Source organism: Bufo bufo, chromosome 6, assembly GCF_905171765.1.
Source record: "Bufo bufo chromosome 6, aBufBuf1.1, whole genome shotgun sequence".
NCBI lineage: Eukaryota > Metazoa > Chordata > Amphibia > Anura > Bufonidae > Bufo > Bufo bufo.
This window is the reverse complement of record NC_053394.1, coordinates 203,885,300-204,173,657: the sequence shown is the minus strand read 5'-3', so window position 1 is coordinate 204,173,657 and position 288,358 is coordinate 203,885,300. Positions and strand designations below refer to the sequence as shown.

Genomic DNA, 288,358 nt, shown 5'->3' with positions numbered 1-288,358 from the left:
TGTTTGTCTGTGCTGCAAGTTTTGGGATGTAACAAAGAGATTGTGTGATTGGGTGAAAGATACATGATTCAGTGGAATGTGAATGGGTGTGGCTCTGAGTTGTATGTACGTAGCAGAGCTGTGTGTGTGCAATTCATATTTTATGTATAAGGGCGTGGTTATGAGCTGGTTTGTGAAGATGAGTACATGAAAATGTATATGAATGCGTATGGAATACGGTATTTGTTTTTAAATATGCGCATTAAGAATTTTATTTTATTTTATTGGAAGTTTTTGGTTTTTTTATTGGTACCAACAGCATTGATCAAGCTGTACATTTTTATTTCAATGAAAAGTTTTTATGGGCCCTTTGTGTGTTCATGTCTGTATTGTCAGATCTGTTTGTTTCAATGTTTGCAGTTACATGTTACATGTTCAGTGTTGTGCTTAACATCAGAGCTCTGCTCGTATGGACAGCTAAGATACTAATGGCAGAACAGAAGACAGACCAAAGCGTCCACCAAAAGGGGCGGACTTAGGTGACTCAGAGTGTCAGGAAGGAAATGTGAGCCCTCTATGGGAATAAATGGGGTACTGACAAGGACATACAGAACAGATTCCTTACCAGTAGAAACCATGGACAGGGAATACATCATGTCATGTATTTAGCATTATACTAGATTACCCAGTCAGCCTATTAGGGAGAGATTTGTTCATTAGGCTTAACTTGCAGGTATCAGCAAAGAATCAGGACATAAGAGTACACTCAGGTCTCATTCCAGTCTCTACACCAGTGCCACTGATTCTTGCAAACATACAGGACCACCCAGAATAACATTAACCTTGCATTATGGTCCTCAAATGAATATGACACAGGATTCATAGATTGCACACCTTACAAAGCTACTGTGAAACCAGGTGTCATCTCAGTGTTCCAGAAACAATACCTGCTGTTAAAAGAGAAACTTGATGGGCTTAGGCCAATGATAGAAGAATTCCTACAAAAGGGAATCCTGGAAGAGGTGATTTCACCCTACAGCACGCCCGTGAATCCAGTGACAAAGGCAGATGGTGCTGCCCGCTTTGTACAGGATTTAAGGGCCATCAACAACATCATTGTGCCTATAGCCCCTGTTGTACCTGATGTCACTTAATTATTATCTGCCATTCCAGCAGACGCTGTTTGGTTCAGTGTGATTGATCTGAAAAATGCTTTCTTTTCTATCCCAGTTGATAAGATAACCAGACTACTTTTTGCTTTTTCCTTTGACAGACGCCAACTGACCTGGTGCAGAGATGCCCCAGGGATATGCTGATTCACCTGTAGTGTACAGCATAGTCCTCCGAGCGATGTTAGAGTCATGGTACATCCCCCCAAGGTTCTGTGCTGCTGCAATAACTCGATGATTTATTACTGTGTAGCATGTCAGCGGAGGCCAGCATTCAGGATGGTTTATCACTGTTATAATGGTTGTCAGGATGTGGTCACAAAGTGACACTTAAGCAAATGCAATGGTGTAAAATGCAGGTTGAATACTTGGGCTTTGTCCTCACAAAAGGTGAACGGAGAATCAGCGCAGAAAGAGTCCAGTCTATTGCGGGTTTGGTCGCCCCGCACACCAAGAAAGAAATGTTATCTTTCCTTGGTATGATAAACGGTAGACAATGGATTACTGGTTGCTCCCACTATTGACAATGTTTTGAGGCAAGCAACTCTGGATGGAAATCCAGATTTGATTAAATGGTCTTCTGAAATGTACAATGCATTTGATTATCTGAAATGTTCGCTCATGTCGAGTCCAGGGCTGGGCCTCCCTGACTATAATATGCCCTTCCACATGTTTGCACGCCAAAATTGTAAAACCATGGCGGGTGTACTGACACAAGAAAACGGAGGCAAGTTGCGTCCTTGTGTGTTTTTCTCAAAGGTAATGCCCACCTCTGTCCAGGGGATGCCGGCATGTCTGCGTTCTCTTGCAGCCTGTGCTATGATGGTAGAGTCGGCAAATTCTTTCGCAATGTGACATTACACCATTTTGCACACCACTCATGATGTTGTAGGCCTACTCAAGGACATCCGCACTCAACACAGCAGGCAGCTGAGCTTATTGCACTCACTAGGACATGTATTCTACATGCTGATAGACCTGTCACCATTCATACTGAGAGTAGGTACACACATGGGGTAGTGTGGGACCATGGTATGATCTGGCAGAGGAGAGGATTCACGGCAGCAGATGGTAAGGATCATGTCTCACAGGGCAATGCGCTGGCAGTTAAGATGGCGAAATGAGTTGCCAAAAGCAACCTCACAGGTTTGTATAACCATTGGGAGATGCCATGTTTGGCATCTCCAACCCCTGAGATGCTGCAAATACTTACTGATCTTCAGTGGTATGTCACTGAACAGGAACAGCAGGACTGGTGTTATCCAGTATTGCAGAAAAATCCTGAGATAGGATTAGTCTGCGAAGAGGGGAAGTTATGCATTCCCCCAACACAGTGCTTCCATCTTAAGTAGCACATTTCCACAGAGTAGGACATAAACAGCATTGAGATACTCATGGGTAGGCCTTTCCCCACACCATGGGCAAGACGCCCCCTGGTGGTGCAGGAAGGGGACTTGGACCTGATCAGAGAGAAGTACTAATCTGATCAAAGTCCTCAGTAAAACTGAAGAAAAAGTGGCTTGTAAGTCTCCTTCTCTTTCACAGGAATCAACCCGTCCATTCCGGATAGGCAACCAGGTGATGATCAAGATCTTAAAGAAGGGAAAGGAACCAGGAAGTTTCACCTACGGACAACCCACCGAGGTAGTCGCAAACACCAGAACAGCGGTCCTCACTGAACAATCGCCCACGTGGATCCACGCCACAAGGATTAAGGTGGTGAAGAAAAGAGAGGTACTAACGGGGGCAGACAGCCCTGACCTCCAACGAGGCCCAGAGACAGATATACCTGGAAACAGAATGCAGAGGGGAAGACAGTCTATGCAAGACAAAGGAGAACTTATGGCTGTACCTGGCCAAAACTCTGAACTTAACTGACTTTTGTCTCCAAACCACTTTATCGGCATCTAAAATTTTGGAGACATGTCTGGTAGCAGTCCTCACCCCAGTAGATGTATGGACGGAGCTCCTACGTTCCCAATGGAATGACGCAGATATGGAGGATCATGATGTTAAATATGGATATGTAAATCCTTATCATGCTTGTTATGACTGTCCTACATATGAGAATCTGCAGAGTAATATGATTACAGGTCTTGTCACAGCAGCAGAAATATGTTATAACTTCACCTGTGATGAGACACTATTGCCTCCCTGCATACAAGCAAAAATGCAGAATAAGATTAAGCCAAATATTTGTGATAGAGATTTAGGTAGTTGTAAAAAGATAATATCAGGAAAGAATATGCAATGTAATATTACAAAAACAGTACCATCCCTAGACAAACATGTACCTCTACCAGCAGGATGGGTATTGGCCTGTGGGAATACTAGTTACACATACATACCGGCCAATATTACAGAGGGACCCTGTACAATAGCTAGGCTGACATTAGCAATGATACCACTATTCCCAGCAATGCAGATACGACACACGAGAGACACTGCCCTACAGTTACCGGAAAATTGTGATTATAATGTGAATCTCCTCTCTAGATCAGAATATATGAGTTTAGGGGTATCTTTGATAGGAGTACCAGGGTTGGCCATATATAACCACAGGACAATATCAAAACTTGCCTGTTTTATGGTAAAACAGATAAATGTCACTAGTGCAGTTCTGCAAGATATGCTGCTGGATATACAATCGTATGAAAAGGCTATCTTGCAGAATAGGGCAACTATTGACTATTTATTGTTCCAACATGGTGTAGGATGCTCAGCGTTCGCAGGGATGTGTTGTTTCAATTTATTAGATCACTCCCGTGGAATAAAAGATAAAATAGGCCAATTAGAGGAGATGAGAAAACATATAAAACAGGATGTTGACCAAGGTTGGTGGGACTGGCTTTTTGGCTGAATACCTGACTTTGGTCAAATAAGATATGTTTTAGGAGTGGCACTCGCCGTGGTCGCTGCAATAGTGGGTCTCTGCTGTTGTCTACAGTGTGTGCCCTCCTTTCTTACCATATGTCAAAAAGGTGGCCGAAAGAGGGGTACACTCAACATTCCTCTATACTCCGGTAGAGGTAGAAGAGGCAAACACAACCTCAACAAATCCTGAGGATTATACTCCTGAAGGGTATATGGAATACCTAAAGGCTTATAAGCAAACCAAGGGAGAACAGAGAAAGAACCATATAGTATATATATATATATATAAGGTTCTAAGAGGGGATTTGATGGGATATATGTGACTCCATTTTGTCTCATTTAGCCACGTGTATTACATTTGGTTAGTGCACTACAAAACCTCCCTCCCCCTATGGAATGTGAGACACTTCCTTAAACTGTTTCAGGAAATCCATACATGTTGAAAGTATGAACAGCCTTCTAGCCATAAAAGGACATCTGGCTCAAGTGTCTGCTAGCTTATGTGTATATACCTGATTGGTCAAATGCTGTTACTATGAGTCAGCTATGATGTTAATGCAGAGCTTATGTGTGACCATACTATTGGTCAAATACTAATGCTAACATATGATTGGATGTAAAGGAAGCTCAACCCCCTCTATTAAAACTGTTTGCCAGCTGTGAATAAACCAGAATGGATTGGAAATAGACATGTGTTCATGTGGTCTATCTTCTTCATTCTCCCGGTACCGGTAAGACTTAATTCAAGCTGGCCACTGAAATCATGTGTCAGGGACACACCGTTAGGGAAGAGAGTAAATTTTCCCCCAGAAAATCTGTCGGGAAGAGCAAACTTGGGCTCAGTGACAACCTGGTTACCCATAGCAACCGCTGGGGGTGCGGTCTGCTGCATTTGCTGCTGTTGTTGGAGAACAGACGCCTTCAATCCTGCCACCTCCAAAGACAGGCTTTGAAGCTGTTCTGCCAAGGCATCAATAGGATCCATATTGGATTCTAAGTAGAGAGAGAGAAAAAAAAAAACAACAACAAACAAAAAAATTATAAAAAAAAATGTTATTTTTTTTTTCTCAAAAAGTAATGGCCAGTTATAATATCACGGTCGGCGTGGCTATCACATACGTGACACAGAGGGAGGGAACGAGGAAGGCCCTGCCCAAGTGAGAGGGAAGATGGTGACCCCTGACTCACCTGGCGGCTGGCACCTGGCTGCCCTGACGTCCCTAGACGGGTTCATCACCCGTACGCCGATCACGTGCCTAAAGCCCTGGCTTTCCCTGAGCTGAGCCCTAGGTAGTGAACAGGGCGATGGGAACACTAGTCCGCACCACTAACTCTAAGGGAAAACACCAAGGGGAGGACAGACAACACAGACTCAACATATATTCCCAGGTGGGAGACAACAGGAGACAACAATAAGCCCAACAGGGATCCGGAGGGTAGCACTCAGGAACGACAACCAGGATTAACCACTCCAGTGGGTCAGTATAGATGTCCAGGCAGGAAGCTCTATAACTGGCAACTAGAGAAGTGTGAGGGGAGAATATAAGGAGGTAGGGAGTGGCAGACAAGAAACAGCTGAGGAGGAGAAGCTACGGATCCCAGAGAGAGACAAAAAGGATAGCAAGGCAAACACAGAAAACAATCACAAAGAAACAACGTGATCTTTAGATATAGAGCGCGCAGCCACCCGCTGCGACTTCCTGACCCCGGGTATAACGGAGTCAGACGTGGCTCTTGATACCCTCGTGACAGGGGATCTGTGGCTGGCACTGTTACAGGGGGGATCTGTGGCTGGCACTGTTACAGGGGGGATCTGTGGCTGGCACTGTTACAGGGGGATCTGTGGCTGGCACTGTTATGGGGGACTGTTATATATGTGCCATCCACAGACCCCCCCACCCCATAACAGTGCCATCCACAGACCCCCCAGCCCATAACAGTGCCATCCACAGACCCCCCACACCTTAACTGTGCCATCCACGGATGTTCCCCATAAACTGTCATCCACAGATTCCCCCCGCCGCTCCAGTATACAAATATAAAATGTCTTATTCAATTAAAAGTGATTAAACATGCCCCCTCACTCCTAATATTACCGTACATCCTAACAGCTTCTGTACAATGCAAGCAGGCAGGCCAGGCGGCCGGCGCGTCACTCACTAACGTCACTTGCTTCATTCATAAAGTAGGCGGCGCTGGCACGTGACATCAGGGAGTTATGCTGCCTGCATTCTACAGAAGCAGTTAGGATGTACGGTAATATTAGGAGTGAGGGGGCATGTTTAATCACTTTTAATTGAATAAGACATTTTATATTTGTATACTGGAGCGGCGGGGGGGGGGGGGGGGGAATCTGTGGATGACAGTTTATGGGGAACATCCGTGGATGGCACAGTTAAGTGGTGGGGGATCTGTGGATGGCACTGTTATGGGCTGGGGGGTCTGTGGATGGCACTGTTATGGGCTGGGGTGTGTGTGTATGGCACATATATAACAGTCCCCCATAACAATCACTTTTAATTGAATAAGACATTTTATATTTGTATAGTGCAGCACTGGAGCGGCGGGGCCGGACTACAGTGACTGCACCGCCCCGCCGTAATTGCCGCCCCCCAGCTCCTCCTCCCAGTCCCTCCCCGCTCGCTCGTACATCGCAGCCTGCGATGTAAAACTGTCAGCATTTGCCCCATAAGACGCAGGGGCATTTTCCCCCCATTTTGGGGGGGGGGGGAGTGCGTCTTATGGGGCGAAAAATACGGTAACTGACAATTTGTTTTATTTTTTTTTACCGTTCCACTAGGTATAGCAGTGGTACTATACACACCAAAATTGGTGAATTTCACCCTAAAATGTAAATGACAATTTTTATTTTTTTTTAACCGGCCTAATAGGTATAGCAGTGGTACTATACACCTAAAAATTTGTTCATTTCACCCGAAAAAGTAAATGACAATTATTTTTTTTGTTTAACCTGTCTACTAGCTATAGCAGTGGTACTATACACCCAAAAATTTGTTAATTTCACCATAAAATGTAACTGACAATTTTTTTATTTTTTTTTACTGGTCTACTAGGTATAGTAGTGGTACTATATGAATTTCACCCAAAAATGTAAATGACAAAGTAGTGAAATGATATAAAATAAAACACGTACAAACACAAACCGCCCCCTGCCGTACTAAACACACGTTCAGATAATACACTGGCTGCAGGGCAGGCCAGCATCTCCAAGGCAAAAAGGGCAAGCTCAGGCCATGTGCCCAATTTGGAGACCCAGATGTTGAAGGGGGCAGACCCGTCATTCAGTACATGTAGGTGTGTGCACACATACTGCTCCACCATGTTGGTGAAATGCTGCCTCCTGCTAAGACGTTCCATATCAGCTGGTGGTGCTGGTTGTTGTGGCGTGCTGACAAAGCTTTTCCACATTTCGGCCATGGTAACCCTGCCTTCTGAGGTGCTGGCGGTGCCCCAGCTGCGTTGGCGACCTCTTCCTCGTCCTCTGCCTTCGCCTTGTGCTTCCACTGTGCCCCCGCTGTGAGGTGGGAATGCCACCAGCAGCGCGTCTACCAGCGTGCGCTTGTTCTCGCGATCACGCTCCAGTGACGAAATTAAGGACGGTACGTTGTCCTTGTAACGGGGATCCAGCAGCGTGGCCACCCAGTAATCAGCACGAGTTGGAATGTGTTAGCAACTCGGCGGTCGTTGCGGAGACACTGCAGCATGTAATCGCTCATGTGTGCCAGGCTGCCCAGAGGCAACGAAAAGCTGTCCTCTGTGGGAGGTGTATCGTCTGTGTCCTCTGTAACCCCCCAACCACGCACCAGTGATGGCCATGAGCTGGTCTGGGTGCCACCCTGCTGTGAACATGGTTCCTCCTCCTCCATCTCCTCCTCCTCATCCTCCACCTCCTCATCCTCCATTACCTTGGGTTTGTGGGTGCAGGAACCCACCCTCGGAGCCACTTGGGAATGACTGGCCGGAAACCCTATGAAATGATCCCTCTTCCTCCTCCTCCTCCTGTGCCACATCCTCTTCCATTATCGCCAGGAGCGTTTTTTCAAGGAGGCATAGAAGTGGGATAGTAACGCTGAGAACGGCGTTATCGGCACTGGCCATGTTGGTGGAGTACTCGAAACAGCGCAACAAGAAACACAGGTCTCGCATGGAGGCCCAGTCATTGGTGGTGAAGTGGTGCTGTTCCACCGAGCGACTCACCCGTGGGTGCTGCAGCTGAAACTCCACTATCGCCTGCTGCTGCTCGCACAGTCTGGCCAGCATGTGCAAGGTGGAGTTCCACCTTGTGGGCACGTTGCATATGAGGCAGTGAGCGGGAAGGCCGAAGTTACGCTGCAGTGCTGACAGGCGAGCAGCAGCTGTCACGGCCATGGCTATGACCGTGACTCCTGAACCGCATGCGGTTGTCAGCGGTTTTCATTGGTGTTCAATCACAGGTGAGGGCTGTGGTATTGGCCTCACCTGTGGTTGCCGCTGGCAACAGTATGTATGTGGCAGCGTAGCAGGCTGAGCTGTGCCATGCAGCTCGCTACACTGCGCATGCGGTTTTGTGTGTGATGTGTGGATGTGTGCACTGTGTTTTATGTTATTGTGTGCACGTTCCCTTTAAGTGGTGTTTTCCCTTCCCTGGTGTTGGAAGGGTTAATCCCCTTCCTAGTGTGTGTGATCACTGGGTGTGTCCGACTGTGGGGTGTGGCTTCTTGGCCTATAAAGCCTCACTGCTTTTGCAGGCCTTCAGGTTGCTTCAGCCATGCTTAGCTGAGAGCAGCCTCATGTATTTATTACCTGCCAGTAAGAGCCACCCCTGTGGTCATAAACCTTAATGTCATAACCATATTGTGCTTTAGTTATTTCCAGTTATGTGTGATGTCCGTGTGATGTTTTATATGTGATTTTGTGCAGCTATGGATCTGGGTCCCTGTGTAGGGATGCGCTTGTGATCTGCACCCTGCTAACACAGGGATCCAGTCAGCAAGGCTGTGGCAGGTAGGTGGAACTCCTTGTTCACCTGCCATATCCATAGAGCTGTTTATGTCTCCCCTTTTCCTGCAGCTTGGCCGTTGAGACTCCTGCTCCTCCGTGTCTAGGAGGAGTGAGCTTGTCTTACTTAGCTCCTAGGTGAGGGTCATCTTGAGGGCTAGCAGGGACTTTTAGGTTCCGGAGCATGGGCCCTCCTACCATCAAGGTTGGCCCATGCAGCTAGGAGCTAGGGTCAGGTTAGGGATGCCTTAGGAGGTGACCTGCTCCCTAATCCTGTCTTCATGGCCAAGCAGCCGAAACATCATCGGGCTCCACACGGCTGAGGATTTCCCCCATCCTCAGCCGTGACAGCAGCAGGGTGAGAACGCCCAAAGCGTGCACAGACAGCCCGCACTTTATGCAGCAGCTCTGACATGTCGGGGTATTTTTTAAGGAATCTCTGCACCACCAAATTCAGCACATGCGCCAGGCAAGGGATGTGCGTTAAACCGGTTAGTGACAGAGCTGCTATGAGATTTGGTCTTTAAGCAGGAGACTGGGTGGGAGACAATGTGAAGGAACTGGATCCACTGTCAGCAACCCAATCTACTATCGCCTGTACTTGTTCAGGCCTCACCATTCGTAGCGCATCATTAGGCCCGACCAAATACCGCTGCAGGTTTTGTCGCCTACTCGCACCTGAGGAAGGGGTTTCACTTGTGCGTGTAGCTGGCACAGATCGACCACGTCTCTCCCTGCAACAGGAGCTCCACTAGCAGCACCACGACCTGGGCCACGTACCTTATTTGACGCTCTCCTCATATTTTTCAAATGTAGGATCTTGCCCTAAATGGGTGTTAAATTAATAGTAGAATAGAATGACAGTATGTAAAGGGTGTATCTCACACGGTCTGAACCAGTGTAGGCCTAAATTTAATATTTCTTTGCCCAAAATGGCTGTATTTCAAATGGCTGTATTTCAAATCCCTGAATCAAACCCTTGTATGTAGACGGAGTATCTCACAGGGCCTGAACCAGTGTAGGCCTGAAGTAAATATATCTTTGCCCAAAATGGCTGTATTTCAAATGCCTTATTCAAACCCCTGTATGTAGAGGGGGTATCTCACACGGTCTGAACCAGTGTAGGCCTGAAGTAAATATATCTTTGCACAAAATGGCTGTATTTCAAATGGCTGTATTTCAAATGCCTGATTCAAACCCCTGTATGTAGAGGGAGTATCTCACAGGGCCTGAACCAGTGTAGGCCTGAAGTAAATATTTTTTTGCACAAATTGACTGAATTTCAAATGGCTGTATTTCAAATCCCTGAATCAAACCCCTGTAAGTAGAGGGAGTATCTCACAGGGCCTGAACCAGTGTTGGCCTGAAGTAACTATTTCTTTGCACAAAATGGCTGTATTTCAAATCTCTGAATCAAACATGTAATGACCGACGACACGCACATGGAGGAAAACAGGGAAAGCCCTGCCCAAGGGAGAGGGAAAGGTGGTGACCCCTAACTCACCTTGCGGCTGGCACCTGACTGCCCTGACGTCCCTAGACGGGTTCCTCACCCGTGCGGCGATCACGTGCCTAAACCCTGGCTTTCCCTAATATGAGCCCTGGATAGTGAACAGGCCGGTGGGATCGCTAGTCCGCACCACTATCACTAAGAGGGAAACACCAGGGAGAGGACAGACAAAACAGACAAACACATACACCCAGCTGGGCGACCACAATAGACCAAAAAGGTCCAACAGGGATCCGGAGGGTAGCGTTCTGGACCAACTACCAGCGAACGCAGCAACACAGCTCCAGAAGGTCAGAATAGATGTCCAGGCAGGAAGCTCTATCTCTGGCAACCAGAGAAGTGTGAGAGAGGAATATAAGGAGGTCTGGGAGTGCTGGACAAGGAACAGCTGAGGAGAAGGAGCTACGGATCCCTGAGTGAGCCAAAAGGGTCTGCAAAGCAAACCCAGAAAGCTACCATAAGGAAAACAGCCCTATCTTAAATAGAGCGTGCAGCCAACCGCTGCGACTTCCTGACCCCGGGTATAACGGAGTCAGGCGTGGTTCTCGATACCCTCGTGACAAAACCCCTGTATGTAGAGGGAGTATCTCACAGGGCCTGAACCAGTGTAGGCCTGAAGTAAATATATCTTTGCACAAAATGGCTGTATTTCAAATGGCTGTATTTAAAATCCCTGATTCAAACCCTTGTATGTAGAGGGGGTATCTCACACGGTCTGAACCAGTGTAGGCCTGAAGTAAATATATCTTTGCCCAAAATGGCTGTATTTCAAATGGCTGTATTTCAAATGCCTGATTCAAACCCCTTTATGTAGAGGGGGTATCTCACACGGTCTGAACCAGTGTATGCCTGAAGTAAATATATATTTGCGCAAAATGGCTGTATTTCAAATCCCTGAATCAAACCCCTGTATGTAGAGGGAGTATCTCAAAGGGCCTGAACCAGTGTAGGCTTGAAGTAAATATATCTTTGCACAAAATGGCTGTATTTCAAATGGCTGCATTTCAAATGCCTGATTCAAACCCCTGTATGTAGAGGGGGTATCTCACACGGTCTGAACCAGTGTAGGCCTGAAGTAAATATATCTTTGCACAAAATGGCTGTATTTCAAATGGCTGTATTTCAAATGCCTGATTCAAAGCCCTGTATGTAGAGGGAGTATCTCACAGGGCCTGAACCAGTGTAGGCCTGAAGTAAATATTTTTTTGCACAAATTGACTGAATTTCAAATGGCTGTATTTCAAATCCCTGAATCAAACCCCTGTAAGTAGAGGGAGTATCTCACAGGGCCTGAACTAGTGTTGGCCTGAAGTAACTATTTCTTTGCACAAAATGGCTGTATTTCAAATCCCTGAATCAAACCCCTGTATGTAGAGGGAGCATCTCACAGGGCCTGAACCAGTGTAGGCCTGAAGTAAATATATGTTTGCACAAAATGGCTGTATTTCAAATGGCTGTATTTAACCACTTCCCGCAACTGTAACGCCGAAAGGCGTCATTGCGGCGGCTCCCCCAGGCTACGCTAACGCCAATTGGCGTCATCTCGCGTGAGCCGAGATTTCCTGTGAACGCGCGCACACAGGCGCGCGCGCTCACAGGAACGTAAGGTAAGAGAGTTGATCTCCAGCCTGGCAGCGGCGATCGTTCGCTGGCAGGCTGGAGATATGATTTTTTTAACCCCTAACAGGTATATTAGACGCTGTTTTGATAACAGCGTCTAATATACCTGCTACCTGGTCCTCTTTGTTTGGATCGACCACCAGAGGACACAGGTAGCTCAGTAAAGTAGCACCAAGCACCACTACACTACACTACACCCCCCCCCGTCACTTATTAACCCCTTATTAGCCCCTGATCACCCCATATAGACTCCCTGATCACCCCCCTGTCATTGATTACCCCCCTGTCATTGATCACACCCCTGTAAAGCTCCATTCATACGTCCGCATGATTTTTACGGATCCACTGATAGATGGATCGGATCCGCAAAACGCACACGGACGTCTGAATGGAGCCTTACAGGGGCGTGATCAATGACTGTGGTGATCACCCCATATAGACTCCCTGATCACCCCCCTGTCATTGATTACCCCCCTGTCATTGATCACACCCCTGTAAAGCTCCATTCAGACGTCCGCATGATTTTTACGGATCCACTGATAGATGGATCGGATCCGCAAAACGCACACGGATGTCTGAATGGAGCCTTACAGGGGCGTGATCAATGACTGGTGATCACCCCATATATACTCCCTGATCACCCCCCTGTCATTGATTACCACCCTGTCATTGATCACACCCCTGTAAAGCTCCATTCAGACGTCCGCATGATTTTTACGGATCCACTGATAGATGGATCGGATCCGCAAATCGCATACGGACGTCTGAATGGAGCCTTACAGGGGCGTGATCAATGACTGTGGTGATCACCCCATATAGACTCCCTCATCACCCCCCTGTCATTGATCACACCCCTGTAAAGCTCCATTCAAACGTCCGCATGATTTTTACGGATCCACTGATAGATGGATCGGATCCGCAAAACGCACACGGACGTCTGAATGGAGCCTTACAGGGGCGTGATCAATGACTGTGGTGATCACCCCATATAGACTCCCTGATCACCCCCCTGTCATTGATTACCCCCCTGTCATTGATCACACCCCTGTAAAGCTCCATTCAGACGTCCGCATGATTTTTACGGATCCACTGATAGATGGATCGGATCCGCAAAACGCATACGGACGTCTGAATGGAGCCTTACAGGGGCGTGATCAATGACTGTGGTGATCACCCCATATAGACTCCCTCATCACCCCCCTGTCATTGATCACACCCCTGTAAAGCTCCATTCAGACGTCCGCATGATTTTTACGGATCCACTGATAGATGGATCGGATCCGCAAAACACATACGGACATCTGAATGGAGCCTTATAGGGGGGTGATCAATGACAGGGGGGTGATCACCCCATATAGACTCCCTGATCACCCCCCTGTCATTGATCACCCCCCCTGTCATTGATCACCCCCCTGTCATTGATTACCCCCCTGTCATTGATCACACCCCTGTAAAGCTCCATTCAGACGTCCGCATGATTTTTACGGATCCACTGATAGATGGATCGGATCCGCAAAACGCATACGGACGTCTGAATGGAGCCTTACAGGGGCGTGATCAATGACTGTGGTGATCACCCCATATAGACTCCCTCATCACCCCCCTGTCATTGATCACACCCCTGTAAAGCTCCATTCAGACGTCCGCATGATTTTTACGGATCCACTGATAGATGGATCGGATCCGCAAAACACATACGGACATCTGAATGGAGCCTTATAGGGGGGTGATCAATGACAGGGGGGTGATCACCCCATATAGACTCCCTGATCACCCCCCTGTCATTGATCACCCCCCCTGTCATTGATCACCCCCCTGTCATTGATTACCCCCCTGTCATTGATCACACCCCTGTAAAGCTCCATTCAGACGTCCGCATGATTTTTACGGATCCACTGATAGATGGATCGGATCCGCAAAACGCATACGGACGTCTGAATGGAGCCTTACAGGGGCGTGATCAATGACTGTGGTGATCACCCCATATAGACTCCCTCATCACCCCCCTGTCATTGATTACCCCCCTGTCATTGATAACCCCCTGTAAAGCTCCATTCAGACGTCCGCATGATTTTTACGGATCCACTGATAGATGGATCGGATCCGCAAAACGCATACGGACGTCTGAATGGAGCCTTACAGGGGCATGATCAATGACTGTGGTGATCACCCCATATAGACTCCCTGATCACCCCCCTGTCATTGATCACCCCCCCTGTCATTGATCACCCCCCTGTCATTGATCACCCCCCTGTCATTGATCACCCCTCTGTAAAGCTCCATTCAGACATTTTTTTGGCCCAAGTTAGCGGAAATTATTTTTTTTTTCTTACAAAGTCTCATATTCCACTAACTTGTGTCAAAAAATTAAATCTCACATGAACTCACCATACCCCTCACGGAATCCAAATGCGTAAAATTTTTTAGACATTTATATTCCAGACTTCTTCTCACGCTTTAGGGCCCCTAGAATGCCAGGGCAGTATAAATACCCCACATGTGACCCCATTTCGGAAAGAAGACACCCCCAGGTATTCCGTGAGGGGCATATTGAGTCCATGAAAGATTGTCCCAAGTTAGCGGAAAGGGAAACTTTGTGAGAAAAAAATAAAAAATATCAATTTCCGCTAACTTGTGCCAAAAAAAAAATAATTCCATGAACTCGCCATGCCCCTCATTGAATACCTTGGGGTGTCTTCTTTCCAAAATGGGGTCACATGTGGGGTATTTATACTGCCCTGGCATTCTAGGGGCCCAAATGTGTGGTAAGGAGTTTGAAATCAAATTCTGTAAAAAATGGCTGGTGAAATCCGAAAGGTGCTCTTTGGAATGTGGGCACCTTTGCGCATCTAGGCTGCAAAAAAAGTGTCACACATCTGGTATCGCCGTACTCAGGAGAAGTTGGGGAATGTGTTTTGGGGTGTCATTTTACATATATCTTTTGCCAAGATATTTCTCTCACCCAGCATGGGTATATGTAAAATGACACCCCAAAACACATTCCCCAACTTCTCCTGAATACGGCGATACCACATGTGTGACACTTTTTTGCAGCCTAGGTGGGCAAAGGGGCCCACATTCCAAAGAGCACCTTTCGGATTTCACAGGTCATTTACCTACTTACCACACATTAGGGCCCCTGGAAAATGCCAGGGCAGTATAACTACCCCACAAGTGACCCCATTTTAAAAAGAAGACACCCCAAGGTATGGCGAGTTCCTAGAATTTTTTATTTTTTGTCACAAGTTAGTGGAAAATGATGATTTTTTTTTGATTTTTTTTTTCTTACAAAGTCTCATATTCCACTAACTTGTGACAAAAAATAAAAACTTCCATGAACTCACTATGCCCATCAGCGAATACCTTGGGGTGTCTTCTTTCCAAAATGGGGTCACTTGTGGGGTAGTTATACTGCCCTGGCATTCTAGGGGCCCAAATGTGTGGTAAGGAGTTTGAAATGAAATTCTGTAAAAAATGACCAGTGAAATCCGAAAGGTGCTCTTTGGAATATGGGCCCCTTTGCCCACCTAGGCTGCAAAAAAGTGTCACACATGTGGTATCTCCGTATTCAGGAGAAGTTGGGGAATGTGTTTTGGGGTGTCATTTTACATATTCCCATGCTGGGTGAGAGAAATATCTTGGCAAAAGACAACTTTTACCATTTTTTTTATACAAAGTTGTCTTTTGCCAAGATATTTCTCTCACCCAGCATGGGTATATGTAAAATGACACCCCAAAACACATTCCCCAACTTCTCCTGAATACGGAGATACCACATGTGTGACACTTTTTTGCAGCCTAGGTGGGCAAAGGGGCCCACATTCCAAAGAGCACCTTTCGGATTTCACCAGCCATTTTTTACAGAATTTGATTTCAAACTCCTTACCACACATTTGGGCCCCTAGAATGCCAGGGCAGTATAACTACCCCACAAGTGACCCCATTTTGGAAAGAAGACATCCCAAGGTATTCGCTGATGGGCATAGTGAGTTCATGGAAGCTTTTATTTTTTGTCACAAGTTAGTGGAATATGAGACTTTGTAAGAAAAAAAAATAAATCATAATTTTCCGCTAACTTGTGACAAAAAATAAAAAGTTCTATGAACTCACTATGCCCATCAGCGAATACCTTAGGGTGTGTACTTTCCGAAATGGGGTCATTTGTGGGGTGTTTGTACTGTCTGGCCATTGTATAACCTCAGGAAACATGACAGGTGCTCAGAAAGTCAGAGCTGCTTCAAAAAGCGGAAATTCACATTTTTGTACCATAGTTTGTAAACGCTATAACTTTTACCCAAACCATTTTTTTTTTACCCAAACATTTTTTTTTTATCAAAGACATGTAGAACAATAAATTTAGAGCAAAATTTATATATGGATCTCGTTTTTTTTGCAAAATTTTACAACTGAAAGTGAAAAATGTCATTTTTTTGCAAAAAAATCGTTAAATTTCGATTAATAACAAAAAAAGTAAAAATGTCAGCAGCAATGAAATACCACCAAATGAAAGCTCTATTAGTGAGAAGAAAAGGAGGTAAAATTCATTTGGGCGGTAAGTTGCATGACCGAGCAATAAACCGCTAAAGTTGTGGAGTGACGATTTGTAAAAAAGGGCCTGGTCTTTAGGGGGGTATAAACCTGTGGTCCTTAAGTGGTTAAAATCCCTGATTCAAACCCTTGTATGTAGAGGGGGTATCTCACACGGTCTGAACCAGTGTAGGCCTGAAGTAAATATATCTTTGCCCAAAATGGCTGTATTTCAAATGGCTGTATTTCAAATGCCTGATTCAAACCCCTTTATGTAGAGGGGGTATCTCACACGGTCTGAACCAGTGTAGGCCTGAAGTAAGTATATCTTTGCGCAAAATGGCTGTATTTCAAATCCCTGAATCAAACCCCTGTATGTAGAGGGAGTATCTCACAGGGCCTGAACCAGTATAGGCCTGAAGTGAATATATCTTTGCACAAAATGGCTGTATTTCAAATGGCTGCATTTCAAATGCCTGATTCAAACCCCTGTATGTAGAGGGGGTATCTCACACGGTCTGAACCAGTGTAGGCCTGAAGTAAATATACCTTTGCACAAAATGGCTGTATTTCAAATCTCTGATTCAAACCCCTGTATGTAGAGGGAGTATCTCACAGGGCCTGAACCAGTGTAGGCTTGAAGTAAATATATCTTTGCACAAAATGGCTGTATTTCAAATGGCTGCATTTCAAATGCCTGATTCAAACCCCTGTATGTAGAGGGGGTATCTCACACGGTCTGAACCAGTGTAGGCCTGAAGTAAATATACCTTTGCACAAAATGGCTGTATTTCAAATCCCTGATTCAAACCCCTGTATGTAGAGGGGGTATCTCACACGGTCTGAACAAGTGTAGGCCTGAAGTAAATATACCTTTGCACAAAATGGCTGTATTTCAAATCCCTGATTCAAACCCCTGTATGTAGAGGGAGTATCTCACACGGTCTGAACCAGTGTAGGCCTGAAGTAAATATATCTTTGCACAAAATGGCTATAATTGAAATGGCTGTATTTCAAATCCCTGAATCAAACCCCTGTATGTAGAGGGGGTATCTCACACGGTCTGAACCAGTGTAGGCCTGAAGTAAATATACCTTTGCACAAAATGGCTGTATTTCAAATCCCTGATTCAAACCCCTGTATGTAGAGGGAGTATCTCACAGGGCCTGAACCAGTGTAGGCTTGAAGTAAATATATCTTTGCACAAAATGGCTGTATTTCAAATGGCTGCATTTCAAATGCCTGATTCAAACCCCTGTATGTAGAGGGGGTATCTCACACGGTCTGAACCAGTGTAGGCCTGAAGTAAATATACCTTTGCACAAAATGGCTGTATTTCAAATCCCTGATTCAAACCCCTGTATGTAGAGGGAGTATCTCACACGGTCTGAACCAGTGTAGGCCTGAAGTAAATATATCTTTGCACAAAATGGCTATAATTGAAATGGCTGTATTTCAAATCCCTGAATCAAACCCCTGTATGTAGAGGGAGTATCTCACAGGGCCTGAACCAGTGTAGGCCTGAAGTAAATATTTCTTTGCACAAAAGGGCTGTATTTCAAATGGCTGTATTTCAAATCCCTGATTCAGACCCCTGTATGTAGAGGGGGTATCTCACACGGTCTGAACCAGTGTAGGCCTGAAGTAAATATATCTTTGCACAAATGACTGTATTTCAAATGGCTGTATTTCAAATACCTGATTCAAACCCCTGTATGTAGAGGAGGTATCTCACATGGTCTGAACCAGTGTAGGCCTGAAGTAAATATATCTTTGCACAAAATGGCTGTATTTCAAATGGCTGTATTTCAAATCCCTGAATCAAACCCCTGTATGTAGAGGGAGTATCTCACAGGGCCTGAACCAGTGTAGGCATGAAGTAAATATATCTTTGCACAAAATGGCTGTATTTCAAATGGCTGTATTTCAAATCCCTGAATCAAACCCCTGTATGTAGAGGGGGTATTTCACAAGGCCTGGACCAGTGTAGGCCTGAAGTAAATATTTCTTTGCACAAATTGGCTGTATTTAAAATGGCTGTATTTCAAATCCCTGAATCAAACCCCTGTATGTACAGGGAGTATCTCACACGGCCTGAATCAGTGTAGGCCTGAAGTAAATATTTCTTTGCACAAAATGGATGTATTTCAAATGGCTGTATTTCAAATCCCTGAATCAAACCCCTGTATGTAGAGGGAGTATCTCACATTGCCTGAACCAGTGTAGGCCTGAAGTAAATATTTCTTTGCACAAAATGGCTGTATTTCAAATGGCTGTATTTCAAATCCCTGAATCAAACCCCTGTATGTAGAGGGAGTATCTCACAGGGCCTGAACCAGTGTAGGCCTGAAGTAAATATACCTTTGCACAAAATGGCTGTATTTAAAATGGCTGTATTTCAAATCCCTGATTCAAACCACTGTATGTAGACGGGGTATCTCACACGGTCTGAACCAGTGTAGGCCTGAAGTAAATATATCTTTGCACAAAATGGCTGTATTTCAAATGGCTGTATTTCAAATCCCTGATTCAAACCCCTGTATGTAGAGGGGGTATCTCACAGGGCCTGAACCAGTGTAGGCCTGAAGTAAATATCTCTTTGCACAAAATCGCTGTATTTAAAATGGCTGTATTTCTAATGCCTGATTCAAAAATCCTAAAGTTTGGTACGAACGCGAACTTTACAGTTCGGGTTCGCTCAATCCTATTCATAAACTGTCCATGTGTTGCAAAAATATCTGCATTTAAAAATCAGTTCTATACATTTCATTTGGATTTGTTTGCATTTGTATTGGATTTGAGCAGGTTGGTACACGTACACCACTGAATCAAAGAGATCGTCATGTACTATATTTTGTCTGATTTTCATTTTTTACTTTAGTCATGGGAAAACCCCTTTAAAGGGGTTAATAGAGTGTTTCCTACTGATGACTTATCCTCAGCATAGAACATGAGTATGTGATTGTGGGACTCCTGGGACCACCACCGATCAGCTGTTTGAGGACACCACTATGCTCCCTTAAGTGGCGCAGCTTCTTTGCAGGCCATCCAGCATAGTGAGGTCAATTGAATAGCGGCTGTGCTTCGTATAGCAGTTCAGCTGCATTCATTTGGATGGGACTGAGCTGCACCTAGGCCATATGACAGATGAACGTGACATTGCTGGCTTAAGAAGAGGTCATGGCGACCACCAGATGGCCTCTTCAGTTGATTGTCAGGGTTCCCAGGAGTTGGTCCCCCACCAATCAGATACTGATAATCTATCCTCAGGATAGGTAATCTGTATAAAATACTCAGAAAACCCCTTTAATGGTGTTTTGGAATGCAATCTAGCAGACTATATTCCAAATCTGTCCTCAAGGGTCTGGCTAGCTCGCAAGGATTTTCCACAGGAAAAAAATAAATGTGCTAGAAATTGATTTAGTATAACTTTCCACCCATCTAGTTACACAGACATTCCCCTATCACTGCCCCTATTGCTGCTTTGATATACCCCATGGACATAACATCACAGGAAATATGAAAAAGCTGTATGGGCATGGGCATGTGAGCACAGCCCTAAACAGTGAAGAAAGGTAAAAAAAAAAAGTACATTACAAATATAACTGAGCAGATATGGATTACAGTGCCATACCTTCTATAGAGGTTGACCACATGCTATGGGGCCCGGCCCTGAACGGCTTCTTTTCTTCCTGATGTGAAAATACTGCCTCTTAATGCAGTCACCACTAGATGGAAGTGCAATGAAAAGAGATTATTACAGCTTCCATGGTAATTATATAAATTCCTATGCACTGAGATCCCCCTAGTGGTTTCTTCAGACAGCCAACTTTTTAATAGAAGGGAAGCAGATTTACGTAGTAACATAGTTTATAAGGCTAAAAAAAAGACATCTGTCCATCCAGTTCAGCCTGTTATCCTGAAAGTTGATCCAGAGGAAGGAGAAAAAAAAACTGTGAGGTAGAAGCCAACTTTCCTCACCTTAGGGGAAAAAAATTCCTTCCTAACTCCAATCAGGCAATCAGAATAACTCCCTGGATCAACAACCCATTTCTAGTAACTATAACCTGTAATAACTCCAGAAATACATCCAGGCCCCTCTTGAACTCATTTAGTGAACTCACCATCACCACCTCCTCAGGCAGAGAGTTCCATAGTCTCACTGCTCTTACCGTAAAGAATCCTATTCTATGTTTGTGTACAAACCTTCTTTCTTCCAGATGCAGAGGATGTCCCCTTGTCACAGTCACAGCCCTGGGGATAAATAGATGATGGGAGAGATCTCTGACCCCTGATATATTTATACATAGTTATTAGATTTCCCCTCAGTCGTCTTTTTTATAAAGTGAATAACCCTAATTTTGATAATCTTTCAGGGTACTATAGTCCACCCATTCCAGTTATTACTTTAGTTGCCCTCCTCTGAACCCTCTCCAGCTCTGCTATGTCTGCCTTGTTCACAGGAGCCCAGAACTGTACACAGTACTCCATGTGTGGTCTGACTAGTCATTTGTAAAGTGGTACGACTTGTTCTCATCACGGACATCTATGCCCCTTTTGATGCAAGCCGTTATCTTATTGGCCTTGGTTTCTACAACTTAGTTTGACACTAGTTTCTACAGCTTAGTTTGCTGTTTCTTAAAATTCCTAAGTCCTTTTCCATGTCAGTGTTACCCAGTGTTTCACCATTTAGTATGTACAGGTGACTTGCATTATTCCTTCCCATGTGCATAAACTTACATTTGTCAGTGTTAAACCTTATCTGCCACTTCTCTGCCCAAGCCTCCAATCTATCCAGTATACTGTCCTCTTCAGTGTTATTTACTTTACACAGTTTAGTGTCATCTGCAAAAATGTATATGTTACTGTGCAAGCCTTCTACAAGATTATTAATAAATATATTGAACAGAATAGGGCCTAATACTGACCCCTGAGGTACCCCAATAGTGACAGTGACCCAATCTGAGTGTGTACCGTTAATAACCACCCTCTGTTTTCTATCACTGAGCCAGTTACTTACCCACATACACACATTTCCCCCCAGTCCAAGCATTCTCATTTTATATACTAACCTTTTATGTAATACAGTGTCAAATTGCTTTGGAGAAGTCCAGATACAGTTTAAGACCACTTGAAAAATGGCAAAAAATCATATTTTACATTGTTAGATCTTAACAAGGTTCCAAGTAGAGCTTCAACATGCAACAAGAAGAAATGAGAGTGAGACAAAACATTTTTTGAGCATTCAATTAATTGAAAATAACTATTAAACTGAAACAGGCTGTTTTTCAGCTGATCCAAATTATAGGACCACATGCGTTTAAAAGGCCAAATCTGTGCAAAGATGTGGATTCATTGTCATTTTCGGTCAGGTAGTCACACATTGTGATGGAAAAGGCAAAAAAACTCTCCCTTTTTTGAACATGGTCGGGTTTTTGAACTGCATAAGCAGAGTCTCTCACAGCGCGCCATCGCTGCTGAGGTGGGACACAGTAAGACAGTCATTTGGAATTTTTTAAATGATCCTGAGGGTTATGGAACAAAAAAGTCAAGTGAAAGACCCCAAAAAATTTCATCAGCACTGAGCCGGAGGATCCAATTGGCTGTCCGTCAAGACGCTGGACGATCCTCGACCCAAATTAAGGCCCTTACTGGTGTTGACTGCAGCCCCATAACCATCAGACGGCATCTGAGACTGAAGGGCTTCAAATACAAACATGGGACATTCAAAGGTGGAAGAAAGTTTTATTCTCTGATGAGAAAAAATTTAACCTTGTTGGTCCTGATGGTTTCCAACGTTACTGGAATGACAAGCAGATCCCACACGAGATGTTTTCTACGCGCCACAGTGGAGGGGGCGCCATAATGGTCTGGGGTGCTTTTTCCTTCAGTGGAACAATGGAGCTTGAGGAAGTGCAGGGGCGTCAAATGGCCGCTGGCTATGTCCAGATGTTGCAGAGAGCATTCCTCATGACTGAGGGCCCTCGTCTGTGTGGTAACAACTGGGTTTTTCAACAGGACAACACTACAGTACACAATGCCCGCAGGACAAGGGACTTCTTCCAGGAGAATAACATCACTCTTTTGGCCCATCCTGCATGTTCCCCTGATCTAAATTTTATAGAGAACCTTTGGAGATGGATGGCAAGGGAAGTTTACAAAAATGGACAACAGTTCCAGACAGTAGATGGCCTTCGTGCGGCCATCTTCACCACTTGGAGAAATGTTCCCACTCACCTCATGGAAACGCTTGCATCAAGCATGCCGAAACGAATTTTGGAAGTGATAAACAATAACGGCGGAGCTACTCATTACTGAGTTTATGTTTGGAAGTTGGATTTCTGTTTTGGGGGGGGGGGTTTCGTTTTTTTTTTGGAGGTGTGGTCCTAAACTTTTGATCAGCTGAAAAACAGCCTGTTTCAGTTTAGGCTACTTTCACACTAGCGTCGGGGTTCCGCTTGTGAGCTCCATTTGAAGAGTCTCACAAGCGGCCCCGAACGCATCCGTCCAGCTACCAATGCATTCTGAGTGGATGCGGATCTGCTCAGAATGTATCAGTCTGGCAGCGTTCAGCCTCCGCTCCGCTCAGCAAGCGGACACCTGAACGCTGCTTGCAGCGTTCGGGTGTCCGCCTGACCGTGCGGAGGCAAACGGATCCGTCCAGACGGATCCGTCTGAAGCTACTTTCACACTTAGAATTTTTTCCACAATATAATGCAGACGGATCCGTTCTGAACGGATCCCAAGTCTGCATTATATGAGCGGATCCGTCTGGGCAGACCCCAGATGGATCCGCTCTGAACGCAAGTGTGAAAGTAGCCTTATTCGTTGTTTTCATTAAATTGAATGCTTAAAAAATGTTTTGTCTCACTCCCATTTCTTCTTGTTGCATGTTGAAGCTCTACTTGGAACCTTGTTAAGATCCAGCCATGGTAAATATGATTTTTTTGCCATTTTTCAAGTGGTCTTAAACTTTTGATCAGGACTGTATATGACATCCATTGACTCGCCACGGTCAAGTATAGAACTTACCTCCTCATGGAAACTGATTAAATTAGTTTGACATGACTGATCCCTCATGAAGTTATGCTGATATGAAGTTATTTGCTTATTTTCATTGAGGTACTCCAAGATATCATCTCTTAGAAAACCTTCAAACAGTTTACCCACGACAGATGTTAAACTTACCGGCCTATAGTTTCCGGGCTCTGTTTTTTGACATTTTTTGAATATTGCCACCACATTTGCTATGCGCCAATTCTGTGGAACACTCCCTGTCAATATAGAGTCCTTAAATATCAGAAATAAGGGTCTGGCTATGACATTACTTAAAGGGTTTCTGTCATGAGAAATAACGTTATGTAGCTGACTGACATTAGTGATGTGCTAATGTCAGCAGTACATAACAGTATGCTTTATAACTCCATGCCTGCCGCTGTTCTCTTAAGATAATGAATGTTAAAATATGCTAATGAGCCTCTAGGTGCTATTAGGGCGTTGTTTCAGCACCTAGAGGCTCGGTCTATGCACCCATGTCCAGGTCCAGTTGATTGACTTTTGAGTTCTCCTCATCGTCCCGTAAATCCTGTGCCTGCGCCTTCCCGTTTAGTATTCGGCGCAGTGAGTGAAGGACATGCTCCTGTTGCCGGCTTCCTCACTGTGCCTGCGCTGAAGGAAGGAAGACGGCAGCAGGAGCGTGTCCTTCACTCACTGCGCCTGCGCCGAATACTAAATGGGACGGTGCAGGCGTGGGATTTATGGGACGATGAGGAGAACTCAAAAGTCAATCAACTGGACCTGGGCGTGCCAAAGGGTGCGTAGACCTAGCCTCAAAGTGCTAAAGCAGCGCTCTAATAGCACCTAGAGGCTCATTAGCATATTTTTAAAGTCTTTATTTTGAGAGAACAGCGTCAGACAGGGAGTTATAAAGCATACTGTTATGTACTGCTGACATTAGCACATCGCTAATGTCAGTCAGCTACATAACGTTATTTCTCATGACAGAAACCCTTTAATTCTTTTAGTATACTGGGATGTATGTTACATAGGTGTTAAGGTTGGAAAAAGACAAATCCATCAAGTCTAACCTGTATTGATTGACAGAACAAATCCCTGGATCAATTTCCATCTTCCTTTGAAGGGAAAGGGTGCGTAGAACAAGATTTCTATACATTGTCATAAGCCTCAATGTTATTTCGAGTTAAAAAGTCATCTAAACCTTTTTTTGATGCCATCTACTGTATTTGCAGTGACCAGCTCATGTGGCAGAATATTCCAGAGATTCACAGACCTTATTGTAAAGAATGCTTGTCGGGGGCATGGCCTGAACGCTAATGGCGCCAGTCGCATTGTCTGCCAGCTCCGCTCCTGACATCCACAAAGCGGCTCACACACGTCTGTTGGGGGACTTGATTCTTCTAAAAATCACTGCGCTACCTTCTGGGATGGGTAAGCTTCGGAAGCGGCAGGCTCTTTTTTGCCAATCCAGCTCCCCTCCTGCACAACACATGGAGGCGTCTTCCCCAGGCTTGTCATCTAGGTCTTCCTCAGACCCAGGGGATCCCTCATATGCAGACTCCCCTTCCCTCCCGCTCACCAAGGGCGCCATGCGCACCATGCTGAGTTCACTCCACTCCTCACTTAAAGAGGACTTCGGGGCCACGCTCACAGAGGTCTGACGTGAGATACAGGGCCTAGGAGAGCACACATCGCATATTGAGGGGAGAATGGTGGAGTTTGCCGTATCACACAACACGTATTTATTTCTAGCACGTCAAGGAAGGGTTCTTGAAGGTCCTAAGACAGAATCCTAACCCCGCTGCCTCTTTTAAAGGTATTTCTGTCTTTCCTAACTTATCCGCCGCTACCTTTGCTAAAAGGAGGGAGTTCGCCCCAGCTACCAAGCTACTTAGAGAGAATCACATCCGTTACTGATGGGGCTTCCCGGTAAAACTTCTACTTGCTTTTGAAAGAAGGCAATATGTCGGCAGCTCTCCGCAGGAGGTAATGCTCAATCTGCACAAGTGGGGCCTTCTTCCCGATATCCCACACCCGGGTAAGGCGGCTGGATTCAAGCCAGACAGGATTGCTCCGGAATGGGAAACGGCGTGAATCATCTGAACTTTCCCCATAACTTCGTTTAGATGTTGGGAGGGCGGCTTGGTACGGGACTACCATCTGTCCCTACTTTCCCCCCTTTAGTCTGCTTATGTCTGATCTGGAGGTGTCCCAGCCTCCTTTAAGCGGACTCTCTGTTATGTTGCAGCGAACTGGTATCTTGTTCTTCTTCAAACTTGGACTTTTGGAGTTTTTTTTCAGTTTTTCTCTGTTTTATGTGTTCTTCCTTTTCAGCAGGCCTGGTTTCCGAGCAAAGAAGTGTTCTGGTGCTGACTGTTCTATATCTCTCAGAGGTCTCACATCGATCAGTAACGGTTGGTGTTTAATAATATGCTTATTGTTTTAACATGGGGGTGAAGTTCTATTCCAATAATGTGAGAGGCCTTAACTGGGTGGAGGAGTACCGCAGTCACAGGAATTTTTCAGTTTTAATGAAACCCCGGAAATTTCCATTCCAACCTTGTGGTTATCTCACAAGGCATATATGAGGGGCATTTTCCTGCAATCGGCCGCTCGGCTCAAACGATATAGAGACCGACTGTTGTCGGAGGCTTTACTAAACCTTGAAAAGGCGGATCAATTATATCATAATTATATTAAGTCTGACCCTTCCGCCTCCCACCTGGCAGAGCTTCAGCAGAGTCGATTGTTGTTAAGGTCTCTTCTATTATACAGTTGCAAGAAAAAGTATGTGAACCCTTTGGAATGATATGGATTTCGGCACAAATTGGTCATAAAATGTGATCTGATCTTCATCTAAGTCACAACAATAGACAATCACAGTCTGCTTAAACTAATAACACACAAAGAATTAAATGTTACCATGTTTACATGGTGTGTTCAATAAATACATGGTAACATTTAATTCTTTGTGTGTTATTAGTTTAAGCAGACTGTGATTGTCTATTGTTGTGACTTAGAGGAAGATCAGATCCCATTTTATGACAAATTTGTGAAGAAATCCATATCATTCCAAAGGGTTCACATACTTTTTCTTGCAACTGTATAAGCATGAGAAAGTGCTGCGTACTTTAAAAACCTCCTTTTATCATATGGGGGATAAAGCAGGGTCATCACTAGCTAATAGACTTAAACACAAAATAGCTAACTCCAGGATAGAGAAAATACACTTCAATGGATCTGTTACTAAGCATCTGCAAGCGATAACGAATGTGTTTGCGTCATAATATGCTGGTCTCTATAATCTCAAGAAGGAGAAATCCACCCCTCAGCCCTCCATAGCAGACATAAAATCATTTTTAGACCCACTACATCTTCCCTCTTTAACGGCCGAACAACTGGAACTTCTTAACCAGCCGATTTCGGTTGAAGAGGTTATCTTCGCATTTGAAGACACACCTCGAGGTAAAGCTCCCGGTCCATAAAGTTTTGTCTCCAATTACTATAAAACCTTTCAAGCACTTCATCTCCGCACTTGGCCACACTGTTAATGGTTTCCTTTCTACCGGGGCAATACCTCACGATATGCTGGCGGCCACGATGGTTACACTTCTGAAGCCAGGGAAATCTTCAGACGACCCCACAAATTTTCATCCAATATCTCTACTGAATGCGGATTTAAAATTATACACGAAAATACAAACCGGATTCCCAAAAAGTTGGGACACTAAACAAATTGTGAATAAAAACTGAATGCAATGATGTGGAGATGGCAAATGTCAATATTTTATTTGTAATAGAACGTAGATGACAGATCAAACGTTTAATCCGAGTAAATGTATCATTTTAAAGGAAAAATAAGTTGATTCCAATTTTCACGGTGTCAACAAATCCCCAAAAAGTTGGGACAAGTAGCAATAAGAGGCTGGAAAAAGTAAATTTGAGCATAACGAAGAGCTGGAAGACCAATTAACACTAATTAGGTCAATTGGCAACATGATTGGGTATAAAAAGAGCTTCTCAGAGTGGCAGTGTCTCTCAGAAGCCAAGATGGGTAGAGGATCACCAATTCCCACAATGTTGCGCAGAAAGATAGTGGAGCAATATCAGAAAGGTGTTACCCAGCGAAAAATTGCAAAGACTTTGCTTCTATCATCATCAACTGTGCATAACATCATCCGAAGATTCAGAGAATCTGGAACAATCTCTGTGCGTAAGGGTCAAGGCCGTAAAACCATACTGGATGCCCGTGATCTCCGGGCCCTTAAACGACACTGCACCACAAATAGGAATGCTACTGTAAAGGAAATCACAGAATGGGCTCAGGAATACTTCCAGAAACCATTGTCAGTGAACACAATCCACCGTGCCATCCGCCGTTGCCAGCTGAAACTCTACAGTGCAAAGAAGAAGCCATTTCTAAGCAAGATCCACAAGCTCAGGCGTTTTCACTGGGCCAGGGATCATTTAAAATGGAGTGTGGCAAAATGGAAGACTGTTCTGTGGTCAGACGAGTCACGATTTGAAGTTCTTTTTGGAAATCTGGGACGCCATGTCATCCGGACCAAAGAGGACAAGGACAACCCAAGTTGTTATCAACGCTCAGTTCAGAAGCCTGCATCTCTGATGGTATGGGGTTGCATGAGTGCGTGTCGCATGAGCAGCTTGCATGTCTGGAAAGGCACCATCAATGCAGAAAAGTATATTCAGGTTCTAGAACAACATATGCTCCCATCCAGACGTCATCTCTTTCAGGGAAGACCCTGCATTTTTCAACAAGATAATGCCAGACCACATTCTGCATCAATCACAACATCATGGCTGCGTAGGAGAAGGATCCGGGTACTGAAATGGCCAGTCTGCAGTCCAGATCTTTCACCTATAGAGAACATTTGGCGCATCATAAAGAGGAAGGTGCAACAAAGAAAGCCCAAGACGATTGAACAGTTAGAGGCCTGTATTAGACAAGAATGGGAGAGCATTCCTATTTCTAAACTTGAAAAACTGGTCTCTTCGGTCCCCAGACATCTGTTGAGTGTTGTAATAAGAAGGGGAGATGCCACACAGTGGTGAAAATGGCCTTGTCCCAACTTTTTGGGGATTTGTTGACACCATGAAATTCTGATTCAACATATTTTTCCCTTAAAATGGTACATTTTCTCAGTTTAAACTTTTGTTCCGTGATTTATGTTCCATTCTGAATAAAATATTAGAAGTTGGCACCTCCACATCATTGCATTCAGTTTTTATTCACGATTTGTATAGTGTCACAACTTTTTTGGAATCCGGTTTGTACTAGCATCCCGTATTAATGTTAATCTCCCCTTCCTCGTAGAACTAGATCAAGTAGGATTCGTACCGAGGAGACAATGTAGAGATGGCACCAGATGAATGGTCGATCTTCTCCAGTTAGCGAAGATGTCCAGGTTCCCAACAATGTTTATTTCCCTTGACGCTGAAAAAGCATTTGATAGGGTCCACTGGAACAGGTCTTACGGAAATGTAGGTTTTGTGGCTCTATACTTTCAGACATACTGGGGCTTTATACGAAACCGTCTGCGCGGGTATTAGCATCCTGTTACTTGTCTGACCCTTTTCAAATCAGGAACGGTATTTGTCAGGGATGCCCGCTATCCCCACTAATATTTGCCTTAGTTATTGAGCCACTGGCGATGGCCATCAGATACTGCCCTTAGGTTAAGGGAATCCGGGTGGGGGATTCGTCATATACAATTGCTTTGTAATCCGTACCTTGACGGACCCGGTTAACTCTTTAACAGCAGTGTCTACTATACTTTCCTCCTATTCGCAATGTTCCTACTTTAAACTAAATGAAAAGAAAACTAAGATTTTTAGATTTTCACATCCCGGAATGCATCTTCACATCCCAAAATGCATCTTCAATGGATGCACTCTTTTCAGTGGGCGGATCGGTCCATCGCTTATTTAGGGGTGGAGTTGCTCATTTAGTTGAGGAGACGCTGTCCATTAACTTAAGTAATTTGAGAGCAGAATTGAAAAAGAATTATGCAAATATGTCACAGATTCATTTATCTTGGATCGCCTGAATTAACGCAGCTTAAATGTTATCTCTCCCTAAAATCCTGTATTAGTTTAGATGTCTCCCTCTTCAAATAACCAGGCCTCAGATCGCAAAGTTGCAACAAGAATTACTGACTTTTATATGGGACAACAAACGACCCAGGATATCCAAGTCGCGCTTCACCCTCCAATAAGAGTCGGAGGATTAGGGGTTCCTAATATTTATAAATACTACATAGCTAACCTAGCTGAACAGGCATTTGAATGGTGGTCCCCGTCCTCCCCACAACGTTGGTTACAAATTGAGACTAGAGATGTCCCGAATAGTTCGCCGGCAAACACAGCTTGTTCGCGTTCGCCGCGGCGGGCGAACATATGCGATGTTCAGTCCGCCCCCTATACATCATCATTGAGTAAACTTTGACCCTGTACCGCACAGTCAGCAGACACATTCCAGCCAATCAGCAGCAGACCCTCCCTCCCAGACCCTCCCACCTCCTGGACAGCATCCATTTTAGATTTATTCGGAAGCTGCATTCTTAGTGAGAGGAGGGAGAGTGCTGCTGCTGATCTAATAGGGAAAGCGTTAGCTAGGGCAGTGTTCTGTGTCCACAGACTCATCTGCTGTAAGGACAGCGTCCTGACAGCACCCCAAAAAACCCTTTTCAGGGCTGGTACATCAGTCTGCTTTTTTTATTTTTTATATTTATATATATATATTGCAGTTGCCTGCCCGTGTTGTGTGAGAGGCTGCAGGCTCAGTCACAAACAGTACTGTGTGCACACCATTCATACAGGGTGTGACAGAAAATACCTTGCAGATAAAAATAATTCAATTTATTATTTCTCTGTTGTATAATAGCAGTTGCAAGCCAGTGAGTGACTGTCTGGCCTACAGACAGTACTGTGCACACCATTCATACAGGGTGTCACTCACACATACCTTTTAGATAAAAAAAATTAAATTTAATATTTTCCTGTGATATAATCCCAGTTGCAAGCCAGTGTGTGTCTGGCCCATAGACTGTACTGTGGCCACTGGCTAGCCCACCACTCATATCGTTACAGGGTGTCACTCACTCACAAATACCTTTTAGATAAAAAAATTCAATTTAATATTTTTCTGGGATATAATCCCAGTTGCAAGCCAGTGTGTGTCTGGCCCACAGACTGTACTGTGGCCACTGGCTAGCCCACCACTCATACCATTATGCCCACCACTTATATAGGGTAGCACAGTACCTTGCACGCATAGTACCACTTATCTAAAAAAAAAAAAATGACAGGCAGAGGCAGGCCACCCTGCAGGGGCCGTTGTGGTCGTGGTGCTGTGATTTCCACTGGCCCTGGAATAATGCCCAGTGTTCAGAGGCCACGTACCCTGAACCCAAAAAATTCAGAGAAAATAGTTGAATGGCTTACACAGGACACCCAATCTTCAACAGCTTCCGCTAAGAACCTTGACGAACCATCCTCCTCCAGCTCAGCTTTGGTCACCTGCTCTCAAGTTACCACTCTCCCGGCCGCCGCCGCCACCACCACCACAGCCGCTTCAATGGATCCCTCAGAGGAGTTATTTACACATCAGTTGGATGAAATTAGTGATGCGCAACCATTATTGCCAGAGGATGTAGATAACAGGGATATGTCTCAGTCAGGCAGCATTACACACATGGACGTACAGTGTGATGATGATGATGATGATGTTGTACCCGCTGCTGCTTCCTTTGCTGAGGTGTCAGATACAAGTGAAGTGGTTGATGATGACGATGTGTCCGTGGATGCCACGTGGGTGCCTGCTCGAAGAGAAGAAGAAGAGGGGGAAAGTTCAGAAGGGGAGACAGAGAGAAGGAGGAGACGAGTTGGAAGCAGGGGGAGGTCGTTGCAAGGAGCTAGTGGCACAGTCAGACAGCATGTATCGGCACCCGGGGTCAGCCAGACAGCACGCCAATCAACGCATGCTGTTGCCACCACCAGAATGGCGTCATTGCAAAGCTCAGCAGTGTGGCATTTTTTGTGTGTGTACCAGATTACTGGTATATAATTTCCCTGTGTAAACCTTGTTCCCTTTATGAAAATGAGCACCACATTCATCTTGCACCAGTCTCTTGGTACAATGCCTGTCACTAAAGAATCTATAAATATTATGAACAGAGGCAAAGCAATAACTGAACTAGCTCCTTTATAACTCTAGGGTGTAATTCATATGAACTTGGGCCTTGTTCACCTAATTTTTTTTTTTAGCTTATTAACCACTTCAGCCCCCAGTGCTTAAACACCCTGAAAGACCAGGCCACTTTTTACACTTCTGACCTACACTACTTTCACCGTTTATTGCTCGGTCATGCAACTTACCACCCAAATGAATTTTACCTCCTTTTCTTCTCACTAATAGAGCTTTCATTTGGTGGTATTTCATTGCTGCTGACATTTTTACTTTTTTTGTTATTAATCGAAATTTAACGATTTTTTTGCAAAAAAATGAAATTTTTCACTTTCAGTTGTAAAATTTTGCAAAAAAAACGACATCCATAAAGAAATTTTGCTCTACATTTATAGTTCTACATGTCTTTGATAAAAAAAAAATGTTTGGGTAAAAAAAAAATGGTTTGGGTAAAAGTTATAGCGTTTACAAACTATGGTACAAAAATGTGAATTTCCGCTTTTTGAAGCAGCTCTGACTTTCTGAGCACCTGTCATGTTTCCTGAGGTTCTACAATGCCCAGACAGTACAAACACCCCACAAATGACCCCATTTCTGAAAGTACACACCCTAAGGTATTCGCTGATGGGCATAGTGAGTTCATAGAACTTTTTATTTTTTGTCACAAGTTAGCGGAAAATTATGATTTTTTTTTTTTTTTTTCTTACAAAGTCTCATATTCCACTAACTTGTGACAAAAAATAAAAAGTTCTATGAACTCACTATGCCCATCAGCGAATACCTTGGGGTCTCTTCTTTCCAAAATGGGGTCACTTGTGGGGTAGTTATACTGCCCTGGCATTCTAGGGGCCCAAATGTGTGGTAAGGAGTTTGAAATCAAATTCTGTAAAAAATGACCTGTGAAATCCGAAAGGTGCTCTTTGGAATATGGGCCCCTTTGCCCACCTAGGCTGCAAAAAAGTGTCACACATCTGGTATCTCCGTACTCAGGAGAAGGTGGGGAATGTGTTTTGGGGTGTCATTTTATATATACCCATGCTGGGTGAGAGAAATATCTTGGCAAAAGACAACTTTTCCCATTTTTTTATACAAAGTTGTCATTTGACCAAGATATTTATCTCACCCAGCATGGGTATATGTAAAAAGACACCCCAAAACACATTCCTCAACTTCTCCTGAGTACGGGGATACCAGATGTGTGACACTTTTTTGCAGCCTAGGTGGGCAAAGGGGCCCATATTCCAAAGAGCACCTTTCGGATTTCACTCCTCATTTTTTCCTGAATTTGATTTCAAACTCCTTACCACACATTTGGGCCCCTAGAATACCAGGGCAGTATAACTACCCCACAAGTGACCCCATTTTGGAAAGAAGACACCCCAAGGTATTTCGTGAGGGGCATGGCGAGTTCCTAGAATTTTTTATTTTTTGTCACAAGTTAGTGGAAAATGATGATTTTTTTTTTTATTTTTTTTTTCATACAAAGTCTCATATTCCACAAACCTTTGACAAAAAATAAAAACTTCCATGAACTCACTATGCCCATCAGCGAATACCTTGGGGTCTCTTCTTTCCAAAATGGGGTCACTTGTGGGGTAGTTATACTGCCCTGGCATTCTAGGGGCCCAAATGTGTGGTAAGTAGGTAAATGACCTGTGAAATCTGAAAGGTGCTCTTTGGAATGTGGGCCCCTTTGCCCACCTAGGCTGCAAAAAAGTGTCACACATCTGGTATCTCTGTATTCAGGAGAAGTTGAGGAATGTGTTTTGGGGTGTCTTTTTACATATACCCATGCTGGGTGAGATAAATATCTTGGTCAAATGCCAACTTTGTATAAAAAAATGGGAAAAGTTGTCTTTTGCCAAGATATTTCTCTCACCCAGCATGGGTATATGTAAAATGACACGCCAAAACACATTCCCCAACTTCTCCCGATTACGGAGATACCAGATGTGTGACACTTTTTTGCAGCCTAGGTGGGCAAAGGGGCCCATATTCAAAAGAGCACCTTTCGGATTTCACAGGTCATTTTTTACAGAATTTGATTTCAAACTCCTTACCACACATTTGGGCCCCTAGAATGCCAGGGCAGTATAACTACCCCACAAGTGACCCCATTTTGGAAAGAAGAGACCCCAAGGTATTCGCTGATGGGCATAGTGAGTTCATGGAACTTTTTATTTTTTGTCACAAGTTAGTGGAATATGAGACTTTGTATGAAAAAAAAAAAAAAAAAAAAATCATCATTTTCCACTAACTTGTGACAAAAAATAAAAAATTCTAGGAACTCGCCATGCCCCTCACGGAATACCTTGGGGTGTCTTCTTTCCAAAATGGGGTCACTTGTGGGGTAGTTATACTGCCCTGGCATTTTCCAGGGGCCCTAATGTGTGGTAAGTAGGTAAATGACCTGTGAAATCCTAAAGGTGCTCTTTGGAATATGGGCCCCTTTGCCCACCTAGGCTGCAAAAAAGTGTCACACATGTGGTATCGCCGTATTCAGGAGAAGTTGGGGAATGTGTTTTGGGGTGTCATTTTACATATACCCATGCTGGGTGAGAGAAATATCTTGGCAAAAGACAACTTTTCCCATTTTTTTATACAAAGTTGGCATTTGACCAAGATATTTCTCTCACCCAGCATGGGTATATGTAAAATGACACCCCAAAACACATTCCCCAACTTCTCCTGAGTACGGCGATACCAGATGTGTGACACTTTTTTGCAGCCTAGATGCGCAAAGGTGCCCAAATTCCTTTTAGGAGGGCATTTTTAGACATTTGGATACCAGACTTCTTCTCACGCTTTGGGGCCCCTAGAATGCCAGGGCAGTATAAATACCCCACATGTGACCCCATTTTGGAAAGAAGACACCCCAAGGTATTCAATGAGGGGCATGGCGAGTTCATAGAAATTTTTTTTTTTTGGCACAAGTTAGCGGAAATTGATATTTTTAATTTTTTTCTCACAAAGTCTCCCGTTCCGCTAACTTGGGACAAAAATTTCAATCTTTCATGGACTCAATATGCCCCTCACGGAATACCTGGGGGTGTCTTCTTTCCGAAATGGGGTCACATGTGGGGTATTTATACTGCCCTGGCATTCTAGGGGCCCTAAAGCGTGAGAAGAAGTCTGGAATATAAATGTCTAAAAAATTTTACGCATTTGGATTCCGTGAGGGGTATGGTGAGTTCATGTGAGATTTTATTTTTTGACACAAGTTAGTGGAATATGAGACTTTGCAAGAAAAAAAAAAAAAATTCTGCTAACTTGGGCCAAAAAAATATCTGAATGGAGCCTTACAGAGGGGTGATCAATGACAGGGGGGTGATCAATGACAGGGGGGTTGATCAATGACAGGGGGGTTGATCAATGACAGGGGGGTTGATCAATGACAGGGGGGTTGATCAATGACAGGGGGTTGATCAGGGAGTCTATATGGGGTGATCACCACAGTCATTGATCATGCCCCTGTAAGGCTTCATTCAGACGTCCGGATGCGTTTTGCGGATCGGATCCATCTATCAGTGCATCCGTAAAAATCATGCGGACATCTGAATGGAGCTTTACAGGGGGGTAATCAATGACAGGGGGGTGATCAGGGAGTCTATATTGGGTGATCACCACAGTCATTGATCATGCCCCTGTAAGGCTTCATTCAGACGTCCGGATGCGTTTTGCGGATCGGATCCATCTATCAGTGCATCCGTAAAAATCATGCGGACATCTGAATGGAGCTTTACAGGGGGGTGATCAGGGAGTCTATATGGGGTGATCACCACAGTCATTGATCATGCCCCTGTAAGGCTTCATTCAGACGTCCGGATGCGTTTTGCGGATCGGATCCATCTATCAGTGCATCCGTAAAAATCATGCGGACATCTGAATGGAGCTTTACAGGGGGGTGATCAGGGAGTCTATATGGGGTGATCACCACAGTCATTGATCACGCCCCTGTAAGGCTTCATTCAGACGTCCGGATGCGTTTTGCGGATCCGATCTATCTATCAGTGGATCCGTAAAAATCATGCGGACGTCTGAATGGAGCTTTACAGGGGGTTGATCAATGACAGGGGTGTAATCAATGACAGGGGGGGTGATCAGGGAGTCTATATGGGGTGATAACCACAGTCATTGATCACGCCCCTGTAAGGCTTCATTCAGACGTCCGGATGCGTTTTGCGGATCCGATCCATCTATCAGTGGATCCGTAAAAATCATGCGGACATCTGAATGGAGCTTTACAGGGGGGTAATCAATGACAGGGGGGTGATCAATGACAGGGGGGTGATCAGGGAGTCTATATGGGGTGATCAGGGGTGATCAGGGGCTAATAAGGGGTTAATAAGTGACGGGGGGGGGGGGGGGTAGTGTAGTGTAGTGGTGCTTGGTGGGACTTTACTGAGCTACCTGTGTCCTCTGGTGGTCGATCCAAACAAATGGGACCACCAGAGGACCAGGTAGCAGGTATATTAGACGCTGTTATCAAAACAGCGTCTAATATACCTGTTAGGGGTTAAAAAAAAACACATCTCCAGCCTGCCAGCGAACGATCGCCGCTGGCAGGCTGGAGATCAACTCTCTTACCTTCCGTTCCTGTGAGCGCGCGCCTGTGTGCGCGCGTTCACAGGAAATCTCGGCCATCGCGAGATGACGCATATATGCGTGACTCTGCGCAGGGCTGCCACCTCCGGAACGCGATCCTGCGTTAGGCGGTCCGGAGGTGGTTAAGGACCATATCTACAGTCAGCCAGTTAAGTATGTTATTTGAGGTATTTACACCATTGGCACCACCCTCATGAGATGCCCACTCTTCTTTTGTATATACAGAGCTAAAAAAAACATTAGGAGCTCTGCCTTCTCTTGATCCCCAGTGACCAGCACCCTGTTACCATCATTTAGGGGTCCTACATGTTCTGACTAGGGATGAGCGAACCCGAACTGTATAGTTCCCATTTTCGTAAAAGTCCGGGTTCGGTGTTCGGCGCTTTCTTGGCGCTTTTTGAAAGGCTGCAAAGCAGCCAATCAACAAGCGTCATACTACTTGCCCCAAGAGGCCATCACAGCCATGCCTACTATTGGCATGGCTGTGATTGGCCAGTGCAGCATGTGACCCAGCCTCTATATAAGCTTGGGTCACGTAGCGCTGCACGTCACTCTGCGAGATTAGGCAGTGATTAACTCCTCCAAAAGACTTTATTCAGTGATCGATCTACAGCTGTGGATCATTGAACTGCTGCTATTCAATTGCTCACTGTTTTTAGGCTGCCCAGAGCGTTTTTCATTCACTTTTTTCTGGGTTGATCGGCGGCCATTTTGTGTCTTGTGGTGCGCCAGCACAAGCTGCCACCAAGTACATTTAACCATCAATAGTGTGGTTATTTTTTGGCTATATCCTACATCAGGGTCAAGCTGAGCATGTCACAAAGTGCATTTAACCATCAATAGTGTGGTTATTTTTTGGCCATATACTACATCAGGGGCAAGCTGAGCCTGTCACCAAGTGCATTTAACCATCAATAGTGTGGTTATTTTTTGGCTATATCCTACATCAGGGTCAAGCTGTCATCAAGTGCATTTAACCATCAATAGTGTGGTTATTTTTTGGCCATATACTACATCAGGGGCAAGCTGAGCCTGTCACCAAGTGCATTTAACCATCAATAGTGTGGTTATTTTTTGGCCATATACTACATCAGGGGCAAGCTGAGCCTGTCACCAAGTGCATTTAACCATCAATAGTGTGGTTATTTTTTGGCTATATCCTACATCAGGGTCAAGCTGTCATCAAGTGCATTTAACCATCAATAGTGTGGTTATTTTTTGGCCATATACTACATCAGTGGCAAGCTGAGCCTGTCATACAGTGCATTTAACCATCAATAGTGTGGTTATTTTTTGGCTATATCCTACATCAGGGTCAAGCTGAGCCTGTCACACAGTGCATTTAACCATCAATAGTGTGGTTATTTTTTGGCCATATACTACATCAGGGTCAAGCTGTCATCAAGTGCATTTAACCATCAATAGTGTGGTTATTTTTTGGCCATATACTACATCAGTGGCAAGCTGAGCCTGTCATAAAGTGCATTTAACCATCAATAGTGTGGTTATTTTTTGGCCATATACTACATCAGGGGCAAGCTGAGCCTGTCACAAAGTGCATTTAACCATCAATAGTGTGGTTATTTTTTGGCTATATCCTACATCAGGGTCAAGCTGTCATCAAGTGCATTTAACCATCAATAGTGTGGTTATTTTTTGGCCATATACTACATCAGTGGCAAGCTGAGCCTGTCATAAAGTGCATTTAACCATCAATAGTGTGGTTATTTTTTGGCTATATCCTACATCAGGGTCAAGCTGAGCCTGTCATAAAGTGCATTTAACCATCAATAGTGTGGTTATTTTTTGGCTATATCCTACATCAGGGTCAAGCTGAGCCTGTCACACAGTGCATTTAACCTTCAATAGTGTGGTTATTTTTTGGCCATATACTACATCAGGGGCAAGCTGAGCCTGTCACCAAGTGCATTTAACCATCAATAGTGTGGTTATTTTTTGGCTATATCCTACATCAGGGTCAAGCTGAGTTATTCTCAATAACTTCACACACACGCTACAGTGCAATTCCAAGTCTAATTCTGTGTGTAAACGTATACCTGTCACCCAGCGCCTAAAAAATAGGCCTCAAATTTATATTCATCCAAATCTGTCATTATTGCTTTAGCTGGTCAAGTTATTTAGTGTCCGTCAAAGCACAGTTTTTGTTCTGGGTTGAAATACAATTCCCAATTTTGCAATTCTCTAAATTAGTGGTTTCTGCTGTATCAGGCCTACTTTAAATCTATCCCTAAAAGGGTATATAAGATTCAAGGTGCAGATAGGGTTATTCTCAATAACTTCACACACACGCTACAGTGCAATTCCAAGTCTAATTCTGTGTGTAAACGTATACCTGTCACCCAGCGCCTAAAAAATAGGCCTCAAATTTATATTCATCCAAATCTGTCATTATTGCTTTAGCTGGTCAAGTTATTTAGTGTCCGTCAAAGCACAGTTTTTGTTCTGGGTTGAAATACAATTCCCAATTTTGCAATTCTCTAAATTAGTGGTTTCTGCTATATCAGGCCTACTTTAAATCTATCCCTAAAAGGGTATATAAGATTCAAGGTGCAGATAGGGTTATTCTCAATAACTTCACACACACGCTACTCTGCAATTCCAAGTCTAATTCTGTGTGTAAACGTATACCTGTCACCCAGCGCCTAAAAAATAGGCCTCAAATTTATATTCATCCAAATCTGTCATTATTGCTTTAGCTGGTCAAGTTATTTAGTGTCCATCAAAGCACCGTTTTTGTTCTGGGTTGAAATACAATTCCCAATTTTGCAATTCTCTAAATTAGTGGTTTCTGCTGTATCAGGCCTACTTTAAATCTATCCCTAAAAGGGTATATAAGATTCAAGGTGCAGATAGGGTTATTCTCAATAACTTCACACACACGCTACTGTTCAATTCCAAGTCTAATTCTGTGTGTAAACGTATACCTGTCACCCAGCGCCTAAAAAATAGGCCTCAATTTTATATTCATCCAAATCTGTCATTATTGCTTTAGCTGGTCAAGTTATTTAGTGTCCGTCAAAGCACAGTTTTTGTTCTGGGTTGAAATACAATTCCCAATTTTGCAATTCTCTAAATTAGTGGTTTCTGCTGTATCAGGCCTACATTAAATCTATCCCTAAAAGGGTATATTAGATTCAAGGTGCTGATAGGGTAATTCTCAATAACTTCACACACACGCTACTGTGCAGATCCAAGTCTAATTCTGTCCGTAAACGTATACCTGTCACCCAGCGCCTAAATAATAGGCCTCAAATTTATATTCAGCTAAATCTGTCATTACTGCTGTGCCTGTATTAGTGTAATACGGTACCTAAATAGATAGCCAGATAGTGTTAGGTGTCTGTAAAAAAAGGTCTGAATTTTAATTCAATACATTGGGCCAAATAATATTTTTCTTATTGTGGTGAACGATAACAATGAGGAAAACATCTAGTAAGGGATGCGGACGCGGACATGGTCGTGGTGGTGTTAGTGGACCCTCTGGTGCTGGGAGAGGACGTGGCCGTTCTGCCACAGTCACACGTCCTAGTGACCCAACTACCTCAGGTCCCAGTAGCCAGCAGAATTTACAGCGATATTTTGTGGGGCCCAATGCCGTTCTAAGGATGGTAAGGCCTGATCAAGTACAGGCATTAGTCAATTGGGTGGCCGACAGTGGATCCAGCACGTTCACATTATCTCCCACCCAGTCTTCTGCAGAAAGCACACAGATGGCGCATGAAAACAAAGCCCATCAGTCTGTCACATCACCCCCATGCATATCAGGGAAACTGTCTGAGCCTCAAGTTATGCAGCAGTCTCTTATGCTGTTTGAAGACTCTGCTGGCAGGGTTTCCCAAGGGCATCCACCTAGCCCTTCCCCAGGGGTGGAAGAGATAGAATGCACTAAAGCACAACCACTTATGTTTCCTGATGATGAGGACATGGGAATACCACCTCAGCACGTCTCTGATGATGACGAAACACAGGTGCCAACTGCTGCGTCTTTCTGCAGTGTGCAGACTGAACAGGAGGTCAGGGGTCAAGACTGGGTGGAAGACGATGCAGGGGACGATGAGGTCCTAGACCCCACATGGAATGAAGGTCGTGCCACTGACTTTCACAGTTCGGAGGAAGAGGCAGTGGTGAGACCGAGCCAACAGCGTAGCAAAAGAGGGAGCAGTGGGCAAAAGTAGAACACCCGCCGCCAAGAGACTCCGCCTGCTACTGACCACCGCCATCTGGGACCGAGCACCCCAAAGGCAGCTTCAAGGAGTTCCCTGGCATGGCACTTCTTCAAACAATGTGCTGAGGACAAGACCCGAGTGGTTTGCACGCTGTGCCATAAGAGCCTGAAGCGAGGCATTAACGTTCTGAACCTTAGCACAACCTGCATGACCAGGCACCTGCATGCAAAGCATGAACTGCAGTGAAGTAAACACCTTAAAAACAAGGAAGTCATTCATGCTCCCCCTGCTATCTCTTCTGCTGCTGCCGCCTCGGCCTCTTCTGCTGCTGCTGCCGCCTCGGCCTCTTCCTCCGCCTCTGGAGGAACGTTGGCACCTGCCGCCCAGCAAACATGGGATGTACCACCACCACCTGCGTCACCAAGCATCTCAACCATGTCACACGGCAGCGTTCAGCTCTCCATCTCACAAACATTTGAGAGAAAGCGTAAATTCCCACCTAGCCACCCTCGATCCCTGGCCCTGAATGCCAGCATTTCTAAACTACTGGCCTATGAAATGCTGTCATTTAGGCTGGTGGACACAGACAGCTTCAAACAGCTCATGTTGCTTGCTGTCCCACAGTATGTTGTTCCCAGCCGGCACTACTTCTCCAAGAGAGCCGTGCCTTCCCTGCACAACCAAGTATCCGATAAAATCAAGTGTGCACTGCGCAATGCCATCTGTGGCAAGGTCCACCTAACCACAGATACGTGGACCAGTAAGCACGGCCAGGGACACTATATCTCCCTAACTGCACACTGGGTAAATGTAGTGGCGGCTGGGCCCCAGGCGGAGAGCTGTTTGGCGCACGTCCTTCCGCCGCCAAGGATCGCAGGGCAACATTCTTTGCCTCCTGTCTCCTCCTCCTCCTACTCAGCTTCCTCCTCCTCTTCTTCCACCTGCTCATCCAGTCAGCCACACACCTTCACCACCAACTTCAGCACAGCCCGGGGTAAACGTCAGCAGGCCATTCTGAAACTCATATGTTTGGGGGACAGGCCCCACACCGCACAGGAGTTGTGGCGGGGTATAGAACAACAGACCGACAAGTGGTTGCTGCCGGTGAGCCTCAAGCCCGGCCTGGTGGTGTGCGATAATGGGCGAAATCTCGTTGCAGCTCTGGGACTAGCCGGTTTGACGCACATACCTTGCCTGGCGCATGTGCTGAATTTGGTGGTGCAGAAGTTCATTCGCAACTACCCCGACATGTCAGAGCTGCTGCATAAAGTGCGGGCCGTCTGTTCGCGCTTCCGGCATTCACATCCTGTCGCTGCTCGCCTGTCTGCGCTACAGCGTAACTTCGGCCTTCCCGCTCACCGCCTCATATGCGACGTGCCCACCAGGTGGAACTCCACCTTGCACATGCTGGACAGACTGTGTGAGCAGCAGCAGGCCATAGTGGAGTTTCAGCTGCAGCACGCACGGGTCAGTCGCACTGCGGAACAGCACCACTTCACCACCAATGACTGGGCCTCCATGCGAGACCTGTGTGCCCTGTTGCGCTGTTTTGAGTACTCCACCAACATGGCCAGTGGCGATGACGCCGTTATCAGCGTTACAATACCACTTCTATGTCTCCTTGAGAAAACACTTAGGGCGATGATGGAAGAGGAGGTGGCCCAGGAGGAGGAGGAAGAGGAAGAGGGGTCATTTTTAGCACTTTCAGGCCAGTCTCTTCGAAGTGACTCAGAGGGAGGTTTTTTGCAACAGCAGAGGCCAGGTACAAATGTGGCCAGACAGGGCCCACTACTGGAGGACGAGGATGAGGAGGAGGTGGAGGATGAAGCATGTTCACAGCGGGGTGGCACCCAACGCAGCTCGGGCCCATCACTGGTGCGTGGCTGGGGGGAAACGCAGGACGATGACGATACGCCTCCCACAGAGGACAGCTTGTCCTTACCTCTGGGCAGCCTGGCACACATGAGCGACTACATGCTGCAGTGCCTGCGCAACGACAGCAGAGTTGCCCACATTTTAACGTGTGCGGAGTACTGGGTTGCCACCCTGCTGGATCCACGGTACAAAGACAATGTGCCCACCTTACTTCCTGTACTGGAGCATGATAGGAAGATGCGCGAGTACAAGCGCACGTTGGTAGACGCGCTACTGAGAGCATTCCCAAATGTCACAGGGGAACAAGTGGAAGCCCAAGGCGAAGGCAGAGGATGAGCAAGAGGTCGCCAACGCAGCTGTGTCACGGCCAGCTCCTCTGAGGGCAGGGTTAGCATGGCAGAGATGTGGAAAAGTTTTGTCACCACGCCACAGCTAACTGCACAACCACCTGATACGGAACGTGTTAGCAGGAGGCAACATTTCACTAACATGGTGGAACAGTACCTGTGCACACCCCTCCACGTACTGACTGATGGTTCGGCCCCATTCAACTTCTGGGTCTCCAAATTGTCCACGTGGCCAGAGCTAGCCTTTTATGCCTTGGAGGTGCTGACCTGCCCGGCGGCAAGCGTTTTGTCTGAACGTGTATTCAGCACGGCAGGGGGCGTCATTACAGACAAACGCAGCCGCCTGTCTACAGCCAATGTGGACAAGCTGACGTTCATAAAAATGAACCAGGCATGGATCCCACAGGACCTGTCCATCCCTTGTGCAGATTAGACATTAACTACCTCCCCTTAACCATATATTATTGTACTCCAGGGCACTTCCTCATTCAATCCTATTTTTATTTTCATTTTACCATTATATTGCGGGGCAACCCAAAGTTGAATGAACCTCTCCTCTGTCTGGGTGCCGGGGCCTAAAAATATCTGACAGTGGCCTGTTCCAGTGGTGGGTGACATGAAGCCTGATTCTCTGCTATGACATGAAGACTGATTCTCTGCTGACATGAAGCCAGATTCTCTGCTATGGGACCTCTCTCCTCTGCCTGGGTGCCTGGCGCTAAATATGTGACAATGGACTGTTCCAGTGGTGGGTGACGTGAAGCCTGATTCTCTACTATGACATGAAGACTGATTCTCTGCTGACATGAAGACTGAATATCTGTTATGGGACCTCTCTCCTCTGTCTGGGTGCCGGGGCCTAAAAATATCTGACAGTGGCCTGTTCCAGTGGTGGGTGACATGAAGCCTGATTCTCTGCTATGACATGAAGACTGATTCTCTGCTAAGTCGCTGACATGAAGCCTGAATCTCTGTTATGGGACCTCTCTCCTCTGTCTGGGTGCCGGGGCCTAAAAATATCTGACAGTGGCCTGTTCCAGTGGTGGGTGACATGAAGCCTGATTCTCTGCTATGACATGAAGACTGATTCTCTGCTGACATGAAGCCAGATTCTCTGTTATGGGACCTCTCTCGTCTGTCTGGGTGCCGGGGCCTAAAAATATCTGACAGTGGCCTGTTCCAGTGGTGGGTGACATGAAGCCTGATTCTCTGCTATGACATGAAGACTGATTCTCTGCTGACATGAAGCCTGAATCTCTGTTATGGGACCTCTCTCCTCTGTCTGGGTGCCGGGGCCTAAAAATATCTGACAGTGGCCTGTTCCAGTGGTGGGTGACACGAAGCCTGATTCTCTGCTATGACATGAAGACTGATTCTCTGCTGACATGAAGCCAGATTCTCTGCTATGGGACCTCTCTCCTCTGCCTGGGTGCCTGGGCCTAAATATGTGACAATGGACTGTTCCAGTGGTGGGTGACGTGAAGCCTGATTCTCTGCTATGACATGAAGACTGATTCTCTTCTGACATGAAGCCTGAATCTCTGTTATGGGACCTCTCTCCTCTGTCTGGGTGCCGGGGCCTAAAAATATCTGACAGTGGCCTGTTCCAGTGGTGGGTGACATGAAGCCTGATTCTCTGCTATGACATGAAGACTGATTCTCTGCTAAGTCGCTGACATGAAGCCTGAATCTCTGTTATGGGACCTCTCTCCTCTGTCTGGGTGCCGGGGCCTAAAAATATCTGACAGTGGCCTGTTCCAGTGGTGGGTGACATGAAGCCTGATTCTCTGCTATGACATGAAGACTGATTCTCTGCTGACATGAAGCATGATTCTCTGCTATGGGACCTCTCTCCAATTGATATTGGTTAATTTTTATTTATTTTATTTCTATTTATATTAAGTGTTTTTGCCCTACCGACCCGAGTTTGTTTTTTACAGTTTAGTTGGAATATAATTATATCATAGTCACTGTCACCAAGGTTTTCATGGCCAATGACATTTTTCACAAGCTCTGCATTGTTAGAAATTACTAGATCCAGAAGAACATCCCCTCTAGTACAAACTGGCCCATAAAATGATCCTGCAGAAAGCTGAGGTATTTTCTCGGTTTTGCAGCAGAGGCAGAACCATGTTCCCAATCTATGTTTGGATAGTTAAAATCTCCCATTATCACTACTGTGCCAGACTGCGCCACCCGCTCTATTTGCACAAACAGTTGATCTTCTATCTCCTCAGTGAACCCGAACCCTTCTGCTCTACACCACGACTTAAGCCATGCATTTAAACTCCCTAAGCTCCCACTGATGGCCCTGTGTAGCACATGGCACAGGCAATAATACAGAGAACACTACCTCAGAGGTCCTTACCTTCAGCTTGGAGTCTAGTTCTTTAAAATTATCCTTAAGCGGGGCGTGGCCTAGCGTGCTATGTCACATGGTGTGGAGCTCCCGCTACAGTTATTTTGATATTATCAGCTATACCACCTGGACCTGATTTCTTTGACCCACTACATATTGTAAAACCCTTCTACTTCTTACCAACCAGTGTCTGGAGCTGAATTAAAGATGGTCAAGGGTAGGAACCACTTCAAAACAGGAGAAAGAGCGAGCGGTGTGCAAATCCAAGATGGCACCAAGGCTGGGGCACGTGAAGAGCCTCTGATAAACAGACAGATGGAGGTTGCGGCCAGACTTGAGCGGTTAGTCCGAGTTCCATCACCTGATGCGACCGCAGATGGTGAGTCTACTGACGGACTTCAGACAGATAAGGAGATATTTATGCCTAATGCTGCCTTGTGTGCACCTTCTAGGCCTCGGCCTCCCACCCCTGAACGGCCACACTCTGCTGAGGAGCCGACCGATAAGAAGCCTAACCTTACTGATGTCCTCAAGGCTATTCAACAATACAGTGCAGCCCTTACTGATCTGAATAACCGTGTTGGGGGCAGTCAAGAAAATATTAGTATTATTCGCCATGACCTCCAAAAAGTGGTGGAACGTACGTCCACAGTGGAATACAGGGTTGGCGAGTTGAAGGATGCCCTCCCTTTGCTTCAACAAGACTCTGTGACACATTCTAAGGCGATGGAAGCCCTGTTTGCTAAGATGGATGATCTTGAAAACAGGCTGTGTCACAATAATGTACGCTGCGATTGGCCAGCGCTACAGCATAGGAGAAGAAGACACCGGCAGGATCAACTGGGAGGAGCCTAACTACTTACATACCGGAGGCTATAACCGGAGAACGGAGCAGCGCCAGGGGATAACAGTAAGTGCAGCGGGATCCCTGGGCGCCGCTCTACACTTCTGTATAGTTAGTTTAGAGGCTTTCCTCTGGTGAAAGGTCCTCTTTAACATGCAGCTGGCTCTTTTGGGCGTTTTTTTTGTTAAGAGGAAGTTATGTCTATGTTGGTCTGATTTATGTTGGGGAGATATGGGTACCTCTGTGCAGTCTCTAACGCAGGAATGTTATTCCATTATCATTGTTATAGTGTGTGTATTACAGGCCATATGGCATCTGCTCTTATTTTTTCAGGAGTATTATGGAGGGATCAGTGAATTTGATCACGTGGAATATCCGGGGATTGTGAGATACTAATAAAAGGTTTGCAGTGGTCAATGCTCTCTCCGAGCAGCAGCCGGCTATTATAGGCCTACAGGAGACGCATCTAACAAAGGATACTGTGAGCTGGCTTCAGAGAAGGTTGGTGGGATGGTCTGCACATCTGTGTTTTCCGCTTATTACAGAGGAGTAAGTTTGCTCATTCATAGAGACATCGCTTTCCAATGTATTAATTCTAGGGTAGATGGAGAAGGGAGGTTTGTGTGTGTTTACTGCAAACTATACTCTGTGGAATGTGTCATTTTTGTCCTTTACATTCCTCCTCCATTTGCCAGCTCCATCTTGATAAAAGCTCTTGATTTCATTAAGGATATCTCTTGCCTACCCCTTTTACTTATGGGAGATTTTAATAATTACCCTAAGGTGGAGCTGGATAAATTCCCCATCCGCCCCATCTGCTCAGGTGTGCAGTCCTACAGTATTTGGGTGCTTGCTAGAGGAGATGGGCTTGGTAGGTGTATGGCGCCTTAAGCACCCCAATGATCTGCTAAAGACATGCGCCTCTTCTACATTCTCTTCGCTCTCTAGAATTGAGTTGGTTTTGGGCCCTAATGCTCCCTTACACATCCCAAGTATCAATATTGCCCCGCTCTATTTTCAATCATTCCTCCATTTTAACCCAGGTCAGAATCCCTGATAATGGTCCTAGGGGTACCCTGGGTTGGAAGCGCAACCCATTCTGGCTGAGGCTCCTAAATACAGCGGATATCACCCAGAGTCTTAGGGAGTATCTCTAGCTTAAAGGGCTTCTGTCACCCCCCTAAAGTAAAATTTTTTTTTTGGCTCCTTAAAATCCTTATGCTGTGATTTATCAATATATAGGGCTCTTACTCATTTTCGTTCAGTAGTTTGTTCAAAAAACAGACTTTTATAATATGTAAATTACCTCTCTACCAGCAAGTAGGGCGGCTACTTGCTGGTAGCAGCCGCATCCTCCTTTCATAAAGACGCCCCCTCCTCATGTTGATTGACAGGGCCAGCGAACGCGCTCGTTCTCTGGTTGGCCCTGTGTGCGTTCAAAATCTCGTGCCTGTGCCGTACCGGTCTTCAGGCGCACTGAGAGGAGGACGCTCGCTCGGCCGCTCCTTCCTCAATGCGCCTGCGCCGATGATGTCACATCTACACCCGGCGCAAGCGCACTGAGGAAGGAGCAGCCGAGCGAGCGTCCTCCTATCAGTGCGCCTGCGCCGACTGAAGACCGGTACGGCGAAGGCGCGAGATTTAAAACGCAGACAGGGCCAGCCAGAGGACGAGAGCGCTCGCAGGCCCTGTCAATCAACATGAGGAGGGGGCGTCTTTATGAAAGGAGGATGCGGCTGCTACCAGCAAGTAGCCGCCCTACTTGCTGGTAGAGAGGTAATTTACATATTATAAAAGTCAGTTTTTTGAACAAACTACTGAACGAAAATGAGTAAGTGCCCTATATATTGATAAATCGCAGCATAAGGATTTTAAGGAGCCAAAAAAAAATATGACTTTAGGGGGGTGACAGAAGCCCTTTAACATAGGCTCTGCTGCCCCAGGTATGGTTTGGGACTCTCTGAAGGTCTATCTACGAGGCTTTTTTTTATTAGAGGGATAAGCTTTGTCAAAACCCAAATAAAAGCCTAGGTGAGGAACTTCATTTGAGGTTACAGTCAATTGAGATGGCATATGTGGCTTCTGCTTCTCCAGAGACTCTATTGTCTTGGAAAGAGGCGCAGATCCCTGTTGTGCCTATAAAGCGTATTCTCTGGAACAGGTGCAAAATAAGCAAATGTTTTTGAAGCAACAATGTTTTGAAGATGTAGAAAAGGCAGGCCACTTGTTAGCAACTATTGCCAGGGCACAACAGAGATCTTCTTTTGTCCCTAAACTACGGAATTCTGGGGGTCAGGTGGTTGAGGAATCCTCTGACATTCTTCGGGTCTTTTCTCAGTTGTACTCAGAACTGTATCAATCTAAGATGACATTTACTTGCTCTGAGGTGCTATCCTATTTGATAGACATTTCCCTCCCTGTTTTGTCCTCTGAGGAGAGGGATCAGTTTGATTCTCCCATTACCATAGAAGAGTTACAGGCGGCAGTGAGGTCTATGACAAATGAAAAGGCTCCGGGAACTGATGGTCTTCCTGCTGAGGTATATAAAACTTTTAGAGAGGATTTCCTCCCTTACTTGCTAGATGTTATCAAAGATGCACATTTACATGGATCTCTCCCTCCCTTGTTTTATGATACCACATTTGTGGTCTTACCTAAGCCGGGGAAGGATCTGGCAGACAGATTGGGTACAGTAGTCGGGTCCATGATCCATCCTGATCAATCTGGCTTTATGCCATCTAAATCTACCGCCGTGAATCTGCGTAGATTATATCTTAATCTCCAGGCGGCCCCGGGAGGTCCAAGGGGTGAGGCTATCTTGTCGCTGGACGCGACTAAGGCATTTGATAGCATTGAGTGGGAGTACCTGTGTGTGGTCCTGGAGAAATTGGGGATTTAATTTTAATTGTGTGTAGGATATTTTAATTCTTTGTGAGTTAGATATTTTAATTTCAATATTTAGCGAATTTTAACATTCTGTGACTAATAATAGAGTCTGCCCTTTTTTTATGCGAGGTATATTTTGCGGCATCTAATAAACCCTAATTTTATATCCCAACTTATGCATTGTGTCCATACACCTCCAGTACATTGAGTGCCCCTCAAATCTATTAAATAATTTCTAATACTTGTTTGAAAACCCTTTGCTGGCAATGACTGCCTGAAGTCTTGAACTCATAGACATCACCAGACGCTGTGTTTCCTCCTTTTTAATGCTTTGCCAGGCCTTTACTGCAGCGGTTTTCAGTTGCTGTTTGTTTGTGGGCCTTTCTGTCTGAAGTTTAGTCTTTAACAAGTGAATTGCATGCTCTATTGGGTTCAGATCAGGTGACTGACTTGACCATTCAAGAATATTACATTTCTTTTCTTTAATAAACTCCTGGGTTGCTTTGGTTTTATGTTTTGGGTCGTTGCCCATCTGTATTATGAAACGCCAACCAATCAGTTTGGCTGCATTTGAGCACACAGTATGTCTCTGAAAACCCCAGAATTCATCTGGCTGCTTCTGTCCTGTGTCACATCATCAATAAACACTAGGGACCCAGTGCCACTGGCAGCCATGCATGCCCAAGCCATCACACTGCCTCCGCTGTGTTTTACAGATGATGTGGTATGCTTTGGACCATGAGCTATACCATGCATTTGCCATACTTTTTTCTTTCCATCATTCTGGTAGAGGTTGATCTTGGTTTCGTCTGTCCAAAGAATGTTCTTCCAGAAGTGTGCTGGTTATGTAAGATGTTTTTTAGCAGTCCAATCTAGCCTTCTTATTCTTGAGGCTTATAAGTGGCTTGCACCATGCAGTGAACCCTCTGTATTTACTTTTATGCAGTCTTCTCTTTATGGTAGATTTGGATATTGATACATCTATATCCTGGAGAGTGTTGTTCACTTGGTTGACTGTTGTGAAGGGGTTTCTCTTCGCCATGGTAATTATTCTGCGATCATCCACCACTGTTGTCTTCCATGGGTGTCCGGTCTTTTTGCATTGTTGAGTTTACCAGTGCTTTATTTCTTTCTCAGGATGTATCAAACTGTACATTTTGTCATCCCTAATAGTGTAGCAATTTCTCAGATGGATTTTTTCTGTTTTCACAGATGAAGGATGGCTTGTTTCACCTGCATGGAGAGTTCCTTTGACCGCATGTTTACTTCCCAGCAAAATCTTCAAAATGCAAGCACCACACCTCAAATCAACTCCAGGCCTTTTATGTGCTTAATTGAGAATGGAATAATGAAGTAATTGCCCACACCTGCCCATGAAGCAGCCTGTGAGCCAATTATCAAATTATTTTTGGTCCCTTTAAAAACAGGGTACCACATGTGAAGGAGCTAAAACTACTAAACCATTCATCCAATTTTAATCTCGATACCCTCAAATGAAAGCTAAAAGTTTGGACTTTATGTCCATGTCCATTATATAACTATAACTTGAATATGTTTTAGTAAACAGGTAAAAAAAAACTAAATTTGTGTCAGTGTCCAAATATATATGGACCTAACTGTATCTTCAACTGTGGCATGCTATTCATTCTCTCATACTGGGGTCTTTTAAAGGATAGTTCTGGCCCTTACATCTAAAACACTGATCTCCTTTACTTATGGGGATCTCTTGCCAAAGTGTGTTGGAGACCCTTTACAGGGGCTGAAGGATAAGTGGGAAGTAGATGTTGGTCCCCTATCCGACACCCAGTGGAAAAATGTTCTGGCCTACACTCCGTCACTCTCTTTATCAGTGGCACAGCGTAGGTCACAATTATTTTTACTACATAGGGTGTATAGGACACCTCTATTGCTGTATAAAATGGGCGTTCAGACGGATGCTAGTTGTCCTAGATATATCCATCTTGAGGCGGATATGGCTAATATGTTGTCCTCATGTCCGGCCCTCACAGGTCTGTGGACTGCAGTTTACACCCTTCTGGGAGACGTCTATGATGTTACGCTACCAAAAGTCCCCAGGGTTGGGCTCCTGGGTTGTGTAATGGACATTCCTACCACAGATATAATACAGTTGGTGCTTGCCAAGATCTTATATTTAACTAGGAAACTAATAGCTAAGTATTGGCTACAATCATCTGCTCCAGGGATAACAGAATTAATAAACATTGCAAATAATATGATTTATATGGAATGGAAAGTATATGTGAAAAGAGGCAATATACTGTGGCTGTGTTGCCCACACAGAAGCTGCCATTTAGAGGTTCCTAATCTTCCTAGGAATGGCTGAGATGTCGGGGACTGCACGGGGGGGATATGGGGTTTATGTTGCGGAGGTGGTTTTTCCACCTTGAGGCCTCATGCACACGACCGTTGTGTGCACCCGCGGGCGTTGTGCCGTTTTCCGTTTTTTTTCGCGGACCCATTGACTTTCAATGGGTCCGTGGAAAAATCTGAAAATGCACCGCTTTGCAGCCGCATCCGTGATCCGTGTTTCCTGTCCGTCAAAAAAATATGACATGTCCTATTTTTTTGACGGACAACGGTTTACGGACCCATTCAAGTCAATGGGTCCGTGAAAGAACACGGATGCACACAAGATTGGCATCCGCGTCCGTGATCCGTGGCCATAGGTTACTTTCATACAGACGGATCCGAAGATCCGTCTGCATAAAAGCTTTTTCAGAGATGAGTTTTCACTTCGTGAAAACTCATATCCGACAGTATATTCTAACACAGAGGCGTTCCCATAGTGATGGGGACGCTTCTAGTTAGAATATACTACGAACTGTGTACATGACTTCCCCCTGCTGCCTGGCAGCACCCGATCTCTTACAGGGGGCTGTGATCCGCACAATTAACCCCTCAGGTGCTGCACCTGAGGGGTTAATTGTGCATATCATAGCCCCCTATAAGAGATCAGGGGCTGCCAGGCAGCAGGGGGCAGACCCCCCTGCCTCCCCAGTTTGAATATCATTGGTGGCCAGTGTGCGGCTCCCCCCGCCCCCCCTATTGTAATATCATTGGTGGCCAGTGTGTGGCCTCCCCCGCCCCCCCCCTATTGTAATATCATTGGTGGCCGGTGTGCGGCCCCCCCCGGCCCCCCCTCTATTGTATTAATATCATTGGTGGCCAGTGTGCGGCCTCCCCTCCCCCCCCTTCTGATCATTGGTGGCAGCGGAGATTCCGATCGGAGTCCCAGTTTAATCGCTCTGGGGCTCCTATCGGTAACCATGGCAACCAGGATGCTACTGCAGGCCTGGTTGCCATGGTTACTTAGCAATATTACAATATTAGAAGCATCATACTTACCTGCTGGCTGCTGCGCTGTCTGTGTCCGGCCGGGAGCTCCTCCTACTGGTAAGTGACAGGTCTGTGCGGGCCACCAATGAAATTACAATAGAGGGGGGGGGAGGGGGGCCGACGGAGGCCGCACACTGGCCACCAATGATATTACAATAGAGGGGGGGCAGGGAGGCCGCACACTGGCCACCAATCTTTTACAGCACCCGATCTTTTACAGGGGGCTATGATATGCACAATTAACCCCTTCAGGTGCGGCACCTGAAGGGTTAATTGTGCTGATCACAGCCCCCTGTAAAAGATCGGGTGCTGCAGGGGCAGCAGGGGGCAGTCATGTACACAGTTTGTAGTATATTCTAACTAGAAGCGTCCCCATCACTATGGGAACGCCTCTGTGTTAGAATATACTGTCGGATCTGAGTTTTTACGATGTAACTCAAATCCGATGGTATATTCTAACATAGAGGCGTTCCCATGGTGATGGGGACGCTTCAAGTTAAAATATACCATCGGATTGGAGAAAACTCCGATCCTATGGTATATTAACTCCTGACTTTACATTGAAAGTCAATGGGGGACGGATCCATTTGAAATTGCACCATATTGTGTCAACGTCAAACGGATCCGTCCCGCATTGTAATTCAGGACGGATCCGTTTGGCTCCGCACGGCCAGGCGGACACTTTTTTTTCATGTCCGTGGATCCTCCAAAAATCAAGAAAGACCCACGGACGATAAAACGGTCACGGATCACGGACCAACGGAACCCCGTTTTGCGGACCGTGAAAAAATACGGTTGTGTGCATGAGGCCTTATGTACATTTTTGTATCTTTGTATGCTAAAAACCTTTAATAAACAGATCTGGTTTAAACAAAAAAAATTATCTTTAAGGACCTTCCACCTACCATTTATTTTGTCATTGGTACCAACATGGATCATCCCCAGCCCATACCAGTAATTTATCCAACCGTTCAACCACATGCTGAACCCTGGCACCAGGGAGACAGCAAACCATTTAGTTAAGGCAGTCTCAATCCCCTATAACCACTAACTGTCTAGGCCTACCTGCACTTCCATCCCACCGACTACTAGCTGAGCTGTTCTCCTGGCTGTTAGGGACAACAGTATCCGCTAGGGCTGCCATTTCTGAAACTGACACCCTTGAATCATTACCCAACTTGGCAATTTTGCTTGGAAGCTCAGAAACAGGATTTTCCTTCCTCTTCTTGGATCCCTTTCTACTCCCTCTAAATACATTACCCCAGTGACCTGCCTATTCCTGTTGATCCACCAACTGATTTCCAACTTCCATATCTACCCCACTAACTGCTTGCTCAGTGAGCAACATGCTCCTCTCAAGATTGTCAGTCGCCCTCACTGTTGCATTTTGCTCTTCCAGATCTCTAACACAAGCTTCCAGATGGGCAACATGCTCACATCTTTCACAGCGGTATTCACCCTGGAACACCTGCTCCAGTCGTGCATACATATGGCAGACTGTGCACTTAAGGAAACCTCCAATGTTGCTAGCCATTATCCCAGTTGAAAAAAGAAACAATGAAGATGAAAAAAGTAGATTACTTACAGCTCTTTGTGCCATGTCTTTAGCTCCTTGTCTTAAAGAGGACCTTTCACCAATTATTACACTATGAACTAACTATACAGACACGGAGAGCAGCGCCCGGGGATCTCACTGCACTTACTATTATCCCCGGGCGCCGCTCCGTTCTCCTGCTATGCCCTCCGGTATCTCCGCTCACTAAGTTATAGTAGGCAGAGATTCCAGTCACTAAGTTATGGTAGGCGGAGTCTGCCCTTGTTCTGCTCTAGCACTGGCCAATCGCAGCACAGAGCTCACAGCCTGGGAGGTTATTTTCTCCCAGGCTGTGAGCTCTGCAATGCAATTGGCCAGCGCTACAGAAGAACAAGGGCAGACTCCGCCTACCATAACTTAGGGAATAGAGATACCGGAGGACATAGCAGGAGAACGGAGCGGCGCCCAGGGATAATAGTAAGTGCAGGGAGATCCCCGGGCGCCGCTCTACATGTCTGTATAGTTAGTTCATAGTGTAATAATCGGTAAAAGGTCCTCTTTAAACTACGGTTTTTTAACACCTCTTATTCACAAGCCACTTAGTGCAGCAAGCCCAGCAGAGCGAGCTCAGGATGAGTTCAGTGGTGCAATTAATAACACCTGGGAGCACAAACCACTCCCCTTACCCAGGTACACAGCAGAAGGAAAAAAGGGTTTTAAATTAAGTAACTACCAAAATTCAAACAGCACAAAAAAATTTTGCAACAAACTATATGCAACTATTTGCAATCTCTCAAACAGCCCGCAGAATCACTCTCAGCATCAGCACTCCGGTTCTTTAACTCCACTTATTCACAAACTACTTAGTGCAGCAAGCCCAGCAGAGCAAGCTATCTGGTCCCAGCGATTTGTCTATTTTCATCTTTTTAAGACACAGCTCCACTTCTTCCTGGGTCAGACAGGGCACTTTTAATGGGGAATTTACTTTTATATTCTGCATTTCATCTGACAGTTTATATTCCTCAGTGAATACAGTAGAGAAAAAAAAATATTTAATAGCTTTGCTTTCTCTTTATCGCTCTCTGCAACTCCCCCCTCATCACTCTGTAAAGTGTACTTTTTACAATTTATATAATTGAAGAACATTTTAGGGTTAGTTTTACTCTCTTTGGCAAAGAATCTCTCTGTCTCTAGTTTGGCTGCTTTTAGTTGTCTTTTACATATTCTATTTTCTCCTTATAGTTTCTCAATGCTTTCTCGGTACCCTCCTGTTTTAGAGATTTAAATGGCTTTTTTTTTGTCATTTATTGCTTTCTTTACAATTCTATTTATCCACATATTTTTGAGGAATTTGTCCCAGTTAGTTATGCCTATTGCCTCTTAGTTGGCAATTTTTTTTTTTTTATTTGGTATTTTTGTTCCTCCCTGAAGAAACACTCTTTTTGATTTATCCATTTATATGTGGCAGTTTTCTTGTGTAAATACATGGAGACATGGTGCTCAGAATAAGTGCCATATTTTTCAAGCACCTTTTTGTGACATAAGTCGAATAAAGTGGGTGAGGCTAAAGGCAATTTTATTTTATTAGGTTTTTTTTTTCAATTAAAATTTCTTTTGCTTCATAAACAAGGCATACATTTGGCAGAAATCTGGGGTGCTGCACTTTGCATTCTGCATTGCTCAGAAGTGATTGATGCACATATACTCAGAAACTGGGTGAGGCGGAGGCCATTAATAAGTTTTGCTATGGGGTCCTATGAGTCTTGTGTAGGCCCCCTGTGGATTTAATGTGTCACTTGAACAGAATTGGCTTGGAGCTACTCCTAAGGGCATTATCTAAGTGGTACTCCAATTCTTCACCCTTTAAATTATGTATAGGGATCTGGACTCCACTGCAGGCGTACCACAAGGCTACTAACTCTTGCAATAATCCTAATTCAAGTGACTTCTGAGCTATGGGGGTCAAGAGGCACCAGTGCAGAGAACTGATAGATCAGGCAAAACTGTATTCAGGGACATGCTGAAGTCAGTGCAGCCAGAGTACAAGCAATACAATAGTCTGAGGTTAGGGAGGACAGCTCAGGGTCAGAATTGAGAACAGGCAGGGGTCTGGTTAGGATGTGAAGGGTCATTTCCAGAAGTAAGGCAGAAGTTACTATACAGAACAGGCAAATGAGCAAACAGCACACCTTTGCATTAAAGTAGTGAACTATAACCTACTGCTCAGACACCTTTCTACAGTAGAAGTACACCTGGGTAACTAGCCACTGGCTGGGGAAGATTAGGGTGTGCGCAGTCACTTTAAGAACCGGAGAGAGTGCCCATACCCTAGAGTCATTGTGTGAGGAAGTAGCATTGTTACTAGTGTTGAGCGAACTTCTGTTTTCAAGTTCAGGGTACAAGGTTTGGGTTCAGGATATCTAAGAATTCCGTTATGTATTCCGCTACCACGGACCATAAGTTATGGTCTGTGGTACCGTAATTCATAACGGAATTCTTAGATAACCCAAACCTTGTACGCCGAACTTGAAAACAGAAGTTTGCTTATCCCTAATATTTTATACAGCGCCCAGGACTGCTGGGCTGGGAGAGGGAGGCAAAGGCAGGACCCTGAATGTAATGGGAGAGCAATGTGACAGCCATGCTTCCTTTTCTTGGGTCCAGACTGTTGCAAAAATTTCTTTAAAAGGGCTGTTGTGTTATTTTCAGTAGGTTCCCAGGATCTCTCCCCAGTCCACAAAATAGTGGGTTCCCTTACGTCCTACCAGCAGCAATGATGGGGTTAACTGCCCCCTGTGGACTGGTAGGACCGGCGGAATTTTTAATGAGCCCAAGAACCAATAAGCGATCTTCAGCTCCCTCAAAGGGAGGAGATCGCCCCCCAGCCCACCGTGTTTTTTTCTGTCCTTTGGACAGGTGGACTGGCGTGAGGCTTCCCTTTTGGGGAGCTGAAGTGTGCAGTGGAGGGAGCTCTCTCGTTCTTTCTAAAGAGATTGCCCCTCTGCCTCTTTCTTTTCTCTTATTGCGGCGCTTTTATTTAAAGCTTGTACCTGGGGGGGTGGCCCTCCCCCCCTCTTCCTCCGCGCTGGTTTCGGAGGCGCAGCTGTGCCCGTCTGTTCTCGCCGCGCTAGTATCGGCGCCCTGGGCGCCGCCATCTCCGGAAGTGACGCGCATGTGCGCAACGTCACTTCCGGTTTCTCGATTTCTCCGGCGGCACAGGATTTTTTCTCCTCACCGCACGCTTCCAGGGGACATCTGGCACAGTCTAGGATTGTTAGAGTGTGTGTGTGAAGGTCTGAGCCTATAACAAGGCTCCATTAGAGGGTTAGAACTCTGGGCGTAGTTCTCAGTGGCAGTCCCACCCAGGGGCGGAGCTTTCCCTTCTTAAACTCACAGAGCCTGTCATTCAGTCTCTGGTTGCGTTGCTTTGACAAGCTAGCTCCAGAGTCCCCTGCGCTTGGCATATTTTCATTGCTATTGTGTATTTTTCCAGCTCTATTTTCTTCAAGTGCTGGTGGGTGTCCCATATGGTCTCTTTGCACCTCTGGGTTTTTTTTGTTGGAGTTATAACCTATCTTTTTCTGTTACAGTGATGGCTTCCCCTAGGGATTCGGATCAGCAGCGGAAGTCTGGGGCCAAGAGAAAGCACTTGGCCTGTTACGACTGTAACACACCCTTGGATGACAACTGCCCTTACTCCAGGTGTGAAAGTTGTTGCACACAAACAGCCACGGAACCCACGATGCAGGAGATGTGGACCAAGACCTATGTGGACGATTCCATAAAGGGAGTAGTGCGCCTACTTAACGAGAGGCTACCAGGACCCTCCCAGGCTCCTATGGAAGTGGCTGCACCAGTCGAAAGACCCACCCCCTGTTCGGTGGGGTCATCTTCTGATGAAGAAGAACTAACTTCTTGTTTCTTTCCACCAGAGAAAACACAGAAGTTGCTGAAGTCCATCAGGTCGGGGGACCATGATGTTGACATGGGGGAGTCCTCCGATCCCGCCGGCCGGACACAGCGTGTCTTTAGGGCGGATGAGACCCTTCTTTCTGTGATACGCACAGAGTGGAGAAAGCCTGAAAAAGGTCCAGTCCTCACCAGGAAATTTAAACTTATGTTTCCGATGGCTAAACCCTTGGTGGAATCGTGGGGTTCCATTCCCAAGGTGGACATGGCGATAGCCAAGTTGTCCAGGCGCACTCTGGTCCCAGCAGATGATGGGTCTAGTCTGCAGGACCCTCTAGATCGGAGGGCAGAGTGCACCCTGAGAAGGGGTTACGCGGCGGCCGCTGCCTCCGCCTCGACATCCATTGCGGCCACTGAAGTTGCCTCCTTCCTACGCTCTAAGCTGAACCAGATTCAGACAGACGTTGACCAGAGCGTTTCCCGGGATGACATCTTGACCGCATTCAAATCAGTCAATCTGGCCATGGATTTTCTGTGCGATTCCGCTCAGATGCAGTTAAAGCTGGCAGCCAAAACAATGGCCCTGGTCTCAGCCGCCCGTAGCCCACTATGGCTGAAACCATGGAATGCGGACAACGCGTTCAAATTTAATTTATGTGGGCTCCCCTTCGAGCCGGACAGGCTGTTCGGATCCGAGTTGGATAAGATTATGGAGGGACTCTCCGACAAGAAAGGGAAGAGTCTTCCCCAGCAGCCCTTTCGGGGACGCACCAGGCAGGATCGCGGAGGCCGTTCAGGGCAGCAAGCTAGGCGTAGAGATTGGGGGGGACCGTCTCGTAGATCCTCGAGACGCCCCCGCAAACCCACCAGGGAGGCGAAACCTTCCTGACTATGGGCCTCCCAGAGGCTCTTAGTTAAACCCTGCTGCCCCTGCCGTGACTCTAGATTTTCCCGTACCCCTCCCCCAGATTCCCGTGGGGGGCCGTATCTCCCACTTCAAACATATTTGGGCCCAGCAGATTGTAGACCCCTGGGTTCAAGGTATAGTTTCTGCCGGTTACCGGGTAGATCTCATCTCTCTCCCCCCAGAAAGATTCATCGCCACACGAAGTCTCGGGCCTGCCAAACAGAAGATCCTAGAGTCCTACAAACACGACTATATTTCCAAGGGAGCTCTGGAGGAGGTACCGGTAGGGGAGAGAGGCCTAGGGATTTATTCTCCAGTATTCCTGGTTCCCAAGAAGACGGGAGATCTCCGGATGATCATCGACTTGAGATTCCTCAATCGATTTGTAAGGAAAACCAGGTTTCGGATGGAAACCATAAGGTCAGTCAGCCACATCCTCAACCCGGGGGACGTCATGGCTACTCTGGACCTCAAGGATGCTTACCTCCACATCCCGATCCATCCCGCCTCCCGGAAGTTCCTCAGGATCGCGGTCCAGATTTCAGGGGTTCGCAGGCATTTTCAGTTTGCCGCTCTTCCCTTCGGAATCTCTTCTGCCCCTCTTATCTTCACCAAGGTGGTGGTGTCGGTGGTGGCAGCTTTGAGACTTCAAGGACTGACTATTGTTCCTTATCTGGACGATTGCTTTTCATAGCCTCCTCAGTTCCGATCCTTACCCACCATCTTCAGATCGCAATCTCCTTTCTCCTCCGCCTGGGCTGGATTATCAACTGGCAGAAGTCGAATGTGAGCCCATCGACTTCAATTCAGTATTTAGGATTCGTGATTCCTGTGGAGATGTCCCTCCAGTTGACTCTAGAAAGGAGAGCGCGAATTCAGGACCCAGCAAGGGTCCTTTACGTCCCTCGAGTCTCCGTCCGGACTCTCATGAAGATGCTGGGGCTCATGTCAGCGGCTGCGGACGCAGTCCCTTGGGCGCTATGGCACCTCCGTCCTCTTCAGTCGGAGGTCTTAGAATTATGGAACGGCAGCCCTGCGGGGCTAGATTCCCTGTGCTCCCTGTCCAGTCAAACCCGAAATTCCCTCAGATGGTGGTTCCATCTGCCAGTAGGGAAGTCTATGACCCAACCAGTTTGGCTCATATTGACTACAGACGCGTCCCTTGTAGGCTGGGGCGCTCACCTGGACGGATCCCCAGTGCAGGGATCTTGGTCTCCTCTGGAGCGGCGTCTCTCTTCCAATCTTCGCGAGATGCGAGCTATCCGGCTAGCCCTCCTTCACTTCTCCCCTCAGATCCGGGGCAAAGCAGTAAAAGTCCAGTCAGACAATATGACTGCGGTTCTCTACATAAACAAGCAGGGAGGCACAAGATCATTGCCCCTTCTGTCAGAGATCGGGGTAATTCTTCTGTGGGCAGAGATGAACCTTTCCCATCTATCTGCCACTCATATTTGAGGCTCCCTCAATATGATTGCGGACCGCTTAAGTCGAGGATTACCGACCATGGAGTGGTCTCTGCATCCGGAGATCTTCAGGCAGTTAGTTCACAGATGGGGTATGCCAGAGGTGGATCTCATGGCGACCAGGTTCAACGCCAAGGTGCTGAGGTTCTGTTCCCTGTACAGGGAAGACAACCCCCTGGCGATAGATGCTCTGTCGATACCGTGGAGGTTCAGGCTGGCTTACATCTTCCCTCCGTTTTCCATGATGCCGAGGGTATTGACGAAAATCCGTCAGGATCAGGCCTCGGTAATAGCCATCATACCGTTCTGGCCCAGGAGATCCTGGTTTACCCAGCTCATTCAGATGAGTCGGGGACAATACTGGAGGCTCCCCCCGGAGCAGACCCTGGTGTCGTGGGACACTCACCTCTGACCAGATCTGCACAGGTTCAACCTGACAGCCTGGAGGTTGATCAGTCCCTTCCCAACATAGAAGGGCTTTCCGAGTCGGTCCTGAGAACTTTGTCGCATTCCAGAGCAGAGTCTACGAAGAAGGCCTACTCCAGAATCATGAAAATCTTCGTGTCGTGGTGTGATTCCAAACAGGTGGCGTCTGCAGATCCACCCCTTCCTGCGATATTACAATTCCTTCAGGATGGACTAGATAAAGGTCCATCTACTTTGAGAGTACAGCTACTTTGAGAGTACAGATATGTGCCATCTCGGCCTGCCTTAACAGGCCACATTCTCGGAACCCACTTATCAAACGATTCCTGAAGGGAGCTGAAAGACTAAGCCTACTATACTGAAACCTATTCCCCAGTGGGATCTTTCAGTAGTGCTCAGGGGGTTAGCATCTCCCCCCTTTGAGCCATTGGAGGAGGTGGAATTAAGATTTTTGACCTTAAAGGTGGTTTTTCTTCTGGCTGTAGCTTCAGCCAAGAGGATCTCTGAACTACAGGCTTTTTCTGCAATTCATCCTTACATCATCTTCTTGCACGACAGAGTACTCCTGAAGTTTTTACCCTACTTCAGGCCTAAGGTTCAAACCTTCCAAAATATTAACCAGGTAATCTCTTTACCAGTTTTGTTTTCAGCCTCCTCCTCTGATACTCCAGCCAGACACCCGCTGGATATTTCGAGGTGCCTCCAGGTCTATGTGGATAGATCCAGAGAGTTCAGGATAGATGAGAATCTCCTCATCCTGTTTGCCGGTAAATCTAAAGGCCGTAAAGCGTCTAAAGCTACCATTAGTCACTGGATCAAGGAAGCCATTAGGGAGGCTTTCGTCTCCCAATCTCTAGATCCTCCGGAGTTTGTGACGGCCCATTCTACTAGGGCTGTCTCCACCTCTGTTGCGGAGAGAAGACTTCTCCCCTTAGAGTTGATCTGTAAGGTGGCTTCCTGGAGCTCCGAGTCAAACTTCATCTCCCATTATAGGATAGATGCTAGGGTGGCAGAGTTTTCGGCTTTTGGGCAGACAGTTCTTAGTTCTGCCAGGCATGAGGACCCTCCCTAGGGGATTCTTCTTGCTATCTCCCCATCTGTGCTGCTGGTAGGACGTAAGGGAATCGTTCATTTCTAACGATAATTTGTTTTCCCTTAGTCCTAACAGCAGCACACAAATTTCCCACCCTAGGTACATTATGCTTGTTACAGACACGGTGGGCTGGGGGGCGATCTCCTCCCTTTGAGGGAGCTGAAGATCGCTTATTGGTTCTTGGGCTCATTAAAAATTCCACCGGTCCTACCAGTCCACAGGGAGCAGTTAACCCCATCTGTGCTGCTGTTAGGACTAAGGGAAAACAAATTATCGTTAGAAATTAACGATTTTTCTTCCCTTCTTTACATCCAGAGTGCTCTTAACTTCAGATTTATTCCCAGGACAAACAGGTGCAGTAGCAATAAAAGAGGATCTGAAATATGGATTAAGCACCAAAGGTTAGAATTGTGACATATGGGGGTTGCTTGGAATATGGAGAGATGTCGGTAGTAGCAGCTTATAACAGATTGATTTGCTTCAATATTTCGAATGGACCCAAAAAGAGATCAGCATATTTAGGGGAGTACCTTGTAGCAAATATTCTTAGAAGATAACCAAACCTTGTACCCAGGAGAGAAGTGTGGCAGCACTCTGCGTCTCCTATCTGCAGACTTCATCATAAAAGCAGATGCTTTGACTTAGGCCCCATTCACACGACCGTAGGGCCGCTGTACCTTTGTTGCAGACCGCAAACCGCGGGTCCTCAAAACAAGGTCACCAGTTGTGTGATCTCCGCATCGCTTAAACACTATTGCCTACTCGGCTATCTAACCACTCTTGTCCCAGACTAATAAAACGTAACTTTTACTTATTCATATTTAAAAAAACAAAAATTATTGTGAGCTACCTATAGGGTTAAAAACACTACCCCATGTGGCTTACTGTATATGAAGAATCACTGGGTGTATGAGTTGGCGGGAGTGCACTAACACCGCTCAGTCATACATCATATTCCCTGTTATATAAACATGTTCAAAACATGCCTGATAGCTGCTTGGCCCCCATGTCTGGGGAATAGCACACCAAGGTTGAATGTACGGCAGCCATATGGTTTTGTGTGAATGGGGCCTAAGGAAGTCTTTGTCTTTTGCCATATCTGGAAGAAATTCCTGAAAGCAGCTTCTGCAACTGGTACATCAATGGAAGTGGTAATAGGAAGAGGCATACAGTATGTAGGTGCTGACTGTAGACAATGTAAAATGGTGACTTGCATGTAGACCCACTTGAGTGACTACAAAGAGGCAAAGTGATGCTGGTAATTTTAATGAATCTGAATAATTTCGACTGGGGAAGAAGGGGAAGTAGGAAGAGAAGTCAACAACCTGCAGACAGACCTCAAAAATATTATCGTGAAATGTACCCCTGTCAGAGAAAATGGATCAGATTTATCATTAGGATATGCCACATTTGTGGCGTAAACTGCGTGTTCGCAACTTTTTCAACGTCACTTGCGCAAATTTTTTTGTGCACAAGTGCCGTTTGCCTACTTTGCCACTTCCCTGAAAAGGGGGAGGGGTTTAACAAGGGCAGGGCCAGCAGCCCTACCAAATGTATCATCTTCTCCACCAGTTTTCTGGTGTAAAAGAACACCAAACTCTATGCTAGAGCAGGGCAGGGTATCCAGTCGAGGTGCAAGGACTGCTGGATACTACGCCTAAGGCTACTTTCACACTAGCGTTTTGGTTTCCGTTTGTGACATCCGTTCAGGGGTCTCACAAGCGTGGTGTGGTGTTGGGCTTAGACATGTTCTACACCATAGGACATGTTGACTAATCTTTCAATTTTAAAATCAGTTCGAGGGTTTAGTAAGACTGCAGAGTGCACCTGTCTTTGCTATTATTTTGTTATATTGATTATGACATCCACACAATTGCTACCTTGTGTAGGATGTCTATTGTGGTACTTGTGGTTCGCCGCGGACATCCTCTACCGTATGCATTTTTGCTGGGGATCGCCTTTTGCAACGGGCCACAAGTGCAGGATTTGCTCCCCTATATATATGCATGACTGCTTGTGGGTTTGAGCACCTCCTGCTAATACCACGCTAGTCTTTTTAGTTTGTATATATAGATTCCTGGAGGTGTATAAACTCCAATTTAAATGTGCCTGTTTTCCATCTACAGGCCACATTTAGGTGCACCTGTGAGGCCTGGGACATATCAGCCAGTCTTGAGTGGGACTCGCAGACTCCTCCCTCCTCCCATTGCAAGCATGGTTACATGCTGGAGGTAACTGGTGAGTTGTTTGTGAGTCGGCCTCATGCTCCTGTAATTTGCCCACACGGCTCAGGTAGGAAAGTGTTAGGTCCCGGGCTACTTGAGAAACCTTGGCGTGGTGCCCGGGCTTAGACATGCTCTACAGCGTAGGACATGCTAACTAATCTCTCAATTTTAAAATCAGTTTGAGGGTTTAGTGAGATTGCAGAGTGCACCTAGCTTTGTTATTTTAGTTATCACATCTGTACTTGTTACCTTGTGTAGGATGTCTATTGTGGTACTTGTGGTTCGCCGCGGGCATCCTCCACCGTATGCATTTTGCTGGAAATTGCCATTAGCAACGGGCCACAAGTGCAGGATTTGCTCCCCTATATATATGCACAACTGCATGTGGGTTTGAGCACCTCCTGCGTATGCCAACCTGTCTTCTTAGTTTGTATATATAGAATCCTGGAGGTGTATAAACTCCAATTTAAATGTGCCTGTTTTCCATTTACAGGCCACATCTAGGTGCACCTGTAAAGCCTGGGACATATCAGCCAGTCTTGAGTGGGACTCTCAGACTCCTCCCTCCTCCCATTGCAAGCATGGCTACATGCTGGAGGTAACTAGGTGAGCTGTTTGTGAGTCGGCCTGATGCTCCTGTAATTTGCCCACTGGCTACTGGTATTGCCCATACGGCTCAGGTAGGAGAGTGTTAGGTCCCGGGCTACTTGAGAAACCTTGGCATGGTGCCCGGGCTTAGACATGTTCTACACCGTAGGACATGTTGACTAATCTCTCAATTTTAAAATCAGTTTGAGTGTTTAGTAAGACTGCAGAGTGCACCTGTCTTTGCTATTATTTTGTTATATTGTCTCACAAGCGGTCCAAAACGGATCAGTTTTGCCCTTAATGCATTCTGAATGGATAAGGATCCGCTCAGAATGCATCCGTTTGGCTCAGTTCCGCCTCCATTCCGCTTTGGAGGCGGACACCAAAATGCTGCTTGCAGTAATACAAACGGATCCGTTCTGAATGGATGCATGTGGTTGTATTCTCTGAACAGATGCGTTTGTGCAGATCCATGACGGATCTGCACCAAACATGAGTGTGAAAGTAGCCTAAATTATGACAAAGGCATACACCAAGGTCTAAATGATTTGCAGCATCCAGCAGTGTTCCTTGGGTATCATAGCCAAACTTATGCCACCATGCTGTGATAAATCTCCCTCAATGTGTTGAGGCAAGCCATGTAGCTGGATGTGTTCAAGTAACAGGTCGGTCTTTAGAAGTACGGAAGGAGATGAATCCTTCTTGAGATCTCATGCATACACCTATTACGGTATGTTCTCTGGCGTGCTCGCGTGAAATCTCCAGAAGGAATCTTTCAGGAAGGAAATGAAAAGCGTGAGGCATGAGGAAGCAGACTCTATGTGCTGCTGCATAGAATCCTATCATTTACTAGAAGATTGGAGCTTTCAGCTTCTCCAACTTGTGCATGTGAGTGCCTGCTTCTAGGTGGAGGGAGAGAGGCATCGGGACACAGACCTCCCTTCTCTGGAGAAGCTAGCTGTGAGAGCCAGTGCTCCAGTACATCGTCCTGTGGAGACTGGAAACTGCGCATGGCTCCTTGAGTGGATACAGCTACCGGCATACCTACCTGGCTCCTGGTCCAGAGTTGCGGATTGGAGCTTCCAGAGGGACTTGCTGCTATCATCTTTATTGGGGCCTCACTTCTGACACTGCTGACCGCAGGAGTCTGAGCTGCCACCATTAAATGGTTTCTGTCATGAGAAATAATGTTATGTAGATGACGGACATTAGCGATGTGCTAATGTCAGCAGTACATAACAGTATGCTTTATAACTCCCCGCCTGCTGCCGTTCTCTTAAAATAAAGACTTTTAAAATATGCTAATGAGCCTCTAGGTGCTATTAGGATGTTGCTTCAGCACCTAGAGGCTCGGTCTACGCACCCTAGCACGCCCAGTTCCAGTTGATTGACTTTCGAGTTCTCCTCAGTGTCCCTTAAATCCCGCTCCTGCGCCGTCCAGTTTAGTATTCAGCGCAGTGAGGGACGCGCTCCTGCTGCCGGCTTCCTTCCTTCTGTGCAGTGAGGAAGCCGGCAGTTATAAAGCATACTGTTATGTACTGCTGACATTAGCACCAGGGTCAGGGAGCAGAATATAAGGTATGCTATAATCTAATCCTCTCGAGTACAGGATGGGGACTCTATCTTTTTTTTTGATACTCCGGAGGTAGCAGCAGATTGGATTGACAGACGCCCTGACGTGAGACCCAGTCGCTGACTCTATTCAGAGTCTGTGGTGACAAGTGAGATGCTGGTCTCTTATCTTCTATTCCTTAAGTACCTTCTATTTTTTCTGTTTAATTCCTGGCTCACGGCTACATTTCCTTTTCCTATATTGTCATTCTCATCCTTTATTCATACAGGTTGGGACTCCAAAATCCTTTATGGATTGTTTGATAAAAATACTTTTTAGGAGCACTTGAGTGTAGCAGTTACTATCTACTCATTTTACTTCTGTGTGTATGGTGTGAATATGCGCCTAGGTTGCTAGTGTTATAGCAGTACCTAGTTCTGTTTAGTAAAAGTCTCAACCATGTTGGGGAGGATTGGATGGGGTGGGTGTGAGAGAGTTCATGTTGCTCAGCTGCATGGGACGGTTTGTGTTGGTGTGAATGTTAGCTCCTCCATGGTTCCTGGTGGTTTGACTACATTTTTCTGGTGGCTCTATGGCGTCAGTTAGGTTGCTGTTGTGGAATGCCAGGGGTCTCAATGATAAGATCAAATGTTCTCCGGTTTTTAATTACTTAAAGGGTTATAATCCAGATGTAGCTATTCTGCAGGAAACACAGCTGCGGGGTCAGAAAATGTTGTCTTTTAAGCGTCCCTGGGTGGATTCTGCTTTATGGTGTAAAGTAGAACTGGCTTAGTTGCCCATAACAACCAATCAGATTCCTCCTTTCATTTTCCAAAGGAGCTTTCCAAAATGAAAAGAGGAATCTGATTGGTTGTTCTACTTTACACCAGTTTGATAAATGACCCCCATAGTTTGTAAGGCTGAAAAAAGACACCTGTCCATCCAGTTCAGCCTGTTATCCTGCAAGTTGATCCAAAGGAAGGCAAAAAAAAAAAACTAAAAACCTGTGAGGTAGAAGCCAATTTTCCTCACTTTAGGCAAAAAAAATTCCTTCCGAATTCAAAAAAACTCCCTGAATTAACAACCAATCTCTAGTAACTATAACCTGTAATATTATTACGCTCCAGAAATACATCCAGGCCCCTCGAACTCTGTTAATGAATTCAACATCACCAGCTCCTCAGGCAGAGAGTTCTATATTTTCCCTGCTCTTAGGGTACTTTCACACTTGCGTTAAACTTTTCCAGTATTGAGTTCCGTCCTAGGGGCTTAATACCGGAAAAAGACTGATAAGTTTTATCCTAATGGATTCTGAATGGAGAGCAATCCGTTCAGTATGCATCAGGATGTCTTCAGTTCTGTCACTGTACGGAGAAAAGACTGCAGCATGGCATTATTTTCAATTGAAACGCATTAATGCCGGATCCGGTTTTGCGGTCTGCGTATGCACAGACCTTTAAAAATATGACAAAAAAAATACCAGATTTGTTTTTCCGGATAACAACCGGAGAGACGGATCCGGTAATGCAATGCATTTGTGAGACGGATCCGGCATCAGTCTACAAATGGTACCCGTGCCTGAATCCAACAACGCAAGTGTGAAAGTATCCTTATCATAAACAATCCTCTTCTATGTTTCTTTCCCCTAGACGCAGAGGGAATAAATAGATGATGGGAGAGATCTCTGTACTGATCCCGGATATATTTATACATAGTTCTCAGATCTCCCCTAATTGAATAACCCTAATTTTGATAATCGTTCTGTAGTCCACCCATACCAGTTATTACTTTAGTTGACCTTCTCTGGACCCTCTCCAGCTCTGCTATGTCTGCCTTGTTCACAGGAGTCCAGACCTGTACACAGCACTTCATGTGTGGTCTGACTAGTGATTTGTAAAGTGGCAGGGCTATGTTCTCATCACGGGGGATCTATGCCCCTTTTGATGCAACACATTATCTTATTGGCCTTGGCAGCAGCTGCCTGACACTGGTTTCTACAGCTTAGTTTGCTGTTCACTAAAATTCCTAAGTCCTTATCCATGTCGGTGTTACCTAGTGTTTTACCATTTAGTATGCACAGGTGACTTGCATTATTCCTTCCCATGTGCATAACCTTACATTTGTCAGTGTCTGCCCAACCCTCCAATCTATCCAGATCCATCTGTAGCAGTATACTGTCCTCTTCTGTTTTAATAACTTTACACTTTTAGGGGGCATTTGAACACTTCTCCTTGCCTCCCTTCTTTTCAGAGGCCACACTTGTGGTGATTCATAAGTTAGGGAAGCCTCCCGAACAATTCTGCTCTTATAGACCCATCTCGCTTTAGAATTTTGATGTTAAAATCCTAGTGAAGGTACTAGCAATGCTGTTATGGGATGTGATTCTGTCCATAGTGGGGGTGGATCAGTCTGGTTTTACGCCAGGGAAAACTACTGCTATCAGTTTGAAGCGCCTATATATTAACCTTCTGATTAAACATGATAATAGGGGCATGAGGGCTTTAGCTTCTTTAGATATTGAAAGGGCCTTTAACTCGGGGGAGTGGGATTTTATTTCGGCAACAAGTAGCCAGATGGGGTATCCCCAAAATTTTCTTAATTGGTTTCACCTATAAATCCTCGGTGTCTAGGGTTAAAGGTAATGGTTATGTCTCAGATCCTTTTTCTCTGGGCAGAGGTACCAGACAGGGATGCCCCTTGTCCCCTTAGTTTTTGCGCTGATAATGGAGTCCCTGTCCATACTTATTTCTACCAATTCTAACATAGAAGGCTGGTATCACAGAAAAAAATAAATAAAATGTAATCCCCACTAAATATGGTAGAAAACTGTAACGACTACTTATATACTACGCAAGGAAGACCATTTTCCTTAAGTGGAGGATCCCCAAAACTTCTACTAAGCAACATTGAATACAACCAATTAACTCTGATTTGACACTATATAAACTAGTGTATGAACACAGAGGGAATCTTTCAGGGTACTGTAGTGGCCCTATTCCAGTTATTACTTTAGTTGCCCTCCTCTTAACCCTTTTACTGTGCAAGCCTTCTACAAGATCATTAATAAATATATTAGAGAATAGGGCCCAACACTGACCCCTGAGGTACTCCGCTAGTGACAGTGACCCAATCTGAGTGTGTACCATTAATAACCCTCTGTTTTCTATCATTGAGCCAGTTACTTACCCACATACAGACATTTTATATACTAACCTTTTATGTGGTACAGTGTCAAATGCGTTGGAGAAGTCAAGATATATGACATCCATTGATTCGCCGCTGTCAAGTCTAGAACTTACCTCCTTCATAGAAACTGATTAAATTAGGCTCCATTCACACTTCCGCAAAATGGGTCCGCATCCTTTCCGCAATTTTGCGGAATGGGTGCGGACCCATTCATTCTCTATGGGGACGGAATGGATGCGGACAGCACACAGTGTGCTGTCTGCAGCCGCAATTGCGGCGCGCGGCCCCGATTTTGGGTCCGCAGCTCCGCAAAAAGATAGAGCATGTCCTATTCTTGTCCGCAGCTTGCGGACAAGAATAGGCATTTCTATGGGGGGTGACTGGCTGGTGTGTTGCGGACCCGCAATTTGCGGGTCTGCAACACACCACGGACGTGTGAATGTAGCCTTAGTTTGACATGACTGATCCCTCATGAAGCCATGCTTATATGAGGTTATTTGCTTGTTTTCATTGAGATCCTCCAAGATAGCATCTCTTCGAAAACCTTCAAACAGTTTACCCACAACAGATGTTAAACTTACCGGCCTATAGTTTCCGGGGTCTGTTTTTGCACCCTTTTTGTATATTGGCACCACATTTGTTATGCACCAAGCCTGTGGAACACTGCCTGTCAGTAGAGTCTGTAAATATCCGAAATAAGGGTCTGGCTATGACATTACTTAATTCTCTTAGGATACGGGGAGGGCATGCCATCTGGTCCTGGCGATTTGTCTATTTTAATCTTTTTGAGTCGCTGTTGTACTTCTACCTGGGTCAGACAGGGCACTTTTAATGGGGAATTTACTTTTATATTCTGCATTTCATCTGACAGTTTATTTTCCTCAGTGAATACAGTGGAGAAAAAGATATTTAACAGCTTTGCTTTCTCCTCATCGCTCTCTGCAACTTCCCCCTCATTGCTCTGTAGAGGGCTGACACCTTCAGATTTTTACTTTTTACCATTTATATAATTGAAGAACATTTTAGGGGTTAGTTTTGCTCTCTTTGGCAATTAATCTCTCGGTCTCTAGTTTGGCGGCTTTTATTCGTCTTTTTACATATTCAATTTTTTTCCTTATAGTTATTCAGTGCTTCTTCGCTACCATCCTGTTTTAGTGATTTAAATGCTTTATTTTTGTCATTTATTGCCTTCATTACTAGGGGTGCACCGAAATTCCGGCAGCCGAAAATATCGGCCGAAAATGCACCTAATCCACTTCGGCCGATATTGTTACATATCGGCCGAAAATATGGGGTGTGGGATTTGTCACCCACCAAGTAGCTCACCATCTGCGGGCGGGCGGTTTACTTTGTCACTGCATCTTTATTTTACCTTACAATCGTGACGCTCCAGTAACAACTCTGCAGGCAGAGCGGAGGGCGGCGTAACGTCACTTACTCACGTGACGCGCCTGCTCCGCCTCCTTCATTCATAAAGTGGGCGGAGCAGGTGCGTCACGTGAGTAAGTGACGTTACGCCGCCCTCCGCTCTGCCTGCAGAGTTGTTACTGGAGCGTCACGATTGTAAGGTAAAATAAAGATGCAGTGAGTAGTCTGCTGTGAGCAGCAGGGCCGGGGCTGTTATGGGTAGGGGGATCGGTCTATGGCATTGCTATGGAGAGGGGGGATCTGTGCACTGTTATGGGGAAAGGGATCTGTGCACTGTTATGCCCATAACAGTGCACATATCCCCCTCTCCATAACAGCGCCACCCACAGATCCCCCTCTCCATAACAGCGCCACCCACAGATGCCCCTCTCCATAACAGCGCCACCCACAGATCCCCCTCTCCATAACAGCGCCACCCACAGATCCCCCTCTCCATAACAGCGCCACCCACAGATCCCCCTCTCCATAACAGCGCCACCCACAGATGAATTTCATTCATAAAAAAGAATTATTAATAAAATCATTTAAAAAAAAGTATTTTAAAAGTATTTGGGCAAAAAGGCAGTTTCGGTTTCGGTTTTCGGTCAAGGGCATCCTGAATTTTCGATTTCGGACCAGAATTTTCATTTCGGTGCACCCCTATTCATTACAGTTCTATTTATGCACATTGGTTTCTTCTTGTTCCTTAACCTGTTCCAGACATAGGGCGTACCGGTACGCCCTGATTTTCCGATCCTTAAGGACACAGGACATACCGGTACGTCCTATGTATTTCCAATCAACGCCGCTCGGCCGGCGGTGATCGGAACCCGGTGCCTGCTGAAATCAATCAGCAGGCACCCAGGGTCCATGCCCAGGGGAGTCCTGTGACCCCCCGTATCGGCGATCGCTGCAAACCACAGGTCAATTCAGACCTGCGCTTTCGGGAGGATTCTGGAAGGGGGTGCGTGGCGGTGCGGCAATGCGGGCACCGATCAGGGCGGTGCTGGGGGGGCGGGCAGGCTTGCGATCATCCGCCCGCCCCCTCTCTCAGGATGGCCGAGCGGTTTGCAGAGTCTCAGCACATTGCTGACACTCTGCTCGAAACGCCTGACATCTATGCTGGCACAGATGTCATGCGTTTAACCCCTTCCATGCTGCAGTCCGTAGGGACCGCTGTATGGAAGAGGTTAAGAGGGAGGGAGCTCCCTACCTCTCCCATCGGGGGCTGCTGTGCCTTTTCAGCCCCTGATGGGAGAGGGAGAGGGAGTGGGCCCCCTCCCTCCCCATTACCCACTGCTCTGCTGTGGCAGCGAGTGATGGTTACCATGGCAACCGGACACCTTCACAGGCGTCCGGCTGTCCATGGTGCTGATTAGACTTCTGCCTTTAGCAGAAGTCTAATCAGACTTTGAAAAAGTGAAAATACAGTACAGTACACTATATAGTGTACTGTACTGTATTATACAGACATCAGACCCACTGGATCTTCAAGAACCAAGTGGGTCCGGGTCAATTTTTTATTTTTTTAAAGTGAAAAACAAAAAAAGGAAAAATAAAAACACATTTATCACTGATTAAAAAAAAATTAAAAATTCCCTACACGTTTGATATCACCGCGTCCGTAACAACCTGATCTATAAAACGGTGAACGCCATAAAAAATAAAAAGTATGATTAAATAGAACTTTTGCCCACCTTACTTCCTAAAAAAGGTAATAAAAGTGATCAAAAAAGTCGTATGTACGCCAAAATAGCACCAATCAAACAGTCACTTCATCCTGCAAAAATTGAGCCCCTACATGAGATAATGGCCCAAAAACTGAAAAAACTATGGCTCTCAGACTTTGGAAACACTAAAACATGATTTTTTTGGTTTGTTTCAAAAATGATATTAATGTGTAAAACTTTCATAAATAAAAAAATAGTATACATATTAGGTATCGGCGCGTCCGTGACAACCTGCTCTATAAAAAATACCCCATGATCTAACCTGTCAGATGAATGTTGTAAATAACAAAAAACTGTGCCAAAACAGCTATTTCTTGTTACCTTGCCTTACAAAAAGTGTAATATAGAGCAACCAAAAATCATATGTACCCTAAACTAGTACCAACAAAACTGCCACCCTATCCTGTAGTTTCTAAAATGGGGTCACTTTTTTGAAGTTTCTACTCTAGAGGTGCATCAGTGGGGCTTCAAATAGGACATGGTGTCAAAAAACCAGTCCAGCAAAATCTTTCTTCCAAAAACCGTATGGCATTCCTTTCCTTCTGCGCCCTGCCGTGTGCCCGTACAGCAGTTTACGACCACATATGGGGTGTTTCTGTAAACTACAGAATCAGGGCCATAAATAGAGTTTTATGACAATAAAGGTATATATTGAAAAACCGGCACTCTACATCTATCAGTTATACTAAGGAAACAATGTACACAGATGTGGTAGTAAAAAATATGCGTATTTATTTTTATGAGAATACGGTAAAAATGAGGGATAAGAGGTAGAAGTTCTAAAAGTGAAGTTCTGAGGATGAAAAAATATAAAAATAAAAATAAGAATAAAAATTGCAATGTGCAGAGATGGGGGTACACAATGGAAAGATGTGCAAGGACAGTGCGGCAATAGGACAGTGCGGCGATTGTCCTCTGATATTTACCACCTGCAGTGGGTTCAATAAGTCATTATGTCCATTTGTATGCAGTTCATAAAAAAGAGAGAAGGATTTTCTGTCTTATATAATGCTGATGGTAGCACAAGAAAAATATATATAATATATATCGTGGCAAAAGGATAAAAAGATAAAAAATATATATATAAATGGTGTGTCAGTCGGGTGCTGCACTTAGTGTGGCGTCCCACACATTAGAAAGGGCTGCACCCTGACTGTTACCTCCTTTGTCAGGTGTAGATGTCCTGGCTGTTGGAGCGTCCTTGCTGTGCTCTGCGGTGTCTGTTTCCCGGTCTTTTGGCGTTCCACGTGGGTGTGACGTCACTTCTCTGGCGTCTCACGTGTCTGTTGCCGTACTTGGTTTGTAGACTTTCGCTGATGGTATATTACAATCCAGAAGAGTCGGATGTGATCAGTTGTTTGGAAGCGCTTCCAGGATAAAAATTCTTGCAGGTTTTTAGAGGGGAGTCACCAGACGCGTTTCGAAGGTCTTAGCTGCCTTCTTAATCAGTGGTAGCCCTCTGACTGCCATTGTGTTGTCTTTTATACTGCTTGTGGATCTTTCAAAGACCTGGACTGGATCACATTTTGCATGGTGCGAGCTTTTGAATGTGGTGGTTACATCGAAAGTCTGGGTAGTATCCGGTTTTTGGATCGGTACTTTTCGGGGGTTTGCTTAATTATTGTATAGCAATTGAAGGGGTCCGATTTTTTTATTTTATTTTTTATGTTGTTTGAAAAGGACAGATGGGATCTGGTATTTTTAAGTGGGACCTAGATGTGTTTTGTTTGACTGCTGTGCTGATTGTGTGTCTTCCTTTATTTGTATTTTTTCTGCTGTGGACGGTGTGATACTTTGCTGGTTGTTGCTTTGATTCTTTGTTGACTTCTAATTGAGTCTTAGTTCTGCGGGTTTTAGTCGTTTTTGTATTCTCTGCGGTACCGTTGCGTTATCTACCAGTGGTGCATTTTTGTTTTTGGGCCTGTTTAGGGACCCTGGTGTGGGTTCTATAGTTTTTGTGTTTCCTCTGGTATCGCTACGTTTTTTCAATGGTTGGTCTCTGGTTTGGTCATGGTTCTGTAGTTTAGTCTTTCCTATGGTGCTGTTGTGTTTTTTATCGGTGGTGCATTTTTGGGGCATATTTGTTATCTGGGAGATCTTGTGTGATTTTTTGTTTTTGTTTATCCTGCGGTACTGCTGCGTTTTTCCCCCCAAAAGACTTGTGTGGTTTTAGTTTCTGTTAATGTTCTTTCTGCGGTATTGCTGCGCTTTAGGGTGCGTTTTTTTTAAAGGTGTTCTAGGGAGTGTGGTGTGGGGTAGTGAGGTGTTGGTGTGTGTATTGGAGGGGGGTAGTGTTGGTGACTGGCGGTGTGAGTGGTTGGGGTGGTGTGTGTTTTGAGGTATGTGCTAGTGGGGGAATTGGGATCTGTTTTGGTGGTGTGTGTGTGTGTGGCCCTATGTGGTTTTTCCTCAATTTGGATGTGGTTTTTGGATCCGGTTTTGGATTATATGATTTGGATTATGTGATTTGTGTCGTGTGTTTGGGATTGCTGTTGTTATTTTTTCTTTTTTCCTCTTTTTTGGTGTCTGTGGATCTATGTTAGGGTTCTGTAGTTTTTATATTTTCTGCGGCAACACTGCGTTTTTTGTAGTGAGTTTTGATAGTGCGTTTTTTTTTGGTTGATTTTTGGGTATTATGAATTTTCTGGGTGGTTTTGGTTGTGAGCGTGTTGGGTGGGGTGAGGTTTTAAGGATGTATAGATGTGTGTGTTGGCAGGGGGTGTGTCTAGTGGTGGCGTTAGTGGCAGACCGTGTGGGTGGTTGGGGTGGTGTGTATCGTGATTTGTGCACATTGGGATTTGTGAGAGTGTGTGTTCATTTTCGGACCTGTGGTTGGGTTGGGTTGTATGAATTACTCCTTTTGGTCCAAGGATTGGGTCTAGTTGGGTATTTCTATTAGTGTGGTGTGTATTGATTGTTTTTTATTTTTGGGCAATTTTCATATATAGGGACCCTGGTTTGGGTTGTGTGTTTTTTTGTGGTGCCGCTGCGTGTTTTCTAGGGCGTGTTGTGTGGAGTGGTGGCGTATTTGTAGGGTGTTTGGGGTGGTGTTGTGAGCTGGTGGGGGAAATTTCTGGTGGTTTGTGTGTTGTCCACTGTGATTTTTGTGCTCGTATATATTTTTTATATATATTTTTGGATCCATGGTTGGGTTGAAGTTTTTGAAGTATTTTGGATTGGGGATCCAGTTGTGGGGTCCAGTTATGGGTCTCGTTTGGTGTTGAGTTGCTCGATTTATGGTGGTAATTTCTTATGGTGGTATTTTTTATGGATTGAGTGGTTTTCAGTGATGGGGTGGCGGCCACGTATCGAGTGGCGGTAAGGGTGCTGGTAGACAGCCGGACGCCTACCGCGAGTCGACCGGGGGCGGCCACTCCAGGGGTAGTTTATAGGAACCCGAATAGTTCAAAGTCAGCGTTTAGGCCCACCGGTATGATTGTGTTGAACTCGTAGATGAACTTTGATTCGATGAGAGGAGGAAAGCATATAGCCAAGATGTCCCGCATCGAATCAAAGTTCATCTACGAGTTCAACACAATCATACCGGGGGGCCTAAACGCTGACTTTGAACTATTCGGGTTCCTATAAACTACCCCTGGAGTGGCCGCCCCCGGTCGACTCACGGTAGGCGTCCGGCTGTCTACCAGCACCCTTACCGCCACTCGATACGTGGCCGTCACCCCATCACTGAAAACCACTCAATCCATAAAAAATACCACCATAAGAAATTACCACCATAAATCGAGCAACTCAACACCAAACGAGACCCATAACTGGACCCCACAACTGGATCCCCAATCCAAAATACTTCAAAAACTTCAACCCAACCATGGATCCAAAAATATATATAAAAAATATATACGAGCACAAAAATCACAGTGGACAACACACAAACCACCAAAAATTTCCCCCACCAGCTCACAACACCACCCCAAACACCCTACAAATACGCCACCACTCCACACAACACACCCTAGAAAACACGCAGCGGCACCACAAAAAAACACACAACCCAAACCAGGGTCCCTATATATGAAAATTGCCCAAAAATAAAAAACAATCAATACACACCTCACTAATAGAAATACCCAACTAGACCCAATCCTTGGACCAAAAGGAGTAATTCATACAACCCAACCCAACCACAGGTCCGAAAATGAACACACACTCTCACAAATCCCAATGTGCACAAATCACGATACACACCACCCCAACCACCCACACGGTCTGCCACTAACGCCACCACTAGACACACCCCCTGCCAACACACACATCTATACATCCTTAAAACCTCACCCCACCCAACACGCTCACAACCAAAACCACCCAGAAAATTCATAATACCCAAAAACCACCCAAAAAAAATGCACTATCAAAACTCACTACAAAAAAACGCAGTGTTGCCGCAGAAAATATAAAAACCACAGAACCCCAACATGGATCCACAGACACCAAAAAAGAAGAAAAAAAGAGGTAAAAATAAAAAATAACAGCAATCCCAAACACACGACACAAATCACATAATCCAAAACCGGATCCCAATACCGCATCCAAATCATATAATCCAAAACCGGATCCAAAAACCACATCCAAATTGAGAAAAATGAGGAAAAACCACATAGGGCCACACACACACACACCACCAAAACAGATCCCAATTCCCCCACTAGCACATACCTCAAAACACACCACCCCAACCACTCACACCGCCAGTCACCAACACTACCCCCCTCCAATACACACACCAACACCTCACTACCCCACACCACACTCCCTAGAACACCTTTAAAAAAAAAAAAAAAAACGCACCCTAAAGCGCAGCAATACCGCAGAAAGAACATTAACAGAAACTAAAACCACACAAGTCTTTTGGGGAAAAAAACGCAGCAGTACCGCAGGATAAACAAAAACAAAAAAATCACACAAGATCTCCCAGATATCAAATATGCCGCAAAAATGCACCACCGATAAAAAACACAACAGCACCACAGGAAAGACTAAAAACTACAGAACCATGACCAAACCAGAGACCAACCATTGAAAAAACGTAGCGATACCAGAGGAAACACAAAAACTATAGAACCCAAACCAGGGTCCCTAAACAGGCCAAAAAACAAAAACAAAAATGCACCACTGGTAGATAACGCAACGGTACCGCAGAGAATACAAAAACGACTAAAACCCGCAGAACTAAGACTCAATTAGAAGTCAACAAAGAATCAAAGCAACAACCAGCAAAGTATCACACCGTCCACAGCAGAAAAAATACAAATAAAGGAAGACACACAATCAGCACAGCAGTCAAACAAAACACATCTAGGTCCCACTTAAAAATACCAGATCCCATCTGTCCTTTTCAAACAACATAAAAAATAAAATAAAAAAAATCGGACCCCTTCAATTGCTATACAATAATTAAGCAAACCCCCGAAAAGTACCGATCCAAAAACCGGATACTACCCAGACTTTCGATGTAACCACCACATTCAAAAGCTCGCACCTTGCAAAATGTGATCCAGTCCAGGTCTTTAAAAGATCCACAAGCAGTATAAAAGACAACACAATGGCAGTCAGAGGGCTACCACTGATTAAGAAGGCAGCTAAGACCTTCGAAACGCGTCTGGTGACTCCCCTCTAAAAACCTGCAAGAATTTTTATCCTGGAAGCGCTTCCAAACAACTGATCACATCCGACTCTTCTGGATTGTAATATACCATCAGCGAAAGTCTACAAACCAAGTACGGCAACAGACACGTGAGACGCCAGAGAAGTGACGTCACACCCACGTGGAACGCCAAAAGACCGGGAAACAGACACCGCAGAGCACAGCAAGGACGCTCCAACAGCCAGGACATCTACACCTGACAAAGGAGGTAACAGTCAGGGTGCAGCCCTTTCTAATGTGTGGGACGCCACACTAAGTGCAGCACCCGACTGACACACCATTTATATATATATATTTTTTATCTTTTTATCCTTTTGCCACGATATATATTATATATATTTTTCTTGTGCTACCATCAGCATTATATAAGACAGAAAATCCTTCTCTCTTTTTTATGAACTGCATACAAATGGACATAATGACTTATTGAACCCACTGCAGGTGGTAAATATCAGCGGACAATCGCCGCACTGTCCTATTGCCGCACTGTCCTTGCACATTTTTCCATTGTGTACCCCCATCTCTGCACATTGCAATTTTTATTCTTATTTTTATATTTTTTCATCCTCAGAACTTCACTTTTAGAACTTCTACCTCTTATCCCTCATTTTTACCGTATTCTCATAAAAATAAATACGCATATTTTTTACTACCACATCTGTGTACATTGTTTCCTTAGTATAACTGATAGATGTAGAGTGCCGGTTTTTCAATATATACCTTTATTGTCATAAAACTCCTCTCTGATTGGGTGAATCAGTCCAAAAACCAGAGCACCTATACATTGTATTGATCTGGTGAGCCACCAATAATCTACTTCTTCTCCTCATAAATAGAGTTTTATTTGAATGTTAACCCTTGCTTTGTAACTGGAAAAAAATCTTAAAATGGAAAATCTGGCAAAAAAGTGAAATTTTGAAATTGTATCTGTATTTTCCATTAATTCTTGTGGAACACCTAAAGGGTTAACAAAGTTTGTAAAATCAGTTTTGAATACCTTGAGGGGGTTAGTTTATAGAATGGGGTCATTTTTGGGTGGTTTCTATTATGTAAGCCTCACAAAGTGACTTCAGACCTGAACTGGTCCCTAAAAATTGGGTTTTTGAAAATTTCTGAAAAATTTGAAGATTTGCTTCTAAACTTCTAAGCCTTATAACATCCCCAAAAAATAAAATATCATTCCCAAAATGATCCAAACATGAAGTAGACATATGGGGAATGTAAAGTAATAACTATTTTTGGAGGTATTACTATGTATTATAGAAGTAGAGAAATTGAAACTTGGAAATTTGCATTTTTTTGATTATTTTTTGATAAATAAAAATGATTTTTTTTAACTTCATTTTACCAGTGTCATGAAGTACAATATGTGACTAAAAAACTATCTCAGAATGGCCTGGATAAGTCAAAGCGTTTTAAATTTATCAGCACTTAAAGTAACACTGGTCAGATTTGCAAAAAATGGCCAAGTCCGTAAGGTGAAATAGGGCCGAGCCCTTAAGGGGTTAATAGTTCAGAATTGCTCATTTCTTATGCTGACCTGCTGGCCAAAATAAGAATTGCAGCTTAAATGCCCTGGGACTCTTCATCGAGACCCAGCGCATTAAAATCAATAAGAAGCCTGGAAGTGCGAGCTTCCGGGGTTTTTCACCCTTTAGATGTTGTGATCTCACTTGATCATGGCACCTAAAGGCTTTAATGACCGCGATAGGCATTATTGCCGGTCGCAGTCATTAGATGCGGGTCTCTGCTGTTTGAAACAGCGGAGACCCCCCGGCCATAATACCCGCTGCACGGCGCTGGTAGCGAAGGGGTTAAAAAAGTTAGCAAAGATTTCTAACATTCTGTTTTCACTTTGTCATTATGGGGTACTGAGTGCAGAATGCTGGGGAAAAACTAGATTTTTTTTTATAGTTTAGCTCAAGGCTGCAACATAAAATGTGGAAAAAAGTGAAAGGGTCTGGAGACTTTTCAAACTAACTGTATTAAAAAATAAATCAGCACATATCTCACCTATTTATATATAAAAAAAAATATAAAAAAGTATGGTGATCCACTTTAAGGTGGGGTCTCATCACAGCCTTACAAAAATCCTCTGCTGACACTACTATTAATATACAATATACTCCATTCTGAACTCTAGAAAGATTTAAATGGGTGGATGGAGTAGTGGTTTAGTCTGTACAGGGTTTGCAGGCTGCAATCTTATTAGAAAAAACCTGCAAATATAATTTTTCTGGTTAGACAAAACCATCATTGCTATAATGCATTCATTTTTAACATCACCTAGAGATTGTTCTGGTTATCACAGTACCATGCTATTTTTGCTGTACATAATTTCTGACAACCAACTATAAACGGCAAAAGTATGCCCATAACTAGTATAGCTAAGCCACAGATGGAAAAAAAATAAAAATAAATGAACGAAAGACTTATTACAAGTCATAGGAACTTAAACACATTTGGTATACATATCGTTTTAACACAACGATTCATTCTTTGTCTTATACTTTATTGAAATCACTATGGATGATTATCACTAATAAATAAATAAAAAATAGAGAACAGAAACTCTAAAATGTAAGCTAAATGATATAAAAGTCACATATAATTGATATATATTTAAATGATCTCAATCTCTGTACAACAAGACATATAGGCCGAGTACTCTTTGCATTTATTTTTAAATTCATAAACCCAAACTGCAGATGGAAAAGCAAGCATAAGGCTGCTTTCACATGGCTTTTGTGGTCCGTGAAATATGCTTAGTCTCCAGAGCGACCACAGCACATCTGAGCCAAACTCACTGCATCATAATGACCTATGATGCTGTAAGTTCCATTCCAACTGTGGGTCTACTGTACTCACAATCATTTAAGTATACGACAGTAGACCAGTCGTTGGGTTGGAACTCACAGCATCATAAACCGTGAGCTGCAGTTGGTCCTGGAAAAGAGGCTGTCACACACAACGTTTCACGACCTTGTAGAAGCAGCCTAAAGCTTTGTTATTTTTCTAATCCCCTTAAAGGGCTTCTGTCACCCCACTAAAGTCATATTTTTTTTTTGGGCTAGTTAAATTACTTATATTGCAATATATATAAGAAAATATAATGGTCTTACTTTGATTCAGCAGTTTCTTCTAAAAACGAAGTTTTATAATATGTAAATTAGGTCTCTACCAGCAAGTAGGACGGCTACTTGCTGGTAGCAGCTGCAGAAAACCGCCTCCTCAGCACTCCCTCCTCGCCTCCTCAGCACTCCCTCGCTCGCCTCCTCAGCACTCCCTCAGTGTGCCTGCGCCAATGACGTCTTCTATTTCGGTGATGTCATCGGCGCAGGCGCACTGAGGGAGTGCTGAGGAGGCGAGCCTCCTCATCTCAGAGTGCCTGCGCCGAATGAACACAGGCGCGCGATTTTTGAAATGCCGACAGGGCTGGCCGGAGGAGGAGATCCCGGCTGGCCCTGTCAATCAACACGATGAGGGGGCGGTTTTCTGCAGCTGCTACCAGCAAGTAGCCGCCCTACTTGCTGGTAGAGACCTAATTTACATATTATAAAACTTCGTTTTTAGAAGAAACTGCTGAATCAAAGTAAGACCATTATATTTTCATATATCGCAATATAAGTAATTTAACTAGCCCAAAAAAAAAATATGACTTTAGTGGGGTGACAGAAGCCCTTTAAGAGCCATGCCTGGAATGTAATATATAAAGCTGAGTGTATGTATGTCCGCTAAAGGAATCTACACCGTCGCATTTACAATCACGAAATTTGGTGCAAAAGTACATCAGGTGTCTGGGAAGGTTTTAGACCAGGTCTCCGCTCTCTAGCACGTACCGTTTGAGATATTCCCAAAAAATGCAAATATGGCACATCACATTACCTACATTAGCCAATAGAAGCCTGCAGGTCTTTCTCTTCATATTCCAACTGCCATACACAAGGTCACATGTCCCTTATCAGCCAATAGAAGCTTGCAGGTCCTTAGTTTCCATATACACACAGTTTTACACCAGGTTTCCATAACACAGCCATTTTTCTTCACTGCTGCAGGTCAGCTTTAAAAGGGGCAGGGTGCTGTGGATGACACTGTTAACCCCTTAAGGACGCTGCGATTTTCAATTTTTACGTTTTCGTTATTCACTCCCCGCGTTCTCATAGTCTTAACACTTTTTTATTTCAAAACAATATTGGTTAAGTATTTTTATTTTAAAGAAAGGGGGGTGATTTGAACTTTTATTTTTTTTTATATTTGTAAAACTTTACTTTTACTTTTTTTTGGGGTGACAATAACTGGCAATCATTATTTTGCCCATTGATGGCTATATAGTCATCATTGAAGACTTCATTTGCACCATACCAATACAATGCTGCCTGTATTGGTATAGTCCTGAAATAAGCTCCGAAGCCTGCTTGAGGCTTCGGGCCATTTCATAGATAACAGGTTCCCCAATCTCAGTTGGGGAACGCTGTTACCGGAGTGAAAGTGTGCGACTTCCTCTTCCGGACTGCGAAAATGCAGTGGTCACATTTGACCATGGCATCTGAAGCAGAAAATGTATGTGATCAGCCTTATCAGCCAATAGAAGCTCACAGGCCCTTAGTCTTTACATACACACAGTTTTACACCAGGTTTCCATAACAACCCAACCATTTTTCATCACTGCTGTAAATCAGCTTTAAAGAGGCAGGGTGCTGTGGAGGTCACACTTCAGGGGCAGGTAGGATGGCCATTCAGGCCACCCTCAAAAGACTCACTTAGAAACCCTGCCTCCCGGTCCCACTAAGCCACAGCCCCTAGTTAAGCCACCCCCCCCCCCCCCCAACTGCGCAGCTGACAGGGCTTGAAAAAATGAAGGTAAAAATCAACTTCTGTCAGCTGCAGGGGTGGGAGGGAGGGTGACTTTCTCCCTGCTGCTCACGCTCACACAGCACAGTGCTGCTGTCCGAGAGTGAGCTGTTCAAAAGAACATCCCTGTGTCCGTCCAGGCCCTGCGCCAGACGGAGGACAGGGAGTCTGAAGCCTGGACTGTCCAGCCTAAAACCGGAATTCTGGCCACCCTAAGGGCAGGCTGCTGTGGAGATCACAGTTAATGAAACGATCCGCAATGGAGGTCAGTGTTAAGGGGCAGATTGCTGTAAAGGCCACTGTTAAAGGGTTTCTACCACCACATTTTCACCTAATTAGCTGTCAGACACTAGTGATCTGCTAGTGTCTGCTCTACCTAACCATGCTATTGTAATCCCTTTCTGTGCAGCGGTTACCCTAAAAAAACATAGTTTTATTGGTATGCTAATGAGCCCCTAGGTGCTATGGGGCGTCTTTTCAGCACCTAGAGGCTCCGTCCACTCACTATTTCCGCCGCCCAGCGTGCTCCAGCCCGCCCCTCTCCTCTAGATTGACAGCCCACTCGCGCCTGCGCTTCTGTATTCGGCGCAGTGACTGTTGGACTGCTCCCTGCACTGTAATCGGCACAGGCGCAGTGAAGATGCCGGCGCAGGGAGACAGTCACTGCGCCTGTGCCGAATACAGAAGCACACGGCGCAGGTGCGAGAATTCGGCCGAGATGCAGAGAAGTAGTCTGTCAGTCAATCTAGAGGAGAGGGGCGGGCTGGAGCGCACTGGGCGGCAGAAATGGTGAGTGGACGGAGCCTCTAGAGGCTCATTAGCATACCATTAAAACTACGTTTTTTAGGGTAACCGCTGCACAGAAAGGGATTACAATAGCATGGTTAGGTAGAGTAGACACTAGCAGATCGCTAGTGTCTGACAGCTAATTAGGTGAAAATGTGGTGGTAAAAACCCTTTAAGGGGACGGGGTGTTGTGTAAATCACTATTAAAGAGATGGGGTACTGTGGAGATCACTAATAAAGGGGCGGCCGCTGTGGAGGTCACTGTTAAAGGGAGCGGGATGCTGTCGAGGTCACTGATAAAGGGGCAGGCGCTGTGGAGGTCTCTGTTAAGGGGACAGGGAACTGTGGAAGTCAGTGTTAAGGGGTGGGGTGCTGTAGAGGTCATTGTTAAGGGGGCGGGGTGTTGTGAAGGTCACATTTTAAGGGAACATAGCTTTGTAGAGGTCACTGTTAAGGGGACGGGTTATTATGGAAATCACTGTTAACGAGATGGGGTACTGTGGAGGTCACTAATAAAGGAGCAGCCGCTGTGGAGGTCACTGTTAAAGGGGCGGGGTACTGTAGATGTCACTGTTCTAGTGGATACTGTCTATCTTTTAACAAGACACAAATATTAAATGAAATAGATTAAATATACTCGTGCAAAGCCGGGTCCTGCTAGTTTGATATAAAAAGAATAAAAAATGCACCAAAAGAGCGAAGGAGCCATAACATCTTTGAAATGAAGATACATTCATAACAAAAGAGATTTTTTTACAAGTGAAAATCATACACATTTGAGAAAAGCAAATTTATACAAGCTGAATTTCAAGGGTTAATTTACAATGTCGGGTGAATATTTTCCTCTCAGAGGAAGTAGGAGTATTGCATTTGTAAAAGCAATCTTTCATAAAATTGAAATACTAGAAACTGGAGTTACATCTTGCAACTAAAATTTGATTTAAAGAAGTAAATAAAATTTAGTAACTACTAGGTTTTTCTCCTTCCACAGTACTATTGAACTACACATTGTGGTACGGAGAGAACATCAAGAAGGAAGGCACTGTTGACAAACCGGCTACTTGCAAAACCAATATTGTTTTGCATTCAAAATAAAATCTATTACTGTCATGCTTTGAGGAAATGTGTAGACTGTGGAATGTCTTCATTGCTGCTGCAACCAGCTCCAGTCCATGCTCTAAACAGATGAACAAATAAATACTATATTAGTAAAATAACGTATCATAAAATATCATATCATATCCTACTCTCAAAGAATAATTTGGTATACTACTAAATTATTTGTGGCCTCTTTTTGTATCATTTTTTTCCTTACAATTTAAGGAGAAAAAAAAATTGATTACATAAGTGGAACTTAAAGGGTTTGTGTAATCTCAGCCATTAGTGGCATATCGCTAGGATATGCCACCAATGTCAGATACTTACAGGTCCCAAATCTGGGACCTGCTACTCTCTCCAGAATGGACCCCTGAAAGTAAAGGAAAGTGTACAAAGTAAGCACGGCACACTCTCCATTCACTTCTATGGTCCTGACAGAAATGGCTGAGCTAACGGCTCGGCTTATTTCCGAAGTCCCATAGAAGTGAATTGAGAGCGCACTGCGCATTCTCAGCTAACTCTACATTCACCTCTATGGGACTGTCAAAAACAACAGAGTCAAAGCTAGGCTATTTTCAAAACTCCCACAGAAGCAAATAGATTGTGGCCTCTGCTGCACTCTCCGTCGCTATCAGGGGCCCATTCTGGAGATAGGAACAGGTCCCGAAGGTGAGACCCGCACCTATATGACATTGGGGGCATATCGCTAGGAGACTCGCCTGTGTCTGAGATAAGACACCCCCTTTAAATATATAACTGGGAATAGTTCCCATATACCTGAAAGCTTTGAGAACAACCAGCATTGCTGCAAATGGATATAAGACAACCTCTGGGAACGCCCCGATGGAATATTAATAATGTTATCAAATGAATGCATCCCTTTTCCCAAACTATATTAACCACCTCAGCCCCCAGTGCTTAAACACCCTGAAAGACCAGGCCACTTTTTACACTTCTGACCTACACTACTTTCACCATTTATTGCTCGGTCATGCAACTTACCACCCAAATGAATTTTACCTCCTTTTCTTCTCACTAATAGAGCTTTCATTTGGTGGTATTTCATTGCTGCTGACATTTTTACTTTTTTTGTTATTAATCGAAATTTAACGATTTCTTTGCAAAAAAAAGACATTTTTCACTTTCAGTTGTAAAATTTTGCAAAAAAAAACGACATCCATATAGAAATTTTGCTATAAATTTATAGTTCTACATGTCTTTGATAAAAAAAAAAATGGTTTGGGTAAAAGTTATAGCGTTTACAAACTATGGTACAAAAATGTGAATTTCCGCTTTTTGAAGCAGCTCTGACTTTCTGAGCACCTGTCATGTTTCCTGAGGTTCTACAATGCCCAGACAGTACAAACACCCCACAAATGACCCCATTTCTGAAAGTACACACCCTAAGGTATTCGCTGATGGGCATAGTGAGTTCATAGAACTTTTTATTTTTTGTCACAAGTTAGCGGAAAATGATGATTTTTTTTTTTTTTCTTACAAAGTCTCATATTCCACTAACTTGTGACAAAAAATAAAAAGTTCTATGAACTCACTATGCCCATCAGCGAATACCTTGGGGTCTCTTCTTTCCAAAATGGGGTCACTTGTGGGGTAGTTATACTGCCCTGGCATTCTAGGGGCCCAAATGTGTGGTAAGGAGTTTGAAATCAAATTCTGTAAAAAATAACCTGTGAAATCCGAAAGGTGCTCTTTGGAATATGGGCCCCTTTGCCCACCTAGGCTGCAAAAAAGTGTCACACATCTGGTATCTCCGTACTCAGGAGAAGGTGGGGAATGTGTTTTGGGGTGTCATTTTATATATAACCATGCTGGGTGAGAGAAATATCTTGGCAAAAGACAACTTTTCCCATTTTTTTATACAAAGTTGTCATTTGACCAAGATATTTATCTCACCCAGCATGGGTATATGTAAAAAGACACCCCAAAACACATTCCTCAACTTCTCCTGAGTACGGGGATACCAGATGTGTGACACTTTTTTGCAGCCTAGGTGGGCAAAGGGGCCCATATTCCAAAGAGCACCTTTCGGATTTCACTCCTCATTTTTTCCTGAATTTGATTTCAAACTCCTTACCACACATTTGGGCCCCTAGAATACCAGGGCAGTATAACTACCCCACAAGTGACCCCATTTTGGAAAGAAGACACCCCAAGGTATTCCGTGAGGGGCATGGCGAGTTCCTAGAATTTTTTATTTTTTGTCACAAGTTAGTGGAAAATGATGATTTTTTTTTTTTTTTTTTTTCATACAAAGTCTCATATTCCACAAACTTGTGAACAAAAAATAAAAACTTCCATGAACTCACTATGCCCATCAGCGAATACCTTGGGGTCTCTTCTTTCCAAAATGGGGTCACTTGTGGGGTAGTTATACTGCCCTGGCATTCTAGGGGCCCAAATGTGTGGTAAGTAGGTAAATGACCTGTGAAATCCGAAAGGTGCTCTTTGGAATGTGGGCCCCTTTGCCACCTAGGCTGCAAAAAAGTGTCACACATCTGGTATCTCTGTATTCAGGAGAAGTTGAGGAATGTGTTTTGGGGTGTCTTTTTACATATACCCATGCTGGGTGAGATAAATATCTTGGTCAAATGCCAACTTTGTATAAAAAAATGGGAAAAGTTGTCTTTTGCCAAGATATTTCTCTCACCCAGCATGGGTATATGTAAAATGACACCCCAAAACACATTCCCCAACTTCTCCCGATTACGGAGATACCAGATGTGTGACACTTTTTTGCAGCCGAGGTGGGCAAAGGGGCCCATATTCAAAAGAGCACCTTTCGGATTTCACAGGTCATTTTTTACAGAATTTGATTTCAAACTCCTTACCACACATTTGGGCCCCTAGAATGCCAGGGCAGTATAACTACCCCACAAGTGACCCCATTTTGGAAAGAAGAGACCCCAAGGTATTCGCTGATGGGCATAGTGAGTTCATGGAAGTTTTTATTTTTTGTCACAAGTTAGTGGAATATGAGACTTTGTATGAAAAAAAAAAAAAAAAAAAAAAAAAAAAAGCATTTTCCACTAACTTGTGACAAAAAATAAAAAATTCTAGGAACTCGCCATGCCCCTCACGGAATACCTTGGGGTGTCTTCTTTCCAAAATGGGGTCACTTGTGGGGTAGTTATACTGCCCTGGCATTTTCCAGGGGCCCTAATGTGTGGTAAGTAGGTAAATGACCTGTGAAATCCTAAAGGTGCTCTTTGGAATATGGGCCCCTTTGCCCACCTAGGCTGCAAAAAAGTGTCACACATGTGGTATCGCCGTATTCAGGAGAAGTTGGGGAATGTGTTTTGGGGTGTCATTTTACATATACCCATGCTGGGTGAGAGAAATATCTTGGCAAAAGACAACTTTTCCCATTTTTTTATACAAAGTTGGCATTTGACCAAGATATTTCTCTCACCCAGCATGGGTATATGTAAAATGACACCCCCAAAACACATTCCCCAACTTCTCCTGAGTACGGCGATACCAGATGTGTGACACTTTTTTGCAGCCTAGATGCGCAAAGGGGCCCAAATTCCTTTTAGGAGGGCATTTTTAGACATTTGGATACCAGACTTCTTCTCACGCTTTGGGGCCCCTAGAATGCCAGGGCAGTATAAATACCCCACATGTGACCCCATTTTGGAAAGAAGACACCCCAAGGTATTCAATGAGGGCATGGCGAGTTCATAGAAATTTTTTTTTTTGGCACAAGTTAGCGGAAATTGATATTTTTAATTTTTTTCTCACAAAGTCTCCCGTTCCGCTAACTTGGGACAAAAAATTTCAATCTTTCATGGACTCAATATGCCCCTCACGGAATACCTGGGGGTGTCTTCTTCCGAAATGGGGTCACATGTGGGGTATTTATACTGCCCTGGCATTCTAGGGGCCCTAAAGCGTGAGAAGAAGTCTGGAATATAAATGTCTAAAAAATTTTACGCATTTGGATTCCGTGAGGGGTATGGTGAGTTCATGTGAGATTTTATTTTTTGACACAAGTTAGTGGAATATGAGACTTTGCAAGAAAAAAATAAATAAATTCCGCTAACTTGGGCCAAAAAAATATCTGAATGGAGCCTTACAGAGGGTGATCAATGACAGGGGGGGTGATCAATGACAGGGGGGGTGATCAATGACAGGGGGGGTGATCAATGACAGGGGGTGATCAGGGAGTCTATATGGGGTGATAACCACAGTCATTGATCACGCCCGTGTAAGGCTTCATTCAGACGTCCGGATGCGTTTTGCGGATCCGATCCATCTATCAGTGCATCCGTAAAAATCATGCGGACATCTGAATGGAGCTTTACAGGGGGGTAATCAATGACAGGGGGTAATCAATGACAGGGGGGTGATCAGGGAGTCTATATGGGGTGATCACCACAGTCATTGATCATGCCCCTGTAAGGCTTCATTCAGACGTCCGGATGCGTTTTGCGGATTCGATCCATCTATCAGTGCATCCGTAAAAATCATGCGGACATCTGAATGGAGCTTTACAGGGGGGTAATCAATGACAGGGGGGTGATCACCACAGTCATTGATCATGCCCCTGTAAGGCTTCATTCAGACGACCGGATGCGTTTTGCGGATCCGATCCATGTATCAGTGCATCCGTAAAAATCATGCGGACATCTGAATGGAGCTTTACAGGGGGGTGATCAGGGAGTCTATATGGGGTGATCACCACAGTCATTGATCATTGCCCCTGTAAGGCTTCATTCAGACGTCCGGATGCGTTTTGCGGATCCGATCCATCTATCAGTGCATCCGTAAAAATCATGCGGACATCTGAATGGAGCTTTACAGGGGGGTAATCAAGACAGGGGGGTAATCAATGACAGGGGGGTGATCAGGGAGTCTATATGGGGTGATCACCACAGTCATTGATCATGCCCCTGTAAGGCTTCATTCAGACGTCGGATGCGTTTTGCGGATCCGATCCATCTATCAGTGCATCCGTAAAAATCATGCGGACATCTGAATGGAGCTTTACAGGGGGTAATCAATGACAGGGGGGTGATCACCACAGTCATTGATCATGCCCCTGTAAGGCTTCATTCAGACGACCGGATGCGTTTTGCGGATCCGATCCATGTATCAGTGCATCCGTAAAAATCTGCGGACATCTGAATGGAGCTTTACAGGGGGGTAATCAATGACAGGGGGGTAATCAATGACAGGGGGTGATCAGGGAGTCTATATGGGGTGATCACCACAGTCATTGATCACGCCCCTGTAAGGCTTCATTCAGACGTCCGGATGCGTTTTGCGGATCCGATCCATCTATCAGTGGATCCGTAAAAATCATGCGGACGTCTGAATGGAGCTTTACAGGGGGGTAATCAATGACAGGGGGGTGATCACCACAGTCATTGATCATGCCCCTGTAAGGCTTCATTCAGACGACCGGATGCGTTTTGCGGATCCGATCCATGTATCAGTGCATCCGTAAAAATCATGCGGACATCTGAATGGAGCTTTACAGGGGGGTAATCAATGACAGGGGGGTGATCAGGGAGTCTATATGGGGGTGATCACCACAGTCATTGATCACGCCCCTGTAAGGCTTCATTCAGACGTCCGGATGCGTTTTGCGGATCCGATCCATCTATCAGTGGATCCGTAAAAATCATGCGGACGTCTGAATGGAGCTTTACAGGGGGTTGATCAATGACAGGGGGGTAATCAATGACAGGGGGGTGATCAGGGAGTCTATATGGGGTGATCAGGGGTGATCAGGGGCTAATAAGGGTTAATAAGTGACGGGGGGGGGGGGGGTGTAGGGTAGTGTAGTGGTGCTTGGTGCTACTTTACTGAGCTACCTGTGTCCTCTGGTGGTCGATCCAAACAAAGGGGACCACCAGAGGACCAGGTAGCAGGTATATTAGACGCTGTTATCAAAACAGCGTCTAATATACCTGTTAGGGGTTAAAAAAAACACATCTCCAGCCTGCCAGCGAACGATCGCCGCTGGCAGGCTGGAGATCAACTCTCTTACCTTCCGTTCCTGTGAGCGCGCGCGCCTGTGTGCGCGCGTTCACAGGAAGTCTCGCGTCTCGCGAGATGACGCGTATATGCGTGACTGTGCGCAGCGCTGCCACCTCCGGAACGCGATCCTGCGTTAGGCGGTCCGGAGGTGGTTAAAGGGGTATTCCCATATTAAATATTTATTGCATATCTACAGGATGTTTTGTATCTTTTTCTGTGATATTTGATAAATTTATGTTCTTGAAGGAGTGGCACCTTCTAGTGTGAATGTGCTCCTATTATCTGGGGAGTATTTTTGTGTACTTTTGCCCCGCCTAGCCCATAGGTGACCTTAAGTGGTACATATAGCTGTGCATGCTACTCCTCTCATTGGTTGCTTGATGCACACAGAGGTAACTAGGAGCAGCACACTATATGTGCAGGGTCAGCTCTCCTGAATATAGATGCCCAAGGGCATAGATAGGTTTAGAGGGGCGCTTGCCTGGCTGAGACCACCTTGGCGAGGGTAGGTGGGCACAGATGTGTTTTGATCAAAAATATATTGGCTAAGAGTCTCAGATTTTATCATACCAGAATGAGAGCTTAGTCCATATATAATGTCTGCATCTATTGTGCTAGTACATTATTTTACGTGATTTTTTTCCATATTTACATACAGGATGTGACTAATTGCACATTCACACGACTGTGGCGCAGCCGTGCCCATGTGCTTCCGGGTCTGTGCCTCCACACCGCAAAAGATAGAATATGAAGTCAACAGGTCTGCACCGTGATGCAGAGTTCACATGGCCGATGCCTGTGTTTTGGGGACCGGCGTTTTTGGTCCCTAACATGGGCACAGCGGCACCACGGTCATTCCTTTTAGAGCCAGGACTTTTCCTTTCACATAGAAATATGACAGATTGTTTATTTGCGGTACAAATTATATTTTTAATGGTACCATTTTAATTCACCATATGTTGTATTGGAGAATGGGGAACAAGATTCTTAATGAATTTAAGACGGATGGGCGATAAAGCTGGCACTTGCTGCGTATAGAGCGGTTCAGTTCATGAGCACACTCCATACATACTCTACGCACTAACGATTTACAGATATTTTGTGGTATAATGATTAAAGAGGTTGTCTCATTTCAGACAATGGGACCATATCTCATATGCCCAATGGAAATAGCTGAGCCATTGCTCGGCGGCCCCATAGAAATGAATGGAGGGCTCCGTTCTCGATGTATCCTAGCGATATGCCCCCATTGTATGAGATAAGACATCCCCTTTAAGTGTATGATAGATGAGAGTTTCTTGAGAACGCAGGTCCTGATGGCCCTAGAGAACGCAGCATCCAGATGATTTCTGGATGCCACATCCAGGTGATGATGGGTGGGATTATGGAAACAACCCAGTTAGCTTGGCTGTTTCCATAACTCCGGTTATCTCTACATTTATTTGCTGCCCAAATGTGCAGCCACTGATGGGCTTCAGAGGTGAACTCCATTTTAGGCCATCCCCATATAGCCGTACATTTCCCCAAACTTTTAGTGCAGAGAATGTTACCCATTTCAGAGATTATCTAATGTCCTCTATTAGGCCACAGACAATATATGGAATTTAACTGTCTCCAACCAATGCCACAGCCATGGCCAATACTTCAGCTGTGACCCAGAAAAGCAGCATTCAGGTAGGTAAAACTTTTTGGGCACAAGAGTGTGGTTTTGTTTACCAGGAGTTACACTGAAACTAGACGTAACTTTTTACAACACAATTTCTAGTAAGCAACTGTAAATCTTTATGCCAGTAGAAACAATGTAAACCCAGTATTGCACTTCCTAAGTTGCAAAAAAAATAAAAAATTATTATAATATATATATATATATATATATATATATATATATATATATATATATACAGTGCCTTGCAAACGTATTCACCCCCTTGACTTTTTTCGGATTTTGTACAGTCTTAAGTTCAATGTTTTGTTAATCTGAATTTTATGTGATGGATCAGAACTCAATAGTCTAAGTTGGTGAAGTGAAATGAGAAAAATATATAAATAAAACTATTGTTTAGAAATAGAAAACAGAAAATTGGCATGTGCGTATGTATTCACCCCCTTTGTTAGGAAGCCCATAAAAAGCTCTGGTGCAACTAATTACCTTCAGAAGTCACATAATTAGTGAAATTATGTCCACCTGTGTGCAATCTAAGTGTCACATGATCTGTCATTACATATACACACCTTTTTTGAAAGGCCCCAGAGGTTGCAACACCTAAGCAAGATGCATAACTAACCAAACACTGCCATGAAGACCAAGGAACTCTCCAAACAAGTAAGGGACAATGTTGTTGAGATGTACAAGTCAGGGTTAGGTTATAAAAAAAAAAATCCAAATCTTTGATGATGCCCAGGAGCACCATCAAATCTATCATAACCAAATGGAAAGAACATGGCTCTACAGCAAACCTGCCAAGAGACGGCCGCCCACCAAAACTCACGGACCGGGCAAGGAGGGCATTAATCAGATAGGCAGCACAGAGACCCTAAGGTAACCCTGGAGGAGCTGCAGAGTTCCACAGCAGAGACTGGAGTATCTGTACATAGGACGACAATAAGCCGTACGCTCCATAGAGTTGGGCTTTATGGCAGAGTGGCCAGAAGAAAGCCATTACTTTCAGCAAAAAACAAAAAGGCACATTGTGAGTTTGTGAAAAGGCATGTGGGAGACTCCCAAAATGTATGGAGGAAGGTGCTCTGGTCTGAGGAGACTAAAATTGAACTTTTTGGCCAAAGAAAACGTGATGTCTGGCGCAAACCCAACACATCACATCACCCAAAGAACACCATCCCCACAGTGAAACATGGTGGTGGCAGCATCATGCTGTGGGGATGTTTTTTAGCAGCCAGGACTGGGAAACTGGTCAGAGTTGAGGGAAAGATGGAAGGTGCTAAATACAGGGATATTCTTAAGCAAAACCTGTACCACTCTGTTCGTTATTTGCGGCTAGGACGGAGGTTCACCTTAAAGCAGGACAATGACCCCAAACACACTGCTAAAGCAGCACTTGAGTGGTTTAAAGGATAACTGTCACATTTAGACCCTAATTTCAATTTTCATATATGTAGTTACTAATAACAGGATATTCCAGAATCAGTTACTATTAGACTGACTTACCCCATATTTAATAAGATTCAGCCCTTAGCAACCAGTCTGCATAAAACTGCAATTTCACTATTCAGTAAGATGGCCGCCACTGCCTCACCCTGAGGCTAATCCGCCTGCCCTCACTAGCCAGTAACAATAGCCCCCCAAAAGTGTCAGTAACCAGAGCCCTCTCCCCTAAAGGTTTAATCTCCTGCAGCACAAAGGGGTTCTCTTACCACCTGTTACTTTCATTTATACACTGAGCAGATGGCAAATCTCCCTTCCATGTTGTGCGCTGCTTCAACTCTGCATTCTCCAGCTCTGCTGAGTGAGGGAGCGTCTGCCAAGTGCAGGGACAGGGAGAAGTGCACACAGCCCAGGCACTGTTATCCGCTGCTGGGGAGGACCTGGCTTTAATCATTTACTTACAGTCCCTGGCTGTCAGTAATATGACCTTGCATGCTGCGTGCTCAGTCTATCAACAGATAGACGGACCATGCCTAGCAACCCTATTTTAAGCACAGGTAAAAGTAGGCAGTACAGGGAACAAAAATGTGGAATTAAGGGGTAATTGAACACACAGTGAAAAGTTGAAATAGGGCCACAAAGGTGATATTAATCACCACAATCCAATACTCCCAAAAAAAAAATAAAAAAAATACCAGAGTTATCCTTTAAGGGGAAACGTGTAAATGTGTTGGAATTGCCTAGTCAAAGCCCAAATCTCAATCCAATCGAAAATCTGTGGTCAGACTTAAAGATTGCTGTTCAAAGCGCACACCATCCAACTTGAAGGAGCTGGAGCAGTTTTGCGAGGAGGAATGGGCAAAAATCCCAGGTGAGGCTACTTTCACACTAGCGTTCGGAGCGGATCCGTCTGATGTTTCATCAGACGGATCCGCTCCGATAATGCAGACGTTCGCATCCGTTCAGAACAGATGCGTCTGCATTAAAACTTAGAAAATTTTCTAAGTGTGAAAGTTGTCTGAGCGGATCCGTTCAGACTTTACATTGAAAGTCAATGGGGAACGGATCCGCTTGAAGATTGAGCCATATTGTGTCATCTTCAAGCGGATCCGTCCCCATTGACTTACATTGTAAGTCTGGACGGATCCGCTCGCCTCCGCACGGCCAGGCGGACACCCGAACGCTGCAAGCAGCGTTCAGGTGTCCGCTCACTGAGCGGAGCGGAGGCTGAACGCTGGCAGGCGGATGCATTCTCAGTGGATCCACCTCCACTGAGAATGCATTGGGGCCAGACGGATGCGTTCGGGGCCGCTCGTGAGCCCCTTCAAACGGTGCGCACGAGCGGACACCCGAACGCTAGTGTGAAAGTAGCCTGAGATGTGGCAAGCTCATAGAGACTTATTCAAAGCGACTTGGAGCTGTAATTGCCGCATAAGGTGGCTCTACAAAGTATTTACTCTAGGGGGGTGAATAGTCATGCACATTGACTTTTTCTGTTATTTTGTCCTATTTGTGGTTTGCTTCACAATAAATAATAAAAAAATAAAAAAAACATCTTCAAAAGTTGTGGGCATGTTCTGTAAATTAAATGATGCAAATCGTCAAACAATCCATGTTAATTCCAGGTTGTGAGGCCCCAAAACACGAAAAAAAGTCAAGGGGGGGGGGGGGGAGAATACTTTTACAAGGCAATATATATATATATATATATATATATATATATATATATATATATATATATATATACGCACACACACACTTACAATTAAGCTTCTTTCTTGTTCCATTGTGCTTTCCATGATCAAAGTGCTGAGCTGCTTCTGATAAAACAGGTTTTCATCTATGGCGCGTTTAAAGGTCTCTCTGAAAGTTTTATTTAACAGTTATTGTACATGTTTAAATTCACAACTAATACATATTTGCAATTATCGAATGCAAGAATAGAAAGTCTGCAAAGAAGTTAAGACTACATATACTGTACAAACATTGTATGCGATATATAATGCACCATACTTGTTCTTGTCTTTTGAGATCAGCATAGATGAAAGTGCCTGTGGGGAATTTGGGTCTGACCAGCCTGACGTACGAGGAGTACTGGATGTTTCTAAACTGGAAGGTCCCAGAGAGCGCGCAGAGCTCTGTGTCTAAAAAGAAAGACAATTGTGTGATTTTTATACCAAACAGAATACGCAAATGGGATATGTGCAATATTAATGTTTGTGACAATTTATATGGAACATCCCGACATCCTTATCTCCAGTTAGTGTAGGTTAATAAAACACATTACCTATAATGGGGTCTGATGGTGATCCGGCTGAAACCTGGCAAATGGTTTGTGGGTGGATGATTCACAGCATTCCATGACGGAACCGACTGCCTCTCTCCACATTGACATATCTATAAACTACCGTATTTTTCCCCCTACAAGATGCTCCCCCCCCCCCCCCCCCCCCCCCCCCCCCCCCCCCCCCCCCCCCCCCCCCCCCCCCCCCCCCCCCCCCAAAAAATAGCACTGCGCCTTATGGGGCGGAATTTACACTGATACACCGCCGCACTGCTGTTTTGTAATGGCAGCGGGGCCCGGTGCAGTTACTGTATTCTATTACACCGGGCCCCGCTCACTGTAGTAATCATATAGGCCAGGGATGGCCAACCTGAGGCTCTCCAGCTGTTGCAAAACTACAACTCCCAGCATGCCCACACTGCCTACAGCCATCAGCCTACAGAAAGGCATGGAGGGAGTTGTAGTTTTACAACAGCTGGAGAGCCATAGGTTGGCCATCTCTGATATAGGCAATGTTAAACTGTAGAATTACTCTCCAATCCAGCCTGTAGTACTTACTACAATCTTCCATAGCAGGCAGGAGGCGGCAGCGTAACTCACTACATCACGCGCCTGCTCCTCCCACTTTATGAATGAAGCAGGCGGCGCATGACGTAGTGAGTTACGCTGACAGCGCTGGGCCTCCTGCCTGCTACGGAAGTTAGTAGTAGGTACTACAGGCTGGATTGGAGAGTAATTCTACAGTTTAACATTGCCTATATGATTACTACAGTGAGCGGGGCCCGGTGTAATAGAATACAGTGACTGCACTGGGCCCCGCTGCCATTACAAAACAAGATGCCGACCCCCACCCCCTGTATTGGGGGTCATTCACTACACAGGGACACTGTTATGGGGGGATGGGATCTGTGGATGACACATAGCATAAGATGCTGTGTCATCCCCAGATGCCCCCATAACAGTGCGTCATCCCCAGATGCCCCCATAACAGTGCGTCATCCACAGATGCCCCCATAACAGTGCGTCATCCACAGATGCCCCCATAACAGTGCGTCATCCACAGATGCCCCCATAACAGTGCGTCATCCACAGATGCCCCATAACAGTGCGTCATCCACAGATGCCCCATAACAGTGCGTCATCCACAGATGCCCCATAACAGTGCGTCATCCACAGATGCCCCATAACAGTGCGTCATCCACAGATGCCCCATAACAGTGCGTCATCCACAGATGCCCCATAACAGTGCGTCATCCACAGACCACCATTAGTTCAAAACCCACTAAAAGCACACCTTTTGGTTCAAAATATTTTTTTCTTATTTACCTCCTAAAAAACCTAGGTGCGTCTTATGGGCCGGTGTGTCTTATAGGGCGAAACATACGGTATATTACTATACATACACACACTGCTCACAAAAAGTTAGGGATATTTGGCTTTCAGGGAAAATTTATGGAAAATATAATATCACTGTAGAGTGAACTTTTTACATCATTAAATTAGGGCATTTAAATAGAAGCATGCAATGGTGATTTCCTCATCTCAAAACTATTATTGAAACAAAAGCCAACAACAGTGGTGGTTATACCCCCACAGAAAAATATAAATGTTGCAATAAGTCATGTGGCCTTGAGCATCAATTACAGCTTGACAACGATGCCTCATGCTGTTCACAAGTAGACTTATTGTCTGCTGAGGCATGGCATCCCACTCTTCTTGAAGGATGGCCCTCAGGCCATTGAGGTTCTGGGGTACAGAGTTACGAACCTCTACACGGCGACTCAGCTTATCCCATAGGTTTTCAATGGGATTCAGGTCTGGAGAAAGTGCAGGCCACTCCATTTGAGGTACCCCAGTCTCCAGCAGCCGTTCCCTAATGATTCGACCTCAAGGAGCTGGATTAATGATGTTATTCAAGTAGTATGGGCTTGTCACTGTACCATTTACAAAGTGTAGGGCAATTCTGTATTGACTAGACACACCTGTCCACACAGTAACACCACCACCAAAGGCTCATTTGGTAACAGCTGGCTGATGCATAGCACTCTGCTTAACATTTCAAACATCGTTGTCGGCCTTCATTTCAGCTCAGCTTGAATCAACTTTCATCAGTGAACAGCATTTAGGGCCACTGGTCCCTTGTCCTGCTCCCTGGCCCATGAAACATGAGGACGCCTATGCCTGGTGGTGTGGTCAGGTACCCTTGAAGGTAGTCTAGCACGCAGATGTAAACGCTTTCGAATGGTCTGATGTGACACTTGAGTGCCTCTTCCCTCCCTTAAATGTGCCTGGAGTTGTGTGGCATTCATCATCGGGTTCTGAAGAGCATTGTACACAATGAAGCAGTCATAAGTGTTCGATGTGGCCAAATGTCCCCTTCTATGCCTTTCTGCGACTCTTCCAGTCTCTCTGTTGCAACCTGATGACACTCTGACACACTAAGCTCAGTGGCCACTTCAAGCTGGATGTTCTCAGACGGAAGCGTTGCAACGGCAAGGCACTGTTGATAAATTTTTAGGTGTTGTCTTGGTCTCATGATATCAAAATGTTAAAAGCATGATGAGGAGGACTGTTTAAATACGAATTCAAATTGAACCAGGAAATTTATTGTGCGATTCATGGATCAAAACACCTGTTGTGAATTTTGCCCCCTTATTAATAATATACCATAATTACATTATAGAAACAATAAAACCCATAAGGGACAGGTTATGCAGGAGAGAATATGGAAACAATGTGTGTCCCCAAGAGGAAGCGACGGCGAAACGTACATTGGGGTGGTGTGTCTCCTGATCGCTGGTTGGTATCCCCACAGTTGTGTCCATGTATGTGTATGCTATTAGGCTGCTCAAGAGTAATAGTGTGTTGGGAACTTGTGAGCATTCCCGACTGGGGGTGCAGGCAATTGTCTCTATTACACAGCTAGGCAATGTGCCCTCTGAGTTTGAGTGTTACTGATGGATGTTGGGTGGGTGTAGGATTCGGGCAGGGTTTGTTACTTAACCATGATGGTTATAATTTGATGTTATTGCCTTTGTGTCCTTACCAGTTCAATGTAATCTGGACACACACATTGTTTCCATATTCTCTCCTGCATAATCTGTCCCTTATGGGTTTTATTGTTTTTATAATGTAATTATGGTATATAATAAAATATGATATTTTGAATAGGTGTGCTTTCAAATTGGTGTTTGTTGTTGCATTATCACACATAATTGGCCACCATTTGTTTAATGTTGGAGTTGATCCTTATTAGTAAACAGCAAGTTGTGCAAAAAGTGCTGAAATATTGAAGAGCTGGACATGTGCACTCAAAAGAAATTCCCATTGTAGGTACGTTCCCACTCAGAGACGGAATTAAAATAAATAAATCAGGAAATCACATTGTATGATTTTTAAAGAATTTATTTGTCTTTCACTGCTGAACATAAGTATTTGAACACCTGAGAAACAGCAAGAATTCTGGCTCTCAAAGACCTGTTACTGTGCCTTTAAAAAGTCCACCTCTACTCCACTCATTAATCTAACTTAGTAGCACCTGTCTAAGCTCTTTAAAGATACCTGTCCACCCCACAGTCAGACGCCAACTACTACCATGGGCAACACCAAAGAGCTGTCAAAAGACACCAGAGACAAAATGTGGACCTCACAAGGCTGGAAAGGGCTACGGGGCAATTGCCAAGAAGTTGGGTAAAAATAGATCAACTGTTGGAGCAATTGTTAGAAAATGGAATAAGCTAAAGATGACTGTCAGTCTCCCTCGGACTGGGTCTCCATGCAAGATCTCACCTCGAGGGGTATCACTGATGATAAGAAAGGTGAGGAATCGGCCCAGAACTACAAGGGAGGAGCTGGTCAATGACATGAAGAGAGCTGGGACCACAGTTTCAAAGGTCACTGTCAGTAGAACACTATGCCGTCATGGTTTCAAATCATGCATTGCACGGAAGGTTCCCCTGCTCAAGTCATCACATGTCCAGGCCCATCTGAAGTCTGCCAACGACCATCTGGATGATCCAGAGGAGGCATGGGAGAAAGTCATGTGGTCAGATGAGACCAAAGTAGAACTTTTTGGTCTAAACTTCACTCGTCGTGTTTGGAGGAAAAAGAAGGATGAGTTGCATCCCAAGAACACCATCCCTACTGTGAAGCATGGGGATGGTAACATCATGCTTTGGGGGTGGTTTTCTGCGAAGGGGACAGGACGACTGCTCTGTATTAAGGAGAGGATGAATGGGGCCATTTATTGTGAGATTTTGAGCAACAACCTCCTTCCCTCAGTCAGAGCATTGAAGATGGGTCGTGGCTGGGTCTTCCAACATGACAACGACCCGAAGCACACAGCCAGGATAATCAAGGAGTGGCTCCGTAAGAAGCATATCAAGGTTCTGGAGTGGCCTAGCCAATCTCCAGAACTAAATCCACTAAAACATCTTTGGACGGAGCTGAAACTCTGTGTTGCTCAGCAACAGCCCCGAAACCTGACAGATCTAAAGGAGATCTGTGTGGAGGAGTGGGCCAAAATCCCTGTTGCAGTGTGTGCAAACCTGGTTAAGAACTACAGGAAACGTTTGTCCTCTGTAATTGCAAACAAAGGCTTCTGTACCAAATATTAACACTGATTTTCTCAGGTATTCAAATACTTATGTTCAGCAGTGCAAGACAAATACATTCTTTAAAAATCATACAATGTTATTTCCTCCAAAAAAATTTTTTTCATTCCGTCTGAGTGGGAATGCACCTACAATGTGAATTTCAGACCCCTCCATGATTTCCAAGTGGGAGAACTGGCAAAATAGCAGGATGTTCAAATACTTCTGTGCCTCACTGTATATACACATACACACAAACGTAGAGAGAGGCAGTGATGGCAGCAGTAGTCAGTGTGGAGCTTGTCTCCACAATTAAGTAAAAACAGAAGTCAGTAATTAAAGGGTTTCTGTCACCCCACAAAACTCATTATTTTTTTTTTGGATAGTTAGATTCCTTATAGGGCGATATAGGAGAATATAATAGTCTTACTTACTTTCATGCGGCCGATTCTTTATAAAACGAAGTTTTATAATATGTAAATGAGGGCTCTACCAGCAAGTAGGGCGTCTACTTGCTGGTAGCCGCAGCAGCAATCCGCCCCCTCGCCGTGTTGATTGACAGGGCCAGCCGGGATCTCCTCCTCCGGCCGGCCCTGTCAGTAATTCAAAAATCGCGCGCCTCTGGTCATTCGGCGCAGGCGCTCTGAGATGAGGAGGCTCGTCTCCTCAGTGCGCCTGCGCCGATGACATCACCGAAAGAGAAGACGTCATCGGCGCAGGCGCACTGAGGGAGTGCTGAGGAGACGAGCCTCCTCATCTCAGAGCGCCTGCGCCGAATGACCAGAGTCGCGCGATTTTTGAATTACTGACAGGGCCGGCCGGAGGAGGAGATCCCGGCTGGCCCTGTCAATCAACACGGCGAGGGGGCGGATTGCTGCTGCGGCTACCAGCAAGTAGACGCCCTACTTGCTGGTAGAGCCCTCATTTACATATTATAAAACTTCGTTTTATAAAGAATCGGCCGCATGAAAGTAAGTAAGACTCTTATATTCTCCTATATCGCCCTATAAGGAATCTAACTATCCAAAAAAAAAAAATGAGTTTTGTGGGGTGACAGAAACCCTTTAAGGTATATTCCAAAAAAACGTCAGTATCACTGCCCCTATACATAAAAAAAAAAGTTACGCTTTAAAAGGTTGAACGTTGACTTCTAGGATAGCAACCTTACATCTGATTTGCATACCCTCTTCCCAGAGAAGCATAGCCTGGCCTATAAAACTTCTCACTCCGATCCAAAAGGAGATATAATATCCCGCTAATTGTGGGGATCTAGTTAATCCAACATTTTTAAAGTATTCTTTCTGTACATAAGATATAAATGCTTGTGGCTGTAAAATCCCTTTAATGGGGTTTTCTAGGATTTTAATACTGAAGATCTATCCTCAGGCTAGGCCATCAATATCTGTTTGGCCAGAGTCTGACACCTTGCACCCCTGCCATTCAGCTGTTTCTTCTCATTCATTTTTAAAAAGTTTGCAGGGTGCCAAAAACAGTTCAAGACTGGGCGCATTTTATATTTTTTTTTTTTTTTTAAGTACATGCTTCAAATTTTTTTTCCCATTCGGTTATGTAAATAATTTTGCGTCTTTTTTCAGTGATACACAGGGCTTTATTTTTATGTCAATTTTAATTTTGTTTCTTCTTTTTAATTTTTTATAACCAGGAAAATGTAATGTTGTCTTTTTTGTTAATTGCGCAAACTAAAATATATATATTTTTTATTATGTTCACTTTTCATAATGGTCATTTTGAAATATGGAATGTATGGGATATGGTTGCTGGGGGAGGCTAAAAGCTGCAGTGCAGCATGTGGTGGCAATTATTTATTTTCTTTGTCAATTTTTTTTTACTTTGTCCCCCCATAAGGACACAAACATTTATTTATTAATTGCTGTTTCTCCTTTAACTGGAGTTGACATAGTAGCCCCAGTTATAAGGGGGATTCCAGCCCACATAATGGTTGTACAGGGCTGTAGACCCAGCAGCTCGCACAAACTGCCAGCACCCTGTGGATCACAGAACCACTGTGACCATAGGAGCAATACGGAATTCAGCGATGATGAAAAACTGTCCCTGCCTTCTCTATGGGGAGCCTTGCTGTAACGGATAGCCGCCTCCCTGCTCTGAGATCTCTGCAAGAAAATTTGGGCTGACCACCCAGACACATGGAGTCAGCCGGTAGTAGGCAAGCGGATAAGGTAATGTATTTTACTGTTTAATGACAATAGTTTTCTTAACTACTCCTGACATGTCTCTATTAATAAATAATTGTATTCCAGGTGAAATAGCAATTCTGTAGCATCTATTATGACACTATGTTGTGCCATTCCTCTATAATCCCTACTAAAAGTATATGAATGAATTTTGAAATTCCAGTTAGGATTGTTTCCCTACACAGTTTGCCAGTGGCAGCAATGACTGATCAGTTTAAAATTGTGCAGGAACGCAACCCCAACTGGTAACACCCAGTTGACAATTGATAAAATTCTAGTGGGAATAACAGAGGGCCCAGAACTAAATAGAGTTATAAGAATGGATGCTCGATAATTATTTCATGTGGAATACTATTGTCAGTAGTACTGACAGGGCATCTTTAAGCATAAACAATGAATCAAGGCCTTTGTTAATGGGGTCAGATTTAAAATTTTCTTATGGCAAAATGGTATGGGACTCGTAAAATAATAATAAAAAACAAATAAACTTGAATTCACCTTCATGAGCCCCCTTCAAATCCAGCGCCGCTATATGTGCTTCTCCTCCGGTCTGCAGCCATGATATGTTGTTATTGATGCAGTAGTGTTGTTCCATATACCACTGCAGCCAATCACTAGTCTGTTGTATGGCTAGAGACCATTGAGGCCAGAGATTGGCTGCAGCGGTATAGGGAATGTTACTGTTACAGCCACAACAATATGCTACATCAGCAGTCTGGAGGAGAGCGGGAAATGGCGGCACTGGATTGTAGGGGACTTATGAAGGAGAGTACAAATTTATTTATTATTATTCCCAGCCCCACAGAAATTAATCGTAACAAGATTTTAAACTGGACAATCACTTTAAGAGTTTGTTAACTGAAATATAAATGTTTCATACATCTCTGTACACAAGGAGTCTGCTGTATATGGCTCAAAATGAGCATTAGGGCGCATTCACACGACCGTAAGTGTTTTGCGGTCCGCAAAACACAGATACCGGCCATATGCGTTCCGCATTTTGCGGACCGCACCTGGCCGGCGCTATATAGAGAATGCCTATTCTTGTCCGCAACCGCGGACAAGAATAGGACATGCTCTATCTTTTTTGCGGGGCCACAGAACGGAACAACGGATGCGGACAGCACACAGTGTTCTGGCCGCATCTTTTGCGGCCCCATTGAAATGAATGGGTCTGCACCCGTTCCGGAAATTTGCGGAACGGATGCGGGTCCATTTATACGGTCGTGTATATGCTCCCTTAAAGTCCATGTCAGTGTGATTAGCTTTTAAATGGAATAGAAAGGATAAGAAAATAAAACAAAACCTCTAAATAAAGATGGTGACCACTTCAATAGCCTTTAAATGAGTGGATGGACTGGAAGAGTAGCAGAGTGCTTCCATTAAGTCATGAAAATACTTACACAAGCTATTTTCAGTAGGTGCCAGATCTCTCTCTGCCGTTTGGCCTGCATCTGCATCAGCGAATTGTCTGCTTCCTTTATGTTATTCACAGTCATCTCAATTTGAGGCAGTAAATCAATAATTTTCTGCTTACAGCCTAGAAGTCGACTAGAGACAATATATATGGATCAGATTAGAAGATGAAAGAGGAAAAACAACTGTATATTTATTAACTGCTGGATAACAAATGAATGGCATCAAAGAGTATATCTTATAATTATGCTTCCGTAGCAGAACACAATCTAAGCCAACTCATAAATACCTTAAATGTCCAAAAAGCTCCTTCAGAACTTTATCCTGGCCCTGAACCGTAAGTACAATTGTTTTAACCATCTCTGTACTATCACTGTAGGCATTATCTGCAAAAAAAGGAATTGATTCTTATTTCTCACTCGTAACTGGAGGTTTACACTTTAGCCTGTAACTGACATACTGTACCTGGGGCCCGTGGCTTCAATTGCTTGTATAATTCTATAGCCTTTTGTTCCCTGAGTAAGAGGAAAACAAACATCACATCTGCAGACATGGTTTAGGCACATTAGGCAATTCGGAAGTAGGTGGCCTACACCACTCCAAGGTTTTGCCACGATGTGTACTTGGTTCTTTGACTAGACTGTTTCCAATGGACCAAATAACTAAACTACGTAGTACCTGTCACATTGTACAGGGTGGGCCATTTATATGGATACACCTTAATAAAATAGGAATGGTTGGTGTTATTAACTTCCTGTTTGTGGCACATTAGTATATGTGAGGGGGGAAACTTTTCAAGATGGGTGGTGACCATGGCGGCCATTTTGAAGTCGGCCATTTTGAATCCAACTTTTGTTTTTTTTTCAATAGGAAGAGGGTCATGTGACACATCAAACTTATTGGGAATTTCACAAGAAAAACAATGGTGTGCTTGGTTTTAACGTAACTTTATTATTTCATGAGTTATTTACAAGTTTCTGACCACTTATAAAATGTATTCAATGTGCTGCCCATTGTGTTGGATTGTCAATGCAACCCTCTTCTCCCACTTTTCACACACTGATAGCAACACCGCAGGAGAAATGCTAGCACAGGCTTCCAGTATCCGTAGTTTCAGGTGCTGCACATCTCGTATCTTCACAGCATAGACAATTGCCTTCAGATGACCCCAAAGATAAAAGTCTAAGGGGGTCAGATCGGGACACCTTGGGGGCCATTCAACTGGCCCAAAACGACCAAGCCACTTTACAGGAAACTGTTCATCTAGGAATGCTCGGAACCTGACACCCATAATGTGGGGGTGCACCATCTTGCTGGAAAAACTCAGGGAACGTACCAGCTTCAGTGCATAAAGAGGGAAACACATCATCATGTAGCAATTTCGCATATCCAGTGACCCCCTTAGACTTTTATCTTTGGGGTCATCTGAAGGCAATTGTCTATGCTGTGAAGATACGAGATGTGCAGCACCTGAAACTACGGATACTGGAAGCCTGTGCTAGCATTTCTCCTGCGGTGTTGCTATCAGTGTGTGAAGAGTGGGAGAAGACGGTTGCATTGACAATCCAACACAATGGGCAGCACATTGAACACATTTTATAAGTGGTCAGAAACTTGTAAATAACTCGTGAAAGAATAAAGTTACGTTAAAACCAAGCACACCATTGTTTTTCTTGTGAAATTCCCAATAAGTCTGATGTGTCACATGACCCTCTTCCTATTGAAAAAACAAAAGTTGGATTCAAAATGGCCGACTTCAAAATAGCCGCCATGGACACCACCCATCTTGAAAAGTTTCCCCCCTCACATATACTAATGTGCCACAAACAGGAAGTTAATATCACCAACCATTCCCATTTTATTAAGGTGTATCCATATAAATGGCCCACCCTGTATTTTGCTTTAATCAAATACCCATTGCATACAGATGCATTCTAATTTCCAATCAAAATGATGCAATGTGTGCTGCCATTTTTAATATGAAAACGGGCAGGCTCATGTCTCAGGTTTAGCCTTGGTATTGTGGCAGCAATTCCGGCAGAGAACAGCTTGCCAGAATTCTCCAGATCCAGCACTGCTAAATGCAACCGAAACGCCCGCCAGCCCCATTAATTAATCAGGCAAATATGTAAAGAATCAGCCTGACGAAAACCATTGTGGTTTGTGTCTGGCCGATTCCCGTCATTCTCTGCTGGAATTGGTGGCCGGATCACAGTGTCGCAGACGTGAAAGTAACCTTACAAATTTTTTTTTTTAGAACATGGACAATTCCTGACAAAGTAGTTTTCATCAAGTGACCATCACTATACCTAACATTTTCTACATTATAAAACAATCTGAGTTTGCTGTTCCTTACCTGTAATACTGTTTTTCAACCAATTTTAACCAATCCCTATGCATTTGTCTCAACAGTTCCTAAACCAAGAGGGCATCTATCATGCCACATTAACCAAGATCCAGGCTCCTGATCTGGATACAGGTCCTTCTAAAAAAATTAGCATATTGTGAAAAAGTTCATTATTTTCTGTAATGTACTGATAAACATTAGACTTTCATATATTTTAGATCAGTACACACAACTGAAGTAGTTCAAGCCTTTTCTTGTTTTAATATTGATGATTTTGGCATACAGCTCATGAAAACCCAAAATTCCTATCTCAAAAAATTGGCATATTTCATCCAACCAATAAAAGAAAAGTGTTTTTAATACAAAAAAAGTCAACCTTCAAATAATTAAAGTTCAGTTATGCACTCAATACTTGGTCGGGAATCCTTTTGCAGAAATGACTGCTTCAATGCAGCGTGGCATGGAGGCAATCAGCCTGTGGCACTGCTGAGGTGTTATGGAGGCCCAGGATGCTTCGATAGCGGCCTTAAGCTCATCCAGAGTGTTGGGTCTTGCGTCTCTAAACTTTCTCTTCCCAATATCCCACAGATTCTCTATGGGGTTCAGGTCAGGAGAGTTGGCAGGCCAATTGAGCACAGTAATATCATGGTCAGTAAACCATTTACCAGTGGTTTTGGCACTGTGAGCAGGTGCCAGGTCGTGCTGAAAAATGAAATCTTCATCTCCATAAAGCTTTTCAGCAGATGGAAGCATGAAGTGCTCCAAAATCTCCTGATAGCTAGCTGCATTGACCCTGCCCTTGATAAAACACAGTGGACCAACACCAGCAGCTGACATGACACCCCAGACCATCACTGACTGTGGGTACTTGACACTGGACTTCAGGCATTTTGGCATTTCCATCTCCACAGTCTTCCTCCAGACTCTGGCACCTTGATTTCCGAATGACATGCAAAATTTGCTTTCATCCAAAAAAAGCTTCTTTGTAGCCCAGGTCAGGCGCTTCTGCCGCTGTTTCTGGTTCAAAAGTGGCTTGACCTGGGGAATGCAGCACCTGTAGCCCATTTCCTGCACACGGTGGCTCTGGATGTTTCTACTCCAGACTCAGTCCACTGCTTCTGCAGGTCCCCCAAGGTCTGGAATCGGTCCTTCTCCACAATCTTCCTCAGGGTCCGGTCACCTCTTCTCGTTGTGCAGCGTTTTCTGCCACACTTTTTCCTTCCCACAGACTTCCCACTGAGGTGCCTTGATACAGCACTCTGGGAACAGCCTATTCGTTCAGAAATTTCTTTCTGTGTCTTACCCTCTTGCTTGAGGGTGTCAATGATGGCCTTCTGGACAGAAGTCAGGTCGGCAGTCTTACCCATGATTGTGGTTTTGAGTAATGAACCAGGCTGGGAGTTTTTAAAAGCCTCAGGAATCTTTTGCAGGTGTTTAGAGTTAATTAGTTGATTCAGATGATTAGGTTAATAGCTCGTTTAGAGAACCTTTTCATGATATGCTAATTTTTTGAGATGGGGTTTTGGGTTTTCATGAGCTGTATGCCAAAATCATCAATATTAAAACAAGAAAACTACTTGAACTACTTCAGTTGTGTGTACTGAATCTAAAATATATGAAAGTCTAATGTTTATCAGTACATTACAGAAAATAATGAACTTTATCACAATATGCTAATTTTTTGAGAAGGACCTGTATATCCTCAGCTGTTTCCCTGCAGCCTCTGGATAGAAGCACAGGAGCTGTTTTGCAGTAACCCGGCATGACCACTACGCACTGAGAGAACCTGTGCTTTTACCTAAGTTCATAGTGCCAATTCCATTGCCAGAAGCTGCAAGGAACAGCTGATTGGTCAGGGTGTCTGACCTCCACCAAAGAGGATATTGATGACTTCGCCCGAGTATCGGTCATCATCAGGGGCCCAGAAAAGCCCTTTAATTCTGATCACTCTGTATACAAACACTGCATGATGGACCTATGCATAAACATAAAAAAACACAATTCTTACAAGTGCTCCATGACATCGCCCTGTCTGCGAGCATATGGACTCCGCTGGAGTTCAACAATCTCTGTGTGAAGGCCCATTATTTGGTCATCTAGGAAGGAGATTTCTCCAGCCTGCGAGTACATAATGATATTACAAAGAAAATGCGTCTCATTAACTTGTATATAGAGACTGAGTACGAATGTACAGTAATGATGGTTACCCAAACCCAGCGAAAAACACCAATAACGGATTGTCCCAATTACACCGGCCATCAAGTACACACCAGTCACACTCACCCCTTTTTATTGCACATTCAAAAATAAAAATTCATTCAGGGTATTCAAATGTAAGAAAATCATGATAAGAATATTAATAAACCTGATCTTTCAATGCAATAAACCGTGGGGCCCTCCTGCCCACTACTAGTAACTGTTCACTCAGCATGGCCCTACTATATGAAATTCTTAACTTCCAGATAATATTTCAGTGTCACAGTTAATGAGAATCTCCATTTTTGTCCTTAATGTAAAAACAACACTTCTGTTGTTCTAATTATATTTCCTATCCTATGTGCTTCATTCATATGGTTTCTGCAACCGTCCAGTTGTTCGGCAATTCAGTCCTACTCTAAGTCCTGGTGGTACCTAAATATGTGGAAAAGTCGACTGAAGGCCAGGTCTGCAGTCTTCTGCACAACCTACATCACTGTACAGTGATCACATCACCTACATCACTGTGCAATGCACTCCTGGAAGATGTAGCTGTTTGATGGTCACGTCTGACGAGCTGCCCTTTCATCCACAGAAAGTGAAAAGACCAGAGCTTAAAGAGGGTGAGAAAGGCCACTGCTAAAGGCGATGCCCATAGTGTTGTGACATTATGATGTATTTTTATGTATATCTAAAATAAGAGTGGTTTTAACACAATGTTCTGGACTAGTTCTTCATTTGGATGATGACTTGAGGAGCCAACAAGCCTGTCCTCTGCACTATAATATAACTGAGATTTACCCTAACGATTCAGTCAGTGCCAGATAACTAATGACAACCATCTGGTTATACATGATGACGTTATCACAAGACCTAGATTTTTCCTACCATGGTTCCAGAGACTTGTTCTATCAGAACTATTTTGCACTATTAGTAAAATTTCCAGTGAACTCTTTATTGTTTTTACTATAGTGGCATTTTACCCACTGAAGTTGTGTAAAGCAAGTGCAATGTCTCCTCCACAGTATGGGGTGGAGCGGTCACTGATGCCATCTCTCATCCCCATACAGACTTGTTGTTTGCCGGCAACAGACAGCTGTTTAAACAGCACGATCTGCTGCCGGCAAACGATGATTTAAGTGCCTGTACAAACAAGCATATTACCCGACGGACAAGCGTTTTGCTCTTCATCGGCTAATTGGTGGCACTTTTACACCACCAGATATGAATGCTCAATAGCGATTTTCTTGTGGATTCTTAGCCTTTGTAAAGTGGCCTTTAGTCACTAGCAGCACAGATTGGATTTTGTCAGCCTGTGCAGGGACACACTTTCAACTGGTAACACCTAGGACAGTGATGGCGAACCTTTAGGAGAGTGAGTGCCCAAACTGCAACTCAAAACCCACTTATTTATCGTAAAAGTGCCAACACGGCAATTTATCCTGACTACTACAGTCCAATATAGTATATCTTTCATGCACCTTATCCTTTAGCTATAATAGCCTGCCTACATTCAGTGCGCTACCTGTGCTGTTCATAGTGCGCCCTGCGCTCATAAATGGTTTTGATATGCCTTAGATTTTTTTTTTCCAGGCCGCAGGTGCCCACTTTTTTTTGCAGACTGTTGCAATTCATTCATAAACTTCTAGTAGGGGTAACAGAGGAATGACACAACAAAGTCATAAGCATAGAATTGTTATTACAAGAGGGATGAATCTAGTTACTAAAACAGACATGTCAGGAGAGGTAACAGGTCCACTTACCTTTGCACAACCAACTGCTCGATCTTCCATCTCTTTCCAGGCTCTCAACATCTTTTCAGATGCTAGAAGACAAAATAATATTCACAAAATAAAAATTGCATATATACCGCATTTTTCGCTTTATAAGGCGCACTTTTTCCCCCCCAAAAAGGGAAATGGCCTGCGTCTTATAAAACAAATACTAATGAACACTTCCATTATGGAAGCGCTCATTAATACCGGAGAACCGTGAAGCGGTGAAGGTTCTGTACTCACCGCTTCCTGGTCCTAGGCTGTCGGCAGTGCTGTGGCTGCGGACAGAGTGAGGGCACTCCGTGACCTCACGCTGTGCGCGTTGGGTCACAGCACAGCCGCAGCAGGAAGACGACAGAGCGCGCTGGAGGTGAGGAGCGGTGGAGTCCAGAGCAGGAGGGGAAAGTGTTTTTTTTTATTTGATCTGTGGCATGGGGGCGGATAAATGGCATGGGGGCTCATAATAGAGGCTCATAAATGGCACTGGGGCTCATAGATGTCATGGTGGCTCAAAATGGGGGTCGATAAATGGCATAGGGGGCTGATCTGAGGTCTTATTGGGGCTGTCAGATGAGGTCTGATTAACATTGGGTGTCTGACTGCTGGCCTGATCTGAGGTCTAATGAAAAAAATAAATAAATCTTATTGTCCCCCTCTAAAACCTAAGTGCGTCTTATAAAGTGAAAAATATGGTAATCATTTTTAAAAAAGTTATCACCACATGGTACAGTATAGCATTACATTCACTGTATTTGTATATACATTCAATTACTACAAAGATTTATGTGCAAACTTGTGGTTTTACCCATCTATACTTAAAGGGTTTCCAAATGTTTTTTTCTGATGACCTATTAGGACCCTTGGTGATCAGCTGTTTGAGAAGGAAGCGGTGATCGCAGTTGTGACGTGGCCTTCTCTAGGTTGTGTGATGGCCTAGTTGCAATCAGCCCCACTAAAACAAGTGGGGCTAGGCTGCAATACCAAGCACAGCCGCTATACAATGCACGCCACTGTGCTTGGCGAGCTGAAAGAAGTTGTATCACTACTGCAAGTGCCTTCTCAAACAACTGTTCGGCAGGGGTCCCAGGTGTTGGATTCCATCAATCAGATACTGATGACCTATCTAGAGGATAGGACATCAGCAAAAAACACTTGAAAAACCCCTTTAACCCTTTCAGCCCAGGAGGGTTTTTCTTTTTGGCGTTTTTCACTCTCTACTAGGGATGAGCGAACTTCAAGTTTTGAAGTTCAAGTTCGGGCATATGCTGAATTGCGTTATGGATTCGGTTACCATGGACAATAACGCATTTCCAAGACGGAATGCGTAACGGAATGCCTTTAGAGAGGCATTCAGTCATAATAGACCTCTATGGCCAGCATAACGGATGTCATTTTGGGGTACACATAACTTACTGATTAGCTTTTATTAACTCTTTCTGGGAGGGGATAGCAAAGAACAGCAATAGAGCTTTTGTTATAAATTTAGCGGCGTTCATTTTTCAGCATAAAAAACATGGCAAGTATATTCTCTGGGTCAGCATGATTACAGCAATCCTAAATACCTTTTTTTTTATGTTTTACCACTTTTGTGCAATAAACCCCCCCATTTTAAAAGGACATATTTTTGCATGTCCGCGTCCCAACATCCAAAACTTTTTATTTTTCTTTCTTATTGGAGCTGTGTGAGGTTTCATTTTTGCGGGAAGCCTTGTCGTTTTCATAGTATTCATTGAATATATATATTTTTTAAACCATTTAATAGTCCCACAAGGGGACTACAATAGGCGATATTTTGACTGCTTCTAAAATACATTACACATTACCGGAGACAGACCTGGGTCCTACACTGCCTGCACCGACATTGGCACCCCGCAACCTCATTTGCGGGGTGACGATAGGAGACAGAGGGAGTCCGCTCTGTCTCTAACGTTTACATGTGGCGGACATTACATAAAGGTGTTAAATAGCCAGGATCAGCTCTCTTGCAATGCCCCGGCTCTATGCACGGGAGACCAGTGCAGTGCTTAGACTGCCGCCACAAAAAGGTGGGGTACACGAGGGATACATGGTGGCCCAGCCTAAGGCCCTTAGTGACCACCGTAAAAATGAGTATTGACGGTCACTAAAGGGTTAAACAGGCCTTGACATATAACCTAGAATTATAGCGAAGCCAGTACCTTATGTGCAGATAGCTGTTTAGAGATGATTACCCCTCATCTGTGCAGAGAAGAGAGGACTGACTGAGTGACAAAAACAAAACAAAAAAAACTGCTATATTTGCAAGAGATTCATAGGATAGGTCTGGGACAAACAGTAAGGGCTGAATTACATTAGGGATCAGTCAGACGATTGTTGGGAGGGAAGCGTTCCTTCCTGACAATCGACTGCTCGTCAGTGGAGGAAACCACTGATATTACATGCAGAGATCTCCTCCACAGTATAGGGAGGAGCGATCGCTAATGCCATCGATCATTCCCATACAGAATCATTATTTGACAACAGCAAATAAAAATAAAGGGAACACAAAAATAACACATCCTAGATCTGAATTAATTAAATATTCTTCTGAAATACTTTGTTCTTTACATAGTTGAATGTGCTGACAACAAAATCACACAAAAATAAAAAAAATGGAAATCATATTTTTCAACCCGTGGAGGTCTGGATTTGGAGTCAAACTCAAGATTAAAGTGGAAAAACACACTACAGGCTGATCCAACTTTGATGTAATGTCCTTAAAACAAGTCAAAATGAGGCTCAGTAGTGTGTGTGGCCTCCAAGTGCCTGTATGACCCCCCTACAACGCCTGTGCATGCTCCTCATGAGGTGGCGGACGGTCTCCTGAGGGATCTCCTCCCAGACCTGGACTAAAGCATCTGCCAACTCCTGGACAGTCTGTGGTGCAACGTGACGTTGGTGGATAGAGCGAGACATGATGTCCCAGATGTGCTCAATTGGATTCAAGTCTGGGGAACGGGCGGGCCAGTCCATAGCATCAATGCCTTCGTCTTGCAGGAACTGCTGACACACTCCAGCCAAATGAGGTCTAGCATTGTCTTGCATTAGGAGGAACCCAGGGCCAACCGCACCAGCATATGGTCTCACAAGGGGTCTGAGGATCTCATCTCGGTACCTAATGGCAGTCAGGCTACCTCTGGCGAGCACATGGAGGGCTGTGCGGCCCTCCAAAGAAATGCCACCCCACACCATTACTGACCCAATGCCAAACCGGTCATGCTGGAGGATGTGGCTGGCAGCAGAACGTTCTCCACTGCGTCTCAAGACTCTGTCACGTCTGTCATATGTGCTCAGTGTGAACCTGCTTTCATCTGTCAAGAGCACAGGGCGCCAGTGGCGAATTTTCCAATCTTGGTGTTCTCTGGCAAATGCCAAACGTCCTGCACGGTGTTGGGCTGTAAGCACAACCCCCACCTGTGGACGTCGGGCCCTCATATCACCCTCATGGAGTCTGTTTCTGACCTTTGAGCAGACACATGCACATTTGTGGCCTGCTGGAGGTCATTTTGCAGGACTCTGGCAGTGATCCTCCTTTTCCTCCTTGCACAAAGGCGGAGGTAGCGGTCCTGCTGCTGGGTTGTTGCCCTCCTACGGCCTCCTCCACATCTCCTGATGTACTGGCCTGTCTCCTGGTAGCGCCTCCATGCTCTGGACACTACGCTGACAGACACAGCAAACCTTCTTGCCACAGCTCGCATTGATGTGCCATCCTGGATAAGCTGCAGTACCTGAGCCACTTGTGTGGGTTGTAGACTCCGTCTCATGCTACCACTAGAGTGAAAGCACCGCCAGCATTCAAAAGTGACCAAAACATCAGCCAGGAAGCATAGGAACTGAGAAGTGGTCTGTGGTCACCACCTGCAGAATCACTCCTTTATTGGGGGTGTCTTGCTAATTGCCTATAATTTCCACCTGTTGTCTATCCCATTTGCACAACAGCATGTGAAATTGATTGTCACTCAGTGTTGCTTCCTAAGTGGACAGTTTGATTTCACAGAAGTGTGATTGACTTGGAGTTACATTGTGTTGTTTAAGTGTTCCCTTTATTTTTTTGAGCAGTGTACATAAGGTATATGCGCTTAACACATTTTTATCACACATTTTTATCTACTTTTTTAATCTTTTTGTTCACAGGTATGAGGGCTTGTCTATTGTGGAACAAATTGTACTTTCTAATGGCACCCTTTAATATGGCAAACTATGCAGTGGGAAGCTGGAAAAAAATTCCAAATGGGGTAGAATTGAAAAAAAAAAAATATATATATACACACAATTCGCCACAGTTTAATGGGTTTTGTTTTGACAGCGTTCCCACTGCAATAAAACGGACCAGTGTATGATTGTCTAGGACAATCGTATGTGAATCTGCCCTCTGTGTCACAGGCATGCGAGTTGGCTCTGTTGTAAGCCGACATGGGGACGGGATAAAGGAAGCATCATCCTGTAGTTTTTCCGTCCTGTGCCCGATGTCATTAAAATAGATTGCGATTTCATTAGTGATCCGACCTCCAGCATGTAGGATCTTTCAGGGGTATTGATGGTGGATGCCCTGTAGTACAATTGCAGTAATTGCCCTGAAGTACAATTACTGCTAAAGGGGGCAAAGGGGGACACTATTCCCTAGATCATAGCGTTTAGTGCATCATGATTAACTCAAGCAATAGTCCTGATAAAGTGTTGGGACTCTGAAGGCCCTGGTTGATGATTGACAATATAATGTACTCTATTAAAAGAAATAGGCAGGTCTGTGATGATGAACTCATTACTAGCCAATAGAGTTGCTTCACAAGAAGGGGTATATTCATTTAATCCATGAGGGACAACACTATTTAGTCTGAATATCCATCTGCTTTCAGGATAGTTTTGTCCCAGTTGTCACCTCTCCGATTTTGAGGTATAGACTGTATACCTATGAACCCAATTGCAGTGAGATCCCCCCGTGTATCTGGTGGATGTGTCTCGATACAGAGGTACTTTTTGTTCAGGATGTCATTAAAGTGCTCTCATCTTGCATTTGAATTCTCTTTTTATTTTTCCAACGTAGTCAAGTGGACAGTTGCACCTTGCAAGATAGATGACCCCTTTTGTTTGACAGTTTAGGAAATCTATTTCCTGTCCACTTCCTGCACTCTGGCCAAACAATTTCAACCCCTAAAAAGAGGGCGTCTGGAGAGCCAAGTTTTCTGTTTTGGTGGAGGCTGGTAGTGCCTTCTAATCAGACGATCTCTTAGGCTATGGCCTTTCTTATATGTGATCTGGCAGTATGGACCTCTTTCAGGTTACGATCCTCAAGGAGAATACCCGAATGTTTTGTTATTATGTTTCTGACCTGGGAGTGTGCGGTGTCATTCTTATAATTCTAATTGGTTGCTGTGTTTTTATTTTTTTAAGATTTTCCTTTTATTTATGCCCTAAAGTGCCAAATAACATGCAATCGTCAGATTGCTAAACAGAAAATTCTGTAATACAATGTTACCGAACAACTCACAGATTCCATAGGCCATCTGATCACTGTAGCGTTCCAGGTCAATGTCGATGCTTTTTTTGAAGAACTGCAGCTTGGCATCTAACTGCTGGGAGGCAGACACCATAGTATTTTTCATCTTCGTCAGATTGGTATTGTACCGCAGTAAACTTAACCTTATAAAAAGGACATCTATTGTTAATATAGAAAACAACTTAGAGTATCATACAGTACAAATCAAAAGTTTGGACACACATTTTTATTCCAACGGTCTTCCTTGTTTTATTTTTTTTTTCATTTCATACATTGTAGAGTCTTATTGAAAACGATGAAGTAATACACATGCAATTTAGTAATATACAAAAAAGGGTTAACCCGTACATGTATGGTGCAGTGATTGAACACCATGCACAGTAAAAGTACGTACCCGATAGTTAAGTGCCAAGGACCCCGTTGTATTCGCCCGCATCAATGAAAACGACGATGTTGGATGACTAACCCCTTACGTGCCATGGTCAATTATGACCAACCTATTTAAAGGGTTTACAGAGGAAGGCTTCTCCTACTGTCTCTGCATCAGCAACTCACGCTGCAATGGCAGGGTTCTGAGGTGTGCTAAGGAAGCCCGAGACCTTACAAAGACCTGGGAGCTTGCCAGCTACAGAAGCCTATTATAGGTAAATGTAAATGTAATACTGAATGCTTCAAAAAAATTAAAATAAAAAATACTCACCTCATCCACTTGCATGCGCAGTAGCAGTTGCTCCTCTTTTGATTGAAAAGGACCTGCTGAAAGACCTGCACTCAGTGTGATCACCGCGCGCTCCCAGCATAAGAGTGTGATGACATCAGCACGTTTAGCACAGGTCCTTTTCAATCAAGAGAGGAGCGACTGCTGCTGCGCGTGCAAGTGGATGAGGTGAGTAGTTTTTATTTTTCTAAACCCTAAAAGGCCATATTGTTCTAGTATACCCGTTTTTAAAGGCAGTTAGATGGGTGCACTCCTAAGTGGCCATTAAAAATGGTGACATTGATTTCACGGCTATTTTTGGCCGTGAAAATGGACAAAAATAGGATGGCCAAAAAAAGTCAGCTATTCACTCGCCGTTACAAAAAAACAAAAACAAAAAAACAACAAAAGACAGACATGTAAATAGCCCCATAGACTTTCATTAGTGCTATAAAGGGCTGTGTGGCGGTCGGTACACGGCCATTTTTAAACTATCGTGTGCATGTAGCCTTGAATGTCACCATGTCCATAACAAACCAGCTCTATAAAAATATCACATGATCTACCCATTCTACTACAGTCACTTCTATGTGACAGCTCTGTCTGTTCAAGTGAATACTACAGAGCTTTATGATAAGGTGCATGCCTCTTTATAAATTAGTCGCATCTTCTGGCAGCCTGTGCGTCAAAACAGAAATGTATGACAGCTCTGAGCTGCCGTTTTTATTTGCGCCAGAAAACTGGTGTAAATGAAGATACAATTGTCTTGGGTACTTGCCATGCCCTTTTTGGAAAAGTGGCTGGGGCGTAAAGATAAGAGAATTTTTCATCCTGGCAGCAAGGAGAAGAAGCTGAGGCCGGGAAGAAAAGGGGCTGGGAGACCGTTTTAGGAAGCGGGTATGTATCCTGCCCTTCACAGGTCTGCCAAATATGAGGGTTTGCCAAACCCCCTCCCCGCAAAGGTGCACAACCCCTTTAAGACTTCCTGTCTTTTGAGAACACCTACATGGGCCATAGACTCAAGGGTCAGGAGTTAAACCCATTGACTTATATGGGAGAGTTTTCTAGGAATGCTCTGTGACATGTAGAGAGGTCAGAAGGGAGCTGATAAGCTGTGATATCACGCATTGTGAATGGTGAATTCTGTGTTATCCATATGGACATGTTTCTTATTGTAATTCTGTCTGTGGTGATAACTAGAAGAGCTACTGAAACATATTTAGTTTACCGGTAAATTGCTTTCCAGGAGTCCGGAATGACAGCACCCATGGAGGATGTCCTATTGGCTTCTGTTGGGACAGAAAGAGAGACAGTTTAAAAGGCCCCTCCCCACCCCCTCTCTCCAGTGTTCTTATAACTTACTACACTGGATAGGATGCCACATCTTTATTCTGAGAACAATGTTTATTCACACTGTATACAGTACAAGCAATGCCAACCAAATAACGTACAAGAAAAAAAAAAAAGGGGGGGGGGGGGGGAATACTGGGTGCTGTCATTCCGGACTCGTGGAAAGCAATTTACCGGTAAACTAAATATATGTTTCCAGGACATCCTCCATGACAGCACCCATGGAGAACTATCAACTTAGAACGTAATCTTAGGGGGGGACCACTGCCTGCAGGACTTTACGGTCAAAAGCTAAGTCCTGATTGGCTACTGAGTCTAGTCTGTAATGTCTGACAAAGGTAGTGGAGGAAGACCAGGTTGCGGCTTTGCAGATCTGATCAATGGACGCTCCTGCTTTTTCCGCCCAGGTTGTAGCCATGGCTCTGGTAGAATGAGCCCTCAAAAATATGGGGCAAGACAAGTCCTGTAGTCTATAACATTCCCTGATGGTCTCCTTGATCCAGCGGCCTAAAAGAGGTTTTTGAGGCTTTGCACCCTTTGTTTCTACCACCGAATTAGATAAAGAGGTTTGGTGATTTTCTCCAAGGTTTCGTCCGCTCGATGTAGGCGAGAACTGCTCTTCTCACATCCAGACAGTGGAACTGTTCCTCCTGTATGTTTTTGGGAGCGGTACAAAATGAAGGAAGTATTATCCCCTGTTCTCTGTGAAAAACTGAGACAACCTTGGGTAAAAAGAAATGATCCAATTTAAGAACTATCCTATCATTTAGGACCTTCAAAAAGGGTTCCCTAACTGACAGGGCCTGTATCTCGCCTATCCTATGGGCGGTAGTGATAGCTGGTAGAAATACTGTTTTGAAGGATAGAAATTTGTCAGATATATTCTCAATGGGTTCAAAGGGAGAATTACATAAGCTGCTCAGTACTACATTTAAGTCCCACGTGGGAACCGTCTGTCTTAAGGTGGGCAGCATTCTGAAAACTGCCCTGATGAACCGCTTAACCCACCTGTGTTCTGCTAAGGGAAAGTCTAAGCAACTACTTAAGGCCGAGATCTGCACCTCGAGTGTGCTGGGTTTTAAACCTAGATCAAACCCTCTCTGGAGGAAATCTAGTATGTAGCCTATGGACGGATTTTCAGCCCCTGGGTGATTTTGGGCTAGCCAAGATGAAAACCTTTTCCATATTTTAAAATATATGGCCGAAGTTACTGGTTTACGGCTCTGTTGCAGGGTTGATATTACCTGATCAGAGAGACGCTTTTTCCTCAGGGTCTGCCTCTCAGGATCCAGGCAGCCAGTCTCAGTTTGTTGAGATTGGGATGCTCCAGCGGCCCCTGCGTTAACAGGTCTCTCCTGTATGGCGCTATCAGGATCAGAGTGGTAGAGCTGGTCCTCATCTTCATGTCCCATTTCTGGGCTAGGGCGTCTACTGCCACAGGATTGTCATTGGGGCTTAGCGAGTAAAACAGTCCAGCTGTGAGTTTTCCCTGGACGCGAAGAGATCTATCCCTGGTTGGCCCCATACCTGGCAGATCTGTTGGAAAACTTGTTTGTTCAGGCTCCATTCCCCCACGTCGATACTGTGGCGACTTAGGATTTCGGCTCTGGAGTTTTGAGATCCTTTTAAATGGGTCGCTGAAATGGACAGAACTTCCATCTCTGCCCATGTGAAGATTTAATCCGCTAGACCTTGAAGGAGCGGGGCATCTGGTTCCGCCCCGTCTTTTCAGATAACATACCGTTGTTATATTGTCTGATAGCATTCTGACATGCTGACCTTGGAGAAGGTGCTTGGCTGCTCTCAGTGTCTTCAGCACTGCCTTCAGTTCCTGGTAATTTGAGGACTTTATTCTGTCCTGAAGGACCCAAGAACCCTGGAAGAGATGTTGGTTTACATGCCCCCCCCAGCCACTGAGACTTGCGTCCGTGGTAACTGTTATGGCTGGAGTCATATTCCATGGGACCCCCTTCTCCAAATTCTCGGGTTCTATCCACCAGGACAGAGAGTTCAGTACTCTGTCTGGCAGCTTTATCTTGGAGTTGAGAGAGCGGTGGTCTCTGTCCCAGGCTGTCAAAACTTCCTCCTGGAGGATCCTGGAGTGGAACTGGGCCCAAGGTATAATTGAAATACAGGAGGTCATTAGCCCCAGGATCTGCATTGGCTCGCTTAGTGAGTGGGTTCTCTTTCTTTTGAACGACTCCATCTTTTCTCTTATATTGATCTGTTTCCTCACCGGCAGAAATGAGTGCTGTGTCCTCATGTCCAGGAGAGTCCCCAGGAATTCTTTCCTCGTGTCCCGGACTAGGTCCGATTTTTGATAATTTATAATCCACCCCAGGTCTTTGAATAGGGACAAAGTCTGATGGATGTCCCCCTCCAGCCTAATCGTCCAAGTAGGGCACAATTGTAATCAGACTCTGGCGAAGATGGGCCATAATTTCTGATACTATCTTTGTAAAGAGACGGGGGGCAGATGAAATTCCGAACGGCAGGCACTGGAATTGGTAGTGAAGAATCTCCTCCTTGCACTTGACCGCAAATCTTAGGTACTGCTGATGTTGTAGATGTATAGGGATGTGGTAGTACGCATTCTTGAGATCCAATGTGCAAAGGAGAGAACCTGGTGGGATCAAAGGAGTAGTGGACCTTATTTATTCCATCTTGAACCTGTAGTAGGTCACCCACTTGTTTAGAGATTTTAAATTGATGATGGTCTTTGCTGACCCGTCTGGTTTTTTCACAAAAAATAGTATTGAGTAGTGCCCTGTGAATTGCTGGAGAAGAGGGACCTGGGTGATGGCTCCTAGAACCAGAAGTTTTTGTACATCTGACAAAAGTTGTTGAAGGAGAGGAGATTCGAAGTGAGTCAACTGAAAAGGTTTGTGGGGGAGGACTTCAGAAATCTATCCTGAAGCAGTCACTGATGGAGTCCAGGATCCACTGATTGTGGGTGACTCGCTTCCAATTTTCCCAAAAGTGACGAAGTCTCCCCCCTACCGGTCTGGCGTCATTGTTTCCCAGTGCTGGTATTGTGGTTGAAGAGGAATCCCCTTCTCCTACCCCCTTTGGGGTAGCTCCAACTACCTGATTTACCTTTCCCTCTATAAGACTTGGTCTGGCCCTGGCCAGAGGCTCTATGAAAGGGCTGTTTTTTTTTTGGAGGATGGAGTCCAAGACTGGACCAAACATTAAGGAGCCAGAGAAGGGTATAGAGCAAAGTCTTCATCTCCAGACCAGGACTTAAGCCAGAGGGCACGTATAGCAGGGTTAGTCCGTGACTGCGACTTAGCTGCGAATCTAATAGATTCCGCTGAGGCGTCAGCCAGGAAACTTGAGGCCATCTTTAGCAAAGGGAGTGACTCTAGGATCTCGTCCCTGGATGTCTTAGCCCTGAGGTGATTTATCCATAGGACTAAGGCTCTGGAAGCTGAAGTGGCAGCGATGTTAGTATTAATTGCAGCTGCCCCTGACTCCCAGGATTTTTTCAGTAAACCATCCAACTTCCGATCCATGGGATCCCTTGGCTGCGACGAATCCTCAAACGGGATTGAGTTTTTTTTTCACTACTTTAGCCACTTGGACATCTACTTTCGGGACCTCGTCCCAGAGTTTAGTGTCCATCGGATCAAAGGGCAGCCGGTTTTTAAATTCTCTGGGAATAAAGAGTTTCTTTTCTCCATCTGCCCATTCTTCTGTAATGAGGTCTTTAAAGTTTTTATTTACCGGGAAGACCTTTCTTTTCCTGACTTTTAGGCCGCCAAACATCTCGTCCTCAACAGCCATGGTTTGTCTTATAGCGATGAGTAGGGGGTCTACAGTCGTGGCCAAAAGTTTTGAGAATGACACAAATATTAGTTTTCACAAAGTTTGCTGCTAAACTGCTTTTAGATCTTTGTTTCAGTTGTTTCTGTGATGTAGTGAAATATAATTACACGCACTTCATACGTTTCAAAGGCTTTTAATCGACAATTACATAACATTTTTGCAAAGAGTCAGTATTTGCAGTGTTGGCCCTTCTTTTTCAGGACCTCTGAAATTCGACTGGGCATGCTCTCAATCAACTTCTGGGCCAACTCCTAACTGATAGCAACCCATTCTTTCATAATCACTTCTTGGAGTTTGTCAGAATTAGTGAGTTTTTGTTTGTTCACCCGCCTCTTGAGGATTGACCACAAGTTCTCAATGGGATTAAGATCTGGGGAGTTTCCAGGCCATGGACCCAAAATGTCAACGTTTTGGTCCCCGAGCCACTTAGATATCACTTTTGCCTTATGGCATGGTGCTCCATCATGCTGGAAAATGCATTGTTCTTCACCAAACTGTTGTTGGATTGTTGGAAGAAGTTGCTGTTGGAGGGTGTTTTGGTACCATTCTTTATTCATGGCTGTGTTTTTGGGCAAAATTGTGAGTGAGCCCACTCCCTTGGATGAGAAGCAACCCCACACATGAATAGTCTCAGAATGCTTTACTGTTGGCATGACACAGGACTGATGGTAGCGCTCACCTTTTCTTCTCCGGACAAGCCTTTTCCAGATGCCCCAAACAATCGGAAAAGAGGCTTCATCGGAGAATATGACTTTGCCCTAGTCCTCAGCAGTCCATTCACCATACTTTCTGCAGAAGATCAATCTGTCCCTGATGTTTTTTTTGGAGAGAAGTGGCTTCTTTGCTGCCCTTCTTGACACCAGGCCATCTTCCAAAAGTCTTCGCCTCACTGTGCGTGCAGATGCGCTCACACCTGCCTGCTGCATTCCTGAGCAAGCTCTGCACTGGTGACACTCCGATCCCGCAGCTGAATCCTCTTTAGGAGACGATCCTGGCGCTTGCTGGACTTTCTTGGACGCCCTGAAGCCTTCTTAACAAGAATTGAACCTCTTTCCTTGAAGTTCTTGATGATCCTATAAATTGTTAATTGAGGTGCAATCTTAGTAGCCACAATATCCTTGCCTGTGAAGCCATTTTTATGCAACGCAATGATGACTGCATGCGTTTCTTTGCAGGTCACCATGGTTAACAATGGAAGAACAATGATTTAAAGCATCACCCTCCTTTTAACATGTCAAGTCTGCCATTTTAACCCAATCAGCCTGACATAATGATCTTCAGCCTTGTGCTCGTCAACATTCTCACCTGAGTTAACAAGACGATTACTGAAATGATCTCAGCAGGTCCTTTAATGACAGCAATGAAATGTAGTGGAAAGGTTTTTTTGGGATTAAGTTAATTTTCATGGCAAAGAAGGACTATGCAAGTCATCTGATCACTCTTCATAACATTCTGGAGTATATGCAAATTTCTATTATAAACACTTAAGCAGCAACTTTTCCAATTTCCAATATTTATGTAATTCTCAAAACTTTTGGCCACGACTGTAGATCCTCGGACGAAAATAAATATCTTCTCTGTTCTTCCTGAGAATAGGACACTGAGCCCTCATCTTCCATTTCATCTGAACCACATAATCCCTCTTCCTCTGAATCAGAGTCTAACTGGATCCTGGTTCTTTTGGAGGGGGGGGGGGGGAGGAAGATGGTACTGGGTCTGGGTTCTGGTCTGAGGTTGCCGCCTGTACCTCCTCTCTTACAATAGCTCTCAAATCCGAGAGTAGAGATGACCGTTCGTCCTTAAGAATTTTGGAAACGCATTTTGGACATAAAAGGTCTTTTATATGGCTCCAGAAGCTTAGTTTGGCAGGTCGCACACTTTCTTCCCTTCTTTTTTGGGTCTCCATGAGATTTGTGCCCTGACTCTTTTGTGGTCTAGGGGGAAACTGAATAGAGACTATTTTTAGTGTCGTAGTTTCCCATAAACCCCTGCTTAAGCTCAGAAAGAAGCTACTTACAGGGGCCTGGACGGGGGAGTCTGAGCATGTCTCCTGCTTGTTAGACGCCTGGACCTCCATGATGCAACCTCACCAGGTTGCCATCAGACGTTTAAATAGGGTCTTACTTACCAGTCCGCCCGTCACCGCCTGGCTCCGCCTCCTCCTGCTCTTCAAGGGGGGACTCATTCCTAGGAAGAGTCGACCCCCTAGACATGCGAGACCTCCTGATGCAGAGGTCTCTAGCATGCCGATGCGCGCCGCCATCATGCTTCAGGTGACGCGTGTAGGCTTCCGGTCACATGGGAGCGCTCGGCAATCCAGGCCTAGCATGCACAGGGGAGCGCAGGAGCCGCTGCCGAGCCCAGAGCTCGCTGAAAGGAGAAGGGGCATCGGCGTCCCCGATCCTTGCGGCCATGCTCCAGAGAAGGTACTGGGGGACTAAACCAGGGGACCACTTCCCAGAGGGGTGCTGGTTAAGAGGCTGCATGAGTCTGAAGAGGAGAGGTAGGCACCCCCTGACCAGACTCGCCCCATTCCCTACCTAACTCAATAGGCGGGTGTCTGTCTCACTTCCCCTATCCCAGTAGGGACAGGAAGAACACTGGAGAGAGGGGGTGGGGAGGGGCCTGTTAAACTGTCTCTCTTCCTGTCCCAACAGAAGCCAATAGGACATCCTCCATGGGTGCTGTCATGGAGGACGACCTGGAAAAGTTAGCTGCACAGAACAAGAAATCATGACCTATTATTAGACTAATATATATTATATATATAAAAAATAAATTAAATCCGCAACACATCCAGGTAGTGAACAAGTAAAGGAAGCTTTAATCACCAAGCATGCGACGTTTCAATCCTCTCAATGGGATTTTTCTCAAGCAGCAGGGAAAAATCCCATTGAGAGGATTGAAACGTCGCATGCTTGGTGATTAAAGCTTCCTTTACTTGTTCACTACCTGGATGTGCTGCGGATTTCATTTACTTTATATTATTTGGAGGTGGATCGCCGACTCAGCCGCTGGCACTCCGTCTGTACCTTTCAGACAGTGGTGCTGCCCACATTCCTTGATTTATTATATATATATATATATATATATATATATATATATATATATATATATATACACACACACACACACACACACACACATACATACATACATACACACACACACACAGTACAGACCAAAAGTTTGGACACACCTTCTCATTCAAAGAATTTTCTTTATTTTCATGACTATGAAAATTGTAGATTCACACTGAAGGCATCAAAACTATGAATTAACACATGTGGAATTATATACATAACAAACAAGTGTGAAACAACTGAAAATATGTCATATTCTAGGTTCTTCAAAGTAGCCACCTCTTGGCATTCTCTTGATGAGCTTCAAGAGGTAGTCCCCTGAAAAGGTTTTCACTTCACAGGTGTGCCCTGTTAGGTTTAATAAGTGGGATTTCTTGCCTTATAAATGGGGTTAGGACCATCAGTTGCGTTGAGGAGAAGTCAGGTGGATACACAGCTGATAGGCCTACTGAATAGACTGTTAGAATTTGTATTATGGCAAGAAAAAAGCAGCTAAGTAAAGAAAAACGAGTGGCCATCATTACTTTAAGAAATGAAGGTCAGTCAGTCAGCCGAAAAATTGGGAAAACTTTGAAAGTAAGGGCTATTTGACCATGAAGGAGAGTGATGGGGTGCTGCGCCAGATGACCTGGCCTCCACAGTCACCGGACCTGAACCCAATCGAGATGGTTTGGGGTGAGCTGGACCGCAGAGTGAAGGCAAAAGGGCCAACAAGTGCTAAGCATCTCTGGGAACTCCTTCAAGACTGTTGGAAGACCATTTCAGGGGACTACCTCTTGAAGCTCATCAGGCGAGAGTGTGCAAAGCAGTAATCAAAGTAAAAGGTGGCTACTTTGAAGAACCTAGAATATGACATTTTCAGTTGTTTCACACTTGTTTGTTATGTATATAATTCCACATGTGTTAATTCATAGTTTTGATGCCTTCATAGTCATGAAAATAAAGACAACTCTTTGAATGAGAAGGTGTGTCCAAACTTTTGGTCTGTACTGTACATTAGACCGGTGAAAATTTGTACTTGGTCTGATGAGTCAATATTTAAGACTTTTGGTTTCAACCACCAGGTCTTCTACATCGTGAAAAATGGAGGAGGAGGTGTAATGGTGTGGGGGTTTTTTGTAGGTGACATTGTTAGTATTTTATTTAAAATTCAAGGCATACATAACCAGCATGGCTACCACAGCATTCTACAGTGACATGCCATCCCATCTGTTTGAGCACAGTGAGACAAAATGATCCCAAATACACCTGCAGGCTATAAAAGTATTATCTGAGCAAGAAGGGAGAGTGATGGAGTGCTGCGTCAGATGACATGCCCTAAACCAGGGATGGCCAACCTGAGGCTCTCCAGATGTTGCAAAACTACAACTCCCAGCATGCCCAGACTGCCAACAGCTATCAGCCTACAGCAGGGCATGGTGGGAAATGTAGTTTTACAACAGCTGGAAAGCCACAGGTTGGCCATGCCTGCCCTAAACAATCACTTGACTTTACCCAGTTGAGAAGGTTTGGGATGAGTTGGACCGCAGAGCGAAAGAAAAAGCATCATAGCTTGTAAACTGTAAACTTTTTTTGTAGCCAGCCAAGAGTTTTTCAATTCTTATAAAGAAATGTGAATGTGCCTGCGCTGTCGTTCAATGGTTAACTCTATAAGCACTAGGCAAAAATAGAGCCGCTGCTAGGTACCTGGATAGATGTCGGCTGCCCCGATCCAATTAGACAAGCAAAAAGTATAAAATAAGTATTTTGTACCAGCGCTGGAGTAACCAAAGAAGATGATTATATATTATTCCGTTATAATAATAGACAGAACAGGTACTGTCTATTATTATAATAACGGTACCAAATACTTATTTTATATGTTTTTCAATTCTTGTTTGAGGGATTAAAAGTCCAGTTCTGTGAGATTCCTGGGCTACCTTGTATGTGCTGCTTTTTTTTAGGTCTATCCACAGATTTTTAATGATGTTCAGATCAGGAGACTGTAAAGGCCATGGTAAAACAGTCAGCTTGCGCTTTTTGAGGTAGCCTATTGTGGATTTTGAGGTGTGTTTAGGATCATTATACATTTATAGAAGTCATCATCTGTTCAACTTCTTTTTTTTTTACAGTAGGCGTTGTCTGTTTCCAGAATTTAATGGAATTTCATTGAATCCATTCTTCCCTCTACCTGTGAAATGTTCTCTGTGACTCTGTTCATTGACTGCAACACAACCCCAAAGCATGAGTTATCCACCCCATGATTAATGGTTAGAGAGGTGTTATTTTCATGAAATTCTGTGTCCTTTATTCTCCAAACATACCTTTGCTCATTGTGGCCAAAAAGCTCTATTATAACCTCATCAGTCCACAGGACTTGTTGCCAAAAAGCACCAGGCTTATTTAGATGTTCTTTTACAAACTTCTAATGCTGAATTTTGAGTCGAGGACGCAGGAGCGTTTTTCTGCTGATGAAGGCCATATTTGTGCAGGTGTCACTGAACTGTAGTACAAAAACTGCTGCATGCACGGCAAATAACCTTAGAGACGGCCGGATCTCCGGCTGGTCCCCATTATAGTAAATGGGGCTGGGCATTCTTCCGGCAGCACACGTTTGCACACTGTAGTATGGATCCGGCAGGCTGTTCCCCTGCCAGAACAGCCTGCCGGAAAAGATAAACGCCAGTGTGAAACTGTCCTAATACATGGATATTGCTTAAAATGTTGAAAAGTGTGTTTCATGTTTAACTTCATTGGGGTCATTTAGCAAACTGGTGTAAAGTAGAACTTGCTTAGTTTCCCATAGCAACCAATCAGATTGCACCTTTCATTTTTGACAACTCCTTAGGAAAATGAAAGGTGGAATATGGTTGGTTGCTATAGGCAACTAAACCAGTTCTACTTTAGACCAGTTTGATAAAATGACCCCATATGTTTTTTGGCGGTCATTTAATCTTCAACTTGCTTAAAAGGGTTTTCAGAGCCCTCTGGATAGGTCATCAGTATCTCTGATCAGTGTGGGGAAGGGGGGGGGGGGGGGGTCGGACATCAGCTGTTGGAGAAGGAGAAGGCAGCGGTGCTAGAAGTAGCGCCATGGCCTTCTCTCAGCTTTCCTTAGGCAGAGTGCCGAAACGTTCATGTGTCACGTGGCCTAGGGGCATCTCAGCTGCATTCAAGTTACCATTTTTTTCACCCCATAAGACGCATATATACTGTATTTTTCGCTTTATAAGACGCACCCCCCCCCCCCCCCCCAAAAAAAAAAGTGGGGGGGGGGGGGGGGGGGGAATGCCCCTGCGTCTTATGGGTCGAATACTAATGAGCCGCTTCCATTATGGAAGCGCTCATTAGTACCGGAGGACCGGGAAGCGGTGAAGGCTTTGTACTCACGGCTTCCTGGTCCTTGGCTGTGCACAGCCGACAGCAGGAGGATGCAGATCGCACTGGAGGAGAGGAGCGGCGGCGTCCAGGAACAGGTGAGGAAACTGTTTTATTTTATATTTATGAGGCTGAGGGACACTTCTAGGGGCTGGTGAGAGGCTGCTGGGGGCTGATGGAAAGGCTGCTATGAGGCTACTGGGGGCTAATATGAGGCTACTGGGAGCTGATATGAGGCATGGGGCTCTTATCTGAGGTCTGATTGGGGGTCATTCATATTGGGGTCTGAGCTGAGGTCTGATTGGGGTCTTATTAGCATTGGGGATCTTATTGGAGCTGTTAGCTGAGGTCTGATTAACATTAGGGGTCTGATTGGTGGTCTGACCTGAGGTATAATGAAATTTTTTTTTTTTCTTATTGCGTCTTATGGGCCGGTGCATCTTATAGGGCGAAAAATACGGTAATGGGGCTGAGCTGCAATACCAAGCACAGCCGCTTTACAATATAAGAGACTGTGCTTGGTAAGCTGCAAGAAGGCAGTGGGGGCTCATGACGCATGCCGATGCCTTCCCAAACAGCACACCAAGAAACAGAAAAGGTGTGTCCAAACCTTTCACTGTGCTTGGTACCTTTCACTAGTACTGTACACATTAAACAAAATCTGGATTATGGGTACTTACATTGCTGCTCTTTGGCCTTGAAACAGGCGGCTGTAGTCCTCTTTTAAGCCAGACACATAATGGACAGCCTCTGCCCACACCTTACGAAGCTGGAGTATGGGAAGCTGAGCTTTGCTATCCTGCACTGTGTTGAATTAATAAGGATACATTATAAACTAACAAAAGACACAGAGATTGTAACAAGTTCCTGCAACAGAGTAGAGACACCAGTATTCTCTAAATGACGGGAGCAGCCTGCTACCCTATTGATCATAAAGTGTATCCATTTCATATTGGTGACTTCAAAAGGTGGTGCTTCACAATAAAAGGGAACCCGTCACCTCAAAAACGCATATAAAACCGCCAGCATTACCTAATAGTAGCCCCCAGTCTGTTAATAATCATACAGTATGTTTGATCGGTTAGTCTGATGCTCCATAGGTTCAAAAAACAATGTTTTAACCCTTGTCTGATAGGTGCGGGTCCTACCTCTGGGATGCGCACCTACAAGGAGAACGGAGCAGAGAAACTTGAGGAGGGCGAACTGCGCATGCGCAGCTGCCCTCCATTCATTTCTATGGACCTGACAAAAATAGCCGAGCGCTGGCTCGGCTATTTCCGTCGGCCCCATAGAAATGAATGGGAGCGGTGGCCGCGCATGCGCGGTGCGCTCCCATTCACTTCAATGGGAACGGCAGGGAGCTGCGCCTGGTGGTGGATGGACCCCGGAAAACCCGGGGTCCTCCAGCCACAAGTCTCCCCGGCTCCGTTCCCCTTGTAGGTGCGGGTCCCAGAGGTGGGACCCGCACCTATCAGACAATGGGGGCATATCCTAGCGATATTCCCCCATTGTCTAAGATGGGATAACCCCTTTAAGGACCAGGCCATTTTTTGCAAATCTGACATGTGTCACTTTATGTGGTGATAACTTTAAAAACGCTTTTACTTATCCAGGCCATTCTGAGATTGTTTTCTCGTCACGTATTGTACTTTATGACAGTGGTAAAATGGAGTAAAAAAAAAAAAAATTTTATTTCTAAAAAAAATTCACAATTTACCCAAAAATTAAAAAAAATTGCTAATTACCAAATTTCAATTTCTCTACTTTTAGAATTGATAGTAATACCTCAAAAAATAGTTATTACTTTACATTCCCCATATGTCTACTTCATGTTTGGATCATTTTGTGAATGCCATTTTATTTTTTAGGGATGTTACAAGGCTTAGAAGTTTAGAAGCAAAACCCACTTTTTCAGGACCAGTTCAGGTCTGAAGTCACTTTGTGAGGCTTACATAATAGAAACCACCCAAAAATTACCTCATTTTACAAACTACACCCCTCAAGGTATTCAAAACTGATTCAACAAACTTTGTTAAAACTCAATATTTATTGACCTGATTCTGTAGTTTTTTTTTTAAACTCGCTTTATTGAAGAATAACAAGCAAGAAATAATAGATCAATCAAAGAGTAATACAGTGAGTTACGACTCACAATACATAGAAGAATTCTTTATCATTATGACAAATAGTCAAGACATATCAAAAGTGCAACATGTCAAACATCCATTTTAGCAGTCTCACGTTGTGTTATGACTCCTTTAAACAAGCATCATCCTATATTCCTGAATACCATGTGATGAACTAAGCAGAGTTGCTAGACCACAGAGAGTAAGTGGGCCGTCGTTGCAGTCAGTTGAGAAGCACACCACGGTCCCCATATCTTTTGGAATTTCTGAGGGCATCCCCTGCGGGAGTAGATAATCCTCTTAAAGGGAATAATATTATTGACAAGGGCTTTCCATTGACCAACCGTAGGGGGCCTGTCCGCCATCCATCTAAGAGCAATAGCTTTCCTGGCTAGAAAAAGGGCCTCCCTGATGAAGGGGAGTGTATAGCATGATCGCAAATCATCTTCGATAATTCCCAGAAGGCAAGCTTTGGGGCAAACCTCTAAAGTATCCGGGATCAAGGAGGAAATGACATTTACTACCTCCCTCCAGTATGGTTGAATGTAGCTACAGTCCCACATTAGGTGCCAAAAATCTGCATTCAACTGTGCACATCTATGACATCCCGTGTGGGGCCGCCTACTCATTTTGAAAAGTCTAGTCGGGGTGAGGTAACACCTATGCAATATAAAAAGTTGTATCAGTCTGTTAGTGAGGGATGGTGATACAGCTACCGGAGCTTCCAGGGCCTTGCTCCATTCTTCATCCGTTAAAGTAGGCATGTTCCCTCTCCATTTACACTCCGCACCCAATAGAGAAGCTGAGATTTTAAGGTTGAGCCCTCGGCCCTGAGTTCTAAAAACCCCAATGAGTGGATACGCAGACACTGGCCCTTTGAGAGCCCGTATCTGAGCCGGGAGGGCATGTCTCAACTGCAAATATCTAAAGAAATGTGGCCTCAAAATTCCCACTTTGGTCTGCAACTGAGAGAAGGAGAATAGGATGCCATTTTCATAAAGATCTTTCAAATAACATATCCCGTATCCTTTCCATACCATCTCCCCTTCACAATGCATCAGATGTGGAAATAATGGATAGTTCCACAGTAGAATATCATCCGGTAAATCATTGTATTGTTGCATCTTTGCAGCCCTCCACACCTGATGTGCAAGTCTATGAATCGCTAAAAGTGAGCCTGATATAGATGCCAGGCCCTCAAGGACGGGCCATAGAGTGGAAAGTTGCAGGTACTCCTGCAGGTAATATTCGGAATTAGGAAGCACATCCCGGGTCACCCATGGCACCAGATATCGCAACTGACCAGCAAGAAAATACATGAATAGGTCCGGTAAAGCCGCCCCACCTTTGTCCCAGCTCCTCTGTAGGGATTTATGTTTCAATGGGGTATTTATTGATGAAAACACAATAAAAAATATCATGTCAGTACAGAATAATTCAAGTGTTAAACATAAATATACTTCAAAAGAAATAACAAAATAGGGTGACATTCCTATTGCAGTACATAATTTAGTGCAAATAGTGCAGTATCGGTAGCTTATAAAGCTAAGACAGGATACACTCACAATAAATGGGTCTAGTGGTGAATACCTCATTATGTCACTAACTATCACAGAGTAATACAGTAGCGAAGGTCTGAGGAGTGAGAGGAGGATAGCCATGGTTCCCAGAATTTTTCGAAGTTTGAGAAAGTGTCCATCCGGATGGCCGTCAACCTTTCATATAGCAAGATTCTATTGACTCTGTCCAGTACCGCTTGATAACTACGGTAAGTACAGGTGATCTCCATTTATAAGCAACATGTATTCTAGCCGCCAATAGTATAAATTGCGATAGCTTAAATTTGGAGTATTGAAGCCAGGTAAGTTTATCTCCCAATAGGCATAGCTGGAGAGATGTTGGATAGTTACAACCTAAAATTGTAGATAAAAGGTTGCTAATCTGGCTCCAAAATCTCCTAACTACTGGACAAGTCCACCAGGTGTGGAGCATTGTACCATTTTCTTTACATCCCCTAAAGCATCTAGGAGAAACTTCAGGGTAGATTTGATGTAGTCTGGATGGGACTAGGTAGGTTCTGTGTAAAATTTTTATGGAAGTTTCGTAGTCTGCCAAGACCCTTTAGTGAGGGTCTGTGAACGTTGATGCCATCTCATGCAGATCCTCCTCCCACGCCCTCATGTAAGGTAGCTTAGCCCCTTCCAGGGGTGCATTAAGTAATCCATAAATCTGGGATAATAGGCCCTGCTTACACATTGAATAGGTGACAAATCGTTCAAACGGAGTAAAATCAACAGACTGTTTTATCAGTACAAAGCGAATGTAGAAAATAACAAATCTGTCTAGTTACAAACCGCTCCTGAATAGGGGGTGAGTATTTGTCTCCGAATTCAGATATGGAAAGCAATTTACCCCTAGTCAGAAACCTATAGAGGGTGCACAGTCTGTTAAAGATCCACCAATCCATGGAGAATGTTTGAAGGCCTGGGAGGAAAGCAGGGTTACCAATTAGGTATTTCAGCGGTGAGATTTTGGACTGCAATGAGAACTTAAATCTAACTGATCTCCATAAAAGAAGGGAAAAGTGTGTTAATATGGAATTAGTGCGAATGGCGCCTGGAAGTGGGAGGTTAGACCAAGTTAGAGCTCTCCAGGAATATGGAGCTATCAGAGACACTTCTAATGGGATCCAAATTGGGTGTGTTTTAGGATCTAAATGAGTTAAGAACAGTTGTGCCAGTCTGGCTGCCTTGTAATACTTTATAAGGTCTGGAACTGAGAGACCCCCGTGGGATTTGTGGCGGCACATCGTTGCCCTAGCAATTCGAGCATGCTTATTAGCCCAAATGAATTTCATAATGACAACCTGGAGAGCTTTTAGATCGCTGCTGAACAGACAGAGTCCTAAATAGATAGGAGTCTGGGGAGAACTACCATTCTTATAATATTGATTCTACCAACCCAGGACACAGGTAGTGTGTTCCCTCTGTAGGGATTTAATGGCTAATTTCCGCCTATTCCTTCCCCATATGAATGTCGCCATGAGTGATTGCAATCTATCAAAGAATATGTGTGGGATAGGTACACAGGCATGTTCCAGCAGGTAGAGCTTTGGGTTGGAGAATCATTTTGATTAGGTTTATGCGGCCCATGGTGGATAGCGGTAAGGTATTCCAAGATTTAAACTTATCCACAAAGTAAGAGACCAAGGGGCTTGTATTTAGTTCATGTGAGATAGGTGTCATTATCACAAAAGACCCAGCTAAGTACTTAAATCTTACTACTACCATCAAATTCTGATACACTGACGGCCAGTCTGAAGCCCATAAAGGCATAATGGCCGACTTTGCCCAATTTATACATAGTCCAGAGAAGGCACCAAACTTCTCAATTAGATTTATTGCTCTAGGTAAGGTATATTCTACTGAGTCCATGTATAAAATGAGATCATCAGCATATAGACCCAGCCGATCTTCCCCATTTCCCAGAGCTATACCTTTAAAAATATTATCCTGACGGATCCCGATGCCAAATGTTCAATAGCTACCGTGAACAACAGGGGAGATAGAGGACATCCCTGTCTGATTCCTCTGTATAGTTTAAATGTTGATGACAGGGATCCATTAATCATAATATTCGCGGATGGGGAGCTATAAAGGATATTGACCCATCTGATGAATGTAGGACCAAAGCCAAAAAGCTTGAGGACATGCACCAAATAAGGCCATTCTACTGAGTCGAACGCTTTGGCAGTGTCTAACGCGGCCAAGGCCCATAATTTCCGATCCGCACGTCCCAACTGAGCAATAACATGTGCCCTTCGTATGTTGCCAGAGGTGGATCGGCCAGGGATAAAGCCAGACTGGTCTTCGTGTATAATAGATGATATAGCTCTGTTCAGTCTGTTCGCTAATAATTTGGTGAGAATTTTGTAGTCTAACAGCGAGATAGGACGGTATGACCCGCACTCTAAGGGATCTTTATCGGGCTTTAACAGGACTACAATGGAGGCTTCATACAGCGACTCCGGAAGTGCATCACTATTCGGGGACGCTATGTACATACGCAGAAGCTGCGGTGCCAGGATATCCACATATCTAGAATACACCTCTAGTGGTATCCCATCCGGTCCGGGGGCCTTGCCTAAATTTAACCCTGAGATCGCCTCGCTCACTTCCTCTAAAGCAGTGCTTCTAGGAAGAAGAAAACATTTCGCGCCCCCCGCGCGACTGTAAATAGTATAATTTGTCTATAAAATTGTTATAAGTACACCTCTGCATAACACTGTATCCTTATTAACGTATAAGAGAATAAAAAAATAAAGAAATGTGGATCGGACACACACTTATGGGGGGATCTGTGGATGACGGACACTTATGGGGGGAATCTGTGGATGACAGACACTTATGGGGGGAATCTGTGGATGACGGACACTTATGGGGGGGGGATCTGTGGATGACGGACACTTATGGGGGGGATCTGTGGATGACGGACACTTATGGGGGGGATCTGTGGATGACGGACACTTATGGGGGGGATCTGTGGATGACGGACACTTATGGGGGGATCTGTGGCTGGCGCTGTTACAGGGGGATCTGTGGCTGGCACTGTTATTTATGTGCCATCCACAGACCCCCCACCCCATACCAGTGCCCCCCCCAGCCCATAACAGTGCCATCCATAGACCCCCACCCCTTAACTGTGCCATCCACAGATTCTGTGTGCCCGCCGCCGCTTAAAGTTATTAAACATGCCCCCCTCACTCCTAATAGTACCGTATATCCAAATTTCTTCTGTATAATGCCGGCAGGCGGGCCGGCGCGTCCCTCAGTGACGTCACTTGTCTGCGCCGCCTGCTTCATTCATAAAGCAGGCGGCGCAGGCACGTGACATCACTGAGGGACGCGCCGGCCGGCCGCCCGGCCTGCCTGCCGGCATTATACAGAAGAAATTCGCACACCCCAAAGGCTGGCCCTGAACGAGCCCCCCTTTACGGAGCCTGGCGCCCCCCACTATTTGAGAAGCACTGCTCTAAAGTAATCTCCCCATCCAACATCTTTCTATCCGTTGCAGACAACTGCGGGTAGGAAACCTCCTGGAGGTAGTCCTCCAGTGCTTGAGTAGAATACTGAGCACGAGAATAGAATTCCCTAAATCGGTCTAATATACCCTCCGGCTCAGATACCACTGCCCCGCCATTGCCTGCTATACGTAGTATCGGTGGAGACATGTTGTTCCTTCTTACTACCTGTGCCAACACTTTGCCTACTCTACTACCTTGTTCAAAGGTTTGCTGCTGCAAGAAAAGCATCTTGCGATCACTTTTCTCCTGTAGGTGGTTCATGTAATGTCTGCCTTTCAGCATCCAGTCCCTCCTGTTCTCTTCAGTAGGGCTAGAGACATATGCAAGTTCTGCATTCCTGCACTGCATGCCCAAATCCTCCTCCTTACGAGGAGAAAATTTCTTAATGTAAGAGACGGACGACTTAAGGCACCCGCGCAGGAAGGCCTTCAAAGTCTCCCACAGCAAGGCCGGGTCTGTATCAGCTAAAGTTAACAACGAGAATTGTATGAAGCTGGTCAGGTATCCTATCATTTAGGGACATTAAAGACAGCCAGAACGGGTGTATGCGTTGCTTGGGTATGCGGGCAGCAGTATAGGGGTCAGTGATCGAGGCCATTATGGGTGCGTGGTCAGACGGACCCTGGGGCCCATAATGTATCTCCCGCGTTGCCATAAACGTGCCAGGGGTGCCCAGGAGGTAGTCAATCCTAGATAAAGCTCCCCTGGAGGGAGTAAAGCAAGAGAATTCTATTCGATCCGGATACCTTTCCCTCCATATGTCAATCCATCCCAGCTCAGACAGTAGGCGCGCTAGGGCCGTTTTAGTTGATGACCGCCGGTCAGAACTATAGGACGGGTTGCGGAATCTATCTTTTGAGTCGTCCAGGAGCAGATTAAGATCTCCCATGCCGAGAATCCCGGCTGATGGAAATTGTCCCGCAAACCCCGCCGCTGTCTGAAGCAGTGAGAGACTGCCCGGAGGAGGGTTGTACATGTTCAATATCACATACGGCATTCCATTAATATGAGCATATACAAAAACATATTTCCCCTCTGGGTCAATCTTTGTGTGATGTGGTTCCCACCGAACTGCCCGGTGGATCAGTAATGACACCCCTTTGGAGTAAGAGTTACCATATGCACTCTCCACCCACTGAGCCCAGGGTTTCCTGACTCTCCCTCCCGTCTCCGTGGTAAGGTGTGTTTCCTGCAGCCCTAGAATATGTGGAGCATACCTACGGATATGTTAAAACACAGCCATTTGTTTCCTGGGCCCACCTAAACCTCTGATATTCTAGGACATCACTCTAAGATACGCCATAGTGAATACCAGGCATAGAAATAAGGATAAACCCCCAGCTCCTGGGGTCCACTATGGCGAGGATGGTGTACATTGTGTAAAACATTCATTGCTTGACTATTAGACATCTCAGTAATAGCTTGTAACATTAGGCATACTCTAAACCACCCAAACAGTGGGTGAACTATTAGAACATAAACATGTCCAGAATAACAAATGGCCATGTGCATGGGGGACCTGCACGGTGTATACAGGTGGAAACCCAGTGCAGGTGGAGTAGCTGGTTCCCCCTATTCGCAGTAATACTTGTCGGTTACATGGGTGCTTTCAAAGTAGAACTGCATATAATTAACCCTCAGTGTCCCTGAGTCCACATAAAAGGAGGCAATACGTTACCGAACCATAAAACAGGGTAACTGAGGAATGGGAAAAAAGGGTGTTCATAGTGCAGTCCTTGCAGGAACCTTTTCGTCTCCCTTACGCATATCAATGGAGGCCTCATCTTCAAGCCCGATCATTTGGGAGGGGAGCGGCGGTGTCTCCCGGATAACCAGTCCTCCGCTTCAGCAGGGTTGGAGAAAAAAAGTGATTTGTCGCCGTCCACGACCCTTAAACGTGCTGGGTACGCCATCGAATACTTGAAGTTCAGCTCTCGAAGGCGCCTATTGATGGAGACAAAGGTAGCTAGTTTCTTCTGCAGGTCAGCGGAGAAGTCTGGATACAGAGAGATATTCGCCGAGCCCAGCGAAATGGTTTGTGCGACTCTAGCCTGCGCCAGGATAAGATCCCTGTCCCGCCAGTTTAGCATGCGGACTAGCAGGGGTCTTGGAGGGGCACCAGGAAGAAGTGGTCTGGCTGGAACTCGGTGTGCCCTTTCAACTGTGTGTGCTGATGAAAAAGCAGCGTTGGGGAACACCTCCTTGAACCATCCTTCCAGAAAAGCCGCTGGATCTGGGCCATCTGCCCGCTCTGGCATGCCGATGATGCGCACATTGTTGCGCCGCGCGCGGTTTTCTTGATCGTCGCATTTTTAACGGTATAGATCCACAGAAGCCTCCACGGCGGCGATCCTTGCCGGTAAGGGGTTGGTCAGATCCTCCAGGTCCGACACTTGAGTCTCGGTGAGCCGAACCCTTTCGCGTAGCTGGTGAACGTCCTGGCGCAATAGGCTCAAGTCCACCCTAACCTCCTCTATCTTCCCTGTCAGGGAGACCTGGCACCCGGTTATGGCTGCCATTAATTGCTGATGTGAGGTTTGCAGGGTAAATTCCGGTTCAAACTCTGCATCAGAGTGTGGCTGCTGTGACGTCTGGCTCCTGGTGCTGGCCACACGGCGCCATGTTGGGCAACCTGCCTAGCGAAATCATTAAGACGCTGCACCGCCATTTGCGCTTTGCTGGGGCTCATGATTCAGGTCTGGCACTTTCTGTAGACCCAGGTGCACTTGTCAGGTCAGATTTCGGCAAATGTAAGAGTCAGGATGGCTCAGGATTGCTGGTGGGAGCCGGAGCTGCTCTTAGATGCGTCCAGCCATAACGGCAGTTGGCCACGCCCCCCCTGATTCTGTAGTTTACAGAAACCCCCCATATGTGGTCGTAAACTGCTGTACAGGCACACAGCAGGGCGCAGAAAGAAAGGAATGCCATACGGTTTTTGGAAGGCAGATTTTGCTGGACTGTTTTTTTTTGACACCATGTCCCATTTGAAGCCCCCCTGATGCACCCCTAGAGTAGAAACTCCCAAAAAGTGACCCTATTTTAGAAACTACGGGATAGGGTGGCAGTTTTGTTCGTACTATTTTAGGGTACATATGATTTTTGGTTGCTCTATATTACACTTTTTTGTTAGGCAAGGTAACAAGAAATAGCTGTTTTGGCACAGTTTTTATTTTTTTGTTATTTACAACATTCATCTGATAGGTTAGATTATGTGGTATTGGTCTTGTGTAGGGGCTAATTTTTTTCAGGATGAGATGACTGTTTGATTGGCACTATTCTGGGGTGCGTATGACTTTTTGATCGCTTGCCATTACACTTTTTGTGATGTAAGGGGACAAAAAAAAAAAAAAAAAAAAAAAAAAAAAAAAAAAGGCTTTTTTGACACTTTTTTTTTTTTTTTTACGGTATTCACCTGAGGGGTTAGGTCATGTGATATTTTTATAGAGCAGGTTCTTACGGACGCAGCGATACCTAATATGTATACTTTTTTAAATTTACTTAGGTTTTACACAATAACAGCTTTTTTAAAACAAAAAAAAAAAGATGTTTTAGTGTCTCCATATTCTGAGCCATAGTTTTTTTTTTTTTTTGGGCGATTGTCTTAGGTAGGGGCAAATTTTTTGCGGGATGAGGTGACGGTTAGATTGGTACCATTTAGGTGGGCATACGCCTTTTTGATCGCTTGCTGTTGTACTTTTAGTGATGTAAAGTGACAAAAAAAATTGTTTACTTGGCACAGTTTTCATTTTATTTTTACGGTGTTCATCTGAGGGGTTAGATCATGTGATATGTTTATAGAGTCGGTCGGTACGGATGCGGCGATACCTACCCGAATATGTTAACTTTTCTTTTTTCCCCTATTTTTTTTTTACTTTATTTGGGGAAAATTACTTTATTTTTTTTTACTTGAAAATTTTTTCTACTTTTTTTCACTTTCTTTTTTGTCCCACTTTGGGACTTCAACTTTTGGGGGTCTGATCCCCTTTACAATGCATTCCAATACTTCTGTATTGGAATGCATTGGCTGTATGAGTAATACAGTATGTATTACTCATACAGCTTCCTGCCCCCTGGATCTCACAGGCTCTTCACCGAAAGGCGGCAGCTCCGATGCCTAAGGAAGGCATTGCGCTGCCTTCCATGCCATTGGGTCCCCCATTACAGCAGCACGGGGACTCGATAGCAGCGCCGATCCCCGCCGGAATCACCCGTAAACACTGCAAACCGCAGGTCTAAATTGACCTCCGGTTTGCAGCGATCGCCGATACGGGGGGGTTACAGGACCCCCCTTGGCATTGTCGCATAGTGCCTTCTGAATGATTTCAGCAGGCACTCTGTTCCGATCACCGCCCACCGGTGATCGGAAATACACAGGGCGTACCTGTACGCCCTGTGTCCTTAAGTACCGGGACATCAGGGCATAGAGGTACGCCCTGAGTCCCCAAGAAGTTAAGCGCCATCAGCGCTACCTCGCATGATCCTGTCTTCGGCTGAGACTTATGCGATCCCGGCCGCACTGCAGGTTGTTAATCTAACAAAAGAGGGGACAGTTAGGGGGCGTGCTTACCTTGACTTGAAGCAAGGAAGCCGCTGCCCCCTTGACTTCAAGCTGACTGGCAAGATGCTGGCGGTTTTATATGTGTTTTTGAGGTGACGGTTCCCTTTAAAACATAATTTAGGGATGCCGCTGAACAGTAGATGCCAGTCACATAGCGGGCTATGAGTTGTACCAGCATACTGTCCATACTGATTTAAATCCTCCAGCTCCTGGGAATTTTACTTTAGTTCAGAAGACACACTAAGGTTGTAACTGCGGTGGCACAATCTACATCCATTTCCCATGTAAAAGTTTTGATATGCACCTACTCTGAGCCATTACTAGCCTTCAGAAATGCAACACAATAGATTGTAATGTGTAAAGGGGTTTTGCCACCATTGTAGTTAAAAGTTAATTTTAAAACAGCTGGGGAGATTTATCAAATTGGTGTAAAGGAAAAGTTTATTTTCCTCAGTGATTACAGTGGAGAAATAAAATATTTAAAAGGGCTTCTTAAATATTTTGGGGCTTGTTAAAATCCTTATTTAACGACTATTCCCTATATAGGGCTCTTACCTTTGTCTGCGGCTTGGTTTCCTTAAAAAACGATATTTTGAAATATGCAAATCACTTCACTACCTACTTGCCGGTAGGCGCCCTGTCAGCATTTCAAATCCTGCGCCTGTCTTCATTCGGCGCAGGCGCTCTGAGAGAAGGAGGCTCGCCTCCTCAGCACTCTCTGTGCGCCTGCGCCGATGACGTCACCGAAAAATGTGTTTTGGGGGTGACAAGCCCTTTAATAGCTTTACTCGTCACTCTCCGACACCTTCAGATTTATATTTTTACCATTTATATAAATTGAAGAACATTTTAGGTTTAGTTTTGCTCTCTTTGCAATTAATCTCTCGGTCTCTAGTTTGGCTGCCTTTATTTGTTTTTTACATATTCTATTTTTTTCCCTTATAGTTTTTCAGTGCTTCCTCGCTAACCTCCTGTTTTAGTGATTTAAATCCTTTATTTTGTCATTTATTGCTTTCTTTACATTTTTATTTATCCACATTGTTTTTTTTCTTGTTCCTTAACCTTTTATTCCCATAAAAAAGGTATGTACCTATCACAATTAGATTTTAGGACGCTTTTAAAAATATCCCATTTTGTGGCTATATTTTTATTTTTGGAGGACTTTGTCCCAGTTAGGCCTATGGCTTCTCTTAGTTGACAACATTTTGCTTTTCTGAAGTTTAGTTCCTCCTTTCTTTCATTTTCCAAAGGAACTGTAAAAAATTAAAAGTGGAATCTGATTGATTGCTATGGGCAACTAAGTCAGTTTTCCTTTACACCAGTTTGATAAAAGTCCCCCAGTGTTTTACATATTTTATCAAAAGACCAACATTATGAATGCTAGAGGGTGTCACCATTGGTTTAAAAGATTTAACCTTTTCTCTGCCAAGAACATATCTAATATATCCTTGCTAAGCTGATGTGCATATTTGATGATGACATTAGAAAGCTGGAGAAGGTGGACCCATGTGAAGAGACAGAGGACCCTGCAAATTTGCATTGTTGTTGTTGTTGTACAGAAGGGGTTAAACTGGTTTCTAGTCTAGAAACACAACTTAAAGAAAAAGAGGTACTTGTAGAAAAAGACAGTCAGATCAGCATGCTGCAGTCTCAGTTAGCTGAGAAAGAAAATATTATGCAGATGTTGATAAAGTTTTTATACAGCTGTAAATGGAGATAACGGGCTATAAGGAAAAAGCAGCCTCTACAGAGGTGATAATTGCTGACCTGAGGACGGAGTTAACAAGGAGGGATGAGACAATTCGTAATATGCAGAAGACCATAACTGAGCTCTCACATCACAAAGATTTGCGCACAAAGCAAATTTGTGTTTTGAGAGCAAACAGGGGGACAGAAGAGATTGAGACCGCTCCTATGGCTGCCTCCAATCAGACTGATACAACTCCAATAGCTGTACAAAGTGCTGCTGGTGACAATTCGTGGATTAGGAAGTGGCATGGGAAATTTGCAGATCACTTCCAATTCACAGACTGCAATACGGCAGAATTGCACTCTTTCCATAACATGGAGAGGATGTAATTTCTGCTAAAGATATGTAAACTGATTCCTACATATGATCCAGATGCAGATCCTTTCACTTCCTGTGATATTTTTGAGGGACATAGCAATAAACTTTGTCCTTCCGGAAAATTGCATGGAACTGTTCAAGCTATGGTTGTCTACACATCTTTTTCAAAGATATGAGGTCATAGGGAAAACTGCCCCCAAGAATGGTCTATTTCATGATGAGGAAGACAGACTTTCCATTCTCATGAAATTGGTAACAGGGCATACGGACCTCACCCCAGAGGTCCTAAGTAACTTCAGGCCTACCATCCATGATGAGCCCTTGTCACTTTGTGGAAGGTTTGAAGCTATGTATAGGAAGGTGACAAAGGATCATGGTGTAGAAGCCCCACAAGGCATAATACGTATGCTTGTGGAGAAGTTTCCATATCTTGATACCACAATTCGGTTGGATGCAGCTAAGAAGACATCACTGATTGAGGCAGCAATGGTAATAGAGCAGGTCAGGGAGGATTTACTAAAGGGTCACAAGTCCATAAAAATAAGGAAGCAGGTAGCAGTTAGTTACAATCTGCAAGATGTCCATACACCAAAGGTTACAGCTCATAGACCACTATGTGTATTCTAGTGCTCTTCAACGAAGAAAGTGGGAGAATATACGGTGTTTCCATTGTCTGCAATATGGACACATAAAACGGCTGTCCACACAGATATGTAAGGCGGGGTGGCTTTCAATCACACATAAAAGTGCAAGGACAAAGACATGTTTCATTTGTGAGCCAACAGGCTACACATGAAACAGGGCTGCAAAAAGACACCATTACAACAGACATCCCGACTGGGAAACTGTTATAATAGATTTGTGGTGGGGATCCCTAAAGATCTGCCCATAATATTTAACTCGGGGGTACCCCATACACTGGCCAGAGCCAATCAATGTAAACCTATAATAGTCCCAGTGTATGGTGACAGTCACCAACACAGGGGGAGGGATTAGGTTTACTGTTGCAGAACCTTTTGTTTCTTTGTCTTCAGTAGTGTAATGTGATAGAGTTCTTGTCTTTAATCTCTACACATAGGTGTCTGTTGGGGGAGCTGTTAGGAATTTATGACCCTCTATTATAGAGGCTATTGTCTGAAGTCACCACAGTATCCATAGGTGTACGCCTCAGGGGGTAAGGCCATACAGCTCACCAACAGATAACATTGTCCCTCAACCATGAGAAGACAATGGATTTTAGATTAGCTCTTTTGCTTGCATCAATTGGCAATACTGTTGGTTTGCAAATGATTGTTGACTTCTTATACAATAGGACAGTTCAGTCTGGGAGTGCTCTTATCAGGTTGGGCAGGTGCCTAGATAGAAATGATAAAAAGGTCTGGTTGTGTGATGCAGACCTCATCTCTAGTAGCAGATCTAATTTTTCGGTGCCAAGGTATGTTGCTCCTTAAACTTGGCTCAGAATGTCATCATAAGGGCATGTCATTGCAAATCTTCAGTATGTCTTACTGAGGTAAACCATGTACTGTCAGCTTCTGAATTGGGTTCCTAAGTAGTATGGAGAAATAGCAGTATATTTCCCTGTCTGTCACTGGCACTTATAAGTAGGCGTTTAGTCAGGCCAAAACTGACTGGTCCCATTAACGGTAGTAACTAACTACCATCGAGGCATACAGGGTAATTTGGGTGCTAGCCCGCAAAGTCCACGGTGCAGCCAATAGTTTATGGGTGATCGCTCTCCCTATTGGGGATTCTGCGAGGGAGTAGGTTGACCCCACAGTGATCTGCAGAGGCGCTTTGCAGGAATTGCGACTGTCCAGTCGGACACGAAACTTGGGTGCAAGTGGGAACTCCCACTGGGTTGTGATATACAGCCTCACTTTGTAATGTACCTGAGAGTGCGAAGTGTTATCTACTGTTTCTGTTAACAGGGGGAGGCCATGATATCTCCTGATGGATTTTCAGAACTGCAGCTGTTGAGGTATGTTCCCCCGAGCAGCAGACTGTTGTGTTTTAATATGATTTCAGGTGGAGAAATGCCCAGAGAGACAATGAATGCCCTTGATCTAAGAAGGTGACCAGACATCTGTCAAGACCCATCATGAAGGCACCAAATGATCCCCTCCTTATGAAATCCCAGATGAACATCAGACCGATCCATGCACAAGAAAATAAATCAACAGATTGGCCAAAAATGCAACATAAATGAGATTATAATGTATTTTGTTTGTTACTTTTTATCATGTTTTTTTCCTCATTGTAAACACTCCCACACATAGCCCAGGCTTCCAACATAGTGTGTCGGTATACCGACAACAGGGGGATATGTTACAGGAAAATATGGCTTTTAGCTAGAACCTCAGCTCGATGACCACACAAATATCCCTAATAATTGGATATAGTGTATATTGATATCCACCCATTGTGTGATAGCAGTATGGCCAGTAGCCATTTGGTCCCTTGTTAGCATATCAAGGCAGGAACGCACATTGTAAAAGCAGTTGGACAACATTCTCTTAGCCAACAGATTGGGAAGATATTTGAGGGGTCACAGGGTGGAGTCCATAGTGGGGGCTGGGACACAGGAACATATAGGTGACATGAAACTTGGGAGTCTCTCTCTCTTCCTGCCAGCCCTTGGACCAACAATATCCCAGTAGACTTTATAGGTGTACAAATAGATATTTGTAGTCTGCGATTGTATTACGTGCTATATATATATTATATATATATATGTATATATATATATATATATATATATATATATATATATATATATATATCTATATCTATCTCTATCTATCTATCTATATATATATATATTTGTGGTCAAGGCTAAATACGAAACTTGGGCAGCGTGCCTGCCTGGAACCTAACCGGCTGAGGTGTGCCTGGAGCCGGATATGAGAGTAGCCTAAAAGGGGGCTACCCTAAGGAGGACCCTTGAAATGAAGGGAATGGGTGGGTGGGACCAAGAACCGGAACGCCCACTGTGATGAGGTAAGTGGGGGTTTAAATAGGCTCAAGCCCCTCCCACAAATGCAGGCTGAACCTCAGCCTTACCAACTTGTGGTCAAGGCTAAATACGAAACTTGGGCAGCGTGCCTGCCTGGAACCTAACCGGCTGAGGTGTGCCTGGAGCCGGGTATGAGAGTAGCCTAAAAGGGGGCAAAATGACAACAAAATAGTTAAGGTGTAAGACTTTATTACCTTATAACACCAAAGACCGAAATGCCTGCGAAATCTCCACCTGCGGGTTAGGTATGTATCTGGTGAAGCAAGACGAACGCCATCTCCCCATCTTTCGGATGACGTATGCGGGGACCCCCTGCCGGAAAGCCGCGGAGGCTGCCCCAATGCGGAAGGAATGACCGGATATTGCTCCTGAGTCCAACCCTAAGCCAGCAGCCACCATGCGGATGTGGCTGATGAATTGCGCCGTGGTGAGAGCTCCCTTCAGATGGGGTAGCAGAGGGCTGTGAGGTGGCGCATCCCGGAGGGCGAGGATGAGCTGGTCAAATACCTGTAACGGGCACCATTCATTCCTAGTGGGAAAAAACTGGACCTCCACCGGGGGGCCTGTTTGACTGGTTTTGGAGATAATTATCTTCAGCGCGTAATGGTCAACCACCCTCACCAGCTGCTCTCGGTGCAGGCTGCACCGTCCCGCCGTGCTGCACGTGAACTCGCCTGGCCTAAGGAAGCCGTAAAAAGCTAAGTACATGGCAGCTTTGATGATTAAGCTGGAAAAGGGCCCAAAAGGAGCACCATCCAGGGCTGAAGATAATTTCCGGAACATCTCTCCCGTGACGCCCTGCCTGCGGGACGAGGGATTGGACCCACCCTTCTGGACCCCTCATAAGGTGGCCTTGACTGCATGCGCAGAAAAAATGGATCCGCCCCCTGGGTTGCGGAGCATGGTGTGGTGTTGGACGCCTGCTAGGTACAACTTAATGGTGTTGTAGGAGAGGTGTAACTGGTGGTGGCAATGGGCGATGAAGGCCATGATGTAAGGAATGTCCGCCAGGCCCGCCTGCGGGTGCAGACGTGAAAACTCCTGGAAGGTTTTCAGGCCTGAAAGGTAGTTCCTGGCCGTGTTTGGGGCAAGGGACTGCTGCGCCAGGTCCCTTGCTGACGAGACGAGCAAGCCTAGTCCATTGACAGGGAACTGAAAGGCGGGGTGGGATATCTGCGTGGCTTGGCCTCCGGCATGACCTGGAAGAAGAGTTCAAAATTAAACCTAGACAGTGCGTCGGCTGCTACATTCCTCTCCCCCGGGATGTGGCTACAATGCACATGGAAGTTATGTGACAGGGCCAGCCAAACCAGCTGGCGCAACAGCGCCATGATCTTGGGGGACTTGGCCCTGCCCTTGGCCAAGATGTCGACCAAGGCCTGGTTATCTGTCACAAACATCACCGGCAAGTTAGCCCAGAGGTGGCCCCATGCCTGAGCAGCTGCCACGATGGGGTATAATTCCAACAGAGAGGAGGTGCGGATGGATTCAGCCTCTTCTAAGATGGTATTGGGCCAACGATCCGCTAGCCACTGGGAACCCCAAATGGCAGCGTAGCCGCAAGATGCAGCTGCGTCTGAAAAAATGGTCGGGCAGGAGGAAGACCAAGGTGACACGAAAAAGGAGACGCCGTTCCATCGGGACAGGAACAACTCCCACATGGCCAGGTCTGCCATGGCCTGGCCGTCCAAACGGATGATGCTGTCCTGTTCGGGTGCTGAGGGAAGAAGCTGGAGCAGCCTTGACACAAAGGTTCTTCCCTGGGGCATAATCCTGGAGGCAAAGTTGAGCCGCCCCAGAAGAGACTGCAACTCGACTCTAGTGAGGCATCCCGTGGCTGCCGCATGGGAAATGACCTCCCGACACTGAGTGAGTTTCTCCTCCGGTAGGCTGGCTTGCAACAGAACCGAATCCAGGACGATGCCCAAGAATGAGACCCTCGTGGCAGGACCCTCAGTCTTTGACTCCGCGATCGGAACAGCCAGACTGGCGAACAATCCGAGGAGGATGGTGAGTATGCTGGACCCGCCCTGCGGATCCTCGACAACCAGAAAATCGTCGAGGTAGTGGATGACCGACCGGAGGCCCCCGTGATGGATCAGGATCCAATGCAGCGCCTTGGCCAGCTGGTCGAATAACCACGGGCTACTCTTGGATCCAAACGTGAGCCTGTTGGCGAAAAAATACTGGCCGGCCCACTCAATGCCGTAGAATTGCCATAACTGCGGCAGGATGGGCAGGAGTTTAAATGCATCCGCAATGTCAACCTTTGCCAGCCAAGCGCCCCTACCATGTGACAGGATGGCCTGGATGGCGTCGTCCACCGAGGAATAACGCATGGAAAATTCCTCTGAGGGAATCAGAGAATTAAGGCTTGGAATACCGGACACATGAGGGGCGGACAGAAATATAAATTAATCTTTTTTTATTAGTGTTCTTTTTTGCCACTAAGCCGATGGGGTTAATGCGCCATGAGGAAAACGGGATGCGTGGGAACGGGCCTATGAGGAACCCCTTGGAAACTTCCGACTGGAGCAACTCGCTAGTTGCTGGAGGGTCCAGGGTGGCGGACAGCAGATTCCTGCCCTGCCAGGGCACCTGCGGCAGGGTGATGAGCCCTGTGTGGAACCCCTGGCGGAAGCCTGCCAACAGGAACGCCACGAAGTCTTGATCGTGGTGATCGTGAAGGAGTGCCGCCAAGAGGTCCACGTTGATGTCCGCTAGTCAGGAACCTTTGGAAGATTTCTTTGGGCAGGCGGACCGTGGGTGAGCCCTGAAGCACAGGGAGCAGACGTGGAGTGACCTGCAGCTGGCATATGAGCACCCCCCTGAATTAAAGTTATTACAGACCTGGCTCTTCCCCAGGTAGACAATAGGTCTGCCGAGCTTGTCTGTGGAGGGGTTGGATGAAAATGACCCGGAGGTCCCCGGGATGGCCCTGTCCTGAGGCGGGTGCGCGGTATTGGGGCACCACTCTGAGGAGTGGAAAATCGACTGACACGTCGCACAGTTGGGAGCCCTGAGGCCAGCGAAGTGACGGCAGAAGAGCTCGGTGTCAATCAAGGACCAGCTGGTGACATACTGGAACTGGGCCAGAGCTGCCGCCGCCTTAGCTGCAAAGGAACGGTGGTAGTCATAGAAGGCCGACCCACCATACTTGTGCCCTAAGTCAGTGACCAGGTACAAATAGCTGTCAAGCTCCTCTCTTCTCTCCGGCTGTGCGGTGCAGACGATGTCCCTGAAGAGGCTGAAGGCCAGGACAAATTCCGGAATGGACAACTTGCGGTTGAGCCGCGAATCCTTGGCCCGATGGACCACCGACACATCGCCACAGTTGATGACCCGGTTCTCGGGAACATCTTGAGCGGCAATGAGGATTGATGCCAGATTGACATCTTTCCCTGCCAGGATGTCTCTCTTAAGGTTATCAGGAATGAAGTGAGAGGGGGACACATGTGGAATGGGTCTTGGCGTACCTGTAGCCAGCCAGCCTGATGTAGAGGGAGTCATCAGCGGAACGGGAGCCGGGGATACAACGGGTGGCCGGGATTCGAGCTCCGAAACCCTTGCCCGCACATCCGCCACCGAGTCCACCAAGGAATTCAGGGTCGCCTGTAGCTGCACCAGGGACAAATGGATGGCCGACGCCTCTGGCTGCACTGTTGTGGTGCTGGGGCTGGTCATGAGCAGTTTGTATAGCTCTGCCTTTCTTGCGGTGGCCGGATGTGGAATGCCTCTTCGGTTCAACTCGGCCAACAGTTTTGGGATGGTCCAACTCCGAAGGGATGAGGGACCCGCTTGGCTTGACACGATTGAGCCGGAGATGGAAAGGCCGTCCTCCATGTCCGAGGCTCGAGACATGGCAGAGCAGCTAAACAAAAATACAAGGCATAACAAAATAAAAGGGAAAAAAAAAAAAAAAAAACGAGGGTGACGATGTACTGGAATTTGGACTGGTGCACGACAGAGAGACACGTACCAGTAACGGAATTCACGAGACGGCTCAGTCGAACCTGGCCTAACCGAACAGACGAAGACAATTAACGCGTGATTATGACTTGACTGGGACCGAGGTGGTGCCAGTGCGAACTTACCTGAACAGGACCGAAAGGAACGGAGAACTGGGAACAAACTTCTGTAAATAAAGCACAGGCAAAAAACATTTGAAAGTGCAGAGGACACGGGTGCCGACCAACCTGCGGAACCAGGCGAACTGGCCAGGCTGGGGCTCACCCTAAGGCCAAGTGACCATCCGAGCGCATCGGATCGAACACCTGACCGAAAAGAGAGCCGCCTGAGCGTACCAGGCGGTTTGACAGGAGAGAAGGCGCGTAGCCATGAAATAGAGGCTGCGCGTAGCAGCGGCCCGCGAAGGGCAGTGGTAAGCCATAACCTAGGAGTTACGGAAAGCAAGAATGACCCGGAGAGAAGCCGAGGACGGCCCCTTTGGAAGACTTGAAAGCCGAAGGACAGGTGCGTGAACCCGTGTGATAGACAAGAAAAACATGAAGACCTGGGCGTACCAGGAGTGAACCGAGCCCCGGGCGTACCAGGGAAGAAGGAGGTGCCACCAACCGCGACCGGACACCTGACTGTGACCGGCCGACAACGACTTGGCAACAAGACAAAACCCGGTGGCCTGGGCGAAACCAGGAAGACCAGACACCCTGGCCGTAACCAGGTGCCCGAGGTGGGGCCAGATCGGTCCTACGTGGGACACCTATCCTTGTCCAACCGAGAAAATTAAATAATTCTTTTTTTTTTTTTTTTTTTTTTTTAATTAAAATGGGGTTAGTCGGTGTCGACTATAAGGTGGGTTTGTGCCGCAAATAAATTATAATATAAATATATATGTATTTTTTATTTTTTTTTCTCGGGTTGATGATCCGACTATATGGCGGGTTTGTGCTGTAAATACTCACATATACCTTTTTTTTATTCAATTATTTATTACAATTTTTTTATTTTTTTTTGCGGACTATATGGCGGGTTTACCAACGTACTTATCCCTTTTTTTAAATTTTTTTATATAGACCATGTGGCGGGTTTACTGCACACACTGATACCAATTGCTTATTTTATTTATGTGAATTATTCCTTTACTATCCCCTCCTTTCTTCCCCCCCTCCCCGTCTGGCCTGGCTGCCCGTGAGCCCGCACCCAGCGTGGAACGCAAGCTGACATTGCAGCCAGGGAGACCGGCAGGGGGCGGGTGACGTCACAGAAGCGCCGGAAAAGGAGTGCGTTCCAGGCTGGAACGCACGCCTATGTGCCCCGGCTTCCATGCCGCACCCGGGGTGCAGGCTTGCCCAGGAACCCAACGCCCCCCCCCCCCTCCCCGATGAACGGGTATCCGCCAGCAGGCGCTGATTTGTCCCTGCTGCCGCCGGAAAGCAAGTGGAGCGGGCGGGGACCGAAACCAGGAAGTGCGTGCGTTCCACCCTGGAACGCACGCCTTCCTGCGCCGTGCCGGGAACAAGGTGAGCCGGCCAGACCAGGGAAAAACACCCCCCCCGTCTCCAGCATGACGAGCCGACCGGCTGCCGGGTGCGCTACCTGACGCCATACCGCCAGGAACACAGGGAGACGAGTGGAGGAGGAGGGGAGCCGGAAGCCTGTGCGCTCCACGCTGGAACGCACCGGCAGCATGAGGCGGAGGGAGGGTGCCAGACCGCCGCAGTCCTTGCCCTGCGAAAGAGCCCCCCCCTCCCCTACTTACCACCAGGAGACACGAACTCTGCAAGAGGCGACCGTAGGTACCAGGAAACACACGAACACTAGCCAGTGAATAACCAAGAACCGGAACGCCCACTGTGATGAGGTAAGTGGGGGTTTAAATAGGCTCAAGCCCCTCCCACAAATGCAGGCTGAACCTCAGCCTTACTAACATATATACACACACACTGCTCAAAAAAATAAAAGGAGACAGGCCAGTACATCAGGAGACGTGGAGGAGGCCGTAGGAGGGCAACAACCCAGCAGCAGGACCGCTACCTCCGCCTTTGTGCAAGGAGGAACAGGAGGAGCACTGCCAGAGTCCTGCAAAATGACCTCCAGCAGGCCACAAATGTGCATGTGTCTGCTCAAACGGTCAGAAACAGACTCCATGAGGGCCCGACATCCACAGGTGGGGGTTGTGCTTACAGCCCAACACCGTGCAGGACGTTTGGCATTTGCCAGAGAACAGCAAGATTGGCAAATTCGCCACTGGCGCCGTGTGCTCTTCACAGATGAAAGCAGGTTCACACTGAGCACATGTGACAGACGTGACAGAGTCTGGAGACGCCGTGGAGAACGTTCTGCTGCCTGCAACATCCTCCAGCATGACCAGTTTGGCATTGGGTCAGTAATGGTGTGGGGTGGCATTTCTTTGGAGGGCCGCACAGCCCTCCATGTGCTCACCAGAGGTAGCCTGACTGCCATTAGGTACCGAGATGAGATCCTCTGACCCCTTGTGAGACCATATGCTGGTGCGGTTGGCCCTGGGTTCCTCCTAATGCAAGACAATGCTAGACCTCATGTGGCTGGAGTGTGTCAGCAGTTCCTGCAAGACGAAGTCATTGATGCTATGGACTGGCCCGCCCGTTCCCCAGACCTGAATCCAATTGAGCACATCTGGGACATCATGTCTCGCTCTATCCACCAAAGTCACGTTGCACCACAGACTGTCCAGGAGTTGGCAGATGCTTTAGTCCAGGTCTGGGAGGAGATCCCTCAGGAGACCGTCCGCCACCTCATCAGGAGCAAGCACAGGCGTTGTAGGGAGGTCATACAGGCACGTGGAGGCCACACACACTACTGAGCCTCATTTTGACTTGTTTTAAAGACATTACATCAAAGTTGGATCAGCCTGTAGTGTGTATTTCCACTTTCATTTTGAGGGTGACTCCAAATCCAGACCTCCATGGGTTAAAAAATTTGATTTCCATTTTTTAATTTTTGTGTGATTTTGTTGTCAGCACATTCAACTATGTAAAGAACAAAGTATTTCAGAAAAATATTGAATTAATTCAGATCTAGGATGTGTTATTTTTGTGTTCCCTTTATTTTTTTGAGCAGTATATATATATATATATATATATATATATATATATATATATATATATATATATATATCAGTGCTCCAGACCCAAAAAAATGACCAGGAGCCATTGGCTCCTAAACTAAAAAATTTAGGAGCCAAATTAAATTTTTTAGTCGCCAAATTTAAAATGCATAGAATTTTTAAAAAAAAGGACTTTGAGAAGATGAGAAGCAGGTGCACTACATATAGGAGAAAACAGCACCACATGCCTCTCACATCCAGGGACATTTTCTGGGGAACAAGGTGACTAAAAATGGCGAATTGCGTGGTTTAGAGTTTTTTTTTCTGTTACGGCCTGCACCGAGCGGAAATATTTTTAAATATTTTAATAGCTCACACTTTTTGGGACGTGGCGATATGTAATGTTGAGGAACGGTTGAGACGTGTGCATATATATCCATGCATGCCTGCAAACACGTGCGGGCATGTATGGTATATATATGCATACATTAACCACCGCATCATGGGGTGATGCCCATGGTGATCCCCAGGGGCTCATGGTGGCCCCTGTGGGAAATATGTGGTCCCTGGAAGCTGTGCCCCCTTATATTAGTATATATATGTGCCCTCATATATGTCCCCTGTATGCCCCAGATATATGCGAGGGTGTGTGTATATATAGATATGTGTGTATGTATTTGCACACGTGTCTATGTATATACACTTATGTCAGCATGACAGTATGTATGTGGGCTTATTGCTGCCCATTCATACCCCCGGTTTTGTATGTGTTTATAGATGAGCCCCCAAGCATCTGTGGATATATATCATATATGCAATTCCAACTGTTATCTACAGAGTTGTTATAGCCTGTAGGATAACAGCTGATTAGCATCTAGTCCCCTTTTGTTCAGGCCCAAAGCAATCAGACGCTTTGGCACCGTTTGTGAGGGGACCTTCTAACATCTGAGAACCTGTTTTTCCACACCTCTGCCCATGGCTAAAACTCCATCCCACTATTCCCAGCATCTTTGGGACTAGGGGGGGGGGGGACGACTCTGGGGATTGTAGGCAGGCATACGTCACAGTGACACTATGATGTCACATCCCTGAGGAGGGGGTTGCTTTTGGGCTATAAAACCCCGAACCGGCCAGAGGTGCGGTCTCTTGCAACCAGACTAGATTCAGAGACGCATAGGAGAGAGGAGCTCCATGATGACCTCCTGGATAAGGCCTAAGTATCACCCCTGGTCCTGTAACCCCTATATTTGTGTCCTTGATGTGATGTGACCCTGGGCCCTGATTTACCCTTGCCGTGTTACTGGACACCCTGATCCCCCAAACCCTTGCCTTATTGTATTCCCCTGTTGTACCCCTGATCCTGTGGCCCTATTAGTACCCCTGATTACCCCCACTCCCTGCTGTCTCCCTGATCCCTGCTGTACCCCTGGTAAACCTCAGCACTCACTTGCAAGTAACCCTTGCAGTGCTGAATCTATAGTGTCTGTGGCCTGCACTCCCTTGCAGTGCCACCGTTAACCCCGTAGGGACAGTGAGTACAGACACCCCTGGTCTCCCCTGGTTACCCCTGATTACCCCCACTCCCTGCTGTGTCCCTGATCCCTGCTGTACTCCTGGTAAACCTCAGCACTCACTTGCAAGTAACCCTTGCAGTGCTGAATCTATAGTGTCTGTGGCCTGCACTCCCTTGCAGTGCCACCGTTCACCCCGTAGGGACAGTGAGTACAGATGGGTGGGATATTGTTAATATTACTTGTATGTGTGAACTGTATAGATAGTTTATGGGTGGAATTGGGAATGTGTAGTGTAGTTTAGGATTGTATATTTAGTGCTGTATTGTAGTGTACTGCGTGCGTAGTGTATTGCGTGCGTAGTGTATTGTTAGTGTATTGCGTGGTGTATTGTTAATAAATACTGTTATATTTGTATCTATCTGTGTAACGTGTAGTTATTGGTGATAGTTAGTAAGGCGCATGCAGCTAGCATAGTGATTAGTGTAAAGCAAAGCGAAGATATTGTTATTATTATATAAAGGCATAAATAGGCGGAGTTATCACTAGATGGCTCCTCCTATTTATGAATATTAATTATCGATATTTGCATAAATATTGGTGATTAATGTTCCCCCTTTACATGTAATATGTTCTTTATTGTTTGTAAATTTTATATGTAAAACTGGGAAGGGGGCCATTTAAACTTTTAGTATTTTTTATTTTTTTTTTACTTTTTATTTAATAACCATTTCTTCCCTTAGGGACTAGAACCTGGGATCTTTCATCCCTTGTGCTATTCACCCTGATAGAGCTCTATCAGGGTGAATAGGACCTCACATCTCCCTGCTGCCCTGTGCACACAGCAGCAGGGAGTGAACATGGCAGCCAGGGCTTCAGTAGTGTCCTGGCTGCCATGGTAACTATCTGAGCCCCAGCAGTGTAATCTGCCACTGCCACCAATGAAGGGGATGGGGACCCTGTGGCCACCATATAACAATGGGGGGAGACAGGGACGACTTGTGGCCAGTGATAATGGGGGGGGGGGGGGGAGAGGCTTTGGGAGAGCGCACTGCGCCACCAATGAATGTTTAAAGAGGACCTTTCGTGGGTCCAAAGAATATGAACTTATCAGCACCCAGGGATCTAAGTGCACTTACTATTATTCCTGGGCGCCGCTCCGTTCGTCCGCTGTGGCCCCCGGTATTTTCAGCATTCAGAGGAAGGAGGAGAAGACGCCAGTGTCTCTCTGTCTCCATAACAGCAGCGCTGTCCAATCACAGCACAGAACTCAGAGCCAGGGAGAAAAAAAAACCTCCCTGGCTCTGAGTTCTGCGCTGTGATTGGACAGCGCTGCTGTCAGGGAGAAGGACAGACACTGGCGTCTCCTCCTCCTTCCTCTGAATGCTGAAAATACCGGGGACCACAGCGGACGAACGGAGCGGCGCCCAGGAATAATAGTAAGTGCACTTAGATCCCTGGGCGCCGCTCTATGCAGCCTGCTGATAAGTTCATATTCTTTGGACCCATGAAAGGTCCTCTTTGACTCCTTCATACAATTGTCTGCAGCGGTATCACAGACTCGGCACCCGGCCTCAATAACAGGGCATGCGATCTGGGGCACCTGAGGGGTTAATGGCCGCGGATCGCATGCCCTGTTATTGAGGCCGGGTGCCGGTTCTGTGATACCGCTGCCTATACTTATGTTTTACATTCATTGGTGGCGCAGTGGCGACAGCTCCTCCCCTCCTCCTCCCTGCTATATCCCCATTGGTGGTAGTGGCGGCCGCGTCACAGTGGAGAGGGAGGGACTCCTTCCTTCTCCACTGTGCTGTGCTACTGAAGGGAAATTAAGCTGCGCAGGAGCGCGGCGGTACAGTCGCAAATGGCGACAAGACTAAAAAGTCTTGTCGCCATCTGCAAATTTTAAGGCGCATTGGCGACCGTTTTGGTCGCCATCTGGAGCCCTGTATATATATATATACACACACACGCTATTTATGCATGAATCTCTATACATACATGTACTAATTGTCAGGTACTGGATGTGAGTTGGTTAGAAGTGTAGATCCAGGACTCTGGATAAACTTTATATACATAAACATTATTAGCCACATTGCTTAGCATCCAGGGAGGGCAGGAACAGAGGTGGCTGTGTGTGGTGGTGTCCTCTATGTGTTGTGTTATTTGTAGTGTCTGTATCTTTATGTATAACGTCCATTGCTTTGTAATCTCTATGTTATCAGTAAACTATTATTATATATACACTCACCTAAAGAATTATTAGGAACACCATACTAATACGGTGTTGGACCCCCTTTTGCCTTCAGAACTGCCTTAATTCTACGTGGCATTGATTCAACAAGGTGCTGATAGCATTCTTTAGAAATGTTGGCCCATATTGATAGGATAGCATCTTGCAGTTGATGGAGATTTGAGGGATACACATCCAGGGAACAAAGCTCCCGTTCCACCACATCCCAAAGATGCTCTATTGGGTTGAGATCTGGTGACTGTGGGGGCCATTTTAGTACAGTGAACTCATTGTCATGTTCAAGAAACCAATTTGAAATGATTCGAGCTTTGTGACCTGGTGCATTATCCTGCTGGAAGTAGCCATCAGAGGATGGATACATGTTCTCATTCTGTTTATGCCAAATTCGGACTCTACCATTTGAATGTCTCAACAGAAATCGAGACTCATCAGACCAGGCAACATATTTCCAGTCTTCAACAGTCCAATTTTGGTGAGCTCGTGCAAATTGTAGCCTCTTTTTCCTATTTGTAGTGGAGATGAGTGGTACCCGGTGGGGTCTTCTGCTGTTGTAGCCCATCCGCCTCAAGGTTGTGCGTGTTGTGGCTTCACAAATGTTTTGCTGCATACCTCGGTTGTAACGAGTGGTTATTTCAGTCAACGTTGCTCTTCTATCAGCTTGAATCAGTCGGCCCATTCTCCTCTGACCTCTAGCATCCACAATGCATTTTTGCCCACAGGACTGCCGTATACTGGATGTTTTTCCCTTTTCACACCATTCTTTGTAAACCCTAGAAATGGTTGTGCGTGAAAATCCCAGTAACTGAGCAGATTGTGAAATACTCAGACCGGCCCGTCTGGCACCAACAACCATGCCACGCTCAAAATTGCTTAAATCACCTTTCTTTTCCATTCTGACATTCAGTTTAGAGTTCAGGAGATTGTCTTGACCAGGACCACACCCCTAAATGCATTGAAGCAACTGCCATGTGATTGGTTGACTAAATAATTGCATTAATGAGAAATAGAACAGGTGTTCCTAAATATATATATATATATATATATATATATATATATATATATATATATATATGTATCTGCAAGGGTTGTATGTTACTCCTGGGGTGTATGAAGGACTGGAAGAGGTGTAATAATACACAGAACAAGGGGGTCATATAGGAAACAAGGGCAACAGTCTAGGAATATAATAGAAGGGACGGAATATGGAGATAGATATAAATCTCTAATTTCCAATAAGCAAAATTCCCTTCATCAGGTACATTGTAATGATTGATTAAAGCCAGCTGTTTAGCTTAAACCCTTTTTGTTTACGTCTTTAAAAGGGCTTATTAGAATTCCTAAGCACTTACTACCTCCTTCCAGTCACTGGAAGATAAAGCTCATGCAAAGTGGGCCATGAACTTTACTGGTTTATCAAAGGGCGTAAAAAAGTTTAATTACACCTACCAGTTTGCTGGAAGTCTCCACAATGGACCCCCTGAGATGAACCCACCCCTGCCAGGGACAGTACAAACACACAAAGGTTAAATAACGCACTCCCCACCTCCCAACTTCAGTGATTTATCACGAACCGCAGTAGGGAAAATAGTAGGATGTAAAAACAATTCCAAAGAATGAAACAATTTTCTTTCCCATCAGAAACTGGGGAAAAAAACAAAAACAGGTTAGAATTCTAAGCAAACGAAAATAAATAAGTGAAATTATGCACTTTTTTTTTAGTAAGGGAAACTATGACTGCTGTCGTGGATACTTCCAGAAAACCAATTACCAGTAGGTGTAGATACACTTTTTCCCCCAGTCTCCACGACAGCATCACTAAGATTTACCAAAGAATTAAATATTAAGGCGGGAGTACCGCCTAAAGGACATTCCGTCCAATTGCCAAATCCTGATTGTCCAGTATATCTAATCTATATTGTCTAGTGAAAGTATGAGTCCTTTTCCACGTTGCTGCTAGACAAATCTGTTCAAGTGATGCTGAGGCCCTTCCAGCCTAGGAAGCTGCTAAAGACTAGGTGGATTGAGCATTAAACCCCTGATGAGCTTCTTTCCTCAAATATGCCAAATAGACTGTCTAATCCATCTAGAAACAGAAGTTTTGGCAGCTTTCTTCCCTCTATTAGGCTCCAAAAATTGAAGAACAAAAATGTTATCCATAATTCAGTCACTTGAATGTAAGTTATAACAGATCTGCGAACATCAAAATGATGAAAATCTCAATCTTCGGATTGTTACAGAACAAGGGGATGACAAAAGTCCTACAACCTGTGAAAAGAGGACCCTACTTTAGGGAAAAAAGGTAGGTCTAACTTAACCCCTTAGGGACGCATGACGTACCAGTACGGCATGTTTCCCGAGTCCTTAAGGACCTATGACGTACCGGTACGTCATGAGTTTAAAATAAGATTGCGGCGCCCCTGGGGTTAATCCGAACGGGATGCCGGCTGAAATCATTCAGCCGGCATCCTGTCACAACGCCGGGGGAGAGGTCATGTGACCCCCCCGTATCGGCGATCGCAGCAAACCGCAGGTCAATTCAGACCTGCGGTTTGCTGTGCTTTTAGCCGATTCTGATCAAACTTTAAAATGCCCGAAATAAAGTTTTATTAACCCCCCCTGCACCCCTGAATGATATTATGTGGGCGGGTGGTGCAGGGGGGGTGTCGCAGGCGGTGCGGCAGGCGGGATCGCGATCCCCCGCCCGCCACCCCTTGAATAATCGTTGGTGGACAGTGGTTATACCAGGGTGTCAGCACATTGCTGACACCCTGGTATAAACGGCTGACATCGGTGATGCGATGTCAGCCGTTTAACCCTTTCCATACAGCGGTCCGTACGGACCACTGTACGGAAAAGGTTAACAGCTCAGGGAGCTCCCTCCCTCTCCCATCTCCCTCTGTGCCTTTGCAGTTCCCCGATGGGAGAGGGAGAGAGCCCCCAGACAGCCCCGTCCTTACCCTTCCCCGTCTGCGCAGTTGTGGCTACAACTGAGCAGACGGGGAAGGTTCCCATCGCAACAGGACGCCTTCTCAGGCATCCTGCTGTCCATGGTGCTGAACAGATCTATGCTAAAGGCATAGATCTGTTCAGACAAAGTGTAAGTAAACTACAGTACAGCACCCTATATAGTGTACTGTACTGTATTATACAGACATCAGACCCACTGGATCTTCAAGAACCAAGTGGGTCTGGATCACTGAATAAAAAAATAAAAATACACTACACATATTAGGTATCGCCGCGTCCGTAACGACCTGATCTATAAAACGGTCATGTTACTTTCCCCGCACGGTGAACGCCATAAAAATAAAAAAATAAAAACTATGAGAAAATTGAAATTTTGCCCACCTTACTTCCCAAAAAGGTAATAAAAGTGATCAAAAAAGTCGCATGTACGCCAAAATAGTACCAATCAAACCGTCATCTCATCCCGCAAAAATCATACCCTACCCAAGATAATCGCCCAAAAACTGAAAAAAACTATGGCTCTTAGACTATGGAAACACTAAAACATGATTTTTTTTGTTTCAAAAATGAAATCATTGTGTAAAACTTACATAAATAAAAAATAAAGTATACATATTAGGTATCGACGCGTCCGTATCGACCGGCTCTATAAAAATATCACATGACCTAACCCCTCAGGTGACCACCGTAAAAAAAGAAAAAGAAAAACGGTGTAAAAAAAGCAATTTTTTGTCATCTTACGTCACAAAAAGTGCAATAGCAAGCGATCAAAAAGTCATATGCACCCCAAAATAGTGCCAATCAAACCGGCATCTCATCCCGCAAAAAAATTAGACCCTACTTAAGATAATCACCCAAAAACTGAAAAAACTATGGCTCTTAGACTATGGAGACACTAAAACTCAATGAAATCGTTGTGTAAAACTTACATAAATAAATAAAAAATTGTATATATATTAGGTATCGCCACATCCGTGACAACCTGCTCTATAAAATTACCACATGATCTAACCTGTCAGATGTTATAAATAACAAAAAAAAAAAAAACGTGCCAAAAAATCTATTTCTTGTTACCTTGCCGCACAAAAAAGTGTAATATAGAGCAACCAAAAATCATATGCACCCTAAACTAGTACCAACAAAACTGCCACCCTATCCCGTAGTTTTTAAAATGGGGTCACTTTTTTGGAGTTTCTACTCTAGGGGTGCATCAGGGGGGCTTCAAATGGGACATGGTGTCAAAAAAACCAGTCCAGCAAAATCTGCCTTCCAAAAACCGTATGGCATTCCTTTCCTTCTGCGCCCTGCTGTGTGCCCATACAGCTGTTTACGACCACATATGGGGTGTTTCTGTAAACTACAGAATCAGGGCCATAAATAATGTGTTTTGTTTGGCTGTTAACCCTTGCTTTGTAACTGGAAAAAAAAAATATTAAAATGGAAAATCTGCCAAAAAAGTGACATTTTGAAATTGTATCTCTATTTTCAATTAAATCTTGTGCAACACCTAAAGGGTTAACAAAGTTTTTAAAATCAGTTTTGAATACCTTGAGGGGTGTAGTTTCTTAGATGGGGTCACTTTTATGGAGTTTCTACTCTAGGGGTGCATCAGGGGGGCTTCAAATGGGACATGGTGTCAAAAAACCGGTCCAGCAAAATCTGGCTTCCAAAAACCATACGGCGCACCTTTCCCTCTACGCCCTACTGTGTGCCCGTACAGTAGTTTACAGCCATATATGGGGTGTTTCTGTAAACGGCAGAGTCAGGGCAATAAAGATACAGTCTTGTTTGGCTGTTAACGCTTGCTTTGTTAGTGGAAAAAATGGGTTAAAATGGAAAATTAGGCAAAAAAATGACAATCAATTTCACATGCTGTTGTGCAAATGGGATAGACAACAGGTGGAAATTATAGGCAATTAGCAAGACACCCCCAATAAAGGAGTGGTTCTGCAGGTGGTGACCACAAACCACTTCTCAGTTCCTATGCTTCCTGGCTGATGTTTTGGTCACTTTTGAATGCTAGCGGTGCTTTCACTCTAGTGGTAGCATGAGACGGAGTCTACAACCCACACAAGTGGCTCAGGTACTGCAGCTTATCCAGGATGGCACATCAATGCGTGCTATGGCAAGAAGGTTTGCTGTGTCTGTCAGCGTAGTGTCCAGAGCATGGAGGCACTACCAGGAGACAGGCCAGTACATCAGGAGACGTGGAGGAGGCCGTAGGAGGGCAACAACCCAGCAGCAGGACCGCTACCTCCGCCTTTGTGCAAGGAGGAACAGGAGGAGCACTGCCAGAGCCCTGCAAAATGACCTCCAGCAGGCCACAAATGTGCATGTGTCTGCTCAAACGGTCAGAAACAGACTCCATGAGGGTGATATGAGGGCCCGACGTCCACAGGTGGGGGTTGTGCTTACAGCCCAACACCGTGCAGGATGTTTGGCATTTGCCAGAGAACACCAAGATTGGCAAATTCGCCACTGGCGCCCTGTGCTCTTAACAGATTAAAGCAGGTTCACACTGAGCACATGTGACAGACGTGACAGAGTCTTGAGACGCCGTGGAGAACGTTCTGCTGCCTGCAACATCCTCCAGCATGACCGGTTTGGCATTGGGTCAGTAATGGTGTGGGGTGGCATTTCTTTGGAGGGCCGCACAGCCCTCCATGTGCTCGCCAGAGGTAGCCTGACTGCCATTAGGTACGGAGATGAAATCCTCAGACCCCTTGTGAGACCATATGCTGGTTCGGTTGGCCCTGGGTTCCTCCTAATGCAAGACAATGCTAGACCTCATGTGGCTGGAGTGTGTCAGCAGTTCCTGCAAGACGAAGGCATTGATGCTATGGACTGGCCCGCCCGTTCCCCAGACCGGAATCCAATTGAGCACATCTGGGACATCATGTCTCGCTCTATCCACCAACGTCACGTTGCACCACAGACTGTCCAGGAGTTGGCAGATGCTTTAGTCCAGGTCTTGGAGGAGATCCCTCAGGAGACCGTCCGCCACCTCATCAGGAGCATGCACAGGCGTTGTAGGGAGGTCATACAGGCACGTGGAGGCCACACACACTACTGAGCCTCATTTTGACTTGTTTTAAAGGACATTACATCAAAGTTGGATCAGCCTGTAGTGTGTTTTTCCACTTAAATTTTGGAAAATCCAGACCTCCATGGGTTGAAAAATTTGATTTTGATTTTTTTATTTTTGTGTGATTTTGTTGTCAGCACATTCAACTATGTAAAGAACAAAGTATTTCAGAAGAATATTTAATTAACTCAGATCTAGGATGTGTTATTTTTGTGTTCCCTTTATTTTTTTGAGCAGTGTAATTTATTATATATATATATATATATATTATATATATATATATATATATATTATATATATATATATATATATATCTTTTTGTTTTTAGACTCCAAATATTCTCAAGGTCATGTCTGAGGTGCTGTATGATGCGAAGTATACTGCGGTTCTAGATGGCTACCCATATTGTTTACTTTTTTTCCACACCATGATGTTTGGACTGCTGCTGCAACATCAATGCGGAGTTCTGTCCATGCTGTGCTAGGTGTCCGCCCAAACAGTCTTTATAATTTTAATAAATATTTCTAATAAATATTTTTCAAGGAACTTGGATTAGCTATATTATTTATTTTTTACATACAATTATGGCTTAGAGACTGAAATGCATTGGTGATAGAGTGATGCACCCCTATGTGGGAGTAGTGGCGGTTCGTGGGGTCATCCTGGCGACACCAATTTTTCTCCTGTTTTAACACTGATAGATCATTAACATGACCTGTCATTGTTGGGTGACACCCTTTCTTCACCGTTTGTATTGTCTCCCTATAGCCGCTACAATGGGTTGACAAGGCGCTGAATCTAGTGATCATATATGTATCCCCATGTAGGTCACGGGTTGGCAGTGTCCTAGACCCTTTCATTATCATAAAATTCCTCATTCAACTATACCTTTATAATCCTGTTCCTCATATGTATTTAATTATTCATGTATACAACTACGATTACGTAGTGACTGAAGGGCGGCCCCTACTACGGTTCGGACATGCGCATATCACTTGTGGAGCTATCTCGGCCATCTTGGTTGTGGTTGCCAGTCAGTCCCCAGGTGCCGGAAAAATCGCGAGACTTGTGAATGGGAACGCCGCTGAGCACACGATTCAAGTTACATACAGTCACCCAGCTGACAGTGAGTTTTTTAATTTTACGTGATTAATGTTTTCACCTGCACTCGTTATGATCTTTTCCACATAATGTAAAGGATATTGTAATAATGATTCATTATTTATATGCACTATACTTGCCAGATTGTGGCAGTCGTGAAACGTCGCTTGACTTTGGGTCAATAAACCACACGTTTTCTTTGCTAAACCGGAGTGCTGCTGGCTGTTTTTCCACTTCTAGTTCATTGGACCTAGGTGCTGGTCCTCACTGGCCGGACGTGCACCCCTTGCGTTTATAGTGTGCTGCAGCCTCGTTTTTCAAGGTGTAAAAAAAAATATAAAAAATATATATATATATATATATATATATATATATATATATATATATATATATATATATACACACACACACACACACACACACATATACATATTCTGAAAGTCATAGTTTTTATGGCGACTGTCTTAACCCCTTAAGGACTCAGCCCTATTTCACCTTAAGGACTTGGCCATTTTTTGCAAATCTGACCAGTGTCACTTTAAGTGCTGATAACTTTAAAACGCTTTGACTTACCCAGGCCGTTCTGAGATTGTTTTTTCGTCACATATTGTACTTCATGACACTGCTAAAATTGGGTCAAAAAAGTTAATTTTTTTGCATAAAAAAATACCATTTTTACCAAAAATTTTGAAAAATTCGCAAATTTCAAAGTTTCAGTTTCTCTACTTCTGTAATACATAGTAATACCCCCAAAAATTGTGATGATTTTACATTCCCCATATGTCTACTTCATGTTTGAATTGTTTTGGGAATGATATTTTATTTTTTGGGGATGTTACAAGGCTTAGAAGTTTAGAAGCAAATTTTGAAATTTTTCAGAAATCTTCAAAATCCCACTTTTTATGGACCAGTTCAGGTTTGAAGTCATATTGTGAGGCTTAGATAATAGAAACCTCCCAAAAATGACCCCATTCTAGAAACTACACCCCTCAAGGTATTCAAAACTGTTTTTTCAAACTTTATTAACCCTTTAGGTCTTCCACAAGAGTTAATGGCAGATTGAGAAACAATTTCGAAATTTCTATTTTTTGGAAAATTTTTCAATATAATCAATTTTTTCCAGGAGTAAAACAAGGGTTAACTGCCAAACAAAACTCAAAATGGGTTGCCCCGATTCTGTAGTTTGCAGAAACACCCCATATGTGGTCGTAAACTACTGTTTGGCCGAACTGGAGCACATAGAAGGAGGGGAGCGCCATATGGGTTTTGGAAGGCAGATTTTGCAGGACTGGTTTTGTTTATACCATGTCCCATTTGAAGCCCCCTGTTGCACCCCTAGAATAGAAATTTCAAAAAAGTGACTCCATCTAAGAAAGTACACCCCTCAAGGTATTCAAAACTGGGTTTACAAACTTTGTTAACCCTTTAGGTGTTCCACAAGAGTTAATGGCAGATGGAGAAACAATTTTGAAATTTCAATTTTTTGGAAAATTTTCCAATATAATCAATTTTTTCCAGGAGTAAAACAAGGGTTAACTGCCAAACAAAACTCAAAATGGGTTGCCCCGATTCTGTAGTTTGCAGAAACACCCCATATGTGGTCGTAAACTACTGTTTGGCCGAACGGGAGCACATAGAAGGAGGGGAACACCATATGGGTTTTGGAAGGCAGATTTTGCAGGACTGGTTTTGTTTATACCATGTCCCATTTGAAGCCCCCTGTTGCACCCCTAGAATAGAAATTTCAAAAAAGTGACTCCATCTAGGAAAGTACACCCCTCAAGGTATTCAAAACTGGGTTTACAAACTTTGTTAACCCTTTAGGTGTTCCACAAGAGTTAATGGCAGATGGAGAAACAATTTTGAAATTTCTATTTTTTGGAAAATTTTCCAATATAATCAATTTTTTCCAGGAGTAAAACAAGGGTTAACTGCCAAACAAAACTCAAAATGGGTTGCCCCGATTCTGTAGTTTGCAGAAACACCCCATATGTGGTCGTAAACTACTGTTTGGCCGAACGGGAGCACATAGAAGGAGGGGAACACCATATGGGTTTTGGAAGGCAGATTTTGCAGGACTGGTTTTGTTTATACCATGTCCCATTTGAAGCCCCCTGTTGCACCCCTAGAATAGAAATTTCAAAAAAGTGACTCCATCTAAGAAAGTACACCCCTCAAGGTATTCAAAACTGGGTTTACAAACTTTGTTAACCCTTTAGGTGTTCCACAAGAGTTAATGGCAGATGGAGAAACAATTTTGAAATTTCTATTTTTTGGAAAATTTTCCAATATAATCAATTTTTTCCAGGAGTAAAACAAGGGTTAACTGCCAAACAAAACTCAAAATGGGTTGCCCCGATTCTGTAGTTTGCAGAAACACCCCATATGTGGTCGTAAACTACTGTTTGGCCGAACGGGAGCACATAGAAGGAGGGGAACACCATATAGGTTTTGGAAGGCAGATTTTGCAGGACTGGTTTTGTTTATACCATGTCCCATTTGAAGCCCCCTGTTGCACCCCTAGAATAGAAATTTCAAAAAAGTGACTCCATCTAAGAAAGTACACCCCTCAAGGTATTCAAAACTGGGTTTACAAACTTTGTTAACCCTTTAGGTGTTCCACAAGAGTTAATGGCAGATGGAGAAACAATTTTGAAATTTCTATTTTTTGGAAAATTTTCCATTTTAACCCTTACTTTATTACTGGAAAAAATGGGTTAGCAGCCAAACAAAACTTAAAATGGGTTGCCCTGATTCTGTAGTTTGCAGAAACACCCCATATGTGGTCGTAAACTACTATTTGGCTAAACGGCAGGACATAGAAGAAGGGGAACGTCATATGGTTTTTGGAAGGCAGATTTTGCTGGACTGGTTTATTTACACCATGTACCCTTTCAAGCCCCCTGATGCACCCCTAGAGTAGAAACTCCATAAAAGTGACCCCATCTAGGAAACTACTGGATAAGGTGGTTGTTGTTTTGGGACTATTTTAGGGGTAAATATGATTTTTGGTTGCTCTATATTACTCTTTTTTGAGGCAATGTAACAAAAAAATTAAATTCTAAAATTGTTTCTACATTCGCCATTTAGTTTTGTGGAACACCTAAAGGGTTAACATAGTTTGTAAAGTAACTTTTGAATACCTTGAGGGGTGTAGTTTCTTAGATGGGGTCACTTTTTTGGAGTTTCTAGTCTAGGCTCCATCAAGGGGGGCTTCTAATGGGACATGGTGTCAAAAAAAAAACTGTCCATCAAAATCTGCCTTCCATAAACCGTATGGAGTTCCCTTCGTTCTATGCCCTGCCGTGCGGCTATATAACCATTTACGACCACATATGGGGTGTTTCTGCAAACTACAGAATCGGGGCAATAAATATTTAGTTTTGTTTGGCTGTTAACCCTTGCTTTATTACCGGCAAAAAGGATTCAAATGGAAATTTTGCCCAAAAATGGGTGTTTTGGCACCGTTTTTATTTTATATTTTTAACACCGTTCATCCGAGGCATTTGGTCAAAAGTTATTTTTATAGCGACGACTTTTACGCACGCGACGATGCCCAATATGTATGGTTCTCAGACTTTGGAGACACTAAGCAGGCATCCTAAAACTGCGGCCCTCCAGATGTTGTAAAACTACAATTCCCACCATACCCTGCTGATGGCTGTAGGTTGTCTGGGCATGCTGGGAGTTATAGTTTTACAACATCTGGAGGGCCGCAGTTTGAGGATGCCTGCACTAAAACTAATATTTTTTTGGGGAAAAAAAATTGTTTCTGTATCTCCAAAGTCTGAGAGCCATAGTTTTTTATGTTCTCTAGTGGACTGTTGGGGATTATAAAAATTTAGTACTCCATGGAAGTGTGATACTCCCTGAAGCAATCGATAACGCAGAGGCCCGGATGATCGGGGCAAGTGTCACATTGAGTGGTGGTGTCCTTCCGTATCCCCCTCTTGTGACACACTCTGCATCTTTTTTGGGTTCGTCCCTTCTTTCCAGTATGGGGGACCACACCTGGAAAGTGTTGGCCAGGGACGATCCGGGCGCCTCCAGTTCCCGAGGTACTCCGGCCTGCTCTTTCCCGGTCCGAAAAGATCAGGTCCTTGAGGACTGCCTCATAGAATTGGAGGAATGTCCCTGTGCTGCCAGCGCTTCGGGATAGTACAAAAGAGTTGTACATGGCAACCTGCACCAAGTAGACGGCAACTTTTTTGTACCATGCCCGGGTTTTGCGCATGGCATTATATGGCGTGAGGACTTGATCAGAGAGATCAACTCCTCCCATATACCGATTGTAGGCGACGATACAATCGGGCTTGAGGACCGTTGCCGCGGTACCTCGCACAGGGACAGGGGTGATGCCATTACCGTGGATTGTGGACAGCATAAGGACATCCCTCTTGTCCTTATACCTGACCAGCAACAGGTTTCCACTGGTAAGGGCACGGGTCTCACCCCTGGGGATAGGTACCTGGAGGGGGTGGGCAGGGAGGCCGCGTTGATTTTTCCGCACGGTCCCACAAGCGAACGTGGATCTGGCGGCAAGGGACCTGAACAAGGGAATGCTGGTATAAAAGTTGTCCACGTACAAGTGGTAACCCTTATCCAGCAGTGGGTACATAAGGTCCCACACGAGTTTCCCGCTAACACCCAGAGTGGTGGGACATTCTGGGGGTTGAATACGGGAATCTCGCCCCTCGTACACACGAAATTTGTAAGTGTACCCTGAGGTACTCTCACAAATTTTGTATAGCTTCACGCCATACCTCGCCCGCTTTGTGGGAATGTATTGGCGGAAACTGAGTCTCCCCTTGAACGCAACGAGAGACTCATCAACCGCGACCTCCCTTCCAGGTACGTAGGCCTCCATGAATTTGGCCCCAAAGTGATCGATGACTGGCCGTATCTTATACAGCCGGTCATAGGCAGGATCACCTCGGGGTGGACATGCTGCATTATCGGAATAATGCAGACATTTCCGGATGGCCTCAAACCGGGGACGTGTCATGACCATACTGTACAGTGGGGTCTGGTATAGGACGTCCCCACTCCAGTATTGCCTGACACTGGGTTTTTGAACTAGACCCATATGCAGCACGAGGCCCCAAAATGTCCTCATCTCGGCTGCACTGACCGGCGTCCAGCCACCGGGTCTAGCCAAAAATGAGCCCGGGTTTTGAGCGACGAACTGTTGGGCGTACAGATTCGTCTGCTCCACCATCAGATTCACCAGTGGGTTACTGAAAAAAAAACTAAAAAAGTCAATTTCAGTAAACCCCACTGTGGGAATCTGGATTCCAGGATTGCCAGCAAAATCCGGAATCTCGGGCTCAAAGTCCACTGGGGGACACCAGCTAAGTTCATCGGCAGGGGGCTCCGGTGGGCTTATTTGGTGGGCCGGGAAACCAGTACGAACCCCAGGGCGGCTCGTACTAGGGTGGGCCACAGGATCCCTAGCATGTGGGGCCCCTGGCTCCGCCTGGCGGCGTCTCCGCCGCCTTGGGGGCTCATCGTCATCAGATGATGATGAGGAGGATGCGGATGATAAAAGGAATGTGGGGTCATCCTCATCCTCACTGGGGCTCTCGGAGTCGGAGGCAAGTTGGGCATATGCCTCCTCGGCCGAGAACATCCGGCGGGCCATGGGTGTGTGTGCGTGTAGGTGTGCGTGTGTGTAAACCTTTATTGTATGTGCGTGTGTGTGGGGGCACGGGTGTTCACGTACTAAAAAGTCCAGGCAAAAAAATGGGCAAGTGTTATAAAAAAAAAAAAAAAAGTTCAAACTTGCTGATCAGCGGTACAACGCTGATCAGCGGTGGGGCGGTGGAGCGGTGCGCTAACAGTGGCCGGACGCTAAGAGTGCCGGACAGTCAGCGCACGCAGAAAAAAAAAAAAAGTGGTGGTAAGGAGGGGGGTGGTGGGGGAACTGGTGGTGGGGGGGGGGGGGGAACTGGTGGTGGGGGGGCTGGGGGGGGGAACTGGTGGTGTAGGGGCTGGGGGGGGGGGCTGGTGGGGGGAGGGCTGGTGGTGGGGGGCAAGTGGCAGGTGGGGGGGGCTGGGGTCTGAAAGATGGAACAAAGAAAGTTTAGAATAAAAGTGTTTTTTTTTTTCTTCTAACTTTTCCCTTCTTTCCCTGCCTAACGGTGCCTCTCCCTCACTGACCCTAACCTACCTGGGTGGCGATGGGTGCAGGAGGGTGATGGATGGCGATTAGGGGGGACTCAGGAGCTGGTGCTGGACGATGCTGCCAGGTGCTCGTGCAGAACAGGAAGAGGAGGGGAGAGAGGAGCGCAGGAAGTTTGAATCTCGCGCCTCTCTCCCCTGCACCAATCAGCACCCTGGACAGCAGCGTTCAGCACCGGGGCCAGCACCGCCTCTCCAAATGCACGGACTGTGATTGGTGGTGTGTAATCACGCCACCGATCGCAGTCTTTTTCCGGTTCATCGGGTCACCGGAGACCCGAATGGACCGGAAACGCAGAAAACCGCAGGTCTGAATTGACCTGCGGTTTTCTGCGATCGCCGATACGGGGGGGTCAAATGACCCCCCCCTGCATTGTTACAGGATGCCGGCTGAATGATTTCAGCCGGCATCCCGTTCCGATTAACCCCCGCGGCGCCGGAATCGCGATTTAAAGCCATGACGTACCGGTACGTCATGGGTCCTTAAGGACTCGGGAAACATGCCGTACCGGTACGTCATGCGTCCTTAAGGGGTTAAGTAGGGGCTAAATTTTTTCAGTGTGAGATGACACCAGTTTTATTGGTACTATTTTAGGGTGCATATGACTTTTTGATCGCTTGGTATTACGCTTTTTGTGATGTAAGGTGACAAAAAATGGCTTGACACTTTTTAAAAACATTTATTTTATTTCGAAACAAAAAAAATATATAAAATAAAAAAAATCATGTTTTAGTATCTCCATAGTATGAGAGCTATATATTTTTTTATTTTTTAGACGATTGTCTTAGGTAGGAGCTCAATTTTTGCGGGAAGAGGTAACGGTTAGATTGATACTATTTTGGGAGGCATAAGCCTTTTTGATCGCTTGGTGTTGCACTTTTAGTGATGTAAGGTGACCAAAAAAATAAAATAAAAATTAGCTTTTTTAGCACAGTTTTTATTCACTTTATTATTTGTCCCACTCTGGGCCTTGGAATGGCTTGGGGATGCCATGGCAACCATCGAGTCCCCGCCACAGCAGCGCAGGGACCCGAAGGATTAGGTGAGGGAGCGCAAACCTCCCATATGCTGCGGTCAGCGCTGACCGTGGCATATGAGGTGTTAATCCACCGGCATCGGCGTTATCACCGATGCTGGTGGATGCAGCAGAGATCTGGCTGTCAGTAACAGGGGGGGTGGGGAAGGACCGCAAGACGAGAATGCTAATTTTTCGTCACATATTGTACTTCATGACACTGGTAAAATGAAGTAAAAAAAATATATTTTTTTGCATAAAAAAATACCTAATTTACAAAAATTTAGAAAAATTAGCAAATTTCAAAGTTTCAGTTTCTCTACTTCTGTAATACATAGTACTACCCCCAAAAATTGTGATGACTTTACATTCCCCATATGTCTACTTCATGTTTGAATTATTTTGGGAATGATATTTTATTTTTTGGGGATGTTACAAGGCTTAGAAGTTTAGAAGCAAATCTTGAAATTTTTCTGAAATTTACAAAAACCCAATTTCTAGGGACCACTAAAGGCCTGAAGTCACTTTGTGAGGCTTACATGATAGAAACCGCCCAAAAATGACCCCATTCTATAAACTACACCCCTCAAGGTATTCAAAACTGATTTTACAAACTTCGTTAACCCTTTAGGTGTTGCACAAGAGTTATTGGCAAATGGGGATGAAATTTGAGAATTTCATTTTTTTGCCTAATTTTCCATTTTAACCACTAACAAAGCAAGGGTTAACAGCCAAACAAGACTGTATCTTTATTTCCCTGACTCTGCCGTTTACAGAAACACCCCATATGTGGCCGTAAACTACTGTACGGCCACACAGCGGGGCGTAGCGGGAAAGGTGCGCCGTATGGTTTTGGGAAGCCAGATTTTGCTGGACTGGTTTTTTGACACCATGTCCCATTTGAAGCCCCCCGATGCACCCCTAGAGTAGAAACTCCATAAAAGTGACCCCATCTAAGAAACTACACCCCTCAAGGTATTCAAAACTGATTTTACAAACTTTGTTAACCCTTTAGGTGTTGCACAAGATTTAATGGAAAATAGAGATACAATTTCAAAATGTCACTTTTTTGGCAGATTTTCCATTTTAATATTTTTTTTCCAGTTACAAAGCAAGTGTTAACAGCCAAACCAAACTCAATATTTATGGCCCTGATTCTGTAGTTTACAGAAACACCCCATATGTGGTTGTAAACTGCTGTATGGTCACACGGCAGGGCGCAGAAGGAAAGGAATGCCATACGGTTTTTGGAAGGCAGATTTTGCTGGACTGGTTTTTTTGACACCATGTCCCATTTGAAGCCCCCCTGATGCACCTCTAGAGTAGAAACTCCAAAAAAAGTGACCCCATTTTAGAAACTACGGGATAGGGTGGCAGTTTTTTTGGTACTAGTTTAGGGTACATATGATTTTTTGTTGCTCTATATTACACTTTTTGTGCGGCAAGGTAACAAGAAATAGCTTTTTTGGCACTTTTTTTTTTTTGTTATTTACAACATTCATCTGACAGGTTAGATCATGTGGTAATTTTATAGAGCAGGTTGTCACGGACGTGGCGATACCTAATATGTATACAATTTTTTTTATTTATGTAAGTTTTACACAATGATTTCATTATTAAAACAAAAAAAAATGTTTTAGTGTCTCCATAGTCTAAGAGCCATGGTTTTTTCAGTTTTTGGGCGATTATCTTAATTAGGGTCTCATTTTTTGCGGGATGAGATGACGGTTTGATGACTTTTTGATCGCTTGCTATTACACTTTTTGTGACGTAAGATGACAAAAAAATGGCATTTTTTACACAGTTTTATTTTTATTTTTTTACGGTGGTCACCTGAGGGGTTAGGTCATGTGATATTTTTATAGAGCCGGTCGATACGGACGCGTCGATACCTAATATGTATACTTTCTTTTATTTATTTAACCACCTCAGCCCCCAGTGCTTAAACACCCTGAAAGACCAGGCCACTTTTTACACTTCTAACCTACACTACTTTCACTGTTTATTGCTCGGTCATGCAACTTACCACCCAAATGAATTTTACCTCCTTTTCTTCTCACTAATAGAGCTTTCATTTGGTGGTATTTCATTGCTGCTGACATTTTTACTTTTTTTGTTATTAATCGAAATTTAACGATTTTTTTGCAAAAAAATGACATTTTTTACTTTCAGTTGTAAAATTTTGCAAAAAAAACGACATCCATATATAAATTTTGCTCTAAATTTATTGTTCTACATGTCTTTGATAAAAAAAAAATGTTTGGGTAAAAAAAAAATGGTTTGGGTAAAAGTTATAGCGTTTACAAACTATGGTACAAAAATGTGAATTTCCGCTTTTTGAAGCAGCTCTGACTTTCTGAGCACCTGTCATGTTTCCTGAGGTTCTACAATGCCCAGACAGTACAAACACCCCACAAATGACCCCATTTCGGAAAGTACACACCCTAAGGTATTCGCTGATGGGCATAGTGAGTTCATAGAACTTTTTATTTTTTGTCACAAGTTAGTGGAAAATGATGATTTTTTTTTTTTTGATTTTTTTTTTTTACAAAGTCTCATATTCCATATGTCTCATGTGACAAAAAATAAAAACTTCTATGAACTCACTATGCCCATCACGAAATACCTTGGGGTCTCTTCTTTCCAAAATGGGGTCACTTGTGGGGTAGTTATACTGCCCTGGCATTCTAGGGGCCCAAATGTGTGGTAAGGAGTTTGAAATCAAATTCTGTAAAAAATGACCTGTGAAATCCGAAAGGTGCTCTTTGGAATATGGGCCCCTTTGCCCACCTTGGCTGCAAAAAAGTGTCACACATCTGGTATCTCCGTACTCAGGAGAAGGTGGGGAATGTGTTTTGGGGTGTCTTTTTACATATACCCATGCTGGGTGAGATAAATATCTTGGTCAAATGCCAACTTTGTATAAAAAAATGGGAAAAGTTGTCTTTTGCCAAGATATTTCTCTCACCCAGCATGGGTATATGTAAAATGACACCCCAAAACACATTCCCCACCTTCTCCTGAGTACGGCAATACCAGATGTGTGACACTTTTTTGCAGCCTAGGTGGGCAAAGGGGCCCATATTCCAAAGAGCACCTTTCGGATTTCACAGGTCATTTTTTACAGAATTTGATTTCAAACTCCTTACCACACATTTGGGCCCCTAGAATGCCAGGGCAGTATAACTACCCCACAAGTGACCCCATTTTGGAAAGAAGACACCCCAAGGTATTCCGTGAGGGGCATGGCAAGTTCCTAGAATTTTTTATTTTTTGTCACAAGTTAGTGGGAAATGATGATTTTTTTTTTTTTTTTTTTTTTTTCATACAAAGTCTCATATTTCACTAACTTGTGACAAAAAATAAAAACTTCCATGAACTCACTATGCCCATCAGCGAATACCTTGGGGTCTCTTCTTTCCAAAATGGGGTCACTTGTGGGGTAGTTATACTGCCCTGGCATTCTAGGGGCCCAAATGTGTGGAAAGGAGTTTGAAATCAAATTCTGTAAAAACTGACCAGTGAAATCCGAAAGGTGCTCTTTGGAATATGGGCCCCTTTGCCCACCTAGGCTGCAAAAAAGTGTCACACATCTGGTATCTCTGTATTCAGGAGAAGTTGAGGAATGTGTTTTGGGGTGTCTTTTTACATATACCCATGCTGGGTGAGATAAATATCTTGGTCAAATGCCAACTTTGTATAAAAAAAATGGGAAAAGTTGTCTTTTGCCAAGATATTTCTCTCACCCAGCAGGGGTATATGTAAAATGACACCCCAAAACACATTCCCCACCTTCTCCTGAGTACGGAGATACCAGATGTGTGACACTTTTTTGCAGCCTAGGTGGGCAAAGGGGCCCATATTCCAAAGAGCACCTTTCGGATTTCACAGGTCATTTTTTACAGAATTTGATTTCAAACTCCTTACCACATATTTGGGCCCCTAGAATGCCAGGGCAGTATAACTACCCCACAAGTGACCCCATTTTGGAAAGAAGAGACCCCAAGGTATTCGCTGATGGGCATAGTGAGTTCATGGAAGTTTTTATTTTTTGTCACAAGTTAGTGGAATATGAGACTTTGTATGAAAAAAAAAATCAAAAAAAAAAAAATCATCATTTTCCACTAACTTGTGACAAAAAATAAAAAATTCTAGGAACTCGCCATGCCCCTCACGGAATACCTTGGGGTGTCTTCTTTCCAAAATGGGGTCACTTGTGGGGTAGTTATACTGCCCTGGCATTTTCCAGGGGCCCTAATGTGTGGTAAGTAGGTAAATGACCTGTGAAATCCTAAAGGTGCTCTTTGGAATATGGGCCCCTTTGCCCACCTAGGCTGCAAAAAAGTGTCACACATGTGGTATCGCCGTATTCAGGAGAAGTTGGGGAATGTGTTTTGGGGTGTCATTTTACATATACCCATGCTGGGTGAGAGAAATATCTTGGCAAAAGACAACTTTTCCCATTTTTTTATACAAAGTTGGCATTTGACCAAGATATTTCTCTCACCCAGCATGGGTATATGTAAAATGACACCCCAAAACACATTCCCCAACTTCTCCTGAATACGGAGATACCAGATGTGTGACACTTTTTTGCAGCCTAGATGCGCAAAGGTGCCCAAATTCCTTTTAGGAGGGCATTTTTAGACATTTGGATACCAGACTTCTTCTCACGCTTTGGGGCCCCTAGAATGCAAGGGCAGTATAAATACCCCACATGTGACCCCATTTTGGAAAGAAGACACCCCAAGGTATTCAATGAGAGGCATGGCGAGTTCATAGAATTTTTTTTTTTTTGGCACAAGTTAGCGGAAATTGATATTTTTTATTTTTTTCTCACAAAGTCTCCCGTTCCGCTAACTTAGGACAAAAATTTCAATCTTTCATGGACTCAATATGCCCCTCACGGAATACCTGGGGGTGTCTTCTTTCCGAAATGGGGTCACATGTGGGGTATTTATACTGCCCTGGCATTCTAGGGGCCCTAAAGCGTGAGAAGAAGTCTGGAATATAAATGTCTAAAAAATTTTACGCATTTGGTTTCCGTGAGGGGTATGGTGAGTTCATGTGAGATTTTATTTTTTGACACAAGTTAGTGGAATATGAGACTTTGTAAGAAAAAAAAAAAAAATTCCGCTAACTTGGGCCAAAAAAATGTCTGAATGGAGCCTTACAGAGGGGTGATCAATGACAGGGGGGGTGATCAATGACAGGGGGGGTGATCAATGACAGGGGGGGTGATCAATGACAGGGGGGGGTGATCAGGGAGTCTATATGGGGTGATCACCACAGTCATTGATCATGCCCCTGTAAGGCTTCATTCAGACGTCCGGATGCGTTTTGCGGATCGGATCCATCTATCAGTGCATCCGTAAAAATCATGCGGACATCTGAATGGAGCTTTACAGGGGGTTGATCAATGACAGGGGTGTAATCAATGACAGGGGGGTGATCAGGGAGTCTATATGGGGTGATCACCACAGTCATTGATCATGCCCCTGTAAGGCTTCATTCAGACGTCCGGATGCGTTTTGCGGATCGGATCCATCTATCAGTGCATCCGTAAAAATCATGCGGACATCTGAATGGAGCTTTACAGGGGGTTGATCAATGACAGGGGTGTAATCAATGACAGGGGGGTGATCAGGGAGTCTATATGGGGTGATAACCACAGTCATTGATCATGCCCCTGTAAGGCTTCATTCAGACGTCCGGATGCGTTTTGCGGATCGGATCCATCTATCAGTGCATCCGTAAAAATCATGCGGACATCTGAATGGAGCTTTACAGGGGGTTGATCAATGACAGGGGTGTAATCAATGACAGGGTGGTGATCAGGGAGTCTATATGGGGTGATCACCACAGTCATTGATCATGCCCCTGTAAGGCTTCATTCAGACGTCCGGATGCGTTTTGCGGATCGGATCCATCTATCAGTGCATCCGTAAAAATCATGCGGACATCTGAATGGAGCTTTACAGGGGGTTGATCAATGACAGGGGTGTAATCAATGACAGGGGGGTGATCAGGAAGTCTATATGGGGTGATAACCACAGTCATTGATCACGCCCCTGTAAGGCTTCATTCAGACGTCCGGATGCGTTTTGCGGATCTGATCCATCTATCAGTGCATCCGTAAAAATCATGCGGACATCTGAATGGAGCTTTACAGGGGGTTGATCAATGACAGGGGGGGTAATCAATGACAGGGGGGTGATCGGGGAGTCTATATGGGGTGATCACCACAGTCATTGATCATGCCCCTGTAAGGCTTCATTCAGACGTCCGGATGCGTTTTGCGGATCGGATCCATCTATCAGTGCATCCGTAAAAATCATGCGGACATCTGAATGGAGCTTTACAGGGGGTTGATCAATGACAGGGGTGTAATCAATGACAGGGGGGTGATCAGGGAGTCTATATGGGGTGATAACCACAGTCATTGATCATGCCCCTGTAAGGCTTCATTCAGACGTCCGGATGCGTTTTGCGGATCGGATCCATCTATCAGTGCATCCGTAAAAATCATGCGGACATCTGAATGGAGCTTTACAGGGGGGTAATCAATGACAGGGGGGTAATCAATGACAGGGGGGTGATCAGGGAGTCTATATGGGGTGATCACCACAGTCATTGATCACTCCCCTGTAAGGCTGCATTCAGACGTCCGTATGATTTTTACGGATCCGATCAGTCTATCAGTGGATCCGTAAAAATCATGCGGACATCTGAATGGAGCTTTACAGGGGGGTGATCAATGACAGGGGGGTAATCAATGACAGGGGGGTGATCAGGGAGTCTATATGGGGTGATCAGGGGTGATCAAGGGTGAATAAGGGGTTAATAAGTGACAGGGGGGGGGGGGGGGTGTAGTGTAGTGGTGCTTGGTGCAACATATTACTGAGCTACCCGTGTCCTCTGGTGGTCGATCCAAACAAAGGGGACCACCAGAGGACCAGGTAGCAGGTATATTAGACGCTGTTATCAAAACAGCGTCTAATATACCTGTTAGGGGTTAAAAAAAATCACATCTCCAACCTGCCAGCGAACGATCGCCGCTGGCAGGCTGGAGATCCACTCCCTTACCTTCCGATCCTGTGAACGCGCGCGCCTGTGTGCGCGCGTTCACAGGAAATCTCGCGTCTCGCGAGAGGACGCACCGGCGCGTCCACCCAGAACAACAGGACCGCCGCAAAGACGCAATCCTGCGTACGGCGGTCCTGGGGTGGTTAAGTTTTACACAATGATTTCATTTTTGAAACAAAAAAAATCATGTTGTAGTGTTTCCATAGTCTAAGAGCCATAGTTTTTTCAGTTTTTGGGCGATTATCTTGGGTAGGGTATGATTTTTGCGAGATGACGGTTTGATTGGTACTATTTTGGCGTACATGCGACTTTTTCGATCACTTTTATTACCTTTTTTGGGAAGTAAGGTGGGCAAAATTTCAATTTTCTCATTTTTTTTTTTTTTTTTTATGGCGTTCACCGTGCGGGGAAAGTAACATGACCGTTTTATAGATCAGGTCGTTACGGACGCGGCAATACCTAATATGTGTAGTGTATTTTTTTATTCAGTGATAAATGTGTTTTTTTTTTATCTTAACTTTTTTTACTTTTTAAAAAAAAATTGGACCCAGACCCACTTGGTTCTTGAAGATCCAGTGGGTCTGATGTCTGTATAATACAGTACAGTACACTATATAGGGTACTGTACTGTATTTTACTTACACTTTGTCTGAACAGATCTATGCCTTTAGCATAGATCTGTTCAGCACCATGGACAGCAGGATGCCTGAGAAGGTGTCCTGTTGCCATGGGAACCTTCCCCGTCTGCTCAGTTGTAGCCACAACTGTGCAGACTGGGAAGGGTAAGGACGGGGCTGTCTGCTCTCTCCCTCACCCATCAGGGGGCTGCAAAGGCACAGCAGCCCCCTGATGGGAGAGGGAGGGTGCTCCCTGAGCCGTACGGACCGCTGTATGGAAAGGGTTAAACGGCTGACATCGCATCACCGATGTCAGACGTTTATACCAGGGTGTCAGCAATGTGCTGACATCCTGGTATAACCACTGTCCACCAACGATTATTCAAGGGGAGGCGGGCAGGGGGATCACGATCCCGACTGCCGCACCGCCCGCGACACCCCCCCTGCACCACCCGCCCACATAATATCATTCAGGGGTGCAGGGGGGGGTTAATAAAACTTTATTTCAGGCATTTTAAAGTCGGGGATCAGAATTGGCTAAAAGCGCAGCAAACCGCAGGTCTGAATTGACCTGTGGTTTGCTGCGATTGCCGATACGGAGGGGTCACATGACACCCCCCCCCCCCCCCCGGCGTTGTGACAGGATGCCGTTCGGATTAACCCCCAGGGCGCCGCAATCTTATTTTAAACTCATGATGTACCGGTACGTAATGGGTCCTTAAGGACTCTGGAAACATGCCGTACCGGTACGTCATGCGTCCCTAAGGGGTTAATGACCTTCTTAAATACTAGAGTTTAAGCTGGAACAGTCTTAAAAGTGCATGAAGGACATACAGGTTTTTTATACGAATCTTGTTTCTTATTACACAAAGCACATTTAACAGCTGTACCACTTTTGGTCTTGGTGCAGGGCCCCTTTTTAGCCTCCAAAAAAGATTAATGGGGTTGAAAAAAGAAGCTACTCTCTTATACCACTCCTAATATTCCCTAAGTATACCTGCAAACAACAATAACACATGCCCCAAGTCTAAGCAGATACCACACGTAGGGTGAACTTAAAGGCTATGTACACATTTTATTTTTTTATTATTGCATTGTACTCATTTTGAGCTAAAAATATATATATTTTTTAATTGGTCTTTATTAAAAATATGGCGTCCTTTTTTTGTACAGAGCTGTTCAGACCAGGGGCAGATGGACTTCTCATCTCTGTTCTCTGACCTCCTGCTTTTCCAAGACTGCTTTACCAAGAGCTGATCTACAAGAGCATTGGAGATATTCAGGAGGTAATCTGGAGGTGGATACAATCTAAACAAGTAAGATATGATTGTTTAAAATCTTTCCCCTCTTTACAATGGCAGACCTGGTTCTGTGCAGGAATTGTTGTGCTTTTATTTCAGGTTCCACTCTTCAGAGGTTTGGATACTGTCTGATCTGTAGACAGCTCTCCATAATGCAGCAGGAAATTAACTTTTTGAAATATGAAATTTTTAAATTAACCACTAAACAAACTCAGGCTGAGAACATTGCAATGCCACTGCCACAGAGGCCCCCTAAATTTGGAAGATGGGTTACTGTAGGTTCTGGTAGACTAAGAGTTGTGGATAGAAGGCATGTCCCACAGTCTGTGGCTCTCCATAATTCATTTGCAGCACTTTCAGAGTGCAAGAGCAACATGGAGGATGGCTCAAGCACAGTGGGTGAAAAACAATCATCTCCCATGCCTAAAGTATGTAAGACTGCAGCCAAAGACAAAAAGGAGAAGGTGAGGATTGATAGTAAGCAGCTGTTGGTGGGCGATTCCATCATAAGAGGTGTGAAGTTTGAGGAGAATGGTGTTGCGAGATGTCTCCCTGGTGCTACCGCTAGCAGGGATAGACGACGGATCCTTAATATTGTTAGGCAAGCAAAGCAGGAAAGGGAAGTGGATGTTATTCTCCATCTTGGCACAAACGATCTGGCTTGCAATGAGGTTTCAAAGGTGAAAGAAGCTTTTCACACACTTGGAAAGGATATACGGGAGGTTGCATCAACTGTTTCATTCTCTGCAGTTTTGCCTGTGCATAACCTTCAGCATGACAGGAAGGTGCGCATTAAGGAATTCAATGTATGGCTTGGTGAATGGTGTCTGAACCAAGGGTTTGGCTTTGTGTCTCATGTTAGCTCTTGTTGGAATGGAAAAGAACGGTACAAGAAAGATGGTTTGCATCTTTCTCTCAAAGGAACGAATGTCCTCGGTGAACAGTTCCAGGTATTTGCTAAGAAGCATTTGAACTAGGAAAGGGGGGCAAAAGAGTGATAATCCAGCAGTCCAACTGCCCCCCGGAACAATGCCAGAAGAGGCCAGTAGCACAAAAGGTTAAGAAATGACAAGCTCAGAGTCTTGTCTACAAATGCTCGCAGTCTAGGGAATAAGATCAATGAACTTCAGGCTATAATGGCATCTGAGAATATAGATGTAGTGGCTGTTACTGAGACGTGGTTCAAGGGGAGTAATGACTGGGATATATCAATACCAGGGTTCTCTCTATACAGGAAAGATAGAGAAGGCAAGAAGGGGGGAGGGGTGGCCCTGTATGTGAAAGATAACATGAAATCTAATTTGATACAAGTTAGCGAGAACAATTTAGAGTCAGTTTGGGTTACCGTGCAGCTTGATAATCATAAGGTAACTTGTGTAGGTGTGATATATAGACCACCTAGCCAAGTCAAAGAATTAGATGATCTACTAGTTGAGGAAATAGCTAAAATGACATTGAAGGGGGAAGTTATCATTATGGGAGACTTCAATCTTCCAGATGTAAACTGGAAAACCAAAATAGCTAGTTCTGCAAGGAGTACAGATATTCTAAATTCCCTACTGGGATTATCTCTACAGCAAGTAGTGGAGGAGCCAACCTGGAAGGAGGCCATTTTAGATTTAGTATTCACAAATGGGAATTTGGTATCTGATATTACTGTAGGGGAAAGCTTGGGATCTAGTGATCACCAGTCAGTGTGGTTTACTATAAGTACAGTGACTGAGTCACACCACACAAAAACAAAAGTTTTAGATTTTAGAAAAACTGACATTTCTAAAATTAGATTAGTGGTATACGAGTCCCTATCAGACTGGAACAGTTTCATTGGAGTCCAGGAGAAATGGGACTACTTAAAAGTGCCACTATTGAAGGCAACAGAAAATTGCATTAGGCTTGTCAGTAAAAGCAAAAAAAGGAAGAGACCACTGTGGTACTCAGCAGAAGTGGCCAAAATCATTAAAAACTAAAAGATAGCATTTAGGAATTATATAAAAAAAAAAAAACGAGGATGACAGACAAATTTATAAGATTAGACAGAGAGAGTTATAAGAGCTTCCAAAGCCCAGGCAGAAGAGAAATTAGCTCAGTCAGGGAAAAAAGGCGAGAAGGCATTCTTCAGATACATAAATGAAAAAAGGAAACTAAAACAAGGAATTACCAAATTAAAAACAAAAGAAGGAAGGTATATGGAAGAAGATAAAGAACTAGCCGACTGCCTCAATGAATATTTCTGTTCAGTTTTTACAAAGGAAAATGAAGGAGAAGGACCTCAGTTAGGAAAGAAGACTAATGAATCTTTTGATGCATGTGTCTTTACAGAGGAAGAGGTTCTAAGTCAGCTGTCTAAAATTAATACATATAAGTCACAGGGGCCTGATGGGATACACCCAAAGCTATTAAAAGAGCTCAGCGGTGAACTAGCAAAACCATTAACAGATTTATTTAACCAATCACTGGCAACAGGAGTCGTCCCAGAAGATTGGAAATTAGCAAATGTTGTGCCCATTCACAAGAAAGGTAGTAGGGAGAAATCGGGCAACTATAGGCCAGTAAGCCTGACATCAATAGTGGGGAAATTAATGGAAACCATACTTAAGGAGAGGATTGTGGAACATCTAAAATCCCATGGATTGAAAGATGAAAAACAGCATGGGTTTACTTCAGGGAGATCATGTCAAACTAATCTTATTGATTTTTTTGATTGGGTGACTAAAATAATAGATGGAGGAGGTGCAGTAGACATCGCTTATCTAGACTTTAGTAAGGCTTTTGATACTGTCCCACATAGAAAGCTTATCAATAAAGTGCAGTCTTTGGGCTTGGACTCCCATATTGTTGAATGGATTAGGCAGTGGCTGAGGGACAGGCAACAGAGGGTTGTAGTCAATGGGGTATATTCAGACCAAGGTCTTGTTACCAGTGGGGTACCTCAGGGATCTGTTCTGGGACCCATATTGTTTAATATCTTTATCAGCGAAATTGCAGAAGGCCTCGATGGTAAGGTGTGTCTTTTTGCTGATGACACAAAGATTTGTAACAGGGTTGATGTTCCTGGAGGGATACACCAAATGGAAAAGGACTTAGGAAAACTAGAGGAATGGTCAAAAATCTGGCAACTAAAATTTAATGTTGATAAGTGCAAGATAATGCACCTGGGACGTAAAAACCCAAGAGCAGAATATAAAATCAGTGATACAGTCCTAACCTCAGTATCTGAGGAAAGGGATTTAGGGGTCATTATTTCAGAAGACTTAAAAGGTAGGCAAACAATGTCATAGAGCAGCAGGAAATGCTAGCAGAATGCTTGGGTGTATAGGGAGAGGAATTACCAGTAGAAAGAGGGAGGTGCTCATGCCGCTCTACAGAGCACTAGTGAGACCTCATTTGGAGTATTGTGCTCAGTACTGGAGACCATATCTCCTGAAGGATATTGATACTTTGGAGAGAGTTCAGAGAAGAGCTACTAAACTGGTACATGAATTGCAGGATAAAACTTACCAGGAAAGATTAAAGGACCTTAACATGTATAGCTTGGAAAAAAGACGAGACAGAGGGGATATGATAGAAACTTTTAAATACATAAAGGGAATCAACAAGGTAAAAGAGGAGAGAATATTTAAAAGAAGAAAAACTGCTACAAGAATACATAGTTTTACATTAGAGGGGCAAAGGTTTAAAAGTAATATCAGGAAGTATTACTTTACTGAGAGAGTAGTGGATGCATGGAATAGCCTTCCTGCAGAAGTGGTAGCTGCAAATACAGTGGAGGAGTTTAAGCATGCATGGGATAGGCATAAGGCCATCCTTCATATAAGATAGGGCCAGGGGCTATCCATAGTATTTAGTATATTGGGCAGACTAGATGGGCCAAATGGTTCTTATCTGCCGACACATTCTATGTTTCTATGTTTCCTAAACACTCAAAGCTCTGTTCTTATCTTACTGATAAGAATGTGGTAAATACAGGTTTATGATCCCTCAGTAGTTTTGAGGTGACCAGTACAAAGTGAAAGTAGCAGTCACACAGCTAGAAAACCATTTAACATTGTGACAGAACAGCTCAATATTTTAAATAAAAGCAAAATTGTAAAAAAGCTTGCAATAATAAAAAATAATAAATTGCCAAAGAAGGTGTACATAGCCTTTAAAGAGCCTAGCAGCTATACACTAGCACTTGCAGGGCTGCAGTCCATGATCACTGCCTCCAACGGGAATCCAGCAATTGCCACAAAAGGGAGCCGAGAGGGACTACAACTGGCACCGGCACTTGTAGCATGTCGCCTCATAGTATGCCCACGTCTCACGTCACAAGAGCTGACATCACACCTCCACACCAGGGCTCTCTGGAAGATACCTAAGCCAGAAGCTTGACAGACCCCGCATGATCCGGCCAGCCTAGGAAGAATGCTCAGCATCATTTACCACTACAGATGTCACAGGAATCAGGAATACCACCCATCAAGCATGCAGCTGCTTCAGCCGAGTCAAAGTTATGATCAGACCATACGCAGAGCCTCTGGCAACCAGCAACCAGACACAGCAGGGGATTAGGAAGGCTAACACATAGTGAGTATCGCAATCCTAGGCAGAGAAGTAGCAAAGAGAACAGGTAGCCACTAGCTTTACCAACTTCCTCTGCAACAACCTTCTGTGTCTTCTTTGCTTCTTCCATCCAGCAAGCCTGATCCTCTCCATGTCTGGTGGGGAGAAAAAAATCTACCTCTCTGTGTTTACTCTGTCCCTGGCAGGGGCGGGTTTATGACAGGGGTGCCGTCAGAGACGACTGGAGGAAAAAAAAACATTGTAATAGGTGTAAACTGATCAAATAATTAAAATACTGTGTTCTACATAATGGGGAAAAAACTAATTCTGCCTAAATGTTTCATAGCATAAAACAGAGAATGGCTTATCCATTGAAACAAGCTAGTCGATAGGTCCCATTTACATAACCCAAACAGGTCCTTTGCCATCACAGAAAACACCTTCCTGTGTAGAGCACAAGCAGGAAGTAGAGGTGCTGAGACCCAGGACATAAGGGGTTAACAACCCATTAGTGACCGCCAATATGCCTTTTTACATGTGTTGATAATGGGCCTTAGTCTAGGTCACTGCCTTTTTATAGCAGCCAATCCTAAGCACTGTATAGGTCTTCAATGGAGCGGGGAGCAGGAGCCTAGCTCTCACATGACAGTAGGGCTTTTGCTTTAACTGTTCAGATCGGCAGGAGCACCGATCTGGCCAGTTTAACCTCTTAAATGCCACTGTCAATACCGACAGTGGCATCTAAGTGATTTAGAGGGAGAGGGTTCCCCCGTTTCAGGCATCAGCACCACTGTGAATGAGATTGCGGGGGTTCCCATGTCTTAGTATGGCAGCTGGGCACCTATATAAGCAGTACAGTGTGTTACAGCAGTGATCAGAAGATTGATTGTCAAAGTCCCCTTGTGGAACTAGTAAATGGTTAAAAGAAATGTTAAAACATTAATTAAATTAAAATTACCAAAATAGAAAATCACACCTACATTGTAACATAGTTTATAAGGCCGAAAAAAGACATCTGTCCATCCAGTTCGGCCTGTTATCCTGCAAGTTGATCCAGAGGAAGGCAAAAAAAAAAACAAAAAAAAACCTGTGAGGTAGAAGCCAATTGTCATGATGGGGAGTGGTGGAAACTCCCCACCGTACAATGTAGGGCATTTGGGAAAGCAACTAGGCCTGGATACCGGGATAAGGGGAGCAGGTCACCTTCTAACGCCAAGTTCATCCTATCCCTGACCTCCTTAATGTATGAGCCAGCCTCGATGGTAGGGGGGCTCATACTCCATAACCTGGGACCGTCTGACCCTAACGATCCCTGAAATAGGAGTCAGGAATAAGAGACGACCGGTTCATTCATGACACGGATGAATCGGAGTTTCACACAGGCCTAGCAACTAGGAAGGAGCAGAAAGCAAGAAAAAACACATAGCAGCAGGGAAGAGCCCAGCACAAAACGACAAGCACTGGAACAACAGCACTTACCTGCAATAACGACTGGGTGGAATAACTACTGCTTGCTGACTTGTGGTTCCCCCTCCGAGGAACCCCCTAAGACCCCCTCACCGGGGGTACAGACAAACAAGGGGATGTCTAGCAACCATGCCGGGCAATACACCAAACATACGAGACATAGAACACCAAACTAGACATAACAACAAATCCCCAAAACAAACCCACACCAAACATAACAGGTAAGGAAGGTAACAAGGAGGAGAACATAGGGAGACATCGCTAAAGACCTTGATGTTCCACAAGGTGGCCCTCAAGCACTTGGCAGATGGTAGAGGCTGGGCAGGAGCACAGCTCCAGCACACAGCAAGGCTGGAGGAACACTGACCCCAGCCAACAGGCCACAGGCAATATAAACCTTGTGGCCACACCCAGGACACACCTAAATCTCCACCAGCTAGATAATTGACCCCTCCAGCACCAAACAGGGAAGGCCCCAGGAGAAAGGAGGAGGCACCTACATGCTGCTACCACAACACATTGCCGCTGGCAACAGCATGCACCGCAACCGTGTCACGGCGCACACCACAGAGGCTGTGACCCCAATTTTCCCCACTTAAAGAGGACCTTTCACCTGTATAAACTATGTGAACTGAGTATGCTGCCATATAGAGCGGCGCCCGGGGATCTCACTGCACTTACTATTATCCCCGGGCGCAGCTCCGTTCTCCCGTTATAGGCTCCGGTACCTTTGCTTTTTAAGTTATAGTAGGCGGGTCTTCCCTTGTCCTGTGGGCGTCTCCTTCTCCTAGGCTACAGCGCTGGCCAATCTCAGCGCACAGCTCACAGCCTGAGAGGTTTTTTTCTCCCAGGCTGTGAGCTGTGCGCTGCGATTGGCCAGCGCTGCAGCCTAGGAGAAGGAGACGCCCACAGGACAAGGGAAGACCCGCCTACTATAACTTAAAAAGCAAAGGTACCGGAGCCTATAACGGGAGAACGGAGCGGCGCCTGGGGATAATAGTAGGTGCAGTGAGATCACCGGGCGCCGCTCTATATGGCAGCATACTCGGTTCACATAGTTTATACAGGTGAAAGGTCCTCTTTAAGGGGAAAAGAATTCCTTCCCGACTCCAATCAGGCAATCAGAATAACTCCCTAGATCAACAACCCATCTCTAGTAGCTATAACCTGTAATATTGGAAAAATATTACCATTGGAAAAAAGCTTTTTAATGGAAAAAAAAATAAAAATAAAATATATATATATAACGTAAAAACTCATCTACATAATTGGTATCGATTGGTATCGCAGGGTTTGTAATGACTTGCACTACACAATTGTCACATAATTTATCCTGCACAGTTAACGTCATAAAAAAAAAAAAAATTAACCACTTAAGGACCACAGGTTTATACCCCCCTAAAGACCAGGCCCTTTTTTACAAATCGGCACTACACTACTTTCACCGTTTATTGCTCGGTCATGCAACTTACCACCCAAATGAATTTTACCTCCTTTTCTTCTCACTAATAGAGCTTTCATTTGGTGGTATTTCATTGCTGCTGACATTTTTACTTTTTTTGTTATTAATCGAAATTTAACGATTTTTTTGCAAAAAAATGACATTTTTCACTTTCAGTTGTAAAATTTTGCAAAAAAAACGAGATCCATATAGAAATTTTGCTCTAAATTTATAGTTCTACATGTCTTTGATAAAAAAAAAATGTTTGGGTAAAAAAAAAATGGTTTGGGTAAAAGTTATAGCGTTTACAAACTATGGTACAAAAATGTGAATTTCCGCTTTTTGAAGCAGCTCTGACTTTCTGAGCACCTGTCATGTTTCCTGAGGTTCTACAATGGCCAGACAGTACAAACACCCCACAAATGACCCCATTTCGGAAAGTACACACCCTAAGGTATTCGCTGATGGGCATAGTGAGTTCATAGAACTTTTTATTTTTTGTCACAAGTTAGCGGAAAATGATGATTTTTTTTTTTTTTTTTTTTTTCTTACAAAGTCTCATATTCCACTAACTTGTGACAAAAAATAAAAACTTCTATGAACTCACTATGCCCATCACGAAATACCTTGGGGTCTCTTCTTTCCAAAATGGGGTCACTTGTGGGGTAGTTATACTGCCCTGGCATTCTAGGGGCCCAAATGTGTGGTAAGGAGTTTGAAATCAAATTCTGTAAAAAATGACCTGTGAAATCCGAAAGGTGCTCTTTGGAATATGGGCCCCTTTGCCCACCTAGGCTGCAAAAAAGTGTCACACATCTGGTATCTCTGTATTCAGGAGAAGTTGAGGAATGTGTTTTGGGGTGTCTTTTTACATATACCCATGCTGGGTGGGATAAATATCTTGGTCAAATGCCAACTTTGTATAAAAAAATGGGAAAAGTTGTCTTTTGCCAAGATATTTCTCTCACCCAGCATGGGTATATGTAAAATGACACCCCAAAACACATTCCCCACCTTCTCCTGAGTACGGCAATACCAGATGTGTGACACTTTTTTGCAGCCTAGGTGGGCAAAGGGGCCCATATTCCAAAGAGCACCTTTCGGATTTCACAGGTCATTTGTTACAGAATTTGATTTCAAACTCCTTACCACACATTCGGGCCCCTAGAATGCCAGGGCAGTATAACTACCCCACAAGTGACCCCATTTTGGAAAGAAGACACCCCAAGGTATTCCGTGAGGGGCATGGCAAGTTCCTAGAATTTTTTATTTTTTGTCACAAGTTAGTGGAAAATGATGATTTTTTATTTTTTTTTTTTTTTCATACAAAGTCTCATATTCCACTAACTTGTGACAAAAAATAAAAACTTCCATGAACTCACTATGCCCATCAGCGAATACCTTGGGGTCTCTTCTTTCCAAAATGGGGTCACTTGTGGGGTAGTTATACTGCCCTGGCATTCTAGGGGCCCGAATGTGTGGTAAGGAGTTTGAAATCAAATTCTGCAAAAAATGACCAGTGAAATCCGAAAGGTGCTCTTTGGAATATGGGCCCCTTTGCCCACCTAGGCTGCAAAAACGTGTCACACATCTGGTATCTCTGTATTCAGGAGAAGTTGAGGAATGTGTTTTGGGGTGTCTTTTTACATATACCCATGCTGGGTGAGATAAATATCTTGGTCAAATGCCAACTTTGTATAAAAAAAATGGGAAAAGTTGTCTTTTGCCAAGATATTTCTCTCACCCAGCATGGGTATATGTAAAATGACACCCCAAAACACATTCCCCACCTTCTCCCGAGTACGGGGATACCAGATGTGTGACACGTTTTTGCAGCCTAGGTGGGCAAAGGGGCCCATATTCCAAAGAGCACCTTTCGGATTTCACAGGTCATTTTTTACAGAATTTGATTTCAAACTCCTTACCACACATTTGGGCCCCTAGAATGCCAGGGCAGTATAACTACCCCACAAGTGACCCCATTTTGGAAAGAAGAGACCCCAAGGTATTCGCTGATGGGCATAGTGAGTTCATGGAAGTTTTTATTTTTTGTCACAAGTTAGTGGAATATGAGACTTTGTATGAAAAAAAAAAAAAAAAAAAAAATCATCATTTTCCACTAACTTGTGACAAAAAATAAAAAATTCTAGGAACTCGCCATGCCCCTCACGGAATACCTTGGGGTGTCTTCTTTCCAAAATGGGGTCACTTGTTGGGTAGTTATACTGCCCTGGCATTTTCCAGGGGCCCTAATGTGTGGTAAGTAGGTAAATGACCTGTGAAATCCTAAAGGTGCTCTTTGGAATGTGGGCCCCTTTGCCCACCTAGGCTGCAAAAAAGTGTCACACATGTGGTATCGCCGTATTCAGGAGAAGTTGGGGAATGTGTTTTGGGGTGTCATTTTACATATACCCATGCTGGGTGAGAGAAATATCTTGGCAAAAGACAACTTTTCCCATTTTTTTATACAAAGTTGGCATTTGACCAAGATATTTCTCTCACCCAGCATGGGTATATGTAAAATGACACCCCAAAACACATTCCCCAACTTCTCCTGAGTACGGCGATACCAGATGTGTGACACTTTTTTGCAGCCTAGATGCGCAAAGGTGCCCAAATTCCTTTTAGGAGGGCATTTTTAGACATTTGGATACCAGACTTCTTCTCACGCTTTGGGGCCCCTAGAATGCCAGGGCAGTATAAATACCCCACATGTGACCCCATTTTGGAAAGAAGACACCCCAAGGTATTTAATGAGGGGCATGGCGAGTTCATAGAAATTTTTTTTTTTTTGCACAAGTTAGCGGAAATTGATATTTTTAATTTTTTTCTCACAAAGTCTCCCGTTCCGCTAACTTGGGACAAAAATTTCAATCTTTCATGGACTCAATATGCCCCTCACGGAATACCTGGGGGTGTCTTCTTTCCGAAATGGGGTCACATGTGGGGTATTTATACTGCCCTGGCATTCTAGGGGCCCTAAAGCGTGAGAAGAAGTCTGGAATATAAATGTCTAAAAAATTTTACGCATTTGGTTTCCGTGAGGGGTATGGTGAGTTCATGTGAGATTTTATTTTTTGACACAAGTTAGTGGAATATGAGACTTTGTAAGAAAAAAATAATAATAATTCCGCTAACTTGGGCCAAAAAAATGTCTGAATGGAGCCTTACAGGGGGGTGATCAATGACAGGGGGGGTGATCAATGACAGGGGGGTGATCAATGACAGGGGGGTGATCAATGACAGGGGGGGTGATCAATGACAGGGGGGTGATCAGGGAGTCTATATGGGGTGATCACCACAGTCATTGATCACGCCCCTGTAAGGCTTCATTCAGACGTCCGGATGCGTTTTGCGGATCCGATCCATCTATCAGTGCATCCGTAAAAATCATGCGGACATCTGAATGGAGCTTTACAGGGGGGTAATCAATGACAGGGGGGTGATCAGGGAGTCTATATGGGGTGATAACCACAGTCATTGATCATGCCCCTGTAAGGCTTCATTCAGACGTCCGGATGCGTTTTGCGGATCCGATCCATCTATCAGTGGATCCGTAAAAATCATGCGGACGTCTGAATGGAGCTTTACAGGGGGGTAATCAATGACAGGGGGGTAATCAATGACAGGGGGGTGATCAGGGAGTCTATATGGGGTGATCACCACAGTCATTGATCACGCCCCTGTAAGGCTTCATTCAGACGTCCGGATGCGTTTTGCGGATCCGATCCATCTATCAGTGCATCCGTAAAAATCATGCGGACATCTGAATGGAGCTTTACAGGGGGGTAATCACCACAGTCATTGATCATGCCCCTGTAAGGCTTCATTCAGACGTCCGGATGCGTTTTGCGGATCCGATCCATCTATCAGTGCATCCGTAAAAATCATGCGGACATCTGAATGGAGCTTTACAGGGGGGTGATCAATGACAGGGGTGTAATCAATGACAGGGGGGTGATCAGGGAGTCTATATGGGGTGATCACCACAGTCATTGATCACGCCCCTGTAAGGCTTTATTCAGACGTCCGGATGCGTTTTGCGGATCCGATCCATCTATCAGTGGATCCGTAAAAATCATGCGGACGTCTGAATGGAGCTTTACAGGGGGGTAATCAATGACAGGGGGGTAATCAATGACAGGGGGGTAATCAGGGAGTCTATATGGGGTGATCAGGGGCTAATAAGGGGTTAATAAGTGACGGGGGGGGGGGTGTAGTGTAGTGTAGTGGTGCTTGGTGCTACTTTACTGAGCTACCTGTGTCCTCTGGTGGTCGATCCAAACAAATGGGACCACCAGAGGACCAGGTAGCAGGTATATTAGACGCTGTTATCAAAACAGCGTCTAATATACCTGTTAGGGGTTAAAAAAAACACATCTCCAGCCTGCCAGCGAACGATCGCCGCTGGCAGGCTGGAGATCCACTCTCTTACCTTCCGTTCCTGTGAACGCGCGCGCCTGTGTGCGCGCGTTCACAGGAAATCTCGGCTCACGCGAGATGACGCCTATTGGCGTTAGTGTGACCTGGGAGCGCCGCAGAAATGACGCCTTTCGGCGTTAGCGTGGCGGGAAGTGGTTAATAATATTATTATTATTATTATTATTATTATTAATAAGCCAGAATTGATATTGCTTATGTCACAAAATAAAGTGAATAAAAAGCTACCAAAGACCGTATTTGGTATTGCCGTAATTATATTGTGACAAAGATATTATGATATTTATGCCAAAAATTCAACGCCACAAAATTTATAATGTAAAAAGTAAGTAGCAGTATTGCTGGTTTTTTTCCGATCCCCCCAGAAAGAGTTACCGTATTGTTCGCTTTATAAGACACACTTTTGTTCCCTCCAAAGTGAAGGGAAAAAGTCAGTGCGTCTTATAAGCGAAAGGTGACCATGTTTTGGTGCGCAGCGGCAGCTCAGGAGCTGCCATGAAACTGTAGGAGGGCGGGTGCACTGGACTTAGTGCAGGCGGGCGGACTGGACTTAGTGCAGGAGGGTGGACGGGAATGTGCTTGTTCAGGTCCACTGTAATAAATCCTATGTAGCGTATATCTTGGTCCACTGTCTGGCCATTCTGTCATGCTCCGCTCTGTACTAGGTGGGCGGTGCGGGCAGGAGCGAGTTAGTGCAGCCTGGTAGCACTTAGCCTTCAGTGAAGCTCATACATCGCGGCAATAAGCAGCACCTTGGGCGGGCTGGCGGCTTCACTGAATTCTAAGTGATGCTGGCAGCCTGCACTTCCATTTCATTCATTCGCTACACTACAGTATCGTTGGGCGGGCTGGCGGCTTCTCTGTATGCGCTGTAGTGCTGCCAGCGCGCAAGTCCTTCCACTCACCGCAAGCAGTAGGATCCCCTTCTCTGTGCTGCCTTCTGTGCTGATTGGGGGAGGCAGGGGGAGCAGGACACGTACTGCAGTATATGGGTGGATTCCTATGAATGTGGGGGGCCTATAGTCATATTTAAAATAAACACTGTCCTGTAATTGGCATGTGCCTATATTAAATATGACTATAGCCCCCCTCATCCATAGGAATGCACCCATATACTGCAGTATATGGGTGGATTCCTATGGATGAGGGGGGTTAGACGGTAGTCATTTCAATTACCTTAAGCTAATACAGTTCAGGGTACAATCCCTTTACAGTGTTCATATTTAATGTGACTAACTCCACTCATCCTTAAGAATACACCAATGTACAGTACATCAGTGTACTCTTTATGATGATGGGGGTTATAATCACATAACAGTGTGTCATCCACAGATCCCCCATAACAGTGTGTCATCCACAGATCCCCCATAACAGTGTGTCATCCACAGATCCCCCATAACAGTATGTCATCCACAGATCCCCCATAACAGTGTGTCATCCACAGATCCCCCATAACAGTGTGTCATCCACAGATCCCCCATAACTGTTTAATCCACTGATATTCTCAGCTAGTGTCCCCATGACTATGAAGGACACAATGCTGACAGTTCTTTTATTACTGTATTTTATTGTAGAAAACTACCGTACTGTAGTCTCCTCTTGCATCCAAATTTAGAAAGATGTCAAAGCAGAAAAGGCTTTCATATAAGATCCCTTTTAAACTGGAGGTGATAAAATACTCCAAAGAACATGGAAACAGGGCAGCTGAGAGACATTTTGGGCCGCCTCCAACAGAAAAAATTATACGGGAGGGGAGAAAACAGGAGGAACAGCTGCAAAAAGCATATAAAAGCAAACACACTTTTCGTGGGCGCACTGCAAAATGGCCACAGATTGAGTGGATCACACGTCGCAGGAACAATGGCTTCTCCGTATCTACAAAAATGATCATATATGAAGCCAAGCATCTAGCTGCAGAGAAAGGCATTGATGAGTTTACTGGATCACCATCATGGTGCTACAGATTCATGAGGAGATGTGGCCTTGCTATGCGCACCAAAACTAGAATTGTGCAAAAAATTTCCACGATTCTTTCTTTTCACAAATTTGTGCTGGATTCAAGAAAGAAAAATGGCTATGGAATAAACCAGATTGGGAATATGGATGCAGTCCCATTAAAGGGACACTGACAGAACCAATAAGCATATTTAGGTATATATATGACAGTACAGGTCTTATAAAGTGTATTAGAATCATCTAAGTATCCCCCCTGTCCACCTTATAAATACAGTAAACTGAAGAAGTTTTTATAACCTGCTTGAATCGTCTTCAATCTGCCCAAGGGGCGGTGTTTCATCTCCACTTGCGCCCAGCCAGCCTCGCCCCAACTGCCGTTTTGAAGCGCCGCACAGCTCATCAATATTCACTTCGCTGGGCGGCTACTCTGAAGCGCTGCTCTGAACTGTGCCCGGCGCATGCGCATAAAGCAGAGGCTGCATCGGCCTCTGAGATGCAGACTGTGCGCAGGCGCGATGTGATCCCGGCCAGTGAGGGTGCCGGGCGCATGCGCTGAAGATGAGCCGGAGGCCGATGCCCATAGGATTGTATTGGGCATGCGCCGGATCTTGCGTCGGGGACAGTAGTAGCCGCCCAGCGAAGTGAATATTGATGAGCTGGGCGGCGCTTCAAAACGGCAGTTGGGGCGGCTGGCTGGGCGCAAGTGGAGATGAAACGCCGCCCCTTGGGCAGATTGAAGACGATTCAAGCAGGTTATAAAAACTTCTTCAGTTTACTGTATTTATAAGGTGGACAGGGGGGATACTTAGATGATTCTAATACACTTTATAAGACCAATACTGTCATATATATACCTAAATATGCTTATTGGGCCTGTCAGTGTCCCTTTAACCTTTGATGTTCCATCGAACAGGACCGTTGATGTGAGAGGCGAAAAAAAACGTAAAGGTGAAGTCCTCAGGACACAAGAAAACCCATTACACGGTTGTATTGTCCTGCTGGGCAGATAGGACCAAACTGCCACCAATGGTCATTTTCAAGAGGAAGAACATGCCAAAAGAGGCGATTCTAAGAGGCGTAATTGTGCATGCTCACGACAAAGGGCGGATGGACGAGAATGGCATGAGAATATGGGTCGACAAAGTGTGGTCCAAACGCCCTGGAGGGCTTCTGAAGAAACCAGCCCTACTTGTGCTTGACCAAAAGAGGTTGGTCACTAAGGCGTCAAAGGGGTTGGCCAGTTTACATTTCTTACTGTACATGTGCCTATGTCCTGTGGTATAATAAGACTAATTCATATTTACATCCAGGTCCACTTACCTGTTTCTGGGTCGACTAAATATATGGACGCTGATGGAGGTCCGGTTCATCAGCAGCCTCCATTCAATTACACTGGTAATGGACAGTGGAACTATCGCATGCGCGGTTTGTTGCTCCATGTGGAGTAGAGGTCAGCTTTTAAAGGAAACGTTTATCACCAAGTTAAAGTGGATGCGCTTACATTTTCCTAAATATTTGAGTAAGATTTTACATTCTGGTCCCCTATTATGCCATGAAATTTCCCAAAAATGATACAGTAGATTCTTTAAATAGAGCAGTATTTCAGAAATCATCCAGAAGATGTAATAATGTACTAAACTTACCAATATAATTTACACATTCCGATAGGTGCCGTGGTTGAAAGGGTCCTTCATAAGCAGTTTTACTTTTGTCAAACAAATATACCATGTAGCTGTCCCATCCTCTCTATGTACACAAACACAAAAATGTTTACTTTTTGTTTAATTAAACTCTGCTTATTTGCATAGATGCCGTTTTTACCACCTACAACACTGTACTCTTTAGGGATTTTGAGTTAATGCCTATGCGTCGCACTAGCCATCGACGTATGATCATGATGGACAGCCCACAGGTTTTCCTCACTCCAATCCAGTGTCGGCCGTAGCTAGTACTGCAAGGTCTGTCAATTGAAGGCAGGCTAAGCTGCCGTACCAAGCACAGTACACTGCAGCCTTTTATTATGCTGCACAAGGGGAGGTCTCTGGGATTTGTCCATTTAACCAGAGAATGACAATAAAAGAGCTATACACCCTAACTCCCTAGCTAAAAATCTGTTTTACAGCAGCAGAGACATAACAGGTAAAAAGAAGAAAACAAGACATACTGGAAGGTACTAAGAAAATTAGCCATAGCTGCAGATATACAGCAGGTGGTAGATTTCTGCACAGAAAACGTGGGCCCTGGAAATGCCTTGATGGCAGAAACCAAGTAACAAAGCACACGCATGTAGACCGAACAATAGGTGTTGATCTCAAAATTTGAATTGTTGCAGAAGAGTTATTTTCTTCTTACCACTCCGTCTATCACACATTGGGAAGCAGGCTTCCTGGGATCTAGAGATAATCCCATCTCAAGTAGCAATTCTTGGTTGCATGTGGTTATTCCAGTTTCTCCTTCAACGTGAGACTGTAAAGAGTGCAGACTTTCATCTGGTTGCAGAAGGAAGGACAAAATCTTGGCAGATGTCATGTTCAAAATGTGGACAATCTGTACAGGAGTAAAATAAACAATGAGGAGGTGTGATCATTTCTCACATACAATCAAAACTGAAAACAAGGACGCACCTTTAGATTTAGAATATAGTCCATTACCACAAAACACTGTGGGCGGCCAGTGTGATTATTCATACCACCACCGCGCTGTTGGGGGTCCCAGTTCAGAACCAGCTGTAGCCATGTTTCCAACTGATCTACCATGATGCTATATAAATAAAAAGGGAATAAACAGCCAACCTGCTAGTATCTTCAATGTCCCCCAAACAGTTTCCATGCAGTGCAATTTAAAAATTTTTAAAAGGGGTTTTCAAGCTTTTAATATTGATGACCTTTCCTCAGGATAGGTCATCAATATCAGATTGGTGGGGGTCCGACAGCCAATATTAGAAGCCTGGAAAACCCCTTTAAATGTGCAAATCCATATGAAATCTTTGCATTTACATCAGTCTACAATAGCAGTAGTTTCATGACCTTTTGTTATCTTTCTTTTTAAACGGCTGTGTAGAGTACATGAGCTATTGGAGGCAACCTGTATTGAGAACAGTGTCATGACAGGTCTACTGGTGTATTACACTAATCGGCTTAAACCATTTGTATAAACAGCCACTAAAAAAGAAGACCCCATCCGCTGATATGTATGCAGGATGAGGAGGTAGAGGTAGCACTACAGGGGATTCAGTCACCAATTACATACCTGCACAAATTATTGGGCTGTGGTAAGTGTGTGCTGAATCTAATTTCCCCTGACATCTCTTCATAAGCATAAATGTGTTTAGGGTCCTTCTTCTTGATCCTCTCATGCCTACAAGATAAGAGTCAATTTTATAGAAGATATAGGATTACAGTCGACTTAATCAAAGAATGTGGGATACGGATATGCTCCCATGGATCTTTTTTATCGCTATTATTATTTTCATATACAGTACATATACATAAATTGTATAAATATATGCCATAGTAAATCAGGAGGTACACACACACCCGGTTCAGGTAACAAATAATACACATTTTGAGAAGAAATACAAAATAATTGTACATTTACAATTTACATACAGATGTAAACAAACCTTAACCCCCCCCCCCCCCCCCGAACCGCACCTAACCTAATGCAGTAATTATACCTTTTAACATTCTCTTATCCTACTGTACCAGTGGTTATAACAATAACATTTCCTCTGAACTCCTTATCTTAGAATGTTACTTCTCTCACTCATAAGCAAAAGACGCCCAGACGGTAGACGGTAGCCCTGGCGCTGATAACCACTGCCCCCAAATAGATTCAAATTTCTTAAAAGCATTTCTCTTGGTATATATTCCTCTCTCCAACTCTATTAGCGTGTTCATGGGGTCAATAAACTCCACCTTGGTAGATACTTCAGTACTAATCCAATACTTTGCAATCTCACAATACAATACTAAAATCAGCCAGTATGTGGAAGACAAATAGAAAAATAGTCCACTGTGTATATATATATATATATATATATATATATATATATATATATATATACACACACACACACACACATACACACACATATACACACATACACACACTGCTCAAAAAAATAAAGGGAACACAAAAATAACACATTCTAGATCTGAATTAATTAAATATTCTTCAGAAATACTTTGTTCTTTACATAGTTTAATGTGCTGACAACAAAATCACACAAAAATTAAAAAAATGGAAATCAAATTTTTCAACCCATGGAGGTCTGGATTTGGAGTCACCCTCAAAATTAAAGTGGAAAAACACACTACAGGCTGATCCAACTTTGATGTAATGTCCTTAAAACAAGTCAAAATGAGGCTCATTAGTGTGTGTGGCCTCCACGTGCCTGTATGACCTCCCTACAACGCCTGTGCATGCTCCTGATGAGGTGGCGGACGGTCTCCTGAGGGATCTCCTTCCAGACCTGGACTAAAGCATCTGCCAACTCCTGGACAGTCTGTGGTGCAACGTGACGTTGGTGGAAAGAGCGAGACATGATGTCCCAGATGTGCTCAATTGGATTCAGGTCTGGGGAACGGGCGGGCCAGTCCATAGCATCAATGCCTTCGTCTTGCAGGAACTGCTGACACACTCCAGCCACATGAGGTCTAGCATTGTCTTGCATTAGGAGGAACCCAGGGCCAACCGCACCAGCATATGGTCTCACAAGGGGTCTGAGGATCTCATCTCGGTACCTAATGGCAGTCAGGCTACCTCTGGCGAGCACATGGAGGACTGTGCGGCCCTCCAAAGAAATGCCACCCCACACCATTACTGACCCAATGCCAAACCGGTCATGCTGGAGGATGTTGCAGGCAGCAGAACGTTCTCCACGGCGTCTCAAGACTTTGTCACGTCTGTCACATGTGCTCAGTGTGAACCTGCTTTCATCTGTGAAGAGCACAGGGCGCCAGTGGCGAATTTGCCAATATTGGTGTTCTCTGGAAAATGCCAAACGTCCTGCACGGTGTTGGGCTGTAAGCACAACCCCCACTTGTGGATGTCGGGCCCTCATATCACCCTCATGGAGTCTGTTTCTGACCGTTTGAGCAGACACATGCACATTTGTGGCCTGCTGGAGGTCATTTTGCAGGGCTCTGGCAGTGCTCCTCCTGTTCCTCCTTGCACAAAGGCGGAGGTAGCGGTCCTGCTGCTGGGTTGTTGCCCTCCTACGGCCTCCTCCACATCTCCTGATGTACTGGCCTGTCTCCTGGTAGCGCCTCCATGCTCTGGACACTACGTTCACAGACACAGCAAACCTTTTTGCCACAGCTCGCATTGATGTGCCATCCTGGATAAGCTGCACTACCTAAACCACTTGTGTGGGTTGTAGACTCCGTCTCATAAAAGCACCGCCAGCATTCAAAAGTGACCAAAACATCAGCCAGGAAGCATAGGAACTGAGAAGTGATCTGTGGTCACCACCTGCAGAACCACTCCTTTATTGGGGGTGTCTTGCTAATTGCCTATAATTTCCACCTGTTATCTATCCCATTTGCACAACAGCATGTGAAATTGATTGTCACTCAGTGTTGCTTCCTAAGTGGACAGTTTGATTTCACAGAAGTGTTTCACAGAAGTGTGATTGACTTGGAGTTACATTGTGTTGTTTAAGTGTTCCCTTTATTTTTTCGAGCAGTGTGTGTATATATATATATATATATACACACACACACACATATACATATATACACGAAAAAGTAGGACTGCACTCCAATTATGTGGTAAAAACAGCAGTGATTTATTCACCCATGATATGGCAAGTCTTGCGACGTTTCGGCTCACAAGAGCCTTCCTCAAGCATAGTAACAGTGAAAGTGAGACAATATAAAGGCATATTACAAAGTGTCCAACCCATAAGGGTGTGGTTACAATCAATTGCAATTACATACATCTGATACATATCAATAAAGTGCATGTGCATAAAGTGACAAGTGCTACACAATGTATAATTTAAGGGATGCCTTCCCTTCAGTGAGAAATAGAATGTGTACAGTACTTTGAGTAAGTTAAATTCACAATTATATAAGTGACATACTGAATGTGGATCACAGAAATACGACCCTCGGTGGCGATGGGGCCCACATATACCATCGTGTTCATTGCGCGTCTCCAACTCTTCATTGCGCATGTTCACACTGACCTCATCATGTGAGTCATAGTGCAAAGATCACGCGCATGCGTTCTATGCGATGGACGTAAAAAGCACCATTTTACTTAATAAAAGTGCCTTTTTTCCGAATGTAGATGAACCTGCGATAGAGGCCTACATTTCTGCAGTACAACGAGATGTCAGTATGCTGAAATCCCTACATGGGGATACAGCGAGAGTAAGCAATCCTAATCTGACTACTGTCGAAATTGAGGCCCTATCTCAACTTAAGAACAACCCCCAGTTAACTATAAAACCGGCCGATAAGGGCGGCGGGGTGGTTGTTCTTGATACACAAAACTATATCAGAGAAATTGAACGACAACTGAATGACACAAATGTATATGGTGTATTGCAAGGTGATCCGAAATTTCGCATTATGGCTATAATCAATAAGAGTCTATCCGATGCGGTGGCCGGGGGTATTATAGATGAGGGATTAAGGGAGTATCTGACGATATCAACTCCCATTACTCCCGTTATATACATATTACCTAAGGTCCACAAAAGCCTTGTGGACCCCCCCGGTCGCCCCATCGTATCTGGCTCTGATTCTGTTTTTAGCAGAATATCCATCTTTCTTGACAGGATACTCAGAGAATTTTCAATGGCTGGAAAGTCCTATATAAAAGATACAGGCGATTTTCTACAACAACTGAGGGCAGTGGATATCAGTGACATGCAGACTGCGACTCTCGTGTCCTTTGACGTTGTGTCCTTATACACGTCAATAGGGCATGAGAAGGGCATTGGTGCAGTTAATGAATATCTGGATGACTCGCCCGTAACACAGAATGCAAAGTGTTTTATAAACATTTTGCTGAGACTGATTCTTGAAAACAACTACTTCTTGTTTCAAGATACTTTTTATAATCAGAAACGTGGCGTGGCGATGGGGTCCAATGTGGCCCCAACGTACGCAAATATCTACATGCGACACATGGAGGAGGACTTTATCTATGTATCCCACCACTTCCAACATGTGATCAGGTGGTGGCGATACATAGATGACGTCTTCCTCCTGTGGTCTGGCACTGAATCAGAATTAAGGGAGTTTCATACATACCTTAATAGTATAGATCCTGATCTCCAATATACCATATCATACTCCAATACACAATTGTCATTCTTGGACACCAATGTGAAATTGGTTGATGGCACAATTGGTACAGGATTGTATGTGAAATCGACCGATAGGAACACTATCTTGCGGTATGAAAGCAATCACCCGCGTAGCCTAGTGAAACACCTGCCCCATTCACAATTTCTACGTACGAAACGTATTGTCTCTGACCACACCGAATTGTTAAATACATTGGAAACGATGGCAGGTAAATTTAGGGATCGGGGTTATCGCCGTAAACTGCTAGATACACATAAAAACAAAATTCTAGAAATGAACACCGAAATAACATCAATTATTCCCAAAAAAACCCAGAGGATACCATTTATGTCCACCTACTCTGAGTGCAGTTTGGAGATAGGTCGTATCCTCAGGGATAATTGGAGTATCTTAAGCAGGTCTATTGTAGATGTACCTGAATTTAAATTCCCTCCCCTTCTATCGTACCGTAAAAACAAAAATCTCAAAGATCACTTGGTCAGGGCAGATACAGGTCCGAAAAAAATCAGTGTGCAGCGGACATTGACGCAGCCGGGCATCGGGTGTTACCCGTGTCTCGGCTGCGTTAATTGTCGTCATATCTGCAAAGCCAGATTTTTTGTACATCCGTTGACTAATAAAGAATATCCCATAAAATTCCATCTGAACTGTTCCTCGTCATATGTGATTTATGTGTTGGCCTGCCCCTGTAATCTATTATATGTTGGGGAAACTTCCACAGAACTAAAAGTTAGGTTGAATAACCACAGGAATTCAATAAGGAAGAAACGTACTGATCTACCAGTATCCAGACATTTTGGATCCCTAGGACATTCCGAGCGGGATTTAAGATGCTGGATCGTAGATCAGGTCAGGCTCCCCAGAAGAGGCGGTGACCGCTTAACTCTCTTGAAAAAGAGAGAGTTACGCTGGATTTATGATCTGGACAGCTTGCATCCTAAGGGTCCTAACATAGAGTTCAGGTGAGAGTTTTGTGGATTTGCGGGTCATTTTTAGTCCAGTTGCATATATGCGTTCGTGTCCTTTTCATGTCAGTATATTGGTGCAAGATAACTGTGAAAGACCATTATACAATTGTAACAATTCATTCGGAAACTAAAATATTTTTTCTTTTTGCCTTCAGGTTTTATATGTTTTCACCATATTGGATGTGGATCCCTGAATCTTGACCTTCTGGAGACAATGCGGCCCAATGTGGATATCAGCGTCTTCATGCCTATGCGTTACTCTATATAGACGTTTGCACTTTTATATCTACATGATATGACTGTTGATATGATAGAGTGATTATCCCTCTATGACTGCTAAAATCACCAGCACTTGGGCTTTGACTGTCGGCGGAGATCATGGAAATGTTCCCCTATGACACTCATGGCTTTCTGGTCTGGTATCTTGCCCGCAAGGTTGGGATCCCGGTCCAGATGCTGGTGTATGTAGGAGATCCCTACAGCGGTCGCGTTTATATAAAATCATGTTATTCTTACAACAGTCATATATATTACATGAATGGAATTATAGGGTTGGTTTCCCTTAAGTAAAATGGTGCTTTTTACGTCCATCGCATAGAACGCATGCGCATGATCTTTGCACTATGACTCACATGATAAGGTCAGTGTGAACATGCGCAATGAAGAGTTGGAGACGCGCAATGAAGAGTTGGAGACGCGCAATGAACACGATGGTATATGTGGGTCCCATCGCCACCGAGGGTCGTATTTCTGTGATCCACATTCAGTATGTCACTTATATAATTGTGAATTTAACTTACTCAAAGTACTGTACACATTCTATTTCTCACTGAAGGGAAGGCATCCCTTAAATTATACATTGTGTAGCACTTGTCACTTTATGCACATGCACTTTATTGATATGTATCAGATGTATGTAATTGCAATTGATTGTAACCACACCCTTATGGGTTGGACACTTTGTAATATGCCTTTATATTGTCTCACTTTCACTGTTACTATGCTTGAGGAAGGCTCTTGTGAGCCGAAACGTTGCAAGACTTGCCATATCATGGGTGAATAAATCACTGCTGTTTTTACCACATAATTGGAGTGCAGTCCTACTTTTTCGTCTTTATACTTTTGGGGTTTGCCGCTGCCCTGTGTTGGACCGTGCACCCGCATTCCGGTTGGTGCTCCCACTGGACTTTTCATATATATATATATATATACACTGCTCAAAAAAATAAAGGGAACACAAAAATAACACATCCTAGATCTGAGTTAATTAAATATTCTTCTGAAATACTTTGTTCTTTACATAGTTGAATGTGCTGACAACAAAATCACACAAAAATAAAAAAATGGAAATCAAATTTTTCAACCCATGGAGGTCTGGATTTGGAGTCACACTCAAAATTAAAGTGGAAAAACACACTACAGGCTGATCCAACTTTGATGTAATGTCCTCAAAACAAGTCAAAATGAGGCTCAGTAGTGTGTGTGGCCTCCACGTGCCTGTATGACCTGCCTACAATGCCTGTGCATGCTCCTGATGAGGTGGCGGACGGTCTCCTGAGGGATCTCCTCCCAGACCTGGACTAAAGCATCTGCCAACTCCTGGACAGTCTGTGGTGCAACGTGACGTTGGTGGATAGAGCGAGACATGATGTCCCAGATGTGCTCAATTGGATTCAGGTCTGGGGAACGGGCGGGCCAGTCCATAGCATCAATGCCTTCGTCTTGCAGGAACTGCTGACACACTCCAGCCACATGAGGTCTAGCATTGTCTTGCATTAGGAGGAACCCAGGGCCAACCGCACCAGCATATGGTCTCACAAGGGGTCTGAGGATCTCATCTCGGTACCTAATGGCAGTCAGGCTACCTCTGGCGAGCACATGGAGGGCTGTGCGGCCATCCAAAGAAATGCCACCCCACACTATTACTGACCCAATGCCAAACCGGTCATGCTGGAGGATGTTGCAGGCAGCAGAACGTTCTCCACGGCATCTCCAGACTCTGTCACGTCAGTCACATGTGCTCAGTGTGAACCTGCCTTCATCTGTGAAGAGCACAGGGCGCCAGTGGCGAATTTGCCAATCTTGGTGTTCTCTGGCAAATGCCAAACGTCCTGCACGGTGTTGGGCTGTAAGCACAACCCCCACCTGTGGACGTCAGGCCCTCATATCACCCTCATGGAGTCTGTTTCTGACCGTTTGAGCAGACACATGCACATTTGTGGCCTGCTGGAGGTCATTTTGCAGGGCTCTGGCAGTGCTCCTCCTGTTCCTCCTTGCACAAAGGCGGAGGTAGCGGTCCTGCTGCTGGGTTGTTGCCCTCCTACGGCCTCCTCCACGTCTCTTGATGTACTGGCCTGTCTCCTGGTAGCGCCTCCATGCTCTGGACACTACGCTGACAGACACAGCAAACCTTCTTGCCACAACTCGCATTGATGTGCTATCCTGGATAAGCTGCACTACCTGAGCCACTTGTGTGGGTTGTAGACTCCGTCTCATGCTACCACTAGAGCGAAAGCACCGCCAGCATTCAAAAGTGCCCAAAACATCAGCCAGAAAGCATAGGAACTGAGAAGTGGTCTGTAGTCACCACCGGCAGAACCACTCCTTTATTGGGGGTGTCTTGCTAATTGCCTATAATTTCCACCTGTTGTCTATCCCATTTGCACAACAGCATGTGAAATTGATTGTCACTCAGTGTTGCTTCCTAAGTGGACAGTTTGATTTCACAGAAGTGTGATTGACTTGGAGTTACATTGTGTTGTTTAAGTGTTCACTTTATTTTTTTGAGCAGTGTATATATATCTATATCCTTCTTAAGGATAGTTTGTCCTTAATTTCAAATGCAGCACTATATATGTCTAGGGATAATATTCAATGTCCTAGTCCCATTAAAGTGCAATGGTACCGTTTTTATTTGGAGTACAATTAAATGTACTAATAGGGGTAGTCTATGCAGCCCAGTGTAATTTGATCCAATTATATTCCAGTACTACTAGACAGTCAATTCAACCTTAGTTGTAGCTAGGTCCGTTGCTCTGTTGCGTTAGATATATCAGCCAGCCGGCTGTAAGGTGCGCTGTTTTTGTCCAGAGCTAGATGTAAATTTCTCTTACTGGACTCTCGGTGTGCCCCTCGCCCGCCTCCTGGTGATCGGCGTCTCTTACCGGCCTCCCGCTTCACGGCGTTCTCCTCTGCCCTGCTCCTCACCCTTCACGGGGCGTCCCACGTGGTGACGAAGCCAGCGTCGGCGCGGCGTATCACGTGATGCGGAAGAAACTCTCCTTGCCGGTCAGCTGATTATACTTGCCGGAGGTCCTGATTGGGCTAAGGCTATTCCTTGGACAGGCCTGTCATTTTTTGTCGAGTGCCTTTAAATATGCATCAATTATTTCAGCTCACTTTCTTGGACCATACGCGTTTCGGGGACAACCCCTTCCTCAGTGGATATCAGGAGTGAGCTTTAATGCTGATCTTTTATAGGCGGATGCCTGTCAATCCACATTACCAGTGGTTCATATCCAAAATCCGGACTGGAATCCTTATTAGTACTGTAATCTTTTTCTTTACTCCTATAGTGCTGCAATGTTATATATATATATATATATACATACATACATATACACACACACACATATATACACATATATATACATACATACATATACACATATACATACATATACACACACACACACACACATGTTCTCTTCCTCACATATTGCAATAATAAATTATGTATACTAAAACAATGGTAATACATAAATAATAAATTAAAATACGATGTTAAAATCAAAATACTACAGTTTATATATAGTTTCAATGTAGGCAGGCCCTTGGTGACAACTCACTATTTATCCCATATAAAAACAGCATCAATGACAGTCTACTTAGAGGGATGGAAAGAAGGATTCTTTGAAGGGGTTTCATGCATATATCTCATATCAAGACATGGAGTCGATTTGTCTCCCAAACACAGAGAATGTGGATAGGTGGCGAAAAAATTAAATAAAAATAAATAAATAATTTGGAAAAATTTAGACACAATAGAAAAAGGAAATAAATGTATATAAAAAAATAAAATAAAAAAAATAATCAAAAAAATTACACAATTTAAATAGAAAAATGAATGAGGGAGAGGCACACAACAGAAATGTTGTAAGCACAGGAAATATACAGGATAATAGATCACATATCGGACAACAGAACATTATCACTTCTAATCGTTATGAGGCACTAGAATCACCAAGTTTTTTAGATCAAACTCCACCCCATCACAAGACAAGGACGAAACGGGCACATACCCCAGTCCTGTCACCGCGGGAACAACGAGGGATCACAATCACAGGAGACCGACATTTCAGCACGACTACAATTTGAGGGAACGCCCACTAGAACACTCACACAACAAAATGAGATACCCCACACAGGGATACGAATCCCAACACAGGAGGCACACGGGATATTATCACTCACCTCAACAGACAAATTCCTACGGCGAAAGACACGAAGGGGGCGACATTCAAACAAGGGAAAACAAGACAACCCAGTACAGACAGCGACGAACATAGTGAATATTAGTGGTAAAACACTGACTGACACCCAAATGAGACTCTTAAACAAAGGCCTCAAATTCGCACCTACTAATGTACTCGATAAATTCTCAACCTATATAGGGGTGGAGAAATTTGTTAGACATTTATGTCTAAAGAAATATTTTTTAAAGAACCCCATAGTGACAAATAGCAAACAGGATGAGGGTATAGAAAGATATGCATATACGTGTCTGAAGGGTAAATCAAAAAAATACCCAATACAAGAAATAAGCAAACATACGGCAACGTTGAGCGGGATTTAAGACACACCAAAAGTCGGAAAATTAATAATAATGTCACTGGAGATGAAATTAAGGCAATCCAACAATTACAAACTAATGAAGAAATAACCATCAGACCAGCCGATAAAGGTGGTGCGGTGGTGATTTTAAACACAGAGGATTATCTACAGGAATGTAGGAGACAACTTAGTGATGTGGGAACATATGAAAAATTGAAAGGGGACCCAACAGAGAAATTTCATGATGAATTAAGGGACTATTGTAAGGAGGGGACGGATGCGGGATACCTATTAGAACAGGAGGCCAGATATAAGGATACCCATGTTCTATTGTGTCCCCAAGATCCATAAAAATCTGGAGTCCCCACCTGGGCGACCAATAGTGTCCGGAATAAACTCCATCTCGTGTAATCTGTCACAGTATATAGATAAATGGTTGCAACCATATGTGAAAATGACATCTTCATATATTCGTGACACCACTGATATATTAAAGACACTTGAAGAAATGGAATGGAAAGATGGATGGATCTTGGGGACACTGGACGTGAGTTCACTGTACACAGTGATTGAGCACAGTGCGGGAATTGACGCCCTTGACAAACAACTCTCTAGGAATGGCAACATACAGGGAGACCAATTGTCATACTTATTGAAGGGAGTCCGTTATATCCTCTCACACAACTACTTTGCCTTCGAGCGAGAATTCTACCTCCAGCGAACAGGTACCGCTATGGGCACCAGATTCGCCCCCAGCTATGCGAATCTGTTCCTAGCACAATGGGAACTGGAGGTCATCCAGCCCAAGCTGGGGGCGGGTCTAGTGCTATGGCGCCGATTTATAGATTACATTCTATTCGTCTGGGAGGACACAAGAGAGGAGTTGGATTGTTTCCTAAAACAGATGAATGAGAATGATAGGAACCTAGCATTTTCTCCAATTGTTAGCCTCAATGAGGTGGAATTCCTAGATCTCGACATCAAAGAAGATGGAAAAAGATTGACCTGCAGTTTCCAAAAATAGCTTTATTAGGTTCTCAAGCTGCCACCTACCACGGTGGCTAATTAATGTACCTACAAGTCAGTTTAGAAGATTGAAGCGAAACTGCACAATAGAAGAAAAATTTGAACAGGAAGCTGAGTTTTTAAAGAATCGACTGGTAGAAAGGGAATACTCACTAAAAGTTATCGATAGGTCCCTTGAAAAAGTGAGAAAAATGGAGAGGAAAGAGTTCTTCTCAAATAAAAAAGGTCCCTGTAGATGATGATACTCCCAAACTCATCCTACCATTTAGTCCCAATATCGTATTGTAGAAAAAAAAATTGTCAAAAGGCATTGGAATCATTTGTTAAAGGACAAGACTATAGGGCCCCATCTCCGCGACACTCCTAAGGCCTCTTTCACACTTGCGTTGTTGGGATCCGGCATGCACTTCCGTTGCCGGAGGTGCCTGCCGGATCCGGAAAAACGCAAGTGTACTGAAAGCATTTGAAGACGGAACCGTCTTCCAAATGCTTTCAGTGTTACTAGGGCACCCAGGACGCTATTAAAGTCCTGGTTGCCATAGTAGGAGCGGGGAGCGGGGGAGCGGTATACTTACAGTCCGTGCGGCTCCCGGGGCGCTCCAGAATGACGTCAGAGCGCCCCATGCGCATGGATGACGTGATCACATGGATCACGTGATCCATGCGCTTGGGGCGCCCTGACGTCACTCTGGAGCGCCCGGGGAGCCGCACGGACGGTAAGTATACTGCTCCCCCGCTCCCCACTACACTTACCATGGCTGTCAGGACTTTAGCGTCCCGGCAGCCATGGTAACCACTCTGAAAAAGCTAAATGTCGGCTCCGGCAATGCGCCGAAACGACGGTTAGCTTAAGGCCGGATCCGGATCAATGCCTTCCAATGGGCATTAATTCCGGATCCGGCCTTGCGGCAAGTGTTCCGGATTTTTGGCCGGAGCAAAAAGCGCAGCATGCTGCGGTATTTTCTCCGGCCAACAAACGTTCCGTACCGGAACTGAAGACATCCTGATGCATCCTGAACGGATTACTCTCCATTCAGAATGCATTAGGATAATCCTGATCAGGATTCTTCCGGCATAGAGCCCCGACGACGGAACTCTATGCCGGAAGACAATAACGCAGGTGTGAAAGAGCCCTAATATAGTGTATACCAAAGCCACACATTTAGCGGGGAAAGTGGCGCCGACAGTTAAGAACCCTACAAAAAAGGGGGGAGGGAATTGGTTATCCAAGGATTTTTCAGATGTGGGAGGTGTGCCAACTGCAAAATTACAAAGTTCCCAAGGAAGAGAGAAAAGATACAGTCTACCACCAATTCATTTACTTTAAATATTAGGGACTACCTCACCTGTGATACAATGGATGTAATATACCTGCTTCAATGCGGATGTAACAAGCAATACATAGGGAGGACAAAAAGGACTCTCAAAAAGAGAGTATCGGAACATATAGCCAACATAAAAAAGGGCTATGAAGCACATTCCCTCTCCAAACATTTTAAATTGGTACATGGATGTGACCCCTCAGGATTAATATTCACAGCCATTGAGAAGGTTAAGAGACCCTGGAGAGGGGGAAACCATATTGCGCATATGTCTAGACAGGAGTCGAGATGTATTTTCGAATTGGAGACTATGATGCCGGGGGGTTTGAATGCCTGTTGGGGAAGGGACATCGGAGTCTGGCCGTGTTATCGACACTCCGATCTCCTCTCCCTACATGCCCCCTTCCCTTATTCCATCTATACTTTACTCGACCTTCGAGCCTCTTTTTGGATCTAGACAAAATCGACTCCATGTCTTGATATGAGATATATGCATGAAACCCCTTCAAAGAATGCTTCTTTCCATCCCTCTAAGTAGACTGTCATTGATGCTGTTTTTATATGGGATAAGTAGTGAGTTGTCACCAAGGGCCTGCCTACATTGAAACTATATATAAACTGTAGTATTATGATTTTACCTTCGTATTTTAATTTATTATTTATGTATTACCATTGTTTTAGTATACATAATACATAATTTATTATTGCAATATGTGAGGAAGAGAATATAAATATATATATATATATATATATATACACACACACACACACACACACACACACACACAAACATTGCAGCACTATATGAGTAAAGAAAAAGATTACTAATAAGGATTCCAGTCCGGATTTTGGATATGAACCACTGGTAATGTGGATTGACAGGCATCCGCCTATAAAAGATCAACATTAAAGCTCACTCCTGATATCCACTGAGGAAGGCATTGTCCCCGAAACGCGTATGGTCCCAGAAAGTGAGCTAAAATAATTGATGCATATGTAAAGGACACTCGACAAAAAACGACAGGCCTGTCCAAGGAATAGCCTTAGCCCAATCAGGACCTCCGGCAAGTATAATCAGCTGACCGGCAAGGAGAGTTTCTTCCGCATCACGTGATACGCCGTGCCGACGCTGGCTTCGTCACCACGTGGGACGCCCCGTGAAGGGTGAGGAGCAGGGCAGAGGAGAACGCCGTGAAGCGGGAGGCCGGTAAGAGACGCCGATCACCAGGAGGCGGGCGAGGGGCACACCGAGAGTCCGGTAAGAGAAATTTACATCTAGCTCTGGACAAAAACAGCGCACCTTACAGCCGGATGGCTGATATTATCTAACGCAACAGAGCAACGGACCTAGCTACAACTAAGGTTGAATTGACTGTCTAGTAGTACTGGAATATAATTGGATCAAATTACACTGGGCTGCATAGACTACCCCTATTAGTACATATTATTGTACTCCAAATAACGGTACCATTGCACTTTAATGGAACTAGGACATTGAATATTATCCCTAGACATATATAGTGCTGCAATAGAAATTAAGGACAAACTATCCTTAACCACCTCAGCCCCCCTAGCTTAAACACCCTTAATGACCAGGCCACTTTTTACGCTTCTGACCTACAGTACTTTCACCGTTTATTGCTCGGTCATGCAACTTACCACCCAAATGAATTTTACCTCCTTTTCTTCTCACTAATAGAGCTTTCATTTGGTGGTATTTCATTGCTGCTGACATTTTTACTTTTTTGTTGTTATTAATCGAAATTTAATGATTTTTTTGCAAAAAAAAATGACATTTTTCACTTTCAGTTGTAAAATTTTGCAAAAAAAACGACATCCATATATACATTTTTCTCTAAATTTATTGTTCTACATGTCTTTGATAAAAAAAAAATGTTTGGGTAAAAGTTATAGCGTTTACAAACTATGGTACAAAAATGTGAATTTCCGCTTTTTGAAGCAGCTCTGACTTTCTGAGCACCTGTCATGTTTCCTGAGGTTCTACAATGGCCAGACAGTACAAACACCTAACAAATGACCCCATTTCGGAAAGTAGACACCCTAAGGTATTCGCTGATGGGCATAGTGAGTTCATAGAACTTTTTATTTTTTGTCACAAGTTAGCGGAAAATGATGATTTTTTTTTTTTTCTTACAAAGTCTCATATTCCACTAACTTGTGACAAAAAATAAAAACTTCTATGAACTCACTATGCCCATCAGCGAATACCTTGGGGTGTCTTCTTTCCAAAATGGGGTCACTTGTGGGGTAGTTATACTGCCCTAGGATTCTATAGGCCCTAATGTGTGGTAAGTAGTTTGAAATCAAAAATCTGTAAAAAATGGCCGGTGAAATCCGAAAGGTGCTCTTTGGAATGTGGGTCCCTTTGCCCACCTAGGCTGCAAAAAAGTGTCACACATGTGGTATCTCCGTACTCAGGAGAAGTTGGGCAATGTGTTTTGGGGTGTGATTTTACATATACCCATGCTGGGTGAGAGAAATATCTCGGCAAAAGACAACTTTTCCCATGTTTTTTATACAAAGTTGGCATTTGACCAAGATATTTATCTCACCCAGCATGGGTATATGTAAAATGACACCCCAAAACACATTCCCCAACTTCTCCTGAGTACGGCGATACCACATGTGTGACACTTTTTTGCAGCCTAGATGCGCAAAAATGCCCAAATTCCTTTTAGGAGGGCATTTTTAGACATTTGGATCCCAGACTTCTTCTCACGCTTTAGGGCCCTTAAAAAGCCAGGGCAGTATAAATACCCCACGTGACCCCATTTTGGAAAGAAGACACCCCAAGGTATTCAATGAGGAGCATGGCGAGTTCATAGAAAAAAAATAAAAATTTTGCCACAAGTTAGCGGAAATTAATTTTTGGGGTTTTTTTCTCACAAAGTCTCCCTTTCCGCTAACTTGAGACAAAAATTTCAATCTTTCATGGACTCAATATGCCCCTCAGCGAATACCTTGGGGTGTCTTCTTTCCAAAATGGTGTTATTTGTGGGGTGTTTGTATTGCCCTGGCATTTGAGGGTCTCCGCAATCATTACATGTATGGCCAGCATTAGGAGTTTCTGCTATTCTCCTTATATTGAGCATACGAGTAATGAGATTTTTTTTTTTCCGTTCAGCCTCTGGGCTGAAAGAAAAAATGAACGGCACAGATTTCTTCATTCGCATCGATCAATGTGAATGAAAAAAATCTCTGCCAAAAAAAAAAAAAAAAAAAAGGAGGGGAAAGGCGTCTGCCAGGACATAGGAGCTCCGCCTAACATCCATACCCACTTAGCCCGTATGCCCTGGCAAACCAGATTTATCCATTCACATCAATCGATGTGGATGAATAAATCATTGCCGGGATTTTTTATTTTTTTTTATATATATACAAAGTGCTTGCCAAAGCATATGAACACCGCCGCCTCCTCAGCTCATATGCCTCGGCAAACGTATCTTTTACTGCAGAGGAGAAATCTCGTCTTGCAGCGCCGCATACACAGACTTGTGTGTAATCTGACAGCAGCGCAATGCTTCTGTCAGAATGCACATCAGTGCTGCAGCTAGTCGATCGGTTGGTCCACCTGGAAGGTAAAAAAAACAAAACAAAAAAGAAAAAACCAGGCCGCAACGCAATAAATTTTATTAACTTTATAATAACTTTTGAACAGTATATATAAACTTTTTTTTACCTTTTTGAACTGAAAATAACTTTTTTGCTTACTGGTGTTTTTTTTTGTTTTTTTTACCTTTTATAGGACAAACCTCTCCTTCCCCATGGGACAATGTGCAAAGCGCAAATCGCCCAAAGATGTGGCGAAGTACATTATGCACTTTAGCCCAGGTGAAAGGAGAGGTTTGCAGCAGCTGTGAGTAAAAGGGCCCTAATAGCCCTGTGTACCTGTCCTGTGAGATGCAATCCCTATGCTAAGTGTACCTGTGTGTGGCACTTCCGGAAACACTCTCCAAAGCATGGGGCAGGGTGGTCAGGACAGAAATAGCGGGTGTCACACCTTATTCCACTCCTGCTACAGACACGACATCTTTTTCGGGGTGACGGTTGGGTTGAGGTACCAGGAACGACACTGGTGAAATGTCGCTCGTGTAGACGGCTAACTACACTGGTGGATGGGGCCACGGAACCTTCTGGATACAGGAGGTTCTCAATCTCTTCCTGAAATTTGAGGAAGGATCGTGTTCTCCCAGCCTTAATGTAGAGAACAAAACTATTGTACATCGCCAATTGAATTAAATATACAGACACCTTCTTATACCAGCGTCTGGTGCGTCGGGAAACTAAATACGGAGACAACATTTGGTCATTGAAGTCCACCCCTCCCATGAGCAAATTATAGTCGTGGACACAGAGGGGCTTTTCAATGACACGGGTTGCTCGCTCAATTTGTATTGTCGTGTCTGCGTGAATGGAGGAGAGCATGTAAACGTCACGCTTGTCTCTCCATTTCACCGCGAGCAGTTCTTCGTTACACAAGGCAGCCCTCTCCCCCTTGCAAGACCGGTTGTAACGAGCCATTGGGGGAAGCCCACGCGACTAGTTCGCGCGGTGCCACAGCAGCCAATCTGTTCTAGGAACAAATGCCTGAAGAGGGCCACACTTGTGTAGAAATTGTCCACATAAAGATGGTACCCCTTGCCAAATAAGGGTGACACCAAGTCCCAGACTGTCTTCCCACTGCTCCCCAGGTAGTCAGGGCAACCGACCGGCTCCAGGGTCTAATCTTTTCCCTCATAGATCCGAAATTTGTGGGTATAGCCTGTGGCCCTTTCACAGAGCTTATACAATTTGACCCCATACCGAGCGCGCTTGCTTGGGATGTATTGTTTGAAGCCAAGGCGCCCGGTAAAATGTATTAGGGACTCGTCTACGCAGATGTTTTGCTCTGGGGTATACAAATCTGCAAATTTCTGGTTGAAGTGGTCTATGAGGGGCCGAATTTTGTGGAGCCGGTCAAAAGCTGGGTGGCCTCTGGGACGGGAGGTGATGTTGTCGCTAAAGTGCAGGAAATGCAGGATGGCCTCAAATCGTGCCCTGGACATAGCAGCAGAGAACATGGGCATGTGATGAATCGGGTTCGTGGACCAATATGACCGCAATTCATGCTTTTTGGTTAGACCCATGTTGAGGAGAAGGCCCAGAAAAATTTTAATTTCGGAAACTTGGACTGGTTTCCACCGGAAAGGCTGGGCATAAAAGCTTCCCGGGTTGGCGGATATAAATTGTGTGGCATACCGGTTTGTCTCTGCCACGACTAAGTCCAAGAGCTCCGCAGTCAAGAACAGCTCAAAAAATCCCAGGGCCGAACCGATCTGAGCTGTCTCAACCCGAACTCCAGACTGGGCGGTGAAAGGGGGAACTAATGGTGCAGCTGAAGTTGGTGACTGCCAATTAGGATTTGCCAGCACCTCAGGGACTCTAGGGGGTCTACGGGCCTGTCTGTGCGGTGGCTGCGACGGGGTAACTACTGCACGTGCCACCGTACCAGCTTCAACTGCCCTTCTGGTGCTCGCCACTTCACCATGTTGTACGGCAGTGCTGGTACTAGGTCCAGGGAGGGCTGCGCTGCTGGTGTATGCCTCACCACGTGATCCGACAGCGCCAGCCCCACTCTGCTGCTCTTGAAGCGGATCCTGCGCAACCTGTGGTCTAGCGACACGGGGCCGGGTACGCCTGGTTCTATCAGGGACCTCAACCTCCTCGTCCGAACTTTGGGTCAGACTGCCACTGCTTTCTACAGGTTCATATTCTGACCCGCTAGATTAGTCAGATGAGGGTTCCCATTCCTCATCCGACTGGGTCAGAATCCTGTAGGCCTCTTCAGAAGAATACCCCCTGTTTGACATTTGGACTACTAAATTTAGGGGTATTCCCTGAGACTGCCCAAGAAAAAAAGCAAGCCTGTCTTACAAAGGGGAGGCTAGCGAAGTACCGGAGGCCGCTGCGGTTGATAAAAAATATCAAAACAGATTTTTTTATCGCAGCAGCGCTTGGAAAGTGATTGTGCAGTGATCAAAAAAATATATATTTTTTGTCACTGCGGCGAGGCGGGTGTGGGTGAACCCACGTGTGGGCGACCGATCAGGCCTGATCGGGCAAACACTGCGTTTTGGGTGGAGGGCAAGCTAAGGTGACACTAATACAATTATAGATCTGACTGTGATCAGTTTTGATCACTTACAGATACTATAAAAGTACAAATGCTGATTAGCGATACGCTAATCAGCGAATCAGTGACTGCGGTGCGGTGGGCTGGGCGCTAACTGACGCTAAACTACCTAACCTAAACTATCCTAAAACCTATCAGTCAATACCAGTGAAAAAAAAAAAAGTGACAGTTTACACTGATCACTTTTTTCCGTTTACTAGGTGATTGACAGGGGCGATCAAGGGGTTAATTCGGGTGATGGGGGGTGATCTGGGGCTAAGTGTGGTGTTTTGTGGCTACTCACTGTGATGTCTGCTCCTCTGCTGGAACCAACCGACGAAAAGGACCAGCAGAGGAGCAGACAAGCCATTTAAACACATCATATTTACAAATATAATGTGTTAGATGGCTTTTGATTAGATTTTTTGAAAATCGCCAGCCTGCCAGCCACGATCATTGGCTGGCAGGCTGGTGACTAAATACTTCTTTAACTTTTGCCGGCCCGCAATGCGCATACGGGCTTTGAGCAAAATCTTGCGTCTCGCGAGATGACGCATATATGCGTGACTGTGCGCAGGGCTGCCGCCTCCGGAACGCGATCCTGCGTTAGGCGGTCCGGAGGCGGTTAAAGGGAACCTGTCACCGGGATTTTGGGTATAGAGCTGAGGACATGGGTTGCTAGATGGCCGCTAGCACATCCGCAATACCCAGTTCCCATAGCTCTGTGTGCTTTTATGGGGTATAAAAACCGATTTGATACATATGCAAATTACCCTGAGATGCGTTATTATTATTGTCATTTGCAGTGAAGACATTAAATACAAATTTTATACTTTGTGTGTGATCCCTTATGAAGAAAGTGCCCCTCTGAATTCTACATAAAAACTCTTTTTCTATATAGGCCTGGGTTGAGGCCTTTAGAGGCGAGCACCTTGTATCCAAAACCGATTGGTGGGTGTAGCCGCTATTTGTTACAATACCAATAGCTACTCCCTCCACTGCTTCATCTTGTTGGAGGCCCAGGATGCAAATTAAAGGACTAGCCTGGAGTCTGATATTATATACTTTAAGGATGATGTCTAAGACGTCCCGAGAAAAGGGGCCCAGAGCCGTACACTCCCAGAACATATGTATAATATGTGCGTCATGAGTACCACATTTAGGGCATTGAGAAGTGTCTCGCAGTGCCACCTTCTGAAGAAACATGGGTGTCCTATATACTCTATGGACTAAATAGAGCTGTGATAATCTGAGGTTCGCAGAGCGATAACCTAGGGCCGTTCTCCAGTACTTCCACCCATTGTAAGTCAGTTAAGGGTTCCACATCTGCACCCCATGCATCCTTAACTTTTAGAAAGAAGCGGTTCTGATAAAATGAGAGCAACACTTTATAAAAAGTGGCGATGGTCCCTTTAGTATTCCTTCCCCTTCTGATCTGTTCCGCTATGAGAGAAACTTTTATGCTGATATCAGTAATCTTCCCCTGCACAGCCAGCGCATGTCGCAGTTGGAGATATTGATAAAAACCAGAGTTCTCAATTTTAAACTCCTCCTTGAGACGATCAAAGCTCTTAAGGGTGCCATTGGTATATAATTGCGATAGCCACATCACTCCTTTATCCCTCCACTTCCTAAAGCCTACAAATTTTTTAAGCTCAGGTAAACCATTATGATTCCATAGCTGCGGAATAAAAGAATACTCAGGAGACTGTCTGGGGGACAGGTATCTGAGCTGAGCTCCAAAATATTATTTGGTGGCTTACCCCCCCCCCCATTAAAACCAGTTTGGTCGCCGTGAATCAAGCTGAGGATAACATTAGACAATCTGTTGGCCAAAACTTTAGCCAGCAGCTTGACATCTGTACACAAAAGCGATATGGGCCTATATGAGACTGGATCCAAGGGATCTTTACCCGGTTACAATTATAATGGCTTCACCCATAGATTTTGGTAAGGTGCCGTGTAATTCCACCTGTTCGAACACCGTTAGGAGCTGTGGCAAAATAAAATCTCCATATTTTTTCAAGAATTCCCCAGGAATCCCATCCGCCCCGGGTGCCTTCTCGTTAGGAAGCCCTTTTACCGCTTATTCTAGTTCTTCCAGATTCAAAAGGTGCAGCCAAACTATCCCTTTGCTCCGCCGTTAAAACTGGCAGGGGTTCTAAAAATGTTTTGATCTAGTCTCCGGTACGCTGTAGTCTGGTGGTATACAGCTGTTGGTAATACTCGCTGAATACTCCCAGAATACTTTGACTATCTGATACCCAACTACCCCCACTATCTTGGATGCATCCTACATAGGAAGGACCCTGCTGGGCTTTAATAATCGTAGCCAACATGTGTCCCGCTCTCTCGCCCTCTTCAAAATATTTTTGTTTCCAGAAAAATCGCTTACGATTTGCAGCTTTAAGTTGGTGATCCCTATACGTCCGTTGAGCTTCGGTCCACCTCGCCCTGTTGACCCCTGTGGGAGTTTCCACGTATGCATTTTCAGTGTTTATCACTCTAGACCGCAATTCCTGTAAAAGTTCTCTATTTTGGAAACGTTTGATGTATGCCCCCCTGACAAAGGCTATAAAGGGACACTGACAGGCCGTTAGAGCATATAAAGTGACATATATTCTTCTATTGGTCTTAATATGCTTAATTAAACTATACCATTATCACCCCTCACTGCCTTTCAGTTACTTATAAAAAGTGTTTTTATCAGTATGCAAATTACCTTACTTTGTGCCCAAGGGGCTGTCCCTCATTCAGTTCTGTGCCCAGCCGCGCCTCAACTGCCGTCTCCTAGTGCCGCCCAGCTCATTAGTATTCACTGCACTGGGCGGCTTTTTTTTCTCCCGACGCAGCGAAATCCTGCGCATGCCCAGTACTATCTTCCTGGCATCAGCCTCATCTTGTCGCTCCGTGCCTGAGCTGGATAAGGTCCCCGGCTCCCTCCAGCTCCAGTAGAAGATAGTACTGGGCATGCGCGGGATTTCACTGCGTCGGGAGAAGAAAAAAAAGCCGCCCAGTGCAGTGAATACTAATGAGCTGGGCGGCAATAGGAGATGGCAGTTGGGGCGCGGCTGGGCACAGAACTGAATGAGGGACAGCCCCTTGGGCACAAAGTAAGGTAATTTGCATATTGATAAAAACACTTTTTTTAAGTAACTGAAAGGCAGCGAGGGGCGATAATGGTATAGTTTAATTAAAGGGTTTCTACCACTTCGTTTGACATATTTAGCTGTCAGACACTAGCGATCCGCTAGTGTCTGCTCTAACAAACCATCCTAATATAATAGGTTTTGGGGCAGCCGTTTCGCAAAAAAAAGAACTTATATCTATATGCTAATGAGCCTCTAGGTGCTATGGGGGCGTCATTAGCACCTAGAGGCTCCGTCTAACTTCATAAACTGCCGCCGCCCAGCGCGTCCCTCCAGCCCGCCCATCTCCTGCTGAATGCGATCCTCCCCGTGCGCGTCTCTGTTCGGCGCATGCGCAGTGAATGTCTGACCGCTTCCCTGCTCAGACATCTCGCCTGCGCCTGCGCCGATGACATCATAGTGCTCCGAGGAACAGGCGCAGTAGAGATGACTGTGCAGGGAAGCGGTCAGACATTCACTGCGCATGCGCCGAACAGAGACGCGCACGGGGAGGATCGCATTCAGCAGGAGATGGGCGGGCTGGAGGGACGCGCTGGGCGGCGGCAGTTTATGACGGTAGCCGGAGCCTCTAGGTGCTAATGACGCCCCCATAGCACCTAGAGGCTCATTAGCATATAGATATAAGTTCTTTTTTTAGCGAAACGGCTGCCCCAAAACCTATTATATTAGGATGGTTTGTTAGAGCAGACACTAGCGGATCGCTAGTGTCTGACAGCTAAATATGTCAAACGAAGTGATAGAAACCCTTTAAGCATATTAAGACCAATAGAAGAATATATGTCACTTTATATGCTCTAACGGCCTGTCAGTGTCCTTTAAAGGCATCCCAGACTACAGCAGTGGAGGCCGTCCAGTTTTAAACAACATAAATTCCTGCATCTCTGTAATCATTCCCGCATCATCCTGCAGTAGGGTAATCCAGAAAGGATTAAGTCTCCACTGACTTCTGTTTCCAATAGAGGTAGGGTCTAGGCGTAGTTCCACCATAATGGGGGAATGATCAGAGATGCTTCTAGGCATGTATTCCACCTGTTGCACAAACTCCAACATCTGCTGATTTCCTAACGCTAAATCAATGCGGGAAAGTGAGTTATGGGAGCTCAAGTAACATTAAAATAGTTTAGTATCAGGATTGCGTATTCTCCACACATCGCTCAGGTTGGACTCTATGATGATCTTGGCCATATTAGTTGGGGGTGGATTTCCGGAGGTAGGGATTTCCCCATGTCTGTCAAAATTATGATCAAACACCATATTAAAGTCTCCCATTATAAGTGCGGGAGTGTTTGGTGACGCCTCCAAAAATGTCAATACATATTTTAACACTTCACCCGAGTACGGCGGGGGAACATATGTTGCTACTATTAGCACCATCACCTGGCATATTGTACATTTCAAGCAGACATATCTGCCATACTGATCTATATTGGAATCAGAGCAACTAAACGGAATCTGCTTGTGTATTAACACGCTGACTCCCCTAGCGTGAATAGAGTATACCGAGTGGTATGCCTGGCCTATCCATGCTCTTTTCATAACTGCCTTGGACTCCTTGGTCAAGTGAGTCTCCGAAAGACAAAAAATTGCCGGTTGAAATAGTTTCAGCGAAACATTGTCAAATATTGCATATCTTTTAGAGGCGTCACCAAGACCCCTTACATTCCACGCTATCACATTAACCCCCATCACTAAAATCCTAAAAATTGTATGCAGAGGGCTACTTTATCAAACCATCTGGTCCTAAAGAGATATGTATAATGGTTTCGGTGCGGTTCCCCTAAACTGACAAGTAAAACATTCCAACACGAACTCATACCGCTAATAACACGGGGATTAAAACAGTGAGGTTAAAACAATACCTGGCTACCGCGGGAAACGCGAGTTGATACTGCGATAAAACAATTGATCAATAAACACGTAGATCAACAGTTCTATCTTCCTGCCTGTTGCTCCTCCAGACTATTCTAGCATCTCAATCAGACATGCATCCCTGCCATTTTAATGCAATAACAGTGTAATAAACATAGAATTGTATGCTTCCCTAAAAAGGTGTAGAACCCTGAGATACAGGAAGCTAATTTTAGAGTCTCAGATGTCCCTATCCCACTTCCCTTCCCTCCATCCCCAAACTAAGGGTAGATGATCTGAAAAATACTCATCATCCCATGACATTCCATGCTTGACGGACAGGGAGCAATTATGAATGTTCTCTACTGCATGGATTCAACCAGTGGATGTTGCAGGATCCGCTGACAGATGTGAAGAGTCCAACCATTGCGCCTGGGGGAAGGGGGGGGGGGGGGATTACACCCAGTGGCCTTCCCCCTGTGCCTGCTCCGCGGCAGTCGCTATGCCACTGCTTACAGCTGAGGTACAGGTAGGGTCCACCCAGGCGAACTGCTCCAACCGCGCCGCCACCTCTGCAGCTCTCACTCCCACTCCCCCGCCATCTTGCTTCCCACGTGTCGCGGGCCCGCTCTCCTTTACCTCCTTCTTGCTGTGTCGGGTCATTTCCAGACCGCTGGGGACCGCTGAGGTCCAGGTACTGTGGGGAGCGTTTCAGGGAGCTTTTTAAATGGTTTTAGGCAGGGATATCAGGATTATTAGCCGGATTCCTGCACGGGAGAGGTCTCTGCTGCGTCCTCTCACATGCCGCGCTAGGCCACACCCCCGCTCCCATGGATCTTATTATTAAAAATTTATACAGTTTATACATAGGGGCTCAAAGGGATAGACACTACTTGTAGTGAGTGTGTTCAAAGAACATAACCAGAAAATAGCACATTAAGTTAAAGGATCTTTAAAGGGGTTCTCACTTCAGTAAATGGCATTTATTATGTAGGGAACGTTAATACAAGGCACTTCCTAATGTGATTGTCCATATAGCTTCCTTTGCTGGCTGGATTAATTTTTCCATCACATTATTAACTGTTTGTTTTCATGGTTATGATGGCCCTGCAATCCAGCAGTGAGCGTTGGTCATGCTTGCACGCTATAGGAAAAGTCAACGGCCCCTCTGGTGGCCGGGACCATGGGAGGGCACATAGGCCGATGTTTTTTCCTATCGTTTTCAAACACAGCCACTGCTGCTGGATTGCAGGGTGGTCGTAACCATGGAAAGAAACAGTATATAATGTTATGGAAAAATGAGTCCAGCCAGCAAAGGAAGCAATATGGACAATACATTAGGAAGTGCCTTGTATTAACTTTCTCTACATGATAAATGCTGTTTGCTGGAGTGAGACACCACCTTTAAGATGGCAATGAGCGGTTATGGTGAACATTTAGGAACAGAGACGCTGTGGGCACAGATGACTGGAGGAGAAGCATTAACTGGCAGGGCTCTGCAGGCAATATATCCTTTTCAAAGGGATAGTGCTACCCCCTTTAATAAAAACACAAATGCAATCTGCAGAGAAACACAAAGCAGTTTCAGGCCTCTTTAACAGTCAGTATTTGGAAGCCAAATCCAGGAGTGGAACGTACAGAGAAAAGGTATATTAGAAATATTTGTGCCTCTTCTGGGCTTGAACCCACTCCTGGTTTTGTCTTACAAATATGGATGCAAAAATGCTGACCAAATACTGACTGTGTGAAAGAGGCTAACGGCTGTGTTACCATGGGTGCGTCATATAGAAGAAACCGCAGCACTCTCCTGTCTTCAATTCAGTGGAATTTATTTCACCAGCAAAAGAAATGCGACGTTTCGACCGTAAAGGTCTTTCTCAAGCAACATACAGAGTGAATAGTAACAGACATATATACCCATTCAGCCCCTCCCAGTAAGTCACATGTCCCAATTAAACATGTAAATGAAGTGAAATTGACACCAATATAGTGGATCCTCTTTTCATCCACCCACCTGTGATTAAAACAAATAATATATTCCTCCTCTCTATCCACACAGTGACAAAATCCTATACCATAACATGGTGTTTACTCACAAAGATCATTGCAAAGTCTGGCTGGCACATCATGGAGGGGACTTGCCTCTTCTTCCTGTGTAGTGTGAAAAGGCGCGCTTCCCAGCGTCTCCATGTCAGAGCTGCGCATGTGTCATGAACACATGCAGATTCATGGAAGACGTGAGCTGTCTAGCCTCCTGCAGGGTCAGTGCGCCTGCGCATCAAGTACAGAGCCGGGCTCTCTCTGCTGTTGTGTTCCTCCTGCTGCTATGGTGACGCCTGTATTCAAATCAGGCAGGCGTGCCACAGCGTGACTCTGGGGCTGCGATTCAGCACTTCTAAGTGTATTCAGTGCTGTCCATGTGTAGCGATTGTCTCTGCTATGTACACAGTGCTTCGGTGTTCAGAATTAACCCTGTCAGGACTACCTACTAGAGTTTTAACCCCTACTGATTGTCTATTTTGTACTGGGCTATCCTTAGCCTCAATTACTACCATAGAGAGTGTCCATTTATATGGCCAAGTCAGTAGGCTCCAAAAATGCCATTCTACTGCAAATATGCAAAATCACTGTGATTGTGGTTTATTGACAAAAGGGGGCTCCACAGTGGTAAAAATGAAGACAGAGTTCAGCAGCATGTATTCCACCGCTATTTCTGTATCCATATTGCCAGGGTTACGCAACAGTCCTCTCTCATTCAACGGCAGGAATATAGGTCCAGTTATAATGCCACTTTTGAGGGCTCAGCCAGCCATTTGGGAGTCCCCATACTCCCAATCTTTTTCAAGAAAGAAGGGTTGGGGTCGTCCCAAAAAAAAAAACTTTTGCGCTCAAGGTCTCTGAGCGGGGTACACTCCCCCAGATACCATGCGGGGGAGGTCTCCACCCTCTCAGGGCCCTCGATGTTCAATGGGGCCGGGGGTGCATCCCCCATTAATGTGGAAGAGTCGCCACCACCCACAACACAGTCTCTTGATTCACTCAATAGGACTAGGGGGTCCTCCGTTGCCAAATTCACCCCTTTTAATACCGGTGTAACGTCTCTGTTGAGGTCATCCCATTCATACCAGCCCATTGTTAACAAGGGCCATTTATCAAGAGAAGGCTATCCATCACATGGCAAAGGTACCAAAGAGGTAGTGGAAAAACGCACCGTGGAAATCATCTAGGCCACTATAAGCTCCCCCCTGACCCTGAACCGTGAAAACATGTTGGCATATAAACACACACACTGTGAGGCAGCAATGGGGTATACGTTACTTTGATGCTTTCAACGTGGTAGTCCCGCTGTCTGTACTCTCCTGGAGCAGAGGTCCCCTTGTTGATAGTGCCCCCAGACCTTACCAATTGTGCAAATATCTGTGGAGCTTCCTTTTGTCAATAAACCACAATCAGAGTGATTTTGCATATTTGCAGTAGAATGGCATTTTTGGAGCCTACTGACTTGGCCATATAAATGGACACTCTCTATGGTAGTAATTGAGGCTAAGGATAGCCCAGTACAAAATAGACAATCAGTAGGGGTTAAAACTCTAGTAGGTAGTCCGGACAGGGTTAATTCTGAACACCGAAGCACTGTGTACATAGCAGAGACAATCGCTACACATGGACAGCACTGAATACACTTAGAAGTGCTGAATCGCAGCCCCGGAGTCACGCTGTGGCACACCTGCCTGATTTGAATACAGGCGTCACCATAGCAGCAGGAGGAACACAACAGCAGAGAGAGCCCGGCTCTGTACTTGATGCGCAGGCGCACTGACCCTGCAGGAGGCTAGACAGCTCACGTCTTCCATGAATCTGCATGTGTTCATGACACATGCGCAGCTCTGACATGGAGATGCTGGGAAGCGCGCCTTTTCACACTACACAGGAAGAAGATGCAAGTCCCCTCCATGATGTGCCAGCCAGACTTTGCAATGATCTTTGTGAGTAAACACCATGTTATGGTATAGGATTTTGTCACTGTGTGGATAGAGAGGAGGAATATATTATTGGTTTTAATCACAGGTGGGTGGATGAAAAGAGGATCCACTATATTGGTGTCATTTTCACTTCATTTACATGTTTAATTTGGACATGTGACTTACTGGGAGGGGCTGAATGGGTATATATGTCTGTTAGGGTCCATTCACACATCCGCAAAATGGGTCCGCATCCTTTCCGCAATTTTGCGGAATGGGTGCGGACCCATTCATTCTCTATGGGGACGGAATGGATGCGGACAGCACACAGTGTGCTGTCTGCAGCCACAATTGCGGAGCGCGGCCCCGATTTTGGGTCCGCAGCTCCACAAAAAGATAGAGCATGCCCTATTCTTGTCCGCAGCTTGCGGACAAGAATAGACATTTCTATGGGGGTGCCGGGCTGGTGTGTTGCGGACCCGCAATTTGCTGGTCCGCAACACACCACGGACGTGTGAATGCAGCCTTACTATTCACTCTGTATGTTGCTTGAGAAAGACCTTTATGGTCGAAACGTCGCATTTTTTTTGCTGGTGAAATAAATTCCACTGAATTGAAGACAGGAGAGTGCTGCGGTTTCTTCTATATGACGCATCCAAGGGGGAACTTCTGACTGGCTCCCAACACGGCTGGCACCACCACAAGATAAGACTTTAATTTTTTGTTGTGCTGCTATACGCATTTTTTCCTCTGTGTTACCATGGGGTCATGCTCACTTGCAGAGACCAATGGCCACACAAATTTGAAGGTAATACCTCCATTAAACCTGCAAATTCATGCAGCATTAGTCAAGGCAGGTGGGATGTACTAAATTAACAAAAATAAGCAATACAGACCAGGAAAATCCACCACCATGGCAGTGCACATGCTGGCGTCTCCTGCAGAGATGAGGTCACATCCACCCCCTGATCAGTGGTAGTCACAGGTGGGTGGTCTCAACTTCAACACTGCAGGACAGCAACAGAGACTGGCAGGAACACTGGATCGGTAGGGGATTTCCAGGTGCATAATACTTAGGGTCCATTCACACGTCCGTGTGTGTTTTGCGGATCCGCAAAACAAGGACACCGTCAATGTGCGTTCTGCATTTTGCAGACCGCACATCGCCGGCACTAATAGAATATGCCTATTCTTGTCCGCAATTGCGGACAAGAATAGGGAATGTTCTATTTTTTTCGGGAACGGAAATGCGGACCCGGAAGTGCGGGTCAGCATTTCCGGATCCGGGCCACACGATGTGATACAAAAATTAATGGGTCCGCAATTCTATTCCGCAAACTGCGGAACAGAATTGCGGACGTGTGAATGGACCCTTATTTTGTCATTTTACCATATCCGCTGCTTTTTGCACACTTATAAATGTCTCTGACAAACCCATTCAATATTTTTTAAATAAAGACGCAGCAATTATACTTTTAAATATTTTACAACCAATATTGTCCAGTTTAAGACTGTGGAAGTTACTCACCAAGTAAAAGGCTGCATGTTATGTAGGAATGGTCTGAAGCCAGCTATACATTCAAAAATCATGGTACCAAAGCTCCAATAATCAACAGTCACAGTGTATGGCTTGTTCTCAAAAAGCTCAGGAGCCTTTAGTTAAAAGGGAAGAAACAAGACATGTAAAATACTTCCTGCATATATCCTTATTTTTGCTTATCAAAAGAAACACTGACGCTTTTTCATATGTCGCCATTTAACAACCAAAGACATTTGTTCATATAATTTTGGATAAAATAAAAATTGTTGCCTTCTTTTTTTAACGGCGTTTAAAGCGTGGTTCAAAGTACCTGTGTTAATAATATGTGCACTTTTTATGTTTGATGCTTTATATTTAATAAAAAAAGTTTATATAAAAATTTTTTCCAATGGCCTGAATGGGAGCTTTGTATTCCACTGTGGTATGTTAGCTGTTACAGCTGACTCCTATAGGTGATGATGTGGGTCCTGCTCTCGGGGCCACATCTGGGAACACAGAGGTCACTTGTGCCCTGATGCTGCCCTAAAATAGGAACAAAGCAACCCAAAAATCTGATGGATATGCCATTAAATGGTCACCGTTTTACAATCACTATTACAGGTGAAACTTTGTAATACCTTAGACCAGTAAAAATGCTTTATTCTGGAGTTATAAGCCCGCTGTTGTTGGTTTACTTGGCAGTGCTGATAACATGTCATATACCGCATGTCAGTGGTCTCGCACCATATAAACACTGAAGCCAGTAGTTGGCTGCAGCAGTGATGTGGGGTATACGCCATGTCATTACTCCAGCCAAGTAAAGAAAACCTGATGGGTAGAACGGAAGTAGGATTGTTGCGGGTATCGACATTTCGTTAACCAATCGATATTTTTGTCCCACTATCAATACGATACCGGGATTTCCATTTTTTCGATACTGGGCTGCTGCGCAGTCTAGTATCTCTGAACATGAGCGTGCTGCTGTCAGCGCGCTCATGTTCCCTCAGCAGCACAGGGAGAAGGAAGCAGTCTCTCCCTCCCCCCTGTGCTGCTGCTGCCTCCAATGAACGGAGAGAGGGGCAGAGGAGGGGCGGGCACACTGCGCCACCAATTATAGGACTTTTCCTGGGTCCGGACTTAGTTAAGTATTAGGCTACACAGAGCGGGGCCCAGAGATGTCCCAGCACTTACTATTATTCCTGGGTGCCGCTCCGTTCGCCCGCTGTGCCCAATTACTGTCTGCTGCTCCATATGCTAATTACTATCGGCGCAATGGGGAGGAGACATCAGCTTCTCTAGTGGGCGTTCCTTCTCCCTGGCTGTAGCGCTGTCCAATCGCAGCGCAGCGAGAAGGAACGCCCAGGAAAGAAGATGATGTCTCCTCCCCATTGCTCTGATAGTAATTAGCATATAGAGCAGGAGACAGTAATGGGGGCACAGTGTGCGAACGGAGCGGCGCCCAGGAATAATAGTAAGTGCAGGGAGATCCCTGGGCGCCGCTCTGTGTAGCCTAATACTTAACTAAGTCCGGACCCATATGAAGCCGCATAGAGTCTGCTCCTTGCTGCTGTGTGCACAGAGCCCAGAGCAGCAGGGTGAGTATGAAGTCCTATTCACCCTGATAGAGCTCTATCAGGGTTAATAGGACAAGGGATGAAAAGATCCAAGGTTCTAGCCCCTAAGGGGGGAAATAGTTATTAAATAAAATTAAAAAAAATTATAAATAATAAAAAAAACACACACCAAATTGTTAAGTATAAATCACCTCCTTTGCCAATTTCACATATAAAATATATAAATAAATAAACATTGCCACGTCAAAAAAGTCCAAATTATTAAAATATATAAAATTTAAAAAAAACTATGCGGTGAATGCCGGAACAGAAAAATATAAATAAAACTGCGCGATTCGCCATTTTTTTTAAATGCGTAAAGCACGTGGCTTTTTTTGTTTATTTTTTTGCGTGGTATCGAATGGTATTGAGTATCGCAATACTTTTTTATGTATTGAAATCGAATCAAAAATTTGGTATCGCAACAACTCTAACCGGAAGCGCTGGAAACCAAGAGCTTAACTTACGAGTATACCTAATAAAAAATAGTAGCAAGATACTGTATACATAATACCTACCAGATATTGTAGAGTTCCTACAAAAGAGGTACAGAGGCTTCCCTGATCAAGATCCTTGGCATATCCTAAATCTATTATTTTGTGCACAGTCTGTAACAATAATAAAAAAATAAAATAAAAAAATATTTAAAATCAATTTTAAACGTGAATTTCAAATTTATGAGAAGTACAGGATCCTTCAATATTTCATTTACCTTTCCATTACACTCTTGCAGCACAATATTTTCTGGTTTTAAGTCTCTGTGTATAATACGATTTTCATGTAGATACTGAATTCCAGAACCTAAGAGAAAAAAAAACTTTTCAATCACAATAAACAGTAAGCACATAGATTACATTGGAGCAAGAGCAGGAACTGGATTCGTAGCTGGGACACCCTAAGGAGAATACATACCAATGTCACTTAATATATTGAGCACTTGACTTTCCTTCAAACCACAGCAGTTTTCTGGCTTGTTCAAAAGCTAAAGTTAAAACAAGAAAAAGACCTAATAATGAAATTACAAAAGAAATAAAAAATAAAATAAAAAAATACATAAATTCCAAATATATGGTCTGACTTTATATCTGCAGTACAGTATATGATCCAGAAATATGCTATTTAAGTTTTGGGAGGACCAATTCATATTAGATTATTGGCATGTTTGGGTGCCATTCGCCAATATTGATAGCCAGCTTAAATTCTCAACAATTACTTTGTGGACAGGGTATCCTAATATTCTAAAATGTAACTTTTACTAGATATGCCATAAAACAATGAATCAATAAAATTGAACATGACACCAAAAACAGTGAGCAAATCAAAAAAGACTGAATCCGTATCAACACACCCTACTGTTGTCTCGTCATAACATGAGATCCAATCTTACCGCCTAGGACAGATCACAATATTAGTAAGATACAGTCTTACCACCTCCAGACGTGTAGATTGCAGGTAGGCATCAGGTGTGTGATAAAAGAGCATCCTTAAAATGCAGTGGCCAAGGATATTGAAGACAGGTGCTCTGGTTGTGAAAGTAAAGAGCAGCCACACAATAGTGACCCTAGTTATTATTCCCTCACAGGTGGTTAAGAGGAGGGGGGCTAATACATTAGCTGCCTAGCAGACACAGAGCACCCGCCAATCGGTTACACCAATGGTGAGGCGGCAAGATGTATGGGACACCTCCCCACATCTAGACCACTGTCGGATTGCGTCCACCCCTGTATGGGAGTAGATGTGATACTCTAATATCGAACTTCACTAAATATATTCCCCTGATGAGTCCCGTAGCAAGGACGAAACGTGACATATAGGGATATAGTGAGGGCAAGCATAGGGAATAGGCCCCTAACTAGGGACAGGTTCCGTATGGGGTCGCCCCTATCGGGGCGGGTGCTCTGTGTCTGCTAGGCAGCTAATGTATTAGCTGCCCTCCTCCTCTTAACCACCTGTGAGGGAATAATAACTAGGGTCACTATTGTGTGGCTGCTCTTTACATTCACAACCAGAGCACCTGTCTTCAATATCCTTGGCCACTGCATTTTAAGGATGCTCTTTTATCACACACCTGATGCCTACCTGCAATCTAGACATCTGGAGGTGGTAAGACTGTATCTTACTAATATTGTGATCTGTCCTAGGCGGTAAGATTGGATCTCCTGTTATGACGAGACAACAGTAGGGTGTGTTGATACTGATTCAGTCTTTTTTGATTTGCTCACTGTTTTTGGTGTCATGTTCAATTTTATTGATTCATTGTTTTATGGCATATCTAGTAAAAGTTACATTTTAGAATATTAGGATACCCTGTCCACAAAGTAATTGTTGATCGATTTGGGAGTGTGACGCTATACCTCTGCACGTTCGATTGGAGTGCACTGAGGGTGTTTGATAATTCCAGCTAATGTAGCAAAGAAATATTTGCGAAAGAAAGCCTTTGAAATTACAGACTATAACAATATAATGAAATAGCAAAAAAATATATATATAAATAATAATAATAATAATAATAATAATAATACAGTAAAACTCTGATATTCAAATATCCTGAAGGACACCCCTTTCATGCAAAAGCTAGTTTGGACCAAATCCCGGAGCTCCATTTTTCTAATCTGACATGCGTCACTTTATCTGGTAATAACTCTGGAACGCTATTACTCATTCAAGTGATTCTAAGATTGTTTTCCTGTGATACATCCTAATTCATGTTAGTGGTGAATTTGAGTTGATATGTTTTACTTTTATATCAAAAAAAAAATCCGAAAAATCTGGAAAAATGTATTTTCTAATTTTGAATTACTCCGATTTTAAGACAAATAGTGATTACTCGCAAAATAGTTATTAATTAATAAATTAATATTTTTCTCATTTCATTTCACCAACGTAATCTATTGTGTTCTGATCAATCACATAAAATTCAGATTAACAAAATATTGAATTTAAGGCTGTAATGTAAAAAAAACATGAAAAGTAAAGGGGGTGAATACTTTGGTCACTGTACCTTTCAAAGCAAGGATGTTTTTAATGTGTTTGCCTTCTCTCTCTCTCTCTCTCAACATGTAGAGTACACTCAGTTATATGCAAATAATATTGGGTGAACAAAAGAACTGATAAAAAAGAAAAACACCACGAGGCCAAGTTCACACTTCAGTTATTGTTAGCCAAAACCAGTAGTAAAGCCTATTCGGAGATCAGGAGCACTGTAAAGATTACCACTGTTCTGTGTTTTTGATCAGCAATACCTGATGGAAATTACTGACCAAATAACTGAAGTGTGAAATCAGTCTTAGGGCTTGTTCACATGACCGTATAGCTTTTTCATTGTTTTGCGGGCCATTTTTAATGGATCAGTTTTTCCGTTTCAGTAGTGTTTCCGTTTCCATTCAGTTTTTCCATTCCGTTTTTTTCTGTATGGCATATACAGTAATTACATAGAAAAAATTGGGACGGGAATAAAATTTTCAATAGATGGTTCCACAAAAACAGAATGGATACGAAGACATACGAGGTACATTCCGTATATGTTCCATTTTTTTTTTTTGTGGACCCATTGACTTGAATGGAACCACGGAACGCGATTTGCGGGCAATAATAGGACATGTTCTATCTTTGAATGGAACGGAATGCACACAGAGCACATTCTGTTTTATTTTGCAGAGCCACTGAAATTAATGGTTCCGTATACGAAAAACGGCCTGTATACGGAACGCAAAAAATGTCAGTGTGAACGAGCCCTTAATGAGTTGACAGAACAGTAATAACATTCTCATTTCACAAATGATCAAAACATTTAATCTTTTGGATTGTATAAAGATTTCACATATATTGTGCGGCATACCTTACGCAAGTCTCCTCCAGAACAGTACTCCATTGCCAAGTGTGGCACTGAATTCACCATAATGTCCATCTCAGGTGGCACTTCACATGCCTTTACAACATTAGGATGATTCAACCTGCAAACACAGCAAAAACATCAGTCAGTAAAAAATGTGAATGACTCACTGCAGACTCACCCAGGGAAAAACTATTTTAATTTGTTTTTCTTGGACTTTTTCCATAACTCCCATTGACTTCAATGTTTTAAGTATTTTGTAGATCATTAGGGGAAAATGAAAGCGCATGGGAGAGGCAAGATGGAGTCATTTGTTTGTCTAGTTTTGGGTTCAGAGCTTCTCTTTAACCCCTTAGGGACCGGCTCATTTTCACCTTAAGGACCAGGCCATTTTTTGCAAATCTGACCAGTGTCACTATGTGGTGATAACTTTAAAACGCTTTGACTTATTCAGGCCATTCTGAGAATATTTTTTCGTCACATATTGTACTTCATGACACTGGTAAAATGGAGTAAAAAAAATTCATTTTTATTTATAAAAAAAAAAATACCCAAATTTACCAAAAATTTGGAACAATTTGCAAATTTTTAAGTTTCAATTTCTCTACTTCTATAATGCATAGTAATACCTATAAAAATAGTTATTACTTTACATTCCCCATATGTCTACTTCATGTTTGGATCATTTTAGGAATGACATTTTTTTCAAACTTTGTTAACCCTTTAGGTGTTCCACAAGAATTAATGGAAAATAGAGATACAATTTAAAAATTTCACTTTTTTGGCAGATTTTTTCTATTTTAATAATTTTTTTCCAGTTACAAAGCAAGGGGTAACAGCCAAACAAAACACAATATTTATGGCCCCGATTCTGTAGTTTACACCCCCTATGTGGCCGTAAACCGCTGTACGGGCACACGGCAGGGCACAGAAGGAAAGGAAGGTTTTTGGAAGGCAGATTTTGCTGGACTGTTTTTTTGACACCATGTCCCATTTGAAGCCCCTGTGATGTACCCCTAGAGTAGAAACACCAAAAAAGTGACTCCATTTTAGAAACTACGGGATAGGGTGGCAGTTTTGTTGGTACTAGGTTAGGGTACATATGATTTTTGGTTGCTCTATATTACACTTTTTGTTAAGCAAGGTAACAAGAGATAGCTGTTTTGGCACTTTATTTATTTATTTATTTTTTTGTTATTTACAACATTCATCTGACAGGTTAGATCATGTGGTATTTTTATAGAACAGGTTGTCACGGATGCGGCGATACCTAATATGTATACTATTTTTTTTATTTATTTAAAGTTTTACACAATGATTTCATTTTTGAAACAAAAAAAAATAATCATGTTTTAGTGTCTAAAATATTCTGAATGCATTGGTTGTATGAGTAATACAGTGAGTATTACGCATACAGCTTCCTGCCTGTGAGATCCATGGGGCTGGATCTCACAGGCTCTTCACCGGAAGGCAGCGCCGATGCCTAAGGAACACATCGTGCTGCCTTCCATGCCATCGGGTCCCCATTACAGCAGCACAGGGACCCGATGGCACCTCCGACCGCCCGCCGCAACTCCCGTAAACCGCAGGTTTTGTTGGTACTAGTTTAGGGTACATATGATTTTTGGTTGCTCTATATTACACTTTTTGTTAAGCAAGGTAACAAGAAATAGCTGTTTTGGCACTTTTTTTTTTTGTTATTTACAACATTCATCTGACAGGTTAGATCATGTGGCATTTTTATAGAACAGGTTGTCACGGATGCGGCGATACCTAATATGCATACAATTTTTTTATTTATGTAAGTTTTACACAATGATTTCATTTTTGAAAAAAAATAAAATAATCATGTTTTAGTGTCTCCATATTCTGAGAGCCATAGTTTTTTCAGTTTTTGGGAGATTATCATGGGTAGGGTATGATTTTTGCTGGATGAGATGACGGTTTGATTGGCACTATTTTGGGGTGCGTATGACTTTTTGATCGCTTGCTATTACACTTTTTGTGATGTAAGGTGACAAAAAAAAAAAAAAAGGCTTTCTTTACACCGTTTTTTTTTTTTTTACGGTGTTCACCTGAGGGGTTAGGTCATGTGATATTTTTATAGAGCAGGTTATTACGGACGCGGCGATACCTAATATGTATACATTTTTTTATTTATGTAAGTTTTACACAATAACATCTTTTTTTAAACAAAAAAAGGATGTTTTAGTGTCTCATTATTCTGAGCCATATTTATTTTTTTGGGCGATTGTCTTAGGTAGGGGCTCATTTTTTGCGGGATGAGGTGACAATTAGATTGGTACTATTTTGGTGGGCATACACCTTTTTGATCGCTTGCTGTTGTACTTTTTGTGATGTAAGGGGACAAAAATATGTTTTTGTTTTTTTTTGTTCTAAGAGTATCTGTTTTTCCCTGACGCAGCAGGGAGTACAATGTGAAATATAGACATTATAGTGTACATAAGGATTTGGCCAGTATCTATTCCAAACGCCATATATTAAGAGAAAAATAAGTCAGCAATTCAATAATAATAAGTGTGCCATAAATCTCTTGAGGTCAAGGATGGGCAGCTCAACTCTCTTCAAGGGCGAGGTTAGTAGGGAGAAATTAAATTCTGGGGAGGGTCCAATTAGGAGAAGTTTCTATATTTCCTCCAGGCTGACCAAGTCAAGAGGAATTTCTTTCTGGTACCCAACTCCCAGTTAGACAGTTCTTCTAAGCGGTAAATTTGGTCGACTCTACTTCTCTAATGGTCAATGGAGGGAATTTCAGCAGAACGCCATTTCATGGGAATTAGGAGCCTAGCTGCTGATAATAGATGTTTTAATAAACCGTAACATTTATCATGTTTGGATACATCTAGGGATAGAAGGGCAATTTCAGGTGTGCATGGAGAATTAGAGCCACAGATAGAGTTACTAATTCGGAAGATCTGTCCCCACCAAAGTAACAGGGGGGGGCAGTTCCACCATATGTGGATAAAGGTGCTTTTTTCTGAACTGCACCTCCAGCACAAATCGGGAACGTCAGGGTACAGGAGAGCTATTTTATCAGGCGTTTTATACCATCTGGACAAAATTTTTAAACCGTTCTCCTGAACCCGGACGCACCTTGAGATCTTATGTGGAGTGATCAGCAGTGAATTAATTTCTTTGTCTGAGAACTGTTTGTCTAGATCTTTTTCCCATAATCCTATGAAAGAGGGTTTCGTTCTCTTGGAAGGCTGGATGAGCTTTTTGTAGAGGAAGGAGATCAATTTTGGTGAGTAATTACTAATGGATAACAGGTTTTCAAACCATCCAGGGGAATGGTTCGAGGGTATGGATCTGGAATAAATAAGCAACTCCTCTTTGAGATATTTAAGTGCAAGAAAATTAGCGGAGTGTATACCGAAAGTGGAAGCAAGATCTAGTTCTGGAGGGACACAACCATCACTATCCAGAAGTTCAGCTATAGGGGTAGATGAGGATCTGAGCTGAGGGGGAGTGGAGGATCTAATTTCTGTAGGGGCTAGAGAGTATATATCTCTGATTTGAAGAAGGGGAGATAAAGGGAAAAGACTGACTTGATTGGAAGAAAACCATTTCCATACTTTGATGGTAGCACGTATCATTGGGTTACCCAACTGAGGAAGTGGTGTAAGGGGTTTGTCTGACAGCAGAAGGGATCTAAGGGAAGAGCTGAAGTTAGAGTTTTCAATATGGAGCCACATTTTATGTGGAGGTGAGCGAATTCAATCAATGGTTCTACAAAGGTGTATAGCTTTCATGTATAATTCAGGATCAGGTAGATTAATACCTCCTAGCTGTTTTGGTCTAACAAGGGTGGAGAGTGAGATTCTAGGCCTTTTCTTATCCCATAAGAACTGCCGTATAAGTGTGTTAAGTTTTCTGAAAAAAGATCGAGGGATCATGATGGGGAGAACCTGGAGGAGGTAAGTAAGCCTAGGGATGACTAGTGACATTACAATATTCTTCCTTCCAAACCAGGAGAGAAAATGTTTTTCTAATGAGTCCACTGAGTGGCTATAGACTGCAGGAGAGGAGTGTAATTCAATTGAAAAAAGTCTGGTAAGTGAGCGTTAATTTTAATTCCTAAATACGTTATGAGTTGGGTAGACCAATTAAATGGGGAATTTGCTTGAAGTTTTTTGATGGATAAAGGGGATAAGCCAATGTGTAAAATCTGTGATTTTTGGGGGTTAATCTTAAAATTGGAGAATGAACTAAAGGTATCAAGTGTCGAGAGTATCTTGGGCATGGAGGTATTAGGATTAGTGGTGAGGATTAAAAGGTCATCCGCAAAGGCGGCAAGTTTACATTCTTGGGATCCAATTTTTAATCCTTTGATGGAATCTTCTTGTCCAAGCGCCTGCATAAGGGTTTCCATGACCAAGACAAAAATAAGGGGGGAAAGAGGACAACCTTGGCGTGTTCCATTTTTAATCTTGAAGTTGTTGGAAATTTGGTTATTCACTAGGACCGAAGCGGAAGCGTTGTTGTACATTGCAAAGATAGCATGAATATATGGATCAGGGAAGTAAAATTTCTGTAATGTGAGTTTAATGTAGGACCAGTCAATACGGTCAAACGCTTTTTCCGCGTTGGTGCCTAGGAAGACTAAGGGTAACTTTTTGTTAGAGGCATAATACAGGGCGTTTAGGATCTTGGTGGTATTGTCCTTTCCCTCTCTCCCTTTAACAAATCCCACCTGATCAGGGTGGACCAGGTCAGGAAGGATGGGTTGTATTCTAGTTGCAAGCATTTTTGCTAGAAGCTTCAAATCTATGTTTAGAAGGGAGATTGGGCGATAATTAGCACATATAGTGGGGTCTTTTCCATCTTTAGGAATGATTGTGATAACAGCTCTCGTCATGTCTGAAGAAAGGGGAGAGTTTAACCACTTAAGGACCACAGGTTTATACCCCCCTAGTGACCAGGCCCTTTTTTACAAATCGGCACTCCACAACTTTAGCGGTTTATTGCTCGGTCATGCAACTTACCACCCAAATGAATTTTACCTCCTTTTCTTCTCACTAATAGAGCTTTCATTTGGTGGTATTTCATTGCTGCTGACATTTTTACTTTTTTTTGTTATTAATCGAAATTTACCGATTTTTTTGCAAAAAAAATGACATCTTTCACTTTCAGTTGTAATATTTTGCAGAAAAAACGACATCCATATATAAATTTTTCTCTAAATTTATTGTTCTACATGTCTGATAAAAAAAAAAATGTTTGGGTAAAAGCTATAGCGTTTACAAACTATGGTACAAAAATGTGAATTTCCGCTTTTTGAAGCAGCTCTGACTTTCTGAGCACCTGTCATGTTTCCTGAGGTTCTACAATGGCCAGACAGTACAAACACCCCACAAATGACCCCATTTCGGAAAGTAGACAACCTAAGGTATTCGCTGATGGGCATAGTGAGTTCATAGAACTTTTTATTTTTTGTCACAAGTTAGTGGAAAATGATGCTTTTTTTTTTTTTCCTTACAAAGTCTCATATTCCACTAACTTGTGACAAAAAATAAAAACTTACATGAACTCACTATGCCCATCACGAAATACCTTGGGGTGTCTTCTTTCCAAAATGGGGTCACTTGTGGGGTAGTTATACTGCCCTGGCATTCTAGGGGCCCTTATGTGTGGTAAGTAGTTTGAAATCAAAATCTGTAAAAAATGGCCGGTGAAATCCGAAAGGTGCTCTTTGGAATGTGGGCCCCTTTGCCCACCTAGGCTGCAAAAAAGTGTCACACATCTGGTATCACCGTACTCAGGAGAAGTTGGGCAATGTTTTTTGGGGTATCTTTTTACATATACCCATGCTGGGTGAGAGAAATATCTCGGCAAAAGACAACTTTTCCAATTTTTTTATACAAAGTTGGCATTTGACCAAGATATTTCTCTCACCCAGCATGGGTATATGTAAAATGACACCCCAAAACACATTGCCCAACTTCTCCCGAGTACGGCGATACCAGATGTGTGACACTTTTTTGCAGCCTAGATGCGCAAAGGGGCCCACATTCCTTTTAGGAGGGCATTTCTAGATATTTGGATCACAGACTTCTTCTCACGCTTTAGGGCCCCTAAAATGCCAGGGCAATATAAATACCCCACATGTGACCCCATTTTGGAAAGAAGACACCCCAAGGTATTCAATGAAGGGGCATGGCGAGTTCATAGAAAAAAAAAAATTTGCCACAAGTTAGCGGAAATTTATTTATTTTTTGTTTTTTTCTCACAAAGTCTCCCTTTCCGCTAACTTGGGACAAAAATTTAAATCTTTCATGGACTCAATATGCCCCTCACCGAATACCTTGGGGTGTCTTCTTTCAAAATGGGGTATTTATACTGCCCTGGCATTTTAGGGGCCCTAAAGCATGAGAAGAAGTCTGGAATATAAATGTCTAAAAAAATTTTACGCATTTGGATTCCATGAATGGTATGGTGAGTTCATGTGAGATTTTATTTTTTGACACAAGTTAGTGGAATATGAGACTTTGTAAGAAAAAAGAAAAAATTTCCGCTAACTTGGGCCAAAAAAAATGTCTGAATGGAGCCTTACAGGGGGGTGATCAATGACAGGGGGGTGATCAGGGAGTCTATATGGGGTGATCACCCCCCTGTCATTGATCACCCCCCTGTAAGGCTCCATTCAGACGTCCGTATGTTTTTTACGGATCCACGGATACATGGATCGGATCCGCAAAACACATACGGACATCTGAATGGAGCCTTACAGGGGGGTGATCACCCCATATAGACTCCCTGATCACCCCCCTGTCATTGATCACCCCCCTGTAAGGCTCTATTCAGATGTCCGTATGATTTTTACGGATCCACTGATACATGGATCGGATCCGCAAAACACATACGGACATCTGAATGGAGCCTTACAGGGGGTGATCAATGACAGGGGGGTGATCAGGGAGTCTATATGGGGTGATCACCCCCCTGTCATTGATCACCCCCCTGTAAGGCTCCATTCAGATGTCCGTATGTGTTTTGCGGATCCGATCCATGTATCAGTGGATCCGTAAAAATCATACGGACGTCTAAATAGAGCCTTACAGGGGGGTGATCAATGACAGGGGGGTGATCAAGATCAACTTTTTTTTACTTTATTTGGGGGAAATGGCGTTTTTTTTTTTTTACTTGAAACGTAATTTTTATGGGGGGGAACTTTATTTTTTTTACTTTTTTTTTTCACTTTATTTTTTGTCCGACTTTGGGACTTCAACTTTTAGGTGTCTAATCCCCTTTACAATGCATTCCAATACTTCTGTATTGGAATGCATTGGCTGTATGAGTAATACAGTGAGTATTACTCATACAGCTTCCTGCCTGTGAGATCCAGGGGGCTGGATCTTACAGGCTCTTCACCGGAAGGCAGCGCCAATGACTAAGGAAGACATCGTGCTGCCTTCCATGCCATCGGGTCCCCATTACAGCAGCACGGGGACCCTATGACACCTCCGACCGCCCGCCGGAACTCCTGTAAACGACGCAAACCGCAGGTCTGAATTCCGCCGATACGGGGGGTGGGGTCACGGGATCCCCCCGCGCATTGTCCCAGGGTGTCGGCTCAATGATTTGAGCAGGCACTTTGTTCTGATCAGCGCCCGCCGCGCGGCAGTGATCGGAACTACACATGACGTACCGGTATCATCTTAAGTACCAGGACATCATGACGTACCGGTACGTCATGTGTCCCCAAGAGGTTAAGGTTAGGACTGACTTCATTACACAAGAGACTAAAACGTCTTTATCAGATGTAAGTGATACTGAGTGCATCCGATTTTGAAGTACATACAGTACTAGTTATCCATCATCTACTTTTCAGTTTTAAAAAAAGACCACAAGAATGCCTGTATGAACAACAACAACAACAACAACAAAAACCAAAGCATAAGGGCATTCAGATAAATTGAGCTGAATACCTTATAATGAAACTTACAACAGTTATACAGAATCTCCATAAAGACTTGCCTCCTTGGAGAAATGGGATGTCTCTGCATCACATGGACATCCCAATCATTTAAATAAGCACAGTGTAATGCTATGGCGGGTCTAAAGGGGAATTAAAGGGATTATCCAGGATAGGTCATCAATATGACATCAGCGGGGTTCAGACTCCTGGCTAGGCCATCAATAGGAAAATCCTGGATAACCCCTTTAAACACTTGCTGCTTAGTTTTCCGTCAAACTACAGATGACTTGAGTGTCCTAGCCCAAAATACATTAAAGATCCCTTTAGACTAAAGGAAAAGGTACGGTATGTATAGGTCTGGAATATGAGGCGTTAAACCTTTTCATTATCTGAATCTCCTGACACCATCTCTCCTTGTTCTTTGAACTAAGTTCCAAGCGGCAGGATTTGATAGCTATTAAATCTCCAGTGTCCTGAATAAGAGAAGAACACAAGGTTACAATAAGGCTCAATGAAAAACTCACGATATATTGATAGCAGCATTTACAGAGAGGACTTTTCACTTACCTTTTGTAATTTACCATATAACCCCATATCATATAACATTCATCTGCATACAGAGTTGAATAACTATATTACCATGGTGCATTACTCATCTTGTACTCATTTACAGCCGTACAACACAGATAGACATACAGTATATGTGTAAAGGCTGATGTAAGGAGATAATCATCTCCTTAAAGGGGCTTGAGAGGCGGGCAACACCTATACCTGACCCAAAAATAATCAATGTGCCAATTAGACTCATCTAAATACCACCACAGAAAACACGAGTAAACAGGCAAGGCACACCACTGTCAGACGACAACTAAAGTCAAGAGATCCTACACAATCAATACCCCTATATGTGCGTCACAACGATAAGCTGCAGGTATGATACACAACACATCCACCTTACCAGGGGTGACGCCACGTATACGGTATTGATCCCTTGGATGTACTATACATCTTTTAATTGTCTTCCGAATGGATTTTTCTCAATAAAGATCATGACTTTTGATATATCTGGGTGGGCCTTGCCTGTTTATGTGTTGTCTGGTGGCATTTAGAAGTTTGTAAATAATAATGCTATGACAGGAGACGTCAGCTGAGCAGCTCAGATAAAAAGAAGGAGGAATACAAGGATGAAGTGAGGACCTGTAGGAAGGAAAAGCACGGGGACTTTCCCGGCACTCACATAGCACCAGCTATCGGCGCACTGCCCTCTACAGAATAGGTGGAAGAAACTCACCCGGTTCTGGTACAAACAGACATTCCCAAAGCCTCCGGTGCCGAGCCGGTCTTTCATGTCCCATGGCCCGCAGACTGTTCCCTGCTGGATTGGAGGACGCTCCATGATAACAAAGATACCAATATGAGGACTTCCGATCTCCTGTCACAACCACTGCAACAAGAACTTCCGGTCGGCTGAAAACTCTACGCCGCATACGTGTCACGTGTTCCCCAAATGCTTTCCACGTCTCGTTTCCCACCGTTACGCTGTCCTCCCCAAAGGGAGGGTAGTTTCAAAATCTCATGCGCCGTAAGGACCTTGTCACGTTACATTGGAAGCCTCGATCCCAAACCCACCATGCAACTCACCGTAAATATCATGGTTAGGGTTAGTTGTTATTATTTTTACTAATCTTTATTACCACCGCATATGAGAAGTAGATATTACCTTGCTGCTATATCCCTCGGCTTCTTTAAGCCCAGGTGACTTTAGCCTATCACGTGACCCTGTGACATTACTAAGTCCTTACGGCGCATGGGAACTAGACACTACCCTAGACAGATGACGTCATTGGCTTGCGTCTTTAGCGTTCTCTGCTGCAAGAAGAACATCACGTAAGTCGGGTGTTGCTTGTCAGTATGTATTGCCTATGTGTAGTAGTGAATAGTGGGCAGGGGACATTGGTTTGCATGTGTTAATCGGTTTCCGCTTAAATATGGCGGGCATATTATTATTGGGAACGATTTTCCAATGTTATTTGTGGACTAGATAGCAGGATGGGAAATACCTGTTGTTACAATTTAAATATGATTTATTTTAGCATCCATGTGCTAAAGCTCATTTATCTCTCGCTGTCAATGTAGTGACAACATATTCTGTAGTGCTGTACAAGGACTGTCACTACCAAACCCCCCCCCCCCCCCCCCCCCCGTTTTCCCGCCCAATGGCTGGGGATAACAATATAAAGTTCCTAACACACCCACACCAGTTTTGAGCTGGGGACATGGGTTGCTAGATGGTCGCTAGCACATCCGCAATACCCAGTCACCATAGCTCTGTGTACTTTTATTGTGGAAAAAAAACGATTTGATCCATATGCAAATTACCGTGGGATGTGTCCTGTACGTGAGATGAGTCCAGTGTGAAGGAGCGCAGCACCGCCCGCATCCTCAGAATCTCCTCCTTGCTCCCCAACGTCAGACAGCCAGAGTGCCGTAATCTCGTGATGCGCGAGCTAGTGCATGCGCTGTTGCTTCCCTGAGGCTGATGCCAGCACAGGGAAGGAACACTATGAGGACACTGCGCATGCGCTAGCTCGCGCATAGCGAGATAACAGCGCTCTGGCTGTCTGACGCCGGGGAGCAAGGAGGAGATTCTGAGGATGCGGGGCAGTGCTGGACTCATCTCACGTACAGGACACATCTCAGGGATATGAATCAAATTATTTTTTTCCCACAATAAAAGCACACAGAGCTATGGGGACTGGGTATTGCGGATGTGCTAGCGACAATCTAGCAACCCATGCGCTGGACTCATCTCACGTACAGGACACATCTCAGGGTAATTTGCATATGGATCAAATCGTTTTTTTTCCACAATAAAGCACACGGAGTTATGGGGACTGGGTATTGCGGATGTGCTAGCGGTCATCTAGCAACCCATGTGCTCAGCTCTATACATCAAATTCCGGTGACAGGTTCCCTTTAATAATATCAACCTCCTCTGGTAATAACAGAGAGTTCATAAGTTCAAGTACAGAGTCTTTATTTTTAATTGGCTGGCCTGCTAATGTTAGAAAGTCTCTATCCTGCCATATGGGTCCATAGTTATGTGCAATACTAAAAGCATACCTTGAGTCGGTGTAGATGTTCACCTTCTTCCCCTTGGCCAATTTACACTACCTCATGCTCTCTGACCACTGCATATCCAGTATGGAATCGGCCATCCTCACCCATGAGCCTGCTTCCATCTACAAAATAATCAAAATCAGGGTTATGAAGGGGGTTTTCATGTACATGATTAAATCCTGACGTTTCTTGTTGCATTAATTGTACACAGTCATGGAGGTCATGTTCCATCATGTCATTTAGGAGGCTGCCTGTACCTCCTATGCCCCCTTCCCCCATTTCTGAATCTGTGATTGGTAACAAAGTAGCAGGATTCAGAGTAGTACGTCTTTTGAAAGAAATGTTAGCAGGCATGAGGAGTGCACATTGGAGTCTGAGTTGCCTGGCCATAGAAATATGCTTAGGTTGAACCTGTGTTAATATGCCCTATATGTCATGGGGTGTTGGTACAATCACCGGGTAGTCTAACAGAAAAAGCATCTGAAATTGTATCATTGCCTGCACTGCCGCTACCGCCCTGACACAGGAGGGGGCGCCTCTGGCGACAGTATCTAATCTGGCTGACTGGCCGCTGGCGGTCACCATTTTTCTGAGTCAGTACAGCCGGGACTGGGGCCAAGGTTATGCACAGCTTAAATGTCTGAAAATTATTTACTGCTTCTTTAACCACCTCAGCTCCCCTACCTTAAACACCCTTACTGACCAGGCCACTTTTTACACTTCTGACCTACACTACTTTCACCGTTTATTGCTCGGTCATGCAACTTACCACCCAAATGAATTTTACCTCCTTTTCTTCTCACTAATAGAGCTTTCATTTGGTGGTATTTCATTGCTGCTGACATTTTTACTTTTTTTGTTATTAATCGAAATTTAACAATTTTTTGCAAAAAAATTAAATTTTTCACTTTCAGTTGTAAAATTTTGCAAAAAAAACGACATCCATATATAAATTTTTCTCAAAATTTATTGTTCTACATGTCTTCGATTAAAAAAAATGTTTGAGTAAAAAAAAAAATGGTTTGGGTAAAAGTTATAGCGTTTACCAACTATGGTACAAAAATGTGAATTTCCGCTTTTTGAAGCAGCTCTGACTTTCTGAGCACCTGTTATGTTTCCTGAGGTTCTACAATGGCCAGACAGTACAAACCCCCCACAAATGACCCCATTTCGGAAAGTAGACACCCTAAGGTATTCGCTGATGGGCATAGTGAGTTCATAGAACTTTTTATTTTTTGTCACAAGTTAGCGGAAAATGATGATATTTTCTTTTTTTTTTTTTTTCTTACAAAGTCTCATATTCCACTAACTTGTGACAAAAAATAGAAACTTTCATGAACTCACTATGCCCATCACGAAATACCTTGGGGTGTCTTCTTTCCAAAATGGGGTCACTTGTGGGGTAGTTATACTGCCCTGGCATTTTAGGGGCCCAAATGTGTGGTAAGTAGTTTGAAATCAAAATCTGTAAAAAATGGCCGGTGAAATCCGAAAGGTGCTCTTTGGAATGTGGGCCCCTTTGCCCACCTAGGCTGCAAAAAAGTGTCACACATGTGGTATTGCTGTACTCAGAAGAAGTTGGGAAATGTGTTTTGGGGTGTCATTTTACATATACCCATGCTGGGTGAGATAAATATCTTGGTCAAATGCCAACTTTGTATAAAAAAATGGGAAAAGTTGTCTTTTGCCAAGATATTTCTCTCACCCAGCATGTGTATATGTAAAATGACACCCCAAAACACATTCCCCAACGTCTCCTGAGTACGGCAATACCACATGTGTGACACTTTTTTGCAGCCTAGGTGGGCAAAGGGGCCCACATTCCAAAGAGCACCTTTCGGATTTCACCGGCCATTTTTTACAGATTTTGATTTCAAACTACTTTGCACGCATTAGGGCCCTTAGAATGCCAGGGCAGTATAACTACCCCACAAGTGACCCCATTTTTGGAAAGAAGACATCCCAAGGTATTTCATGATGGGCATAGTGAGTTCATGGAAGTTTTTATTTTTTGTCACAAGTTAGTGGAATATGAGACTTTGTAATAAAAATAAAAAAATCATAATTTTCCGCTAACTTGTGACAAAAAATGAAAAATTCTAGGAACTCGCCATGCCCCTCACGGAATACCTTGGGGTGTCTTCTTTCCAAAATGGGGTCACTTGTGGGGTAGTTATACTGCCCTGGCATTCTAGGGGCCCTAATGTGTGGTAAGTAGTTTGAAATCAAAATGTGTAAAAAATGACCTGTGAAATCCGAAAGGTGCTCTTTGGAATGTGGGCCCCTTTGCCCACCTAGGCTGCAAAAAAGTGTCACACATGTGGTATTGCCGTACTCAGGAGAAGTTGGGCAATGTGTTTTGGGGTGTCATTTTACATATACCCATGCTGGGTGAGAGAAATATCTTGGCAAAAGACAACTTTTCCCATTTTTTTTTTTTATACAAAGTTGGCATTTGATCAAGATATTTCTCTCACCCAGCATGGGTATATGTAAAATGACACCCCAAAACACATTCCCCAACTTCTCCTGAGTACGGCAATATCACATGTGTGACACTTTTTTGCAGCCTAGATGCGCAAAGGGGCCCACATTCCTTTTAGGAGGGCATTTTTAGACATTTGGATCCCAGACTTCTTCCCACGCTTTAGGGCACCTAAAATGCCAGGGCAGTATAAATACCCCACATGTGACCCCATTTTGGAAAGAAGACACCCCAAGATATTCAATGAGGGGCATGGCGAGTTCATAGAATTTTATTTTTTTTGCCACAAGTTAGCGGAAATTGATTTTTTTTATTTTTTTTTTTCTCACAAAGTCTCCCTTTCCGCTAACTTGGGACAAAAATGTCAATCTTTCATGGACTCAATATACCCCTCAGTGAATACCTTGGGGTGTCTTCTTTCAAAATGGAGTCATTTGTGGGGTGTTTGTACTGCCCTGGCATTTGAGGGTCTCCGCAATCATTACTTGTATGGCCAGCATTAGGAGTTTCTGCTATTCTCCTTATATTGAGCATACGGGTAATGAGATTTTTTTTTTCCGTTCCGTTTTTTTTTTACTTTTATAGGACAAACCTCTCCTTCCCCATGGGACAATGTGCAAAGCGCAAATCGCCCAAAGATGTGGCGAAGTACATTATGCACTTTATCCCAGGTGAAAGGAGAGGTTTGCAGCAGCTGTGAGTAAAAGGGCCCTAATAGCCCTGTGTGCCTGTCCTGTGAGATGCAATCCCTATGCTAAGTGTACCTGTGTGTGGTACTTCCGGAAACACTCCCCTAAGCATAGGGCAGGGTGGTCAGGGCAGTCAGGACAGAAATAGCGGGTGTCACGCCTTATTCCACTCCTGCTACAGACACAACATTTTTTTCGGGGTGACGGTTGGGTTGAGGTACCAGCAACGACATTGGGGAAATGTCGCTCGTGTAGACAGCTCACTACACTGGTTGTTGGGGCCACGGAACCTCCTGGATACAGGAGGTTCTCGATGATCTCTTCCTGAAATTTAAGGAAGGATCCTGTTCTCCCAGCCTTACTGTAGAGAACAAAAGTATTATAGGCAGCCAATTGAATTAAATATACAGACACCTTCTTATACCAGCGTCTGGTGCGTCGGGAAACTAAATAGGGAGCCAACATCTGGTCATTGAAGTCCACCCCTCCCATGAGCGCATTATAGTCGTGGACTGAGAGGGGCTTTTCAATGACACGGGTTGCTCGCTCAATTTGTATTGTCGTGTCTGCGTGAATGGAGGAGAGCATGTAAACGTCACGCTTGTCTCTCCATTTCACCGCGAGCAGTTCTTCGTTACACAAGGCAGCCCTCTCCCCCCTTGCAAGACGGGTGGTAACGAGCCGTTGGGGGAAGCCCCGGCGACTAGGTCGCATGGTGCCACAGCAGCCAATCTGTTCTAGGAACAAATGCCTGAAGAGGGGCACACTTGTGTAAAAATTGTCCACATAAAGATGGTGCCCCTTGCCAAATAAGGGTGACACCAAGTCCCAGACTGTCTTCCCACTGCTCCCCAGGTAGTCAGGGCAACCGACCGACCTGTTTAAAGCCAAGGCGCCCGGTAAAATGTATAAGGGACTCGTCTATGCAGATGTTTTGCTCAGGGGTATACAAATCTGCAAATTTCTGGTTGAAGTGGTCTATGAGGGGCCGAATTTTGTGGAGCCGGTCAAAAGCTAGGTGGCCTCTGGAACGAGAGGTGCTGTTGTCGCTAAAGTGCAGGAAACGCAGGATGGTCTCAAAACGTGTCCTGGACATAGCAGCAGAGAACATGGGCATGTGATGAATCGGGTTCGTCGACCAATATGACCGCAATTCATGGTTTTTGGTTAGACCCATGTTCAGGAGAAGGCCCAGAAATTTTTTTATTTCAGAAACTTGGACTTTCCATCGGAAAGGCTGGGCATAAAAGCTTCCCGGGTTGGCGGATATAAATTGAGTGGCATACCGATTTTGTTTCTGCCACGACTAAGTCCAAGAGCTCCGCAGTCAAGAACAGCTAAAAAAATCCCAGTGCCGAACCGATCTGAGCTGTCTCAACCCGAACTCCAGACTGGGCGGTGAAAGAGGGAACTACAGGTGTGGCTGAAGTTGGGGACTGCCAATCAGGGTTTGCCAGCACCTCAGGGACTCTAGGGGCTCTACGGGCCTGTTTTTGCGGTGGCTGCGATGGGGTAACTATTGCACGTGCCACCGTACCAGCTTCAACTGCCCTTCTGGTGCTCGCCACTTCACCATGTTGTACGGCAGTGCTGGTACTAGGTCCAGGATGGGCTGCGCTGCTGGTGTATGCCTCACCACGTAATCCGACAGTGCCAGGCCCACTCTGCTGCCCTTGAAACGGATCCTGCACAACCTGTGGTCTAGCGACACGGGGCTGGGTACGCCTGGTGCTATCAGGGACCTCAACCTCCTCGTCCGAACTTTGGGTCAGACTGCCACTGCTTTCTACAGGTTCATATTCTGACCCGCTAGATTCGTCAGATGAGGGTTCCCATTCCTCATCCGACTGGGTCAGAATCCTGTAGGCCTCTTCAGAAGAATACCCCCTGTTTGACATTTGGACTACTAAATTTAGGGGTATTCCCTGAGACTACCCAAGAAAAAAAGCAAGCCTGTCTTACAAATGGGAGGCTAGCGAAGTACCGGAGGCCGCTGCGATTGATAAAAAATATCAAAACTTATTTTTTTTTATCGCCACAGTGCTTGTAAAGTGATTGTGCAGTGATCAAAAAAAATAAAAAATTTTGTCACTGCGGTGGGGCGGGCGTGGGTGAACGCACGTATGGGCGACCGATCAGGCCTGATCGGGCAAACACTGCGTTTTGGGTGGAGGGCGAGCTAAGGTGACACTAATACAATTATAGATCTGACTGTGATCAGTTTTGATCACTTACAGATACTATAAAAGTACAAATGCTGATTAGCGATACGCTAATCAGCGAATAAGTGACTGCGGTGCGGTGGGCTGGGCGCTAACCGACGCTAACTACCTAACCAAGGGACCTAAACTATCCTAAAACTATAAATCAATACCAGTGAAAAAAAAAAGTGACAGTTTACACTGATAACTTTTTTCCCTTTCACTAGGTGATTGACAGGGGGCGATCAAGGGGTTAATTGGGGTGATGGAGGGTGATCTGGGACTAAGTGTGGTGTTTGGTGGGTACTCACAGTGATGTCTGCTCCTCTGCTGGATCCAACCGACCAAAACGACCAGCAGAGGAGCAGAGAAGCCATTTAACACCTTTATATTTATAAATATAAGGTGTTAGATGGCTTCTGATTTGATTTTTTTAAAATCAGCAACCTGCCAGCAACGATCATTGGCTGGCAGGTTGCTGACGAAATACTTCTCGAACTTTTGCCGGCCCGCGATGCGCATGCGCGGGCCGGCTCTGACCGAAATCTCGCGTCTCGCGAGAGGACGCGTATATGCGTCCAGGAGGAATCAATCGACCGCCTCCAGGACGCGTCGCTGCGTTCGGTGGTCCGGAGGTGGTTAAAGGGAACCTGTCACCTGTATTTTGTGTATAGAGCTGAGGACATGGGTTGCTATATCGCCGGTAGCACATCTGCAATACCCAGTCCCCATAGCTCTGTGTGCTTTTATTGTGTAAAAAAAACCAATTTGATATATATGCAAATTAACCTGAGATGAGTCCTGTAGGTGAGATAAGTCAGGGACAGGACTCCTCTCAGGTTAATTTGCATATGTATCAAATCGGTTTTTTTACACAATAAAAGCACACAGAGCTATGGGGACTGGGTATTGCGGATGTGCTAGCCGCCATCTAGCAGCCCATGTCCTTAGCTCTATACACAAAATCCAGGTGACAGGTTCCCTTTAAGGTGAAATGGGTCATAAGACAGACAATCATACAGAGGCAGCATTAACATGGAGGCATGTCTAATCCAGGGGTGACAGTATGACACCAGCGCCCAAAACACCCTAAGGCCCCTTTCACACGAGCGAGTATTCCGCGCGGATGCGATGCGGGAGGTGAACGCATTGCACCCGCACTGAATACTGACCCATTCATTTCTATGGGGCTGTGCACACGAGCGGTGATTTTCACGCATCACTTTTGCGTTGCGTGAAAATCGCAGCATGCTCCTCTTTGTGCGTTTTTCACGTAACGCAGGCCCCATAGAAATGAATGGGGTTGCGTGAAAATCGCAAGCATCCGCAAGCAAGTGCGGATGCGGTGCGATTTTCACGCACGGTTGCTAGGAGACGATCGGGATGGAGACCCTAACCTTATTATTTTCCCTTATAACATGGTTATAAGGGAAAATAATAGCATTCTGAATACAGAATGCTAAGTAAAACAGGGCTGGAGGGGTTAAAAAAAATAAAAAATCATTTAACTCACCTTAATCCACTTGCTCGCGATGCCCGTCATCTCCGTCTCTTTTACTGTATAGGACCTGTGGAGAGCATTAACTATAGTTTAAGGACCTGGGATGACGTCACTCCGGTCATCACATGGTACGTCACATGATCTTTTACCATGGTGATTCACCATGGTAAAAGATCATGTGACGTACCATGTGATGACCAAAGTGACGTCATCCCAGGTCCTTAAACTATAGTTAATGTATTCAGAATGCTATTATTTTCCCTTTATAACCATGTTATAAGGGAAAATAATACTATTTACAGAACACCGATCCCAAGCCCGAACTTCTGTGAAGAAGTTCGGGTTTGGGTACCAAACACGCGCGATTTTTCTCACGCGAGTGCAAAACGCATTACAATGTTTTGCACTCGCGCGGAAAAATCGCGGGTGTTCCCGCAACGCACCCGCACATTTTTCCGCAACGCCCGTGTGAAAGAGGCCTTAGGCTTTGTGCTCCTTTGGGCACTTGTATCCTATCAACAGCCTCCTTTCTTTCTGGGGTTAGGTAGGCAGCTCCATGGGAGAGGCAGTGTCCTAGAAATACAACCTTGTTTTTGCAAAACTGCAGCTTCTGTTTTGAGGCTTTACAAGTGTTCTGATGTAGGGAAATTAAGAGATATAGTTGCCTCACAGCAAGTCTCATTGTCTTCAGCACACAGGAGCAAATCATCCATGTATTGTAACAGGACCACTGAGCGGGCGGTGCCTAGTTTGTAAGGACAGATTGTAGAGCCTGTGTATACATGGTCGGGGAGTTCTGAGCTCCTTGAGGCAGAATAGTCCAAGTATACTGGTTACCCTTAAATGTAAAGGCAAACAGATACGGACAGTCTTGGTGCAACGGGACACTAAAGAAGGAATTTGCCAGGTCTATCACTGTGAAACACTTAGCAGTGGATGGAACTTATGACAGTAAGGTATGTGGGTTTGGCACTATTGGAGTTTGTAAAACTGTCACCTTGTTAACTTCTCTAAGATCATGAACCATCCTGTAACTGACAAGCTGTCCCTTAACTGTTTTTTTTCTTAATTGGGAACAGCGGGGTATTAGCAGGAGATACTGTTTTTATCAATACACCGGCCTGGAGAAAAGCATCAATTTGACTGGCCACTGCTATCTCCTGGGCATGACTGAGGGGGTACTGATTCACTTGAGGGGGCTGACATCCTGGCTTAAGATGCACAGTGACTGGAGACACGGGAAGTTTCCCGATGTCTGTTTTTGATGTTACCCATAAATCTTTCTGTACCACCTCAAGAACGGCCTGGTCTACAAGGGTTAATTCTGATGGCTCAGTCTCAGGCATGGCCAGTGTTGCTATTAAGGGACATAATACTTCCTCTTTAACAATTGGGTAACCACTGTACTGTCTTTTATCTTTAGTTTAACTGGCTCAGATTCACGGACATAAACTGTTTCTCCTGTGAATCCCACAGCTGCTACATAACAAGGGGTTAACTGATGAGGCTGTAAGAAACTCTGGTCTACTACTGTTTTGGCTGCCCCGGTGTCAACCAGGAATGAGTATTTCTGAGTATACAACAATCTACTTCACACAACTTCTCCTCTCCATCTCTCAGTTTCAACCTCACAAGCTATTTTTATCCATAGATCAACCACTTCTTCACATCCTTGATCCTTTATCCAACCACAATGTGTCCTACTGAATCTCTCCCAGACTTCTAGGTTAAGATTCCCATACTTTATCCCTGCCTTCCCTAACACTCTGTCCACATTCTTCAGACCCTCCTTACCTCCTCTTTCCTTCACCAATGTTTTGGCTGTCTTATAACCTTTGGGTATACTAAACTTATTCCCCATTGCTCTTCATCTGTACCAGAACAACTGTAGAAAGTAACAAAAATAATGTTATGCAATTTTCCAAACACAGTAAGGAACAAACAAAACATATACCGTGACTCCTAAAGCCAGACCAAAAACGTCCCACTCAAAGTTACTCGTGATCAGAAACTAAACCCAACAATCATAGGTATTTTCAACTTTTAAGGTTCTTTATCAATATGGACTCGACTGTAAAAGGACTTTATATGTACGCTCCTTCAACAATCCCTCGAACCAGACAACTAGTTAGGGAGGCACAGATCTGTCTGTCACAGTCCGGATTATCCAAGTTGTCGGGAGATCAATGAAGTGTCCTTAAAGGGGTTGTCCAGGTTCAGAGCTGAACCCGGACATACCCTTATTTTCACCCCGGCAGCATCCCTGAGCCTAGCATCGGAGCATCTAATGCTGCGATGTGCTCCCGTGCCCTGCACTAAATCGCGCAGGACACGGGCTCTTTTGTTTTCAATAACACACTGCCCTAGCCATTTTATTTTTTTTAAATATCTTTTTTTTAAAGGATCAACATAGAGTACATCAAATTGTTTGAACATATGTGGAATATCATATACAGAAAGGCCACATAGAAGGCCATACAATGGTCGATCATTTTGACATAGAAAAAAGCCTACCATAGCAAAAGATATGAGTTTATGCACCAGCAGATTGTACCAGCTTGTATCTCTTTTTTTTTTTTTTTTGAAACAACTAACCGTCCCTGGAGAACGCCCTTTTCCCTCCCAATCCCAACTCTATCATTAACAATGGAAATTATATATTCACTTTAACCTGTCAATATAAGGAATGATGTCGTAATTCTGCCGTCATTAATCATCTCGCCGCCCCCTGGCATCATCCACTTCCAGTTTGCCCAAATTCCCTCTCAGCTGAGCCTCGAGATACCATTTTGTTTGTGTAAATGGAGCCATCACCTCCCTTATCTCCAGTGTAGTCAGAGATTTCTCAATAAATTTCTTCCATTTTTTGACAAACTTGCCTACTGATTTTTCTTTATACTTTTTCATTTCCAGTCGTTCCATGAGCAGCATATGCTTCATGATTCCTATTACTTCATCCCATACTGGGACGTCCTTTTGAAGCCAGTGTCTCAGGGTGGCTTTCTTGATCGATATGAGCATTATGTGTATTCCTTTAATAGATACCCCATTGCCTTCTTCACACACCTGATCTACGGGGATAAATTGAAAAAGACATTGTTGTGGGTTAAGAACTATATCTACTCCCCAGACTGCTGCTATGTAATCTTTCGCCTGAGACCACAAAGACGTGATGTTCGGGCAGTTCGATAAAGCATGTAATAAATTACCTTTTGGCAGTGAGCACTTGGGGCACTGTCTCAGATAGTGGGGCGGTGCATTCCTAAATGACAAGTCAAAGGCGTAAGTGGCCTTGTGTATAATTCTTAGCTGCGTCTCCCGCCACTGTTCGTTATATATCGCCCTTCTTATCCTCTCCAAGCCGTCCCTAATATTTTTGGTGAGGTTCAGCACCTTTTATTTCTTGTTCCCAAGATGACAAAGCCCTCTCGACCACACCTATGGTTTGTGTACTGTGTAACTTGCGATATAGTTCCGACAAGGGGAGCAGGGAGTCATTGGTACCTATAAGAGCGTCGAACCATGTCAACCTATCCACCTCTCCTAACGTTTCTGACTGGGCTTTACAAAAGGAACGTAGTTGGAGGAAAGGAAGAAAATAGGGGGTTGTCAGATTATATTTGGCCCTTCACTCTTCCCAAGTTAGTAGTTTCAGCTTTGAATTATCCAGGATGTCCCGTAGTTTTTTGATTCCCTTCTGTTTCCAAACCTTGTACATCTTGTTATCCTTGCCCTATGGGAAAGCTGGTAATGACCATAATGGCATGTAATGCGATACATAGATTGGGAGTTTGTATATCTTGCGGACCGCCTTCCATGCCATAATGGCGTCTCTTAACAAAACCGAATGTTTGATGTGAGGCAGGATATCTTTTAACCTCGTATGTAGGATCGCTTTCAGGTCCCATGGCCTGGCCAATTCCTGTTCAATGCGATCGGCTGTAAAGTGTGAGGTGCCCCATATCCAATCCTTTACATGCCTGATTAGGGCCGCCAGGTTGTAGTGACGTATATTGGGCAATTGTAGACCACCTTCCCACCTCAACATTGTTAACTTTTCAAAGGCTATCCTGGGTCTTTGTCTCCGCCACAGGAAATTAACAAACGCAGACTGTAGCCTGCTAACATCTGCATGTTTTAATAATGGCGGTATAGTTTGAAGGGGATAGAGGAGTCTGGAGAAGCTTGTCATTTTCAACAGATGGGCTCTCCCGTGCAGGGACAAAGGCAAATCTTTCCACTTGTCCAATTACCCTAAGATTTTATAGATCAAGGGCGGGTAGTTTTAACGAATACAGGGATGTGGGGGCTCTCCCTATCTTAATTCCCAGATAGGTGATATAATCCTGTCGGATTTCAACCTGTAAAAGTTGATTGAAATCTGTTTGTGTTCCGAAGGAACAGAATCTGACTTTTCGATATGTTCACTTTATAACCTATTGCACTCCCATAAAACAGGAGGGAGTCTAGGATTCCGTTGAGTTGTGTTTTTGGGTATCTGGAAAAGATTAGACGGTCATCAGCGAAACAAGTTAGTTTTATTTCTTGAATTCCTATTTTAATCCCTTCAAATAGGGGGGATTGTATTAGAAATTGGGCTAGGGGTTCCAGGGCTAGATTAAATAATAGGGGGAATAAGGGGCACCCTTGCCTCGTGCCTTTCTGCAATGGTATCCTAGTTTATAAGAAGCCCGGAACGTAGACCTGGGCATAGTGTTTATCATAGAGCGCTCCAAGATAATTCCTAAAGTTTCCCGTGATTCTCATAATGTCTAAGACCTCATCTAGGCAGGCCCAATTGACGTTATCGAAGGCCTTTTCGGCGTCTACTGGCAAAAAAGCCGGGTTGTCAGCATTTCCCCCCTGCCTTGAGTACATCTAAGGCCGCCAACACTTTTCTGAAATTTGAGACTGCAGACCGACCCTTCATGAAGCCCACTTGGTGGGACCCTATTAGATTGGGCATGACCTCCGCCAATCTATTGGCTAAGATTTTAGATAATAATTTGATATCCTGGTTTACAAGGGAAATTGGTCTGTATGACCCTGGTTGGGATAGATCTTTTCCTTGCTTTGGGAGTACTTTTATATAGGCCATTGTCCCTGAGGGTGGTAATCCCTCCCCTCGCAAAATCGAGTTAAACAAGGATGTCAGGGTACGGGTTACTTCTCCTTGCTGCCGCTTGTAAAATTCTGCCGGTAACCCATCTGGCCCCGGCGCCTTGCCATCCGAGAGACGTTTTATGGTGTCCCTTCCTCTTCCCCTATCTCCTTGTTCACTAAGTGTAGTGATTCGGGGGTGATGGTCAGTAGGTTGACTTTGCTCAGGAGGTCTCTAGCCCTCTCTCTCTTTCATAGGGATCTTGCGAATATAGGGACCTAAAATAACTGCCCAGAATTTCTATGATGTCTTTTGGCTGGGTACAAAGTACACCTTTATCATCTCTTAGCGGCTGGAGATGGGTTGTTTTATTATATGGTCTGGACAGATTGCTCTAGCCGTTTTACTGGCTAGGGCAGAGCTAAATCCCGCCCATCAGTGCCGGTGACGTCACTGGGGTTCCTGTCAGCCCCATGGAGAGCCCCGCTACGTCACCAGAACACCTAAAAATGCCTTTGCCCTGCGCAATTTAGCACAGGGCAAAGGAGAGCATCGGAGCATGAACTGCTCCGATGCTCATGTCAGGGGGGCTGCCGGGGTGAAAATGGAGGGATGTCCGGGTTCAGCTCTGAACCCGGACAACCCCTTTAAGTCGAGCCCCTCGTTGGGCGCCAAGTTTTTTTGGGGCAAAAAACCCTTCTCTATAATTGTCGGGGTCCCTATTGAGGTGTCAAAGACACACTGCTGAATAAAAATTCTCTCTCTAATTTATTCCATGCAAGTATACATCTTTATAACCCTACAGATAATCACAGACAAATCTGGCACATCACCAAGGGGGTGGAAATCGAAACTAATGATTTGATTCGTTATTCATAAAAGGCAATACTTCAGCACCATACTGACAGAATTCTAATAATTAAAAAGTTTTTGCAGCATGTTGTCTAAAAGTTGACAATCTTCAGCAGTACATCCCGAAACTCAGAAGTAGCATAACTCTCTCTTGTATGTCAAACTCTGATAAGAAAACGAGGGAGCTGCTATCTTGACCTTGCAGCTAGGAACTTCTGATCTATATACACAGAAACTCTCTATATCATTCCAGCTGGCTCATTCATTTTTACACATATGCACAAGATGGAAGACATGTTTATACAAAATGGATTGTCATCCGTCACAGCACACGGAATCTTTTCCATATTAATTTTTTAACCCCATTGAAGTGAATGGTACCGCATATGAGCCACAAAAAAAAAAAAGAATGGACACTGACAAAAACTACATTGTGTGCCCTAAGTTAGTGACTGCCATAAAAAGGTAAATTGGCGGTCACTAATGGGATTAAAGGGGTTGTACAGGCTTTACTAAGTGTATGGCCAACTCTCAGAATAGGCCATCACTAACTGATTGGTGGGGTATAATGCGTCCACCCCCACTTATCAACTGTTCAGGTGTAGCTCGATCACCGGAAGTCAGTCCTGGAACTACACAGCTCCATCAACTGTGTTGTGGAGGAGCTTGTTACTACAGCGTTGTTTACCCTGGGGACCTTTTCTGCAGACCCCCCAGTGTGGCTGGACCTGCGGTCGTGATCATACTTACCTGTTTCCCGCTATTGTGTTCTTTGTCCATCGCTGCCTTGACATCCTGTTTGATGTGGTTCATGTGACCGCTGCAGCCAATGACTGACCACAGTGGTGACCTTTGTCACGTATGCGGTCCGTGAACCCCGTGACGCATGTTTGACACCTCACCGCTCCAGCGGTCACATGATTTGTGTCAAACAGTATGTTGATATGGGGAGACCCGGGATCTGCACAGCCAGCAGGGCCGATAGCGAGCGGATCAGTTAAGTTTGAGTACCACTGCGGGTCTAGCCACCCTGGAGGGCCTGTAGAAAAGGTCCCCAAGGTTAAACAAGCCCTTTAATTCTGTCAATGTTTTCACCATCAATCACTGATGGCAAAGATACGTTAAAAATAGTGAATTACTGAAACAACAAAGTTGCACAACCTGTTATAAAATGCCAGACTTTATATAAAACCCTTTAAATTGCTTTAAATACAGTTTTCATATAGATATATTGGAAGTATTATATTTTTATATGTGTAGTTATTTTTCATTGACTGAGTGTGTTTGTGGATTTTGCCTCCTTACAGTGAAAACCAGTGATCCAGGTTGAGATTTGCTCACACGCTGAATTTCAGGTCATCTGTACTTTAGAAGTGCTGAGTGGGTTTCCAGTACGACAGACCTTTTGACTTAGAAGAACTATCACAGATGGCCTACTGGAATGAACATCTGTACAAACCATCCCCGCTGCTTTTTCTTTCTGGAGCAAACAGGAAGTATTGACAGCTCTCACTACAGCCATCCATGTAGCTTGTTAAACTATATACTTATCGGTATCTTTTAATGGCTTCTAGGGCTAGGAATTTTCTCAGTACCTCTCTAGACACTTCTATTTAGAGTTTACTCATAAGTCACAGTAGTTCCCTTTTACCAGTCATGTGTACATTTGTGATGTCTATTGAGGATCCGCTCAGTGTCACCACAAGCAGCACCAAAACTTTAGTTGGAATGGACTATAATGATACCTCAAACAACTTAGATGAATGTAATGAGAGCAAAGATGAGACTTTGCCCCTGGACCAGGAGTCAGAAACGAAGATACCTGTGCAACTGTACATCGAAGATGCACAGCCTACAGTGGAGACTAACACAGAGGAGCAAAACATTCATCACATCAATGCCAACAACTGGTTTGTGATTCATTTATTCTTGTGATCTGTTCATTGTTGAAAAGTTTAATACATATTGTACATCAGAAAGACTTCTAGTACCCTGCTGTTCTGATTAGATTAGCAAGGTACAATGGGTCAGCAAAGATTCTTGTCATTCTACCCAAGCAGACAAAAATAGTAAAGGGGTACTCCGGGAATTAAGAAAACGAAAACATTTAAATATTACTTTTATTATAAATATATTCCCAAATACTCATGCAGATGATAAGCTCTTCAGCTGACTCTCTGTAGGAATGGAGTTAATGAGGAGACATGAAGTTCATAGAGGAGGGTGGGGATAATGAGCAGCAGCACTTGTATGTAGTCTCCATTACCACAGTCTGCCCTGTCCGTCCTCTCTGTACTTCTTCATGTCTCTTCATGAACTCCATTCCTACAGAGATTCAGCTGAACATAATATTAAACTGTATTCAGGATCATAATCCCTGACAAGTAGGAGAGGACGCGGTCCGCAGCACGGGCATGGAGCCCTTACGTTCGTGGGCAAGAGGCCTAAGGGTAAATATCTTTCCTGATCCTGAATGGTGATTCGAACTGGATTCTCTATCAAAAAAATTTTTTCTAAATTTAAGTCACTATTAAAGGGGTTCTCCGGGAATTAAGAAAATAAGTTTATTGAAAATACTTAAATATTGCTTTATTATAAGTATATTCCCAAATACCTTTCATTAGTTATATGACTTGTTTTGTCTAGGGAGCAATCATCAGGTGAAATAAAATGGCCACTGTTCCTATTAGTACACACAAAACCTGTCCTAATCACACAGGAGTACAAGTTACTTCACAACACTGAGGTAAAAAGCTGCCTCATCATTTTCTCCTACTTGTCAGGGATTATGATCCTGAATACAGTTTAATATTATCTTCAGCCGAATCTCTGTAGGCATGGCGTTAATGAGGAGACATGAAGTACAGAGAGGACAGACTGTGGTAATGGAGACTACATACATGTCTCCACATGAACTCCATTTCTAAAGAGAGTCAGCTGAAGATCTTATCTGTATTCAGGATTATAATCCCTGACCAGCAGAGAGGAGGATGAGGCAGCTCTTTACCTCAGTGTTGTGAAGTAACTTGTCCTCCTGTGTGATTAGGATAGGTTTTGTGTGTACTAATAGGAACGGCGGCCATTTTATTTCCTTTGATGATCGCTGCCTAGATGATCGTTCTGTGCTTCCGTTCCGCACCGCATCTCCGGATTTGTGGACTTATTCAAGCGAATGGGTCCACATCCGTGATGCGGGATGCACACGGCTGGTGATCCGTGTATTTCGGAACTTTTTAGCTTTTTCCATGAGTATGACAGGGTTAAGCCTCTTGCACACGAACGTTGTGCATCCGTTCCGTGCATTGGGGACCTCAATTTGCGGTCCCCAATGCACAGGCAATACGGCCACAAGCACACAACGTTCGAGTGCAAGAGGCCTTAATGCGTGTTTTTGTCATTCACAGTCCAAAGAGAACACAAAAATGGTGGCACTCACATGCAGCAATTAATTTGAAATGTATTTTTATTCCATAATGGAAAGACAGCAGTCTTTTTTATCCTATGATACATGAGATTTTTGAGTACCTCCATACTTATCGGTAAAATTCAAATACCTATTTGCCAATTCATTTTCTACACGTGTGTATAGAATTCATGCCAGAATTAAAAATTCAATGAAATCCTTTAACCCCTTCCCAATATCCTCCATACATATACGGCGGATGTCAGGATTTTAAAGATGGCACCCGCTCCGGAGCTTATGGGTCCCTGCTGTTTCCTACAGCAAACACCCACTTCTAATGTGCGTGATTGGCATTACCACACATTTGACACCGCAGATGACAGCATCTGAGAGGCTGAAACCCGGAAGCGTGTGATTCATGGGAAGGAATCCCTCCCCCAAGGGGAGATCGGGAAAGGTGTTCCTTGTAAATAATGAACCTGTACTAGGTTTCCAGGCTTAGCAGGTCGCAGCACTGAATTGTAATATAGTGATCTATGTATAGGGTAATGGAGAAAATTCCATCTGTACAAATTACAATATTATGATTGCATGTCGTGGTCCACTTGGGGACCAAAAAATAAAAAAGTTTTAAAAAATATATAAAAGTTAAATTTAACCTCCTTCTCCCATAAAACAATAAGAAAAAAATCAACATCATGGGCATCGTCGCGTGCAAAAACTCCCATACTATTAAAACATAAAAAATTATCCCATGCGGTGAATGGCGTAACGTAAAAATAGAATAAAAATTCACCAATTTTTCATCACTTTAACAAAAAATTTTTATAAAAAGTTATAAACACAGAAAAATGATTAGTAACAAAAACTACAGATTGTCTCGCAAAAATGAGCCCTCACACAACTCCGTAGTTAGCTATAATAAGTTATGGGGGTAAGAATATGGCGATGAAAAGAAAATTATTTTTTCAAGTGTTTTTTTTTTTTTCCAGTATTAAAACACAAGAACAGTATACATATGTGGTATTGACGTAAACATACTGACATGGAGAATGAAGAGCACAAGTCAGATTTACTAAATAGTAAATGTCGTAAAAACAAAACCCATGAAACTGGAGTAATTGCATTTTTTCCAATTCCACCCCATTTAGATTTTTTTCCTGCTTCCCACTACATTCTATGCAACTAAATGGTGCCATTAGAAAGTACAATTCATTCCGCAAAAAACAAGTCCTCGAGTTTTGGTTCTGGGAATGCAGGGAATGAAAAACAAAAAATGGAAAATCGCTGTGTCAGGGCTTCTGTCAGCAGATTTGTACCAATGAAACTGACTGACCTGTAGCATGTGCACTTGGCAGCTAAATGCATCTGTGTTGGTCCCATGTTCATATATGCCCACATTGCTGCGAAAAATGATGTTTTAATATATGCAAATTAGCCTCTCGGAGTAATGGGGGCATTGCTGTCACACTCAGAAGCGCTGCTCTCTCTGCTCTTAGGTGTGATGATGTTTACACTACATGGCCCTGTCAAAGTGTAGATGGGGCAGCATATTCAAAATAAAATGAAAACTGGAAAAATAAATGTCAAAATGAGAGTTTGACATAAATTTTTCATCTCTGCAGGCATTATCTATGCCAAAATTCAAGTGAAACCGAAAATCGATTTTAATTTTAATTTTCAAGTTATCCTAATATTCAAATACATGCAGGTCAGTAAAATTAGTATTAGTGAGGCTTTATTCACACGTCAGTATATTTTCTTTCCAGATTTTCGTTCCGTTTTTTTGCTGATCCGTGTTCCGTTTTTTTGCTGATCCGTGTTCCGTGTTTTTTTTTTCGAAAGTGCATCCGCATCTTTTCCGTGTTTCCGCAAAAATCAGAAAAAGAAGGAGGAAAAGATGTTGCTAGTGTGCCCTAGAAAAAAAAAAAGGTCTATAAGAACAGAGGACATGTGCTTGTACAGTCGCCATTTTATTGTGCTTTTGGTGTCGTTCAGAGCTGTGTAAGAAACCTCTGCTTGGCTGGCATAGTTTTCTACCGATTTCTCAGTGATCATCATGGCAGAAGACATGGATAACGTACTATTTTACTGGCTTCTCTCTCGGCGATTCAGACGGCCGTCATCTATGCTGGATGAAGAACCGGGGAGGAAGAGGAGATGGCAGTGGGTCCATCCTATTGTTGCTCAGCGCCTTCAGAAAGGACAATTTCATAAGTTATACAACGATCTGCGACGTGACCCTCTAAAGTTCAAAAGCTATTGCCGGATGTCCATGGAAGCATTCGATCATCTGCTGGTCTCTCTTCATCCTGACCTTAATTTCCTGGACACCAGCATGAGGCGCTGCATATCTGCTGAACAACGCTTGCTTGTCACCCTGAGGTAAGTGAATGTGCCATTTTTAGATACTATATATCAGTGATGGCGACCCTTTTAGAGATCGAGTGTCCAAAACCACAACCCCAAAACCCTCTTATTTAAAACAAAGTGCCAACGTGGCAAGTTAACCTAAATCCTACCGTCCAATATAGTATATCTTTCATGTACTTTATCATGTAGTAGCTATAATAGCCTGTCTACATTCAATGCGCTGCCTGTGCTGTTCATGGTGCGTCCTGTGCTGATGAATGGCAGGAAAGGTCATATTGGTACAGTCAGACTTTTTCCAGGGTGTGGGTGCCCACAGAGAGGGCTCCGAGTGCCGCCTCTGGCACCCGTGCAATAGGTTCACCACCACTGATATATATTCAATATCAATATATTATAATGAAAGTTTGAACTTTTTTCTTTTCTTTTTTGTATTTTTCAGATTCCTTGCTACTGGAAATTCATTCGCTTCGTTGCATTTTGAGTTTCTGCTTGGAATCTCTACAATCTCTGGGATCGTCTGTCATACCTGTACAGTTATATGGCAGCGTCTCAGAGAAGCGGTGATGCCCACCCCCAAGGCGGAAGATTGGCTACGTATCGCCGAGGGATTTTACCAATCTGCGCAGTTTCCTAACTGCATTGGGGCACTGGACGGTAAGCATATCCGTGTGAAGAAGCCGCCTCACTCAGGGTCCCGGTATTTCAATTACAAGCAATATTTTTCTGTAGTGCTGATGGCCCTTGCTGACAGTAACTACAGGTTTGTAATTGTGGATATCGGGGCCTATGGGAGCACTAAAGACAGCCGCATCTTTAGTTCTTCCAGAATGGGTGAACGGCTTCACACAAACCAGCTTGCCCTGCCAGAGCCCAGTAGACTTCCCGGATCTGCAGGTCCGCCGGCTCCATTTGTGATCGTGGCAGACGAAGGATTTGCATTGGCACCCCACCTGATGCGGCCCTTCCCTAGACGCGATCTGGATGACAGGAAGCGCATTTTCAACTATCTATTGTCTCGCGCCCGTCGGTATGTGGAGTGCGCTTTCGGAATACTGTCCACTAAGTGGAGAGTATTCATGTCATCCATACAGATGAATCCGGACAATGCCACCCTGGTGATACAGGCTTGTGTACTACTACACAACTTCACCAGGATCCACGATGCCTCAACAGATGCAGATTTGGGCCTAAATATGACATCTTCAGTCAGTTTAGACCTGAGCCGGCCTGGACGCCCTGGAACAGCTGGACTAGCTGTTCGGGAACTCTATGCCGACTACTTCTGCAGTCCTGAGGGGGCATTGTCGTGGCAGTTGGATGCCATCCGTGGAAGACGCTGATTTCAGCTGGAATCTGGTTTAAATTTGATAAAAATGGAAATTCCTTAGTTTAGTTAGATCCCCTGTTGTTAGTTTAGATTAGGGACTCGCAAGATAATGAGGACCCTTGACGTGGGCTTGCGGGCTGGGGTATTGTGCCAAATCCAATTTTTTCGTGAAATTTGGTGTAAATACCTTCTAATACCTCATTTCTAATTACGTCTATAAAATAATGTTTGGAAACTTTTACATTTGTTCATGTCCTCTCAGCTGAATACGATCATGTCCAATTTTTTGGCACAAAATGGTATATGTATGCGTTTAGCTTTCAACAAGGACAACAACAGACGTAATCTGGCCTGCAATCCACAGAGCAAATCGTTCTACGCTGAAAAGGTAAGTATATTACATCATAATTTCATCCAGGTAGACACTGCGATGTGAGAATCGGAGCATTTCATACTACAATGCTCTCATTTGCACATCACTAGATCGGGCATGGAAATGGGTACCTTATTTGCCCAAAACATTGCCACTGATGGGCAGATGCTTCTACCAAGCACTGTGTTTGGTGATGTCAATAGCACTAATATGTGTGCCTTCTCAATCACGATGATGCAGAAGGGACGGATCCCGGACTCATTCAAGTAGAATGGGTCTGGATCAGTCCCGAATGCAGAACTTTAGTTCTCTGTGTATTGGGGACCACAAATTGCTGGACCAAATGCATGGAACTGAAGCATGAACTTTCGTGTGCATTAGACCATTTTTAATATAAATGACCTAAATTTATAATAGGTCATCAATATTAAATTTGGACAAAATGTAAAAAATCTTAAACTTTAAAGAGAAAAATAACAGTCAAAGTTTGAAAGGAAAACATTTTTTATTAAGACCAAACCCAAACCAAAAAAAACAAATTAGAGGTCATATAAATCCCTCATGAAAGGGCCTGGAGGATGGACCATAGGGGGATCAGGACGGTGACTTGCAGGAGGAGTGACATGAAGCATCGCATTTCGTGAATTTATCATGTAGTCCATCAGATGATGTGGCTCCTGGGGGCCAGAAAAAAGGTCCATAAGCATGGCAATTGCCGAAACACAACGTGTTTGCCGTTCTTCGGGCACACGGCGGAAGCAAGGAGCCAGCCCTTTTAAGGTAATTTCTTCCTTCCCGTCTGACCGATTCTGGTTTAGATACTCCATCACCATCATATCTACTCGTTGACGGAGATCTACACCGGAATCGGTATTAACTCTTCTAGCTCGTCTGCCAGAAGAACGGCAAACGGGTTCCTCTGCTGCCTCGTTGCTGGGAGGGATTTGTGGGGCTTCAACATTTTCAGAGGTCGGTTCTTCTGTGCTCAGAAGCTGCGAACATGAGGCTTCTGCAGTGCCTTCTTGCTCTTCCATCACCAGTGGTTGGTCCTCCACCATTGTGGAAGTGTGTGGCCTCTCAGCCACTTCTCCAGATATGGTTTGAGAACCTGAAGCTTCGGTTAAGTTGTGGACCGTGCTATAATAAAAAATAAAAACATAAATTAACAAATTTAACCAAATATTAACATAGTACCTTTCACCAGTTCAAACTATTTAAATGTGGTACCTCACACTGTAGCACATGTACCCTAATGCCAGATAGAAGAATCACCCTGTGAGAAAAGCAGATGTCTCCTCCTCCCTGTTCCCATGCTAGGTATTTACATACAGGGCGCATAAATCGAATGGACTACTGCACCGCAACGGAGGATATAATGAAGATTCTTTACTACATGACATGTAGGGCACATGTGCTACTGTGTAAGGTACCACATTTTAATGAGTACAAACTGGTGAAAGGTGCCCCCCAAAAAATATATAACTTACGGTCTTACGTCCATTATTTGCTTCAGAAATTGGAGCTGCCTCGTAAACATATATGGCTTCTTTCTTTTTGCACCATCACCGCTCTTTTGTGAACTATTGAGTTCGCGCCGGAACTGATCCCGGCATGTGTACCACCTTTTTTTAATTTGCTCCACTGTACAAAAATTTAAAATATGTATTCATTAAATAATCTTTAATTGTGCAAACAAAAATGTAAAAGGACATTTATCTCATGTACACACAATCAGTGTTTTTCGTGGATTAATGTGTGCATGCCAGGCTGCCTGTACACACACCATGCAACATGAATGTGTGCATTGGCAGGCTGAGTGTACACGTGTGCATGCCAGGCTGCCTGTACACACACCATGCAACATGAATGTGTGCATTGGCAGGCTGGGTGTACACGTGTGCATGCCAGGCTGCCTGTACACACACCATGCAACATGAATGTGTGCATTGGCAGGCTGGGTGTACACGTGTGCATGCCAGGCTGCCTGTACACACACCATGCAACATGAATGTGTGCATTGGCAGGCTGGGTGTACACGTGTGCATGCCAGGCTGCCTGTACACACACCATGCAACATGAATGTGTGCATTGGCAGGCTGGGTGTACACGTGTGCATGCCAGGCTGCCTGTACACACACCATGCAACATGAATGTGTGCATTGGCAGGCTGGGTGTACACGTGTGCATGCCAGGCTGCCTGTACACACACCATGCAACATGAATGTGTGCATTGGCAGGCTGAGTGTACACGTGTGCATGCCAGGCTGCCTGTACACGCAACATGACATAACTAATATTAAATACACAAAACTTTTAAGTAAAGTATTTACTCACGCATTTTAATTTTCTTGTCTTTTGAAGCAGAGGTCCATGCAGTGGCCAGCAACTCGACGCATACCTCATTCCATGACTGATCTTTGCTGGACCGCTCATGGTAAATTTCTGTCCTGGAGTCCCACAGGGCTGGCCTCTCTTGGATGAGGACTATAAGTTTTTCAACCTCAAAATTGCACATAGTGTCTGCTAATCTATGTGCTGGTCGGCTCAGAAGATAAATTCCTGTCTTCCTGCCACCTGTCTCCCTGGAGATTCAAGGTCACATGGGGCAGGCTTCTTTTTCTATTTCCTGCAGTTCCGCAATTCAGGATACACAATTGCGGATGACATGCGGATGACATTTGACATCTTTCCGCATGTCATCCGTTTTTTTGCGGACCCATTCACTTCAATGGGGCAACGGTCCGCAATTTGCGGGCAAAAGTAGGACATGCGGTACTTATTTGACGGATCCGCATTGCGGAACGGTACAGATTTGCGGATGCGGACAGCATACGGAATGCTGTCCGCATCTTTTGCGGACCCATTGAAATGAATGGGTCCGCATATATTCCGCATCTCTTCCGCATTTTTGCGGAAACGATGCGGAAAAAAAATGCGGACGTGTGAATGGAGCCTGAGTGTGAGCCAGCATGTAAAAACATGTTAATGACCTATATTCTTTCATTCTAATAGAGGGCACTTTTGACAACAAGTTCAGTAGCAGGAGTGTAATTTCCAATGGCTCGCCTACTTTTGGAACTCGCATAATGATGAATGGAGAGCATGCTGCATATGCACCATGTGCTCTCCTGCGCTTTGGGGGCCCTGTTCTCTAGAGTGGAGCAGTTCCCAGAAGTGTGACCTTTATCTGTCTAAAATTGATGACCCTAGCTGTATGTCACCATTGTCCCAAATGGACCAACCCCTTAAGGACTCAGCCCTATTTCACCTTAATGACTTGGCCATTTTTTGCAAATCTGACCAGTGTCACTTTAAGTGCTGATAACTTTAAAACGCTTTGACTTATCCAGGCCATTCTGAGATTATTTTTTTGTCACATATTGTACTTCATGACACTGGTAAAATGAAGTAAAAAAATAATTCATTTTTATTTATAAAAAAATACCAAATTTACCAAATATTTTTAAAAAATAGAAAATTTCCAAGTTTCAATTTCTCTACTTCTATAATACATAGTAATACCTCCAAAAATAGTTATTACTTTATATTCCCCATATGTCTACGTGTTTGGATCATTTTGGGAATTATATTTAATTTTTGGGGATGTTACAAAGCTTAGAAGTTTAGAAGCAAATCTAGAAATTTTCAAAAACCCAATTTTTAGGGACCAGTTAAGGTCTGAAGTCACTTTGTGAGGCTTACATAATAGAAACCACCTAAAAATGACCCCATTCTATAAACTACCCCCCTCAAGGTATTCAAAACTGATTTTACAAACTTTGTTAACCCTTTAGGTGTTCTACAAGAATTAATGGAAAATAGAGATACAATTTAAAAATTGCACTTTTTTGGCAGATTTTCCATTTTAATAATTTTTTTCCAGTTACAAAGCAAGGGTTAACAGCCAAACCAAACTCAATATTTATGGCTATACTGGTTTTTTTGACACCATGTCCCATTTGAAGCCCCCCTGATGCACCCCTAGAGTAGAAACTCCAAAAAAGTGACCCCATTTTAGAAACTACGGGATAGGGTGGCAGTATTGTTGGTACTAGTTTAGTGTACATATGATTTTTGGTTGCTCTATATTACACTTTTTGTGAGGCAAGGTAACAAGAAATAGCTGTTTTGGCACCGTTTTTATTTTTTGTTATTTACAACATTCATCTGACAGGTTAGATCATGTGATATTTATATAGACCAGGTTGTCACGGATGCGGCGATACCTAATATGTATACTTTTTTTTTATATTTTTTTTTATTTATGTAAGTTTTTTACACAATGATTTATTTTTTTTTAAACAAAAAAAATCATGTTTTAGTGTTTCCATAGTCTGAGAGCGACCATTTTTTCAGTTTTTGGGCGATTACCTTCGGTAGGGTATGATTTTTGCGGAATGAGATGACTGTTTTATTGGCACTATTTTGGGGTGCGTGTGACTTTTTGATCGCTTGCTATTACATTTTTTTGTGATGTAAGGTGACAAAAAATGGCTTTTTTTTACACAGTTTTTATTTTTTTACGGTATTCACGTGAGGGGTTAGGTCATGTGATATTTTTATAGAGCAAGTTATTACGGATGCTGCGATACCTAATATGTATACTTTTTTTTTTATTTATGCAAGTTTTACACAATAATATCATTTTTGAAACAAATAAAAAATCATGTTTTAGTGTCTCCATATTCTGAGAGCCATAGTTTTTTTTTAGTTTTTGGGCGATTATCTTAGGTAGGGGCTCATTTTTTGCGGGATGAGGTGACTGTTAGATTGGTACTATTTTGGTGGGCAAACGCCTTTTTGATCGCTTGCTGTTGTACTTTTTGTGATGTAAGGGGACAAAAAAATTGTTTATTTAGCACAGTTTTTATTTTTTACAGTGTTCATCTGAGGGGTTAGGTCATGTGATATGTTTATAGAGCCGGTCGATATGGATGCGGCGATACCTAATATGTATTTTATTTTTTTTTTCCCAATTTTTTTGTTTTTTACTTTATTTGGGGACGTTTTTGTTTATTTTTACTTGAAACTTAATTTTTTGGGGGGAAAACTTTTTTTTTTTTAACTTTTTTTTTTTCACTTTATATTTTGTCCCACTTTGGGACTTGAACTTTTGGGGGTCTAATCCTTTTCAATGCATTCCAATACTTCTGTATTGGAATGCATTGGCTGTATGAGTAATACTCTGTGTATTACTCATACAGCTTCCGGCCTGTGAGATCCAGGGGGCTGGATCCCACAGGCTCGTCACCGGAAGGCATCGGGTCCCCCCTACAGCCGCATGGGGACCCGATGGCACTGCCACACGCCGCCGCAAACCGCAGGTAAAGCCGCAAACGGTGGGTCTGAATTGATCTGCTGTTTGCGGCGATCGCCGACACGGGGGGGTCACAGGACCCCCCCTGCGTTGACAGGATGCCCGCTGAATGATTTCAGCAGACATCCTGTTCCTATTAACCCCCGCCGCGCCGCAATTTAGTTTTAAAGTTATGACTTACCGGTATGTCATGGGTCCTTAGGGACTCGGAAAAACATGCCGTACCGGTACGTTATAAGTCCTTAAGGGGGTTAAAAGGATTTTTTTTTTTAAATCCCCTCTGTTCCAGCCCATCCACTGCAGCTATAAAGTAATGTTTTAAGTGCAGTAATGATGTGTTTTATACTGTGCTTGACCTCTGCAGCCAATCACTGACCTCAATATGGCACAATACTGTTGAGGACAATGATTGGCTGCAGCAGTCACATGTGGTATACAGGTGCACCACCTCTGCAGTCAGAGGAACAAGGTCCAGCGGAGAGGACAGCGACACTACTAGAAGAAAGGGCTTCAGGGTGATAAGTATAATAATATGGTAAGTATCCTCTTTTTTTATTATACTGTCCCTACCAGTTTAAGAAAAAACGCCCATCTCAGTGTTTTTTGGAGAGGATGAATAAACAGTGAGACATTCATGCAGAGAGCCACATGGATGAGCATCTATAGACATTGTGCATCACTGCAGGCTATGGTGATATTTTAGTTTGCATAGTCTGGGCTCCAGACAAAAAAAATATCAAGGAGCCATTGGCTCCCAACCTGAAAAATTTAGTAGCCAAATTTTAAATTTTTAGTCACCAAGTTTTAAAACACATATAATTACGGTATAATAAAAAAAAGACATGTCTTACATAGGGTTGTCACGATACCAAAATTTTGACTCTATTTCGATACGATAAAAAAGTATTGCGATACTCGATACCACGTGAAAAAAATAAAACACCGATCCTAATTTTTGTCAGGACAAGGTGACAAAAAAACGGCAAATTGCAAGTTGTTTTTTTTTTTTTTCTGTTACGGCGTTCACCGCATACGAGATATTTTTTAATATTTTAATGGTTTGCACTTTTTTGGGTGTGGTGATATGTACGGTAATATTTATTTATTATTTATATATTTTATATGTAAAATTGGGAAAGGGGGTGATTTATACTTAATATTTTGGTGTGTGTGTTTTGTTTTGTTTTTTACTTTTTTTTAAAACTTTTCATTTAATAACTATTTCCCCCCTTAGGGGCTAGAACCTGGGATTTTTTTAATCCCTTGTCCTATTCACCCTGATAGAGCTCTATCAGGGTGAATAGGACTTCACAATCTCTCTGCTGCCCTGTGCATAGTACACACAGCAGCAGGGAGATTACCATGGCAGCCAGGGCTTTAGTAGCGTCCTGACTGCCATGGTAACTGATCGGATTTGGGGGGGGGGGGGTGCCACCAATGAATATAGTTGATGCCTGAATGCAAACGCAGGCTGCGGGTGTCGGCCATATCCCATACCCGGCACCCCGCCTCTATGACTGCGCACTGCGATCCGCCGCTATTAACCCCTCAGGTGCTGGGTATGGGATATGGCCGACACCCGCAGCCTGCGTTTGTATTCAGGCATCAACTATATTCATTGGTTGCGCAGTGGCCACAGCCCCTCCCCTCCTCCTCGCTTCTATCAGCCCATTGGTGGCAGCGGCACAAGGAGGAGGGACTGCCTCCTTCTCCCCTGTGCTGTTGAGAAGAACATGGGACGCGCAGCGCGTCCCATGTCAGTTAAACTCCTGTGTGAAAGTCTTGTCGCCATTTTGCAATTCTAAGTCGCATTGACAACCATTTTGGTCGCCATCTGTAGCCCTGATAGTGTCCTTATTTAGTCTCTCGCCACTGATGCAGGGCTTGTTGTGTGGGCTGCAGCATAATACTAGAAGAACACATGTTCTCAGTATGAAGTGCTCTTCAATGTGCAGAAGTGCTTTATTTATAACATACACTCACCTAAAGAATTATTAGGAACACCATACTAATACGGTGTTGGACCCCCTTTTGCCTTCAGAACTGGCTTAATTCTACGTGGCATTGATTCAACAAGGTGCTGATAGCATTCTTTAGAAATGTTGGCCCATATTGATAGGGATAGCATCAGGCAGTTGATGGAGATTTGAGGGATGCACATCCAGGGCACGAAGCTCCCATTCCACCACATCCCAAAGATGCTCTATTGGGTTGAGATCTGGTGACTGTGGGGGCCATTTTAGTACAGTGAACTCATTGTCATGTTCAAGTAACCAATTTGAAATGATTCGAGCTTTGTGACATGGTGCATTATCCTGCTGGAAGTAGCCATCAGAGGATGGATACATGTTCTTATTCTGTTTACTCCAAATTCGGACTCTACCATTTGAATGTCTCAACAGAAATCGAGACTCGTTAGACCAGGCAACATTTTTCCAGTCTTCAACAGTCCAATTTTGGTAAGCTTGTGCAAATTGTAGCCTCTTTTTCCTATTTGTAGTGGAGATGAGGTGGTACCCGGTTGGGTCTTCTGCTGTTTTAGCCCATCCGCCTCAAGGTTGTGCGTGTTGTGGCTTCACAACTGCTTTGCTGCATACCTCGGTTGTAACGAGTGGTTATTTCAGTCAACGTTGCTCTTCTATCAGCTTGAATCAGTCGGCCCATTCTCCTCTGACCTCTAGCATCCACAAGGCATTTTTGCCCACAGGACTGACGCATACTGGATGTTTTTCCCTTTTCACACCATTCTTTGTAAACCCTAGAAATGGTTGTGCGTGAAAATCCCAGTAACTGAGCAGATTGTGAAATACTCAGACCGGCCCGTCTGGCACCAACAACCATGCCACGCTCAAAATTGCTTAAATCACCTTTCTTTCCCATTCTGACATTCAGTTTGGAGTTCAAGAGATTGTCTTTACCAGGACCACCCCCCTAAATGCATTGAAGCAACTGCCATGTGATTGGTTGACTAGATAATTGCATTAATGAGAAATAGAACAGGTGTTCCTAATAATTCTTTAGGTGAGTGTACATGCTACACACGTGGACAAAATTCTAGGTACCCTTCCGTTAAAGAAAGAAAAACCCACAGTCACTGAAATAACTTGAAACTGACAAAAGTAAAAAATACAAATTTACTGAAAATCAGGCATTGCCTTTTGAAAACAAAATAATTTATAAAATGTATGAGACTGGCCTGGACAATAATGATGGTACCCTTATCTTAATATTTTGTTGCACAACCTTTTGAGGCAATCTCGCAATTTCTGTAATTGTCAATGAGACTTCTGCACCTGTCCACCGGTATTTGGGAACACTCCTCGTGAGCAAACTGCTCCAGCTTTCTTAGGTTTGAAGTGTGCCTTCCCCAGACAACATGTTTCAGCTTCTTCCACATATGTTCAATAGGATTTAGATCAGGGCTCATAGAAGGCCTCCTGTTGGAGGACCCATGACCTGCGACTGAGACCAAACTTTCTGACTCTGGGCAGCACATTTCCCTCCAGAATTCCTTGCTAATGTTGAGATTTTATTGTACCCTGCAGAGATTCAAGACGCCATGTGCCAGCTGCAGCAATGCAGCCCCAAAATATAAGAGCCTTGTCCATGTTTCACAGTAGGTACAATGTTCTTTTCTTTGTATGCTTCATTTTTTCATCTGTGCACATAGAGCTTAAGTGACTTGCCAAAAAGCTCCAACTATGTCTCGTCTGTCCAAAGGACATTCCCTCAGAAGCTCTGTGGCTTGTCAATACGTAATTTGGCATATTCTAGTCTCGCTTTTTTTTTATAATTTGCTTTCAGCGGTGATCGTCTTCCATTAAGTCCACTTTGGCTAAGACAGCGACAGATGGTGTGATCTGACACTGATGTACCTTGACCTTGGAGCTCACCTCTAATCTCTTTGGAAGTTGTTCTGAGCTCTTTGGTTACCATTCGTAGTATCTGTCTCTTCAATTTATCATCAATATTCTTCTTGCGGACACATCCAGGGAGGTTAGCACAGTAACGGGACAATACTGTCCCGTAGTAGACCTTAAACTTCTGAATAATATGTGCAACTGTATTAGCAGGAACATCAAGCTGTAAAACGGATCAGTTTTGCTCTAATACATTCTGAATGGAAAAGGATCCGCTCAGTTTGCCTCCGTTCCGTCTCCATTCCGCTTTGGAGGCGGACACCAAAACGCTGCTTGCCGTCTGAGGAAACTGAGCCAAACGTTTTCTATGACACAATCTGGCACAATAGAAAACTGATCCGTCCTCCATTGACTTTCAATGGTGTTCAAGACAGATCCGTCTTGTCTATGATAAAGATAATACAAACGGATCCGTTCTGAATGCAGACGGTTGTATTATCTGAACGGATCCGTCTGTGCAGATCCATGATGGATCCGCACCAAACGCGAGTGTGAAAGTAGCCTAACATGTTTGTCTATAATTTTCTTTCTAATTTCCAGAAACAACTTTTCCTTAGCTTCCTTTTGGTTCCTGTTCAGTGTGATACTCACCATAATGCCAAACAGCACAGTGACTACTTTGCACCCCTGAAATAGGCAGACTGACTGATTACAAGTTTAAAGACACCTGTAATGCTCAGTACAGGACACACCTTAGTTTAAAATGTCCCTATGGTCAAATTACTTCCAATCTTTTCTAGTTATTTCAGTGATCATTTTGGGTTTTTCTTTCTTGAATGGAAGGGTACCAACAATTTAGTCCTTGTGTGTAAGATAGCACTTACTGTATTATATGTTCAGGATATGAAAAGGTGGGAAATTTACAAAGAGAACCCCTTTAATGGCAGTCTGTCAGCTCCCAAATAACTTCTGAAGTAATCATGCAGCCTTGCAGGATGCACCATTGCTCCCCCGAATTGGTCCTGGCCTTGCCTCTATTCACTGTCCATACATGCGCTGAACTTAGACTAATCTGTGCACGTGTGTGAGTTAATGGGCATCAATGGCGCTGGGGAAGCCTAGCTTTGTCAGTCAACCTTGATGGGGGTTGTGCTGGGAAGCCATACTGATGGAGCATTGGATGGCATGGCTCATTTCTCTATGCACCAGCATCATAACTTGCATCACTCTCTTTGTATTTCATGCACACATTTTGAAAAGAAAGTATGTTTCTAATTCACTGAATGTCTGCTACAAAGCCATATGCTTGTTTAGAAGTGTTTTGCTTCCGACTGGTACCTCGGAAACTAAGGCAAGTTCAGTTTCAAGTTTTAAAGTGGTTTTTCTATTTTAAAAATCAATTATCGAAGATATTCAACAAAGTCACGTGCAACTTCGCAAATAACTAACTTTAGCCAATCGGAGCCCATACATTCTAATACTGTACAGAGATGTATCTCTGCACAGTATCATTCTGAAGTTATGAATGAAGCGCCTTTTGGATGTAATATCTGAAGCTAGCTTAGCTCATCACATCTCCCTTTAAAAGCTATGAACGTCCTTGGAGACCATTTATTTTTATTACTGCATTCTACTCTTTTTTTTTTTTTGTGCTTATATCTGAACTCCTGGCAGCTCATTAACACTCATTTAAGCTAAATTCTTATCAAATCGATAATAATTTTTCTATAACAGGGCTCCAGATGGCGACCAAAATGGTCGCCAATGCGACTTAGAATTTACAAATGGCGACAAGACTTTTTAATCTTGTCGCCTTTTGCGACTAGACCCGCAGCTCTGCAGTTGAATACAGCGGCGGGGCACAGGAGCTGATAGTTCTCTTCGCCGCCGCCGATGTTCTTCTCAGCAGCGCAGTGGAGAAGGAGTCTCTCCCTCCTGTGCTGCCGCCACCAATAAGAAAAGAGACGGGAGGAGGAGGGGAGGGGCTGTGGCCACTGCACCACAAATGAAGATAACTGACCTGTTAATACAAATACAGGAGGCAGGTGCCGGAATCAAATAGCCAGCACTCGACCTCTATGACAGGGAGCTGCAATCTGCTGCAGTTAACCCCTCAGGTACTGCACCTGGTGGGTTAACTGCAGCGGATCGCAGCTCCCTGTCATAGAGGTCGGGTGCCAGCTATTTGATTCCGGCACCCGCCTCCTGTATTTGTATTAACAGGTCAGTTATCTTTATTGGTGGCGCAGTGCGCCCCCCCCCAACACCCCAGTATAATAAACATTGGTGGTGCAGTGCGCCCCCTCCCCGAACACCCCAGTATAATAAACATTGGTGGCGCAGTGCCAATGAGGGTTAAAAAAATAAAATAAAAATAACTCGCCTACTCCAATTGATCGCGTAGCTGCCGGTCTCCTGTTCTTTCTTCAGGACCTGTGGTGATGTCACTGAGCTCATCACATGGTCCATTACCATGGTGATGGATCATGTGATGTACCATGTGATGAGTACAGTGATGTCACCACAGGTCTTGGAGAAAGAACTGGAGACCGGCTGCTACGCGATTAATTTGAGGAGGTTCATTTTATTTATTTTTTTTAACCCTCAATTGACCTTCTACTAAGCATTCTGTATTAAAGAATGGTATTATTTTTCCTTATATCCATATTATAAGGGAAAATAACACAGTGAATAGACTTTCATCCTAGCATGCGTGAAAATCGCACCGCATCCGCACTTGCTTGCAGAGGCTTGCGATTTTCACGCAGCCCCATTAACTTCTATGGGGGCTGCGTTGCGTGAAAAACGCACAACATAGAGCATGCTGGGATTTTCACGCAACGCACAAGTGATGCGTGAAAATCACCGCTCATGTGCACAGTCCCATAGAAGTGAATGGGTCCGGATTCAGTGCAGGTGCAATGCATTCACCTCACGCATTGCACCCGCAAAGAAATCTCACCCATGTGAAAGGGGCCTAAGGGTGAATAGGACAAGGGTTCCAGCCCCTAAGGGGGCTAATAGTAAGTAAATAAAACACAAACGCTAAGGCTACCTTCACACTTGCGGCAGTGTGATCCGGCAAGCAGTTCCGTCGTCAGAACTACCTGCCGGATCCGCCGATCTGAATGTGACTGAAAGCATTTGTGAGACACATCCGGATGCGGATCCATCTCACAAATGCATTGCAAGAACGAATCCGTCTCTCCACTTGTCATGCGGAATGCCGGATCCGGCACTAATACATTCCTATGGGGAAAAATGCCGGATCCAGCATTCAGGCAAGTCTTCAGTTTTTTTCACCGGAGATAAAACCGTAGCATGCTGCGGTTTTATCTTTTGCCTGATCAGTCAAAATGACTGAACTGAAGACATCCTGATGCATCCTGAACGGATTACTCTCCATTCAGAATGCATGGGGATATGCCTGATCAGATCTTATCCGGTATAGAGCCCCTAGGACGGAACTCTATGCCGGAAAAGACGCTAGTGTGAAAGTACCCTAAAATATAAAGTTTAAATCCCCCCTTTCCCAATTTTACATATAAAATATATAAACAATAAATAAATAAACATATTACATAGCGCTGCGTCCGAAAAGTCCAAACTATTAAATTATTAAATAATATCTTCTATGCGGTGAGCGCCATAACAGAAATAAATAAATAAAAAACCATGCGATTCGCAATTTGTCATCTTGTCACCCCAAAAAATAGGATAGGACTGTTCTATTATGGGCCGAACGTTTCATAAAATGCACGCGGCTTTTTTGGTGTTATTTTTATTTATTTTTTGCGTGGTATTGAGTATCGCAATACTTTTTTATGGTGACGAAAGCGAATCCAAATTTTGGTATCGAAACAACCCTACGATGATCTGATCGGCGTAGCATTGTCACGATACCAAAATTTGGATTCGATTTAGATTTTTCAGTTCAGGAGCCAATGGCTACTAGGTATATATTTTTTTTTTATTTTTTTTTTAGTCTGGAGCACTGTATAATGAGCGTTTGTGAGCTGTTAGGAAAGTACAGATTAGGGCTGCAGATCTAGCCTTCTTGTCTGCAAATGCACAGAAACTACAAGCTGTAGAAGAAAAAAACTGTAGAAATATTTTCACAAAGACCAATTAAAAAAATATTTAGCCCTAAATGAGTAAAATTGATAATGAAAAAATCCACTAAAGGTGTCCATGGCCTTTAAAGGGAATCTGTCACCATCGGCCTTGTCACATAGCTTGTGTTTTACCTGATTAAAACGCTGTTTTTTCTTTTGTTGATCTGAGGCTTCTTACCCGACTTATGATACTTTTTCTTTTATATATGCATTAGGTCTTTGGTGCAATGAGGGCCTTACAATTGCTCCTGTTGCACCCAAGCTCCACTCATTTCTGTGACCATCCCCTCCCTCGCTTATTTTATTGACCGGGCCAAGAAGGAGCTGGCCACAGAAATGAGCGGAGCTTGGGTGCAACAAGGCGCCCTCATCACACCAAATATCTAAGAAAAAGTGTTTTAATCAGATGAACCACAGCTATGCATAGATAAGGAGGTCGCTGGTAACAGATACCCTTTAAGTTAGGAAATTTATTTATAATTTGTAAAGTGTCTGTGTTGCCTATTAAACCGTTATCGACCTGCGCCTTACATGTACGGGGCAACCAGACGTGACTTAACATGTACGGCACGCTGATCAGGAGGGTGCAGGAGCTGCGCCCGTCTGATCCTTGGCAGAGGTCCGGCAGTCACTGATAGCCGGACTCCAGCTGTATGCCTCGGCATTGTTGAAAACACCGATGCCGGCGCTTTAACCCTTGCAGGGAGGAATCGGCCATCGGGTCTCAGCGCTGCTGTGATGGGGACCTGATAGCAGGGAAGGCAACCCGCTGCCTTCTGTGACAGCCTGTGAGATCCAGCCCCCTGGATCTCACAGGCAGGAAGGCTGTAAGTATATTACATTCAGTAATACATTTACAGCCAATGCTTTACAATACAGAAGTTTTGTAAAGGGGATCAAAAGTTGAAGTCCCAGAGTGGTACAAAAAATAAAGTGATTATTTTTTTTTTAAGTTTCAAGTAAAAAAATTGCATCCTTTTCCCCAAAATAAAGTAAAAAAATTTGTAAAATATAGAGAAAAAAGAAAAGTAGACATATTTGGCATCTCCGCATCCGTAAGAACCTGCTATATAAAAATATCACATGACCTAACCCCTCAGATGAACACCGTTAAAAAAATTTAAAATAAAAACTGTGCCCAACAAAACTGCCACCTTATCCCGTAGTTTCCAAAATGGGGTGATTTTTTTTTAAAAATGGGGTCAAAAAACCAGTCCAGCAAAATCTGCCTTCCAAAAACCATATGGTGTTCCTTTATTTCTGCGCCCTCCCGTGTGCCCGTACAGCAGTTTACGATCACAAATGCCGTGTTTCTGTAAACTACAGAATCAGGTCAATATACACTGCTCAAAAAAATAAAGGGAACACAAAAATAACACATCCTAGATCTGAATTAATTAAATATTCTTCTGAAATACTGTGTTCTTTACATAGTTGAATGTGCTGACAACAAAATCACACAAAAAAAAATAATGGAAATCAAATTTTTTAACCCATGGAGGTCTGGATTTGGAGTCACCCTCAAAATTAAAGTGGAAAAACACACTACAGGCTGATCCAACTTTGATGTAATGTCCTTAAAACAAGTCAAAATGAGGCTCAGTAGTGTGTGTGGCCTCCACGTGCCTGTATGACCTCCCTACAACGCCTGTGCATGCTCCTGATGAGGTGGCAGACGGTCTCCGGAGGGATCTCCTCCCAGACCTGGACTAAAGCATCTGCCAACTCCTGGACAGTCTGTGGTGCAACGTGACGTTGGTGGATAGAGCGAGACGTGATGTCCCAGATGTGCTCAATTGGATTCAGGTCTGGGGAACGGGCGGGCCAGTCCATAGCATCAATGCCTTCGTCTTGCAGGAACTGCTGACACACTCCAGCCAGATGAGGTCTAGCATTGTCTTGCATTAGGAGGAACCCAGGGCCAACCGCACCAGCATATGGTCTCACAAGGGGTCTGAGGATCTCATCTCGGTACCTAATGGCAGTCAGGCTACCTCTGGCGAGCACATGGAGGGCTGTGCGGCCCTCCAAAGAAATGCCACCCCACACCATTACTGACCCAATGCCAAACCGGTCATGCTGGAGGATTTTGCAGGCAGCAGAACGTTCTCCACGGCGTCTCCAGACTCTGTCACATCTGTCACATGTGCTCAGTGTGAACCTGCTTTTATCTGTGAAGAGTACAGGGCGCCAGTGGCGAATTTGCCAATCTTGGTGTTTTCTGGCAAATGCCAAACGTCCTACACGGTGTTGGGCTGTAAGCACAACCCCCACCTGTGGACGTCGGACCCTCATATCACCCTCATGGAGTCTGTTTCTGACCGTTTGAGCAGACACATGCACATTTGTGGCCTGCTGGAGGTCATTTTGCAGGGCTCTGGCAGTGCTCCTCCTGTTCCTCCTTGCACAAAGGCGGAGGTAGCGGTCCTGCTGCTGGGTTGTTGCCCTCCTACGGCCTCCTCCACGTCTCCTGATGTACTGGCCTGTCTCCTGGTAGCACCTCCATGCTCTGGACACTACGCTGACAGACACAGCAAATCTTCTTGCCACAGCTCGCATTGATGTGCCATCCTGGATAAGCTGCACTACCTGAGCCACTTGTGTGGGTTGTAGACTCCGTCTCATGCTACCACTAGAGTGAAAGCATCGGCAGCATTCAAAAGTGACCAAAACATCAGCCAGGAAGCATAGGAACTGAGAAGTGGTCAGGTCACCACCTGCAGAACCACTCCTTTATTGGGGGTGTCTTGCTAATTGCCTATAATTTCCACCTATTGTCTATCCCATTTGCACAACAGCATGTGAAATTGATTGTCACTCAGTGTTGCTTCCTAAGTGGACAGTTTGATTTCACAGAAGTGTGATTGACTTGGAGTTACATTGTGTTGTTTAAGTGTTCCCTTTATTTTTTTGAGCAGTGTATAATGAGTTTTTTTTGGCTGTTAACCCTTGCTTTGTTATGGAACTTTTTGGAAAATCTGCCCAAAAAGTGAAATTCTGAAACTTAATCTCCATTTTCTATTAATTCTTGTGCAACACCTAAAGGGTTAACAAAGTTTGTAAAATCAGTTTTGAATACCTTGAGGGGTGTAGTTTCTAAAATGAGGTAACTTTTTTTTGGAGTTTTTACTGTAGGGGTGCATCAGGGGGTCTTCAAATGTGACATGGCAGCCTAAAAGTATCCCAGTAAAATCTGGCTTCCAAATATCAAATGGCGTTCCTTTCCTTCTGCACCCTGTCGTGTGCCCGTACAGCAGTTTACGACCACATATGGGGTGTTTCTGTAAATCACAGAATCAGGGCAATATATAATGAGTTTTGTTTGGCTGTTAACCCTTGCTTTGTTACTGGAACAAATGGATTAAAATGGAAAGTCTGCCAAAAAAGTGAAATTCTGAAATTTCATCTCCATTTTTCATTAATTCTTGTGGAACACCTAAAGGGTTAACAAAGTTTGTAAAATCTGTTTTGAATACCTTTTAGAGGTGCAGTTTCTAAGATGGGGTCATTTTTGGGTGGTTTCTATTATGTAAGCCTCATAAAGTGACTTCAGACCTGAACTGGTCCTTAAAAACTCGTCCCCAAAAAATAAAATGGCATTCACAAAATGATCCATACATGAAGTAGACATATGGGGAATGTAAAGTAATAACAATTTTTGGAGTTATTACTATCCATTTTAAAAGTAGAGAAATAGAAATTTGGAAATTTGCAAATTCTTTCACATTTTTGCTACATTTAATTTTTCTTTTTTTTTATAAATAAAAATGAAATTTTTTTATTCAAATTTACCAGTGTCATGAAGTACAATATGTGACGAGAAAACAATCTCAGAATGGCCTGGATAAGTAAAAGCGTTTTAAGTTATTATTACATAAAGTGACACATGTCAGATTTGCTAAAGATGGCCTGGGCAGAAAGGGTTAAGGAAAATAGATAATATAGAGGCACACATAGCTTCTATAAAACATTATTCATAGATTCATCATTTAGAATTAGGCAATTTGTGTGAAACTCCATTCATATGGTATATTCACATGTTGGCAAATTTGCCGAAATTTTGTCATTCATCTAAAGTAAGTTTGCAGAAATCCATGCACATGCTTCAGAAAAAACCCTATTCAAATGAATGGAACTAATTTTCAGTCACAAAGATTTCTGCTACAAATCTGCTAAAAGTGAAAATACCTTCTTAGTATTTGTATTAAATATTTGTATTAAATACGTATAGTTAGTATATTGCAGGGTATATTATCTTTTTCTCTGTGACCTAGCGTTAGTGCATCCACATATGCCATTTTGACCCAATGCCTTACATGTACGGTATGTCTTGTTGCTTTGTTTCTGTTATTGTCCTTTGTCACAATAAATGTGCATTTATTTCGTTTTGAGTGCATCATTGCTTTTGTACTGCATATCTGGTGGGCCCGCCCTCGGGTGAAAAGATTTTGGACCAGAGTTTATAACCTTATTAACTCCGTAACGGGTTATAATATCCAAAAGGACCTGTGGGAGGCATTACTTACCAAGAGAATCCCAAGAATTGTTTGTTTTTGTTGGCCATTAAACAATTGATTGCAGCGGCCTGGGAAAAAACCCTCTAGCACAGACTAGATTTTAATGTGGTCAATGAAAGAAATTTACCTCCACTTTAGCAGACCATCATGATCAATTCTTAAAAATATAGACACCTTGGGAGGAATCCTCCCTTCCTACTCTTCCTAACAGACCTCTGTTATTTAAGAATCTACATATACATGCTAGTGAGTGCCTACCTTTCCCCTTCTCTCCCCAATGGCATGAATTGTTCTTACCACACATTACTAGTTTACTTTGCCATATTCTCTGTTGGCTTTTACTTATACAAAATATAAAAAAATCTTCAACAACAAAAAAAAGACTGTAGCAGTACAGGTTTCTCATTCATGACACCACTGCTAATGTAGGTGACAGAGGTCTGGCTGTCAATAGCAGGATATGTAATAGGCATCGTCACACATCATTTCCTTCCGCTAAGCACCTGGAAGTGGTCCAGCCAGGGACCGGTGTGTAATGAAGGTGCCTTATGGGTATGGATTGTGAAAAACAAACCTGTGGGAGCTACTCATGCTTGTCAGCAGATCAAACAATCCTTTCTTCTGGTGGTCTGTCTAGGCCGTCCACAGCCTGTTCTCCATGTGTGCCTGCCGTCATGTAACCAATGATCCCAACGCCTCCTAACAGCTAGCTCAGAAGTGCCTAGATGACAGGCGTTACATCTTGCTTCTCTCAGTCCAGTGATGTATCCTATCTCAAGGTCTGCCAACTGAGCAAAATGTCTTCAAGTGCATCATGAAGGCATGTCTAGCAGACATTGATCTCTCACCAAGAAGTACACTACCCAAAAGTGGCCTCAGAGTCATTTTATAGGACAGCAGGGGAAACACTTTTGCATCCTCTTGTGGCAAGTCCCTTTGTCCAATCACACCACATCTGCAATGATTAATTTATCTGCCTAAGACAGTCTGATATTTTTATCTGGGTGCATTATTTTTATTGTCATTGAGTGTACATTACCATCTTGACACAAAAATAAGTGTCCATCAAAAAAGAACATTGTTGCCCACCTAACTTTTGGCTTAAAAAGTAATTTAAAGTTAAATGGTGGGTGCAAGCCTCCAGGGAGATCAGATCCAAACACTTACCAGTCTGCAAACTAAGATGATCCCACAGTATCTACGTGGGTGAAACGCGTCGAGGTGACAGAGGTGTATGACTACATCGTCATCCCTGATTAAGTGTATTTTTGTGTCTGTCTGTACTATGTTCTGTGTCTCTTTTTTGTTTCTTTTCCCATCCAGTCCACCTTTATAGCTGGTAATTTAATATCCATATCTCATACCTGGTTTGAACTGTCTGCCATCTCTGCGACACCCCTTTAGGGTACAGTTAGGGGTAGCAGTATAGGTACGCGGACAGGGGGCCTCCACCATCAGGAGCCTTCCCTGGGCTGAGGTTTATAGGATAGGGGTAGATTTAGGGATATAACTTCCCATACCCCAGGTATATTTTTCTTTTCTGGATGTGGCTATTGGTCAATTTTTTCTTGTGTGTACACCTACTAGTAATTATCTAGTGGACCCTTATGGGATCCTTTTAACGCATACCAATAAAGTATTTGTATTTTTAAGGGGTTTTTGTTTCAACGCTGGATATTCTGTTATATACCTACCCCCATTACATTAATGTCTATTGATTTTGCTGGATTTAAATAATTACCATCGTTATGGCTAATTTTCTCAGTGGTACATTCTTCACTGAAGCTCTTATCAGTGAGGCTAAAGAAATTTTTTCGGATAGGGCTGTCCCGGGCCTGGTCGCATCTACCTCATGTAAACAGGTTTTTCATGAACTTTACACCAGATACAAGGACAACATCAAATCCTGGTGGGAAATCAAAACCATCGAAAGCTACTTGGAACATAAAATAGTTCCTCGGGGCCTTCGCCACCAGGTGAAACCAGCTGACCGTATTACATCAGCAGAATTGCTAGTCAAATGGGAGGAAGAACTTACTAGGAGTTCTCTTAGCCTGATGACCATCCTTTTAGAGGAAGAGAAGTCATTATTTGAGCGTACCACCGTTAAACTACAGGAGCAGATTGAACTAGCCCTTACTTTAAAAGGGGACCCTGATTTCAGTAGACGGGAGTCTTCCTTACAGACTCTGGTGGAAAGATTCCAACATCTACTGAAGGACAGGAAACATAGACAATTTGTCCGTGATTTAACAGAATTTAGGGAGAATAGAGCGTATAAACAATCTACCTCTAACAATCCCCCCATAGTCTCCGATATCTCTTCCTCTGACATTGAGTCATCGGACACTGAACCTCAATATCGTAACTACGGTAGAGGTAGATATTCTGGTAATCGAAGGCGTGGTGGGAGGAGATGGCCACATGGAGGGGGCGGGAGACGAGGGGCACCGCGGGGGTCTCAATACCAGGCGATGCCTCCGCCTCCACCATTATCTCCCTCTTCATGTTTGCCATCTCTTTCTCAATCTGTGCCCTCTTTTTTAGAGAAGGCCCAGGCTCCGTACCAACTACGGGAGCGGACCCGCACAGACAAGGCATAGCGGATGGGCTGCAAATTATTAATCTTACCTCCCGTACCTTGACTAATGAGGAAACTGAGGTCTTGAAGAAAGGTTTGTCATTTGTGCCGACCACGAACTTCTGCCTCTTCAGTTGGACCAAGGACCTACATCTATTTGGTAGGCGCCTGAAGTGGCAGAAGTTTTTCAAACAAGCCAATAAACAGACCTGTGACAGTCTGGGACTTGATGTGTCTGATTATGCCGACTTTCAGATATTGATGGATCTTGAGGAGGAGAGTAGAAAGAACCCGGGACATGGTCCATATACGGACCTCAGACCAAAAAGCAAAAGGATGCCGCCCCCACATAACTATGAATGCATAGAGATTTTCTTGCAGATGGTAATATCGGATCTAGAAAGACTTGAGAACGTACGGCCCACAAAATATAATTTATCACGGGTGGAGATGTCTGCACTCCAGTCGTTGGAACGTGACAAGTCTATAATTATAAAGCCCTCCGACAAAGGGGGAAATCTGGTGATCCTGGACCAATCCATGTATGTACAGATGTGCATGGATCTGCTTAAAGATAGGGGGGGATATGGCACATTAGCATCCAACCCTACCATCTGTTTTAGGGCCGACCTTAAAAGTATATTGGATGAGGGCATCTGCAAAAAAGTTATATCACCTGCGGAATATGACTTCCTCCTCCCGTCGTTTCCATGCACTGCCACATTCTATGGGCTTCCCAAGGTCCACAAGGGCACTAAACCACTAAAGGGCAGACCGATTATTTCAGGGGTCGACTCACTCAGTCAAAACAGTGGCATTTACATCGATCGTGTCCTGAGTCAGTTCGTCGTGTCCCTACCTGCGTATACTAGGGACACGATGGACTTTCTCAATAAAATTGATTCCATCAATCTGGACCCGGGATGTCTCCTTGCGAGCATTGACGTGGAGTCCCTTTATAGTTCCATACCGCATGATAAAGGGCTCCATGCTGTTGAATATTTTTTGGCAACCAGGGGGACATTCTGTAGGGAACACAGTGCCTTCGTACTCAGGCTTCTAAAATTCGTCTTGACCCATAATTATTTTTTATTTAATGGGCGGTTCTTCCACCAGCTCAGGGGGACGGCAATGGGGAGCCCTTGTGCCCCCTCTTATGCCAACCTCTTCCTGGGCTGGTGGGAGGACACCCATATCTTTCCAGACCAGAACACGTGGTGGACAGACAAAATCGTTGTCTGGACACGGTACATCGACGACGTGTTTCTGGTCTGGAGAGGTGGGTCGGTTGAGTTCGGCAGGTTCATCACTGAGATTAATGAAAATAATGTGGGCCTTCGGTTTACATCCGAGATTGATCCAAAAACAATTGCCTTTTTGGATGTGCGTGTCACGATTGAGGGTGACAGGCTCACTGCCAACATGTTCAGGAAGACGACCGCCACCAATTCTCTCCTGCACTGGGATAGCCACCACCCGGCTCCCCTCAAACGAGGGATACCAAGGGGGCAATATCTCCGTGCACGGAGGAATTGCTCAGATAACCATGCATTCTTTGAGGAAGCTAGGAAATTACAATCAAGGTTCAAAGAGAGAGGTTATCCGCAGACATCCCTTAACCTGGCCTTTAAGCATGCAGTGGCACAGGATCGTACTACATTACTGGTCCCGAAACCGAGAAATACGGACAGAGTGCAATCACCTCGCATTGTCTCTACGTATGATTCGGCCAATCGGGAGGTTATGAGGATACTGAATAGGTACTGGCCCATTTTGCGGATGGACCAGGACCTATCGGGTATCCTAACGGAAAAACCAAGTGTCTGTTACAGACGGGGCAAAAGCCTCAAAGACCGTTTGGTCCATAGCCATCACACTTCCCCCATTAGGGAGGGCACTTGGTTGGACCGTAAACCCCGAGGCATGTTTAAATGCGGATCCTGTAAAGCATGCAAATATGTCTCTACGGCTAAAACTATAACATGCACAGCCACCGGCCAGGTCTTTGAGATCAGGGACTTCTGCAGCTGCCGTAGTAAAGGGGCTATATACATCTGCCAATGTCCTTGCCCTAAAGACTATATAGGGAAGACGATAAGGGAACTACGCAGAAGAATCTGTGAGCATGCCAATGATGTCATCAATAAAAAAGTTACTCCTGTAGCCTCTCACATAAATGATGTGCATGGGGGGGACCCTCTTTGTCTAAAATTCTCCATTTTGGAGCTCGTACCACCGTCACCCAGAGGTGGGAACTGGGACAATAAAATCCTGCAGAAAGAATGTGTGTGGATACACCGATTTCGATCCCAAGCACCCGTTGGTATCAATGAAAGGCTGACATTCAGTTGCTTTTTATGAAATTCCTATGAAATGCTACTTTGTTCGTGATATCCCTATTCCGTCTCTATAAGCCCAGTCTTCAGTGACCTTGGGAATGTACTGAAGATTAGACCACATGCGTAAAGCATGGAATATAATGTTTTATCAAATTGGACTCTAGTGATTGATCATCTGATCACTGTCCTGAGGTAACCATGTATCTTGGCTACTCTCTTCTAGGATGTATACATTAAAAATTTTTTGTGAAATATGCCGGCATGTATGTTTTGATAATACCCGCATTATGAGAACATCTTAATTATATATGCATTCTGCTGCTGTTACTGTAAGGCACTGTATAAGTGCATAGCAATTGCTCCACTCTGCCCTCCTCTATATGGCAGTAATGATGTGGATGGCTGTAATGGAGGAGAACACTATATGGAGTGTACTGCACCTTGATTGATCTGAGGGAGGCTGGATGTCGCCCTTTGGGGCGCGTTCGCGTTATAATATCGGGAAGGGCGGCGCTGGCTTACCTCATAGGACCCTGCCCCTTGGAAGTCGCTCCTTGGAACGCGTTTGCGTTCCAGCACCTGGAAGGGGCGGTACTGACCTAACCATTCAGCCCTGCACCTGGGAAGTCGCCTCCTGGAACGCATTTGCGTTCCAGTATCTGTAGGGGGCGGCGCCCGTTCTCAGCACTTAGCCCTGCCTTAAGGATGCGGGACTTCCGGTTGTTGGAACGCATATGCGTTCCAACGGCAGGATATTGGATCTAGGTGGAAGGCAATCATCTCATCAGCGGCAGAATGCGGCGGTCTATTTAAATACAGCCTGCACACTTATATGTGAATCGCCTACCAGGGGGATATAGAACATAGGGGGAGACTCCAACATGTGAGTATAGCATCTTTCTTAACTGATCAGAGGCTGTATCATTGCCTATATCTGATGATATACCTTATTCACAGTTTGGGTTCTGTTGAATAATCATGACAGGGGACTGACAGAGAACTGACTAACTGGGTCCACCCCATCCACAGAACCGTAAGTCTGCAATCATTAGTAATTGTGTATATACATCTAGATGTCTGGATATCGACACTCATTGCGGTTTATGATTGTCTTTTGCCTGATACAGGACGTGGATGATATTGTCTGTACTGGATGGAGTCTGAATCAGGCATAAGTATTCTCAAATTTATCCCCACTTTTGATTTATCTATATATGCGTAGAGCGTTGATCTCCAGTGTGCGTGCTTGCGAACTGACATTTCAGCCGGCATATATCTTGGAGCACTGTTCCTGTGTGACCCGGTTTTGTACCGGCATTCATTGAGTCACTAATACTGTATAGATTCACTATATAACTACACCTCCTGATGATCCCACAGTATCTACGTGGGTGAAACGCGTCGAGGTGACAGAGGTGTATGACTACATCGTCATCCCTGATTAAGTGTATTTTTGTGTCTGTCTGTACTATGTTCTGTGTCTCTTTTTTGTTTCTTTTCCCATCCAGTCCACCTTTATAGCTGGTAATTTAATATCCATATCTCATACCTGGTTTGAACTGTCTGCCATCTCTGCGACACCCCTTTAGGGTACAGTTAGGGGTAGCAGTATAGGTACGCGGACAGGGGGCCTCCACCATCAGGAGCCTTCCCTGGGCTGAGGTTTATAGGATAGGGGTAGATTTAGGGATATAACTTCCCATACCCCAGGTATATTTTTCTTTTTTGGATGTGGCTATTGGTCAATTTTTTCTTGTGTGTACACCTACTAGTAATTATCTAGTGGACCCTTATGGGATCCTTTTAACGCATACCAATAAAGTATTTGTATTTTTAAGGGGTTTTTGTTTCAACGCTGGATATTCTGTTATATACCTACCCCCATTACATTAATGTCTATTGATTTTGCTGGATTTAAATTTTTTATGCAAACTAAGAAGGATGCAACACTCCAGTGAAAAAGGGTGATGTTTATTCGCCCAATATCTGACAGCAACATTTCAACTGCTCAATGCAGTCATTTTCAAGCTTTTGGCTTAATTGTGCCAAAAGGTGGCACGGTTTGACACATCTAGGTTTAGAGAAATTATCTGCAACCAGGGGGCATGGCTTAACAGGAAATGGGTGTGACTTTGTAGGAAAAGAGCATGATTTAATGTGCAACATTTTGCACCAAAATTGCACCACCATTCTAGTGTAAAATGTAAACGAGGCCAACTAATAGTTGGTGTAAAGTTAGACAAAAGTGGCTCACACTTCAGTCATAAAGCATGAGCCACTATGACATATCTGGTGCAGGTCTAGACACCCTGTCTAAGTTTATATTTGTGAGCCACTTGTGTGTGTCTGTCTACCTGCTTGTGCGCTTCAGAAGATGCTTCTAAGGATCTAAGTCAAAATTAGAGGGTACTACTTCCAAAAGTGTAACGTCATAGACTGAGACCTCCATAGATCACTGAAATTAATAGTTACAAATGCTTTACAGAGGATTGCCCCCACTTTGGCTCCTTTTGACTCTCTATGTAATTTCATTAATTTGGACAATTTTACATTCTATATATATGTATACTAGCAGAAGGAGCCGGTTTCGCACGGGTATAATTCATTTATTTTATTTAATGGTTCCGTGTGTCGTAAAAAGATATCAACACTATCCCCCATAACAGTGACCTCTACAGTACCCGCCCCTTTAACAATAACCTCCACAGTGCTGCGCCCCTTTAACAGTGACCTTCACAGTGGCCGCCCCTTTAACATTGACCTCCACAGTGCCCGCCCCTTTAAAAATGACCGCATCTGTAACCGTGACCTCCACAGTGTCCGACCCTTTAACGGTGACCTCCACAGTACCCGCCCTTTTAACATTGACCTCCACATTGCCCATTCCTTTAACAGTGACCTCCACAGTGCCCGCCCCTTTAACCTCCACAGTGCCCACCCCTTTAACAGTAACCTCCATAGTGCCCGTCCCTTTAACAGTGACTGGCTTCGCATGGGTATAATTCATCTATTTCATTTCATGTTTCCGTGTGTCGTAAAAAGATATCAACAGTATCCCCCATAACAGTGACCTCTACAGTACCTGCCCCTTTAACAATAACCTCCACAGTTGTGCACCCCTTTAACAGTCATCTCCACAGTGCCTGCCCCTTTAACAGTGCCCGCCCCTTTAAAGGGCTTCTGTCACCCCACTAAACTCATTTATTTTTTTTTTTGTGTACTTATAATCCCTACCCTGCGATATTGCTATACATTGTTATTAATAATTTTCGTTCAGTAGATTTGGCAAAAGAT

General features: G+C 44.3%; 1 protein-coding gene and 1 long non-coding RNA gene across 2 annotated transcripts; one reads left to right on the top strand and one right to left on the bottom strand.

Moving 5' to 3' along the window:
• Nucleotides 1–84,258: 84,258 nt before the first annotated feature.
• Nucleotides 84,259–240,407, bottom strand: CHUK (component of inhibitor of nuclear factor kappa B kinase complex). The gene is made up of 21 exons (XM_040435103.1): nt 240,202–240,407; nt 239,289–239,383; nt 230,978–231,092; nt 228,052–228,121; nt 227,852–227,940; nt 227,658–227,747; nt 225,536–225,660; nt 196,652–196,759; nt 196,027–196,162; nt 195,755–195,949; nt 195,046–195,148; nt 129,223–129,346; nt 116,219–116,370; nt 110,701–110,762; nt 108,750–108,859; nt 104,860–104,909; nt 104,684–104,780; nt 104,382–104,529; nt 95,903–96,033; nt 95,653–95,752; nt 84,259–84,859 (listed from the first exon to the last, which is right to left on the bottom strand). The coding sequence occupies exons 1-21, from the start codon at nt 240,304–240,306 to the stop codon at nt 84,827–84,829; spliced, it is 2,238 nt and encodes a 745-aa protein (XP_040291037.1). The 5' UTR covers nt 240,307–240,407; the 3' UTR covers nt 84,259–84,826.
• Nucleotides 240,408–240,716: 309 nt separating this feature from the next.
• Nucleotides 240,717–257,002, top strand: LOC121003343. The gene is made up of 3 exons (XR_005779468.1): nt 240,717–240,797; nt 249,598–249,862; nt 256,167–257,002. It is a non-coding gene; the product is annotated as an uncharacterized LOC121003343 (long non-coding RNA).
• Nucleotides 257,003–288,358: the final 31,356 nt, after the last annotated feature.

Bases quoted from the DNA above. Each gene is read 5' to 3' on its own strand.
- CHUK (XM_040435103.1), bottom strand. From the start codon at position 240,306: ATGGAGCGTCCTCCAATCCAGCAGGGAACAGTCTGCGGGCCATGGGAC. The intron at 116,371-129,222 runs GTAAGTACCCAT...CCTTTTTATAAG, and splicing joins CAAGGCCAAAGAGCAGCAAT to GTTAAGTTTACTGCGGTACA. The intron at 104,530-104,683 runs GTATTTATGAGT...TATTGTCTCTAG, and splicing joins GAGCTTTTTGGACATTTAAG to TCGACTTCTAGGCTGTAAGC.